The sequence below is a fragment of the Xiphophorus maculatus genome, chromosome 3, assembly GCF_002775205.1.
Source record: "Xiphophorus maculatus strain JP 163 A chromosome 3, X_maculatus-5.0-male, whole genome shotgun sequence".
Lineage (NCBI taxonomy): Eukaryota > Metazoa > Chordata > Actinopteri > Cyprinodontiformes > Poeciliidae > Xiphophorus > Xiphophorus maculatus.
In genome coordinates this window covers 30,996,017-31,255,864 of record NC_036445.1, presented here as the reverse complement: position 1 = coordinate 31,255,864, position 259,848 = coordinate 30,996,017, and the positions used below count along the sequence as shown (strand labels likewise).

The following is a 259,848-nucleotide window of genomic DNA, read 5'->3' as shown; positions in this document are numbered from 1 at the left end:
CAAGTTGAATTCCACCTGATGCAAGGTCCTCCACAGAATCACTAACATAATGTGGTAAAGAGCTTCAAATGACTATTATGTTTCGGGGTTTGTCCCAACTCTGGGTTTCCCACAGTAATTTGACCTTTGGAGAGGAACTCAACATCTGTGTTTCAAAGAGCTCCAGGGCAGCAACTTTTCACATGTTGTGCAACTAAAGGTTTGGTTTGGCTATGAATAACATCACAAATGTCAAAGGTAATTATTAGCAAAATTTGTCATTTAGATCAAAATGACCAATCACCACCTGATTATCTGGAAAGGTTTAGATAATAAATGTAATATATGAAAGATTTAAGTTCAGCAGTGGCATTCTCAAACAAAGAGAACACCTCTCCAATATAAGAGTTTAATAACACAAATAACTGAACCCTCCAGTTAAATACTTTAATCAGCAAACTTACTGAGATAGTAACACTCAGCTAAACTATACCAAGTAACAATGAAAGAATTATGAAAACTGATGAACTGCCAAAAAGTGAAAGTATTGCTTTGTATCCAAAGCTGTGTCTGTGCATTGGACCTGATGAATTTGCATGTCCAGTCGTTGCAACATGACTGACTACGTTTTTCACATACATGATCTATTTTGCACTAAGTTGACAGAGGCTGATGTTATTATAGTCACAAACATATATGGATGTTAATTTTATGGAGCGTGGCCCCCTGAATATTGACCAGTTTTGTCTCTTCGCTTAATTTAGTTAAGTACTGTGAAATTAGTTTTTCAGTAGGTTGTCAAACATACAGCACAACACAAAATGACATCAACGGACTTAAAAAGACAGAAGGCATACAGACACAAATTTAAAAATAGGTAAATGATAATGAAAATAATGAATAATGAAGTTATTGAGTATACATGTACAACACATATAGAGCAACAAAAAAACCTCTTGGACCCACATTTCAAACAGCACAGGAAGTGTCATTTTAGATCATTTAGTGACAAAAACATAAAATCATAAAAAAATAAATAAATCTCATATGTGTTCTACAGAGTTCTGATTTTGTGTGTAATTTCCTTCAGTACCTGCCTGAAAACTTGAGGTGGGGTGTAAAACTTTAGACTTGACTTGGACTAAAAAAATGACTTAACAGGTCTTGTTGCATTGATATGAAAAGAAGGAGCTTTTCTTTACCTCTGGTTTGTTTCTTGGCTGTTTTTTTTTTCTTGAGTTCTATTAAAATTACCTTGAAGCTCTCTCGGCTCTGGACACACACAATGTAGCTGCTATCAATGTTCATTAGTGACTAGCTGTTAAAACAAAGGAGAATGTTTCCTGCTACAATCAGACATTTAGCTGTTTATCAATTCTCTTTAGAATTTTCTTCTTGAGTTATATAGGTGAGCAGGTTATTGTGTGGCATCTGGGAGGCTGTACTCCCCCAGAGGCTGCTGTGCCCTGTCTTCTGCATGGCACACCATTATCAGACATGACTAATTCAGCACGTGGCCAAAGAGTCTAAATGTGTAATTAAATATTTAATCAGACCACACAGACCATTCACCCACCAAGCACAAGCAGTTTCTGTGCAGCTTTTATGCAGGACGGTGCTGAAGGCTGGCTCTGACCTTACCTGCAGACAGAATGGTTTGTCATCTTTCAGATGCACCTCTAGTGAAACTTGACAGGGGTCCTTAATAAATGGATGGTACTTTACAGGAAAATAAAACAAACCAAATAATCACTTTCATGTTTTTATGCTGTTTCACACTAATTGTTTGTTTTTGTGTGAACTGCTGCTATTGTCTTATCTCCCATGCGGCCCAATGCCATTTGGATTTGTTAAGCTTATTCTGGATAACACTGTCAGGAAAATTTAACCAGTTTCACTGTGACCTTTTTAGCTACTTTTATCTTAAGCAGTCAGGGAAAGGCAGCCGTGTTCACTGTGATTATTTCCTCTGCCTGCTTAGCAGCGATTCGCAAATGATCTTTCATCCTTGTCTAATGCAAGGAAAATTGTGCAAGCCCTTAATAAATCTAATAACCTTTAAATTTAGATCCAGCTCCATTCACAGTGTCTTTAATTACACATCACATGGGGCTATTTTTAAAAGGCCCACTCCTGTACCGAGCTCAGTTAAAGTGATGCATTGGTCCTCCAGGCCTGGATGTGTTCAGGCCTTGTCAAGCCCAGTGCACGGAGCTGGGACCTGGCCCCCGTCCAGGTCGGCTGTGTCTGGGATGCTAAATGTGCGGGGGAGGATGATGGGAGCATCCAAGCCAGAGAAGTCGTCACTGCTCACATCTCCAACCAGAGCTGTGCTGTGAGCGGGAAGAAAGGCGCAGCTGAGATGTGAGTATGTGTCAGCTTAGAGAGCGTAAAGTGCATAATGTGACTGTAACAATGGATGATTGTGTGGATGTGGAAAGTCTGAGAATTTGCATAGCTGCTCTCATGCACTGTTTGCGACCTGCACCCTGTACATGGGTACAGTACAGAGGTGACAGCTGTCTCCAGAATCTGCCATTCTTACAGTGTGAGGAATGTTGAGAGAACAGCAAAGGTTAAAAATTCATTAACATCAATGCCCACAGGAGGATATGCTATTTGCTGTTATTCTTTAAGAATATTTCTGTGCTCAATGATATCCACAAGCTAAAACTTGCTTTTTTTAAAGTTATCCTGGGTTTTTAAAAATATTTTATTAACCCCCCTGTTATGTTCTTTTCTGAGGTACAGCAATAATGTTCTTGGGTCAATTTGACCCGTGGAGTGGTTAATCATGCAATAGTGTCAGAAACCGAACAAATCCTACGAACCATTTTATACCATCCGTTTCAATCAATATTTGTGCAATGATGTTTTTTCTATTTCTCACAAATAAAGGATCAATGGCGACACTTACTCATTTAGTAGTTTGGATGTAAAAAATGTAAACTAAATTTTTTATGTCCACTGAAAAAACCTACACATGCAAAAACAATAATTATCCTTGAAATTGATCTTTTGTACACATTTTTAATTTTTCTTTCAAGGGGTGATCTTTATAATTTAACTTGAGAGGTCTTTAATTAGTGGGTCACATTGACCCACTGATTAAAATCAAGACAAATGAGTCATACAGAGAGTATTTATGTTTTCCTCCACTTCTGCTGAGTGTCCACTCAGTGATGGTGGAGTTTGCCCACGAGAACAGAAAAGATTCCCGTCAAAAGTTGTATGAACACCTGCTTTCTCATAGTTTCCCAGAGAAGTAAAGAGAATAGCGAGAAAGTGGGCTTGTGTGTGTGCACGTGTGCATGTATGTGTGTGGTGCGGTGTGTGTGTGGGGTGAAATATGTCTCACAGTTGCAAGGAAACAAATAGAATTGGACATTTTTTGACCTTTTTATACCCTTCAACTTGACTGCTATGTCAAATTGACCCAAACAGTATAGACATAGGGGGTGGTGCAAATGTGTAAAATGAACCATTTTCAATTTATATGTAGAGTGTACCTATTAAGATAAATAGAAAACATTTTGTGCAGAAAAAAATACTTCCACCCATTAAAAAAAAAAAATGTAACTTTAAAATGGGGTCAACTTGACCAGCAACATAACAGGAGGGTTAATAATTTGTACCCATTAAAACTAAAGCTTTTGTACATGATCATTTACAGGAGTTTTTTGTAATCAGTTAAAGGCTTGCTAGGGAGCCAGATTTAGCTAAGATCAATAAAACCAATGGTAAAAAGTATGGAGTAATTGTTCCTGGCAAAATGTAGCAAAAAGAAAACACCCACACAAATAACATATGACACATACTGTAACTAATTAATTCAAAAATAGCTGGATATTTTGACTTTGTAAAACACATAATCTCAAAACTTAAATGATAGTTTTAATAACGGGGCATCCATTTACTAACTCAAGTAGACAAAAACATTATGAAATCAGTCTGCAATTTGTGTTTCATCTATTTTATTCTGCTGTTAATAGAGAAAGCTTGTAGATGTTGCAACTGTCTGATTGGCAGGAATCATGGTCCCAATAAAAGAGCTATAAGATAATAACACTGAAAAGGTTTCTAAAACTACAGCAAAGTATGTAAGTTTTCCTGTGTGCAAAATTTGAAGTGTCTGAAAGCAAAATTGTTCAGGTTGTAAAATGGAAACATACAAGTTGACAATAAAAGGCTTCAATGTGGTAGAAGAGAGATATTAAAGCAATATGCAGTAGACAGGAAATGAGCGACAAAGAAAAGAAAAACAAGGGGATGACAGGAGAAACTCTCTTAGAACAAGATTTCATCTGAAGTAAATGGGACTAATGTCCACAAAAGCCAAAGTGCAGTCATCAATAACCTCATCGTCAGTGGGCAGAGGAGAAGTGTTCTTGGACTGTGGATGACCAGATTAAAGTGGGATTTGCTTGGTACCTTTAACCAATGAAACATAGAAGGATGAATGAAGAAACCCCAGTAAAGTAAATCATTAGTTGTACAGGAAGTCCACAGGTGCACCTTTTCACATTCCAGCAATTTCTCAATCCATCAATAATTCTCAAATCATTTTTTGTTTCTATTCAAGCAGTTTTTTCAGGTCCCATATGCCATTACTGGTGAAGTGTCTTTCTTCTGGTGGGGATGGTGTTTACAAATGAAAGTTTAAATATAGAAAACATTTTTCTCCTTGTTTAGCTGAAAGTTTGCAAACACATCTTTAGTATTTTGTCTCCTTCCAACTGGTTTGACAAACCAGGAAGAGAGAGACATTTTTTGACTAAGATATCACATTGACATGTCAGAGAAAAGCTTCACCCCCAGCTGAGCACAATGGACTGTCAAACTGAGGTCAGATTGATCATCTGAACCCCATGAGACCATTATGGGAAAATCTTCTTTTTTCTCTTTAACACCGCTGGTTGGTTTGAGCCAGCAAACACCTGACATGGGTTTTTTCCTGTGCAATCCTGTCAGAGACTGTTAGTTTATTATTCAGCGGGAAAAGTCCTACAGATAGTCCTGGCAAGTAACACCTTTTTTTCCCTTTATTTCCTGTTGCACTGATACTCACTAACAGTGCAACATTCATGCCTGTGCAGAACAGATTTCTGTTCCCTTACTCTCATTCCTCAGAATAAGTGACCTGTGTGAGGTGAGCTCCCTCCCTGGTTGCTGCAGAGCCTGAGATGCAAGAAGACAGAGACATATGTTTCAACTTGAACATGAGATGGGGATGCTTCTATGGCATTGGCTACCATAAAAAAGGACAAATTCAGGATTTTGTGATGTTGAACTAAAATCTACATTTTAAAAGCTATTCCTTTGCCTTTTGAGGTAAATCAGAATCTCATGAGCTAGAGATCTTTCAACAAGGTTTCTAACAGCGTGGGGCGATGTACAGGTACAGTGGAGACCTTGCCTATAAGTCCTCCTCCTAATAGGCGTCCATGATAAAGACTTTCTTGTGTAGTGCAACTTGTAAAAAAATTAGACTAAACAGGCATATACTGCAAGTGTGTGTATGTCTGTACACCCCCACAATCATGTGTGTGAGTGTGTCACATTGTGCGCGTTGGCCCTTGTGTGGATCAGATTTGCTGTTTTTGTGGCTCATGTGCATCATGTTCATGTAGCATACTTGTGAGGGTTAGGTTTGTACTGCACATGCTGCGTTTGTGCTGGCATTGATGATGGAAGTTACTGCAGGAGCATGCTCTCCTCTACAAACCCTTCCTCTGTGTGAGACATGAGGTTCTTTGCTAATTCAGTTACTGCAAAATTGGCTCTCATGATATTGAGTCAATTGAGGCCTTGTGAACACTGATGTGCATCCAAACTCCGATGAAGCACTGTAACCCTATCAGTCCACATCTGTCCATGAGTTCCTCCAGTTCAGCATGCTTGGGCCTGCTAAGGGGCCAGCCTACTGCTGCTCCACATAACACTTCTTTACTGCACTGCTATGGAGAGCCATACTATGGAGTATTTAATTTTGGCTGAAATGGCTCTCCATATTGTAGGTCGTAGCAGTATTAAATCTGCTGCTTGGATGAACAGCGCTGTGGTCATTTTTGTTGACTGTGGAGAAGGCAGACAAGAGCATTGTTGTGAGTGATGTATTTTTGTCTATTTCCCTGTTGAGTACTCTTGCTAAAAAAGTCACAATTGTAAATATACGTCCATTCATCAGTGATGAATTGTTGGTGAGAGAATTGCCACAGCCTGGAAAAATTGTTTCCCTAATCAGAGAAATGCTGTTGGGTTACATTTCGCAACAATTAAAGCACGTTGTTTCACACTCATCCTTATGATTCTGAATAAAATGAATGAGGACCTTAACTTAGTGTTCAATGTGTGAGTGGATGAGTTTGATTACGCTATTTATGTAACATCAGGTAATATGGTGTGTTTTGGTTGTGTGGAAATTGATCATTTGGTTCGAGCGTGTCCTGGAAATAATTCCACTCCTAATAATTCAGAGTAAACTTGAGAGGAAGGAGGTGAAAAGCTGACCATCCTCTTCACTATACTGTCTTGGGATGGCGGAGCATCTTTAGTCAGAGGCTTTTTCAGATTCAGTGCAGTACAGACTGCTGCAGAAGATCTTTCCCGCTAACAGCCATCACCATCTTCAATAACTCTTTGAATAATCTAAATTAATAAAGTATTTTTGAATTCAAATTTGAATTTGAAAAATGCAGACGCAAGAGGGAGCGCAGTGACAAAAGAAGCAGAAGAGCAAACTTCGGAGAAGACTACTTAAAATCAAGTGCATGAAAAGTGTGTCTAGACTCTAGAGGAACAGATTTTGAAAAGTCAAATGGTGATAGATTCGCAGGAAGATGACATTGTGGAAGGACAGAGTCAGAGTTTACCAATGTTTCAGAGAAAAACAAACAGACAAAATAGAGGATATGGGAAGCAGTCAAAAATGAAGAAAGATGGTTTTGAAGTTTCTGTAAAAAGAAAAAAGTCTGAGTATGTTAGTTCTTAAACAGAAAATGAAGAAAGAGGCACAGAAATTGAATGTTCAGGAAAGGTTCTAGAATCAGAAAGCAATATGGATGATGAGGAGGAAGAAGGTGGAGATGAAGATTGGACTGAAGACAGTTTGGCCAGTTTATCTTGTAAATTTCATGTTCACAGTTAGCAGAGGAAAGGTTATGGTGTGCAAAATGTCAAACACTTTCTGAAAGTTACAAAGAACATGAAAAAATGTAAAAGTAGAGAATTCTTTTCCTGACAAGAAACTTTTTCTTCCGTATGCAAGATCTCAGCTGGGGGGGTAGAGGGGAATTATTCTGAGTCATTTAAACCAGGCTAGTAATCGACTTGCAATTTTTATTTATTTTTTTAACCAGAGTCATATTAATTTGAGGAAGTAATAAAAGGTAGACTAATGGTAGTGAATGACACTATCCAAGCACTGATGGATGCAGGGACTGAGCAGTGAATACAGAACAGGTGTTTTTTGAGGGATCGGCTTTTTCACAGTCAGACAGGCCAGGGTCAGAGCCAGGGAATCCAAATCCAGGTCAGGAGGTTCCAGAGCTCAGGGTCAGACAAATGGAGGGTCAAAAACCAGGAGGTCCAAATTCAGTGGAGTAGGTCAGGATCGGGGACAGGTAGGGCAACTAGACAGAAGGGAAGAGACAGACAGGTTAGTAACCGGGCAAATCGCTCAAGTAGCTACAGCAGGCCTGAAGGTGTTACAGCTGAGGGTTTCACAACAATCTAACGCAGTGCAGCAGGAAGATCTGTCCTTTTATAGCAGCAGCTGGAGATCAGGGTGATGATGATCAGGCGTCAGTGGTCACAGTTCAGCAGCAGCTGTGACAGTGAAAGCAAAATGCAAGTGTTTTAATATTGTTTTAGTTCATGTACATGTTCCAATCACAGGATGAGAAAGGGTTTTCTTTATTTACATAAACTTGAAAATGTTTTATGTAAATGTGATAGAAAAGATTTTCATTTTTTGGCTGGAGATTTTATTTTTTACAGAAAATGATCAATTGGATATGAATCATTGTTAGAGATTTTTTGGTATTATCATTTTATTCTTACTCTAGTTCACATTAAGTCTATAGATCTTTGTGATTTTCTGTTTAAAGTGTTCTCTTCTTTAAATGACCTGGAGGTCACTACTGTCGGTTCAACTTTATGAGAAATAGATAACACTAAGTTTCTCAGACCTTAAATCCTTTTACAAGAACACCTCCTAATTTAGTAACTACCTGTGAGCAGTCGTATTTTGTTTTCTTGACAGTACTGACCGAGATTTGAACCGGGCTCAGACCTTTGATCAGTTATCACATCTGGAGCTGGGTTGTTAGATGTTTGGGTTAGAAGCTTTACGACCTCTGTTGTTTTCCTAACTGCCCCTTGCCTGTTCTTCTTTGACAATAAAAACAGGAGTTTTTGTGAGGGCAGATCAGAACGCTCTGTGGAACTGATCGGAGGAGAAGTTTGATAGAGCCTTCCCTTTTGCAAAAGCTCCACGTAAAATTCATATACGTTGTCTGTGGTTCTTTCTTTTATTTAGGTTCGAAAGGAAAATACCTATCAATCATTTTGAACCTCATCTAGCTTCAATAACTTTCTTAAAACATCTGATAGAAGTTTTTTTCTTTGGTTGATGTTTGGAGAGAAAGGCATATTCAAACAAGACAAATCATGGGCAGGGAATACAGATAATTCTTTTTCTGCAGCTAGGTTAGATATAAAATATCATTTTAGACACAATCTTGTAATTTTTCAAGAGTGTAATATCCATCCTATAAGTTTTTTGGAACAAGCTTTGGTTTCTTGTTGTGCTTTTATTGCCAATATCAAACCTAATCTGCTTATTGGCATTTTAACACTGCTTTGTTATCAGATACCAATTCTAAGAAGGTGTTTAGTTCATTCTGGAGAGGGCACAAATCTAGAAAGGAGGATTTTACATCTTTGGGGCAGTGGTGGGATTGTGGTAGAATTTAAATGAACACATTTTTTCAGCAGTACACTGTCAATGTTTCATCTGGTTTAACCAAATCTACCGGAGATCTGAAACAGTGGAGTTTCTGCACAATCCACAGGAGATCAGAATTGTTTTGAAAACCTGAAGTCTAAAAAAGCTGCATTGGCTGACTTGCTGGACTCAAGAACCCAGAGGGTGCTGGTTCAATGCAAATTTCAGACTGTTGCTTTAAAGGACACTCCTACAAAGTTTTGCTTCTCGTTGGTAAAAAAGCAAGGACAGAGCAAGTTCATGCATGGTTTGAAATCGACTGCGGACGTTCTTCTAATTGCAGATAGTGAATCAGGCGGAGAGCAGCATATTTATGCTGATCTATACAGCTCTGATTACATGAAGGATGAAGACAGTTTCAATGATTTTGAGAGTTTCTGTGGAATTCACCAAAGGGTTGGATGAGATTCATGCTAAAGGAGGGAAAGCACCTGGCACTGATAGACTTCCAAGTGAATTTTACAGAGCTTTCTTGTCTGACCTCTGCATAGACCTGATGGAGGTTTGTGAGGAGGATTTCACTTCAAGGCTGCAGCAGAGCAGTTCTCACATTGCTGCCAAAGAAAGGTGATCTTCAAAACATTAAAAACTGGTGACATGTCTCTCTGTTGTGTAGAGATTATAAACTGTTGTCATAGGTTCTGGCAAACAAGCTGAAAAGGGTGATGGATCAGGTTGACCTGGCAGGTCAAGGTTTGATAATATTTCCCTTAATAGAGATATTTCGGACATTTTCAGATTATTGGGTTGTAATGCTGGTTTGGCTTCTTTAGAACAGGAAAAGGCTTTTGACAGAGTTGAGCACCGTTACTTCTGGAAGGTTTTGGGTTCTGCTCTGAATTTATTGCCAAGATTATGGTTCTGTATGAAAACATTGAGAGAGCTGTCACAAAGCTGTGCTCACTCTTCTTCCTAAGAAGGGTGAGCCTTATAAAATAAAGAATTGGAGACCTGTCAGTCTATCATGCACTTGCTATAAGATCTTCTCAAAGGTTCTGGCATGCAGATTGAGAAAAGTGATTGATTAAGTTATACATGCTGATCAGTTTTATTGTATCTCTTATTGTAGTAAGAGATAACATAATTCGAGATTATTTGGACATCTCTAATTTATTGGATATAAACTTTGCTTTGATTTCCCTTGACCAAGCATTTGATCTGGTAGAGCACCAACATCTATGGAACAGTTTTGAGAGCTTTTGGTTTCTCCTCTGGTTTCATTGCCATGATTAAAACTCTCTGCTTTCATCATGGTAAGTGTATTGAAAGTCAATGGTGGCTTAAGTGCACCTTTTAAAGTAAAGAGAGGAATTCGGCAAGGTTGTGCAATGTCAAGAATGTTGTATTCGTAGAGTATTGAACCCTTGTTATGTCAAATTAAAAGGAGGTTACAGGGTGTAAAATTAAATGAAAATGTATTACCTTTTCAACTTTCTGCATATGCAGATGATATTAATGTAGCTATACCAGGAGAGTAAGATGTCTTTACTTTAACTAAAATTATTGAATGCTTTGGTATAATTTCTTCATCCAAAGTTAATTGGAGCAAGAGTAAAGCTTTGTTAGTTGGTAAGTTTTTTACCCTAAACTACCTGATGATTTAAAGTGGGTGAAAAATGGTTTTAAATATTTGGGTGTTTACTTGGGGGATCAAATGTAGCTCATATAAAATTGGGAAGGTTTTATTGAACTGATGGAAAGTACAGTAGGTTAAAGAAATGGTATTAGCTTTTACCACGATTGTCTTACAGAGGCCGTACACTTACTATTAACAATATTGTTGCTTCAACTTTGTGGTAGAATATAAAGATATAAAACATACTCTTTGGAGAGATATTTTTAAAGTTGGTTTTGAGGTAAAACCTGGATGGGGGCTACTTTATAAGCCCCCACCATTGATTAAAAATATTGGTGATTTATAGTGGGGAATCTTGTATGGTATTTATGCAGTTAATGTTTTTGTTTCTGCTATTAAGCCTGTTGTTTCAGATAAATGTCCCTTTTATTCATAAAGAAAAACTGTTTTTCATTGTTTTGTATAATGTTTCAGAATTATGGATTTATTTACATTACTAAGAGATATTTGAAAATCATTTGGAGAAAGTTTCACAGAACAGATTTTTATTTTTGGTTTTACATATGACAAAGGGAAGAAGAAAACTGGATGATTGTCGAATTTTTTTCTTGGTCAAGGAAAGTTGGCAATTTATTTGAGTAGAAAATATAAAATTAATAAGGAACACAATACTGATTGCGTAAAGCTTTTTAATAGTATGGTTAGAGCAGGAGTGATGTTATTTAAAAATGAACTAAATGTTTTTCAGAATATTTGTGATTATGAAGGTGTTTTAATTACTTCAAATAATTCTGAACTTTCATTTATGAATGTGTTAATTTAACTTAGTTAAGTTGTGTTGGATGTTTATATTGATCACCACTGAGTGAATAAATGAGTATTTAAACATCAAATCAACATTTCTTTCTTTCTTAATAATATCTTGACATAACACCTGGACTGTTGGTCTAGGCTATGATGCAGAGGCCAACCATTCTCTGATAAAAAATTTCTTTTTTTAAAGTTAAAAGTTAAACTTCCTTAAACGGTTGAGATTTGTTTAAACACAAACTTGTCATGTCTGCTTTTCCATTCAGTCCAAGGTTGGATGGGTCAAATTATTGTAAGTAGGCTGTTTATGTCCTTCAGAGCTCTGCCTCCTTTCATAACCCCCACAACCTCAACACACATTTTTTTCTATCAGCATCTGCTTCCAGTTTTGATACTGTCACATTACTGTTGAATAGATGATCATGTTCCAAGGTGCTCTGAAGGTCTCCTGGGATGAAATGGAAATCACGCTCATTTCAAGGTGTCTGCTTTCCATCTATAAACCACATTTCCTGCAATCTGGTTAGTCCTTAGACATTAGTTGGAGCCTTTTCCTTTAAATGTCCTTCTGCAGCAGGAAGGGAAAGACAGTTACACATGAACTGACATTTTTGTGCTTTTAAAAGGAGTGACTGTTGTTGTTTTTATGGCCTTTATATTTCTCAAATTAATTTGTATTCTTCAATTTTATTTCTGCTAAGAAGATTATAAATATATGATCCTGTATAATCACATATGTAATAGAATTGAATCAGAGTTCATTTCAGTTGAACCTGGGTTTTCTGGCGGACCAGAGTTCGTTGTATTGGTCCGCATAAGAGTCTGACTAAGCATTCACCATCATGAAGTGCGATTATGAAAGTGGTGAGGCAGACGCAGCGGACCCAGGTCATAGAGAATTAATGGTGACTTATTTTTTTCCTCCCCTCCAGGGGGTCTTTTGTGGGGTCTAGTGTCCCTTATATGAAAGTAGGCTGACAGGAAAGGGGGAAGAAGAGGAAGACATGCGGTAAATGTCGCTGGGTCCAGGAACCCGCGACGGCCGTGTCGAGGACTCAAGGCCTCCAAACGTGGGTCGCACTATCCCCTGAGCCACCACAGCATGCCTGAATTAATGGTAATTTAATGGTGAAAATACAATTCCAAAGTCCAAAATTCAGGCAGCACAGAATAAGCAGAAAACTATCAACTCAAACATTGGTAGCAAGTGGTAATAATCACATAGACTGCCGACTAGACGACAGACTTGACACTGGACAAGACGCGTCAAAACAACAAGACAGATTAGACAAGGACCCGACAAAGAACAAGAAACACAGGTGGGTTTAAATACACAGGTAGACAATCAGGAGAAACAAGGGACAGCTGGGGACCATCAAGGGGTGGACAGGGCAACACAGAGACTCAATTAACTGAAAACGACGCAAAAAACCTGAATTAACACAGAGAAAAAAGCAAAACCTTACATTCACACCTCCCCAAATGAATGACTTTCTAGGCAAACAAAAGTTAAAGTTAAAAAGTTAAAGTTCAGTTAAAGCGGACTAAACAGGGCTGGTGTGAATACACCCTAAATTATTATTTAGCATCTTTTATACAAATTATCAGCCCTGAACACCCTGCTAATGAAATGCTTGGTGCTGCTTTCGATCAGTTTGTGCCTGTGACTGTCTCACTTTTAGAGGACGCGGTTGGCCATATTAAGCCATCAGGTTCCCCTCGTGATCCTGTCCCTCCACGATTTTTTAAAGATATCTTATCTAGCATAGGGCAGCCTGTTCTTGCAATTATAAATAGCAGTCTGTCATCAGGTGTGGTCCCTGCTAGTTTTAAACATGCAGTAGTGCAACCACTGCTTAAAAAACCTGGCCTTGATCAAACTGTTCTGGCTAATTATCGGCCTATTTCGAAGCTGCCTTTTCTTTCTAAGGTTTTAGAAAAACTTGTGTACTGTCAGCTGAAACAGTTTTTAGATTACAATGGCATTCTGGAGGTTTTCCAGTCAGGTTTTAAAACTCTTCATAGCACAGAATCTGCTTTAATAAGAGTTTTTAATGACATCCTTCTTGCATGTGATTCTGGTAACCATGTTGTTCTGATTTTACTTGACCTAACTGCTGCCTTTGATACAGTAGACCACGACATTTTAATATCGCGATTACACCACGTTGTAGGTATTGGTGGCACTGTTCTTAAATGGTTCAGGTCTTACCTGGAGGAGAGAACAATCTCGGTCAAGATTGGTGACTCTGAATCATCTGCTGCTTCAATGCCTTATGGCGTCCCACAGGGCTCAATTCTGGGCCCACTGCTTTTCTCTCTTTATTTACTGCCTCTGGGTTCTGTCCTCAGGAAACATGGGATTTCGTTTCATTGTTATGCTGATGATTGTCAGATTTATTTGCCCTTGAAGCAAAAGGATGTACATTCTATCAAACATCTCCTGGCATGTCTAGGTGATATTAAAGCTTGGTTGGCCTTGAACTTTTTTAATTTTTATGAAAACAAAACAGAGGTGATGGCGTTTGGACCCAGTGGCTCCTGTGAGTCCTCCTCTGTTGACCTGGGACCCTTGCAGGTTTATTTTAAACCTGTTATTACAGATCTTGGTTTTAAGGTGGACAGTGATTTTAAATTGGACAGCCAAATCAGAGCCGTGGTTAAGTCCAGCTTTTATCATTTAAGGCGATTGGTGTCAGTGAAATCTTTTCTTTCCAGGCAGCATTTTGAAACAGTGATCCATGCTTTTATTTCAACTCAATTGGATTACTGTAACGCACTTTATCTGGGAGTTAGTCAGTCGCTGCTCTCACGTCTGCAGCTAGTACAGAATGCTGCTGCACGACTGCTGACAGGAACTCGAAAGAGGGAACATGTGACCCCTGTCCTGGCCTCACTTCACTGGCTGCCTGTATATTTTAGGATTCATTTTAAAATTCTTATGTTTGTTTTTAAATCACTACATAATCTTGCCCCGGCTTACCTCTCTGAGCTTCTTCACCCATACATACCTTATCGGTCTCTTAGGTCCGCAGATCAGCTGCTTTTGGAGGTACCGAGATCAAGAAGGAAGCTCAGAGGGGACAGGGCTTTCTCTGTCATGGGCCCCAAATTATGGAACAACTTGCCTTTGCAGGTCAGGGAGGCCCCTTCACTGTCCACTTTTAAAGCTCGTCTTAAAACCCATCTATTTTACTTGGCTTTCAACGCTAGCGGGATCTAGTTTTAAATTGTATGTTTTTGTTTATGAACTGTAAGTTTTTATTTTATGCTTTTTTATTGTTATGTTGTGTTTTGATGTACAGCACTTTGTATCAGCTGTGGTTGTTTTAAAGTGCTTTATAAATAAAGTTGGTATGGTATGGTAACATAAATCCCATTGTAATGTGGAGAATATTTTTAGTCCTGACACAAACTGTCAGAAAAGTTGGGTATATTGAATATGCTCTGAGCATAAAAAACAAACTAAAACTACAGACAGGTAGGATTTTTCATTTTTGAATCAGTTTGCAGTATCAGTGTTTGGTTTCAGCAGCTTAGACCCCCACCAATTTGCATACAGGCAGAACAGGAGCACAGAGGATGCAGTCTCTATAGCGCTGCACTCTGTCCTTTCTCACCTGGACAGTAAGAACACTTACGCCAGACTGCTGTTCTTAGATTTTAGTTCAGCATTCAACACTGTCATCCCATCACAACTCATTACCAAACTCACAGACCTCGGCATCAGTCCACTCATGTGTAACTGGTTGCTCGACTTCCTGACCAGTCGACCTCAACATGTCCGGCTGGACAACCACTTCTCATCCACCATCATCATAAATACCGAAGTCCCACAAGGCTGTGTGATGAGTCCCTTCCTCTACTCCCTCTTCACCTACTACTGTAGACCTGTCCATGGCTCTAACGCATCATCAAGTTCGCAGACGACACCACAGTGATCGGCCTCGTCAGAGATAATGACGAGGCCGCTTACAGGGAGGAGGTAGACCGTCTGGCTGAGTGGTGCGACAAAAACAACTTTCAGCTTAACACCGAGAAGACCAAGGAGCTTATCATGGACTTCAGGAGGAACGCTGACCCACATCCACCCATCCACATTAAGGGGACAGTGGTGGAGCGTGTGGACACCTTTAAGTTCCTGGGAGTCCACATCTCCGATGTGGACTCCCACATCTCCGATGTGGACTCCCAGGACGATTTGGACGACCAGCTGCTCCAAACTCATTAAGAAGGCGCATCAGTGCCTCTTCTTCATGAGGACTCTGAGGAAGAACCACCTGTCCTCAGAGATCCTCACGAACTTCTACCGCTAAACCATTGAGAGCATCCTCACCAACTGTATTACAGCTTGGTAAGGGAACTGCTCTGTCTTCGACCGGCAGGCGCTGCAGAGGGTGGTGAAAACTGCCCAGTATATCGCCGGGGCACTGCTCCCTGCCATCAAGGACATCTACAGGAAGCGTTGTTTGAAAAGGGCCGGGAAAATCACAAAGGACTCCACTCACCCAGCACACACACTCTTTTCCCTCCTGCCCTCTGGGAGGCATTACAGAAGCCTACGGACCAAAACCACCAGGCACCGGAACAGCTTCTTTCCCACAGCTGTCACGCTGTTGAACGCCTCCTGACATAAAACATAAACTATAAGGACTGTACTCCCCTATCCTCTCATACAACAGTAACACATGGACTATCCTCACACACACACACCCACACACGCACACACACACACATCACGGACTGTTTTCTTCACATACACATACAACCTGTAAATTTTATCTGCCATTATTTATCTAAAATCCATTCCCTAACATTCTTGTATATTCTGTATAATCTGTATAATCTGTGCATATAGCTCCCATATTTATATTTATACACAATATCTATATCTCTTGCTATAACCCCTCATAGTCCATACATACATAGTCTTGTACATCTGTAAATAAATATTTATATCTCGTAGAGCACTTCTGGATAGATGCAAACTACATCTAGTTGCTTGTACTTGTGACAGTGCAATGACAATAAAGTTGAATTCTATTCTATTCTATTCTTAGCTTTTATCTTTCAGTATCAATGAAAGCTAAAATTCTATCCCAGTCTATGTGATTATTACCAGTTGCTACCAGTATCACTGAAAGCTAAAATGTAAGATCAAAATCTGAAGTACTCCCATTTCTGTATCTGATGTGGACTAAATACATACCAAAGGTCAAAGTGGCCTAGGATTGCATTGCTTCTTCCCTAACATATGATGAGGTCATATGTCATCTTACTGGATATTTTACTCTCCATATCTGGAGAACAGGCTGTCCACTATTTGTGAGTTTTCTGCAGCGCTGGAAGCCAAACAAGTCAACATGCCTGGAGGAACTGCTCACTTTGGGTTAACATGCTAGAGAACTGACCCATATTCAGTGGACCACACTAATAAATATTAGGCACACACACACACACCCTCTGACATCACATATACACACACCCAAACAGCATATGTGCTGTTTCGCCCTGTTAGCTACAGCTCCCCTACAGCTACAACATGTCGAGAATATTTCACTGCAGCTGTCATGTCATTCAGTGCACACTTTGATATTTCACTAAATAAATGTTCACATCTTCACAGCTTTAATCTCATCCAGCTCCGCCAGCTATTCTAAACAACTTGCTGAGGCAACCCCGCAGTAGGGTGAGATTACATAAACTTCGTTTATCGTAAAGAAAGCAGTTTCAGCCTTTTCATAGAAATATATCAGTGCAAATTTCCCAGTACATTTCCTGTCTGCTTTAATTAGGGTTTAATGAGAAACAATCATTCAGACTGGGCCTTGTATGAATGAACCGTGTTGTTACTAACAATAATAATCCCTCAAACAAGTAAGGATGGAAATTGTGTTTTGGGACAGCAATTTCTTCATCCTTCTATGAAAGTTACCAGCCTTGAATCTATTTCCTTTTAAAGACAGCTGGACAGTTAAAGTACAACACATACATTGCAAACTGATGCTGTATAAATAAACTGAACTGAGGAGAACTGAATTTGAAGATTGAAGAGAAAAATCACAGGTTCCCAATGAGCCAAATACCCTGGAACAGGGTAAATCTGGACTCATCAGACCACATGACCCTCTTCCATTCCTCCAGAGTCCAATCTTTATGCTCCCTAGTAAACTGAAGCCTTTTTTTCCTGGTTAGCCTTACTGATTAGAGGTTTTCTTACGGCTACACAGCTGTTCAATCCCAACCCCTTGAGTTCCCTTCGCATTGTGCGTGTGGAAATGCTTTTGCGTTCACAATTAAACATACTCCTGAGTTCTGCTGTTGTTTTTCTTCGATTTGATTTGACCAAACGTTTAAGTAATCGCCGATCACGATCATTCAGGATTTTTTTCCAACCACATTTCTTCCTGGAAGACGATGGTTCCCCACCATCCTTCCAGTTTTTAATGATGCATTGGACAGTTCTTAACCCAATTCTAGTAGTTTCTGCAATCTCCTTAGATGTTTTCTCTGCTTGATGCATGCCAATGATTTGACCCTTCTTAAACAGACTAACGTCTTTTCCACGACCACAGGATGTGTCTTTTGCCATGGTTGTTTAAGAAATGAGGAGTTACTCATTGCATCAGCTGGGGTTAAATAACTTGTTGCCAGCTGAAAGATAATCGCCTATGCAGTACTTATCCAATAGGAGGCTCGTACCTATTTGCTTAGTTAAATCCAGGTGGCGACTTTTTTTTGGCCAGGCAGTGTATCATCCTTTTAAAAATGGATCAATATTCTATTTCCAACGTTGACACAACTCACACCTGGTCCTTCAGCCAGTTGTCTTCTCTGAGCTTTGGTGTTCTCTGTAATCACTGTAGAAGACATGCTCAGAAAAGGCATTAAAGCTTAATTATCAAATCTTTTGGCAATGTAATAGGCATTTAGTAAGTTGTCTGCTTAATTACCCCAGCATGCAAAACATAAAGTGGTGGGTCAAGATTCTGCACAAAATGGGCATCTGGCTGTTGGCTTATAAATAATGATCAGAGATTTAGTTAACAAATTAGGAAGATGATAAATAAATCCTTTTTTGTCAGAGACATTCCACCTTTCAGGTCAACTTCTTTATGCTCACAGATATAAACAGCATATGATTTCATCTTCAATTTGTTATAGATTCCATTAATGCAAAATATTCCTATTCATTCTTTATAAGATGTTATTTATATATACTAATCTATAAAAGAAACGGAGACCAAAGTGTGTTGCTCTTACAACCAATCAAATTAAGTCTAACTGATGTTAAATGTCTGTCAGTGGATGTGTTTCCAGGCGCAGTTCTTCAGTGGAGTATTTTACTGATTCTTTGGTCCATTAAAAAGCTGAAATGAAGCATCAGGTAATCTTAGTGATATTAAAGGAAGATGGAAACAACATTACTTTGTAGCTCCAGTCTGTTTCCAGAGTCCTATTAAAAAGAAGCTTATAGAACAAAAGCTAAACAATACAGATTCCTGTTTGATAATTCAAAAGGAAAATATATACATGCCTCAGTCCTGAGGAGGGAATTTGCAGTGTTTGTCTCCACGGCGACTGCTCCACAGTTATTAGAGTGTATTTCAGCTCTAAAGGTTTTAAAAAAAGTGTTCAGCAAAATATTTGTCACTCAATCAGTGATTCTTGAGCAGAGGGACAAAATGGGTTTAAACTCCTCCCACCCCCAAAATATGTTATTATTCCTCAAGCTTATGTATTCAAATATGACAAATAATGTTTTGGAAATGTAAAGATACTAAAGTGCAGGCTCCCAGTTGCAACATTTTTTTGAAAATTACATTTTTAATGGACCTGACCCAGAACTTTGTCAACACCATCTGACAAAAATACATATGAAATATTTTTTTAATGACCCTATTAGTGATATTTTTACTCAGTTTTACAGACAAATGTTTCTCAAGAAACAAAAGAAATATTATTTAAAACAAAACCAACATAAAGTCCATCTGATGTAGTTGACAGTGCCTGATGGAGTTGACATAGAACTGACGGTGGTGACAAACTAGTGAGTAAAAACTGCACACTTAAGTGAGATTTGTCAACACCATCACTAAAAGAGTCACACTGTCAGTTAAAAACTCTGATGAAGTTGACATCTGACGGAGTTGACAAAATGGCAAACTACCTCAATTTATATGATGATATTCTGAAGGAGGCCATATTGTAGCTCAAGTCCATGGAATCTTTACAGTTTACTAAAATTAAGCATTTTTTACACAAAAGTTCTTAAAAATTGTGTAAATTGTCAGTTATGGTGTTGACACATCATGATTGTGACAACTTAGCAATAAAACAGAAGAAAAAACTAAAGAATAACATATACTAACCAGAGTGTCCTAGCCCTCTTAGCAAAGGAAGAGAAGGGAAGAGGTCATAGGGTCCTCAGAAGTTCTGATGCCCCCCCAATAATGCCTGATTTTTTCTACATTCTTTTTATGTCTGACGGGGTTGACAAAAACTTGGGACAAATTTCAATGGAGTTGGAAAATATATATAAATGATTTTTAATTCACTTTATTGATACTTTTATAATTATTTATTTGAATACTTGTACTTAATTGTCATAATATATTATCTTAGTATTCCTATATTTGTGTATAACTCAGTACATTATAACTCGATTATAATGTATTGAGTTATGCTCCAGGACAAGGGATTTTACAGACACCATCCACCTACTATAAAGTTTAAAATAAAAAATATTCAGCAAACACCAGGAAAACATATATTGTTGTGCTCACAAGCTAGTTTAGTTAGATATTTGAAAAAATATATATTTTGTGTATATTTTATTCAAATTTTGTGCTTTATCCATAGGACCTGTTTTGTCCCTCTTCTCAAGAATCACTACATGAAACATTGTTGCCTCTGTGTCAGATATTTTGCACACCAGAGTAGACCATGAAGTCTCCTTAACTCAGACGTTAATGATCCTGAAGCAAACATCATTTAGTCAATGCTTTCTAATAGTTACTGATATCTAATAAAAAGTGTCTTGATCCATGGATTTATTTGGAATTGATCTGGACATCTGGAACTGAGGAGAAGCAGCTCCAACAGCATCAACGTTTTTCACCATCTCCTGAAGTTCAAAATCATTTCCAGAGCTTTTATCAATGTCAGAAATGTTTTTTCTTTCTCCTTCACTTTCTATCCTCTTTCTTCATTTTTATACACTCCCACTAATCTGTAGGATTAATTTACACTGCGTCTACCTGTGTTTCTTGATTATTGCTGAAAGCCTGAGAGCTGAGAATGGCCTGGGATTACCAGCCAGCAAATGCCTGATATTCCTTCTTAATGTGGCAGCAGAAAGCACTTCAAATCCTTCTTTTTATGAGGGTGTGATGTTGAATCCATTTAAAAGAACCTACTAAGAGACCTAAGGACCATAGAATAAGAATGTAAGAATGTAGAATAAGAATGTAAGAATGTTCAATATCAGTGCATACTCATATATACTTTGATGCTGATATATATTTTAATGCTTGCCTCTGAATCAGATGCATCAAGCCAATAAAAAGTCTTCATGAAAGGTTTAAGAAAAGGTTTATGGTATAATATTGAGTAATATATAAAAGATGTCCAGGTGGGTGTAGGTAGATGGGTTCAGCAAGATTAGCAGCAAGTTGGGGATAGTTTTCAGGGTCAGTGTTGCTGGTGTAGGGAGTTTCTGGCCCAAGGCAAATGCAAACTTAACAACTGCTTAGGCATCCTCCACAAGACTTTCTGTCATGATTCTTGTTGTTTGGACTTTTAGTTTCAGATATTTTCTCCTTTTGATTATTTCTTTTCTGTTTCCCTTTCAGTTTTTTCCTTGTCTCAGTTCAGGTTGTTGTTTTGTTTGTGCCAATTTATATGTATGTCTTTTTATGTTACACTTTCTTTAGGTTTTTCTTTTCCCTTCCCTGGTCTTCTTTAATTTTCTCATCTCACTTGGCCATTCTCCTACAGATCCCAGCTGCCAATCATTTCCTTCCCCATCTGCATCTATTCATTGCTAATTAGTTCTCCTGCTTCTTTGTCATTTCCAGTTTCTCTTCCTGTATAAGCTCCCTGGTTTCTTTATTCTCCTCCGGCTCCCTCAGTTGAACTCTTTTGCTCTCCATCCATGTCTCTAGGTCACCTGTTGGTTCCTGTGTTGTTTCAGTTTTGGATTGTGAGCTTATTGTTTTTTCCTTTTCTAAAGAGAGTCTTTGGGGTCAAAGTTCAGGAATTATTTGAACTTTTCAGGTGCTAAACATAGTCAAGATATGCTAATCAGCTGCTCCCAGTTGTAAGAAGCATCCAAGGCAGTACAGCTTCTACTGGTCTGAATTTATTGGACAGTAAGGTATGTCTTATCTGTGACATAAAACAATACTGCTTTTTCAGATTGTTTGTGACATCAGCATGTTATAAATATTCAGAGATTTTTCAGATGGGATTTTAGTGATCCAGAGCAGACTTCTGTAATAAGTCTCTTTAAATGCATTTCACATTATAATACAATGCCAAGTTGAACTCCCAGGAAATTATACAATATACTCCACCTTAATTTGTTTCAACAATAAATTACAGCAGCGCCAGTTTTAGGCTGTTTGTGACAACTGAATGTAATACAGCTGAGTATTAAAAACACAATAACATTTTATGAAGAATTGACTATTATATGTCATTGTTACGTCTGACTCAACAACGTATCCACAAATTTGTCAATTGAACATTTTTCAGGTTTCTAAAAAGTGAAAACATATCTTGTGGGGAAAAAATATTTTGCTGAGCCTCTTCATCAACATTATGAGTGACAGAAAATCAATTTCTATCATTTGCAATTACCAATATGCTGATACAGGGAAAGCTGCTTTATGTTTTATAAGCCTATTGAGGAGCAGAGGTGTTGCTTAACACGGGCCTCCAGAGAACAGTTCACTAAAAAAGTGCTGCACAATCACCTGTGGAAAAACTGAGTGCATTCAGAAGAGTGATGAGTAGAAGCTCTGGGGATGAAATAAAATTAAACTGTAATGCAAACATGAAAGTAGAAGAGGTGAAATATTCACAGAAGAGAAAAAAGAATGTATGATGTGTGTTTTAATGATGGACTCCAAGAAAGTGCGGCTGGTGGAAATCCCAGCTAATGGAGATCGTGAACAAAAAAAAGAAGTAATTCTCACAACTCACCTGGTTTGTTGATTTGAAAGTCTCTTCGTCATCATGATTTAGCAGATAACTAAGGATTTAGAGTTATAGTTGGCTTGTACTTGCAACTGTCCACATTTATATCAATCTCAAGAAAAATCCAGTCAAATTTGAAGAAACGTAATCAAAAGGCACATTGGAGCCACTACCATATTGTATTGTTGGCATTGTGTTTTTTCCACACATGCTGAATTTAATTTTTGTGCCCTTTGTTTTGAATTGAGTCTCAAAAGTTCAGCTGAGTTCAGTGTCAAAATATAACCCAAATATGATGGAAGGGGAACACATGACTGTGGACATTTTGGAGGCCAGAATAAGCATTAATTAAAGAAATGTCTTTCATAATGAGACAATTCCTTCCTTTTCCTCTGATAAAAACATATACAATTTTGGACTGAGATCTTATATGAAGAACTTCAGATCAAAGTGCAACATTAATCAGCCTAAGAGTCACAAATTTCCCTCAAGAGTCTAAAAAACAGCAAGAGTTCTTCAATCATCAGATGGTCTCAAGCAGCACTCCAAATGAAGATGCTCTGTCACCACTGCATGGGTACATGCACACTTTGTTGTTAATTAAATTAAATTTAAAAGCCCTGCAAACAGTTTGCATGCAGCCTTTCTGCACATATTTAACTGATATTTATTGCTCTACCAAGCATATCATTGAAAAATAGCTAAAAGAAGGAAAGATACTGGAAGTGATTCCCAATGAATAAATTTAAAGGAGGATGGAAGAGTGTGGTGAAAAAATGTTGCATAAGTGTGTGTTCTGTATTAACAAACCTCACATGCGTGTATTATTTCTTTTGTCTGTGGGCTTTCATGTAATGTAGAGATAGATTTTTTTTTCTTTTTACAGTTTTTTACTGTTTTTGTAGAATGGAAACTACTGAGTTGAGATACTTAATGATTATATACTTATTTTTAGCGTTAGTTAAATGTACAAAAATCAATATTTTATTAATGCTTTATGCTGAAGAAAATCAATAAAGGAGCTAAACGCCAAAACTCATAATTTTACCTGTTGGTGTACAGTATTCTTATCAATTGAGAAACTTACAGAGTGACATAAATACAATAGGGAGGTTAGTTTTTGCTTCATTTGTTCTGTTTTCAGCAGAGGATTCATTTTCTGGAGTATTGTTGGTTTGCGATCCAAATCAGACAAGTCCAGCCATTATAGAGCTCTAAACTTTTCTTTATATCCGTTCTTTGCATATTACATGACAAACTGACAAACATTCCAGACAAGAGGGAGCCACCCCTCTGATTCAAACCACCTGGCCTTTAAAGCATGGCCAGGACTAATTAAGGGGCGGAGACAACAATTACATTTCCAGGTAAACAAAAGAACAAACATTTGTGCTAAACAATATTCCTAAACAAATATTCACAGAATTACAACTAACAATTTAACACAAACAAAAATAAGCTGGGACCAAACAAAAAATAAAACAAACATCTCTCTTCCTTCTCAAACAATGGACCTTCCCAGTAAGGTAAATTGGAAACACCAGGTCCTAGGCATCACTGCTCATGGGCGCGCCTCCATGGCAGCAGATGACCTCAAAGGAAAGAGGATGATCAAAACAAAATATTAAATAAAGCAACAATACAGGAAGCACAAAAAAACAACAACACCTGTTGATGGGGGGTAAATCCCTCACACTTCTCTCCCCTTCAGGAGACTCGCTGTGGTTCACAGCAAGACAAAAAGTCTGCAACTGTGTTCTCTTTTCCTGGAATGTAGCCCATCTTAAATCGATAAGGTTGAAGAGACAGGAACCATCGTGTTATGCGACTGTTTGTGTCTTTCATGGCTTCCAACCATTTCAGTGCCCGATGGTCAGTCTCAAGAGTGAACTCTCGCCCCAAAAGATAATATCTGAGAGAGTCAATTGTCCATTTGATAGCCAGACACTCCAGTTCCACTGCCGAATATCTGGTCTCTCGCGGAAACAACTTCCTACTAATGTGGGCAACTGGTTTCTTCTCTGCTTCTCCCTGCAAAAGAACCTCACCAACTCCCCTGGCAGATGCATCGGTCTGAACTGTGAAGGGTAAAGTGAAGTTTGGGCTCTGTAGTACAGGTTCTTGACACAGTGCCTGCTTCAAATCCTGGAAGGCCCTCTCTTGTTCTTCTCCCCACACAATTTTTACCTTTGATGTCCCAGTGAGGTCAGAAAGAGGAGCTGCTCTAGCAGAAAAGTTTTTAATAAATCGACGGTACCAACCTACCAGGCCCAAAAAGGACCTGACTTGTCTTCTTGTTGTTGGTCTTTCTGCTGCTTTGATTGCCTCCACCTTGTCTTTCACTGGCTTTATGACTCCTCCACCCAGTATATGGCCTAAATATTGGAGCTCCTTCTTTGCCAATGAGCATTTCTTGGGATGAACAGTCAGGCCGGCTCGCTTAATGGACTGCAGCACCCGTCTCAGAGGAATCAGGTGTTCTTGCCATGAGTTGCTGTAAATGACAATATCGTCAAGGTAAGCTGCAGTAAATGACTCCATACCTGAAAATACCTTATTCATCAGTCTTTGAAATGTGGCAGGTGCACCATGAAGTCCAAAAGGCATCTTCGTAAACTGCCATAATCCCTGCGGGGTCCTGAAGGCAGTGAGAGGCTTGGCAGCATCTGTCAGAGGAACCTGCCAGTATCCCTTGCAGAGATCTAAAGTACTTATATATTTAGCCTGGCCCACACATTCAATAAGATCATCCAACCTTGGTAATGGGTAGGCATCAAAATCTGATTGAGCATTTACCTTTCTAAAGTCAATGCAAAAACGGATGCTTCCATCCTTCTTGATTACCAAAACCACCGGGTTGCTCCATTCACTGGTGGATGGTTCAATCACGCCAAGCTTCAACATGACCTCAATTTCCTCCTTTAACACAGGAGCCATCTTCTCCGGGATACGATACATTCGTTGCCGGATGGGGCCACTGGCCTTCAGACGAATATCATGTTCCACCATGTCTGTTGAACCTGGTTGTTCCTTGAAGAGATCTGAAGGAATAATGGTCTCCAACTCCTGTTGCTGGGTGAGGGTGAGATGAGAGAGGTCAAGTGAAATAGAGTCTTTTACAGTTGGAAACTCACCCTCATCATCATCTTCCTCTTCCACAGCACGCACAAAGCACTGCTGACTAGGGGGCGGAGCCCGGGATTTCCACTCCTTAAGCAGATTGATATGAAAGGTTTGCTTTGTGTTCCTTCTCTCAGGCATCTCAATCTCATAGGTGGTAGCACTTAGCTTCTTTACAACAGTGTATGGTCCCTGCCATTTTGCTAAGTGTTTATTGTCAGATGTTGGAAGTAGTAAGAGAACCTTCTGACCTGGTTTGAAGGATCTGCATCTGGCCGTTTTATCATACCAGATCTGTTGCTGCTGCTGAACCTTCTCCAGGTGCCTTCTGACGAGGTTGGTTGTCTCCTCCATCTTCTGTCTCATATTTAAAACGTAGCTAATGACATTCGTTGACTGATCCTTCTTGCCAACCCAGGACTCTTGAAGAACATCCAGAGGACCCCTCAGCTGCCTGCCATAAAGAAGTTCAAATGGCGAAAAGCCAGTGGACGCCTGTGGAACTTCACGATAAGCAAACAGAAGATAGGGTAACCACTTATCCCAGTCTTTGCCATTGACAGAGATAAACTTGTTCAGCATACTCTTTAATGTCCTGTTGTACCTCTCCACCAGCCCATCAGCCTGTGGGTGGTAGGGGGTGGTCCGAATACCCTTTATGCCCAACAATCTGTAGACCTGCATAAGATTGTTTGACAAAAAGTTAGTACCTTGGTCAGCAAGTACCTCTGATGGAATCCCCACCCTAGAGAACAACTGGAGTAAAGCATATGCTATCTGTTTAGCTGTTATATCTCTAAGGGGAAAAGCCTCTGGATAGCGAGTGCTATAATCGCATACCACCAGGATAAACCGATTCCCTGCCTGGGTCCATTCAAGTGGTCCCACGATATCCATACCTATTCTGCTGAAAGGAACATCAATAATAGGTAATGACTGCAGTGGATATTTTGGGACATTCTTTCCTCCTGACAGTTGACACACTGAACATGATTGGCAGTACTCTTTTATTTGATTATAGAGACCTGGCCAATAAAACCTGGCATAAATCCTGTCATAGGTCTTTTTAAAACCCAAATGTCCTGCCCAGGGAACACCATGACCCAACTTTAGCACTTGTTCCCTTAGACTTTGTGGAACCACCAGCTTCTCAGATCCTGTTTTCCCCCCATGAAGGTAAAGCAACCCATTTCTAAGGATATAATTCCCCCCATCAAGATGTTTACCAATTTCTCCATCAGTGATAAGAATTGCTTGATCAAAAAGACCCTTCAGTGATTCATCAGACTGTTGTAATCTCTTAAAGTCAATTTGTGAACCCACAATGTCCCCATCAAGATCTGGCAATCCCAATGATGTTTGCCTAACTGTGCCTGCCATTTTATGAAGCCTTCTTTGCCGTTTGCTTTTTCTCACCTTAACCACACTCTCGGACGGAATATTAAAATTAAAGAAGGGCAGTTCTTGCAGAGGATTCGGCTCATCAGTAGGCTCAGAGTTTATTTGTTGGCCTGTCTCCACAGCCTCAGGTATAGGCCCGGAATCCTCATCACCAGCTAACTGTTTAGCTTGTGTTTGTGATCTGGTTACAACATACACTGGCTTACAGGCCTGGATCAGTTCTGGTAAAACTGGAATATCCTGACCCAAAATGACTTTATAGGCAAGACCTTCCACTACACCAACACTTAATAGATAAGTTTGGTTTGCCACCTCTAAATAGACTGCAGCAGTGGGGTAAGTTTTATGATCACCATGCACACAGGAAATATCAAGGCCTGGGCCCCCTAGATAGCATTGATTTTTCAGAATAGCAGGGTGGACTAAGGTCTGTACGCTTCCTGTATCTAAAAGAGCAATGGCTGGCTTTCCATTTACTTTAACCTCCATGACTTGTTTCTTACCCTGAAATTGGTCTTCTGCAAACACTGGCCTTGGTACAGTGCAAAAATATGCTGATTTAGCTTTTCTCAATGGGCACTCTGCTATTTCTGTGGGCAAGAGGGTCATATAAAACCAGACAATAGGTTTTGTTTCTGACTTAGGCTTAGATGAGAATATTTTCCCCCTTTGCTTCTCTACACCTGCCATCTGACCTGGACCACCACCCAAACCAAACCCCACAGACTTACCCTGCATTAAGCCGGACTTCTGTTGCAGGTTGTATCGGAAGGTTTTTGGTCCCCGCCTTGCAGCCAGGAAGTTCTCAACAAGTTCTGCCGCTTCTTGTGCCGATGCTGGGTTCCTCTCTTTGACCCAAACTCTCAGCTCCGGTGACAAAGAACTGTAGAACTGTTCCAGGATGAGAATCTCCCCAATGTCCTCCTTTCTTCTCCTCCGAGGTTGCATCCACTTCAGGTAAAGGTCTTTCAGACGGTTGTAGAACTCTCGAGGGGTTTCATTCACACGAACCTCCAGTTCTCTAAATCGTTGTCGGTAAACTTCTTCATTAATCTCATACTTTGTCAAGATTGCTGCTTTTACTTCAACATATTCACAGGAATCCTCTGCAGCCATGGCCACATATGCTGCTCGGGCCCTGCCGGTAAGATGAGGTACCAGCCTTACTGCCCAGTCCCTCTCGGGCCACTGGTATGCCGTTGCTAACCTTTCAAACGTTGTCAGGTATTGTTCAATGTCATCTCCCTCCTCAAACTTTGGAATATCAGATTGAATCCATGCTCTTTGTACTGGCTCACCTCTAGATTGATGCCCAGAAGCTGGCTCGCCATCTGCTTCTGATGAGGGGCCTGATTGAGCATCAGCTTTCTGCTGCTTCTCCAGATCATCTCTTAGATTGTTAATTTCAACCTGCATCTGGTGCCATCTCCTTTCTTGCTTACACTCTTCTTTGTCCCATCTGTCAACAAAGTCACTCTGGAACTGAAGACATCTTTCCAACATGGCAGAAATACTGTTCATGTCCACAGACGTAGTTTCAACACTGCCCTGCAAAATCGGCTGGCCTGGAGCTCCATCCTGCTCTGCATCCTCCACTGGAGCTGCTTCTGCCACTTTGAGGCCTTTTGTCTGCTGCTTTGGACCCATAATTAGCTCTTATCTGGACATCAGCGTCGCATCCCACTTCTGACACCACAATGTTGGTTTGCGATCCAAATCAGACAAGTCCAGCCATTATAGAGCTCTAAACTTTTCTTTATATCCGTTCTTTGCACATTACATGACAAACTGACAAACATTCCAGACAAGAGGGAGCCACCCCTCTGATTCAAACCACCTGGCTTTTAAAGCATGGCGAGGACTAATTAAGGGGCGGAGACAACAATTACATTTCCAGGTAAACAAAAGAACAAACATTTGTGCTAAACAATATTCCTAAACAAATATTCACAGAATTACAACTAACAATTTAACACAAACAAAAATAAGCTGGGACCAAACAAAAAATAAAACAAACATCTCTCTTCCTTCTCAAACAATGGACCTTCCCAGTAAGGTAAATTGGAAACACCAGGTCCTAGGCATCACTGCTCATGGGCGCGCCTTCATGGCAGCAGATGACCTCAAAGGAAAGAGAGGATGATCAAAACAAAATATTAAATAAAGCAACAATACAGGAAGCACAAAAAAACAACAACACCTGTTGAGGGGGGGTAAATCCCTCACAAGTATAATCAATTTAAATAAGCCAAAAACAGCCCAAGACACAAACTTAGTTGGAGAAACAGGGTGAAAATGTTTAAGGTAAATTTATTTTGGTTCAGCCTTGAGACTGACTCTGCACTTCAGAAGAAATACAAATACGTTTTTTATCATTTACAGCGCAATGTAACACAAGTCTGTACACCAACATAACGTAGGTTGTTAGGGATATACTCAAGACTCACTGTGTAAGACTAGTGAAGTGAGTCTTAACAGAACTTTGTCTGTCACTAAATTCTGTTAAACAGGAGCAGTGGTTCTTTAGGCTGTAGACACTTTCACCTCAGAAGCACAACAATACTGAAAAACAATATAGATGTATTTAAAATACTTTCATGATTATATCAGTGTAATAAAATAAATTTGCATCAAACAATTAGGCCTAGAGAGAGGATCATGGGAGCTGGCCTCCCCTTCATCCAGGGACAGTACAGGTCTAAGGTTGGAACAGGGATCACTAATGTCTTTGAAGTGGACATTTTTCATCCTCTACACAAACTGTTTGAATTTGTTGTTGATGGCAAGGATGGTTCAGAATTTTATTTTATTTTTCCCCAAAGTGTCAGTTTGTTTGGAAAGCTTTTTTCTCTTAAATGAAAAAAATCAGATGGAAAATGTTTTCTGTACTTAATTATGTTCTTTCTGAGTAGTTTGTGCCTCCTTTCAGTGTTTTTATCTGTGTAGTCTGTAGTTTATGTCTAGCAAGCAATGATATTTCCTTTTTCTTGCTTTATGTTCAAAACATGAACTAACTAAACAGAACTTCTCTTCACCAACAGGAAACTAAACAAGCAATACATCCATCTGCCAAATTTGGAGTCAAACTGTAACAGCAGTTACAGTTTGAGCAGCAAAAAAGACAGCATAGGAATCTTCACTCACAAGCAGAGTTTCAATACACAACTGGCTTGATTTTGACCCCATGCACATGGGATCAGGGGAGTTGTTCCAGAATGTCCCAGACAACCTCTGGAACAGCGAGCCTAGACATGAAGCCCTCCTTCTCTTTTGTAGCCAAATCCTGCCTTGTCTCTATTCGGAAGCAGCAATGAGACAGGAAGAGAAACAGCATGAATCTGCCTCCCGACTGAATTATGTATGCCTCCATCTGCTGACAGAGAACAAGTCTGTCAGGCTGCTTCAATGTCATAACTCACACAAACAGATATATGTGCACTATCCCCCAGGTCAACTGTACATTTTGCTCTGCTCGCCTATTCTTCATCCTCCAAGTATGCATCAGTACGCCCAGCAGCACATATATTCTTAAATATCCACATAAAGCTTATTAGCTACCCATCCAGCCATCCATCAATGGATGGATGGATGGATGAATGGATCCATTGAGAGGATGGAGAGGCAGGGTTCACCCTGGACAGATCACCAGTTAATTGCAGGACAACACAGAGACAGAAAGGACAAACAAGCATACACACACATGCATACTCACACATAAGGTGAATTTAGCTACACCATTTACTCTAACAGTCATGTTTTTGGATTATGGGAGGAAGCCAGAGTACCTGGCGAAAACCCACACATGCACACATGGGAGAACATGTGCATGTTCAAACTCCATGCAGAAAGATTCCAGGCCGGGAATTGAACCCAGGACCTTCTGTTGACAGGGTGCTCACTGCATTGGGCTGGCCTGAATCCCTTCACATTGCAACAACCACCCTGCGTAGGTTCCTCTCTGGCCGTGTAGTAGTACAGATACACTATACTGCCAAAGTATTTGCTCACTCATCCAAATTATTAGAATCAGGTGTTCTAATCAATTCCATGGTGACAGGTGTATAAAATTAAGCACCATCTGATGGATGAGTCTGGGTTTGGCTGTTGCCGGGATAACAGTACTTGTCTGACTGCATTGTGCTAAGTGTAAAGTTTGCCCCCCCATCTGCGTCTGAGCTATCAAGAGATAGCTCAAGGCTCTTTATGGTTTCTCAAAAAGAAAATTTTGAGACAGGATCTCAACATCATGGACTAAATGTGTCATTACATCTTAATTTGTTTTAGGTATTAATGGGTTTAAAGTCATTGTAATGTATTATCTGTATAATTTCAGTGTGTTTCAATTTTATTTTCTTTACTGCATCTGTTTTCCTTGTTTTATCTATGATGTTGATTTTTTACTACTTTGTGTTTGTATTGGATGTTAGGTATCAGCAGGACAAGGAAAATAAGCTTGTGTTTTTCTCATTGACTTTTGAAATGAAGATTTCATGTAGCTCTCATTTTGTTCTCAATTATTTATGAAACCTTAGATAATAAAAGTTACAACAATATTTAATTTTCTTTTTTTTAAATGATATAAGTTTTCTGTTAAGGTCTGCCTGTTTGTTTTTCTGTTTAAAAAAAGTAGTGGACCTCTTCAACTCAGCTGTTTGCATTCGTGGCACAAGGGATTTTTTATTCAACATTGGCATGCAGGGTACTTAATGAATTAAAATGAGAAACACAACCCTAACAAGGCTCTCTGAGTGTTACGATCAAATTTTTTAATCGCCCTGGAAAATATCAGACTGAAACCTGTCCAAGGACAAACTGTTACAAACCATACTTGGATTAAGCTTGCCATACCCTAAAGACACATGGAGGAACTTTGTTAAATATCTTATAGAGCACAAATATAATGAGGTCATTTTTTGACTCAGATGCAGGAAAGCCATTCAGACAATTCTTAAAGAGTTTATAATGAAAAGGCAATGATGTTTTTTTTTCTTGTTCTCTAGAGGAAGGACAGTGACAGTCATGGGGAGATTTGACTGTAGGAGATGTTTGGTTGAGGGAATATCTCAGAATGTCTGCATAATGGAGATGGCTCTGAGTGGGACAGAGGAATTTGGTCTACCTTGGATGAGAGGTGCTGTGTGATTTCCGAGAATCAGGTATGTGGGTGAGCAGCCAGGCAGAGGACTCAGAAGTGAAGGAACTGTGGGAAAAAAACATTGAAGCTGATCAATTATCCAGAAGGTTCTAAGTAGGATCTAAATATCCCCTGGAAAGGTGTGTGTCTTGGTCCTGTACAATTGCTGAGGGAGGATGAGCAGCCATGATTTGGTGAGTATTTTGGTTGTATCTTTTAATTTGGAAAACACGTAGAATATGAAAATATTAGAACACGCAAGAGGATTTAGAAAAGTACTAGGTGGTTACTTCATATCTCTTCAGTTGACCATCAGCATGTTGATTGGATGGCCAAAATTTTGCTAGTGAAACACCATCAGCAATCTCCACTGTTCATATTAATCTGTGTGAATTTACTTTCATTTTAAACACAATGGTTGACATAGATGAAGACTCAGGAATAATTATAAATCCATTTGAAAGGTGGACTTTTCCAAGAACTGAACATGGTAAAGACAAGAGGTCTCAGCTGTGAGCAGCATCACTTACAGTGTCTGAGGATCATTGCAAATGGAATGGCTGGTTTTGCCAAGAATACAACAAAGAACAGGCCATAGTGAAGGACTCGTTTATGGAAATAAAGAGATCAGCTCAATGAAGGTAACTGAAGAGAGAGGTATGGATTGTATATTTAAAGAAATAATCAACTGAATGAGTTCTATGCATTTCATTATATCATATATGCGGTACAGTTGCAGCAGAATTGCAGAGCTTCAGGAATGCTGTTAACTGGCTTTCTTGTTTGAATAACAATAGTATTCAGTCTCAGAACATAAAAAAAACAAAAAAAAACTGCTCATGATTAATTATTAGTAGGTCAATTGATGAGTAAACACCTCAGCATTAATAATCTAGTCTTTCCCGTTTGGCTTCTTCTGATGCAAAATTGTAATGCATGTCTCACAACAATAACCTAAAAGCTGAGTAAAATGCAACATGACCGTTCAGACTGCAGACTCATGAAAGAGCCAGGTATAGGTTGCATATAGGCAAAAAAAGCGAATTTGGCTCTCATTTGCCTGCTGTGTGAACATAGTCTCAGTAATAAAGACACACTGAGCCATTTTGTTGTTTGCTTTGATAGGATGTCAACATTGTATTACATTTTCACATTCTGATTTTATTTACTCAACAAAACAAAGTACCTCAGGTAAAACCTGTTTACTTTTAAATGTACTATTTTCACAGGAATTTAGCTAACTTGTAGTGTTTATGCTGTTGTGCTTGCCGTTCAGGACAGGCCAGAAAATATCTAGGCATTAAACATAGAAAAATGTCTTATACATGGTGTGTGTTTATTTTGCCTTTTTACTTTTAATGAGAATAGTTATGTTTAATGTTTAAAAAACAACACAAGAAAGTCCAATAAGCAGATTTACTAAGCTGTTTGACACAAAAACAAGTTCATAATTAGGATTAAAAAGCTGTATAAATTAGGTTAAATTGATTTGCTGGGAACATCAAGCTTCATAAACTTTCCTGTCTGGGTGTTTGGGACAGCTGGGGAGACACAGGCGGCTGTGAATTCCAACTCCAATCTTTCTCATCTGACCATATGGACAGCTGGCCATCATATAAAAATGGTTTGAAAGCACCTGGAGTACCAGAGTGAGGAGAACAAATGTTGAGCAAGCACTGGGACAAGTGAAACACACAGTCCGTGTTGCTAGGGCCCAAATTATCTTGGGCATAAATGATGTGTAAACTATTCAAAGCCACTCAACAGAAAAAAAGCTGTAAAAATAGAAGAACAAATTAACATGCATCCAGTGGGATGCATTGCACAGTTTAACAGCAGCACTGTTCAGCCTGTATACAGAATGCTGTAAATAGAAAGACGTTCAGGGTTCAGTAAGCCAGGAGAAGCCTTAATAGTTTCTTTTCTACAGCAGTCAGAGCATGTTTTACTAAAAAGCTTGTGAGTGGCAGCACAGCCTCACCAGAGTGTCTAAATGTCTTCGCAGCACACAACCGTTCAGCTTTCTGACAGCTGCATTTGACAGGTGATTTCCAAGATCAAATCCAAGTCTTGCTTTTGAGTGTCATTTCTAACAGAAGAGCTTCCTCTCCCACAGTTGCCATCTTTTCATACAGTTCTTTTTTTCTTGTGCAAATTTCCATGAAAGGTAGTTTAGATTTTGTGTACACTACAACCTGTGTTGCACCTCATGAAAACATCATTGAGCCGTGACAAATCCGCCTCCACTTCTGGTAAACTATTGTGTTTTAGAGAAACAACTTTTTATGTTGCCTTTTTCATCTGGGGTTAGTTTGTTTAGCCTTCTGCGTTCTTTGCACTTTTTTCCTCTTTATTTCTGAGAGGTCTCAGTGAAATGTGTCAATTGGTGTGAAACAGAAGAAAGCTCTTTCTTAGTACTGTGTAGTCTGTTTTAGTGCTGTGTACAGTGTTATGTGTCAGATTTAGTTCTTGAGGTGTTGGGGGTCTGGCAGGGGTCCTGGGCATCCTGCTTGAATTCAAAGGATAATGAGAAGGAGATGACACCATTATCAGACATACCTGTCAAAGTCTCCTGTGGCTCAGGTTGGGACAGCAGGCAACAGCTAATCGATACTAAAAACGCAGGACATCTTGCAAGATGAATGGACTACAAACAAAGATGTAAAGAGGGAAATGGATCTTTGAGTCACTGTGTAAAGCCTTTTAAAAAAAAAGGGGATCGAGATTCAGGACAAAGGAAATCTATTGTAAAGTCCTAGGAACACTAAGACAAGTTAGTCTTGACTGGAGAAAGTACCTCAGCAAGAGCAGTTGATAGATATTTCCTTTTCAAAGATATCATCCATCTGAGACTTTTAAATGCCTGTTTCACAATTATTCAATTCATTCCAGAATGTATGGAATAACCTGTAATCTCTTTAAAGATTATTCTCTAAATAGTCTGTTTTATCAAAACCATGCAGAATGTAATTTATTAAAATTTGTTAGAGTAACATACATGAAAGATTAATTTTCTTCAGCATTGTTTATAAAAACAAAGTCGAAACTGTTGATTTTTAAAATATTCTCTGTCTCAGTGTCTGCCAGGCCTTAAAAGTGTATGCAAATAAACAACTCCAGCAGCCAATCGCAGGGTATTCCTTACACATTTGTTTGGATAAATAACAACCAATCACTACCAGTAAATCAAAATACTGGATATTTGTCCCCTAAGAATAGCTTAGGCATAGAAGTAATTATCATTGTCCATTTTAATTGTGTTGTTCTGAGATCAGTTTGTCATGATGTTGGTTGGTGAAAAGTTGGACCCAAAAGCAGAGAGGCAGTAACTGAGTTTATACTGATTGTTTGTAGATGAAAAAAATAATGAAAATAAGAAGAAAACAAATCCAAAAACATCCAGCCAAGAGTCACAAGGAGAACACATGAAAACACAAAGGACTGATGGGAGTAGACATAAGGATCTTCTTTCTTTTTTTGATGGCCGTTGGCAAACAACTTATAGGTGCATTACAGCCACCTTCCAGATTGGAGTATGGATTAGATGTGAGGATTTAAGAATGAGAGGTTTAAATACTGGGAGGTGAGAGCTAGACAAAGACCAGGGCTGATGAGCTAATTGATTGCAGGTGAGCGTGGTTGAAGCAGGAGCCAGGTTGAGGGTCAGGGAGAAGGTGGCACAGGGAAGCTACGTAGATACACAGGGGAACACATAGAGTGAGGGAGGAAACACAAGGGACTGAAAATAATTGTAACACTAGAGAAATACTAAGTTTAAAGAAAACATGATAAATCAGAAGGAGACAAAGAAAGGAGGTGAAACTATGAAAGAACCAAACAGAAACAAGGTTGATCTAAAAACTAAGAAACAGACCTAGAATAACTAGAAGGACTAAACAAAGAAATAACATAACTAGAATGACTAAAGAACGATAGATGTAGACTCAGAAATAAAATAATAACTAAACTAGATAACCGGAAACGCTGTGAGGGACTGAAATAAAGAAGCACAAAAATGAGAAAGATATGGCAACAAATAATTAAGAGGAATAAATCAAAAGAGTGACATAAAACATAATTGATAAGTAGAATGAACAGCAACAATAAAGTACACAAAACCAAACCCAAAACCTAGAATCATGACACAATTGGCTGATTTATCTTTTATTAGAAATATATTTCTAATATATATTTTAGAAATATATATTTCTAATATATATAAAAAAATATATATATAAATATTATTTCTTATTTAAAATGTTTATTATTATTGGGGCCTTGCAACAAAATTTATTTCAATTTGTACATTTTTAAATGTACAATTGAATGACAATAAACTCTGTCTATGTCTATGATTACTTGATTAGAATCTAACCTCTTAATATGCGGGACACCCAGGTTCTGGTTTTTCTTTGTATTTTCTTTGGATGAGGGTTAAAGGTTGAAGTGCAAAAAAAGAATAATTTTTATTTTAGTTGCAGGTTATGTTATTGCCTTTTTTAACTCTAAATATTGTCATCTAATAACACATAAATACATAGCTTGCCTTACTGTGCTATTCCACTGACTTTACAGTCTGGGCTTTCTTCTATTTCTTTCCTCTGGTAGAATTTCTACCGGGCCAATCAGTGAATAGAAGGAGAACTTCTGAACGATATCTTCTGCACTGTGGTAGAATTGTAGTATGCCTATGTCTGTTTAGAAATAGCAAGTGAACAACGACGTGAAGTCAGTGCTGACCTAATATTAAACTAACATTAACATCTACATACTTTGTTCTAATCTCTTCACATTGGAGCATGGATGTTTACACTGCAGCCAATTTCCAGTAAGCTTCTTAACATCAAACTGGTGCATTACTTATGTCACACAGACAAATGTTAGTGATTGGGTAAATTTCAAACTTCAACAGAGTCCACGCCTCCAGGAAGTAATCATTTTGCAATACCTGAGAGCCCAGACTCGATGGATGGAGCGAAGTGTCAGCATAACTACTGAAAAAGTCATGATATTTCAATAGCAATTAATAGTAATAGAAATTGGTGAAAATATGGATGCCCCTAGATTTAAATATTGGAGTAATTTAGGCAATTACCAAACAAGGTCTCCCAATGGTAATAAAAACAAAAACTTTCTTCCTCTGCAGAGTGTCTGCTGACTAGAAGCTAAAATTACTTCTTTTGCAATTCTCTCTGCTGGTTGGGGACCAGTGAAGTTACTGGTAATATTCCCCTCCTAAAGGCTTTTGATCTACGTCTGATGAAAGACTCAACTTTATTGAGATCCAGGAGAAACACTATTTAGTTTTACTTGTGTTCCATAACTTTAGGTTGAGATTAGGTTATTTGCTGTTGAAGTTTTTTTGCAATTCGTCTCTCATCCACTCCACTATCTTGTTCTGTGTAGATCTGCTGTGGCGTCTGAAGCATCTGTCCTGTAATATTTTTGCCTGTTACTGGCTGTGCTGTAAGTCTCCACCACTGCTCCCTTTCTGTTTACCTACTTTGTGTTTGGCATATGCTGCCTTGGTTCTCCAGACGGCATGCTTAGTCACGATAAATAATGGTACAGATTGTGTTTGTCATCTACCAGCTCTGTCATCTTTAAAGATGTCTTTAATTGGCAGGTCGTGTGAAGCTCCTCATCAGTTTGTGAGTTTTCTGGGAAGCCCAGACAACTCAGTTCCAAGGACTGCTGTATACATACTTTCAATGTGCAGCAAGGAAGGTTCTGTCTTTGGATCAAGAAAGATAAGAAATATAAACATATGTTCCTTTCAAGCGTGTACCATATAATTGAAGAAAGGAACTATGAGAATGTAATGACTCACTAGAGGGACCCAGAAAATAAGTCACGACACAGGAGTGAGCAATAAACTCAGATTTATTTTGAGTTTACTTATTCAGCTGTAGCACTAACGGGGCCTGAGAGAAGAGATCAGTGATCTGAGAAATACTCAAAAAGAATTGGTTAGTGTGTGGAATGTACACCAACCTTATCTGCTGATTAGGTTCTGTACCGAGGAACGAAGAAAGGAGGCCTCAGGGATGTGAACCTGGGCAGGAAGAGCGCTAATGTCATGTTTTGATTGTTGATTCTATGTTGCATTGTGTTTCTGTGTTTGATATGATGTAAAGCACTTGGAAATGCCTTGCTGCTGAAATGTGCTATACAAATAAAATGTGATTGATTGATTGATTGATTAATGTGGGGCGACGCTCATGCTATGCGCTTCAGTCCGTGAGGACGGACTAGATCCCCCTCCAAGTTCAGCAAAAGAACAAATCTCAATCAAAGTCCTGGGTCAGATGGGCTATGGTCTTATACGAAGAGGCAGAGAGCAGAATAGTTATCCTTATGAATAGGCGTGAGTGGGGAATCCGTAATTTGGGTGTTTGTCAAGATCCAGGTAGGGGCAAATCCGGGGAACAAGAGCGAGGTCACAGCAATGAGGGTGAGATAAAGAGTGCTGGAAAACTACTTGCATAATGCGTTCAATAATCAGTCTGTGAGAATGTGACTGAGTGAGGCTTAATAAGGGAAACAATCAGGGAGCAACACAGGTGCAAGGAATAATGGTAATGAGGAACATGACATGGATCAGTTCAAAACTAAAGACCTTATGAAAATCACAGAGAGGATAAAAAATACACAGTTTTCACATACAGTCTTTAGATTTTTAACATGTTCTGGTAACTAATATAAATTATGAAAAATGAATGACTTTGCTTACTGAAAACAACAAAATCTGATTAAAAAGGGATATGTAAGCATCGTCTCCAAGAAAAATTGGTGATAACATTTGCATGTCGTAATGTTCCCATGCTTGTAAGGGGACATATTATGCAAAATTCACATTTTGCATGTTTTTCTACTTCCAGTTTGGTCTCAACTGCTTCTCAAAATAGTTCAAGTGCTTCTTATAAAAACACCTAGCCAGTTTTAGCAATAACTTTATATTTTTTGGTGTCTGGAAAAAGACCAGTTTCCAAAACCAGAATGTAATATCACAAATCAGCAGGTACTGTCCCTCACCTCCCCACCCCACCATAGGCCAGTCCATTATGTAGCAACTCAAGCTGAGCAACCAGCATATTGGTCAGCTGGTTTTACAAATGTATATGCTGTAAAATGGCTCCTCTAAAAAAATATCTGTTTTGTTGCTCACTTACCCTCCGGAAACCACTTATGTCTGTTTGTTATACTTGAGTCACTTTATAAATATCAGAATAACGTATTAACTGTCACTGTAAATGTTTATTTAACTGTAATCTAAACAGTGGGGTTGCTTTGATTGATTTAACTGTTACAGCCCTTTAATAACCTCCAGGAGTATTGCACTTCTCTGTGGTCTCAGGGGATTCTGCTTAGACAAACAGGTCAATTCTTTAAATGATGACTTCATTGACTGAATGAATACTTTGTTTTTGTGTTTTTCAGTTTTCTGGGACATAAATATTGAATACAGTGTTTTAGAAATACAAAACAGCTTTAAAAAGCAATAAGATGTATTGATGTTTATTAACAGGGCATTGTATACTACACAGGCTCAGTAACTGTTCTGTTCTGCTCTTTCATTAATGTCCAGCAGACATCTCAGATGTTATTATAAATTTATAACATCCTCAACTATTGAGGTGTATTCCCTTTAATGTTCCCTCAATTCATTTGCCCTATTAAAGATTTTTATGGTGTTTTTATCACCATGATTATTCCTGTTGGACAGCTTGTTTCACACATTGATGGATGGCATTAAAGACTTTTTAAAGGCAGGAGAATTTTCCGTCATTGTGGATGTGGACAGCATGTGCTGTCCACATCCACTGAGGTCCAACTAAGTCATTAACAGCTTGATCACCACATAGATCATTGTCACTCTGAACAGGACAGCTGGCCACACTCTCTGCTGTTTTTTTTTTCTTGCCATATGCAGTTCACTGTTTGGACAGTGGGAGAGTGTGAAGGTCACTTTTAGTGTCAGTGAGGCAGATGTCTCTGGGGACCGAGAGCCACAGGAGAAAACCCAGTTTTTGGTAAAAAGAGCTGCAGTGGTTGGAGCAGAACAGCATTTTAACAACACAAAGCAGAGCTATTTGAAGGTGAGAGCAATGTTCATGGCCAGACTGACAGCTTTTAAAAGGACGAGTATATGTATTTTATTTTATTTTTTGTTTTTTAATCACAAAAAGAATATCAGAACAAATGTCCAGAAGTAACATTTTAGCATGCTTTGCAGGTTACAAACACGAGTGATCCAGCAGAATTATTTTAGAGTGGTGTGATTTGTATTTGCTTCATACATTTCTTGTTTCTGCTTTTTGCAATACTTAAATGTATTCCACATATCAAACAAAGATAACCATAGTGAAAACAAAATGCAGTTCTTCCTTTGTTTTTCTTTTACAAATCCATACAAACCTCTTTTAGCTAAGGCTGGTTTTAGTTCAGAACTGTTTTATTCAGTCACACTGGAGGGGTTTTGAGGATGGAGATCCTCTTTTAGGTAATGCTTAAGCTCTGGATTTTGAAAAGGCCATGCCTGAATAATAATGGAGTTCAAGTATTTGTGATGTTTCCAAAACATTAGCAGAGACAGCGCTCATGATTGATTTTCATGGCAGGTGTGAATCGTCAATGTCAGGCTGGTCTAGTTCAATCCTGGTCAGCCAGGATGATTTCACTTAGATGCTGCTCTTGGTTTGTTTTTGACCTTTTGGGTGATTTGTTGATGCACTCTTGGTATAATTTTGGTAAGTTGATCACTCCTGGAATGGTTACACTGTAATTCAATGTATACTAATTACAATTTCATCCAAGGCCAGGTTGGTTTGTAGAGCTCAATTTCTGTAATAAAATATTTTGAAAACTGCCTTTTGTCTACCTCTTTAATCAATAAATGTATTTGATTATCTTAAAATTGTAATTTTCACCACCCTGTATAGTTATGTAAGGAAAGTTATTTATTTTAATATGTCTTAGTTTATTTTCTGAAACTACACCATTTTGCTGCTTTCACTCTCTTACTATCTCTCGTCATCCAGCAGCCAACTAGACCAGACAACATCTCCAAATAACAGCATAGATGACGACAGACAAGTGCAAACACAGACAAAAAAGGAGCCACAGACCAAAAGAATCAAACCAGGGATACCCACCACTACTAGGAGGACTACAGCGTCCTGATGCGCCTGTTCTACCACGGAGCCATGTGGCATCCTGAAGAGCATGTTTAAACTTGTTTAAAAGTGACTCATTATAAGCTTCTCTGTTCACATTAGGATAGCTCTGTGGGCTACACAAAACATATTCATTACATTTAATACACAAACATCATTTTCTGATATTGGGATTTCACCCAATCAGTTCTGCCTGTTTTGAGCTCCTTTCAGCTGTTAACCGTCATTTGCACACATGAGGTTGAAGAATATTTTAATCAGCTTTATTTGCGCATAATGTTCGACTCAGGATACAACATTAACTTCTTGTTCCTACAATAATGGGCAACATAATCTTATTTTCCTTGATCAAATGATACAGCTTGGAGCATCATGGGCCATTTAGACAATATTTCGGAGCCTAATTCCGAGGAAAGGAATGGCTGCTCTGATTGTGGCAGAATCACTACAAATTTAAGTTGCCTTGTATTTGTTCAACCAACAAGGCATAGCTCTATATTGCTTCTAAAGCCTGAGGCAAAGCTCACATTTGGCTGAGAGATGCTGTCCAGCTGGTCTGGTTGTCAATACAGGGCTCCAAACTGGTTGGAGCCTGCAGGTGGGCAGCACGACTCCCACTGCCTGCACCTTCACACCATCACTCCTGCTTTCAAATAGTTCATGATGATTTTTTTAACATCACCATGGGTCTAAAAATTCTTTATATTTGTGTTTAGTATTCATTGAATCGTACGTATACCGTATTTTCTGGACTATCGAGCGCATCTCACTATAAGGCGCACCCACAAAGTAAAAAAAAAAAAACTGGAAACATACATATATAAGCTGCACCAAGCTATTCCATGATGAGGGGGTATGAGTTTGAAAAAAATCTCCATCTTGCCTGCTGCTAGCATGTGCTTGTTCTAAATGAAAATTAGCACTTTCTTCTTTGATTTCAAATTTTGACTTCCAATGATTCACTGCCTGCTAAAGAGCCCCGTGGCGGTTGAAGAAAAATCCACAGAAGAGCCGCACCGGGCTATAAGCCGCATGGTTCAAAGTGTAGGAAAAAAGTAGCGGCTTATAGTCCGAAAAATACAGTACAGATGTTTTTTAATTTCCCTTTGAGATCAACACGATTTTTTTGTTTTTGTCAGGATCTCAGGATATGTCAGGATTTTTTGTTTGTTTGTTTGTTTTGGGTTTTATTAATATTTGTGTTCCAGTTTCTTATTTCTATTAGTTCTGCCTTTTTTATTTTTACTTCAGTTCCTTCTCAATGGTTCTAGTTGATTATTTCTTGTGTCTAGTCCTTTTTATTTACCATAATCTTATTATGATTCTTATGTCTAGTTATTTTCTTAGATCATCTCCTAGACCTCAGTATGCTCTCCCTTGCCAATTGTGTCACTTTCTCTCTCTCTCTCTCTCCCCTCACATCTTCACCTGTTAGCTCATCAGCCCAGGTCTATCGTTCCAGCATTCAACCTCCCAGTATTTAATCACACGTCCTTTATTCACTCCTCCCTGGTTCTTCCTGTTGCTTCCCCAGTCCCTCTGCATTTTCCCCATCTCCCTGCTGGAGATAGCAGGTTTTAGTATTTTAAAGGTGTTGGTTTCCTCCTTTTTCTTAATCATTTTTATCAAATTGTGTCCATATGGTGACTGAGCTCTCCTTCTGTATATATACCTCCCACATTGTTTCAGTAGTTGTCAGATCTTCCTGGCAACTACTGAAACAAACTGGAGACTCCATGTGTTTTCTCCTAATATGCTGTCTTGAGTTTGTCTTGTTGTAATCTTGCATCTGACATTTTAGCATAGGCACCTATTTTATGTCACGTTTTTTGTTTTTGTTTTTGTGTCATTATTTTTGTAGAAATCAGTGTTAAGGGTTAAACAAGTCTTACCTAAGGTGAAGCACTGAGTTAATCAAGAACAAATCAAAATGCTATTTTTTTATTAAGAGATTAAGCAAAGAATATGTGCAATAACTCCCCTAGCTAGTCCGGATGAAAGATGAAAGTACATCGCTTTTAATATTTACCAGCCCTCTTACAAAGATGGGAGGAAAGTTTACTTCACAACTCTGGTATTTGCACCTACAGAATGTGACAATGGACGGTTCAAACCCAGTTCAGAAATATTAATACTACTACTACTACTACTACTACTAGTAATAATAATAATAATAATAATAATAATAATAATAATAATAATAATAATAATAATAATAATAATTCATAAAAGCATTTTGTGCAAGCTCTGTAATTCTTTTTTTAGTATGTTAGAATTTTGACTTATCAAATTTACAGAAGCAATGTATTTTGTCAAGGGGTTAAGACTGATGTTCAGAAACAAATGATTGCATTGTGCTAATACACAAGAGAGGACCACACCCTGATGATGAGTTAATTTATCTCATTACTAGACGTTTACTGCTTTTTATGTAGCTTCTTAATAAAAACTAAATCCGTAAGAGTTCTCCTGAGCTCTAAATAGCAATTATTAGTCAAAATGTTTTTATCTGGCCTTATCTACACAAACAAACTACAAATCCCAGAGTGCTGTTCCAGAGCTAAAGCTGGTCATATGACCGAGCAGAGGGAGCAGGTGGTTTGTGGTCATATGATGTTATTAGCCAACACTCAGAAGCAGCAACGTCTCAGCTGAATCCCTTACATCACTCCCGGCGTTGAAAGGTAAAGCTGGAGTGGACGCTCTTCCTCACCTTATCGTTTTCTGCCCTTACAGAGGGATGCAGTAGCCTAACAGCACAGAGAGGGGAGGAGAGGGGACGAGAGAGGCGGAGAGAGGAGGCAAGGATGAGGGGGATGGGAGGCCTTAAAAGGGCTTTTCTGTAGACAACAATAGAGCACAGATGTTCATACTGTAGAAATCTATCTGTAAAAACTGTGTGCCTGCAGGCTGTGTGTGACGCTGGAGTGTTTGCATGGACAAGTCTGGCTTGGAGATGTGTGAAGAGGAGATGAGTCTGTTTACCTCTGATTTAATGCAGGAGTTATATGTGGAGTAGGAAGCATGGCCGGGGGACTCCTGCATGTCTTTCTTTCCGTTCTGTTCTCCAAAGGTCCTGTGTGAGCTGTAAAAAGCTGGACTTTGCTTACAAGGAGTATACAAAGTGTATGCTGTGCAATTCAATGCAGAGGATGTCAGTAAAGTGTACTATAAGTACGTAGTGTCCAGAACACTACGAGACCTTCGAACTTGAATGCCACCTTTTGGAGTTGCAGCGTTTACTGTAAATGATGTCAACATGTAAAACTCCTTCTCTTTTAAGGCTTCAACAGTAAAACTCTTCTCATGTCTGAAGTGCATAATAAATCAAACAGAAATCAAAGCTGCCTCATTTACAGTGCATGGAAACAAGTTGTGTACCTTTGATGTTTTGATCATTTTGGGTCCAAATTTTTTCAGTTTTCAAATCAGATCATTTCTTTTTATAGTAACCAATCAGTTCATACCTGCCTTGAGGAGACATCAATGCTCCTCCTCTCCTCTTGCTGCCATATTTTTTTGTCTCTGACTTTTTAAAACAGGAACATAAAGTCACAAAAGTTCAGGGTTCACAGGGGAAGCAGGAGTAGATTCTTGAAGAGTGAAGTTTCAGCTCCCATACCCAGTGGGAGATGACCTGAAAAAAGAGGGCACAGAATGAAAGACAGGTGAAGCAAAGTGTTGACTCCACTCCAAAATTAATTACAACTGGTCATTTATAACAATTTACTTTACATGGTCTTTGAAGTAATTATTTTTAATTCTAAAAAGGAGAGAAATGAGTTTTAAATACTATTACTAAGGCAGGCTTTTACTATTCATATATTTTTTTCCCATCTTTATAATGTGACGTTAAGAATAAAATGTGAAATTTGACCAGATATTTACTTGAGAGGCCAATAAACCTTATTGGTCTTGGTCTTTAACTTGGGTGACTTTTTTTGCTGTCCTAAATATATGACCTTTCTAAGAGTTGATGAACTTCTGAGTGAAGTGCCATCCATATTAAGCATCACATCACCAGCACAAAATTGTCTTCCAGATGTAAACACCTTGCTGAAGCTCCTGGAGTTGCGTAATTCCACTTAGCAGTACTGCACTGTTGTGGGATGACTGTTAAACCTATTTCAGTTGGAGGTCTGTGGGGGAATGGTATAGGTGGAGATACTGGTGCCACACTATACCCAATACCATGATTGGGGGTCAGAAAATGTTACTGCTTGTGACAGGCACAAAACATACTGAACCAACACACTTGCTGTTGCACTAGTATGGCAACACATTAGGTGTTTGGTTTTAACCCTGCCTGGTGAGTGAGAGTCTGCCCAGCAGTGGAAACTCACCTTACGGTGCATCATAAAACAGAGCACCAACCACACCGACATGTGGAAATGAGACATAAGGAATTCCTTTCACCAGCATTTCCAGAAGCCGTCAGTGAGATAATGTGTCTGCCTCCACCTGCATTTATCATACTGGTTATCTTTGCCAAACACGTCAGGAGATAGATCTCTTTACTTTGAGGAAAAGCAGGCTAGTCATCTATATCAACTCAGAGTCTCTTGGCCATTTAGTTCCCCAACCAAAATCCTCAAGAAATTTCTTCAGAATTTTAGAATTAGCAGAGCTAAAGGCATTTGAGTAGTTCCTGTGGTTTTCCACCTGTGTGCTGCAGTAGCAGCAGAAGACAATCTTAATCAATGTGGGTCCAAAATTCAATGCCATTCCTAATAGCTTTCACAAAGTATTTGTAGTCCAGTAGGTCTCCTTTAGCTGTTGGAATCCTGACATCAGTGATGCTTTTTATTTTTTTTTATTTGATACTCACTAACAGTGGATTACTGGGAAACTTTCTTTCAGAGTCTATCAAGCACTGCTTTATCATTGAAGTTGGTGATCTGTGTATGTTTATAGCTTAATGGCTTAGAGGGCTGAACAAAGTGGTCAACCCTGGGTGCTGGCAAAACCCATGTGACGATTATAGGAAATTGGCACATGTTTTTCTTTATTTTTCTTCATCCAACCCTTCATCTGTTCCTATAATGCTTTTAATTATGCAGCTATGCCATTCCAGTTTTAATATGTCAGGTATAGATTCACCTTGAGTCTGTTATCTAATTATTTAAAAAAAGGAATACATCACTCCCAGAGGCAGACTCATTTCTGCATAAAAAAAGCAAATGATGAAAATGAAACCTGACAGTAAAACTAAGCAGAGACTCACATTCTGTTCACACTAATCAGTTTACATAAATTGCATGAATTAAATCTAATACAACTTTTGGCTGTTTGTGCACCAAGAACATGCAACTTGTAAATAAAAATGGGTCTCATATTAGCTTTTCACTTCATATTTATTTATTTATTTTTGATCTGCTATGATCTCTCCCTGTCCAAATGACAGAGAAAATATTTTCCAACAAACTTTTCTACACTGTGAAATCTAATGAGTTCTCCTTACTTAAAAAACATATGCAAACTTGTTGCCTCACAAAAACAAGTTTGCATTTTCTTGATGAAGAGAAATAAACCGATTTATTTACTTGATTTAAGTTCATATTTGAACTTCATAAAACACCCAAATGTTCCCTGAACTTACTTTAATTGAGTATTGGCAAAACATCGACGCAAGTCAAGTTAAATCTACGTCTCTTTTTCAGTTAAATACAATCTTATGCCTTACAGTATGCAGGTAAACTCTTATAAGACTGTTCTAGCATCAGGTCAAAGGTGAAACATCAGAATAATACCTTCCAATTCCACTGTATAATAAAAGGGGCAGTTCTTTAAAAAGCTACCAATCATATGCCAACTCGGTCCAACTGCACCTTTACGGAGGCACAAATATTCCAGGAGTACTGTGGATTGTGTAAACTAGTAATGCTGTTATTCTTTATTATGTTATTAATTTGTATTTATTTCCATGTTTAACAGAATGTTAGTGACCGTTATTATTCCTGACTGTTTGTAATGATGTCAATGTTGAAGCTCAGAGCCACATCCAGGCATTTAGCTGTGTCAGTATGGCATGAGACCCAAAAGCTCCATATTATTTGTGGTTGACTTTTACACATGGCTTCCATTCTGAACTGCCATCTGTTATGTTATGGACAGAATTTTTTCATCGTCCTTTGGCAAACAGTCCCCCTATGTAAATAATTAGATTTGCTTGACTTTGCGTGAATATTTTAGTATTAATGACTCCAAAGTAAATCCAATGCCCTTTGGGAAATGTCCTACAGATTACTTTAATCCAGGGCTGACCTCTACATGGACTGCAACTTTTATCGAAGGTTGGTGGTATGACTTTTTTAAGCATACTATTCATTCCCACTTAGCAATGGTGTAAAGGCAAAATATGTCTACAGTTATGATCTAAATTAAAGACCAGACCAGACAAGTAATTTGACCAAATATGTTAATGAATCACAAAGTAATGGCCTAAGAACAAGCAAGAGGACATGAACTTTACAAACATGAGAAATGTTGTACTGTTGTTGCTTGCTAGAGTAAATATTAACTTAAAATAATCTAGTTGCAAATTGAGAAAGATCCATAATAAAAGAGAGCGAAACAGATCTTACACAGTGTAGAAATGCATTTATCTACCTTATACATAGATGATATAACCAAAATGTATTCTTTGAGCAGAAGTACACCAAGGTGTTTATAGTCCTCCACCACCTCTTCTTCACAGAAGAATTGATTGTTTCTACACCATGACACAAAGCAGCCTGTACTGAGCCTCTTGTCCATCTCTGATACACCCAACAACTACAAAATCATTGGAGTATTTCTGTAGATGACAAGACACCATCTAGTTCTGGAAGGCTAAGGTCTACAGAGTGAATGGTGAGAGTACAGTCCAATGTGGAGCTCCTCTATTGATAACCACCTAGTTAGACACATGACCTTTCAGTGTCATAAACTGTGGTCTGCTTGTGATATAGTCATAGATCCAGGTAGTTGTTGATGCCTCCACCTGTGTCTGGAATTTCTGATCAGCAGATCAGGCTGAATTGTATTAAATGAACAGGATCCTCACAGCGCTGCCTGATTGTCCAGATGACAGTGGGTTTGTTGAAGCAGGTGTATGATGTCATATTCAACTCCAACTTCAAAGCCATGAGCAAAATGCAAGGGTCCTCCTGATTTGTTCTCATTTTCTTACACAAGTGGACCACTATGTTTCTAGGACGTTCATGATGTGGAATAAGGTAGGTCAACACCTTAAGGTTGAAAACAGGCTGCAGAGTCTCTCAAAGCTGGCTTGCAAAAGCCTTCAGGGCTCTGGGACTTACACCACAGAACCTGCAGCCTTATTACAGTTTATTATCTCCACCAACCTCTGAAGATGTTAAGTGCAAGGCCGGATTTTAGCGTGGGCTTGCTGGGGCTGCAGCCCCGGCGCTTTGGGGGCCCAGAAAGATGCTTTGTATTTTGGTGAATGAATAAGGTCAGAATGTCTTAATTTTATCACTGGCTAAGAGGATTTTGCGGTGTTGTTGATTGTTTTACGATGGTGGACAACAGAATGAATGACAGCGGAAGAACACAGGAGCGAAAGACAAAGAGGAGCGCGGCCGAGGGGTGATGAAGAAAATATCCAAGCTAACAGGGTTTTTTAAAACTCATATTGGATATGGAACAGAACCATCGTCCCTCTCTGCTTCTCAAGATGTTAGCCTTGCAAACAGCAGTTCTATGGTCCCCCAGAATCTTTATCTCTGACTGATCCGGTTTCTGCCCAGAGGCGGCAGAAGGGCGAACTTCTTTGCCAGGTGCAGTAATGACCACGGATAATCTGTACAGTACTGATCCTGCGTTTTGGGTAAAAATCTGATGAGTTTCTGTGAGCTAACTGGGCAAGAAGCAGGGAATATGGATGCTAATTTTAAAGCACCGGAACAGCTTTACAAACATCAGAAACAATTATTCTCTAGATCACGTTTTGAAAGACATCTCGCAAGTGGTGAGTACATCCAAACACAGGGTGAGTTATCCTCCACCCACCGCGGCTGTGTTCTGTATTTTAAACGATGCTAAAAATCAGTGATGCTTTGCAACGGGTTACCGTGAGTGGGAAAAAGCAACAGACTGCTCTGCTCGCTTGCACTCAATGTGAAGTTAAAAAAGCGGAACTAACTTTAGCTTCCAGCTAGCAGCAGCGGGAGGAACTGTCCTATTCCTATGGCGAAGGACCGACTCTACAAATTAGCTGGCGTGCGTCCTGCCCTGCCCTGACACGCAGCTAAAATCCAATCATCACCGAATAAAAGTTTTGACCAATTTTGGCTCTCAGAGGGGAAATAACCTGACTGTCTGAACTTGGTATGGAAATAAACCTGAGAAAGAGAGGTTCTCTAATAACAGAGAAATATACAGTTGATTAAAATTGAAAGAGGGAGGGAGACAGATAAAGATAGAACTGAAGAAGGATAAATAAATAATGTACATAGAGGATGGATAGAGAACATTGTCAAATTTTTCTTCCTTAGGAAAGCTCTGTTGTATAGACATATTCAAGATGTTCAAGTATTTCTTTAATAACTATTTTGTTTGAAGTAATGATCTTTAAATTCATTAAAGCTGCACTGGTAGCAATTTTCTCGTCCATCACGATCTTTAAAAATCTGACTTGCTGAACTTTTTTTGTGCGTGTGTGTGCAAAATATAGCAAAAACGTTGGCAATCATGGAGTGACTGTTGTAAACTTTGCATGGAGAGATGATCTGCTGGTTGGGACTTTCGGTCAGCTCTCTGTCATGGTGGACATTGGCAGATTTTTGTGACCTTGTAGGTAGATAAGATTTGTGGATAGGATCGATTCCACAAGTAAGTCATTGCCAAGCACCGAGCACCCAAAGGGAAGGAAATCAGGGATACTGTATATTATATATATATATATATATATATATATATATATATATATATATATATATATATATATATATATATATATATATATATATATATATATTGGCTCAAACCCAGGGGCCCACCTTGGCTCAAACCCAGGGGCCCACACTCTCCTAAGTCCAGCCCTGGTTAAGTGAAACTAACTTCTAAAAAAAAAAATACATAAATCTATTAAGACTTTGTGATGAAATTGACCCTTCTATAGTGCTTTGTTTCCAGTTTGTGTGGTTTTGCTAATTCTTTTCTGCTTCTGTGTTGCTCATTCAGTGGTAGAGAGTAACACACACCAGCTGTCATTGGGCACATGAGCAGTAATGTTCTCCTTGATTGCCAACTGTCTGAGTCAAATCATTCATCAACTTTATTTATAAAGCGCTTTAGCACCAGCCGCAGCTGAAACAAAGTGCTGAACATCAGTATTAGATAAATAAGATAAAGAAAGCATTTAGAAAATGTAGCTAGACTGATAAGATCAATATCCATAAAAAATTGAGTGAAATCAGGTTCGTTAAGCTGAAGGCTAATGAGAAAAATAAGTTTTTATGAGCTTTAAAAATGGACATCATAACTAGTATTGCAATATGATTGTTAGTGTCCGCATGCACCTCTGAGTTATGCTGGATTTGGTAATACTACTTCTTGTCTGAGGGCAAAGTAAGATTATTTTACTGACTTACAGAGCTCAGTTATATCAGAGAACATCTACATCCACGTCACACTGGCAGGTCCTTGAGTCCTACTATCAGGACCTGCTGATATTTTTAACCCAAATGTTAAGGATATCTAGAGATAGAAGCCTTTTATCTCTTTATACATAGAAGCCTACAAGGATTCTGTAGGCTTTGGTGATACAAGTTCTTTCAAAATCAATGGTGATTGGAATAAAGAAAGGAAAGAATATTTTTTACATTTGACATGAGACTAAGCCACCTCAGATAACAAGCCTAGACTCTGTTGTGTGAATAATAGCGGGACAGAGGTTTAGATATCAAAGCCTTACCAGTGGCACTTATTAAAATATCAATTGTGTACAGTGTTTTTTTGACAATACACATGGGACATGATTTATTCTGCTGAGGAATTTGGTTTTATCTGTTTCTTATCATGCTGTATCTGCTCAAATATCTTCCAATCCTGTGTTCATAAATGGTTTTTAGCTGCCGTCCAAGAGTTTTCAGACCTAAGAAACATTTAATATTTTCTCGCATTAATAGAATCACAAACTTCAATGTATTTAATTTGGATACTAAACACTAGCATAATATAATTACTAGAAAGGGGAATGAAAATGATCATTTTAAAAAACACCTTTATTAGAATAAAAATCTGAACAGTGTAGTTGACATATATTTATCCCCCTTTACTTTTATACTCGTAAATCAAATCTAGAGGTTGGTTAGACAACGTTAGTGAAGAAACAACATTGTGAAGACCAAGGACAGGTCAGACACTGGACATCACTGTCCCAGAAAAAACTCTTGTTGTCTTGGTTTTCCTGACACAGGACAATACATGGAACACACCACAGCATGGTGGTGGCACCCTTATGCTTTCTTCAGTTGGTAAAGGGAAGCTAGTCAGAGTTAATGGGAAGATGCTTGGTGCTAAATCAGGACAATCATGGAAGAAAAAATGTTACAGAAGACTTAAGACTAGGGGTTGGGGGGGGAGGTTCACCCTTCAGCAGGATAACCAGGATAAGCATTCAGGCAGAGTGAATGAAATCTGGACTGAAAGTCAATGAGAATCTCCAGCAAGACTTCAACATTCCAGTTAACAGATGTTCTTCATCTGATTTGAGTGTGCTTTCGGTTATCTTGCATAGAAGAGTGAACAAATATTTCATTATTTTGTATGTACCCAAAGACAGAAACCCTAAATGACTTTTAGTTGTTATTGTATTTAGAGGTGGTTTTGTAAAATATTGCTCTGGAAGGCTGGATACAAATCCCTTCACACCTTTCAGATTTTATTGGTTTAAAAGATTAAAAATCAAGTTTTCTTTCTTTTCAACTTCACCATTTTAGACCACTTTATATTGGTTTTTCACATGAAACTCCATAGAAAACACATTTAGGTTTGTGGCTGTAAAGTGACAAAATGCTGAAACAATTTGAGGGACATGGATTCTTTTTCAGACTATCACCATGATGTGCATTGTGATACAGTGCATTCTTCATAGATGAAACTTCTAGAATAAAACATGTATGTGCAGCTCAGTTGTTGCTCATTGCTTAGCATGTTTGAGGTTTTATTGTATTCTTCACCTCGTCTTCTTGTCTGTCTGATTGGAAACCCCATTGATCATATCAAATTGGGTGAGTAATTGATTGTTACTGGTTATTAACCTCTTAGAACCTTAGACCTCCTTGCCCGCCACTGAGAACACCCTGTAATCAGTCACAAATGGCAGCTGCTAATGAAATTAGTTCCTAGTTCTGCTTCACAACTTTGTTTGTTTCACAAAGTATTGGCAAGGGCATAGAGATGCCACGGTTTACTTTCCCCTGAGAATGGAGTGATAGAACAACAGAATGCTGATAATGAGCAGCTGTGTTTGTGTTGTTTCTTTGTAATTAGTCATGTGTCTGACCAAAATATAAAGATAAAAGATTAAGCAGTTTTACCAGCTACCAATTGTCTTTGATCCAGAAAGTCACTGCAGGTGCACGGTTTGAATAGTGATCATGTAATCAGTGACCTCTATACTTGTCTGTTGCAACCATTTTTCTTATGCAGTAAAGCGTTAGTGTGATGGTCAGGTTTAGAATGGCCGTAATGTTTTAACCTCTGTCCACTTCTTTGTTTTCCTTCAATGCGCAATGGCATTCCTGAATAATGGTTGTGCATCTCATTGCCATACCTTCAACACCAGTTGTTTCAGATTTGTGCAAAAAATTTGTAAGTATTCCGCTTGTCAACAAAACAAAATTTTTCAATTTCTGTTTTTATTAAATAAAAAACAATTAAAAGCACGCATGAATAAGTTTGTTCACACAATGTCATTGGAAAACATGCTACACGATCATTGTCCTACTACTCCCTAACAGTTGTATGACATTGTATTTCTTTATAAGTTGATCAAACTTTGTGTTTTTGCCTTGAATGTAAACGGATGGATTTGGCTTGAATGATGATTTTGTGATCCTGGTTAAATTCCTTCAAAGCACTTTATGCTCTCTATTCTGTCCACTTGCCTCAGTAGTTCATTGACCACACTCCGCAGAACCATTTTGATAACAGTAAAATCAATTGTGTTTGCCCTCAAAGTATTCCACAAATCAGAGAGGACTTATCATTTGAAAAGAAAACAGCCCAACTGCTGCATTAGGATTCTCCAGATGACTGCTAAGCATTGTTTGGAAATGCCCCTGATTATCCTGTCATAAATAGAAAGAGATTAAATTAATTAATCATCTGGATCCAAGAAATCAGAAAGTGAACAAATATTGAAAGGCAGTTATCACAGCTGTCCATTATCCATGTTTGTGTTAAGTCTCTTAAACAAATAACCAACAACCAACTTTAAACTCCTTCACATATGGTGATTTACGCTTTGAAGAGGTTGTTAATGCTACTGTGTGTATGTGCTGATCCATACTGAAGTCTGTTCAGCCATTAAGGGCTGTGTAGTCATGGTGACGGCTGTGAAAAATTGTGAGGAATTTCAATCTCTAGGAAGTCATAGCCGGAGGGTGAAGCATATGTAGCATGAGGATGGCACCAGAAGGCCCCATTGTGGCTGTCCAGTTGGCCATCTGTTACGGTCATGCAGACACAGGCAGGAAGCCCCTTCACCCCCTCCCCACCCTCTATATCCTCTCTTCCCCTCCCCTTACCAGAATGAAAGACTGGCCTTTTTAAATGGCATAGTGGAGGACATCACTTGCTTCCCCTAAGGAACTTCCCAGCACATCCCAGACACTGAGCTTTAGTCTCCCTCTGTGGGACTTCCAGCACACATCCTTGAGTGGGGCAATGACTCCATGCGGAGCATTTGTTGGAGTGCAGAATTAGACCACAAGAGTGGAAGCGGCCACAGCATGTCTCACTCACTGGCCAAAGATCATTACTTGTCCTTATCTCAGGCCAAGTCCTCAGGCTGTTCTCTTCCACTCCAGTCAGGAAAATCATTACCAATTCACTGGAGGCCTGCCCATAGTCCTGAGGAGACAGATATTCCACTGCTGATGGGATGTTACAATTACTTTTGTTAACTCTTTACTAATTGAATTAAAACACTATTGGATTTTTTGTGAAATAGAAGAAGTGACAAGGGACTGTGTGTTGTGTGGACCTGTTTTAGCTTGAAGAGGTTCATGGTTTAAAACAGATGCTGCTGTGGTCTGCTGTTCAGTGGGAAAATAAGAAAATATACTAGAAAGCTCTTCTATATACACTTATAATGCTGAGGACATTAAGAAGTAAATCTCTGGCATGTTCTGTTATTACTGTGGCATTTAGCAAATAGATAAAATATTGATAATTATAAACTGACTGTTACTGAATACTCTTCAGTTTTTGCATGAAGAAGTGGGAGAACACATGTGGAGAGAAGCAGTGGTCTTGGCATGCTAGTGTGCTCTAATTTGAGGAACTTTAAATGGTGAAAACGACTTCATTTCAAAACAACTCAAAATCACAAACTATGTTTTTTTAAAAATGGAAAGCTACATCTTAAGATACACCTTAAGAGACTCTCCAGGCTACCTTATTTTCCAGTATAGTAATTGTGGTAGCTTACTCTCTTCCACAAAATGTGTTTGTAGCATTCAGAGAAGAGAGTATTCTGTGTAATTGCTTTTGGAATGGTAAATTCTGAATGAACAAATTGTACCTTCAGCAAATGTATTCTGACATCAAACTCTGTGTCTGACAGTTGTGTAAGTTGTATTATTATGCTTAAGTCTTAACAATAAAACAATGTTCTCTAGTTATATCACATTCCCTTCTAGAGGACATGAGGTATTTATTTATTAAACTTACTTAGAACATTACTGTAGGTATAAGGATGTAAAAACCTAACCCTGTGGAAACATGAAGGCTGTTTTTTTTCTTCAGAAAAGGTCAACTGAAAGGTCATGCTAAGTTATTTGCATGATGGAATGCTCTGCAAAGAAAACCCCCAGCCAGGTTGAAAATGAGGGTGAGGGATTTTGGGGGAAAGGAGAAGAAACCCTTCCTAAACGCAGATTAAAGAGAGGAATTAGTAGAACATTGAATAGTATCTCCACAGGACCATCACCTGCTCACTGTGACATTTGTATGCATGTGAGGCAGCAATGTCACCTGCCAGTAGTGGTCCAATAAAATAAGTGCAGAGAGGACAACCTCTCTGGTCCTTTCAAACAAATGAAAGCAGCACAGTGTTCCAACTCACTGACTCAAGGTTACCTTGAGCATTCTTGTTGAATTCTGATTCATTGTTACTGATGGTCATCAAGCTGAAAGGTGTGTCTTGACACCTGCTTTATCCATAAAGACACAGATGGTGTTTTTTCTAAGGCTAACAGGAAACAATTTTTTTTCAGGCAAATTAAGCCCTGTGATAAGTCTACAAGTGTGGCTTTTCAGTTATAAAAGCACCAAAGTGTGACTAAATGTCAGCAGACTGTGGCATTAAGAAAATGAGTAGACATTTTTCCCATGGTCATGTTTGGTGAAAATGCTTTTACAGCCAGCAGGCATGGAGTGATCAAAGTGGGAGCTACGAACACTGATCATGCTGCCTCTCCCAGCATGGCTGCAAAGGTTAAAAAAGTTAACAGTCTCACTCATCATAACTGAGCAAAGGTATGACTTCCATGGCAAAATGCAAGAAGATGTATGCTGCTGCTTTCACTACACTGAACAAGAACAGGCAGGGAGTTGTTTAAAGGATCTTAGTAGGTAAGAGGTCAGCTCTCTACAGATGTTCCAGACTAAAATAATCTTAGCAACAGCTGCACCAGAAAGATATCAAATCATCATTTCATAAAACAGCATGGGATTTTACAAATCATGCTAAAGGATTCCAGTCTTAAATTTTCTAATAAAATCTAGCATACTGTAGTAGATGTTGTCAGTCATCGTGGATAAATCTTATATTCATTCTATGCTATTAATGATTCACATGAACAGTTCTTTCATCCAGAGCAGTGTGATCACATTAAAACATTTTTCAACAGTTATCATTGGGAACAAGAATCAGGTTCAAGTTTTAATTTTTTGTGTGAATTTCTCTAATTAATGGCAGATTATAATTCCATATACACACTCAGACACATGTATACAGTTAAAATATTTTAATAAAAGGTGCTGAAGGTTCCAGCAGTGTCTTGTAACATAGAAATACCACAGTCTAATATTTCATTTTGGAGATCATGACTGATTGAACACAAAGCACATTACCAGAAATAATAGACATTTCTGGTAAAGATTTAAATCTTTAGTACATACCTTACTAAAGATTTAAATAGGAACATTGTCTGATGCAACAATCTAATTGTATACGTCATCCTTTCATTTAGAAAATCACCATAACTAACAGAAATAAATGATTGGAAACATTAGTCTGTCTGTGATTAATCAATATAACATGTTTCTTAGTGATGGAGTGACTGAAATAAATGGCTGCATGTTCAAATTGAACCACATTCATGTTCTCAGATCCACTGAAGTTAAACTACTGATGTCTACTGACGTGCTCATGTTGGTGCAGGTCAGCAATAGGGCAGATCAAAACAGAAATTACAATGTCAGCCTCAAATCTGCAGGACTTTATTTTATTTATTTTTTCATTACACATTTCTTCCAGACTCCAGTAAATTCCAGAAATAAGCTCTAGGATTTTTGTCTAGAAATATCTTTGGTATCTGAAATTATACAAAAGGGAATGATTCTGTCCATGTTTATGTAAAAAAATAAAGAAAGGAATATGTCTTTCAATATGTAAAATGTAGATATCGGGTTTTGATTATCTGGTTACTCAGAAATCTAATTATCTGTCAATTCTGATTAATTCATCAGGCTCTCCTTATTTCATCAAGGTTCTCATTGTTATTACTGACTTAAAACAACCCCTTTTATTCTCTTTATGCAGGCGATGGTTCTTAAAACCTTTTCATTTCGAACATAGCCTCCACAGTTAAATAGCGATCACTTCTATGACTAAAACTGAAGTGAGTTGTGCATGTTTCCAGTAGCTAACCTTAAATCAGCTCTCAAACCAAGGTCTTAAGGAGATATTAACAAACTATTTATAATAAAATATTAACTGTTTTATTAAAAAAAAAATAATAATAATAATAAAACAGTTGTCTCCTAAAGTTTGAGCAGGATAATATCAGGAACGCTTTCTGACATTTTTCTGATCAGAGCTACATGTCTCCTGCAATCAATTTCATAATGAGTACCTCCCACTGATTGCCAACCATAATGTGATTGACTATTCAAAACATTTAGGTGAAGTTACATTATCATTTAGTGTAATAGTTCCAAAAAGCAAAAAATGGAGATACTAGAATTTCTGAACCTTTAACTCAAGATTTTTCTGATGTTACGCCTGTAACCTAACAAAAACCACAAGAATCATGTTCTGAATATGGATTAAATGCTCATCTACTAATTATTCCTTGAATAATTTCAACAAACAACTAAACAACTTATAAATGCATTCAATGTCCACTATGAAAAAGCATTTCATGTACATCAGCCCAACTCTTACATGACCAAACCAGTCCCCTCTAAGTCACCTCCTGCCAGCTGTAAGGTAAAACAACTTGTAAACTTGTAATATATTTTCTCATCAAAAGTTTTTTTTTTCTTTTTACATTTTCAATACAATAAAAAAATACAACTTTCATTTAGTCTGACCCTACTATGATTGCTTTTAGAGCTTGAGGGCACAGAAATGATTGCAACAGCCAAAGATGAAAGAAGTGCCATCTTAATAAATTCATATATATATATATATATATATATTTTATCAATTTTTGTCATCTATGTAAGAAAGTATCCTTTCCCTCACATATAGAAGAAGAATGCTGGGCATAGGATTCCAAAGAGGAAAGGAAAGGAATGGAAAGGAAAAACAAGGAAAGAAAATGAAAGAAAGGAAAGGAAAGACAATGGAAGGGAATTGAAGGAAGAAAGGAAAGGAAAGGAATGAAAGAAAAGGAAAATAAATAAAAGGAAAAGAAAAGAAGGGGAATGGAAGAAAGGAAAGGACACATATAGCTGCCATATAGGTGCCAGAAGCATATAGACATGCATTTAGCTTCAAAGGAACAGTTCAGCAGGTAACATTTCCTCAATAATATAAATAAGGATGGGAAGTCAGTTTTGAAATGTGACTGAATATTCACTTAAAAAGAAATGTAAAAGCACTCTTGAAGTATGAGTCAGAGCTGCAGCCCAACATTATTGGCAAAGGAACATTGAGTGATTCTGTCAGTCCTCAATATCTTTATTTTACCACACAGTTTTGTACAAGCTAGTTTAACACAATGTCTCTGATGTCGCTTTGATGCTGTTTCAGAGGAGTTTTGATTTCTTTTTATTTGAACATATACTGCGCTTTTATGTTTTCTCGCCTAAACAATGCATCTTCTTTTAGTTGAATTGTTATATAATTGAATGTTCAGAGTCCAGATGAATATAATACCCTGTTTTACTCATGAAGCATTAGAATGTGAAGAGCCCAACTCAATCCATTATAAAATATCCTTGAAGTGTAATGAAGTGTTATAGCCAAGACTACCCAGTTCAAAAAAGTAGTAAATCCTTTCCTACAAACTCTTCCAGGTTTGGAAAACTTCTCCCAATTAAGAATTTACTGACACCAATGATTCTGATTTCAAGATGAAGCTGAACTGTATTGTTATAGTAGTAAAGGTTTACATTAACAATTCAAGGACACAAATATAACATCAGTTTGGATTTTTGGGGGACATTTTAGAACTGTCCTCAGGTTGTAATTGTTATATATATATACATTAAAAGTATGTTATAAACTTGCAATATTATCACAAAATATAATGCACAGCATAGCAGGAGTTGATGAAAGCAGCAAAAATCAATTTTTCATACACAAAATCAAGTGATAGTTATCTGTGAGAACTTAATTTTAACCCCCCCCAAAAAACAGGACTTCAAAAAACTGGATTTGGAAGCCCGTTGCATTCCCAGGGCAATGCATTCCTGCTTTACAACGGTTTTACAAAACACTAGATGTGACTGATGTATCATCCTGATGGAGAATGCAATTTCTTTTCTTTAACAGAATCGTGATCTATGATCTCCATTTGATCTGACCTGAAAACATTATAACTTTTTTGTATCAACCAATATATGTTGATATAGGTTAGTTCATATATGACAGTAACTCTGCAGATATGCAACCTGTAACATTATTAAATAGCTCTCACCACAAAACTCTATATAATTCTGTTTCCATCCAAATTCTTCCACATTCTTGTCCTCATCACTCTTTTCATTAAAACAACTGACAAATTGTTACATACCTGTGGCTCTGCCAGTTGACATTGCCACAACCAACTTTCTAACAATCTAAGGCCTCTCCTTAAGGTGTCTCTTTCAGCTTATTAGTTCTGAGATAGAGTACCTGTCACCATGGTTTCCACACCAAATAAAGAAAGTTGATTCTATTAAAGACACACAAACATTGGAGTTATTTGTAGAGTCTTGCCTCACCCAGTGAGCCAGCAGCACCTTCCATCTATCGCTGTTAGAAAGCTGCAATTTGTGTTCAGTAAGTCATGTAAAGAACCCATGTCAGATACTGTTTGTTATTTATGGGTTTATTATTGTATTGGTCTTAAATCTGTGCAATAAGAGAATGAACATGGAATCAGTAAAATATCCTCAGAGGTTCCAATCCACACATCTTTCTCCTTACAAACTGTTTATGCAGTGAGCCAGAGTGCTGCTGGTGTTTGCCCTCCTAAGGCCAAGGCTGTGACAGAGAACAAACACAGATAACTGATCTTTAATGCTCCATTGAAATATCCCTTCTAACTGTTTACTTTATCCTTGCAAAGCCACACGTAGTATTGAAGAGGAAGAGAAAACAGCGCTGTAGACAAGCAGACCTTGTTTGTGCAATGACATGGGACTTTCTGCAGGGTGAGGGAAAAACTTCACCCTGCAGAAGGCTTTCTGACTGCTAACTGCTCTGCTTTATTACTCTTGCTCTGCTTTATTACTCTTGCTTACTGTTAGCCGGTTTGCTTTGGAGCAGCGGCGCTATCATTATTTGTGATCAGACAGAAACATGCTGATATGCTGTGGCACCGCAGGCACAAGACCTGTCAGACGATTGTGCACATATAATAAAAATAACAATCCATTTGTAAACAACTATGTTGTATGAAAATAGGGTTCACTGTCAATGAAAGGAATGACTTTACTGAAAATTTCAAAATAAGATTTGACTTTACTTGACATGACAACTGAGAACAGCCCACTACAGGGACATTAGAGTAGATAGTTTAAGCTGGGTCTGGTTCTAAAACCATATCCCAGCTTTAAAATCTCACAGGGCTCTGTTCAATCCATCTTCTGAACATGCAGAAAGGATGGACAAACTGGAACTACCAAGAGATGGACGTCTACCTAAACTAGCCAACCAGGCCAGGAGACTATTAGTCAGGGAGTACGGAATTCTAAAAATCTTGCAATTCTGGAAGAAAACGAAGGAAATTCTATGTCAAGTTTGAAAGAAGTTATCACGGCATCCAAACTGTGAAAACAAATCGTGATGGCATCATTCTGGAGATGCTTCTCTTTAACTATTCAAATTCAAAGATACTTTCTTGATCCCAAAGGGATATTAGAGTTGACGGGAAGATGGGTGGAGTCAAAAACAAAACAACACTCAAAGAAAACCCAATGGAGGCAGGAACACATGAGACAGGAGTAAAGGCCTTAGGGTTGCCACCTCTCACTCATCTGGCATAGCGCTCTCGCTTTCCTGTTTTCTCACTCTGCCCTGAAAGATCTTACACTGAATAAGTACAAGTGGCTTTGCAACACAAAGGCATTGTGGAAATCAGGAAGACACAAACAGGAGAAACACTTTGTGTCTCCTATTATGGGAAGGTCTCTTCACCAGATAGCTCTTGTTACCTGTCAGTGGACAACAGCATTATCTAATGTCTCTGGTAAAATGTGTGTGTGTATTTTGCACAGATGGTCGGTGATTTCTCTCCCAGTGTCTTAGCTGAGTAACTGAGTAGTTGATAACCACCCACCACCCTTTCACACCTGGATACGTTCCAGGTTGTTTTGAGCAACTTTTATGATTTGGAATGTGTCACAATTTATTGTGACACTTTTGGCATGGCAGCTGCAATGAACCTGCTGTCTTGTCTCTGACCATGCAGCTGAAACAAACTAGTCCTACTCCACGCAAAGAGCAAAACGTGCCCAGAAGTCTTGCATTGAGATTAGCGCGTGGTGTGGTACTGTGGGCCTCCCTCTGAAGAGAAGAGAGTATTTCTGTTCACATGTAGGAAAGTTCCTGGGACTAAAAGAGAAGTTGAGTTTTTCAGATTGCCGTTCAAATGCTAAATGTTTCCTGACATTGCACTGGGTTGAGCTCACAGGGATCCTAATATAATTTTAATAGCATGATTTCCATTGGATTATTATACACACAAAGCAATGTAATAGATAATAAGCAGTGGACAGCTGACTGTGCAGAAAATCATATCCTCTGTTTCCTCTTGGCTGATGAAATCACCGATGGTGTTTCTTTCTTTGACAGATGAAATATGAAAACTTGATAGGGATGTGTGACGATTGCGAGAAAACTTGGAGCAGATGTGGCACAGTGAAACCTCTGTGTTAGGGTGATCAAGAAAACAAGAGAAATCTACTGTATATATCAAGTACCAATAGCACAACAGGGTCATGCTTCATACTAAATCAACAACATGGACATTTCTAGAACTGCTCTGCTCAAAGTGACAGTGAGTTGGAGTAGCTATTATTTCAGATTTTTAACTTTTTTAAAACTTTAATTTCTCTGTTTTTGACAGAAAAATTATACTTTTGGACCATTATTCTGTTTTGTTGTGGATGGCAGGTAGCTGGAAGACTTTCTGCTGATGCTTTTTGTTACTTTTGATTATCTGTTATTATGCATAACCATAGCAACAAGGTGGTTTACAACTGGGAGTAGCTAATTAACATTGCAAAACCTGAAGTAATACCTCAACTGAAGCCATAAATCCCAGATGAATTGAAGTAATGCTGCAATCAAGTGTTGTTCAAAATGCAGCAGGGGCTTTCTACCACTGCTGCTCAGTGAAGCCAAATAAAGACATACACAGTGAATAAGTGGACAACTCAAACAAACCCGGTCAATTTATCCTGTGTGCGCAGTTCCTGCCTTTGTTTTGGTACAGCGTTGATGTTACCCTTCTTGCCTTATTAGAGCAAAAAACCATTTAGAAAGCCCTTATAATCTACAAGTGATGCTCTTCCTAACTGATAAAAGGGTGAGCAGACAAGCTCTTTATGGCAAAGACGTGTAAAAACATGTTTTATTAGATTTTGCTCTGAAAGGTTCAGCATTTCTCAGTCCTTGAGAGAAATTTCACAACATTTTCAGTGTTATTTGTGCCCCCTGAATACTGTTTTCCATCAATTTGTTCAAATGGATCATGAGGCACATAGAGACACAGTGAGCAGTTTCCTGGGAGACAATGGTAAAAATTATCAAACACCCCAATGCGGTAACTGAGTAATTTACTTTTTCTTCTTCTTTAAACCAGCATGACGTCTGCTGGAAAATAATTAGTAAAAAAAAAAAAAAATTCTAAAAAAAATAGTGACTGCACCATAGTGATTGCAAATGTGAGTGCACCATTGATTGATAGAGTGATTATCAGTTGACGTCACTGCAGAGTGTCAGTAGCCACTCGACTGGCCACGTCCAGCTCAGATCGTCTCCCAGCATAACTCCCACACGCAGGTTTGCAGCGTCTGCTGCTGTCAGAGGTTTAGTTATTTGCATTGTCTCTGTACCTCACAGTACAACTGGTTCAACCTGCTGCACTTCTGATTTCAGTTGATGGCTGCAGCTACATCTTCATTTTTCCTCTAAATGTGACCAAAATTGGAGGAAATGATAGTATTTCAGTTGTCCTTTGCACACTTAATTTTTTAAGTGTGCTACTTAGTTTTTTATATATATATATATATTTTTTTTAAGACGTTTACACTTTAGTAAAACCCTTTTCCGATGCCCTTACTCACACCATGGATATGTTTGTCTTATTTTAAGGGACTCAACATAGTGAGAACTGATGATCTAACCGTGAACAAAATTTACTCGCAACCTCGATGTAACTCGTCTGGTTACATCATTTTAAATATTAAACCAGGTATATGCTCAAAACCCTACTCAGAACTTGGGCACCATTTTTAGCAAATACGTCCCTACTCTTTCTTGAGGAATTTCTCGGATGGCTTCTTTTGATCGTCCCTTGAGTCAGTATGTGTTGAAGTAGTGCTAGTCATACCCTTAGCACAAATTTTGGATACTTTCCTTGTGTTTCCCTTGCTTGATTCTGCACAGTCAGCATTCTGTGTGAGCACTAACTGATGTGGCACCGAGCTACATCAGTGTAAATCAGAAACTTCTGTTCAGAGATTTAATATTAGATTTTTGTGCAAGTGTGTGTTTAAAAGCAAATCCCCAACATCAGAGGTCTAATGCGATACATGAGGTTCAATGATGTTACTGAGATAAAACCTGCTTCAAAGACCTATAGGCATCCAGATCATAGTCACCTCCTGAACAAATGTCCCTGTAAAAGAACAGTTCCTTCTTTAAATGTTTATATATAGTAAGTGAATATTCATACCTACTTTGATCTACTAAAAATGATTTAAAGCTGAAGTATGTAACTTTTATAAAAACCCCCCACATATATCTACGTTTTTTTTACATATTTGCTATAATTCTCTCTTTGTTGTGACAGCATAGCATGAGAAAGATAATCTGTGAAAAAAATCAAGCTCCTCTGCCTTCTCCCAGTCCATCAAGTACTAACCTTAGAAACCTGGTTGTGTCAGAAACAACCAGTCAGAGCCAGGAGGAATGTCAGTACTGTAAATTTGCTTGTGCATGCGCTGCTCAAAGCCTCTCTCTTTCTCTTTATGACACTATAACTCCTAGTCACCGGAGCCTGCCACAACTTATCAGGCTAGTTAGTACAGCCACCAATGACGGTGGAAAGTTGTTTCTCCACCATTAGCACATTATGCAGTGAGTACGCAAGCTTTATTGACAGCACTAAGACCCTCCTTGTTGGGTCTATTTTGGCTCCCAACCTGCAAGGAATCAACCAAGAACACCAGTTGCTTTTCTGCAGAAGAGGGGAGAGAAGCCAGACACGGAGAGCCGCCGTCAAACAACTGTTTGGGATCAACTCCGCCGGCTCTCAGTCCTCAACTACCTCTTATTGAAACAAAGTATGACCTAATCACATGAACATTGTAGCTCTAAACAGCTGCAACGTGGCCTAATTGATTACACAGTACAAGCTCTTTTCCTTAAGTCTGAGCGTGACTATTGACATGGCATTGTTTCCTGTGTCTCTGAGGATATTATCTCAGTGAGTCACAAGCTTCTGGTCGCCACTGTCCCCATTTCCTGGAAGAGTTAATAATGTATCACAGAAAGAAAAGGAACCTAGTAAAAAACACGAAATAATAATAATATGAAAACATAACCTTTCAGATAAACTCAGAATTTAAATGAACTTAGATAATAATTTTCCCAACACTTCTACTGGCTCTGATTGGTTGTTATTGACTGGGAGCGGTGTATTTCTTCAGACAGCAATAGTAGCACTTGGAGGAGGTGGAGGAGAGCCATCTTTTACACATGAAAAAACATTTTTTATTCGACTTACATATTTTAGAGACAATAGTGTTTATTGTAATACAAAGATCCTGGATCATAAGCTGGACGTTTAAAAGACTTCTGGACATAATCATTGTTGTTTTTTCATTTAGTAAGAATAAATAAAACAGGACACTAACAAGGTCTTGTTCTGTTTCTGTGTTTTAGACTCATTATTTTAGGAAGAAAGCAACTAGTGACTGATGTTTCTGTAGTCTTGATGTAGATCACATAGGTGTTTTGTCTGCTGTTATGAGAACACCTAGTTAAATTAGCATTTCCGAAGGGCTCACCACTGTCAAGTGGCAGCAATTTAGCATCTATAGTATAGAAAGGAAAACATAATAGAAAGACAAAGAAGAAATGACACTAAGAGGGACATTGCAATACTAAAGTCTATGCCCGATTTTTAATCCACTATCAACACTATATTAAAGGGCTATTTCACTTTTTAAGAACTCATTAATTTGGAGAACAATCCATTCTAGGTACAAATCTACAACATTTGAACTCATCAACTATGAACTGAATTAAACAGATTTAATAAAAATACTTTTTGTAGTTTAGGAATTTAAAACTATTAACTGAACTCTTTGAACTTCCTGATAGTAAAAACTTTCCGTAGCCCAGCCTTGAAGTTACAAATCCTTGGACTAGTTTTTCAGCATAACTTATGGACAAAATGTTTCTAATGTTTGGCAATTTTCCAAATGTAAAATTTGAGAGTTCATTAAACCTCAAGTGAAGTCATCCTGGTAGCTGCGTAAATCTGAATATCATAAGCATAACAAGGAAAAATTTCCCCATGCTCTGTCACAATTTGACCAAGAGATCCATTTGACCCTGACAACATACCTGGGCGGGTGTTCAGGGAATGCGCAGGTCAGCTGGCTGGTGTCCTAACAGACATTTTAAACACCTCACTGGACCAAGCCACAGTGCCAGCCTGTCTCAAAACTGCCTCCATCATTCCGGTGCCAAAGAAACCTCAAGTCACCTCTATCAACGATTACCACTGACTCCCATCATGATGAAGTGCTTTGAAAGGCTGGTAAAAGAACACATCGTCTCCAGACTCCCCTCCACATTCGACCCGTTCCAGTTTGCCTACCGCTGAAACCGCTCCACTGAGGATGCCATGTCCTCTGCCCTACACCTGAGCCTGGCTCACCTGGAGGAGAAGAACTCTCATGTGCGGATGTTGTTCCTGGACTTCAGCTCAGCGTTCAACACAATCATCCCACAGCATCTGGCAGGAAAACTGGGACACCTGGGCTTCAGCACCCCCCTGCGCAACTGGCTGCTAGACGTCCTCACCGACAGACCTCAGTCAGTCCGGATCGGACAACACACCTCCGATGTCATCACCCTCAGCACAGGCTCCTCTCAGGGCTGCGTCCTGAGCCCTCTGCTGTTCACTCTGATGACACACGACTGCGCCCCCAGGTTCGCCACCAACCACATCGTGAAGTTCGCGGACGACACAACGGTGGTGGGCCTCATCAGAGACGACAACGACCTGGACTACAGAGAGGAGGTGGAGCAGCTGGTGGACTGGTGCAGAGACAACAGCCTGATCCTGAACGTTGACAAGACGAAGGAGATGATCGTCGACTTCAGGAAGAACCGGCCCAGCCACGCTCCACTGCTCATCCACAGCTCGGCTGTGGAGGTGGTCAGCAGCACTAAATTCCTGGGGGTGCACATCACAAACGACCTCACCTGGACTGTGAACACCACGTCTCTGGTCAAGAGGGCACAGAAATGCTTGTATTTCCTGCGGAGGATGAGAAGAGCACACCTGCCCCCGCCCATCCTCAAGACGTTCTACAGAAGCCCCATAGAGAGCATTCTGACCAGCTGCCTCTCTGTGTGGTGTGGAGGCTGCAGCGCCTCCAACTGGAAGAATGTGAGGAGAGTGGTGCGGACAGCAGAGAGGATCATCGGGGCCCCCCTTCCCTCCATTCAGGACATTTCATCCCAGCGCTGCGTGTCCCGAAGCCGAAACATCGTCAGTGACCCCTTACATCCCCACCATGGACTGTTCTCCCTGCTGCCCTCTGGAAAGAGGTTCCGCAGCATCCAGTGCAGGTCCACCAAGTTCCGAAACAGCTTTTTCCCACTTGCCATCAGACTGCTGAACTCTTAACTGGACTGCACTCAAAAACTGGTCTCCGCTTCATACCTTGCACATATACATAGCTAAATAACTTCTATTTTACTGTCATTCCTGCACTTTATATGTTATACTTATATTTATATTTTATATTGTATTTTATTTTATTCTGGAGTAACCTCATAACACTGGAACCTCAAAACATTGTCCTGAGCCGTATGCAACAAAATGTTGTTCTGTATACACCCTGTGCATGCAAAATGATAATAAAGTCAGTCTAAGTCTAAGTCTAAGTCTAAGAGGAAGCATACATATAATAAAAACAATTAGATAGATAGCATTTAGATAGATAGATAGATAGCATTTATTGTCATTGAACAGAATTCAACGAAATTTCCATTGCAGCTCCCGTGCAAAAGGTCAAATATATACAGTATAAATAAGCAAACACACAATAATAATAATAACAATATATACAACTAAATTAACTAAAGGCACTCAACCACACCAAAGAAGTAGCAGCAGGTCCAATTATGGCAAAGTACAGATAATGTGACAGTGCAAAGTGCAGAACAATATGGCCGTGTGGGGGTGGGGGATATGTATGTGTGACTGCGAGGTTATGATATGTGTGGGAGGGGGGGGGGCGGCAGGGAGTAATGGCTCTGACGGCTGTGGGGAAGAAACTGTTTCTCAGTCTATTTGTTGTAGTCCGTATATTCCTGTACCGCTTGCCTGATGGCAGCGGCACAAACAGTCTGTGGCCCGGGTGGCTGGAATCCATGGCTATGGATCCAGCTCTCTTCTTGACCCGGTCTGTGTAAATGGAGTCCAGGTCTGGGAGGGGGCATCCCACAATGCCTTGTGCTGTTCTCACCACCCGTGTCAGTTGTTTCCTCTCCAGTGCTGTGCAGCTACCATACCACACAGTCATGTTGAGGCAGAGGATGCTCTCGATCATCGCCCTGTAAAAGTTCACGAGCAGCCGTGAGGAAAGTCCAGCCCGTCTCAGTTTCCTGAGGAAGAAGAGCCTTTGTTGTGCTTTCTTCACCAGGTGGGAGGTGTTTGTGTTCCAGGAGAGGTCAGAAGTGATGTGGAGGCCCAGGAACTTGATGTTGTCCACACGTTCCACCACTTCTCCATCTATGAGAAGGGGAGTGTGATCCGTCCTCCTGGACCTTCTGTAATCCACAATGACCTCCTTGGTCTTCCCTGTGTTCAGCACCAAGTTGTTGGCTGAACACCACTGAGTGAGCTGCAGAATCTCCTCTCTGTAGTGGGTCTCGTTGTTGTCTGAAATGAGACCCACTACTGTTGTGTCGTCCGCGTACTTCACGACTGTGTTGGTGGGGTGGATGGCCACGCAGTCGTGTGTAAACAGGGTGAAGAGAGCTGGGCTGAGCACACAGCCTTGCGGCGTGCCTGTGTTGAGGACCAGTGGGGACGATGTTGAGCCACTTATTCTCACCACCTGAGGCCTGTTGGTGAGGAAGTCTCTGATCCAGTGGCACAGTGAAGCGGGCAGCCCCACCTCGAGTAGCTTCAGCACCAGCTTGTCTGGGATGACGGTATTAAATGCTGAGCTGAAGTCTACAAATAGCATCCTGACGTAGGTGTTGGGATGCTGCAGATGGGTCAGGGCTGTGTGCAGAGTGATGGAGACAGCATCCTCTGTTGACCGGTTCGCTCTGTAGGCGAACTGAAGGCTGTCCAGGTTTGCGGGGATGAAGTCTCTGATGTACCTCAGAAGAATCCTCTCAAAGCACTTCATGATCACCGGGGTCAGAGCGACGGGCCGGTAATCGTTCAGGCTGGTGATGGACCTCTTCTTCGGTACAGGGATGATGGTGGAAGACTTGAGGCACTCAGGAACCATGGCGAGCTGCAGGGACAGATTGAAAATGTCCAGAAACACTCCTGCCAGCTGGTCGGCGCAGGTTTTCAGCGTCTGGCCTGACACCTTGTCCGGTCCTGGAGCTTTGTGGGTGTTGATCCTCCTCAGGGTGGACGTCACCTGATGCTTCTGCAGGACGAGAGGCTGGTGCTGCTCTTCCAGTTGGGGTAGATGTGCGGCTTCTCTGCTGCCCGCCGTGTCAAAGCGGGCAAAGAAACTGTTTAAGGTGTCAGGCAGGGTGGGGTCGCGGCTGGTCAGCTGAGTGCTGTGTTTGACCCAGTAAGTGTTCCTGTGAGGTGCCATAGTCTCTGTTATTCTGTAAAGTCCATCCATATCAGAGCTCAGGATGGTACGTGCCACTGGAAGATACACCATGGCAGACTTTAGTTATGGAAAAAAATGGGGTGATTTATCACAATAATGCCTTCTTTTTGTGTGACAAGGCAATTTCACTGTCCAAAGGTGTTTTTGTTTTCTTGCTTTCCTCTTGAGACTGAAGGTTGTTTTTAAAGTAAGGCAGAAGGCAGATCTCAGAAGGACCTGAGATCAGAACAGGAACATGAGGGAGATTTATTAACCCCACAAAGATCCTTGCTTCAGTTAGGCAGCGTTAGCTAGGTAGGTGATAGTAAACAGAGGCGACAAAGCAGAGCCCATTTTTACACATACAGACTGTGGTTTTAGTGTTCATCATTCTTCCCTTCTCTGAAGAGATGACTGTAGAAGGTTGAGCTTTAAAACACATTGCCTTTTGAGTTTCTTTCCCTCCTTCAATCCTTTCATACAAATTTGCCATGTGGCTGTCTGTCTATGTCAGTAAGATCAAAATCAGATGCCAGGTAACTTGAATTTCTTCACAGCTTTTGCAAAACCTCAGTTTACTTTAATCATCAACTATAAGCAAGCTTAAATTTCATGCTGTAGTAGTTTGGACACAGTAGTTGTACAGACAACATGGTTTCGTCTGACCTGCTTTACTGCAGCAGTAGGATAGTGGGGTAGTTCCTGTGTATATTTTATTATATTTTCCTATTTCATATTTTTTGGTACAAAGAGAAATATAAAAAAGAAGGAGGATTATCTGGTATGATATACAGTACATTGCTTTTGTTAATTGCCTCAACCTGACAGGGTGATGAAGGATTTTAAAGAGTTGTGGTAACTATTTGTTGCAGGGTAACACATTTAGAAAACCTCTGCTCAAGAATCACAAATTAAAGGTTCAAACATTTCAAAGTTATGGGAAAGTTGTTCTAAGTTTACTTTGTACTTTATTTCAAGAGAGGAAATCAGGTTCCTGTGATTCAGACTAAATTTATTTAATTTACAAAGAAGAGAAAATAATCAAAGGTAGCCTTTGATTTTTGTGAAATAATTTGGTTTCTGTGTGTAAAGCAAATTAATGTAATCACTCAAAATAAAGTGGGTTAATAATATTGACCTCAACTGTATATACTTGCGTGTATGAACCTGGACATGTTTGATGTCAGAGGAATGGAAATTAAACATAGAAGCATGGCTGTGAGGAGAAGCTCAGTTTACTTTTTTCAAAATTAAGTTCCTCTTTCATTCTGTCATTTATTATATTCAGAGCATACTTTAAAACCCATGAAATTCCAGTTTCACTGACTGATGGCTTTTGCCATAAGATCTCACATACGTTTCTTTACTTTAACCCATAAATATTCCAGACAATCAGACCTGTTTCCTCTTTTTGATTTTTATGGCGTTTGACTTTGAATATTGTGGTGCATGCAACACTAGCAAGAATTGGACTGTAAAAGAATATAACATAAAACATTAATCTAGGCTACCTTGTTTTAATTGCAATATTTTTTTTAAAATTAGGTTATGTTAATGTATCCTTACTAGAATAACTTTGTGTTAATATTGTGCTGCTGTAAAATGAGTGCATGACTTGATTCATGTTTCCTTGTCAGATTATCAGAGAGCTTATGGAGCTCATGTAAACAGTCTGAATTGTTTTGAATTTTTAGGCCACTGCATGGAGTGTCTCATCAGCCTGCAGTTAAAGCATGTTGTGATGCAGTGTTGGGGATGAGGTGTCTATGCCTCCACATTGGGATTGTGTGCTTCAGACAGTACAATGTCCTAGTGCCTTGCAGAATGTGTATGCTTGTTGAAATTAATCACACACTATAACTGCAAATTTCTATATTTCATTGGAATTCTGAGTAATTCTATCTAACGCAAAATTTGGCTTCTATCTGTAAAGTCTGAGAAAGAAGAAATGAATGGTTTTCATTTTTTTTTACAAACTAATATCTGAAAAGTCTTCAAATGTGAATATGTTAAACATGTGTGAATTTGTATTCTATCTTCCCCAATCCAATACTTTTAGAACAATCTTTAGCTGTAAGCTTTGTGTCTGTGTGTGTGTTATGTCTTTACTTTTTGGTTTTACTAATTGTTTTGGAAAACATCTCAAGCTCATTCAGATTTGACAAACGATATCTAGGAGTATCTTCTACAGGTTTGCCCTTTCTGCTACATGACTTGTGGCAAATTGCATGAAATACTTTTCTAGATGCACAGTAGGTTATATCAGCACCAACATCTGCATCAGCAAATAGTTTTTTTAGATCCATTACTATGTGTTTTCTACCCACACTGAATCATTTTATTGCATAATCAAGTAACTATGTAATCTTCGGTTGTTATGAAAATGTTATACATATCAAATTTGACTTGGTAAATTAGCAACTTCAAATTGGGCTTCTGTCTCTTTAAGAAAGTCCTGGGCCGTTTCTCAATATGCGTTCTTGTCAGTACTTGTGTTCTCACTCCCCGTGAAACGTCATCGAGAGCAGCCCAAGTACTGTTCCAATTCTAAGTACGCATCCAGGCAAGAAATAAAGTACCCGGATGTCTTCTTGCTCCGCCCATTTTATCGAGGATGCATCGATGCATCCTTCTGCGGACTTGAGCCGGCAAGATATCCCACAATGCAAGGCGCCACGAGCAGCGTTAAACAGAGAAGGTGAGTACAGAAATGTATTGCACTTTTACCACTATTAATTGCCATGAAAACTCATTTTAATTTGTTTTTAGATGAGAAAGTAGACCTTATAGCTTCATCTATCCACTCAGTTCATCCAGAATATTTATACTTTAAAATTTGGGGAGCTGCCGGTTTAACGTGCGGTTGGAACGTTCTTTCCCTGCTAACCGCAGGCTGATTTTGGCAAGTCACTCTGTCATTTTCCGCTGCTTGTTATCTGTTCGTAGCAGCTGAAAGTGAGATATAAAGTGTATACGGTAGTTAACTGCAAGCAGCAGAATAGAAAATATATTCTCTCTTAGGACATTTTTTATATTTATTTATTTAGTTAATATTGGTATTTTATAATTTGTGTCAACACAGTCTTTCCAAACCAATTACTTTTATTAGCTAATTAACCGTTTTTGGGCATTTAAATTCGTAGTAGGTAGAATATTTTAATACAATGTCCCTTAATCATCAGAGAACCATACTTTAATTTGTAAATAAATTAAAAAACACATTTCCCTACGATTGGCATTTCATGTAAGAGAATGAACTCTTATTTTTCATTGTTTTATGCAGGTAACTCTTCAGGTGAGCAGACTACAGTTCCAGGTTTACGTCCAGCTTCCCAAAAACTCCCGGAGACTCTCTTCATTCCCATGTCCTGCATTGTCCTCTTCACTGTCTACTCATCTTCTTAGAAAAAAAAAAAACAACTATTAAATTATGGTAATATTTGCTTTCTACAGTCTCAGTCTCAGTATAAATTTTCTGGAGTTATTGGCTGATTATCTGCTTGTTTTTTTTTTGTTATTCTAATAGACATTCCTACAAAATGTCTTTGTTTCTTTCTATGCAGGTACTTTACAAGAGTATGACAATAAAGGAAACATAAGTTTGTTAATCAATGTTTAGTAGTTATAAAATAATCATCCAGTTGTGTGACAGGTACTCTGGCCAGATGCAGGTGGGTAATTGCATGACTCAGACTGCATCATCTATTATGATTTGACATTTGAGATAAATATTTTATAAGCAAATATTCTGATTAAGGCAAACAAGACTCAAGCTTCACTGGTAACAGATATGAAAAAGTAATTTGAGGTGATGAATTATTTTCTATTAACTTAAGCTTTTTCCATCAAAAATAAAAACTTAATCCCATTAATTTTAAGGTGTTTCTAAATCACATTTCCTTATTTATGTATATTTGATATCTGTTAACATTTGTCCCAATTATAAATGGTAAAATAATTCCTGTTTTAAACTGGACAATTTATTGAAATTCATTTATCAGAACATTAATGAGCTTGTTGCTGGTTTCTCTTAGCTAGATATTAGATAACTTGATGAAGAAATGAATCTCCTCATCCATATCAGAGTTCTTGAACTTGCCTAAGGCTACACATACACATACAGCAAAGTGAACTGTTGCTGTGTGTCATGCAGTGTGGAATAATTCCACCAGACATTTCTGGGTTGGTAAATGAATCATATCTAACACATTTATATATCCATTGACCTGAGTCAGTTAGTTGTACTGTGTAAGAAAGATAATTAGTTGTGGAGCTTTAATGTGAGATGGGACTCAGGATGTTTCAGATGACAAAATGAGCAGATTGGCTAAAATGAGTCAGCCTCATTACAGTCAGTCTTTTCCTACAGAGACAGCACTGCTCTTTTAATGGTGATCATGTCCCATGGACTCGATTTCCAGACCCGTGACAGTAATGTACTTACACAGAATAAAGGCCTGGGGTCATTCTCATGTTTCACTGCTTTGAAGTTCTTTGAGGTCATGAACAAATTTGTTGTGTAAAGAAAAACACATTAGTAAACCACAGACATATATGTGTGTATGCGTGTGTATTTATATGCAATATTGCTACAAAGTTGCTTCGGGACAACAAAGTCAATGTTGCAGCATGACCATCACAAAGCCCTAATCTCAGGCCTTAACAGAATTTCGATGCAGATCCAAGGTGTTTGTGAGGGAAGTGGTCTACAGTCACAGGCTGGAGTTTTGTTTCTGGTTTCTGTTTCTATGGTTTTGGGTTACAGCACATTCTATAAGGAAACACAAATATATTTTAACTGGTTACTTTTTCTGCACAACAGAAAGTTTTACGAGGGTAGATGTGACTTTAATCTGCCACTTGACCGACTGACTGGAATTTTGTTCAAAAGATAAATATAAGGCTGTATGATGGAGGTATGGGGCATTAGCAAGCAAAGACAGAATGATTCATTGAAACAGATTGATGAAGAAAAAGATAGAAAATAATGATTGTTTAATTTTTATGGCAATCCCTGAGCCTTCACTGTCTGTTTTTTTGGTAATGATGTATTGTACTTTTTCTCAGCTACATTGATCAGAGGCAAACTAAAATCTGGGTTCAAGTTGAGGGACACCCTTTCTCTTATCAAATTTTGCTTATTAATAGTACATTTTAGATCTATATTGTCCAATTTGTCTTTATACAAATGATTAGCTTTCTCAAATCAGCTTAGAAGACATCAGGCTTTCAGAAATACATTTATTTAATAACAACACGTTATTTTGTTGTTTTTGAAAATTGGATGCTTGTTCTGTATGCATGCCTTCTCTGAATACTTTTGTGTAATTTCCAAATAAAACACTTTTATCCCACGCTGTCAAAGCAACTCCAAACTCTTCCAGTGAAAATCTAAAGTGATCATTTTATGCCTAAATGTTACAAGAGAAAAAGAAAATGCATCTTTAAAACTGAGTCACACTCCGTCACACACTCAAGCCCAACCTGTAACTATCCTTCAACAGAGCTGACAGTGAAGCCCTCACTGCAGCATCCATGCCAGTGCCTCTCATTTCCCCACCAAGTGAAGCTGCAGTGTAATTATATTCAAATTGCTAGTTAAAACTCACACATCATCTTTGAGATCGGTGGGGGTTCTGTCTGTGCATTCCATCAACTAAAACATTTCATCAAACAACTTCAAACATCCGACCAACTCTTGATCCAAGCTGTGTCCATTTCCGGTCCCTCTGGGATTGGTGTGTGTGTCTAAGATTTGTCTTTGCTCCAACACACTACATCCAAATCGTGTAATTACCTCCTCACAATGCCATCATGCCTTCAGGGGCCCATGAATGACCCATTGACTTATATAAGATGTCGTAAACAGGGTCATGTCTGAGATATACATCTGAGAGGGCCAGTATGAGATATACATAGAATTACACCTTTTTCATTTTATTATGATATTTACAAAAAGGTTCAAAGCATAACATGATCTACTTGTCAGTTATTTAAAACAAAGTACTAACAACTTCCTGAATTGCTGCTAACGTAACAAATTGCAACTGTTAAAATAGTATCTATAACTTTAAGTAATTTATTTATGTTTGTTAATATGTTGATTTTAACAAAAATAATAGATTTTTGTTGTTGAACGTTCTGCTGGTGTAGAAAAGCTGCAGTCTGCACCTTAGCAGAGGCTTAACTGACTTGCAGTTTGCCAACTACAGCTGTAAAATATCATTACCTTATGAAGAATGTGTGAGAGCGAGCCCTCAGTTCTTTTGGAAAGTGAGTCACTTCCAGACCCTGAACCTGAGTCTGGAGGAATGGACCAGAAGCTATTGTGAGAAGCTGGTGGAAGGAAACCCCAGAGGTTAAACCTGGGGTTAACCCTGGGGTTAACCAACATCGAGGTTTAACCTCTTGGTTAAACCTCGATGTTGGTCATACACCAGGTTATACACTTCATAGGCATTGCTACCAGATATTGAAGAAATGTATGTATGGAGACATTAATGGATAGATCTGTGACATTTTCTTTTTTTTCATTAATGTGGGATTTAGCAAATAGAAATAATTTTGTTCATTCTAACCAACCTAAAACAAGGGATGTTTGATCGTATTTATCTTCCCACAATGACAGAAAAAATGTGTATGTTTATTTGTTGTGTTTAAATTTCTGGTGACAACTGTATACAGACGATTAAGAATGTGAGTCCATCAAAAGCAACACATTTTTCAAATATAATGTTACAAATGTCTTCAAATCCCCATCATTTTCTCACGCTTAAGATCCACAGAACATGTGGATGTTCTGTATACCAGCACATACAACAAGAAACTATAAGTGGGTTATAAGTCTGTCTGAACTTGCTCACTATTTTGTCTTAAAAAAAGCATCGAACTGCTAACATGTTGGCTAAAGGAGGCTGACTTGAGAAAATACTTTAATTGTTTCTGGAGTGTGAGAAACAGCCAAACTCCACAGAGAAGAAGGTATCATCAAAGGAACAGTTCTATTCTCTGACTCAGTATATCAAACTCTTCTTTGCTTGTACTTAGTTCGGGGTGGACTTCATTTTTTTCTAATTTTTTCTGTTTTGAACAACATCATGGGGGAATCGGTCATGTGTAGTTTTATTCACCTTGGGTTAGATTGAAATCCTTTTAGAATGCGCTAAAGCCTTGAACCTTTATACATTAAAACCAATGAACTGAGGAAGTACTTTCCTATTTACCAAGACACTTTATTATACATAATGCATCTGACTATGCTAGAGAGATGAATACAATATAAAACATGCCATCCGTTATATTACTGCAGGAAGCCAACAGGACATTTTTAAAGCAGTTGACTTTTTGAATCAGTTTATTACAACTGGATGACTACTTTCAGAGGCATATAAAATCATTTTCACATAAAATTTTCCTCCTAGTTCATTTTAAAAGGCTTCAGAGTAACTGATAAACTTGCTGTTGTGGTGGCACGCAGTCTGCTGATAAGTTCTATTTCAGGGGCTTTTTACCTGAGAAAATGTGCATCATTTTCTTACCAAAACAAAAATCCCTAAAAAAATGTCAAAATTAATAAAAAAGCATGAATTAGTTTGTGTAAAATAATAATAATCTGTTTGACAACATCGTCTTGTTAACCTCTTATGCCCTCTTGCACAGGATGCGGTCTCATGTTGCTCCGTGCTTGTTTGTGATGAATGCAGCATTTGTGGCCAGGGTGTCGGCTTATTTCTGCTCAGTTGCCTGCACAGGCTGAGCTTAAGCCTTGTGGTACTGATAATGACAGCTGGGGAAGGAGTGGAGGACTGAATGAAAAGCAGTGGGGGTGGTGAGAAGCTGCGGATCTAGTCACTCTGTCCTGCCATGCCTGTATTTACCATCCTTCTGTGTCCTGCAGAGTCACACAAGGGGGCACGCTGCTCTGCAGCACCTACACTGTTTACAAGTGTAGGGCTTATTTTTCTCCACAAACCAAGGCTGTCCGCATACAAAAGTGGCATTTGGTGCGCTGGAGTAAGCTTTTACCACCTGGCTTTTTGTGAGTTCTAAAATTGCCTGAAAAGCCAGACATTTTCTTGGAGAAAAGGTATTCTTCCGAAACCAAATAAAAATAAGCACTGCAGAATTTTAGCATTTCAGGATTTAGAAAAATGTGAAGATGCAGTACTACTACAGTTACTCGCACAGTTACTAGAGATAAACTACTACAAAGGATATAATGTCCACATTGAGCTATAAAATATTTATTTTTGCATGAAACGAAAAGTCACACAGTCTGTGCCATGAAACTAAGCAAACTAAATGAACTCTAATTCTGAAGAAAATGGTCAAATAACCAGCTAGTAGGAACACAACAATATTGAACAAGGTGCAACTGCCCGATATTATGCATTTAGCCAAATATCAGGCAAGTTGCAAGAGTTCAAACATACATGTTTTTTAACCTGGTGAAGAAAAGAGATAAGAGAAGATAAGAAATAATTCTGTCTTGTGCATATGTTGAAAACTTCTAACATGTACACTCATACTTAGCTGGGCTTATCAACCTTTGAGCCTGGTTGTAAAACTAACACAGCCTTTTTGGACCTAAAGAGGACCAATCAAGAGTTAGCAGACAGCTTCAGTTATTAAACCTACAAACTAGTGACCAGGCCCCAAATCTGGATGTGACTTTGAAACTTTGTAAAGACAGTTACAAAGTCATCTTTCTATTACCTGAAGAACACTTACAGGATTAGAGGACTAATGTCTCAGAAAGATATAGAGAAACTCATTCAGGGATTTTTCTTTAGTCACATTGTTTACTGCAACAGTGCATTTTCATGTCTGCCTAAAAAAATCAATCCTCGCTGCGGTTGATCCAGAACGCTGCTGCTGGTGTTCTGACTAGAACCAGTAAGACAGAGCCCATCACCCATTTCTAAAGTAATTCCAGTGGCTCCCTATAGCTCAGAGAATAGACTTTAAAAAAATGTTGTTAGTTTATGAAACGGTTTAGCACCACAATACATTAAAGATCTACTGGTGTTGTATCAACCTTCTAGAGCTTTCAGGTCTTCTGGTTCTGGCCTCCATCAGAACCATAATCAAATGTGGAGAAGCAGCATTCAGCTTCTATGCATCACAAATCTAGAGAAAACTTCTGCAAAACAGTTGAAACACTGAGTTCTTTTAAATCAAGCCTTAAAACCTAGTTGTTTAGAGTTACTCTTGAACTATAATAAATGAAACACTGACCATTTAGAGGCCCAAGGACCTCTAAATGGTCAATTTAGAGGACATCAATATTATTTACAGAATATTGACTTTATTCTGTAAATAAAGTCAACATGTATTCTCAGATCTGCCAGAGCAACATCTAAGGACAGAAGTTGTTGCTTGATTATGTGAATTAGGGGGTGTTGCTTTCTAGGGGGCAGAAGGAAAACAGTGTGCCAGAAGATATAGATGATGTAATGGTGCAGATGTTCTAGAACGGGGATGAAACAAAGTGCTGATGGCCTTTTCAACCACTTTAACCACTCCCTGTAAAGCTTTTATGTCATGCTCTCTACACCTGCCATACCCAGTTAGGAGACTGTACAGAACATCTGTTGAGGCATGTGGGCTTTTTTCAGAACCCTGGACAGGTGGGGGCTTTGGTGAGCAAGTGGGACTTATGGCCCCACATAGAAAGAAGCTTTCTGTCACACCCCACTTATTTTAGAGAAACATGAACTGATTAGATGCAAAGTGCTCTCTGGCTGATCAGCTAAACTGTTTAAAAGCACCAATTCATTTCATCCAAAGTTGGAGCATACAATGGGAGTAACATTTGCACAACCTCTTTGGGTTGCCATGGTTCAGGCACTCCTGTCCCAGAGGAACAGCAGGATTACTCAGTAAAGTGGCCAAGAGGCTCAAGGGAACTCTGGAGGTGCTGCAGAAATCCAGTAGTTCAGGTGGGATAATCTGTCCTCAGGACAACCACAAGCCATGTTCTCTTCAATGTGGCCTTTAAGTCAGAGTGGCAAGAAGAAGGCCATTTTTAAAAAACAACGGTAGAGGAAGTCTCATGTAAAATCTTTCACAATCCTACTATCTACACATCACCATAGCTTCCCAATAACACATGTTCCCATTTGTATTTCTAAAACATTTTGAAAACTATCTATTATCTTTCTTTCACTTTATGTTTACTGTATGTTCTAATGTTTGTTGAACTTTTGCATAAAATCATGTCTTAGTTTGTGGTTGTGATGTAAAAACATATGATTAGTTCAAACATTATGATTATAGTAGGACCCTGTCTGTTGTTTGTACGCTGGCATTGGTCTGCTTTAAGTCACATGTCATTTCTGCAGTTAAATCTGCTTTGTGTTTTTTGAACGCAGTTCTCTGTCATAAAATATATGACAACATATATAGGGATATAAAATATAGGGACAACAGGATTCAGTCATGTCAATTGTATGCCTGTTTTGTTTATTTATTTCAATTCCAATCCTTTCATGCTGTTGTACCTATAAGAACTTAAAGAGAACATGTTCAAAGATTGAGGTGGGCTGTATACACTGGATTTTCTTTCCATCATGGAAAAGTAAATTTCTGAGTTAAATGTGGACTGGAAGTGGAAGGATTTCATGATCTCAGTAAGACTCATAGGAGTGCTTTCTGGAGAGTGGAGAGTGCTTTCATGGTCTCATATCCTGCAGAGTAATTTGTAATTTCTGGCTTCTCAGTACTCAGTGTTTTCTTCTGCATGAAAATAATTACTTACCATATTGTTTCCATTTCAAACAGCAAAGGTTTGAGCTTTCTGCCTGTGTGTTTAAATGTGAACAGAGTGTTCCTCATGCCCCCGGACGTAGATGATGCGTGTCCCCACTTCAGAGGGATGCTAGACACAGTCAGTGGACATGAAACAAGCAGAGTGGAGCTTGTTTGTGGACTGCCAAAAGTAATTAATCTCTTCTCTCAATGAAAATTAATCGGATTAAACCTTCTCCTGGCCCACTGAATCTGTCCCTGTGTAATGTGCGGACACTGAATCTCTTGCTGCTTCTCCATCCTGCGCCTGCTCCCGAAGTGCCTCGGTTATAAGCTGGATTCACTGGCTTCTCTGCAACAATGGGCAGCGCTGGGACGACGGAGTGTAATCACATTCTCCTGCTTGTCTGAATGCTTGTCTTTCATGGTTGGGGAAAGAGCTTTGGCCACTTGACCAGTGCTGTACTCCGACCTTTGCTAGGCATGCTGAAGAGCCTGGAGAGGAGGGTAGAGAGAGATTTGTTGATTAGAGCTTCATCTGTTTGTCTCTGGCCGCAGGTCAAACACATGTTCTCATGATGTTCTGACCTTTACAGCAGCGTTCAGATTAGCATTCTGTGCCCTGTGCCCCTCTTTTCCTGTAAGTGGGTTATGGGCTAACATCCTGAAGAAGCTGACTGTGAAACATCCACTTGTTCCTTAAGCCCCTGGATGTTTGATGGCTCCAAATGTTCCAGTCCTCGACTTATCTACACCCATGTTTAATTGTGACCTTGCAGAAATGCAAATGTTTTAAAGTTGCCTCTGACTAATATGTTCATTCAGGCATGTTCTGACCTACTTCCAACATTCCATGTTTCCTGCAGTTTTTAATTTTCATCACACTACAACACATTATGTTTTCTCAACTCTTTTATTAAGTAAAGCAAAGAACTTAAAAAACATACTCATGGCTTTCTGTTGACACACAGCTGGATGTGCAGTATTGGCACATACAGGATGGGTACATGACTCTGTGCATAAGCCTTATGCTGCATTCTGCCTATACAGCAATGCCAGTATCAGCAGTCATTGCTGCATAAGCAATCTGAAGTACTCTCATCTATTCATGTGTTTTCTGTGGAATGTAAGTTAAATTTATTTGTATAACATTTGATAATTTGCAGATATTTTTGTAAAACACATCTAAAATATTCAAAAGAAAATGCAGCTTGGGAAACTGAAACATTTTGGTGCTACTTGATATACTACTTGCTAGCATTTGCAATACCGCAAATCTGCGAGTGCCATACAATGCCATGAATCCTTGATGCTGATAGACTATAAGACCATGTATGATAGCTTCTGCAGCAGAGCCAAGGTAGTTTCCACTTTGTGTATCAATGCATGTTAAGGTATATTTTGTGTTGAAGCTATTAAAATAGGCAGTTATAAGAGTGTTACAAAGAGTTTCTAGTTTTCATAGATTTCTGTTGTTCCAGGTTGGTTGTGGGCTCAAACCCCTGCAAATACCATTGGTCCACAGTATAAGAAATATAAGATTCTGGAAGGAATTTTACTGAAGTAGAATAAATATTGCACCAAAATTATATGAAAAGGTGCAAAATGTTTTCTTAGTGACTCTTCTGTGTGTGCACCGTATCATTCTGAACATTAAAAAATATCACAACAGAACTAAACATTTTTAAATATATGTCCCTAATCACATCCATCCAGTCATTAACTCTTGACTATTCAGTCAAGGACAGTCAGGTTAACCCTCTGATGCATGACATATTGACTATACAGTCTTCCATGAGTGGGTCTTTTTGGACCCGTGTTTAAATCAATATGTTTTTATTCTACTTTTGTAATTTTGATTCAAAATAATGTTTAGTATGACACTTTCTGTGTTTTATTTCACACAAGTATTATTTCATGTTTGAAATATTTTCATTTTTCACTTTGGTTCAGGGTATACATGGTCGTTTTTGACAAATTTTCATTTTATCTTAATAGAAACCATTATATTATATATAATATTGCCTTATGTAGTATCATTGTTTTCAGGACAACCTGAACTTTATGAATTTACACTTAGTTTTTACCTTTGGACATACTGTGGCTGCATTTTGGACCTTGAGTCACAGAAAAATAAAATCCGATTTGGAAAGATGTAAATTTTTTCACTGTGAAAATGTCAAATATTCACAACAAATGGTTTTTGTTATTTAGAATTACAATATACAGTATACTGTAAATTTCTTAAACTGGTGTAAAAATATTGCAAACAACAAAGTTTTACAACATTATTAGCATGAAAATAAAGGCAATTCCTCATTTGTTTGTATGCAATTTTTGAAAAAAAAACATCATAGGTCAAAAATAGATGACAAAAACTGTGTAATTGTTTGGGGGAACAAGGTAAAAAAAAAAAAAGGTCTTTTGGACTATAGGAAAAACCTTGGCTCCCGGAGTTAGCCGTGGCTGTAAGCTGCTTACTACTAGCTGCTGGGGGAGTGGCTCTGCCTCACCCCGTAGTGATCGACTCCGCAGCGCCGTTATTCCCCTGCTTGGATCTCTGAGTAGCTGCCTCTCAGGCTGCCAGGATCTCATCGTACTCTCAGTCTGTGATACTCTTTGTCAGTTGATAATAAGAATGATCGATCAGTCAACGTCATCATAGAAATCCTCACTGCGCCCAGACTCCGGCTGCGTGTTCATGCTTCACATAATCCTTTATATACAGAACAGAAACCACTAAGCTAAAAACAAAGTGGATGCCACCGATCGCCCCGATATCCAAACCTTGCATCAATTTTGCGATCTCACTGCTTTTGCCGCTACTCCGTTTTCGCTTCTCTATCACCATAACTTGAGAAACCTTACTTCGTTTCTTAGCAACAAAATACAGTACATAATTATTTGTTCAATATGTGAGATTTCTAATAACAAAGGTTTATGTTGCGTTTATTTTTTTTATGTTTGGTAGCTCATTTCGTGTCACATTCCCAGAAAAGCCGGTTTTTAACATGTCTCTGACATTCTGAAAAATATGGTTTGCTTATTTTAGCATAACTCCGGTTTTACTTGGCCTATTAGCACAATTTAAAAACTGGTGAGTAGTTTAAAATGTGCACTTTAAGCACAAGTTGAAAATGAGACTGGGGGAGTCTTGCCACTACGTCGCCGCAAATCAGACCTGTAAAAAAGATGGGGTAGTGGTATAAAACATGCTATTTATGAAAATGTGTAAATTAAAAATTTGAATTGCATGATATCAATAGCATGTTTGTTGAGGAATGCCTGGAATATTATGGAATATCATGGAATATTTTCAGCTGTTAGCCAGAAACATCAAAATGAATGGAAACAAAAGCTTGGCTAACACGTCTGTGTGAAATGAATCTACGAGCTTCACTTTCTAAAGCAAAATTACTGAGGAGAAATCATGATGACATGTTACTAAGATGCATGTATAAAATATTTATCTTGATTTTCAAAGCTGAAAATAAACCATTTGTAACTGTCTGTAATAATTTTACTACAGTCAGGGAAGGTGGTGGATGATGATTCAGGACATCAAACAGGCTGAACATTCTGAAAGAATTTAGCTGCATGTCCAGCACCATAATAAGCTACATAATTATAAAAAAGACAGATGTTGTTGATGTAGGTCACACACTAGGGACCGATAAGAGCCCACTTACGTGGTATTAGTAAAAAAAAAATATAGAGGGAACAGAGCACTTCTAAAAGCTAAACTAACTAAAAACATCAAGTAAAAATCCACAGCTTACATGTTCTTTTTCATTCAGAAGCTTTCCCCAGGCAGGAAAACTAATCCCAATAAATCAAACCCTTAATACCAGGGTGATAGTCTTCTTCTGCATCAGTTCTAAGAGGAAGCCTCATCAAGATGTTTTATTCCAAAATGCATAATGTTTAAAAAGCTATAGAAATTCAAAGACGTGTTGCTGTTCTTGTGTATGAATGAAACCACTGTAATCATAGAAACAAACCTGACAGAACTCTTAACAGTAAAAGAATCACAGTTCTGCTGCCATCCATACAGAGGGGATCTGAGCTGATGAAGATGTTTTCAGCCTGACAACTGCTTTTATAAGCTGTGATATCTGTGGAAGCCCTGAACTGAGACCTCGGCACAGTCCAAGGTTTGTCCATATTATCTACATGTTTATTTATTCATGGACAAGCAGAATGAACATGAATGAAGCTGAGTTTGAAAGGAAATCCTAAGCTGTTTAACTCTGAGTTATTTCAGAATCAGTTTCAGAATTATAAACCTTTTGTTGCAGACACTAGGGATTCTTATCAGCCTCTGTGTCTCACTGCATTTACACCAACACAGCCACCATCAACGCGGAGCAGTCTGAGGGGGTTTTCTATGCCTGGGAATAAATATACAGATCCAGACAGTTCACACTGGATCACCATATAATAGAAGGTAGAACAGCTGCTTTTTAATTTCTGCACTCATTTCATATGAGTGCAGAACTTGATGAAGCTGCCTAAACCCTCCACTCAGGGGGCTCTACTTAGAGCTTGGGTGCTCTAGTGCCAGTGTGGGAACTAGAGGATCTTTAGGATTATCTTTGGGACAGTTTTGGAGTCTCAACCCCAAATACTCCAGTGACCAGTGGGACTGTTGAGGCCAGGACTTTTCTTTTTCCTCTCTGAACCCAGGGAATCTGATACGCTTTATGTCCCGTCTTTCTGATCATGCATGAAAGCAACACTTACAGTCAATACTCCAGTAGAGATTCCTGTGACAGATGGAAGAACACAAATAAACAAGAGTCTTGGTCATTATAAAAGTCTGCACAAGTTTTACTTTACTTTTTCCTTAAAAAATGAGGAAACGCCTATTTAACATCTTTTTTTTCATCTTGTAAAAGCAATGTTCTGTTGAACATCAGCAGTGTGTTATATTTGCAAAACAGAAAAACAGTAGACTTATGGCTATTTTTTGTTCTAGTGTCTTCATACACACCATAATTATGTGCTTTTTGGGTTAATAAATATGTTTAAAAACATTTAATTCAGAAAAATTAAACTGGAAAAAGTGGAATTTTTGAAGAAAATAAAACAATTGGGATAATAATAAAACTGATTTATTATGGTGCTACATAAGTCTATATTGTATAAACAATGCATAAATAAACTGACCATATTTGTAGAACAATAAAGACTGCTTTAGAAATGGGCAGAAGTTGGAGAGGAGCTCTTTTTAAGCTTCCGTCATTAACGTTGTTCAATAGTTCTACCTGCTAAGAGTTCAGATCCCATCCATATTTACTTTATTTGTTTGTTGTCAGTCCTGTAACAGACTGGCAACCTGTCCAGGGTGTACCCCGCCTCTTGCCCGAAATGTCTCGCTGGAGACAGGCACCAGCACCCCTCCCAACCCTATTAGCGAAAAGGTGTAAGGAAAATGGATGGATGGATGTTTGTTGTCAGTGTTGTGAGTGCATTCATTTCAAGGCTGGCAGACTGAAAGAGGAAATAAACTGGTGTCTCCTGTTTAATTCTTGCCAACTGTCTTTTCCTTCCAATTGCACGCAGCTGAAACACCGCCAAACATCAGAATGTCGTATGGGTCCATCGATGGAGGATCCTTTGGCAGCCGAAACCCGTTTGGGGGCCCCACCAGGCAGGGCTATCAGCCAGTAGGTAAGGGCAAGTTCTGCTTCATCAAATGACTGTGCCTCTTCATGCTGCACATGAAAAGTTTCTTCACATTGCATTTTAGAGCTTCAGGACTCAGCAAATCACAGTGAAAAAAGAAATTAATTGAACTTCACTGAATTGCTTCAATTGGTAAGAAGTTTATCCAACTTAATGCATTAAGCTGGTTTAACTTGATAAATTTAAGTCAGTCTTATTCAAATCATGTAAGACTGATTTGAGTAAGTCTCAAATCAGTCTTACATGAGACTGATTTGAGTTTTATTTGAATTTATTTGAACTTCAAATAAGTTCAAATAAAAACTTATTTGAAGTTTTTATTTACTTGAAATAAAACCTAAACTAATAAAGTATTTTTCTGGCTCAGGCTGCCTTTATTTGAGAGTAGTTAGACAGGAAAGTTGGTAATGAAAGAGAGGGAAGACATGTGGCAAAAATAAAATAATATGCGAAATAAAAGTATCAGACAAAAGCAATCTGAAAACTGTATTATTCCCCTTTATTCCCCTTAATAAAAACCTTCAGATGTCATCTAGTTAGCATACAGATTTTTAGCTCTGTGTCATTTAGTTCCAGTATAAATGCAGCTTTTCTGTTTCTGGTCAGTTGGTTAGCGACAAACCAGCATCATGAAGATCCAGCAGACAGGTCAGGGAGAACAATGTGAGGAAGTTTAAAGCAGGGTTAGGTTGATAAGCAAAATCATTGACCTCTCAATGAACACCATTCAATCCACCATCTGAAAACAGACAGAACATGACTCAACTGGAAGCCTATAGAGAAAATGCGTCCAACTAAACTAGTTGAAAGTAATCAGTTAAAGCACAGTATTATGTGATTTCCAGGCACCACAATACCAAAATCAAGTAATCTTACCTTCAGTTGTTTTGGAAAGCTATATGTGTCAAATATGACTTGAAAGAAGCTTGACTTTGTAATTTAACACATTGAAATTAGACTTTTGTCTAAACTCCTGCTCTTTCTTAAACTTTGCCTTCAAGAAATCATCAAAGCATCACTCCTCTATTAACTCTTTAGAAATTATTTTTACAGCGTTTCACTGAGAAGTAACTGACATATCAAACTCAGCAGATGCACAGGTCCACCAGGTGTTTACTAATTCCTGCTGGCTAGTTTGAAGGAGCTCAGTGGGAGAATTGAAGAGGAGGGCTGCTCTGTGAGGTGGAGGCTTGGAAACTGCATCTCTTATAAGTAGCTACATTTACAAGGAAGCACTAGGTCCAACTAAGTGTTTGGCACAGCTGAATGGTTTAAAGTATTTCCCAAACATGCATGACAGAATCAAGGCAACATTCCAGGTATGAGTTTGATGAGGGAATAAGAATATAACATGAATTTTACATAATACCACCCATTTAAAAAAATATATGATTACTGATATTAATCTACTGATCATCCCATTGTCGAAATTTTGTTGCATACGGCTCAGGACAATGTTTTGAGGTTCCAATGTTGTGAGGTTACTCCAGAATAAAATAAAATACTGTATAAAATATGAATATAAATATGAATATAAAATATAAAGTTCAGGACTGACAGTAAAATGGAAGTTATTTAGCTATGTATATGTGCAAGGTATGAAGTGGAGACCAGTTTTTGAGTGCAGTCCAGTTAAGAGTTCAGCAGTAAGATCACAATTTCACTTTCAGAAACTGTGAACTTTTCTAACAAATGTAAAATAGGAGAATCCATTCTAAACTTGCTTTTCACCAGATGTTTCTGTCATCACTGTGGTTTCATCAGAATCCACCTGAAGTCACCGTTGTTCCAGCCTTCAGAAGCAAACAGTCAAACTCACGGATTATTAGTAAACACATTTGTCATTCATGAAAAAATGAATAATTCAAGCAATCTGAACCACATGAGATGAAAAGCAAATAAATACATCATCACATAAACCGGAAGTAGAAATGAAAAGAAAATACATTTGATTTTCTTCTATCAATACATTCACTGAGTGTAAAATTATAGAGGATATGTTCAAAAATGTTTTACAAGTCTTAATGTGAAAAAAAGGTTTCCTGAACATATTCTGAAGTCATGTGGGCTAGGTAGTAAAAGAGACATGGACAGGAGAGCTGTGATGTTTTATTCACAGCATGACATACTAAAGGTTTGAGTCAGGAGAAACCATTTTTATGTTTAGTTGAATCATAGTTTCAGATTCCCCACACAGACACGTCTGAGAAAGGCAGTTCATTTTTCAGACAGTCAGCTTTGAGCTTCAATTAGATGCTGAATGGTTGAGAGGAATTCATCAGTTCTACAATAAAAGTCATATTTGAAGCAGTAGATGGGAGTGTGTGCTTGTGTGTGTGAGCTGATGCTCTCATGCAGAGGTCACAGGTTTTCTAAAGGGTTAAGCGGTGTGAAAAGCAGCTTCATTGGATTTGATCCTCTTGGTGCTTTCATTAGCCTTGTAATGGGGTAGGAGTGAGACAAAAGCCTGGAGGGAAAACATGTTCAGCCAAGCTACAGGTATATGTGTGTAAAACAGATTTTCTCTGACCAACTGAGAGAAACTCAATGCATGCAAGGCTGGAAGCAGAACTGTTCTAGCTGTGGGAAGAACGGCTGTGGATTTTAGCTTCTTGCTGGGCAGACTGCCTGACAGTTGGGTGGTTGGTCGACCTCTCTTTCAAAAAACATGTTTCTAACTTTTGGGAGAACAATAATTTTCATTTTTCTTTAAATAATTTACAAACAGAAGGGATTTTCTTTATTTTCCTCTGTCACCACAGAGAGGCAGCTGCATAGACACCTGCTCTAGAGCCTTCTCAAGACAGTTTGAAACTTGCTGAAGAACATCCACATTATGTTAATATTTGTAAAGACTGTACACTCCAGAGGAAATGAGAAAAATTATTTACATATAGAGGAAATCTTTAATTGTTCTTTGGTGGGTGAATTCCCAGTGCAGAAAAGCAAAATATATAAAAATAGAAGAACACGGAAAGACCATCATTAAAAATAAATCACAACAAATGAGAATACAAACAAGTTGCCACCTCAAGAGGAGGCATCACTGCCACACTACAGAGCACATGCAGCTGATCTGTGGTGTAAACAACAGGACATTAGCTGATCACTGGATCACCAGACACACAAACAGTAAATACAAAGACAAACCAAAGTGATTCCAAACCTTTCACCTAATTTTCAGAGAGCTGTTCCACAAAACCAGGACAGTCACTTAAGCTAGAATTTTCTGGATATCCTGGTTTACGTTAGCCTGGACTCTTGTTTCACAAAAAAACAATAGCAAGTAAGTTACCATGACAATGTACTGTATCTTGTGCAGCTAGCCTGCTCCAGACCAGGCTAATAGCCAGACTTAGTTAATGCTAGAGCCTTATCTGGTCAGTCAGATGAGGCCAGTCAGTCAGAAACCTATTATTTCTTTGCTTTGTCTGGCTGAATGGAATCAATTACAGGGTAATGAATCAGACCTTGCTTTACCTAAAATAAAAAAAAATATCCTGAAATGCAAAACATTTCAGGATAATTCTTGAAATGTGCTTTATTAGTTTATTATAAATGAATAAAACACCAACCTCTCACAAACATGTCTTATGTGGGGTTAAACACAACCCACATATGGAGGCCTTAGTCTTCAATGAGGGCGTTGCAGATTTGAATCCTGGCCTGGTGACCTTTGCTGCATATCTACCCTCTCTCTCATTACCTACTTTCCTATCCTAGCATTTTCAAACAAAGGCCACTAGAGCCAAACAAAACCTTTATGAAAAAACATGCCTTGCTTACCAATCTCTGCAGTTTTGTAAAAGGCTAAGTTTTATAAAGCTTTAAAGCTTTATTTCTTTCTCCATATATAGCTATATCTACTGTATATATATATATAGATATATACATACATATCTATCTATCTATCTATCTATCTATCTATCTATCTATCTATCTATCTATCTATCTATCTATCTATCTATCTATCTATCTATCTATCTATCTATCTATCTATCTATCTATCTATCTATCTATCTATCTATCTATCTATCTATCTATCTATCTATCTATCTATCTTTATATATATATATATATATATATATATATATATATATATATATATATATATATATACAGTACAGACCAAAAGTTTGGACACAATTTCTCATTGAATTCAATGAGAAAGTGTGTCCAAACCTTTGGTCTGTACTGTATAGATAAGATAGATAGATAGATGCAATTTTCTCATTGAGTCACAAAATTTTATTTTCTGTATCATGAACAATAAAACATGAAGTTAGTGTAGTTTCTTTTAAAACTTATTGCTTTATGATCTGTCAGACATTCAAAGTCGAGAGCGCTCCTGAAAGTTAACTGTAATGACAGTGAGGCAGCTCAGATGGGTTCATAATTTTGTTCCTAAGCTCTCGTTAGGAACTAAATAAAACCACATGGAGAAGGGATTGAAAGGCCCATAACTTGGATCAAGTAGGCTGGATGATGAATTTACCATTCTATGAGACACCGGACATTAAACATTGTGTTCACATTGTGTTCAAATATCCAGCAAGGTTGTTATGGAAACCAAAGAAGTCCCACACATTATTAAAACTAAAGCTAGCAATCTATGAGCAGCATAGCAAATAAGTAAGGGTAAAATATTTATTTGTTAGACTTTTGCTACTTTGAGGATAGAACAGCAAAAAGGGATAACACACACCCACACACACACACACACACACACACACGCACACACACACACACACACAAACACACACACACACACACACACACACATGCAAATTTTATTGAAATTACTTTTCCAAACAAGCGTACATCCAGACTTTGCTCTTTCTTTTAAATGTTCTATAGAGGCTATCCAAGAGAAGCTTCACACACATTCTATACATGTGTTGTTCAACTTTCCTATCTACTATATTTCACAGCCTATCAAACTACCAATGAAATGTATGTAGGTTTCAAAATTTGAAGAAGATGAAATTGCTTGCATATCATTATGGCATTTAGCAAATACAAACATTTTTGGGAAGTGGAACAGAATTTTTTTCTGACTTTTCCTGCTTTACTGACTCAAAGTGCTTTACACTACTGAGTCATTCACCCAATCACACTGACTGTGGACACATTTATACACTAATACACAGATTCGCAACATGGAGTTAAGTACTTTGCCCAGGAGAAGAACAACATGTGACAGGAGGAAGCTAGAATCCAATCAACAACCTTTCCATTTCTAGACTACAGTACTGTACTCTGTCCACTAAGCCACAGTCAGTAATCTGATATGTAAATATCTGGTTTCAGCTGTGTATTTTTGTTGAGTGCCAGACATGTGTGTCACAATTTACATCTGTATGTCCAATTCAATCACTTTCTTCACTCTGCCTCACTAACTCATTATGGTCTAGTTTAGCAGTTCATTAAGGAAGAAAGGGAGGTTCTGTCACAGGAAAAGAAGAAAAGACCCTCACAGTGGCTTTTTGTCTATAGACTGCAGAGACTGTAAGCATACAGTACATCTGCCTTTGATTTAGTACGGCCGTCAGCTTCTCTCTTAAAATCACTTCTGCTGTAGCCAGGCAGATGGAAAGCTAAGTCTCTAGAAAGGCTTCCTTTCATCGTAGTGGAGCCTGGGTACATTATGAGGGGTATGTGTGGAGGTGATGTGAAGAGAATGTAGGCGGGATGGGGAGTAGAGCAGGAGCCTGTCAGATTTACCGGCTGTTGCTCAGGCTGATCTGAGGGGGAGCTCAGAAAATGATCAAAGCACAGGTTAAGTCTCTAATAGAGCTGTCGATTAGGCTAATCTCTCCACCCTCTCTCGGCAAACGCTCCCAGCCCTCCACCGTCTCTCTCTGTCTGAGAGGCAGCATGTCAGCACCAACACAGCCCAGCATCTCATGCATGATGGCATGACAACACAGTTTTCAGTGTCAACACATATTGACGAGCCATATGCTGTTCTGATTAATGCGAGATTAAAAATAAAAGTAGACCAGATACATTACAGAATTTGTAATCGGTAGCTGAACAGCATCAAATAGCTGTTACAGTATGTAATAGTTTATGTTCATATTATTTGTTTTTAACTGAACAGGGATGTTTAATGAGGTCTGAGTCGTACCAGCTGGTCCTGAGTGCATATGGGCCACACTGGGGAGTATTATTTTTTTTAAACTGACTTTTTTGAGCTTTACATCATGTTATGTTGTTATTCCCTCATCAAAAACATACATTCTGTGTTACTTTTATTCCTTCATGCATGTCAAAGACATCCTTGAAATCCTTCCAAGGCACCTTCACCCCTCTGCTAGGTGCTGCTGGCACTAGTCTGGAGGAGCTAACACCTGGTGGAACTACATGTCTGCTGAGCTTAAAATAGAAACTACTTCTCAGTCCCGCAGTCCTAAAGACAGTTGTAAAGGGCATCATGTTGTGATGATGTGTTGAAGCCAAAGTTTTAGAAAGAGCAGAAGCTTCTTAAAGACACAGAGGCCATTTTCAAGGCAACTGAGAAGTCAGTTTCTGTGACATATACAGTAGATACTTGATTGTGGTGGAAAACAATACCCTTTAATATGCACACATACATTCATCTCATTCATGTAACACAAATAGAATGTTCCTACATGATGGAAATGTATTAATCAAACAATATCAAAACAAGTGGGTTCCCCACCATCACCCAACAACCACCGCTACATGTGTTTTCTTAGAAAAGGATGGGGCAAGCTCAGAAAATGGGTTAGAGGAGATAAAATACACTGGATAAAATTATAATTATTATAGTTATTAAACCAAATTGAACAATCTGGTTCTTTGGAGAGAAGTACCCTGAAGTAAAAATAGCGTTTTCTCAGAAAAATGAAATGAGTACATTTATTGTCCTTCCTTTCTTCAAATACACCATAGATGGCATTGCCTGAATTTTTTATGAATGATTATGAGTAATTCATGAGTCAATGCAATATTATGTATATATACAGGGTTAACAACTGTTTGCAATCAAATGATCATGTAACATGTGAAATGTATAAAAATAATATAAGGTTTTTCATTGTGGACTTTTAAAAATGATAAATCAAATTCTAGTTGATATGAAAATGTCATTTCTATGCTTGAGTAGTAGTCAGGAATATCTAGATTAGATTATATAATTATTTTCACTTCAAAAAATAGTTGAAATTCTACAACTAAAAACAAGTTTACCTCAGCTGGAAGAGAGAGAAAATCTGCTGACCTCAGAATCCCAACGTTCTTCCATCTTGGCGGGTAAACGGAATCCCACCTGACCGTCTGCGGCAGAAGAAGCAGCCCGCCGTTGGACCTGACCCGTCCATTGCTCCACATGGTTAGCTGCCTTTGATGAGCACCCAGGACATGTGGGTCTGCTTTATTAAGCTGTAATGAAGCACGAGGCTGGGCTGGATGTGACAAAGCTGTGATGAACGCTCGCTCCTTCAGCTCCATGCTCTGCTGATGGGCAGTAAGTGGCCAAAGTGGGCCACGTGTCAGACATCCACGCTCAGATTAATGGACCGACTGAGATACCATTGATCCAAGCTTCTGTGGCCCTGCATCATAATACACAGCTGTGTTAACCTCAGCTTGAGTTTGCCTTGTAGATCCCAACATTACATCCTGGGTGAATGACTGCTGCCTTTCTAACTGCCTGATGACTTCAGGCATTCAAAAACAGTTGCAGAATAAACTGTTGATACTTTCTATGAACTCAGCTTGGAGGCTCTGGGTTTTTAGAGAATGCTGTTAGTTTATTGTGCGATTATTAGGTAAAGATCAGGTTATTTCATTTCAAAGTTTACTTTACTAAATCATCTCTGCTGCCTGGATAGGGACCTTTTAGCATGTCATTAAAAATATGAGACTAGCATACAGCTAGTAGTGGCTTCAGTCAGAGGCTTTCTGAGAGTCATTGCAAGCCTGACTGCTACTGAAGATCCTTCCTGCCCACAGCATCACCATCCACAACGACTCTTTGAAGATACTTGGATGATATGAGTGACGACATTTCATTTCCCTTTGGGACAGATAAAGTCTTTTTGAATTGAGTTGAGCAGAATGAGGTTGATGTGAGTGTATCTGTATGAATATGATATAAAGACAATGTCTTGTGACACAAAGGGCAGCCAAGATGCCTCTTCAGTTCTTGACAAGCATAAAAAAGGGACCCAAGGTCTGTAGAAAGTACTTTAAGTGAGAGGAGCAGTGTGATCTATTTCATCTCATTCAGATTGTTCAGGAAAACTAAAAGATGATTTGTCTGGGGCAGAGATGTGAGAGCAACCATGAGCTGTGTAAAGTGTTTTCATTTAAACAATATGTAGGGCTTCTTCTCATAATGGACTTATTTAACCAGGAATCTGGTTAAATAAAGATCTATTTTTCCACACAGAACCAGCCCAAGCAGCACACCTGTATAATACACACATAATAATTGAACAATACAATCTGCTTATATGTAATAATTTACACATAAGCAATATGTAAATTAATAATATTTACAGTAATCACTCAAAATTACAGCATAAATACCACAGATGACCACTGTGTGAAAATGCTGAGCTAGAGAGCGACAATCCCAACTTCAGAATGTGGGAGGAAAGAAAAAGTGGAGCTCCAGTCAGGCTTAAAATTTACCATCCAAACTCATAATTGATGACATCAAGCTCTGACACAGAATTTAAATCAGTTTAGTTCAGTTTTTTTTTATTTTTAATAATCCACAGATCTTTAGTAATTAATGTGTCTCATATTGTGCAGCTGCATGCATGCATGCTGCTGCTGTGTGTCTGTTCCATGGAAAACTAAAATGCTACAATCAACAATACTCAGCAGTTTTGATGGCTTTATTCCGTATCCAAGAAAATAATTTTGAGAAAAAAATATTTCTACCATGTAACATGCTTAACAGTCTGCCACAACAAACCTCTACCTTACAAATCCTCTGTTTCTTTCAGGGTAGTTTTCTGGTAGATTTCAAATAGCATTTGTTTAAGTAGTTTCTGGTTCCGTCAGTGGAAATACACCCAGTCATGTTTTCTGGGGAAACTCCAGAGAAATGGAGATCTGCAAAGATGTTTCCTCAGATGTATGGGAGATGCATCTGAGCAACATCCTTGTGTGTTATATAGAATAGAATAGAATAGAATAGAATAGAATAGAATAGAGTAGAATAGAATAGAATAGAATAGAATAGAATAGAATAGAATAGAATAGAATAGAATAGAATAGAATAGAATAGAATAGAATAGAATAGAAGTACTTTATTCATCCCAGCAGGGAAATTACTTCGCAGTTACAGCATAGAGACAAGGCACAATAACAACTACCACTGAGTAGTAGTAGTAGATAAAATTAAAAAAAAAAAAAATTAAAAAAAAGTGTATGATGTGAAGACTAGACCATCACTATTACAGGACAAGCCTTTGGAGCCACTTTACCTCAGAGACTGGATTGAACTTTTTTGGACAATAAAAATGTCTGATCAGTGAGGAGACAACCAGTGACCCGGACTATAATGAGATGGGAGCTCCTGATTAGACTCCTCTCTGATTTGAGAGTATAATTGTACAGGTTGCAGATTGTCTGAACCATGGCATTGATGATAATTTATCCCCAGCATGGAGGGGCTGCCGCCCAGTTCAGAACAAGACATGAAGGCACTTTGTTTTGATTATTCTGTTCTTTTAAAAAGAGAGAGAGAAGCGAACTTTACTGATGATCATCAATCAGTTCACTGCAGTGCACTGCATTAGCAATTTTAGATATGCTAAGTAAAAATATACTTCACAGCTTTCTTTATTATTTATTCACTTTTTCTCTGCAGAAGCTCTGATTAATTTCATTTAAATTTTCTTTTCTTTTGATTTTATTTACTAAAACATAAACAATAGTTAATGCTTTGTTATCAAATGTGATTAGATAATCAGTTATTTTCAATTGAGTTATTTATGTAATATTTTTGTTAAAGGGGAGGGACTACGTTTGTCTTTTTTTCAGGCACATAGTGCATTTTATTCCACTGTCAAGTAACTACAATACTTTGTGTAGAAGCCTAAATTCAGTTTTTGTTCATTCAGACTTTAGGATAAGCTATGTTCATATTTGTTTATTTGGATAAAAATGATAACTAGTTAAATCTATTGCATAGTAATTTACTATATTTGACTACACTAAAGTCTCGAAAATTTGCATATCTAATTGGAATTAAGGATTTGAGGGTGTGGCTAGCCAGAGTCAGTTGGGCAGTTGGAGTGGAGCCATACAGTTTTTTGACCTCACTCTCTTTCCTTTTAAATTGTCGTTTCTCTTTATTTTTTGTGGAAAGGTAACCTTTGTACCATTTTTATTATTATTTCTGAAGTAAACCATTCAACTATATTAAGAGGATCCAGTCCCTTCTTTTGGTTTTGTCGTTTTCGTCATCAAGTGGATCGAATGGGAAAGATGGAGAGTGTCAAGCTTATGGCTTCATTATTTAGGAAATTACACTTTGAGTTTTAAAAATGCTGTATACATACCAAAAACAAATTATATGTTTCTCTCTTTAACCGTTAAGAGGTTGAGAATCCAAAAGTGACAGGAGACAGACCTTTGAGTTCTGAAGGAACAACTATTACAATTTAATGTCTTAATCATACATAACTTCTGGTTGCACATGTATTTTTCTCCATGCATCTATTTTTGACTAGAAGGAAGGCTTCTAGTTGTGATTATTACTCATTTAAAGAGTGTTGATCTTCAGACCAGAATAGCTTTTAAACTGTTGAAGATAATTTTTTTCTGGTTAAGAAATCCTCCTGAATTTCTCACACTTAACAAAATAAATAATTGAATTTCTTAATTTTACAGCACATGGAATGAACAGGCTTCACAGCAGATGTAATCACAGATACATTATTATCAATTTTTATTATCTGGCATCTGTTGTGTAGCGTGATTTATTTTATAGGAGAAACATAAATGGAAGATAAATTAGCTTTATGTTAAATGTGTGGTCGTTCTGATTTAATCAGTGTTTTTCAGTTGGAAAACCAACCTTTTGTATGTATGTTATTACACTGTAACAGTTATCAGCTGACTGCTCATTATTACCTAAAGAGTTTATCAGGGATGTGAAGTTAATGATGTTCAGTCAGAATGTCACGGTACTCGCACACGTACTTTTCAAATGTCTTTTTTATGTTTGACTTTTGCCTGCCTGCCTCAATGACACACTAACATTAATTACCTTATTTCTTTTCACACTGTTGAGTATTTTAACATGTCCATCATTTTGTAGATATGAGCTCATGATGATGTCAGAATGAAGATTATTTTGAGTAGTTAATAGTTTGCAGTATTTGGTTAAAGTGTGGGTTGGTGTGTTTTTGCATGGAGCTTATGAGGGTCATGATATGTATTGCAGCTTCAGACCATTAACACCGCACCTGTCATTTAGCCATGACGTCCTTCTGAACAGGAAGAATCCAGCCCACAGATTCCAACCTAATGATTCTGTCTGTTGCATGATCATTACTACAAAGGGAACCTTCATCAGAGGTGGTCTTCCATGTCTATTATTCATTTTGAAACAATAGATCTATGTAGGATAAATTCTCAAAAAAATTAATTATAGGGTGCTTTACACAAAGACAATTAAGAGAGAACATTAAGTTATTTGCTGCATAGTTCAGCCATCCAGCCATCCAGAAAGTGTCACAGCTCAACAGAATGCTAGGCCAGCGGTAGCTTCAACACTGCGAGATGATAACACCAAAAGCTGAAATAATAGCAAATAATACATGGTTTAAGAGGGGAAAGAGAATGCGGAAAAATGAGAAAAGGTGGCCATTTTGTTCTCTAGCAGCCTAAGTCTATATCAGCATAGCTATAAAATCAGCTCAGAATAACCAAGTGTATATCTCTAAATATAAGCTTTACCAAAATGGATAAAGTTTTCAACAGAAACTATTAGTTTTAAGTCCAGATTTAAAAGTAGGTAAAATATAACAACAATTTTTTTTTTACTTTAATACTTGAGGTCAATATAATCCATCCATCCATCCATCTTCTTCCGCTTATCCGAGGTCGGGTCGCGGGGGTAGCAGCTTCAGAAGGGAGGCCCAGACTTCCCTCTCCCCAGCCACTTCTTCTAGCTCCTCCGGGGGAATCCCGAGGCGTTCCCAGGCCAGCCGAGAGACATAGTCCCTCCAGCGTGTCCTGGGTCTTCCCCGGGGCCTCCTCCCGGTGGGACGTGCCCGGAACACCTCACCAGGGAGGCGTCCAGGAGGCATCCTGACCAGATGCCCGAGCCACCTCAACTGGCTCCTCTCGATGTGAAGGAGCAGCGGCTCTACTCTGAGTCCCTCCCGGATGACTGAGCTTCTCACCCTATCTCTAAGGGAGAGCCCAGCCACCCTACGGAGAAAACCCATTTCGGCCGCTTGTATCCGCGATCTCGTTCTTTCGGTCATGACCCAAAGCTCATGACCATAGATGAGGGTGGGAACGTAGATCGACCGGTAAATCGAGAGCTTCGCTTTTTGGCTCAGCTCTCTCTTCACCACGACGGACCGGTACAGCGCCCGCTTGACAGCAGACGCTGCGCCAATCCGCCTGTCGATCTCCCGCTCCCTTCTTCCCCCATTCGTGAACAAGATCCCGAGATACTTAAACTCCTCCACTTGGGGCAGGACACCCCCCCTGACCCGGAGAAGGCACTCTACCCTTTTCCGGCTCAAGACCATGGCCTCGGATTTGGAGGCACTGATCCCCATCCCGGCCGCTTCACACTCGGCTGCGAACCGCTCCAGCGAGAGCTGCAGATCACGATCTGATGAAGCCAAAAGGACCACATCGTCTGCGAAAAGCAGAGATGAGATCCTAAGGCCACCAAATCGGACCCCCTCAACACCTTGGCTGCGCCTAGAAATTCTGTCCATGAAAGTGATGAACAGAATCGGTGACAAAGGGCAGCCCTGGCGGAGTCCAACTCTCACCGGAAACGAGCCCGACTTACTGCCGGCAATGCGGACCAGACTCTGACACCGGTCATACAGGGACCTGACAGCCCGTATCAAAGGGCCCGGTACCCCATACTCCCGGAGAACCCCCCACAGGGCTCCCCGAGGGACACGGTCGAACGCCTTCTCCAAGTCCACAAAACACATGTAGACTGGTTGGGCGAACTCCCATGCACCCTCCAGGACCCTGCCGAGGGTGTAGAGCTGGTCCAGTGTTCCACGACCAGGACGAAAACCACACTGCTCTTCCTGGATCCGAGGTTCGACTATCCGACGGACCCTCCTCTCCAGGACCCCTGAATAGACCTTGCCAGGGAGGCTTAAGAGTGTGACCCCTCTATAATTGGAGCACACCCTCCGGTCCCCCTTTTTGAACAGGGGGACCACCACCCCAGTCTGCCAATCCAGGGGAACTGCCCCCGATGTCCATGCGACATTGCAGAGTCGCGTCAACCAACACCCCTTTTGACCCCTTATGATGGACAAGAACTTTGGACTTGGTGTTCCCTCGCCCGGACGCGGGTCACCGGGGCCCCACTCTGGAGCCAGGCCTGGAGGGGGGGCACGATGGCGAGCGTCTGGTGGCCGGGCTTTTACCCATGGAGCCCGGCCGGGCTCAGCCCGAAGAGGAAACATGGGCCCCCCCTCCCATGGGCCCACCACCCGTGGGAGGGGCCAAAGGGGTCGGGTGCAGTGTGGGATGGGTGGCAGCAGAGGGAGGGGACCCTGGCGGTCCGATCCTCGGTTGCAGAAACTGGCTCTTGGGACGTGGAATGTCACCTCTCTGGTGGGGAAGGAGCCGGAGCTAGTGCGTGAGGTCGAGAGGTTCCGGCTAGAAATAGTCTGTCTCACCTCGACGCACGGCTCTGGTTCTGGAACCAGTCTCCTTGAGAGGGGCTGGACATACTTCCACTCTGGAGTTGCCCAAGGTGAGAGGCGTCGGGCAGGAGTGGGCATACTTGTTGCTCCCCATCTCGGCGCCTGTACGTTGGGGTTTACCCCGGTGAACGAGAGGGTAGCATCCCTCCGCCTACGGGTGGGGGGACGGGTTCTGACTGTCGTTTGTGCTTACGGGCCGAACGACAGTTCAGATTACCCACCCTTTTTGGAGTCCTTAGAGGGGGTACTGGAGAGTGCTCCTCCTGGGGACTCCCTTGTTCTGCTGGGGGACTTCAACGCTCACGTGGGCAATGACAGTGAGACCTGGAGGGGCGTGGTTGGGAGGAACGGCCCGCCCGACCTGAACTCGAGCGGTGTTCTGTTGCTGGACTTCTGTGCTCGCCATGGATTGTCCATAACGAACACCATGTTCAAGCATAAGGGTGTCCATATGTGCACTTGGCACCAGGACACCCTAGGCCGCAGTTCGATGATCGACTTTGTCATCGTTTCATCGGATCTGCGGCCGTATGTCTTGGACACTCGGGTGAAGAGAGGTGCGGAGCTGTCCACTGACCACTACCTGGTGGTGAGTTGGCTCCGGTGGTGGGGGCGAAAGCCGGTCAGACCTGGCAGGCCCAAACGTGTTGTGAGGGTCTGCTGGGAACGTCTGGCGGAATCCCCTGTGAGACGGAGCTTTAACTCCCATCTCCGGCAAAACTTCGAACACGTCCCGGGGGAAGTGGGGGACATGGAGTCCGAGTGGACCGTGTTCCGTGCCTCCATCGTCGAGGCGGCCGATCGGAGCTGTGGCCGCAAGGTTGTCGGTGCCTGTCGCGGCGGCAACCCTCGAACCCGCTGGTGGACACCTTCGGTGAGGGATGCCGTCAGGCTGAAGAAGGAGTCCTATCGGGCCTTTTTGGCCTGTGGGACTCCGGAAGCAGCTGATGGGTACCGGCGGGCGAAGCGGCATGCGGCTCGGGCGGTTGCTGAGGCAAAAACTCGGGCGTGGGAGGAGTTTGGAGAGGCCATGGAGAAAGACTTCCATACAGCTTCGAGGCGATTCTGGTCCACCATCCGGCGTCTCAGGGGGGGGAAGCGGTGCAGCACCAACACTGTTTATAGTGGGGATGGTGTGCTGCTGACCTCTACTCGGGACGTTGTGGGCCGGTGGGCGGAGTACTTCGAAGACCTCCTCAATCCCACCAACATGCCTTCCACTGAGGAAGCGGAGCCTGGGGACTCTGGGTTGGGCTCTCCAATCTCTGGGGACGAGGTCACCGAGGTGGTTAAAAAGCTCCTCGGTGGCAAGGCCCCGGGGGTGGATGAGATCCGCCCGGAGTTCCTTAAGGCTCTGGATGTTGTGGGGTTGTGTTGGTTGGTCAATATAATGCCATTCAAATTTAGAGAACTGCTAAGTGGTTTGATTTTGGTTCAAACATGACAACTTCTCTATTGTCTTAATTTAAAACAGAAAATTTAAAGTCATTTAGGTTTTTATGTCTTCAAGATGTAACCTACCTAACTGATTAGATTCAACAGGATTTATGGAAGAATATACTTGAGTAATAGAATATAATATAAGTAGAGAGAAATGGCCCAAGCAACTTTCACTAGAGTTCATCAGCTCTGAAATGTGACTGAAGCTCTTCAAAGCTGTCATTACCATTTAGATTCTCACACAGTTGATTAGCAACTATTTTCTCAAGAATTTCATAAAATAAAGGAAGATTAGATATACATTAGATATGTAATTTATCAAATCATCTTGATCAAGAGAAGATTTCTTACATAAAGGTTTAATGACTGTGTGGCTTGTGGTATGATGTGTTTAGAGTGGCTAGCTTAATCATATCAGAAATTGGGAAAGTGATCAAAAAGAACACTTCTTTAAATACTTTTGGTTGGGATTGAGTCTAACATAGTTGAAGTTCAAGGTTTAAATGAAGCTAATATTTTTGATAACTCAAGGAGTTCAATTTAATACACTTTAAATACTTCAGTGTTGCTGACTTCCATCCCCATCATTAATTTTCACCAATTTTCACTTGATATTGAGATGCCTCTCTAAGTCATATCTTGATTCATATCTCTATTATTCCAATGTATAGATTCATTGCAGGCAAAGAGAAGTTCCTAAATTTCATATCAAGACAAACATTCCTAAGTTGGTAAAATATGGTCCAGAGATGACAACATTAGCAGAAATGTGAAGCCATATTTTGATCATTTCTATCAACTTTGTTAAGCAACATTTCATAGAAAATAATTTGCACAAAGTACAGAGGGAACCCACCCACACACACGGGGGAGAGTATGCGGAAAGGCCTTGGCCATGATTTGATCCCGGGAACTTCTTGCTGCCAGGCAACAACACTAACAACTGAGTCTGTTCCTTCCCCAGATAGAAGCGCTGCTCCTGAAAAAAGATACTTTCTAAAATGAATAAGAAACATCATTTTAAAATACTACAACCTCTGAATTGCATATTTAGAATACAAACTGTACCTGACCATTACTGTTGTATTCTAATATGCATTAGTATCAGTAATTAGGGCAGCAGCAGAACGGTTGGATTAGTCATGAACAGCTGAAGCTTGTACCTGCTTATAAAAAGGCTGGTTTCATTTTCTGGCTTAAATGCAGATAAGAAGAGCTTCATAACGTGGCTACAGAACTTTCTTACTTTCATGTATGTAAAAACAGGGCTTTTAATAACAGTCTACAGTCACATGTCTGCTACTATGAAGAGTCCTGTGGTGCTTATTATTATTTAGGCTCTGTTCGAATTTGTATCAATTGTGTTCATATTCTGTTTTAGGAAAAACATGTCTTATTGTTAAACAATGCAAATGCAACATTTTTTTCAATCCACCTCCATCATCAGTAGTGAAGAGAGATACCATAAGGTCTGTCATTCTGGTGTCTCTGAACAAACAACCAGATAGCTGTAAACCTTGATAATGTGCAGGGATTTTTGCAGTGCTGTACATGTTTGTGATGTTGCCTTTCTCAAACTGTTTTTTCTTCAAAGCCACACAGGTCAGCCCTTCAGAACTACAAGATGTGTTTCAAGAAGCCTCCTCCAATATCTTCCAGATCAACGGCAATGGTAGAGTCATGACTCACCACCTAAACTCGGTGTGGTTTGCATGTGTGTGGGCGACATGAAAACACATGCCTCTTTAAACTCTAGGTTTTATGTAATTTGTAAATGTCACCTCTTTGGGAGTTTTTATTGACCTTGACTCGTACCCCTCCACGACTAGGAACTTATTTAGCTGGAGGTATTTATTGATCCTCATTTACAAACTTTGAGAAATCACAAACTTTTCTTAAAAAAAAAAACCAACAAAAAAACAAAAAAAACAATAATCTGAAGTAAAGCATTAATGTTTAATTTAAGGAACACAGTGACCACAGCTGCAAGTGAATAGAAACAAATTTGCCAATACTTCAAACTACCTCTAAAAACACTAAGAACTGCCTAGTTTAAGCCAATCAGCACGAAGGGAAAGAAATGGTACTCCTGGATTGATTGCTCTGTAAACGTCAGCCAATAGCGTCGCAAGTCATACCTGCCAAGTCTCCTGTTTTGGCTGGGAAGTCACCGCATTTTATCCCTCTTACCCGCAGTGCTCCTGTATCAGTATTTTCCCGTAAATTTCCTGTATTATGACATAATGACATTTCCCCCAGGCCCCATTCTTACGGTAGTCTGGATTGACTGGCTTCCGTACACTCATTATTCTATTAGAAAAGAACAATGGATTTAAATTTCATTACTAAATGAAACTAAAACAATGTGGTCATTTTGACAGAATTCCAATTTATTTGTTAAAAATATTAAGCTTGCCCAACTGATTCTTAAAGTGTCTGGAAGTGTGTGTGAGATCCTTTGATGACCTCAAAAGATTTTTTCATGCATTTGTTTCTTCAGTTGTCATCTTGGAGAAAAGTCTTCAGTGTCTGGGTACTTCCAGAGACACAACAGAGCTACAACAGAACCTGTGAGTAACACATGCACACGCCCGCACACCCCTGCACACACCACACATGCATGCACTCGCCTGCGCACGCCCGCATGCATACACACCCTTGCTGTTACGGCTAAGCATTCTTATTTTCTCTTAGTTTTTAAAATCCTATTGATTGTTGTTTTCAGCCAATCTTCTGCAAATGGCCAGATTCTACATTGTTGACAAAGTGTCCAATCTAAGATGATTGCACCCTTTTAAAATGCATCACCTCCTGCTGTTTTAGCTGGCATGTCATCAATCCTATCCAACAATTTTATGACAGCCTTGGAAGCTTTCAATGTTTGGCTGCTTTTACTTTTACCTGTCTGTATTTTCTACTGCATTGATGCTGTTTGATAAAAAAGAGAAAGAAACAAGAAATCCAGTTGTTCCAAAAGATTTACACAGAATGATGCTTTTGTTCATTCAGATTTATGTATAAGTAAAGCCAACGGTTGTTCACAGTGTCTGTTAGCCCACTGTTTAGAGTACTTGTAATGTTTACAATCCTATGCACTTTTTTATATTTTATCACATTTCGTTTCATTGTTTGTTTTTGTCATGTGAGAGACCAACATAACTTAGTGCATAATTGTTGAATGATTTTTAAAATTTTCAGTAGTTTTTGTGGTTGTCTTTACTCAACAGTTAGTAAAGTCTCTGGGTTAGTTAATTAACAGAAGCAAAGGGGAAGACAGGCAGTAAATGGCCAACCCAGTAACTGAAACTCAGGACAGCTAAAATGACGACTGACAGTGTTGATACACGGCACAAAAACTTTAGTTCACTCTAGGAGAGCTGCCATCTTGCAATCTTCTCCCCCAGAACCAAATGAAAAGTACTCATCAGAGAAAGAGTCAAGAGTCCCATGTTAACAGTGGAAAAGCCTGTTGATAGGAACACTCATATAATCTGGTCTTTATGGACGAGAGGCAAGAAAAAAAAAAAACAATTCCAAATGAAAATCATAACAAGTTCCATTTTGTGTTAATAATCCTGAACATGAGACACAATACTGTCTAAATTAAAAACATGTGTACCATTTCTCTACTACACAGTGACTTTGAATTAATAGTTAATCTGCAACAACCTAATATCACCTCAAATTTACATAGACAATAAATGATAAAAAAAAAAAAACTTTTCTTACAGCAGGGAAAAGGTAGAATATGCCACAGATATTTATCCACACATTGTGTTGATGTGGTTCTCCACCTCATCCTCCTCCACTATTACACAACCAGCCAGCATCACTTTCCCTCTCAAACCCACATTAGTGTGGGGTCCTGTTGCTTTCCGGCTATGCATGAGTAACTGTAGGTGTATATTTCATCTGAGATGCATATTTATATGTCACGTGGAATCCAAACCTGCAGCTTTGTGTATGATAGCAGTGAGGTGGACTTTTTTTTATTAGTCTTTATGAGATAGACCGTTAGGTACATTCTTGGTGAACCAGGAATCACAAGTTAAAAGTGACAGATGTAAATCTTTAAAGTCTATGAATGAATGTTATTTTTTTTTTAGTTAAGAAACAATAACAGTGTGGAGATATTGTAGATGCACAGAAAAAATTTTACAGAACTTCAAAGATGTGTCCCTTTGATTCTTATTTGGTAAACAGTGGAAATAAATCTGGAATATAATCTGCTTTTTGCTACAAACTGACTTGATCAGATTGTTCACCCAGATTCTGCTTCAGATAGTTCTGCTGCCATCAGATAAACCAAGAAAAAGAATTCTGAACGCTGCTTGATGTTTTCAGCTAAGATATTGATTGGGCTGCTGTGATGAATTGACTTCACTTTTACGTTGGCAAGGTGTCATCATAGCACTCTTGCTTTTTGTGACTTTAGTCACTGCTTGCTTTTAAAAAACATTTTGATTTGTCAGGTGAATCGATGCGAGGGCAGCAGGCTGAGAGAAGCAACTCCAGCACGTCAGAGCTCAGAAAATTGGACACTATCAGTTAGAATCCTGAGATTGTGACCGCAGTCTAAGAACAGCCAGCACTCCTTCATCGTGCTCTGCAGAATGCAGATCCCACTCGATGCCTCCCCCGAGCCTCACACCTTCCCCTGTAGCCAGCTGCTCCCAGCTTCCCTCATCACAACTAGCCCAACCCCAAAGGAAAAGCAAATGGCAGACACACAGGAGAAACATACGACCAGAGTGGCTGATTGAAATTTGCAGAATAAGCATCTACACTTTCACCATGCTGTTTCTAATTGGAAGCAGGCAGAGGCAGGACTCTGACCAGCTGATTTCCTGCTGGGTAGTGATGCTGTTCAGGTCCACAGAGGTGGACATGATCTGATTGTTGTGAGTGGGACTCCTGCTGACGCATTGATGAATCATTGCAGATCATCAGCACCAATGCACAGGTCAGATGGTATTTTTAGATGATAGCTGACATTTTAAAGATATCTGTTCTGTTTCTCTCACTGACACCAGCAAACGGTTGGTTATTCATTAAGAAGGAGCTGATTTAATTAAAATAAAAAGGTTTTTTTTCTTTTTTTTACCCATCACAGATTATTGTTTAATCATAGAAAATATAGATTTTGTCCAACAACCAGTGGCGATAGGCACTAAACACCTGCAACCCTACAAGCATAAGTAGATATAGACAATGGATGGATGGATAAATACTGTAGTGTTAATGACTGTAGACTGTTCTGGCCATTGTGTACCAATACATCCAGCCTTTTCCAAGCTAATTTACAAACATGATACAGCTTTACATTGTTCTGATATTTACTGAAAGATTTCTTTGTCATTGTCTGTCATAAATACTGGGTTGAATGAAAAGTTGTTTAAACCGACTGACATTTTCAAGTATTTATTACGATTTATTATAATGATTTATGAGAGTCTGCTTACAACTAATGGAAACAAGACATGTAGTACAGTACTAGAATTTTACATAAGAATAAAATAATACTGAAATGAAAAATATCTTTAATATCGGCTTTCAAAAGGTAGTTTTAATTTGAGAAATGAGCCTCCTCAGAATGCATAACCTAACTTATTAAAAATATATATTTATTGTTTTTAATCAACAGATCCAAAGTTATGTTGACAAGCGTCTTCTGTGGTCTACTGGTCCTTCCCCTGCCATCAGTTTAATGGAGATCAATATCTGAGTAACCATAACTGAACCGTTTCTGTGTAGCATCCCTTCTCTGCACACCAGACTGACACAGTGTCAAGTCAGGAAAATTGCAAGGTGGAGTGATGTGTGTATTGTAACCCCAGGACGACCTGACAGCATGGATATTTAATAACAGTCTTAAGCTGACTTTCTAGGACACATGCTGTAGAGTTATGAAAATGGTTGTATGTTCTACCTCTTTCCTGAGCAGCACTTGTCACAGACAAAATACAAACATGAAAAAAGGGAGAGTATGGATGTTACAATGTTGAGTTAGGTTAATCATCACTATATTACTCAAAGGAAATAAAGCTATGTTTAAGAAAGCTGTCTCAAAGTGATAACTATAATTAAATTAAGCTTTTAAGGATATAAAGGATATAAATTAATAATTAGAATGGTTAAGTCAAGATAAGCTGTTTGCGTCTTACCATTCACAACAGCACATATTTCATAGATAGTAGTTACAGTTATAGTGGGAAACATGTCCAGAGAATCTCACCAGTCTCTTTCTATGAATCACGCTCACACACAGTGGGTTCCAGTCACTAAAACTGAACATGTTGTGATGTTTGCATGCACAAAATACAGCATAGTCAGCTGTTATCAACTTATCAAACAAAGCAATCAGTCAGTGGCTTTTAATGATGAACAGTTTATCATTAAAAACATCTGATTTCCAGGCCAATTTGAAAAATGTCAAATTAGGTCATTATTTTATTGGCAAAGGGTAAAGAAAGCACAATCTGTGAACTCACCTTTTTCAGAGAAATCCATGCTGATTATTTAATAATATTTCAAACTGAATTCTAGTTCAGCTCCAATTTGTGCTACACTGTAATTTTAATATATCAACCTAAAAACAAAGGATTGTTCAACACAACCAAAAAACATAATCAATAAATATTCTATACGCTACATGTTTTTATCTTTTCTCCTAGTAACATATTGGGTTTTTTTTTCAGCAATTCTGTTGAATGTGAATAGCTAAGGGGCAGTTGAACAAGGTTATTGTTTCACAGGTATTTCTGCTGTGGACTACATGCTAAACTTGTGGTTCACAGTTTAGCATGTGGACAAGTTTAGCATGTCCACAAGCTAAACTTGCTTATATTGAGAAAAACTAGCAAATCCTGGAAAGGTTTTCCAATATAGAGATTTTTCTGAAGTCTGTTAGTGGGATATCTATGTGAACTGAATAGTCAGAGAACAACACCAGACCCATGTAGCAAACGCTCACACTCACTTTAAAAAACTGTCTTTGCAAACATTTTATTTATATATTATTGTCACTTTTTCTCTTTGAAACCTGAAAAGGGAGCTGAGAAAGTTATTGACTATGAGGAAAGCGAACCCAGTGTCAGAGAATACACTGTTTTCACCGCCAATAATTTCTCCTACTGGCACAGCATGATACTGCAGCACTATTGAATGGAAGTCTAACATAAACTGTGAATATGTTTTCAAACACTGAGGGAAAAAAATGTGGAGCCTAAGCCTACATTCATCTGATTTAAATGAAACAATATTTAACATAGTACTGTTCCTGACATGAAACCAAGGAAAAGGGACCAAACTTAAAACAAGTTGGACCTTTTAGTAATATGCTGTGCAATCATGCACAGCTTATGCATGATATGCTGTGAAAATAAGACAAACAACAACCCACGTAAACAACCCACAAAAACTCACTTGATTTTTCTGTGTTGACAATGAAATGTTGTTGTGTGTCTTTTAGTCTGGAAGAAGTCTCTAAAACATCTGCTGCCATCAGAAGATCAATGTTTGTGTGTGTTCATCTGAAACCGGTGAATATTTTATGGGTCATCGTTGACCTCAGACAGAGAGATCAGATGAACTTCTCTCTCTGAGATGTAGCCTTTTCTACATGGGTGCCACATCCATTGTTAATGCCATGGGTAGTCCTGCATCAGCAAAACTATAGCTAGTCATAAACTTGAAATGTTTAAGCCAAAATCTCTTTGTAAAGCACCAACAAAACAGACAATACTTCTGATTTCTTCTTTTTTTAAAGTATTGTAGCAATACATTACTACTCTCAGATTCTTGATGATGCAGTACATCCAATCATGTTCTTACAATATTGTCATAGATAAGAGTATTACTAATATTAGCTCTACAGTATTAACAACAGTAACAATAATATTGATGCTAATGATGCCATAACAACATAATAACACAATATAATCAAGCTAGTGTCTTTTTTTAGCGTAGAGCATTTCCTTATACAGAAGTCTGAAATGTTTTTAATGTTTGGACACGGTCAAACTGCTCTATAGTTTCAGACCACAGACTGACCACAAACTTCTTGTGGTTCTGATCTTTGAATTTACATTCCCCCCTGAGATTATGAAGTCCTTCTTTTGAAAAAAAACTTTTGAATATTTTCTGGTAACTGTTTTTTTTTCACTTTAAATAAGATACAAACTGTTTGAAAATTCACACAGTCAATAAGTTTTCATAATGCTTTATGTATATATAATGGGGTTTGTGATCCAGGTAGCAAATCTTATTGATAATTGCTATTTTTGGTAATTGATTTGTGTTTGTGGTTAATAACGTGACCAGTGGATTATATGTATGGCTTCAATATCTATGCTGAGAACATGTCATCTCATGCCTTCCTATAAGCCAGTACTTTGTCTCTGTCTCTGCCCCAGACATTCCACTCAGCAGCAGACCAACAAAGTCATCACCAGCACAAGTCATGTCATCAAACAGCTCTCTGATATAATCAGCGGGTCTTCACGGGTATTCTATGCTGCCACTCCTCCCTCATGGGTTGTCAATTGAAGAATAGACAGCAGATTACACAATACTTGTGCTAATTAAAGCTAATCTTGTTTTGTTGCACAGCAAGATCGTTTACGTCTGACCAGACTGAAGACTGAACTCTCAGATTCTGTGCAGCGCTACGGGGATCTTCAGAAGGTAGCTGGAATTCAAAGCCATATTCCATTGACTGTTAGTGATAAATCAACTGGCATTTCTGGCAGAAAACCATACATATCTGTTCACATGCTGACAGTAATAAAAGAAAACTCTTAACATAGAGGAGAAATCGGTTCTTTTGACCCTGTCTGTTCATTTGGTTCTCTTACAGAAAATCGCAGAGCGATCAAGGGCCTTGCTCCCTCCAGCACAGAAAGACAAGAAGAAGGTGAGTTGATGCAGTGGGTGAAAATCCTCTTTTTTTAACCACCATTCATGTGAGAGTGGCATGATGAGCTGAGATGAGCTGAGATGAGATTAAATGAGATACCCTTTGTATCTTCAACACAATACAGTGTACTATACAGTGTATTCGGAGTGGAATACATTGTATAGTATACTAGTGTATTCCAATATACTAGTGGCACATAACTTGTTGGAACTTATACTCTTTTAAGGCTGCTAGGAATTAGTTTATTATCATTGCGTGAACAGATCAGAGCTGAGGGTTAATAACTGGAGTATTTGATGTTGAGCACAGTTGTGAAAATACCTTGGTGAGCTGCTGCAATTTTTGTCAGCTTTACTGTTTTTTGCTGAAATTCTGTTGTCATCACTTTTATTAATCTGTCTGTCTGAGCATTCGTGTTGGAATCTATGTGAAGGTCTAGGTGAATGTATGATTTATTTACACAAAGAAAATCACCTCCCTCCCTCCCTCCCTCCCAGAGGGATCAGTGCTGCCCCCAACGCAGCATTTACTATTTGCCTCACCTATTGCATTTGTACTACGCATTTATGGCCAATCAGAAGGACACAGATTCATTAAATATGCTAGACAGACTGTGGGACATTAATATGTGTAGCACATGTGTGATCAAATATATTCCTGATACAAAGAGAGACAGTAATGAATGTGCCAGCTGCCTGCTTCAATCAGAGTGTGTGACAGTAAACCACCAGAAGTGAGGTATAGCCCCTCACTGCTGCACCTCACTGTTTTGCATCTCACTGTTTTCCCATGTTGAACATGTAACGAGTAAATTCAGCATTTCGACTCTAAAAACATTTAAATTATACAGTTTTTAAAACCTGGCGGTTCTACAAATTTATAGAACAGTCAAGTGGACAAATTGGTTTTGTTTGACGTCAGATGAGGCAGCGCCTTCCCCCGACTGCATGTCACTGGCAGAGAGAACACACATTACTTGTTGAAGTTGAATTTTAGAATGGTTGTGGTTAAATTTATAGCAGTGGTTGAGTTAAACACAGATAGCCTAGTGGAGCAGCTGCTGGGCCAAAAGAATTACTGGAACTTATTTGGAGAACTGCAACAGCCTGATGTGGACTCGTTGGTCAGCAGTGCCCACCCAATGTGTTCATTCCTCACTGAATGAACACATTGCCACTATTCCCTTATTGTCGGTGGGACAATTATATATAGCCACCATGGTAAAAGGACCACCATATCTCCATGCAGAGGTTTTGTTCATGCTTTAAGTAATCTGAGAACATTTTTGTTGTTTTATGTCTATTTAAGTTCTGTGCTCCAGAAGGTCTCACCAAGAACCTGCAAAGTCCATTCACATTCTGGGCAGTTTTTTTATGTCTTAGTGAAGCAATAATCCAGAACAAAGGGTGCATAAGTGTTTGGTTCTGTCAGCAGCTCTGTGTTCTAACAACATACTGTAGTTACTCAATGACATGTACTTAAACACTAACTGTACTCTTAACTGGAAAAGAGAACTGCAGCTTGATCTGGCAGAAACCGTTTAAGGAGGAACATTTGTTTCCACATAGAACCCCTAAAACCCATCTTTTTTATGATATGAAAGTCACATAAATTATTATTTTATTCCTCTCTGAAAGGCACATTAGCAGGGTCTGCAAGAATGCGACAGAGAGACGTCCAGGGGTGGGAAGCTGAATGGTAAATTATATTTCTCTGACCACTTTCATTGTGTCCTGGCGAGTTCACTAATCAGAGTGTGTGCTATGGAACAACTAGTTGATCTAAAAACATCTTATGCACTGTGGAGCAAGTGAAAACATTTGCAGTGGGAGAATATCAAATCATGAAAGGTGACATTTTGAATCTCATACATATGCATCCGGAAGCATTTTCTCAACCAAAGGTATTGACTGTTTCCCACACACTTCTTTAAAATAACCATCATAATGGACTAGAAATCAATAGGAGGAAACTTGAAGTTGTTTGAGCATGTCAGCAGCTTGTGAACTTATGGAATAAAGTGTCAGCATGATTGTCTTGACAGTTTTTTCCCCTCGTCTGTTTGCTAAACTAATTCATTCCACAGTGGCGTGTATCTTTGTGGAGGAGTGAGCACACTGCTACAGAATTAGCTGACTGGTGAGTCACACTGGCCAATAGACACAGCGCTGTGAGTCAGCCCAGGTTGGTCCCTGTGCTCTGACACATACTGGCCCCTCAACCAAGAAGTAGCTGTGCAATCAACCTCACTAAAGTGAAATATATTAGCAATGCAAAAAAAGGAAGCCATGTCTTTTTCTAACTCTGGCTCATCTTCTTTCCTTTGCATGTTTCCGTGGGAGCATGTGGAAAAAATGTGGCTCTACATTCACTTAGTCATTACAGCAAAATGCACTAAACAGACATTTTGTCATTATTTCTTGCAATTTTTTTTTCAGTTATAAAAAAGACGCATAGAGTTGAATTCCCAGGACATTACTGCAGTGTCTTCGTTTAGTTTTGTTAATCCTCACCTGTTTAAAAACCATTTCAGAAAGTATGTGGTAGCAGCTACAATCATGTCTAAAGTTTTCAGCAGCACTGAACGTTTCTCATTTCAATGTTTCATACTTAAAAAAAAAAAATCCTGTAATGTTAAGTTGTTTCATTATCACAGTTGCAGCCCACTGTCAATCTTCAATGCTGTTTGTTATGGAGAGCACGAGTGTGATCAACACTGCTAAGACATTCCTCCTGGCTCTGATTGGTTGTTTCTGACAGGGAGCTGTGTATTTATGCAAATGACAGGAGGACCACTTTGACCTTTCAACAAAAAGGTCATTTAAGGTGTTTATAAGATGAAAACACAAAACAAATAAAAGCAACAAATGTCACGTTTTCTCAATTATTATAATCAAAATTATCACCATAAAATTTTGGAATAATGACTAAATTTAATAATATCCCAGTTACAATTTATGAAAGTAAACTCTAAACAGGTGTGTATTTAGCCTTGATTTAAAGTAGCTTAGGGTTTCGACTGCTTTCCAATTTTCTGGAAGTTTGTTCCAGATTTGTGGCGCATAGAAGCGGCATACTGCTTCTCCATGCTTGGTTCTGGTTCTGATGCAGAGCAGTCCAGAACCAGAAAGCCTGAGTGGTATGTAAGGTTGATCCAACAACACCAGATCTTTAATGTATTTTGGTGTTAAGTAATTTAGTGTTTTTAAGTATTTTAATTTTCTGAGCTCCAGGGAGCCAGTGGAATAACCTAAGAAGTGGAGTGATGTGCTCTATCTTCCTGATTTTAGTGAGAACCCTGACAGTGAAGACACTATTGCAGTATTTACTTCAACTGAAGATAAATGCCAGGGGCTTCATGTCATGTTTGCATGTTTTCTACAGGTAATAGTTCAATTATATGACAACTTTATAGATGACTCTAATCTACATGTGCCCTCAGAGTCCCCAGACTCCATCCAGTGACCCGAACCAAGAGGACCCACTGTTTGCAGAAGCAGCAGGTGCTGAGGAAGGAGTCCAAGCTTTCCTGTCTGAGATCAGTGAGGAGGATGTGGAGTTGCTTCGTCAAAGAGAGGAGGCTCTTCTTCAGATAGAAGTAAGGGATCACCATAATAAAACTGGAGGTTTGAAATAAAGTCCAATTGAGTGAGCTACTAACCCAGTGACTGCAGAGTTAAGAACCCCTGAAGGAGTGGTGATGTACTATGACTCTAAAATGGTAGAAACAAAACACTGTTATGTTGCTGAGTATGTATAATTATGGTACCTCGGAACAGAGAGCTACAATAAGTTTTAAAAATTAAAGTGATTAATATTTAACTCTGGTTAATGGTCTGAAGTATGTCTAATAAGTTCATCAGAGAGCTCACAGTGGTCCTTCATGGAGGACGCAACCACAGACTTCAAAATCAATGTTAGCCCCGCCCACTATCTTGCACCAGCTAGCGCTTAGTCTTGAACATAGATAACAATCAGACGTCAGGGTCTGCCCCGAGCCCCCCCACTCTGTTTGATGGGTGCAGTTGACAGTTTGAATTGTTTCACTATGTGCTTCAGCGTAAGAGCATGAAATAAATTAATTTGTGAAATATTTAGATGTCGGTTTTAAAATTAACTCCACGCATTTAATTCACATAGAATTCTATATTTGATTGATTATATTTGTATTTATTTAAAATTAAAATAAATTAATGACACATTAATATCCTTATTTCATATTTATTGATTGTAATATGGCACTCTTCACTTTCCATAGAATTGGGTGAGAAAAGAAGAGAAAGAAAAACAACATTGTTTTATGTTTCTTCAAATACTAGTAGCCTGGAGGTGAACACAGGTGTAGTTAGGAAGTTTACATTCAGTCAGGCAACATTTTCTTCTGCTACCTTCAAAAGCGTATTAACATTTTGTCACAGTTCTCCCAAGTTGCTTCTGGATATTGAAAGCTTCCCAATTATCAAGGCTTGTTGTGCCTATACCTGAAAAATGTGTTTGGAATTAAAATGTTTTTCAACTTACCTTTTGGAGCAGGCATGAAATACCACAGAAATACCAAAAGCTACAACACTACAGAGATGTTTCTATCCATGGATGGATCTTTAAACCATCAGTCTGATACCTAATACATTTTTATTGATGAACACTTTGTCAACCTAAAAATTAATAAAAACTTGAAACTTGATAACTTGGTCTTTAAAAATTGGTGACTCATTTGATAAAATGGATTTTTAGTTTAAATAAAGAGCCAGCAGACTGGCGACCTGTCCACTGTGAACCCTGCCTCTCACCCGGAACGTTAACTGGAGATAGACACCAGCAACCCTCCTGACCCCACTAGGGACAAGGGTGTTAGAAAATGGATAGATGGATGGATAAAGAGCCAGTTATATAGGTAAGACCATCCACTATCACCACCATAATTAACCTTCACGATATGCTTATGTTCAATGCTTTCCTGTATTTTGCCTACATTTCTGCTTTGCATCTTTCAGGGGGGAAAACGTCAGACTCCTCGGCTGCAAAATTCTACATTTTGCCCTTTCCTGTGTAAGCAGCACAGAAAAACCTATATGGTGACTAAGATTAACAGCACAGAAAGTCATGGCTGCCTTTATGCCAGAAGAGTTTTTACTAAAATCCTTTGAGTGTAGGACAATTTAAATCTGGTGTTGTCGCTAATTTCAGTTAAATTAGCGACAAATTCAATCTCATAAAAATGTAAAAACTTTCATGGCAAAAACTGACTTCGGCTTCATTTGTTATCCACAAGAACATCTGAAACATCTGACTGTATGAAAGCAGTTAGAAACCTGACACAGGCAGCCAGATTCCTCTTTTAAAATGACAGGCCTTTACATGGCAGCCCCATTCCAGACCGCAGCCTGCCATCCAGCTCTCTCAAGGCTAATGATAATGTTTTAGGAGCACTTTAGGCATAATGAAGACGTATCTTAGTGCCCAGTTGAGCTGTCTGAACTTCATCAGTGTTCCAAATCAGCTAATCCTACCACAAAGAGTTGGGTTCTGAATAAGAACGAAAAAAGGAAGAGCATCAATCTTTTTTTGCCATGCAGTGACATGTAGTGAAAGAACAGCGGTACAAAATGACAGTCTCATTTTAGCACTGTGGCAGAGATGGGGCAGGCAGATGATTGGTGTTCAGGCAGGGTCGCCTGGCTTGCTCTTTAGTCATAGCTGTATGGACAAATGTCACCAGCAGCGCTCAGGCACGGGCTAAGGGGCTTGACGTTTCTCCTTTGGGGAGTGCTACAATCTGACAATGCTCTTTTTCATCTCCACACCTCCTTTCTTTCCATCCAAACACCCTCCCACTCACATCTCTTCCCACCAGTAAATCAGGAGTGAGTCCCAACACACCTCACTTTTCTTTTAACTTTCCTCCCAAAGGACCAAGAGAACCTCGTATCTGTCATCATTATCAGTTTCTCTCCCTCGCTCATGAAAAGTTTGGATCTGAGGTTAATTTTCCCCCCTCAGAGACCAGAGGAGCCTTACAAAGTTGTAGCTCTAACTGAAGCTCATGTCGCTTTAACTGGATGTGAGAACGTCTGTGCCATCTGCAGTTTAGAAAACCTTTTCACTTTCAACTGTTTTTGATTATTGTAGATCTCTTATCAGCTTTTAGGGTTGACTCATCAAATATGTTCTGACATAGTAAGGCTAGTAAGGCTGATATATCTCTATCCAGCCAATGCTGCACTTCAGATTCCCATTTTTACTGTCACCTTCCATCCGCACTTTATGTGCTTTGGCACAGGATACAATTTTTATCAAAAATTAATTTGAAAAAAAGACATAAGACAGGACAGTGTTCAAGGGGAATCTCAACACTACACATGGCTAATAGGTAAAAAAAAAGGATCGAATAGTAAATCGTGCCTATCCTACCATTGCTTAAAGATTATGAGTCCACTGGAATTACCCTTCAGCTCCAGAGCTATAGCTGAAATCTACACAAGATTAATTCTAATAAGCATACAGTGTTTTATTCATATTCAGCAGAATTTTCAAATATTAAGTTAAGAATGAAACATGTTTATTATTACATTGTATTGTTTTACTTCTCATCACAACCTGAACAGCTAATTTCATGATATCATTTTGCATACAGCTGGCTGCCCCATCAGAATTAACAAGAATATCAGCCTGGCGTGACATCAAAACACTAATATTCTACTGAAACCTTATTATGTTCTAATTCAGGTTTCTTGTTCCACTAATAAGTGACAGGAAATGTTCTCCTTGCAATTATTACTGTAAAATTAAGACATGGATGAAAGAAATTATAGTCCCAACTGACGCATGAATATATCTGTCATAGAGTAGATATACTGTTTCATAAAAACAATACATACATTTTCTCCTGATAAGCCCAATAAGAACTAACATTTGATTGCTCAATAAATAATAATGCTAATAAGCATGTGTATGAGACCATTTTGGTGTAACATCCAAAATTCTCTCCTATAAGACAATTTATATGAGATTGAAGGGAGTATTTTAGGGATGCACAATATCGGATTTTTGGTTGATATCCGATATGCAGATATACTGAAACTCATTTGGATGATAACCAATATCAATACAGATATATTTTTGCCTACACCTACTTACTGAAACTACATGGCTTTCTCTACTGTGGAATTAAAATACTGCATTATCTTTGTCAATTTACTCTGTTACCAAATGCAAAATGCATTTTTATCTCTCTGAAATAATGACAACACAAACAGTGCAAATTTTTAAATCTTCACACAACTAAACTCAACTTGCTCACAAGCAACAAATGAAAAGCACATCAGTTTTGCATTAATACTTAACAGTGTCTTATGACGTGCTGTGCTGCAGACATTGTCGTCACTGGTTCATCAAATAAAAACAACTCCTTTTATATCGGTGAATTGTTTTGTCGGACTGGCCTATAAAATTTTACAGCTAATATCGACCGATACCAATACCGATACCGATACTATCCCAATAACATCAGGCTCGACTTACGCATGATGAAAACACATGCATAATCAGACCATTTCATTTTATTCTTAATGCAGCTCTCAAAAGGCCAAGCTGAAGATCCTATCTGTCTTGGAAACCAAACTCTGGAGTATGAGCTGGTTTTTATACTTTTTCTCACTTTCTTAACTAGTCAATTTAATCTTTTGCTACACGTGTGGTGACTGGAGGTGAAAACAATAAAAATATATTTAAGCTGCTATTTATTTGGCTCAGACACTGATAAAAAAAGAACTACTGCTGTAGCTATTTATAGTGAGTAAACTTGCAGTGCAAAGTATTTGGTTAGAGTGGATATTTTCAATAATACAATCCATCAATTGCAACAGATATTTGTAGTGAAAAGAGCACATAAGAAAACTAAAACCTCAGTAGAAGTCATTTGCTCATTTGAAAAAAAAAACACAAAAAACCTCTCATAAGAGATCAATTCACCATCCCAAATGTTAAAGGTGATTTTATTGAATCTTTCCCTTGGAAACAGATGAATACATTTTTGGCTTCTGAGCTGACAGCCATTGCAGTAAAGACTAGAGAAATGTTAGAGATAAATAGATACTTTCATCTTTGTTGTTTTGAAATTCAAATAAGGAAGCAGGTAGATCCTTTTTTAACTACTGTCTCTGTCTTTAACAGTAGTCTCTGTGTCCCTAAAGTCCTTCCAGTCCTGCTGTTGGCAACACTTTCGTCACTGATGTTTAGACTTTGGATGTCTGCCAGAAAAGGAAACATGAATATACATTTTTAAACCATTTATTCATAGAGGGCAAAAAGATGTCACTTATACAGTTGGTAAGAAGAAATGTCGTCATACTCTGTCTTTTTTTTTTCTGATTTTACCCTTCCCGCTTTTTTCAGTACTGAAACTATGAGTAAATCTTCTTACTTCGTTTTATGCTGCAGCATTGACACTGTTTCTTCTTTCCCAACGCCTTTGGGTTTGGGTGGGAGATGCAGGGAGAATTTCATATCTGCATTAAACACACTTTTCAAATAAAGTGAGAGACATGTGAGGGAGTGTTAGGGGTTAGGAGGAATCACAGTGAGCAGCAGATGAAAATGTATGTCCTTTGTCTTGGTTTGCTAACTTGATTACCCATATCATCCATCCAGACTCTGCATTGTTAGGTTGACAAGTTGATTGCAACATTGTATTTTTGTATATATATATATATTTGGAGTTTTTGGAGATGGGCTCATTTCCAGTTGTACTTTATATTTAATTTATCAAATGAACCCTGGGAGCGTGTTTAGAGTTAACTGTACGTATTATCAGAATCCAAAGCTCCACATTGATGGTTCATAATAGCTTTATTCTTCCATGTAGCATGTTGTACAGGTTACATAATATAGGAGATGGCATGAAAGTAAACACATTTAAAAATCTGGGCACTTCTCAAGCCCACATGGCTGTTCCATATGTGCTGTGGGTGGAGGTGATAGAGGAACACATCTCAGCACTATTATGTGCTGGTGTTAAGGAGATAGCAAGTGTTTGTTATGCATATTTTCTCATCTGTTTGTATTGCACAATGCCAGTCACCTGGAGGGGAAGGAGAAAACAATCTGATTTTGCTACATCAATTTGTAGAGCAGGGCGATTCTGATTTTATTAACAAATGTCTCAGTTGTCCTAAAATTCATCCATCCATCCTTTGTCGATACTCGCTTATCCTCACCGGGTAGCTGGGTGTGGTGCCTCACTGAAGCGACTGGTTTATCACAGGGCAATCCTCATGTTAATTAAGGAACTAATTTTAAAAAACACAAAATGTATAATGAAGAAAACTGGTATGTGATGAGTACATAACTCTGGCATCCTGACTGTTTGTGGTAAATATGACATGCTGAGATAAAATTTCTTGGATCGGATTCAAGCCGCATACAGGATATGTGAAATACAACGAAAATCACTGAAATCACAAAAAATAACATAAACTATGCTACACATTTCAACATCGAAGTGAAAGTAAAACAACACCGTAACCAAAAGTGACCAATGGTAACTCCTAAATATAAGGGGCAGTTTACTACCAAAACTATGTTTTGTCTCTCACACACTACTAAAGACTCATACACACACAAAAAATATTAAAATTGCACATATATACTATTAAAATGTCATACACACATAATTTTTTTCTCTCTCACACACACAGAAAATACTAAAATTGTGCATATACACTACCAAAATATCACACATGCATAAAATGTTTGTCTTACATGCATACACAAAATACACAAAAATCGGAAAAAGATAGTTTAGGTTATTTTTTCCACAGGTAAACATGGTAATGGGTCACTTTTGACCTGCAAGACAACACAAGGATTAATAGTATATATGTGCAATTTTAATATTTTGTGTGTGTATGAGTCTTTAGTAGTGTGTGAGGGACAAAACATAGTTTTTGTCCTAAACGGCCCCTCATATTTAAAAGGCAAAGTTCGTTCCAACTATTCGGTTATGACATTCCACCTTAAAGATACTTCGCTGAATCACACATCCATATGCACTATGGATAAGTGCTTATGGATGCAAGATTAAAAAAAATTACACAATCACAACCAGGTAAAAACAGCTCTGACATGTGATACGCAGAAAGCCATTTCCAGAATCTTATAACTTATAACACCATAACTGTGAATTTTCTAATGCACAACATCTATGTTTGGAACCTGTGTATCTAACATGAGCAGTGAGGGGTAATCATTGATTATGTCATCAGTTGATTTGTAATCACATTAGTCTTCTGAATCGTAATAAGATCAATTTGCCAAATACGTAATGATTCCCACCAAATTGATGTAAAACATCGTCATTTGGACAATGTTTAATCAGTTGCCTCCGCAAGTTTTGTTTATCTAAAGCTGCTGACTGTTTCCCTTTAGAAAAAAGAGTCACATCATAAAGAAATAGTTTTCCCTCTTGTAGGCCAGTACACATCAAGAACAGAATAAACTTGAGATGACAAGTGTTGACAGCAAATTGTGACTAACATATCTATGGTGAGTAAATGCATCACAGAATGTTGCTACAGCACAGCTGACATGACAGAATCTGCTGATGTGCTCCTTGACCCAGAGGGCAGTTGATATACAGTAACACACACTGTTAAAATCAGACCAACACCAACAGGAGGGCTTTCTTTGGTTTCCAAAGAAAACTCTTAATATTCCAGCACGGAATATTGACAGTTTATATGGCATTTCCTATTTCAACATGTTTGAACAAATATATTTAAAAACGGCCAGTATAACAGCTCCTATTGTTACAGAGCTAGCAAAACTAGTTAAAAAACAAAAAATGTTTTCAACACTTTTTCATGCTGACAAACTCACAGCAATTTTACACTGCAAGTCACACACACATTCAAATAGAATAGGCAAGTCGTGATTAAGGGTGTTTTCAGACCGACCCAGGATTAGATTCCTGAATCAGACTCTAATCCGTTTGTCTAGAAAGTCTGAGTTTTTGGGGAGGTCTGAATGCAAATTTGAATTCCAAAACGGACTTAAAAACTGAACTCTGATCCGCCTAAAAACCTAGGTCTCGGTCCGGTTGAAGTGGACTGTAAAAGAGAAAACCTGTCTGAATGCACACTCCCAAAGCATCACTAAGGTCAGATGAGCAGAGCAGCAGGAGACAGCATTTGATACTTTTAAAATACTAATTGATAAACTTAAAATTTTAATTACCGTAATAAGAACTAATGCTTTCTTTAATCTTTTTTTCTTATTTTATTTCATTTTATTTTATTTTTTAATGTTGCCCAGCTGTCTTGTCCCTTATGACGTTCATGTCATTGTACCAGACTGCGTAAATGTCTCCAGCCCTCCAGCAGAGGTTGTGCAGTCTCTGTGCTACTTGTCTTCCTGTTGCTGCCTCTTGTGTTCAACAGGCTCTAAGAGTGTTGGTTCCTTTAAGGAAGCTGACAGGAGTACTCCACTGTGCCACACTTCCCTCTGCAGGCACAAGTGGAAACATCCACATCTGATTGTTTTTGTTTTTTTGTTTTTGTTTCTTCATCATATAGTTCGAAAACGTCTTATTTTAACCCTCTGATAACCCCCCTTAACCCTTAAGTGGGTCCTTTTTGACCAGGTGAAGTAATCTTTTTGCAATATCTTTGTAATGAAAAGTTTTTATCACTTCATATTCCAGGTATTCCTCAAAAAATATGTTACTGATGTCATGTCATGCAATTAAAATTTTTAATTTAGCTTTTATACATTTTAAGAAATTACATGCTTTATATTACTACCCCTTTCTTCCATGAGTGGGTCAAAAATGACCCGCATTCATTTCCTATGAAATTTAATGGGAATCTTTGTTTCTTACCAACTGTGACTGTCAGGAACACATGTTTTCTGAACCATACACACTAAGTCCTAAGTGTCACCCGTGAGTAATAATATTTTACATAGCAATAACTTTTACATATAAGTATTATCTTTATTTTTTACCTCATAAATATGTGTGTGCGTGTCAATCATGAGTACTATGACAGAGTTATTGTCACAAATCAACATATTAGCCTACTTCAAAGTTAGCCAACACTAAATATCTAACCAACTGGCTACTATTACTGCCTATACCCCCCTTAACCCTTAAGGGGGGTATATACCCCCCTTAACCCTTAAGGGGGGTATAGGCATGTGTATTATTTGCGTGTGCATGTGTGTACGTGTCTCTGTGTGTGTCTGACACCCTGGATGAGAAAACCAAGAGAGAGAGTGTGTTGAATGACATGCAAAACATGTTGATCATTGTCTTCAAGGTTCTTTTTTTTATAATCTCAATAAATAAAATAAAAACTCATAGCTATATAAATAAATGTATAAATAAATGAGCTGGAAAAGAATACAGTGCTTTCTTCGGGTCGGGGAGAATGTCCTGCCCCAAGTGAGGAGTTCAAGTATCTTGGGATCTTGTTCGCGAATGAGGGAAAAATGGAGCAAGAGATCGACATGCGGATTGATGCAGCCTCTGCAGTGAAGTAGCTGCTGTACCGGTCTGTCGTGGTGAAGAGAGAGCTGAGACAAAAAGCAAAGCTCTCGATTTACCAGTCGATCTACGTTCCTACCCTCATCTATGGTCATGAGTTTTGGGTCATGTCCAAAAGAACGAGTTCACGGATAGGAGCGGCTGAAATTAGTTTTCTCCATAGGGTGTCTGGACTCTCCTCGAGAGATAGGATGAGAAGCTCAGATATTCAGGAGGGACTCAGAGTAGAGATGCTGCTCCTTTATGTCGAGAGGAGCCAGTTCAGGTGGCTTGGGCATCAGTATGCCTCCCTGGTGAGGTGTTCCGGGCAGAGACCCCCGGGGAAGACCCAGGACATGCTGGAGGGACTATGTTTCCCAGATGGCCTGGAAACTCCTTGAGATTCCCCTGGACGAGCTGGAACAGGTGGCTGGAAAGAACGAAGTCTGGGCCTCCTTACTTAGGCTGCTGGCCCCTCGACCCGACCCCAGATAAGCGGAAGAGGATGGATGGATGGATGGATGGATGGATGCACACACTTACATGCACTCACCTGCTTGATACACACAGCACAATAGAATACAGACAGTAATGTTAGCTAGCTTGGTTAGCTAGCTAGTTTCAAGAAACTTGCTTTTTCGCACCCCCTCCCCATGCCCACACTCTCACTCATGCCCACAATGGATGTTGACATTGTCCGTTATTGACATTTCATCATTGCTGTTGTAAAATTGCAGCTGTTGTCATTTTGTTTTAAAAATGTTCAACAAATTGTTCTAAAAATGTTAAAAAAAAATAAAAATAAAAATATTTCAAACATGAAATAATACTTGTCTGAAATAAAACACAGTAAAAGGTATTATACAAAACATTATTTTGAATCAAAATGACAAAGTAGCATAAAAACACATTGATTGTAACCCTGGTCAAAAAAGACCCAGTCACGGAAGACTGTAGAGTCAGTCACTCACACATCAGAGGGTTAATGTCACTGCTGTCGGCCTCTATTAACTTCAATCTTTGCAAAGACAGAAAAAGTGTCACCCTTTAATCTACTTTCTGGAATCCCTTTTCCCCTCCTGCTATAATGAATAGTAAACCTCTTGTGATCATGCATCAGAATATATGAACAAACTGTAAATCTTTGCGTTGCAGAGAAGTTTCTGATTTTTTAAAACTGAATGTCCTGACCAGATGTTATGTAGGAACTATCATTTACAAGGCTTTCCACTGTAAATGAAACCTGTTTTCTGCACAGGATGCAAAGCTTTATGATGAGCTGCAGCTTCTCCATCAGCTGCTCAAACCAAGCGGTATTAGATGAATCCTTACAGCTGGAGCTACATTATGACTTAAATGTCAATCAGATTCTCCAGCAGGTTTGTTGTTCTGATTATTTTCCCCTCTTGGACTCAAGTTTAATTATTTGCTTTCTCTGCTGTGGTCACTTTATCAGACAGAAAAAATGTCTGAATTTCAGATTGGCATGTTTGTCTCATGAAGAAATGAACCCACCCAAAGCCCTTCATTTGTTCCAGCATGGTCTCTTTCTAGTCACTCTCCTCACAGAAACAACAGCACTATTGACTAAGTGCCAGAAGACCAGAGGTGAGCGTTGACACTGAGGAAGTCTTAGGCTTAGATCGTAATGTTTTGGAGCATCCAACAAAAGCCTGGGGACATTTCTTTGATTCTTTGTGAGTTCAAATTTTGCGTGTTGCTTAGTGAGAGGTGAGCCCTGGCCATGGTAAGCAGTAGAGTGCTGCCCTCTGCATCTACTGCAGCTTTAGGCTAAACTTTACATAAATAAGAGGCTGGTTTTCTGCCAGCTGATTCTTCTGGAAAATAATAATAGTAATAATAATAATAATAATAATAATAATTAAAAAAAGCATTTCTTGCAGTACTACTTTACCTGCATCAGCCTATACTTATGGGGTTTATTATGATAATGTATGTGTCCAATCTGCAATGTTCAGACTGTCATGAAAAGATCAAATACAGTTTGGGTCATTTCATGTAGGAAAGAAAATGAAAATCAAGAACTAAGTGAACCAATTGCAGGAAGAAGTTTAAAACACGAGTCTTACATAGACTCTCAAAACACAAATTTCAAACTCCCCGTCAAATGAAAAAGACAAAACCATTTGAAAAGAAAAACATAATCTCTTCATGCGTTCAGAGGAAATGGGTTTCTCTGGCTGGCTGATCAGAAGACATTGTCAGTAGTGAGGCTTCATCTAATCCAAACTCTGTATCACTTCCAACACTGAATGTGTTTATGATTTGGAAAGCTTATCATAAGAAAAGTCTGCATTTAAAAGCTGTGAAAGGAAACTGAAGAAAAATCATCATTAAGTCCTTTACATTTGTGTACTCAGACCTTTATGTTGTTGTCCTTTGCCTGAGGCTTTTTATTTTGAAAGAAGTATAAGGTGGCCTTTAACTGCCAGTTAAAGGGGCACAAATCTCCTGTATCTCCCATTGATTTGATATACTCAGATTTACTTTCATTTCATTAAGCTCAAAATAAAGGTTGTACATACATAGAACAAATATAAAAATTAGATCCAGGGGCATGTTGTGGTGGCGTAGGGGATAGCGCGACCCACGTTTGGAGGCCTTGAGTCCTTGACGCAGCAGTCGCGGGTTCGATTCCCAGACTCGTCGACATTTACTGCATGTCTTCCCACCTCTCCGTCCCCCTTTCCTGTCAGCCTATTTTTATATAAGGGACACTAGAGCCCACAAAAAGACCCCCTGGAGGGGACGAAAAAATTAATTAAAAAATTAGATCCAGACTTTATTTTGCTATTTTTCCAAATCCATCCTCAGTTGGTTCCTATAAGTTATCAAGTTTCTTAATTTTCAGACATATTAAGAAGCAGCTCTCTAAATCCTCTGAAACTTTGTCATGTTGCTTTCATTGCCAGTAGATATCAGATTTAAACCCCCAGCTCGATGAACTGGTGCCTTCCTTAAGGTTAAGAGATCCAACAGTCTTTCACTGGGCCAATACAGACAGAGAGGCATGCTGATACCCTCTCATCTCAGAGCAATTTAATCTCACTCTTTAATCCACCATCCATGTTTCTGGATGGTGAAGTGAAACCAGAGTATCTAGAGAAAATAACAAAACAGGGTGAACATGCAAACAGTCCACAGATGGTGTGACATGAAGGTCCCAGTCAGACCTTCATGAAGCTGACACAGTCCTGAAGTACTGCTGAAGTATTATAATGTCATACTTAAAACAATGAATACATTCCAAAAAGTTAATAATTTTAGCAGGTAGTGAACAATCAAAATGTGGAAGTAGCCCTTTGTTTTGCCTAATTTCCCCTAAGGACCAGAATTTAAACCCCATCTCTGAGTAGTACTGATATACTTTGCTCTGGGTAATAACCCCCCCCCGCTGTAATAAACCTGTTGTCGGAAACATAATGGAAAAATCTTCAGGCCTGGTTCTAAGCCTATTGCCAGTATCCAGAGGCTGCTAGGCTCACTGCTATCAGAATTTAAAGCCTATGAAAAATGGAAAAGGGCACATTGTTGGCTCCAGGCCTGGCCACACACTCAGCCCTTGGGCAAAGGCCCTAACCCATAACATCTTTGCCATTTTCCTCTGCTGTGTGTGTGTGCTTGTTCCACACACAGCTCTCCACTGACACTAAATTGGCAACACACTGTTTTGTCATTGTGATGAAATGAGCCCTGATTGCCCAGTTCTTTGCCAGGTAAAATAAATTTGTTATTCTATTACAGCTTGATAGACCTGCCTGCCTAAAGGTAAATTCAAAACAGTCTTTAGCAGTGCAAGGTTTGCCAGAGGCCTTTTTGGCTCCTTCCAAGCATTTTTTGCCAAGTGACAGGATGGCTGCCAGTTTCCACAGCAATCTCCGCCACCTGTGATGGATGGCCCAGTGGGTTAGTCTACACAACGCAGCTGTGATTGCACAGAGCCATAATGGAGGAATAGAAAGGGGGAGGGAGGGCCTGTGAGCAGGAGATAGACAGAGGTTTTATAAGCTTTCATTTGCTTTGAGCAGAAATATTGAGAGTAGATTCAAAGCTTAGAGACTGTGGAGAATTAGTTGCGGTCATCCAGAACTGCTCCAGCTTGCTCTGTGCCCTGACAGAAGAATAAGTGAATAAAAACTGTGAAGTTTTTTTTTTTTTTTCCAGTCAGGCAAAGCAGAGAGTAGTTAGGATTAAACACCAACGAACAGAATTTGGTTATTAAAGGGGGAACCTACTTCATTTAAAAACTCTGTACAGCCACATGAAAAATGGAAATGTTTGGTTCCGTGATCAAACCGTGTTTTAGTTGAAGGTTTTTATTAAACATATACTATATTGCCAAAAGTATTTGCAAATAATCCAAATTATAAAAATTATAAGAATCAGCACACAACAGTTTATTCCACAACAATAGCTGAATAAAATGAAGCTCCTAAGCATGTAGACTGTTTTTAACTAATATTTGTGAAGGAATGGGTCATTCTCAGAAGCTCTCCTAATATCTTAATCTTAATAATAAGACCAGTCCAAGAGTATTACATAATGTGTTTGTGTATTTTGTTCATTATTTATATTGTCTGCTTTCTTAATTCGTGCAACTGTATCACTCCCTTGTCTTATGCATAAGTGTGCCGTGGAAAGTGCAGTGTCTTGTGTTTGGTCAGCAGCATCAGAGCCAGGGTCAGAACCAGAGGCTGGTTCTGCTCTGGAGCCTCTGAAAATGATGAGGCAAAAAAGAATTCTTCAAAAACATAAAAAAAATATTACAGACAAACCTGAATATCAGTGTTGCCATCCAGGGACTTCTTCAGCCCCGTTATGATACAGACTGCTACAGGAAATCCTTTCTGCCCACAATAATCAGCTTCTACGACAACTCTTTAAAGAAAACTGTAATATTTAATTTCCCAATATTTTAATTGAATTGAATGTCATACTTGCTGTATGTTTGTATTTGGTTTAATATATTTGGGTGATAATAATGGGAAAAGTCTAAGTGAAAATACTTGATTGTTTTCATAAAGACACATTCTTATGATGTGTCTTTCATCTGTACTATTGACAAAACACTGTATATGAAATAAAAAATAAAACAAATCAACCAAACTCCCAGAGGTTCAGAGGTCTGAACACAGCTGACAGAAAGGCTTTACCATGAACATATTTCATTGTGGTTGTTTGGGAAACTGCAGATTTTTGATGATTTTTAAAATCATCAAAATAGTTCTAGCATATAACATTTTGACAAGCAGTGCATCCAAAAACAGCCTGAAGGTTCTTAAATTTAGGAAAGCAAAATATGCTTGTTGGGCTGTGGCTGACACAATATCACACAACCATAAACAGATATTAGGAGCTCAGTTTATTCAGACATGATCAGAACCCCAATCCAGTCAGGTTCCTTAAATCCCTTTTTGGTTTTGGTTGTAGAAAGAGAAGCGCACAACACCTGCTGCAGGTCACGCTTCCAACATTTTTTAATTCCTTCAATATAATTAACCAATAGCTCTCATTTGTTTTGTTTTTCTGCAGAGAGACATGCTGGATGTCAGTCAAATAATGAAGGACCTAGCCAGTATGGTCCACGAACAAGGAGAAACAATAGGTAAGACGTTGTTTTATTGTTTTTTTTCTCTCTTTTTTTTAAAGGCTGGTTCATTTGTCTTGCCTGACTCAGTTAGAAAAGTTCATAAGAAAACTGCTAAAACTACTTTACTATCATAAACAATTCTTGTGGTCAAAACAAACTTTTCAACCTTTGCACCAGAAAAGCTTCTCTGATGTGAAGCAAAATGCAGTCGGGATTACACAGACATTGGTCTGTGAGAGAAAATCCAGTTAGACGCTCTGATTTCTGTAAATGCTCCTCAGTTCCCTGAAGTGTTTTACTCTGGGCAAGAAGAATGAAACTTAGCACTGAGATACACATGCTCTGCTGCTGGGATTGTTCCGTCTGGTTTAATCAAGAACACTCAAAAGAGAATTGATCTCTAATAAATGTCAAACAACCGTGAAGTTAAAGAGACATACGTGGAAAATGTTGAGCTGATTGGGTGGTACATCAGTTCTGGAGCGAGGTGAAAGGTCTCAGAGTATAGATAGATCCAAGCTGAGAGTACTGTCCGTAGCTTTGTTTGGGGTTTGCAAAGTTTAGTTGGTCAAGGAGAACAAACTGTTTAAACATGGATTTAAGGCTGCCACAGATACTCTTCGGTACAGTTTTTACTTACTCTACCCTCCTATATACAGATATAGATATACCCTCCTATATACAGATATAGGAGGGTAGAGTAAGTAAAAACTGTACCGAAGAATAACGTTATTTCATTATTTCTCTGCGAGTAGAAGTAGAAAATAGTATTCAGAAAAATCAGTCGAGTAGGAGAAAAACAGTATTTGATTAAAAGAACAATTCTGCAACTGACTGATTATAACATCAGATTTATTTATTGGGGAAAAAAGTATTAGACAGAAAAATGTATAAAGGTAACTGCAAATGTGGATATTTTAAATAATAAAATAAAAGTACAAACAAATAACACCACTTCTAAATAATAAATTTAAGCAGAACAAAGCACATATTTTCAAATGTTTATTTCTTTAAAAAAGAAAACTTTTGAAACCAATATTTAAAGTTAGTAATATGTTAAAATGTATGTTATTTAGATTCAATTTAGAACCTCAAATGAACCTTATAACCTTTCAATAAGAGAAGACTTATTTAAAAGAGTTTTCTCATCCTGATTAGCATCAGAGCAATACTCACTAGCTTTTTTAAAAGTGAGTAGACTTTTAAGTATTTTGGTAACAGCTGCAGTAGTTTTGGGTAAAACCTTAGATTATATTTAAAGATAACTACATGGTATTTTGCTAGTATCATAAACCACATACCCAAAAATGTTTGTGCTTGACAACTTCTGGAATCCTGGACGAGGCCCCAAGTAACTGCTGTGGTATAACAGCAAATAAGATGAGTTTAATATGAAGAACGAAACTGTCTGGAATGGGACAGTCATTCTTCACTCACAGCCTATTAACTGCTAAAAAAGGACCAAGAATAATGAGTTTGGAAAAAAAATAAAACTACAACATGTTATCAGCCAAATGCCAAGCTTGAACAGTGTTCCCTACACAGCTCTCTTTGTGACCCATTCAGCATGTTAAAGAGAAAAAAGTCAATGATGCTGACAGCTCTTCTTGTTTTTGTGCAAAAAGTAAAACAAAATGGATAAGCCAAAATAAACCACAAAGTTTTAAATCAACATAATTTCCAAAGTCAAGAATACTATCTTTAAAATTAGCATAAGACTCACTCTATAAAGGTGAGATTGATATGTGTTATTTTAGTTTTACTTTTTTGTTTTTTATTTTGGATATGTATCAAATGCTGCACCGTGTTGCATTTTCTAAATAGGAGTGAAGATGAGACTCTTTTCGCTGCTCTGGTACAAAAATAAAGTTAAAGCATTTTCTATTTTCTTACAAATACATTTTTGACATTAAATCAGCTTTAAGAGGTTAATCGGACAGAACATTTTTCACAAAAATGACACTTTTCAGTTAATCCATATGTACATTTTATTTTATTTATTTATTTTTAAACTGTCACAGTTTTGTTAATGCTGCTGCATGTTGCAAGACCATGAACAGATGATAAAGTTGAGGAAAAACTTTAAACACATTGCTTCTTTTTGTGACATCATGGAGAAAGAAATCTACCAAGACATCAGGAAGAGACCGGTGGATCTCCATAAGTTTGGCTTATTATTGGCTCCATTGAGATGCCACAGAAATGTTTGTCTGGCTAATTCTGTTTTTAATACATACAATTGTTGTGGGAAACAAGCAGCGTAGAACGCCAAAATGGCTGAAGCCTGCTCTATTTAGCCACTCCTAATCACTACATGAGCCTTAGTGAGAGCATTCAAGTAGATGGGACTAATATCAATATTTGAATTTGATGCATGCTGCAAAAGTGTACCCAGTGGTCAACAAAAAAAAGGAGGACATGAGTCCTTTTAGGCAGACTGAATACTAGACATGCCTTCATCCTCTGGACCATCTGCAGAGGTTTCACAGGAGGAGGTTGCTGTTTTAGTCGAAACAGTAGCTGACCATATAGACCACATCAGGAGCTGGGTGGCATGCTGGGTTAGGTACGGTCTGATCTTTCTTATGATTAATGATGGAAAGCAGCATGTTAAGGTAAAGGAGACAACAAGACCTTTATAAGTCAGCTTCAGCTTTCAGTTGGCCATGATTACAGTCAACTGAATAATGGCCATAACCATGGCACTAAATTAATTACAGAGAGCTTAAAAGATGTTGAAAAAAGTTCTTTTTTTATAAAGCTTCTGCTGCACTCATAAAATATGCAGCAGCATGCAGTTCAATGAGAAAATATATGTAAAATTGTGAATTTGAAGAAAGTTCAAATTACAAAATCTCATAACAGGCCAGCAAATATTGTAAACAACGTGGAAACAATGTAGATCATTTTAACTGAACCAATCCACAAAGCATTTAGCTTTATTTAATCTCAAACATAGAGGGAATTAAAGGTTGTGTCTTTTTTGCAGTGAATGTAAGTACCTGTTGACTTTCAGTGTTGATGTGGATTGGCATGGTGGAGGAACATGGTGTGCCTCCATCCAAATGGGCGAGCAGACAGATAGAGGAGGATTTAGAGGAAGACCACAGACTTCATTATTCCACAGCAGAGGTCCAATCTGATCATTACTGAGTCAGCCGATAATGGACCTTTTCCCATTAAAAAGGGATGCACTGAAATTGCTGTTGGCCTCTTTGTGAACATGGCTTTTTTAGTGTAGTAGCATATATGAATAACACATGACTGTGCTGTGGAGGTGTGTGCAGGAAAGGCAGCAAGTAATACAAAGAAATGAATAGATTGTAGAAGAATGGATTTGTGCTTTTATTGCCTATTCATGTTAGCACAAGAACATAGACACGCCAAATGGGCCTGTAAGTGAAGGTATGCTGTCAACAAGGTTATTTAGCAGACAGACACTGGTACAGGAAACAAAGGACATGTTAAAGCCTGTCATTTGTACAAAGCTGGAATAGGCATGGTTTTCAGTTAGCGGTGTTCAACTGAACATGTTGAGGTTTCAGTTGGAAAAACTGAACAGATTTAACAGGTTTTAGGAAGGGTCAAATCATTGCCACCAAGCAGAAAAACAATCCTAGGAGCTTACAGAAACTGCTAAAATTGTATTAAAGAAGCAATATTATTTATTTTCTTGGCACATTGTGTCAATTCATAGCACAATCAAGTAACTATGTTACTGACAATCATCATAAAAATGCTATATATATCCAATATTACTTTAAAGACGTTTGTCTTTGCAATTTAGCATCTTGAAATTGGGCCTCTGTCTCTTTAAGAAGCTCCTGCTCCTTCTGACAATGCAACACACCATCACAAAGTTTCTCCATACACCCTTTTACTACTGTTTTGCTAGTGTTACACTGAGAAGTAGTAGGTATGATGACCTCAGCATATGTGCACATATTGTCAAATATTGACATATGTCAATGCTATTGTCAATATGGCATTGACAACATGTCAATGCCATATTGTCAACGTCAATATGTCAACGTCATTGACATATTTCAAGTTGCCAATGCCAGGACTCACCATGATCAAATTATGAAAGAGGAGTTTAGGGAGCAGGAGAGGTCATTTTTATAAATTGGCCACCACAGAGTAAAAGTGTAGCTAACCCTCCTCTGAAAGCTCAACCCGCCTCTGACAAATTTAGAGACAAGAGACATGGCGAAGTGTAAGGATAAGTGGGGGGTGTGAGTGGCTCTGTGATCAGGAAGAAAGAAGCTCTTTTGTCAACTTATCCAATTTGTTGGTATATTTATCGATCTTTCAGACTGCTATAGTGACTTTTTTCAAAACATCTATTGATAAATCTAGCAACTCTTCTTTTGTGTTATTGGAGACTTCTTTAGCGACAATGCTATAACTTGTCTATCTGAGCAAGCAGCGAGAGCAACCATTAGCCTCCATTAGCTTTCCCCGCTTCCTCAGCACTGCAGCCCTTCAGCACCAAACCTTCACCAAATACTCAGAGCATAGCAGACCCATTCCACTCTGTGCCTACACTGCAAATAAATCACACAGTCAAGAAATGCTATTGATCAATGCAAACCTGTCACCATGGTAACTCTCACTACTCCAACTTCTTTCTTACCATTGGGTGGGGTTGGGGAGGAGAATAAAAGGGGTGGGCTTTTATATCCAAATGAAGGGCTGTGCAGAAGTTGTACCAAGCTATACCGCTGCAACCAATAGGAAAATTCAACTGCCTATGAATTGTTTGATTGAAGGAGACCAGCAGAGATGATTTTAGGCAAAATAATGCCAAAATGAATAAATTGCATAAAAATGTCAAAATTTGCAGAGAAACATAAAGATATAATTCTAAATAACATACTTAGACAGTTAATTAGTAAAAAAATGTTTTGTGGGTGAATTTCACTTTAATTCTGGAAATGGATTTGCTCAGTGGTCAAACTCTAGAAACACTAGAAAAACAAGGTCTCTGTGAAAAATTAATGTAACACTGGGTGGACAATTTTATAACGTTGCAGATGTTTATTGAAACAATGCCACGTGAATGTGTTCCATAATCAAAGCTAAAGACGGTCAAAAAATTTATTAATGTGAATTTTTTGGAGGATTTTTTTTTGGCCAGCCAGTATAAATGTGAAAGTAATGCTGCTCTTACTAGTGCAATTTTTACCTTCTCTTCTCACCTCTGCTTGGTTTCCAGCAGAGTAACTGGCTATTCAGACTTTAAGGTGTTCGTTTTGCTAGTTAGAGACAGCCTGGGAGAAGAAGCTGTCTACGTGGAAGCTGGTTTTTGCAATTACTGCTCTGCAGCGTCCACCAGAAGGCAAAGGTCTTAACACCTTGTCTCCAGGTCTGTCCAGGTATACAGCAATGTGAACTGGCCTTAGTCCTGTAGAGGTTCTGGGTGGAGGAAATTGTATACATACATAAATTTACTTTTTAAAAGTTCACAGTGGTCACCTTTCATCACAATTATGGTTAACTGCATCAATTCAGTCCTTTATCTGATCTGTTATTTGGAGAAACAAATACTCCAAGTATCTCAGATGAACTTATAGAAAGGAAGGAACAAAACTCTAACATCTATTTTTACTGCTGGGTTTAACTGCAAAATTCATTTTCAGCACGTCATTCCCCTTCTTCCTACATCCTAAAGCTAATTCTCAGCACCATCAGGCAGTCCAGTGTCTGTCTAGAGGAAGCCTGTACCCTCTTTTTTGTGACAGTAGCCTTTTCACTTACACCACCCCACAACAACCAGCCACTCTCCCAGCGTTATTGGAATCTGTAAATTAAGATGAGTAATTAGTTAATGATGCAAAACCCTCTGAAGCATCTACTTCATCAAGCATATTCTGTGTCATCACAATAACTTTCTATATACAGAAAAGAAGAGTAGGCTGTGCCACTTCAGCAGTTTGTGTTGGATCAGTAGTAATGGTTTCGGCTGTCAGGGCTGTTTGTGTGCTGTAACAGTATGAACAATGGCCCTGTCGGTAATGAAGCCGGTGCTTCAGTGTATTTACAAGAATTAAAAACAATTCTGAAATTATTACATTTTTAATCTAAACTTTTAACTGAAATACATCTGGGTTTATTCAAACTTTTGCTAAACTTGCACTTATTCAGCTCATAAAGAGGCAGTATTATGTATTTTTAGGCAAATAGTGACACTTTACAGCACAATCAAGAAACTATGTTACCCTTTTAAAATCTCTTTCTGAAACTCATCACAACAGTCATCACAACATGCCTCCTCTCTTGACCCTTTAACAATGTTTTACCAACATTGCACTGAGAAGTAGCTCATATAATGACCCCAGCAGCTGTGCAGTTCCACCAGGCATTTGCTAATTGCTGCTGGCTAGTCAGAAGGAGCAGAGTGGGAGAGGATCGCTCTGAGAGGCTGGAGCTTGGGAGCTGCAGCTTCAAGGAGGAGATGTGCCTCAAAGGAGGTAGTTAGTCCACCAATACATTTTGCACCTCTGAATGGTTGACATGGGAGACTAAACATTTTTTTAAACATGCAGGAAAGAATCAAGGCAACACTCCAGGTATGTTTTTGATGAGGGAATAACATAACACAATGTAAAGTTCAAAGAAGTCAATTTTGCATGATACTGCCCCTTTATTAGGGGCAGTGAAGCACTGAATCCCTTTGGACAGCCTGCATGAGAATAGTGACATACTGTAGTTCAGTCAGACCTATTGAATTGAGGTATTCCCAATACATATTTTATTGATGTGACCAAGTGCAGCTCTCAATCCCAGCTGCATGTTCTGAGGTACTCCTCAGAACATGGATGATGCTTGGCCCTGTGACCAAGGCTGGTTCTCGCCGTAAAACACATAGCCCAGGGCTCCGGCTGCTGAAGGCAGAACTGCTGCAACAACAGCAAAATAAAGGGGGAAAAATTTAAATAACAGGATCTAAGATCAGCCCGTATTGAGGCTCACTTAAGTGTTGTGTTTTAAACCAGAAACAGCTGTGAACTAATACTACAACAGTTAATCAGGCATTAAACATGACATGTAGAGATCATAGTAAGAAAAATGATAAATTGTAAAAAAAAAAAAAGAAAAAAAAAACTACCGGTAACTAAAATGAACCTATTTTAACCTAGTTATTATTATTATTTGCATCCACTTGTTGCCAAAAATCCAAATGTTTTATTGTTTTAACTTAGATTTTCTATGTTTTTCCTCCATTTCCATGGGTCTTTACATTGCCCACCACAGGCACATTTACTGCAGGGTGCTTAGTTTGAAAAAAAAAAAAAAAGAAGTTAGATCTTTGTATGTATATCAAGTCATTTTTCTGAAAAAAAAAAAAGAGAAATATGTCACTTCCTACTTTTACAAGCTAGCAATCAATTATTTGCAACTACTTAGCTATCATTGTTATCCATCTGCAGGTTTGTTTTTCAAATATTCCATTCTATTTTTTTTGGTCATTTCATACATATTTCTTCATATATTTTGTATTTTTTTATTATTTACATCTTTCTGCAGTGTGTCCCTGCTTGAATCTGTGTAAAAAATTAATTAGATGGTTGCACACAAATATAATTTTTAACGTGCTGATTAAAAGGTTCTCTGTTTTGTAATAAAGAGGTTAATTTACGTTTCTAGAACATTCTTCCAAACACCTTTCAACCTTAAAGATTTGTGGACAGAGTCGTTTCCAAGCAGCCAGTCCATTTAAATAGTCAAATTCTATCTGAAAGGAATCTGAGTAGTTCCAGCTAGAATGGTGCCTGAAGGTTACATTACATTTAAATAATAATTATGGTTTGATATTACAGCTTAAACAGCATGTATTATTATGACCCTGCATTATTTAGAAAAATCCATTAAAACTTCACAATTTTACACTAGCTCCAGTCATAATAAAATATTTAATTTATATGTCAAAGAACAGTATGTACGGTATCTTTTATTAGACATATTTTTACAACTTTGTTGAAACTATCACTGTGTTGTTACAGTATGATATGAGACAGATAATCTGTGCACTTCTCCAAGTGCACCCAATGCTGACTAGAAAGAAACAATCAGATCTAGTAGGAGGGCCTTAGAGCTGTGAGTCAACTTTCAGTGTGGCGCTGCTTGTTCCCTCTTTTCATTCCCGCTTGGTCTCTGCTACGCTGCAGCTAGCACAGCCTGTCATGAATGCTGAGTCTAATTAGCATGGCTACCGATGGGAAGCTGTTTTTCTGTAACAGTAAGTTGTTTCTCCACCATTATCAGATCACAAGCAGCGATTACATGGCGTTACATGTATTGTAGCGCTTGATGGCGCTAAGGCCCACCTCTGGACTCCGATTGGCTGTTTTTGTTCAGTACTTGGGAGTGGTCTAGTAGCTCAGGGTGGAAGAGATTGCTCTTTTCACAGACTTAATAAATATGTGAAAAACATATATTTTTTAATAAAAGTTAGATTTATTAAAAAAAACTTTAAATATTAATTCCTGCCTAGAAAAATAAATGAAATAAATCACTAAAATCCAAAAAGCAATGGCATTCAAGCTCATGATGAGTATTTTCTTTCATTACTATCAATGTTAAGTATCAGTTTCTAGCTTATAGATGCACCACCTTCTGCTCATTGCAATGCATTTTTTTCATTGACTTAAAAGGCATTAGTGAAATTCTTATCAGGCAGGTTTGCAAAGTGGAGACAGACTACAAACAGCCTTTCTAGGATGGCTGACTTTTGTGACTCCACATCTGTTTACACAAACCCTGAGCCTGATGGAAGAGTGAAGAGGACTATTGTTAGAATAATTTTGTTATCATTGTTACATTAGTAGTGTTACTAGGGTCAACTATTGGTTAAAGTGAACATGTGTGTGAGACAGAGCTAACCTTCCTTTAACCCTTAAAACATGTTCTTTGAAGATGGTCTTCTGAGAGTTTGTCGTAAACCTGTTTGTTTTTACTCTGTGCCCCCCCTACGTAGAGATTTCTTAGTCGTAAAACTGCTTTTGTTATGTGTTAGTTCCTGAATGACTGCTAATCTTATCAGCACCAGCCCCCTTTCTTTTGTTTTGTGTTAATAAAAGGCAAGTTCTACTGCACAGTTTCAGAACACATGGTGAGCTGTTCAGAGGAGCAGTTCGCTGTGTCTTCTCCTTTTGCAAAAGCTTGGTTGAAAACTCAAACGTTGTCTGTGGTTCTTTCTTTGTATTTTAGGTACACAAAAATACCTATCAACTATTGATGTATCAGAGGAAGAACAGTTCAGTTTGGGAGAAATGCAACATTGGCTTTACATTGTCCAATATGCTGCTAATATATGGAACTTAGACCATGTAACTCAGCCTTGGAGTAATAAATGTCATGTTGGGTGTGGTCACAATGAGCATACATTGTTGTCTTATCCCTGGGTCTTTATTGACTTTTCCTTACACCTGTCAAACCTCAGGTTGAAGATGAATTAGTGGACACATGAAAGAGTTGGGATATTTCAGTGTTTGCTGATTTGTCCATCTAACCCTGATTTTATTTTAGTAATATGACTCTTTTATGCTTGAAAGTTTTTAAACCCACTGAGATACTAATGCACACATTTATTAGGGGATAAAGTCAACCACTGTGAAGTTGTGCTACTGCTTGCAAACAGTGATGTAGTATAGAAAGAGACTGAAACTGTCTTTGTTTTGCTTCAGACAGTATTGAAGACTACATTCAGACCACATCATCTAACGTGGAATCGGCCAATCAGGAGCTTGCCAAGGCCAATCAGTATCAGGTAACCAATCAGCTGTGCTGCACTATAGTCTACTGCACATTGCTTTGCATAATCTTTGTTTGTTCTAACTGTACAGTACTGGGCATTTGCATTGTAATGCGACCTCAGGAAGCTTAGCCTGATCGCCCATGCAAACAGAGACTTAGCTCACTTGATTACACAGCTTTATCACCCCCCCTCTATTGCTCCCCCCACTACCACCCCCAGAATAACTGCACAGATGATGTAATTTCATGTCATCCTTTACTAGCTTCCACATTCACTTCAATGAATTATACGTAGAGAGAGGAAACATAAAGTGCTTGCGTCTCGCAGAATAACAGAACAACATATATAATTTGTAGTACATGAGTGCCTTTTACCGAGATAATAATTATACATTTGGGGTGTTGGCCCAGACGTACGTTACATTAGAGTAAAATGTGTTATTAGGCAACAACTGCTGTTAGAAATTAGGCAGGAATGTTCTTTGTTCTGTTCTGTGGATTGGGGTGGTTAAAATTTCCACTTCAGAGCACATTCTGGAGAGACGTTTTAAAAGATGCCCCAGGGTCTGCTTCTGCTCTTTCTGTTCAAGGAAATATGTGTATATTGTGCCATTCTTTCAGGAACTATAGCAGTTGGCTGTGCTCTATATGTCTATGCTATGTAAGCCTCTAGCTATGGTAAATAATGTATTGACTGAAGTGTCAAGGGGTTAATAAAGTATACAACTCTTTAAATGCAGTACACATCTACAGAACTGCATCACATCTATCAGATAAACACAGGAAAAACTACTGTGCTTTTCATACATAATAATATTTATATTTATATACAGTACAGACCAAATGTTTGGACACACCTACTAATTCAATGGGTTTTCTTTATTTTCATGACTATTTATAAGGCAAGAAATCCCACTTATTAACCTGACAGGGCAGGTTGACCTATGAAGTGAAAACCATTTCAGGTGACTACCTCTTGAAGCTCATCAAGAAAATGCAGAGTGTGTGCAAAGCAGTGATCACAGCAAAAGGTTGCTACTTTGAAGAAACTAGAATATAAGGGCTATTTTCAGTTGTTTTACACTTTTTTGTTTAGTGCATATTTCCACAAGTGTTATTCATAGTTTTGATGCCTTCAGTGTGAATCTACAATGTCAATAGTCATGAAAATAAAGGAAACTCATTGAATTAAAAGGTGTGTCCAAACGTTTGGTCTGTACTGTATGTTTCATCTGAATCTCTTAGTTATAGCAAATGACAATCATTAAGTCTTTATTTAAATTTAAAAACTTTAAAAGTGAATAAATCTACTTTTATTTCTCAAACAGATTTAATTACTAGAAGATCTTGAAAAAACATCAAGTCTTAAAGGGATAGGTCACTGTTTTTTGTCTTTAAGTGCAGATCTCTTGAAAGGTTAAGTAGTTGAAATAGAAACTCTGTTAGCATATTTGGTATCTTCACTGCAAAAGACAGATTATTTTTCCAGCTAGCGGTTGGCCAACACAGGCTGATATTTTAATGTTTACATTCTCACAGGTTTCTGTTTCTGGTTCTGTCATTTTATATAGTCATATAAAACAAGAAGCTTTTCTTTTTCCAGCAGAAATGTTTGTTAAAAAAAGAAAGGTAATTGTTAGGTTTTTTTTATTACAAATTCTTAAGTTTAGTTTATTTTGCTTCTGTTTTCAGTTGTGTAAACATTATTTAATAACTTGAATAAATACTATTAGATATTAACTTCTGAAATTTTTAAATTAGAGAATAAAAGTGGAAAAATTGGAATTCAGAGAAGAAAATAGAAATATATATAAAAAAATTGATTTCCTGGGACCCTTAGAGTTATTTACTGCAGGTAAGATTTTGTCATTTCATAACAGGATACAATAAAATCTTGTCTGATATAACAACAGGCAGGGCTGGGCGATAAATCAGTTTTATTAATTAATCACATTTACTGATTTTGACAATTTCATTTTTGGAAGAACTACATAGTTCTAACTGATGCTAGCCCACCTACAGCCATTCATTTTGTTTGACAAGCTTGTTTTGTAGGTTTTGTTTATCTAAACTTTGAACTCAGGTCGATTGAAAATCGGATTTGGTATGAGAAAGCTAAAGAATTAATTAAGCCTTATTGCCCAGCGTGAACAAGACATTAAATTAGTCAAACTAATTTAATGTCTTGTCAAAAAGGTTTGACTTTTTGATAAACCTTTTGTCAAAAAGGTTTGACAAAACCTTTTTGACAAGACATTTTTGACAATGTCTTGTCAAAAAGGTTTGACAAGATGGAGGACCCAAATCGCAAGACAAAGGAATATAATGACAAATTAAAAATAGGAACTTATAAGGCTGAAAATGCTACAGAAATCCAAAACCAAAGAAAAATCTTAAATATGTGTCAAAAGAACTGTGGCCTCTAAAAGTAAACACAATCATCATTCAACAGGAATAGTGAACACAACGTGCTGCTATACAGCAGTGGAGTAATCAGCAAGGTTAACTTTATATTTTGAAGATTTCTTAGTAAAAACAGGGTCTAACTTTGTGGGTTGAATGATGGTCTCCTCATCCAGGCCTCAGATTTCCCCAGTTACTCCCGTCTCCTCTCACAACCTGAAACATGTGGGAGAATGAACTCTCCCACATGTGGGTGTGGGGCGTGAACATGTGTATGTGTATGTGTTTACTCTGCCTCCTGCCTGTTGACTGTCAGATGGGCTGGATTTAGTATGAGGGGCCGTTTAGGACAAAATTTACGTTTTGTCTCTCACACACTACCAAAAACTCTCGCATACTCCAAAAAAATAGCCTCGCACACTCCAAAAAATTACGTTTTGTCCCTCACACACTACCAAAAACTCACGCATACTCCAAAAAAATAGCCTCGCATACTCAAAAAAATTACGTTTTGTCTCTCACACACTACCAAAAACTCTCGCATACTCAAAAAAATTACATTTTGTCTCTCACACACTACCAAAAACTCACGCATACTCAAAAAAATAGCCACGCACACTCAAAAATTACTCACGCACATTCAAAAAATACTCAAATTGCGTATACACACGCTACTAAAATGTCACACACACACACACAAACGTTAACTTTCTCGCTCACATACACTGCTAACAGCTCGCACATTCACAAACGTTAACTTTCTCGCACACATACACTGCTAACAGCTCGCACACACACAGACGTTTATCTCTCACATACACAAGACTAAAGTTGAACACACACACAGTACTAAGACTCGTTTTATGTATGTGTGAGAGCGAGACTTTTTATGAATGTGTGAGAGCGACACTCTTTATGAATGTGTGAGAGCCAGACTCTTTTTGAATGTGTGAGAGCGACACTCTTTTTGAATGTGTGAGAGTTGTCACGGAAGAGGCGGGGCATAATTTTTGGATCAAACTGCGCATGCGTAGATCCTAAACTATAAGTTTCGATTGTTGACTCACTGTATGTTCTATTACTTAGTATATTTGTGCTTTTAAGTATATATAGAACGTTTAACTTTCTTGTAGATTAAATGTGCTATAGAAATAAATGAATCTGATTGATTGATTAAAAATAGCAAAATTGCTGTAGTACAATCTGTCCACTGGGTGCCAGTATTACAGGAATTATTAACCGGCGCCAACTAGTGCCGAAGAAGAAAGAGTTTGCTATACCGAACATGGCTAACTCTAATTCGAAACGAGAGAGAATTGGTCAGGCAGCTGCCATTTTAAACACCATTCTATCTTCTCCGGAGGCAACCAGCACTTTGACAGGCGCATTAAACGATTCAACGACTGCCCGCAGTGCTACAATCTGGCACCCAGTGGACAGATTGTACTACAGCAATTTTGCTATTTTTAATCAATCAATCAGATTCATTTATTTCTATAGCACATTTAATCTACAAGAAAGTTAAACGTTCTATATATATTTAAAAGCACAAATATACTAAGTAATAGAACATACAGTGAGTCAACAATCGAAACTTATAGTTTAGGATCTACGCATGCGCAGTTTGATCCAAAAATTATGCCCCGCCTCTTCCGTGACAACTCTCACACATTCAAAAAGAGTGTCGCTCTCACACATTCAAAAAGAGTCTGGCTCTCACACATTCATAAAGAGTGTCGCTCTCACACATTCATAAAACGAGTCTTAGTACTGTGTGTGTGTTCAACTTTAGTCTTGTGTATGTGAGAGATAAACGTCTGTGTGTGTGCGAGCTGTTAGCAGTGTATGTGAGCGAGAAAGTTAACGTTTGTGAATGTGCGAGCTGTTAGTACAGTGTATGTGAGCGAGCTGATAGTAGTGTATGTGAGCGAGAAAGTTAACGTTTGTGTGTGTGTGTGTGACATTTTAGTAGTGTGTGTATACGCAATTTGAGTATTTTTTGAATGTGCGTGAGTAATTTTTGAGTGTGCGTGGCTATTTTTTTGAGTATGCGTGAGTTTTTGGTAGTGTGTGAGAGACAAAATGTAATTTTTTTGAGTATGCGAGAGTTTTTGGTAGTGTGTGAGAGACAAAACGTAATTTTTTTGAGTATGCGAGGCTATTTTTTTGGAGTATGCGTGAGTTTTTGGTAGTGTGTGAGGGACAAAACGTAATTTTTTGGAGTGTGCGAGGCTATTTTTTTGGAGTATGCGAGAGTTTTTGGTAGTGTGTGAGAGACAAAACGTAATTTTTTGGAGTGTGCGTGGCTACTTTTTTGGCGTATGCGAGAGTTTTTGGTAGTGTGTGAGAGACAAAACGTAATTTTTTGGAGTGTGCGTGGCTACTTTTTTGGAGTATGCAAGAGTTTTTGGTAGTGTGTGAGAGACAAAACGTAAATTTTGTCCTAAACGGCCCCTCATAATTTAGATCTACAGATATTCATTGTAGCCCTGCCTACAGACACATCCACTGGCTGTGGCCCATTACACAAAATGTTTTTTAACTGATCTGTTTAGTCAGTCATCTCCTAATTTTCATAAATTATTGACATCCAATAACCTGCTATATGTGCTATTAAAACAACTATTGAGCTCTCTCCAGCTTCCATCTTGACAGCAGTGCTCTCTGTCTTTCCTCCCAAGCTGCTGCTCCACTTCCAAGCGAACAAATGAGCGAACAGCAACAGCTTTCCCATTAATTGTCATTTCATTATCTCAAGGAGAGCTGAGCCGTGACGGAGCTCACACCAAGCAATTTAGCTCTCCACCAATCCAGACGTTCGCTGTCTTTACAGAGGCAGACCAGCTGAATGGGAAAAAAAAAAACAACAAAGGCAAAGACAGACACACAAAGTCAGGGAGACAAACTTCCAAACTGACCTGTGATTCTCCCAAACGGAACAGCTTTATTCATACTCTAGGACTTAAGAAATGTAATTTTTCCTTAGTCACATTAATGTCTCTGTTCTGCATCACTCAGTGCACTTACCATGTGTCTTTCATGTTTGTCACACTTTGTCATATTTCAGACTGAATTATCTCATTTCTATATATACTAATACTCGCTTCTTTTTCTGTTAGTGTTGATTCCTCCACTGTCTTCTAGAAAATCCAGGCTAAAATTAATGGACACCAAAATCCACAGGTTCTGTTGATGGCGATCAGTGTAATACAAGTTCATACAGCCCTGTTAAAATATTAGTCTTTGATGAATTATCTCAAAACTTTTCCTGAATATAATGTGATATATATTCATGAATAAAAACATCATTATGTTTGTTCTGAAATGATAAACAATGTTTAACATGTTGACCACATAAACATCAATATTTTTGAATAGGTATCATTGATCTGGAATAAACATCACTAAACCAAAACCATAATAATAAACAGTAAAAAGTTGAATTCTAAACTCTTCTGGAGGACACCACAGGGCATGGCTTTGTGTGGCAACTTAGCAAAAGTTGAACTTTTTTACCAAAGCCAATCTGCAAAACATCAAATATGCTGATGGTGTTTAAGGTTTATGCTGCATTGCTGATGATTATTATTGCAGGTTGTTCCCTCATGATGCCAAAATTGGCCATGAAGTCTATGTTTATTTGCTGCTCCTCTTAAATATCATAATCAGGGTGGCTGCAAGGGACTCTGAGGTTTATGTAAATTGCACATAAGCCGATTACAAGTGAGGCAGTTCCGCTGTAAATATTATTTATTTTATGGACTTCCAATTTTCCCAACCAAATGTGATAAAGAGAGAAGAATATTATGGTCATTATCATTGCATTACATTACTGGATTATGAGGACATTTCTCATGTCACACAATATTTTTTTCCCTCCTAGAGACTGAGGAAGCATTTCCAACATGTAGAGATAAGTGAGATACATAGTTGATTAGTTGAGCAGTACCATAAACTGCATTCACAGTGTTATTGCAGTATGATGTCATGCTAAGATGTTAAGTAGTCACAAATATTTTGGTAAAGTGTGGAAGTCTTTATATCTTCCAGAACCATTTTCCTCCTGTAGGAGTGTCATAGTTTCCTGTGGCCTCTTTGGTACTTCTTGAGCTTCTTATTTGCCTTCTGCGTATAAGAAGGCAGATAAGGATCTTACTGCCTATTGAGGTGCTGTGGCATGGACTTAAAAAGTTAGTTCATGCTTTTTTAACCCTCCAATGTAGAGGGTTACATTCTGCAAACATGAGTGGTCAAATGTAGATTTAGAATCTGCATTTTGTGTTTACTTGTCTTTAACATTTAATTTGGTTTAGTGTTCTGAAACACTGAAGTGCGACAAACATGGAAAAAAAAGGAAATCAGAAAGGGTCAAACTCTTTTACACACCACTATAGTTGACTGGTTGAGTTTAAGGCTCAGGAACACTGATCTTTAGTGTGAGGTTGTGCCTAACATAATGTTGATGTATTATCAGATTATCCTGCACTACATGTTTTCAATAGAGACAGATAGACAGCAGACAGCTTGGTTACTGTAAGATGCCTTTGGAAGCAGAAAAACCCAAATTCATCAGCCACTTCATCACCATTCTGGACATTTGGCATCAAGCCGGCGAATGCTTTTCACATTGGTGAAATATGGCTTGTAATAATAGAAATGAGCATTTGTTTGTGGATTGTAGTTTGGAAGTCAATTGGTTAAATGTGATATACAAGATAAGGATCCACTGTAGGACCAGACACTCAAACTGACAGCAACGTTCCAAATTATCATTCACCTTCCTTTGATATTTTATATAAAGATGAAAATTCAATAAAGATATACAAATTGGCTGCAAACATATCAGGTCACCTGGCAACTGGTTTTACAACTCTTAAAACTGTCTGAATTCATGATATACCAGAACATATAAGACATTCCCATTGGAGGATTTAAGTTTGATTTTCAAACTGTGTGAAGGTGTGTATTTCCTCTGACGTTTTGCGCCACCCATCTGCCCTGAAGTGCCAACACTAAGGAGACACACTCTAGAAGATTAAGTTGTTGGTGATAAGAGCGTCCCATCTTTTTGCTGCTTTGTCCTCCCGCTTAGTCTGCATAGCGCTCTGTAAAATTCCAGTTTAAAAATACAGCAACACTTCCTTTGTTATGTTAAGCCCTTTCTTGTTCCCAAATCTACCTTATTTATTTTTGTGTACTCCCCAAATAACAGCAGCATTGGGATGAAAAAGAGAGGGAAGGGTGTATGGGAGGAGCGGGTGGGGAGGAAGGAGGAAAGAGAAGAGGAAAAAAGGGAGAGAGGAAGAGAAAGTTTATAAGGAGTAGTTTAGGAGGAAATGTGAGAGAGAGGCAGGGGAATCTGTGGTGGCCAGCTGCATGAGGGGAGATAGTGGAGAAAGGCTTTTAATTCTCAATCCCCACAGAGCCTTTGAAAATTACCAATCTTCTTATCACAGACGCAGGGCTGCTTATGCAAATTGTTGTGGAGTGGAACGTTTAAACGGAAAATTACTCGACAGCATTTTTTTTTTCTTTCCATCTTCGCTCTTCTCCTCATTCCCTCTCTCTTCCACACAGAAAGCCTGTTTTGAGTCTCAGATAAGAAGATGAATTGCTCTCTCCGTGCTTTGAAGCGCGTCAGGATTTAAAGACTCCAGCCTCAGCTCTGGTCTAACGCCGCTGCTCTCGCTGCCTTTGTAGCAGAAAACAGGCTGGGAAAAAATGGAAGAAAAAGCGTTTCAAAACAACATAGATTCTGTGCTCCAACACATCGTCACCGCCTGAGGAGACAAGCAGCTAAGGAAAATATAGAAATATCCCCATAACCCTGCTCTTCGATGTTTCCTACAATTTTTCTGCACACCACAGCTAACATGGCTTCTACTTTTTACCACAAGCTAATTGACCTGGAAATTTTAATTTAATTTGTTTTGTGAGACAAATGGCTTGCCTTTTTAGAAGCTCAATTTTCCCACTGCTGATAAAGAAATTGAATGAAAAACAACTTTTATTTTCATGGTAAAATTGTTGAAAAGTTTTTGTTTATATGTTTCTGTTTTTATCCCTTTTTCTTCATAAAGTTAAAAAAGTCTTATACAATCACTTGGAAACTATTTACACTAATTCAACGTTTTCTCATTTTCACACCAATAAACTTCAATGTATTTTGTAGGCATTTTATATTATTTACTATCATAAAATGCATAATTGTAAAGTGAAATAGAACACTTTAGCAAACACGTTCCTAAAAAATGTGACATACATTTTTATTCACTCTCTTTTACTCCTCTACCCTTAAATAAAATTCATGGAACTAATTACCTTCTAAACTAGGAAGGATCAAAAGCAAACACATAAATAAACTGTTAAAATACTACTGAAATGTAACATTTTATAAATAAATGTACTTCAAAGTATATTTAATGTTACATAAATAAATTCAGGGAGCATGAGACATTGTTTTTCCACATGGAGAGTTCAGACTCCACTGAGAATCTTGGTATGTTCTGGAGAAGGATTGGCACAGTGGTAGGACTCTGCCATCATCATTTGCTTTCATTTTTCTTGCTGAAAAATGAAAGCAAAGCTGGATGGAAATAAATCTTGTGACATTGCAGAAGTTTATTCAAACAATGCTATGGTGTGCAAAGTTAAAGGTGGCCCAACCAAGTATTAGAGCATGTGATTTTTTTGTGGCAACTTGTATTTGACCAAGTTTTCCTCGTTTTTCATAGGACTATCAGGCGTGAATGGAATATGAATGAAATATGAATGGAATATGGCGGCCTTTTTCAGCTGCTGCTTGCTGGCTGCTTCTTGTCCGTTCACACTGGAACACATAGCTAGCTGCACTGCTTCTGCTGTTTACGAAGCACAGCTCTACAGAAAATCTGGGACAGAAACTTCCATCATACCGTCCCAGTTGCAGCAAATAGGTGAAACCATGCACATAAAATATATTGGACCTCCATGGCTTAGCTGACAACCAGATTCCCTATGCTATTGTGGGAATGTAATGTTAAAATGTTTACATATATTCTCTTAAAAGTAAGATGATTATTATGCCCTAATGATGAAATATGCTTCTTTTGGTCTACAGAGGCAGTTGAGGAAAAGAAAGTGTTACCTTCTGTTGGCCGGAGCCTTGATTCTCGCCATCCTCATCCTCATTATTGCTGTTTCAGCAAGAAAATGAAACCTACCTCTTTGGTAAGAGCTATAAGAACAAATCACTCCCATACCTTTATTAGGATATTAACCTTTTCACTTTTTGTTTTGCATTGAAATGTAAGTTTAGTCGAAGTATAGAGCTGGCGCTTACATTTTTTTTTACTGCTTTACTTACAAAGTCAGGTTGTGTAACGCTCATGTGGAATAACCACACAAAAGTTATGGCATTTTCTAAGGTGTGATATACCTAAGATTGCATTCTGAATTGATTATATTGCCCAGACCCTTTTGAGTTACATGCATGTCATTCAATGATAAGGTGACATGACATAAATGTTGAACAGGTACTTCAATGATAAGGTCATGAATTTTGTCTCTATCTGGCTAGTACAGAAAAATAATTATTTATGTTCTGCTGTAGTGTTGATGCTTTAATATCTTCAGTTTCCTGTTCAGCTGAAATCATTTATTTTACTGAGTGAATGGTATAAAATCTTGACTCATCTGGGGCTCTGGTTAAAGCAGTAAAGTTTTTTGCCTTGTAGAATACACAGACGAAGTATTCACACCCCTTGTACATTTTGTCCCATTACAACTGCAAACTCCAATACATGTGATAGAGTATCAAAAAGTAGTATGACGTAATAAAATGTTATAAATAAGTAAACATGCCATGCAAAATGTATAGTATTTTATTTCTCTCATGTTTTTCTAACTAAATAAAAAAAGAGATGCATACACTTAGACCACAGAGCAGAGAAAATATTATTAATGATGTACAAAATCTCTCCTCAAAATTGAAAGATCTTATGCCACTGGCCTCAGACTGCCATCAGATGCAAAGACAAAAGTCCTGCAACTTTTAGATGTGTAGGACCAGGGTATTGCTTGTCCTACATATTTAAATTAAATGTTAAAATTGCCTCACTAGTGTGCAGTCAAGCTCTACAGTGTTATGCTAATGAACTAATATTGGAACCCAGATTGCTGAAGCAGAGAGACATCTAAAAGTTGTAGGACTTCTCAAGGAGTGACGTTTGCAACCAATGCCTTACACTTTCATCAACAAATCAGATTTATGCTGGTGTTTCTAAATCAATAGCAAGTTATGATTTCACTAAATTCATAAAGACAGTAAGAGGTAGTGGCATCTATATGGTTTATTGATCCTCATTCATGGTGAGGAATCCTACTTCACTGGTAGGGGAGGAGACAGCAAAGATGTGTGAGATTAAGCTGTATCAGCTGGGAGTAGTTGGACTTACAGTATGTTTATGCACTCTAAGGTTTGGGTTTGAATCCCATTTCTGACTAATTCCTTTTGCTTTCAGGTACAGTTGATAGTGCTTTTCTGTACTTTCGATGTAATTAAGGCAGCTCAACAAGGTCACCTTTAGGAGGCGATGTTCCATTTACCATCAATGAATTACCTCTTCTCTTCATGTCATCCCTTTTCCTTCTAATTAAATTTACAAGAATGGTAGCCACATTTATGATTTTTTTGGTATACTTTTAAATTTGAAAACAAAACATTTTATGCTATAATTTATGGCTGCAAAACATGACTTTGTTTCTAATCTGGGACAGGCTACATGAAGTCTTAATACTTGGTAAATGTGCATAATTATAAAGATGAAACCTTGGCTACAGTCACCTAATTTTTAAAAGTAACTCTTAATTCATTGTATTTAAATTGATTTGAAATTCCTCATTATTAAACAGCCCTTATTTTGTTTCAGTACTTTAAGCTGAACCAAAGTAATTATACCCTCATGTTGCTCTGAGGTGGGAAGTTGTTTTTCCTCCTCATGTTCAATAGAAGATATTACTGCTTACATAAAATATTGATTGTCTTTTATCTTCTTCTGAGCTAGTAAAATGGTAACCCAGCGGAGCAAAGAACTCTATTCATAAAACAGCATGCTGGATCGATGTCCCTGTGGTGAGGACCTGGTGCTGAGGCTCAGCAATTGATGGTCAACCCTAAAGTGACTCGACACGACAGTTGCAGAAAATAAAAGAAACAAGCTTGTTGTGAGGTGGACTGTTGTCTGGTTTTATTGTCTGACTGTGTTCACCTGAGCACAGCAGGAGTCACTCAGAAGAACTGAACTCTTCAGTTCATCTGAACTGAACTGTTGGTTACAATTTTAGGTCCTTAATAGCAGCAATTTGAAGTATAATTCACTTGATAAAGAGTGAGGTATTTGCTATGAGTAACACATTTTCACCCTTTCAGTGCCACATCAAGTTTAATGTTTGGGTTGTACTGAAATCAAATCCTGTGTAGCAGAAAAATGCTTCCCATTCTAGAAATGATGATGAAAGGTATGGTAACTTTAATGTTATTTACTGCATTGTTTTACATGTCACCAAGACTCTGATAATGCTTTAGGTAATCAGTATATTAGTATCCAGCACATAAAAAAAGAAATTAATATGTTCTCAAGAGTGTTCAATAGTTTTATGTCCATGTTTTAAAACATGGACTATTGCAACTTTTTGTTTTGGCCCTGCAGTTTAAATTCCATTTAATGGGATGTTTTTTATGGTTGTCTGTCTCCTTCACTTCTGCTGTAATATGTCAGTCAGTTGGCCAAGGAAGAGAACTCCTCTAAATGAACAAGTCACAAAAAAATCCACACCATCATAGCAACCACATGAACGCAGCATATCATAACTCCTTAAAGATAACGTCAGAAAGCTTGCTACCATGTGTAATCAATAAACTGCCTTCTGCTGGCTTGATAGCTAGCCTTGTTTAACTCTCAGGCAATGTCGGTAGATATTAATTTCAGAACTACTATTAAACTTTGCTGATATTTTATTTATATTATTCATTTTAGAAGTTTCCATCCTTTACCATCTGCTTGATTGATAAAAAATTCACTTCATTTTGGTTTATTTACAAAGTACCACTGCACAACAAATGACATCTTAAGGCACTTTAAAAAAATCATTTAAATTCAATCACCTATATTTCAGTTGATCTTAGTTCTCAAACAGTAAATATTCTCAATTAGTTATTTAAAGTAGTTTAAAAAATGTTCTAAGGAAACCCAGCAGATTGCATCGAGTCACTGACTTGCAGCATTCACCCCTCCTGGATGTGCACATAGACCATCACCTGTATTGTGTCCTAAACCTATTGCATTTGGGAAAGGCATTTGCACTCAGTCACTTTTTTATTTCTTTGTATTTTTGCTGTCAGAGAAAATGTTTATTTCTTCCAATCTTCTGCTATTTGAATTGTGAATATGCATAATTTTTCCAGTCATATGTTCCACTCAAAACACTTTACACTAGAGTCATGCGCACCCAGCTGCACTCAAACCAATAACCAGATCACAAGGCAGCATGGGGTAAAGTGCCATGTCCACGGGCACATTGAAATGCAAAAGCTGAAATCAAATCTACAACCTTCTGCTTGCAAGATGACTCCACCTACTGATCCACTGTTTCCTAAACAAAAAATGAAATTGTATATCTCTTAATAATTTTGATAGAAAAAGCTAACTTTTTGCTGGTTAACCTAAGCACTTTATAAAGTATTGTGAAAAATTATGATAAACGTGTTTTAACAGCAAATTTGCCAGATGACATGTGTTATTCTAATTTATCCTTCAGTTATCATTGGTGATTTGGCACAATTGTAGTTCAATCACTATATATTCATAATAAACTTTGTGCAGCCAGAAAATAGCTACAACAACAAAAACAATAGTACTGCATAAATTCTTTAAATACAAGTTAATCTTATTGATTCGTTTACTCAGGAGAGTAATATCAAATATTGTAAAATCAAAACCTTCCAAGTAAATACAGTATATACACACAATGTAATGTTAATCACTCATGACAAACATGTTAGTTAGAGCCACACCTTCTCCAAATTTTACAGTAAATTTCAAACCAACTTTAGAGTAAGACAGTAATAGTACATAATCTACAGATACATCATTAATGGATGTCTGGCTGCATTTTAACTTCATTAATTTTAACACAATTTTGTAGGCTATACTATTTGCAGATTTCTCCATTATGCTTTTTTGCTACATGTATTTCAAGCAGGATTTGACTGCTTCTGTATTTACTCAGATCACAGATTAGCAGCACTTCATGTTTATGTAAATAGACCAAAATTTGTTTTAGCAGATGAGACAGGATTACAACAAATCTTTGTGTTTGTGTAGGAGGGGAGAAACACTAAGTATTATTATTCCTACTGGAGGAAAATGCTGTTACTCACTAGTTGAGTTCAGCCCAGTACAGTCTTGTCTCAGCACAGCCGTAATAAGTTTGTCACACTTAGCACGTTCCATCAAACATTTGGATTTTAGACACACTTTAATCTCAGTGAAACGACTGCCTCACTGTGTTTGATAAGCTGGTTTTATAAGCAGGAGTAAGCAACTTTTCTCATTGCTGTGGAACTTACTGTCGCCTTGCATATTATGCAATTTATAACATCAATTCCACAATACCTGTTAAAATTGAGAAGATGATTATTAGTCTCAGTCTCATTACAAAAATGATCATTAAATCAGGATATATCCATGCTGAATTTCATTTATAGGCAAGTCAAAACTCTGGTCTTTGAATGACTTGCATCCAACGTAATCCTCTTCATGAGACTCTTATACAACAAAAGAATGTCTTCAGTCAGAGGCTTCTTCAGATTTGCTTTAATACTCACCACTACAAGAGCTCCATCCTGCCCACAGACATCTGCTTCTACCCTGGGCTGTGGGCAGGTGTGGGGTCTGGACCCTGGTCCCTGGGTGGTCTGGGGCCTGCTCTGGCTTCCAGTGGATTCAGAGTCAGGTCTTTATTCATGTCTCAATGGGCAATTCATTTTACAGCAGGTCACAATAAAAATAACAAAAACAAGTACACACCAACAGTTAATATTTAGATAGAGAGTGTGGCACTAAACTCCCCTGCTTCACCCAACGGAGGTTAAAATACAAAACTTGTTAATCAAAAGTAGATGACTGTATGACAAAAAGGTGAATAAATATCAATAATTCTTAAAAAAATAAAAATCTGTCAATAAGAGAGCACACACCATTTAAACTGAGCGGTGAAATTTTTTTTTTTTTCTATCAACTAAAAGACTAACAACTCCTCTCCCTGCCTACATTAAGGAGAGAGACAACACTAGAAATGAACGAATGCTGATACCTATTGCTCCAAACAGAAGGGAATCAAAAGAATGATTCAATAGGGAAAAGGTGAGTGGAGACAGAGATCACTGACAAAATGGAATTGGCTTTTTTCAAAGTGTGAAAGTTGTACAGGCCAGTCAGAAGCACCTGTGATTTTACTGCTGACATTTCCATTTTTTGTTAAACCAGTTTTGTCTCTTACACCAAGATTTCCACACCAACATATCAAAAGAGTCAAAATTGATTAAACATAGGATTTGTAACATATACACCTCAGAGTTCTGTCTATGTTGAATTTTGCCATTTTAAGAAGACAGAAAAGATGCTGTTGACTGAAAAATGTTTTACAGTGGGATGATTGGCTATGTACAGGTTAGGGTGGTGGTGGGGGTCCTTCCTTGGTGTCCCAGACTAGGTGTCCCAGACTTTTGTTTTTTGTGTACCCTTTTTCTATGTGGTACTGGGTCAAACATGTGCTTGACTCATCTGTCTTGCATTCAAGTCCAATGTGTAGTTTTATTAATATTATATTAATATTAATGCCAAGCTTAGTGGTTGACTGACATTTCACCACAAAAACACCAAATTTGCACTTGCCAACCATCATCAGGAGATGGAGCCTCTAGAACTGCTGTTCTTGGTCAAGTCTTTGTTCCCTCTCACTGGAGGTTTTATCCTAATGTGAAAATAATATTCTGTATAATCAGTGATTAGAACAATCTAGAGCTCAAATTACTGGTCACAGAAGCATCTCGATGAGAATATTTTACTGCCACTGATGTTGCAGTTTACATCACACAGGTCTGATAGTCTGGCAGAAATCCAAACTGTAATTACTCTGAAAGCAGGAGTCAGAATTATTAAGCAATGTAAAATACATTTGTACCTGAATCTGCATTTTCTCCTTTACACACAGGGCTATCCCAACAGTGCCACGCTCATTGGTGTTATTTGAGGTATTTTATTCATAGAAGACATTTGTTCTTTAATGACGATGATGTACCAGCTGGTGTAAATTAGATTGTCAGAGCTCTCAACATATATCTGCAAAGTAATGGATAGTGGTAGAAATTAAGATATGCTGCAGGTGGTAGAACTTAAGAATGGGGAAATATTCAATATAAGTATTGTAAACTTTCAGGGCTCCTTTTTGTAACTTTATGTACAGTATGAGTGACCAGAGGCTGAAATCACTAAGACAGATTGCAAATTAGGTTGTGCTTCTTCCCTACTGTTTATCTGTAATCACTTTCTACATCTACTGGGTTTGTTGGCAAAAAGTGGTGCAAATAGCAGCTATTTTCTGGATTCCATGTATGTGGGTACATTTTCTCATTAGCACCATCTTCTTTGTGAATCTGGTGCAAAAATGAAATGGATGGAGCATGAAAAGCAGCCATAAAAATGGAACAGAATGCATTGCTTTGTAAAATTCTTCTCCAGAGTTTAAAACATGATTTGTAAACACTGTTAAGCATTTGTTTAACATGATGAACATGACTACCAACATGATTTACAATAATAAACTGCCTCCCTGTGACCTACCACTGTGATCATCAAAAGAACATTTAAAAGACAGGGCATATGACAGTTACTGGTAAAATGTTGTAATGTGATGGACTAATCTGGCTCTTTGGCTATTAAAAAATGTTTGTTCACAGTTTTTGGAAGAGAAAAGCCTGCCAATTTAACAGGAGTACACGCAGTTCAAGGTCTTTTATAAAAGACCTGATAATGCATAGAATCCCAACATTTAATAAGAAATGGCAGCTTGGATGTTTTACCTGCAGCACAGTCTACATCAGCGTGATTCCTATCAGCCTCAACAAAAATTTGGAACACTAAAGTAATGTGTTTTTTAAAGGATTTCAAATGGACAGGCAGACATTTCCATTGCGTATATACAGTATATATATGTATTTTTTTCTGTTGAATGAGAGCAAGAACAAGACACAGCTTTTACATCTTGGTTTGTCTGATGAAGACTTACACAGAGTACAAATGTATTAAGCAACAAAAGTTAAATAAAAGTTAAAGTTAAATCTCATTACAATTCTCTAATTTTGGCTACAGGAAACTTTCTAAAAATGATAAATGAAGGGATTTGTTGAATGTAGCATCTCTGTCCAATTACAAGACACACTACAAGTCACCCTTTCACACACAGACATACAATGTGGGGCCTGGTGTCTTGCCTAAGGACACTTCAATGTGTGGTGAGGGGAGAAATTAAAATTCCAGCCTTCCAGTTGGCAGATAAGCACTTTTTCCTGCTGATGCATAGCTGATTTGCTCTGCCACTCTAAATTCTTCCCCCAAATTCTGTTTTTTGAAAAGAAAACTCTCATTCATATGCAAAGATGATTGTGATTGTGATCTCTCAGAAGGCACAACAGCACTGCAGCTAAAAAAAAAAGACCAGTGCTCATATACTTATACCAGACTGGACTTTGTAACTGCCACAAAGCCATAGTAAATCTGCCTAGTAGAGTTCAACACACTATAAGGTAGACAGCAAATGAAAGAGAAGTGGAGAGCAGCAGTAGAGAAGGCAGAATGAAGGATGGTGTGTGCCATATATCAGTTTAATGAGGGTGACAATGACAGAAATAACAAGGGAGCCACTTCAGCTTGGAAATCAATAGGCCGGTTCTTTACGGCATTCTAAATAATGCAATAACTGACACTAGGTTCTAAAGGAATTATGCCCTCACATCTTGTTTACACAGTCATTTGGGTAGTGTGTGCATAGTCCTAAGATGTGCTAATTCTACATCTACCTGAAAATGAGGCCTTATACTTCCTACTACCCACACCAGATTACACATACAGAAGAGCAAATAAAAAACGAAGATAAAGACCTGGCCCAGATTAAAAGTAGCTCATTGTGACATGATTTTGAAAAAATTCCTAAAAGTTTTGGAATTCTAAGATTTTTTTCATAATTTTACTGGAGTAAGATAAAAAAAATATATCTTCTAACATGACAAAATGTTGGAAGTACTCAGGAGAATCTCCAGCTGTTTGGTTTTTGTCTTTTCTCCATTTTATGTTTTTTGTTATGCCAGATAAAAATAAGTTTATAAAAGAAGACGACCACAGCAAAATGCTGACAGTTGAGCATTATAAGAATTATTAATAACTATTGTGAAGTAGATGACGTGGTCAAATGATCAGAATGGCAAAATGCTGTGACAAATCACACTAATGATGAGGATGTAAATAAGCTTTGATCAAACACGTTGATTCTCTGTGACAAATAATTACATTTTTCCTAGTTTCATCATCATGAAACTTTCCTTAATCCACTCTACGTTCAGTGATCAATATTTTTCTATCAACTTATTATTTGGGGAATATTTGTTTTTTTTGTGTATGTGTTTTATAAACCATATTGATTTATTTCAGAAAGACTCAGGAAGTGAAAGCTGTCAGGCTGAGATTGCTCGTGTATTGGTTAGGATTCTGTCATGTGATGCATCATGGCTAAAGTTAGTTTGATGACTTTATGTCTGATAACCTGATCATAAGAAGAAATTGGAGGCAACTATAGACAATTAATAATTTATAGAAAATAATAATTTACTTAGTAATATGCAAATTATGCTTAAAATTGGGACTTCAGGGGTACTACGTGGTTCAATAGTGAACAGACACACAATATGCAGATTCCCAGCCCTGGACCAGTCTGCACATTCTCTCTCTGTCCTTCCATTGTTGAATAAAAGCCACTAGAGCAACAAAGACCTGGAAAAAGGGACTTCAGTTTTGTTAATGAATTTTACAGAAAAACAAAAAATACAGCTGTTCTTTTTGTTTTATAAAATACATTTTTAGAAAGTTTATTATAAAACTATGACTGAAAATGGAAGTTAATTTTATAAAGACTAATTAAAAGTAACATCAGTCAATGTATCATTAGGGTTTAAATTGGTTAGAGCCTGTGTGATCATACTGAATATCAAACTTGATGGAGATCTAGGTTAAATACATTTAATGGGCTAAAAACCTCTAAAGCAACAATGGATAGAGAAACTAACACTTAACACCTTAGCTTAGGAATAAAAGTGCTTTGAAAAAATCATGTCTTTGCATTATGCTTTTTTGTATGGGGGAATTTATCTGCCATAGTCCAAGATCATAATCAATTTTCAGTCTGAAAGCAGGATTTTATGTATTTTGTTGTCAAACTTTTAATACTTTTGCTTACATTTTCATTTTAAAAGCAGGACTTCTTGTCTTTCTTCCCAAAACTTGTAATGCTTCTACTCAAAACGTCTTACGTTTCTGCTCAGACTCTGCTCGCTTTTGAAAACGCCTTTTGGCACAGTCGCCTGGCAAGGTCTCAGCCAATAGAATGAAAGTGTTGTACTGGGTGCATTTGTTTCCTTCTAGCGGATGTGCCTGTGTGGCTACTATCGATTGTAGCAATCTTCACCACCCACTGGACGTAGGGAGAAAGAACGATGTCAGCTTTCTGCTCCGTAGTACACTAAGCATCCGCCAGCAGTGTGCTACTGATCACTAACAGCCTGGTGATATTAGGCAGGATTTTCTTCACCCAGTCAACTGCCTCCATTTAAAAAAAAACACTGTCAACCAAAAATGTAATACCTGCCTATAGCATATTAATAATGTCCATTTTAGTTGTAATAAAGCCAGTGATGTATTAACATTTGTCATTAATCTAAGGTGCTTATAAATAGTCATGTTATTGACTGTTTATAAGATCAATGGCAAAACACTAAATTCTTCCTTGAAGAATGTATAAGTGTGTGAAATGTGGTCACATTCTAACAAATTCTGCAAAGTGATATATTTGTCAAATGGAATTTAAAGTAATTATTAATATGCTGGTCTACACACACCATTATTAATGCACAAAAACTGAAATATACATATTTTCTTCCAAGGAATACAATCTTGTTTATGTATGGTATTATTAGCTGCAATTATTAACTTTTATAAATACACTTATATGATACCCCACAATAACATATTTTATTATGTCATTGGCTAGTTATTATCATTGGCTTCATTACCATTAAAATAGCCAAAACTAGAAGATCAATTGCAAATGTTACATCATTATCCAATACTGCATCATTGTTCCTACGTATGCTTCTAAATACTTTAATGCGTAACCTGATCGATAAAAATATGTTTTGATCAAACTATGTCAGAACTTCTGCATTTTTCTGCTGCTATTTTCCACCTGACTTTTAGTTATGGTTCTACTGTAAGCCACATTTACAGCACCTCTCTCCTTCCGGTAACTATGAAGAATTAATGCAGCTGATCTATGTTATATTTAGCCTGAAAAGCTGCTTTAGTCACTATGAAACACAGCAGATATGCTCACACTGAAAGTAGCTTATTCAAATCACGTAAAAAGCTCCACTGACAACACAAGAGCCAGAAATCAGGCAGGCTTTGATGATATGACAAAAAAATAAATACTGTGTATTCGGGAATGAGGAATTGTTTGAAACAAGAATGTGTGTGAATTGAAAAAGTTGACTCTGGAAGTTTCAAAACCAACACAAACATATATTTTGGTAACAAGAACTTTCATTATAATTCATTATATCAGGGGGCTTGACATGTTGTGGTATCTTGTAGATAAAAGCTGGCGATATTGCTGTGCATCATGCAGGCTGAATGTCTGTCTCTCTGTGATGGATATCTGAGCCAGTGAAGGAGAACTTATGAGTTGCTGCAACAGTTCCTGGAGTTCTTTGGGCCGGGTATCGTTAATCCGTGTCTATGAACAAGTGTGACAATAAGCTCTCTGTCTGAACAGCAATCCTCTTAGGCGAAGCTTTGTGGGTAAACTCGCCTCATGCAAATTCTAAACCCCATTAGCTTTGAGGGACTAGTCAGCTGCATTGAGATTAATGGCCAAGTGAGTACTTGATTTAATAGGGTTATTTCACATCCTCTGTGGGAAACATAAACAACAAAGTTAATGCAAGACATTTGTCACTGACGTCCTCAGTCTCTACTCAAAGTGTGCAAAGTTTCTTTGCTTACAGATTTGTTGCTAACTTAACTCTTCACTGAAGGAAGAGGCTGGAAGGTCTTTGTTTATTCTCACTAGGTTTGATTATTTCTGCTTTTTGTGCATGTTACCTGTCAGGAAATTCTATCTGAAGCTGCAAAGGGCTAAGCAACTTCTTATTTTTTTTTTTTTTATTTCAGGGCAAAAAAAAAAAAGGAAATCCTTATTTATCTTCTTCCATGCCGTCAGCTTACCACAAACTTTGCTGAAGGGGATTAGAGGCTGGGTGGGTAATGCTCTGTCACTGCAAAGTGGGAGACGACACGCTGTGACAACAGTGATCTGACGGGGCTGCTGACTCCTTTAGCTCACAGCTGTGGAAGGATGATTAGCCAAAAGTTGAGGAGAAGCATTTTCATACTTTCTCATGACCTTTAATCTTACATCCATATAAAATACCTCCTTTTGCTCCACTGCGAAACACAGCAAACCTTCAACTGCATGTTTGTCTGCTCAGCTGGATGCTTTCCTCTCAGCTGTCATTAACTCATGTCAGGTCAAGAAAAGAATTGACTTTTTTTTCTGTCTTTCTTTGGCTTCTAATACATGAAGCTCTACACTAAGTTGCATTGTGAAAAGTACACATGTAATCTAAACTAGTGTTAAAATAAGCAAATATTAGATGTCTGAGTGCAAGTAGCAGCACTGCTAACACAATTGCTCTTAATGTTGCTCTTAATGAAGATGATCAGACATGCCTGAGAGACCTCAGCATTAAAGGAAAACTGTTTGTATGCCGTCATCAGTCACCATGCTAGCTAGCCTTAGCATTCGTGGCATTCTCCAATGTGGGGAAGGAGCTGTAGCGCAGCAGAGAGCAAGGGGGAGGATATGAACGGCACCTACATGAAGTGATTGACAGCACTAAGACCATCTCCCTGACTCTGACTGGGGGAAGGCTGGAAGCACCACTGTTTCTGACTGAGTGGTGTATTTTTGTAGTTAGCATTGGAAGCACCGGGAGAAGTCAGAAGAGCTTGATTTTTTTCACAGATTATCTGTCCTTTATATTATTTTGTCACAACATAATAAAAATTTCAACAAATATGTATAAAACACATTTCTTTATAAAATTATATACCGCAGTTTTAATATGCATCAATACGTACAGTGTAAACCATCCCAGTACTAATGCAGAAGCTAACATCCACGGTCTTCCTTATCTCTGCTATTGGGACTACAGCTAATCAGCAGCAAGAAAAATAAAAGGCAATTATGGATGGATTTGTTTGCAAATGTCTGCCAATAGATTGTCAAGTAGCATCGGAAGCCTTTTCAGCTTCCCAAGCTCTTTCAAATCTTTTAGATGTGTTCTAGGACAGTGTTTCCCAATCCTGGTTCTTGTGGCACACTGCCCTGCATGTTTTAGTTCTTTCTTTGCTTCAGCCCAGGTGATTTCAATTAACAGGTGTTTGCTGAACTGCAATCAGCTGAATGATTAAAGCAGGGAAATACCTAAAACATGCAGGGCATTGTGCCTTGAGGACCAGGGTTGGGAAACGCGGGTCTAGGAAAAAATCCCCAATCAGGAGAATTTTCTGCAACTGATTTAGAGTTATAATAAAAAAAAATCAGCAAATTATTTAGGATCCACTGAAATAAACTACATGGTATGTTTTAAGTTTGTTTCATGGACAGCTCAGAAGATTCCTCTTCCTTATGTGGGCAATTTCAAGTTCATACCTGACCTTGAGGCACCTTGAGTCACACAAAGAAAATATTAATATTGCATATCTGAAGCCTGCTTCTTCTTTACACCGGAGCTGTCTGAGGGGTGAGGTGTGGGCCTGAGTCACAAAAGGAGCAGAGGGTTACTGTGTGGAAACCTGTGGAAGCTACAACATCAGCTCCACTAAAGAAAACGTTTGCTTCACCAGAGTTGATCTGAACAGATAAGACTCGTCTGAAAAAGCTTTGGGTCGATCCAGATCAGAGGCCCGTCCATCAGATTCGAGGTGGAAACATGCTTGCTCGCTTCTACTGCCGGTAAATATTGAGCAGAGTAAGAGAGTTTCTTTATCATCTGAAAATGGAAATGACCTTGTCTGCACTCAACTTTTTATCACCGAATGTTTTTAAGTTTCTGCTCAGTTAATCAGTTCATTATTTTTTTGTGATCAACCACTTCACCTCACTCTAATAGCAACGCTTGCAACCGAACATAAGCAGATTTGTCTGCTACCTGATTAAAAGGAGAAATGTTTCTGGTGGTTCAGAAAAAAAAGTCAGATTTATGAATGTTAACTTGCTGTTGCCTGGAAAGGGCCTGGCATAATAATGTGTGGGTTCTGGACTTTTTATTTAACAACTAAATAAAATTTACTTGTTAAATAGTTTTAATGGCTGTTGATTCTGGTTTGTAAAGCTGTGGAAAATAACTACAGCTATTAAAAAGCAGCTTGATGTGTTAAGGTGCTTGCAAACCAAAAGTCATGGATCATTTATTTATTTATTTATTTCGTCTTTAGACCGGAGCTAGCTGAGGGATGAGGTGTGGGCCTGAGTCACAAAGCAGGGGGCCACAAAGCAGGTGGTCTTTTCAAATAAAAAATGCACTATTTTTGAATTCAGTATAGAAATATTCTGAGTTTGTTTCTTTTTGTGCTTGGGGTTTTTTGTTAAAGTTTCCTTTGATTTCCTGAGAACTCCTTTGATTGCTAAATGAAAGGCACTTAAATAAATGCCAGACATAGAGTGATCATTCCAGAGAAGACTCCAGCAGTCCCTTTTACAAAATTGCATTTTAAGCTTTGCATTGCAGTGGACAGGAGCCTGTTATCTCATCGCACAATGGACGAAGGTGGAACCATGGCTCCAAACAAAAAAAACTTTTGTATAGTAATGCAAAGTTTATTTAACACTAAAAAACTACAGTGTGTTTGGGTTTAATGACAAGATTAAAAATAAAAATCAGATTAAACAAATAAAGGTAAATACTAAGGGAAAAATAAACAATCTCCAAAGTTATTGTTTATAACTTGGAATCAGTCTGTTTATAACAGACTGATTACCTGAAGGGAATCTGACTCTGGCTCTGGATGGTGAAAGGCTTAGATGTGTTCCTCTATTTTAGTTTGTTGTGCTGGAGATGATGTCTTCTTTGTTAAATCTGTTAGTAGAAATAACTCAGTTCTTTTTTATGGCTGACTTGAGCCTTGAACAGAACAGCTGTATCAGTTTCCATGTCTTGGTGCAATGGTGATACATCTGATTAGGCTGTTTTTATGTACAGACTAGTAACAGAGTCTGCTGGGTTCTAAAAGATTTGCTCAATTTGTGCAAATCCTCATCTTTTTCTTCTTAAATATTCATTGACCTTCTGGGATTTTCTCATTGATGGGAGAATTAGATCATTCAAGTGCTGTGAATAAATCCTTTCGAGCAGGAATGCTTAAACAGATGAGACTTTCATGAAACTTGCTCTTGTCAAGTTTAAACCCAATCTGGAGAATTCAACACAATTTATAAATGATTTAGTTGAAAATGTTGAATAGCAAAAATCCTCAATTAGTTCAAATGTATGCACCAAAATCTAGTTTTGCTTTTTATTAATTTTTTAATGCCATTACATTTTGTATAATCATTCCACTCTGAAAAAAAGATATTAAAATCCAGCTACCAGTCAACCCTAACCTGACGAAGTTGAAAATGTTCATCTATTCTCAATGCATGTCTCAGGCAGAGATGGCTTTTCTCCAGCAGCAAGCCGGCTCCATTATGTCCACGTCTTGGTATCATATATAAGATCTATCATGACATTCTGACATGTTTCCTCTCTATACCTACATCCAAACACACACGCATAGATCTTTTTATGGTTGGCGTGTTTAACGTAACTTCTGTTATCCTAAACTGGCATGCCTGCAGCTGGTCAGCATTGTAACATTGTGCAGATGGGCACAAAATCACCGATCTGACGGTCGCCTGGGGTCTTTGCATGGACAGGCTCTGCAGTGCGGTCATGTTCATTCTCCTGTCAAACTTCATAATCCTGTCATCACTCTTCCTCTCCCTCCGGTGCTCTGTGTTTTCTCCCTCTCGCCCTATTCTCACCTCTTCGTGCTTACTTTTCCTGCATCACAGGTTGTAATCCCATCTTAGTCAGATGGAAGTTTTTCATTTCTCCAAACCACAGAGGAAGAATTTCAGCCAAAACTTCAATATTATTTAGGTTATTTGATGTAATGCTGCTGTGAAACCATTGAGGCAACTGTGTGTGTGTTTAATTGGCTTTATCACTAAAATGTAATGATAGCTTTGGTTGTTTTTTGATGTCCCAATCATAAAAATGCAGTGTGAGCTTTGATTTCTCTTTTATTCCTCCTTATTTAATTCTGTCTAATTCCTGTGCACTGTAGTGTATACAGTTTAGAAGCTAGATCATCTAAGAAAAGAAATCACAGAATCAAGTGGTGTGTCTTTGGCTGTGTACACAGGACATTATAGGTGAAAAGCTGTTTAACTAACAGTCTATTATAGAGGTCTGTAAGAGGTCATCAATGGTATATTGTCATCAATGTAGGTCCATACGGAGAGAAAATAAGTGTAATGTCTCAAATATTTCATGTCTTGTTATAATTACAAAGTGTGTCACTTATGAGGCACCCAGTAACTTTGAGTAATGTATTGTTTGTATAAAGCAAGCATCAGTAGAGTGATTAAAATTAACTGACTTTCAATGTGTTTAAATGTGAAAACTGGGTCCAGATAAAGGTGCAACTCGCTGATGAGAGCATGTAATCACCCAATGATGTTAAGACGGTGGCCTTCAAAATAAAAACTGTTTCACTGGCATTCTTAAACAAAGTTTTCACTTTTACTACAAATGCCACTCAAAGGTTGTCAGTGGGCTGAAGAGACTCATGGGCCTTGAACTGCCCCGTCTGTTCTAAGGGTTAAACTGCTCTGAGGAATTGTAAGGTAAAACAGGATCTGATTTAGGACTCCATGTAGGATTAAAGATGATTCATGTTCAACTGAGACTTAAAAAGTCACAACATGGAAATCATGTCTGTTGGTTAATGAATCACACTGGTTGTTCATTAGACTGCCAGTCTCGTGTAGAAAAGCATCAACCGGTGCCAAATGCATCCTGTCCTAGACACTAGATGGAAGTCGGACCTTTGCTGCTCTCCATTCACTTTGACCATCAGAACTCGGACCTGGAAGTGATGTTTCCAACACCTGTTCCCAGTGGAACATCAGAAGGTCAGTGGGAGTGACCTCAGTTGACCTCAGAGACCTGAACTGTTAGCAGTATAAGCTACTAACAATGCAGTTCTCTGAAAGCATGCATTCAAAAAACAAACTAAAATATTTGGTCTTAGATGTTAGTGAGTTATGTGTGACCAATTACACAGAGGTAGAAATGATCATAACTAAAAATGGTTTATTAGCATGCAGCAGCATTGTGGGATTTTGATTTTGCAATATATGCAAAACCTCACATTTTCTTCTGTTTAATTTTAGAAGGTATTCAATTTCATTTTCTCAAACGTTGGAGGTGGAAAAAACATCCAACCACATTGAGAGCGTGCTAACTAGGTGCTAACTAGAATTAGCACCACAACACCAAGTACAGTAATGTATTTATGTCAATCTCATAACTCAAAAACATTTTGCGACATTATCTGCATTTCTCGCTTAATAAAATGGAAATAATGAAATGTGCTAAGAAATGGTTTAAAGCTGTAAGTTTTCCTGCAACCATATTGAGTAAAAAACTCAGAATTTTGACTTCAGAGGACATTCTTGTTGTTTCTCTAACATGGAACTTTGAATATCAACATCCAAATTCAGATAACTCTCCATTAGTTCCCCATTTACCTGTTTGTTCTCTCTAGTCAGCAGTTATCTACCTGGACACACGTCAGATCATTTACATTTTACATTTTTCACTGATCATTACCTGAGGATGTTTGGAAAATTGCTCAGACCTCCAGTTACTTTTGCAGAAGCATTTTGTCATTTAGTTTATCTATATTTTATTGTGAACATTTTAGTTTTCCATTTAAATGTTGTTTTTAAATATACTTACTGCTAAAAATAACATAAAAACTAGATGCCTTTTATAAACATGTTAGTTTTGCATCCATATATATTTTATAATCAGACAGCAACTTAATCCTTAAAATTGGGCTTTGAGGGCTTTACTGAGCCATGTTTTTAGCAGGACAGTTATTAAATGTAATTCAGATAAAAGTGATGCACAAAGGCCTTTCATGTCCTGGGCTGGTTTGCTGGTTGTGATTAATGAACCACTTCCATCTCAAGCACTCTGAACTCTGGCCCAGACTTAATTAAAACTCTGCCATTGACCACTAATCATAAATTACTTCCCATAACCTGTGACACTTTTAGAATTTGTACCAATTAATTTTTCACAAAAGAAATTACAGGTCTGTGGCTCTAGTGAGAGTCCTGAACCTTGTGTCTTTAGTAAGACTAAGGAGGGAGGAGCTGCTGCTGGTGGAGCTGCTGCCAGATGAAGCTGCTGGTGGAGCTGCTGCTGGTGGAGCCGTTGTGATGTTTCTGGATGATTGATGCCTTCTGTCTGCTCTGGTTGTGTTTTACAGGTAGCTGCTGTAATCACGGTGTCCCAGTCGGATGCCCGACCCGCTCTGTTGGTTTCCTGTAGAAAACAAACATCTTTACTCCATCATCTCCAGCTCTGCTTAAATGTGCATGTCTGCAAGCTTGAGAACGGAGGCCTTTTATAGCATAACTCAAAACTCATGTAGTCATGACTTGTGCTTTTTCAGTTTTTTCCTTTAGGGAATTTGACTCCTTTCTGTTTTCATTGAATTATAACCAGAAGTATCACAAGAGGGGTTTTAGTGATCACATCACAGTCATAGTAAAAATAAACTAGAATATAGGATACTTTTATGGTTTTACATATCAGGCATTAAACTTTCTTTACATCTGACCTCAACAGTTCCCACTGTGTCGATATTTATGAAACTCAAACGAAGCCAACAAAGAAAAGTTTGACATTAAAATATATATGAAGCCTTTATTAGAAATTGCCTCAGGCCTGGATCATCACCCCTCCACCGCCGTTAGACAGTTGATACCAGGTGTTTGTGCTGATATGCTGTGTTTGGTTTTCCTCAAACATGATGCTGTCCATTATTGTCAAATATTGACAGCACCATATTTGTCTATATTTGAAAGGATTTTTGCCTCATCCTTTCAAATAATTTAGTTGCAGAAGTCTTATGAATGTCATTCAAATGCAACTTTGAAAACATAAGTCATGTTTTTATTTTCTTTTATTCAGAAAAAATAATTTCTTTTGGCACTTCTTCCAAATGAGTCTTACCTGTTATGTGTTTTTTGACATGTTCAGTCATGAATTGTAACTTTTGACACACTGAGGCCTGAGGAAGTGAGTATTAGGAGCTTTTTATCTGACATTGGGGTGAATTTCTTGGTACTTCCACTCTGGGAAGCTTTTGGTTCTCTAATGTCATAGCTGCCGCCTTTCATCATTAGAGACACTTATTATTCATGACTCAAGTGTAAATTGTCAGAACCTGTTTGCTACTTGTCATAATTACAACTAATAATAGCAAACCTTTTTTTGTTGTTCTGTTTTGTTAATAAAGCTTTTATTTTGTTGTGTTTTATCCACTTGATCTTATTTTCCTTTTGGCTTTTTCCCTTTATGGGTGCCACAGCAAATTATCTGTCTCCATTCAAGCCTATCTTTCACATCTTTTCGCACACCGGCTACTTTCATGTCCTCTTTCACTCCATCCACTTGGTTGGATTTAAGTAATTTTAGACCCATTAGATGCGTTTCACTATGTCCTAATATGTAAAACCACAGTTTTTAAAGAGCATGTATATTGTCTGTTTGATCTGTCATTTCTGTCTTCACTGTGAAGAGGTTCTGATCAATGTGGCACTTCTCCAGTTCCTAAATGCAGTGTTTTACAGAGAATATCTGGAATGACCAAGCAGAATCGGACTGTCTCCACTGCTGTACACAGTGTGCTTTATTTTATTTTTGAACAGATAGCTACTCAGATCTGATGAAGTTTACTCAGTATTATAATGTAATGTCATGTAATCTCTTTGAATAAAAATATATTCCACATTAAAGTTGAGCTATGACCGGAGTGTCTGTCTAATATTGGTGTTTTTTGAGGAGTTTTCAAGTCTGGACAAAAAAACATCAAAGAGTGTGTGCGTGTGTGCATATGTGTTTTACTGACAGTGCATAAGTGAATAAAAGACTTAGAAAACAAAAAATATGACCCAACATAAATAAGGTGGTTCTTTGAAAACTGTCAAAAAATGATTGACTTATTTTACATTTATATTCTTGCTGAATCTATTGCTGTGTTGTTGTAATAGCTGATTTATTTATTTGTTCAAGTCATGGTAGAATTTCTGTTATTAAGGGTTTAACTTTTAGACAAAACCTTGTAAGCAATGAAATCAACAGTTGCTGTTGAACTGAATCCTATGATCCGTGTTTGATAACCATTGCAGATGTACACCTCTGAACATTAAACATGGGGATTTTGATGCAAAGGGTTGGACACCACTGTGTTAGGTGGGATCTAATGTCCAACAGGTCTGCTATGAGCAGGTTGGTGGAAAGGCAGCAGGTAATGGGGGTTTGTTTCCCACAGAGAATATTTAAGAAAGCTCAAATTTGGTCTCATTTGAGCAGGGCACCTTCATTCACATGTTTGCTGGGTTACCTATGGCAACTAAAAATTGGTCTTCTTAGGGCTTTCTACTTGTTACTCTGCCACAAGGACCAAATTGGTTAATTGCAAAATTAATAATTGTGTAAACATATTCTTCCACCTCAGCTGTGGACATCTTGGACATTCTGGTTGCTAATCCTGTCCTTATCCAGCTTGTCAGTCCAGAGATCACGTCCATGTCCTGGTAGGTCAGTTTGTCCATCCTCTCTCCATGATCAGATGTTGGACTGATCAGAGCTCTAAGGCATGTTCAAAGCTTGGGATGTGTTTTTAATTTTCCTTTCACTTCGTAACCATGTACCACTTCATATTAGCTTGTCAGATGAAACCCTCATAAAGAAATTAAAGCTTGTGAATGTTGTAAAATGTAGAAATATTCCAGGGATATTAATAATTTTTCATCCTATGGTAGTTAACCAATATTCTGAATGAAAGTGTGTTTTAACCTTCCCTGGCCTGAATCATCACTAAAAATACCAAACACTTTACAGTTTGCTTTCTGAAACATCCACCAGCTCTTAAATCAAATATAGAATGATCATTAAGACTCACAGTCCTACATTTAAAATGACTTTCATTTCTACACAGACAGTCACACAGCATCATTTTATTCGTTCAAGTACTATTCATCAAACCGCTCATGCCTGAAGACTTGAGCTAGGAGCAACAAAGACCTTGAAATTCCAAACATAATAACCTAAAGCCACTCCATGTTCCAGGTTAATCAACATCAGACAGAAACATTTCTTCATGTCTTCATTGTCTTCACTTTTTCAGCAGGGGGTCTAATTCAGAGATTGTAATAGGCTTAATTTGATCTCTAAGAGGAATGATTATGCTGTTAGTTCCTCCAGGCTCTATGTTTTCTCCTCAGCAGAGATAAGTGTAATGCCACGCTGTGCTGCAGGTTTAAATCGCACATGCATCATCTTCTGTTAGCTTCTGTCAGCAGTGCTAAAATATTTCAGCTTTATTTTAATCTCAGATTTGTCAATCATTAATTCCTTTCACATTTCCCAAAGCTCTGCATTTATTAAATCCCTAAGGTGTTGCATTTTTCAGTTTTTGTTTGCTGTGATGTTTTACAGCGGCAGAATTGCTTTTTTCTAATACATCAAGCAGACAAAGTTAAGAGAATTATTTTCTACCGCAGGGCAGCTTCTTCCCTCTTTATCACAACCCATACCAACAATGTACTGTATTTTAAATATTGGTTGGAAATAACTGTATTCATAATTATTTGATATCTTTCATCATTTCCAGACTAAAAATGATACATTTCCTGTTGTATCACATAGCATTACATTAGCCCACTGAGCAATACTGACAATTCATTCATTGTCAGTATTGCTCTGACTTGTTTTTGTGTTTCAGATAAAACGTTGCTATGCAATCAGAGACACACAAAAGATAGTAAAAAACAATAATACTAATAATTTTAGCATCAAATGCTATGTCATATTCCTTGCTTGGCAACAGGCACCGTTTCAGTGTGACTCATGCTCTAAACTGTCCAAGCTGAATCACCACACTGCAGTCAGGTGCTCAGGTTATGAAATAACCAGACAATAGGCATGTTTGATCCAAATCACACTATTCAGTCATTCATCATATGGCGCTCTCTCTGGGCAAGATTCAAAATATGTGGATTTCACTTCATATGTTTGTTATCCTGAGATGAGTATAACATTGAGACACAATTTAGTACACAGAGTAAAATTATAAAACAGTTTTAGTGACCAGGATGACTGATAAAAACAGTTCAATTACCGCTGAGCTCTGAATGCCTTTTAAAGTTCTCTCATTTCATGTATCATAAAGTTCTTACGAAGTTAAAGTGAGGCAGGGGAGAGAATCCAGTTCATTTAAAAGCAATGAACAACATCTATAAAACAGAACAGCAGTCAGTGTGATGTAAAGATTGAAGCTCCCAGGACCCGGAGACACGACACAAATGAAATGACCACAAGCTGAATATATTTTCTGTTATCCAACATGGTTTCATTCAGCGGTGGAACAGAAATTTCTCATTAATGCAGAAGGTCATTCACCCATTCACCACCACACACACAAACACATTAACATCTAGCCCCAGCTCCCCTGGTGCAGCTTGACCATAGTGAAGCTGGTGAGGCCACCAGGCCTCTGACCACCACTGGTGACATGAACAGTATGTTTACTGATATGATACACATGCTGTCATTTGTCATCTTCCTCAAGCTTTTACTTTTAAAGGACACATTCAGGCCAGGCCTAAAACTTTACCTTCTGATAAAGATTATAGTTAGACTGACTTATGTTATCCTGAGTGATCTCTGCAGTATGCTGGAGGACTCTACTCACACTGCTATTTTCACTTACTACTATCTGATTTGCATTGTCCAGTGTTTATGCAGCATTTAACTTTCTAGTCTTTTTTTCTGGTGTTAGAAGTTCACACATCTGATCAGAGGGACTCTGTATCTCCTCAGTGTGTGGTGTGCTTTTGGACCCACTGATTCAGCTGGACAGTGTAACTGGACTCAACAATGTCTGTTTTTTTTCTCCTATTCATTTAACCACAACAATTCAGTCTTGTGTAGGAAAGAGAAACAATATGGCTGGTTACATGCACTGGGGTCATGATAGATGCTGAACGCTGGGCTGCTTGAAGACTTCCAAATTTGCCTGACAGAATTCCAGATAATTTTATTCCAATTAAGAAATGGGAATAAAAGAGAAGAAAATCAATCTTTCAAGTACACCTAGAGTACACCATGGGCACACCAGTTAACTGGAATACCTTGTGATCTTGTGTCCCTGAGGAGAGGAATGTTTGTTTCACTGATGGAGCTCTGACATCCTCACTGCTGGTTCACGCAGGCAAAAGACAGAAGATTATAGGATAAATGAATGGATGTATGAATACATCAGAACCTTATTAAGAATCTGCTCATTTCTGGTTCATTACCTCACCAGGGACACTGGGGTGCAATGTGAAGAAAAAGTTGAACTTGCAACCTTCAGACTATAAGTCAAGACCTTAACTTTGAAAGAGAAATTTCTCACTCTAAATGACATTATATATATCCATCATTTCGAGCGAGAGGTGGGGTACACCCTGGACAGGTCTCCAGTCCATCGCAGGGCAACACAGAGACAGACAGGACAAACAACCATGTATGCACAAATTCACACCTAAGGAGAATTTAGAGGTACCAAGTAACCTGACAATCATGTTTTTTAGACTGTGGGATGAAGCCGGAGTACCCGGAGAGAACTCACGCATGCACAGGGAGAACATGCACATAGCATTACATTAGCCCACTGAACAGCTTCATCTATTCTGCCCTCCTTGAACAACCAGATGAACCTAATTTTTCACATAATGGCACTCAAGGCTGCTTACTAACAGGATTTTTGCCTCAGTGCTTATTACATTAAAGACTCAGTAGCCTTGTAGTAACAGACCCTTGAGAAAGTACTTTGGAACACAAAACCAATCTTAAAGCACAAATGAACTATTTGAAATATTGAGAAATATTGAGAAATAATTACTTATGGCATTGAAAACAATGCTTCAATCTATAAAAGGAAAAGATTAATTCTGGTCTTAATCAAAACTAGTAGACGGGTTCACTTGCTTCATAAGGACTGTGAAAACCTTACTTGCATAAGTTCTGTAGATAAAGTAGTTGTTTTTTAATTAGTTGAATGTTCTCATGAGTCAAGATTTCTCTTTTTGGTTATATTTCATTCTGTTCCCCTTTAAAAGGGCAAATGCACATCAGGGTGTCTGGGGTGAACAGGGCAAACTGGAATCACATTGGCAAGACCGCTGCTAATTTCTCACTTGGCTTTCCATATTTAAACCAGCATTCAAGTAGGGGTTTAAATAGCTGCAGTAGTACATCATTAGCTCTTCTCCAGGCTCCGGATGCAGAGCTGTGGGGGAAGGAGATAAATCAACATTTTATTGCTCCTATGGGCTCTGTGGATCAGACTGAACTCTGCAGTGAGACATTAAAGCCTCCTTAATAGGCCACACAGCTAAAACTGAGACTGGGTTTGACAATATAGTGGTTCTTCGTCTGTCTCCAGGGAACAATACCAGCACTAGCTCTGTCGTCAAAACAATAAAGTGAAGGTCCGCTCTAAGAAGGAACATGATTCAGAATAAAACCATTAAAACCTACGCGACAACAACTGAGTGACGTTGGTATGTTCAGAACTCTTAAGTTTTAGGGCAGAGAAACTGAACTCGCTGAATGAAGGACCAGCAGGTGTTTCTGGCAGATACTGGTTAAGATCTAAATTTGATAACAATTTGCTTTGTAATTTCAAAGCTACAAGAAAAATGATCTAGGATGGCTAAAATATTCTAAATCCTAGTGGGAAATGTGATTCATGAAACCAGCCATACGTTTTTGACCACAATCCCATGAGGTCAGTTTGACACAAAAACAAGTTATAACTTATGATTAAAACCAGTTTTGGTTCTGGTTTCTTTAGTTCAGCTTTAGCTAAATTGCCAGGTCTGTAGAATCTAGAAATAATTTAAACAGAACCTGTCTGACAGCAGGAAGTAGGCTGTCAGAGAGTGTGACAAATTGTATACCATAAATGCCTATTGTTGCAAATTCAACACAAACACACGGTTAGTATTGGAAGTACTCTGCTATTATCTATCTATGCATAATGGATTTTTTGTTATGACACGTGTATGTATTATTTGAGTTCCTGTTCTGTTTATTTCTTATTTATTTGATTTGCTTTATGCATTTAGTTCTTGGTTTCAACATCTCTTAGATGTTCCTGTCTTCGTTTTTGTTATTTTTTGGGTAATGATACTCTGCAGCCATCTAATTTTCCCTGTAAGATTTTTAAAGTGCTTTATTGACATTTGGTCTCATGACCTCCGTCAGTGTGTCCTCAGTTGGATGTAGACTTTGCCATAGTGGGAGATGAGAAGTTCAGGTCAGTGTATTTACACACTGCTTACTTTTTTGGCTTTAAATAAGGAGTTTTCTGTCTGGATTTTTGCCTCACAGTAGAATGACTTCATTCACTGATCTACTTAATATTTATCAGTAAAGCTTAATCACATGTAGCCTGTCAGATTTTATTATAGTTTCTCATCAATTTGATTTGAAGCATCCAGATCAGTGAAGTTGTAGAGAATTCCTATCTTCATATTTTGTAAAATCTTTGATATGTCACCTTTCAAAGGCAATAAAATTATATTCTTGCCTTTGACAAATCACCCTCTACATCAAGCTGTCATCACTTTCATGCAAATATCTTTGTGCCAAAGATAAGTTAAAATACTTCTTGCATTTTTTAAAGAACATTTTTGCATCCATTGTGTTATTTATGTTCTTTTTATCATGTTTTGTTAGCTTTAATTTCAGAGTTTAATAGACATAGAAATTAATTTTCACTGGACTAAATTTAAAAAATGACTTTTTGGACCAAATAGACAGTCAAAAATGATGTGTACAGATGTGAGCTCCAGAGGTAAACACTTGCTTCTATTTCTATTTAGTGTAATTCAAATGAATGTCCTGTTATGCGGGTCTCTTTTTTTTTTATATATATAATTGGTCTTTGACTCAACCAGAAAACTCAACTCCAGATGTTGCTTCTCCACTGTCAGATTATTTTCAGTTGTATCCCCAGGAAGTCATGCTGGTGCAGTTATTTTTTGGAATTGTCTTACAGTTTACTTTATGTACAATTTACATTAAAAAATGTAATTGCATTGTATTAATTTCAATGATGTATCAGAGTAAGGCTTAATACGCTTATCCCTTTACTAACTGATCTATTTAAAGCCATATGTCCATTTCTTTGCTATACTAAATCTGTGCTAAAGTCTATCTTCAGCAGTCAACAGACAAGGGAGCTGAGGAATGGCCAGGATTTGAACCCAGAAATTTGTGTTGCAAATCAATAATGCCTCACATTTATTAATGAGTGGGAGCCTATCTAAACCAACCTGTATTTTCTTCCAATACTAAATTACTGCTTGTATTACTACAATAAACATCATTTGTTGATATCAATATCAATTTCAATTTGTCAGACAGGTTCTAGAGAAGTGATATCTTGATTGTGGTCTTGGGTGGCCCATGCCAAGAAATGTGATCAAAGTTAATTAATATTCTATGAATGATATAAAAATGTGTTTGATAATTTGAGACATTAAGCTGTGGCAACAAAGGCAAAAACAGAAGAAATCTGTAGGGAGCAAATCGTTTTATACACCTTTGTATTTTGTTTGCAGGGTTTGTGGTAAAAGTTGTTGCTACACTTTGTCATTTTGTATTCTGCTTCATTTAACCTCTCTTGTAGACTGTAGTTGCAAACCTCAAATGACCACACAACCAGTGTGGTATATTGTATACCCCAAATGTCCACTGTAGCAAATTCAACAATTTGAAACACAAGTTTTATATTGGAAGTACTCTGCTTTCATGTAGTATAGTTATGACTAAAAGAGGTAATAAACATACTAAATATCCACCTTTAAATCAATTTATGTCTTATCATTGAATTAACTGTCTCCACTTCATGTACCCAGAATCTAGTCCAATGACCGCTGGAGAAAGGCACCAGCTCCCCTCCCGTAGTCCTGCATGTATAGACAGTGAATGGATGGACAGAACAGATAATGTAGGACTTACAACCCTAGAACTGACAACCACCTACAAAATGTGTAGCTTCTTTTTAGTGGCAAACAGAGAAGTGTAGCGGAAAGTAATATGACCAATTTATGCCCCAGGCATTTCATCAAGGCCTTTGAAAAATCACAATAAAATGGAAAAAAATGGCTTCAACATATATACTAGCAAAGAACACTTTAAGTCGAAAAGAGATGAAGCCTTTTGAGATGAATGTGAAAGTATTTTAGGTGCTACCTTCATAAATCTATCTGACACATCAAACCAACACTAGAAAGTGTCATGAAGGCAAAGCACAACTGAAGCAAAGAAAGTATTACAGCTCTATAAGAGCTGTCTACATTTCCAAACATATGATGGATTGCCACTTAATTCAGCCATATCATTGCATATCGATCTGCTTTACAAATCAGCGTGATGTCCTTCCAGAGGAACTGCTGGCAAGACAAAGCTGTTCAGATAGTTGGTGACAGCACATTAAAGGTCTCTGTGGTTCAGCGGTCAGCAGTAATGGGCTCTGCAGGTCTTTTCTACTATCAGGTTTCTCCTCACAAGCCCACATCATTACCATAGAACTCCTATAGCTACTAAGTGCTGGGGTCAGGCTTTTAAAGGAAATGAAATTGGTTCCAAACAAAGATATTACTGTTACTCACAACATCAAAGACAGGGTGCTCTGGTTTCTTGCCATACTCGCAGGCTTCTGCTTCCACTAAGGAGCAATTGCCCCAGTGTGTAAGTCCCTCATTTGGAATGATTTTCATGCAGCTGGTAGTTTGACAGGAGTTCTTTCAAACACACCTCCTATTCAGCTGCTACTAACAATGAAATCACCCATTTCTAACACTGTCTCCTGTTCTAAATGTGTCGTTTTACAAAATAAGTGGATTAACAATAGAAGAGATTGTGCGTGCTTCATTCAGATATCTCCACTGAATCTCTTTGCAAGAGTTTTTCTTAGTGCAAACCTATCTAATAACCACATAGCCACATAACACGGTTTTATTTCCTTGTTTATTTCAAAAGTGATCACATGTAGCTTTAGTTTTTTTAATTTTTAATTTTTATTTTTATGGTGTCTACAGAGGTCGTCTGCCTCTGAAATTACTTTTTGAGCTTTTTCAGCCATTCTCAGTTTGTCAGACAGAGTCCTGTTGGGTGGCATCCTCATTTTACTGCTGGGTGTGGCTTGTGAAATTGACGTAATTGCCTGAAAAAGATGTGATTATCATAGTTAAAATTATCTTTGTATGATATTAGCATTTTTTTGATGATTTGTTTCGTTCTAATAAAAGAGGAAGAAATCTGTTTTACACTGCTCAGTATGTTGTCTATAGGGTGTTTCTATTAAGTTTATTCCAAGCTTCCACTATTGAGTGGTTATGGCCAGTTAGTCCTAATTAAGCTAATTTGCTATTTTTCAAAGCAATTTAGAAACAAGATCACTACTTTTAGTTTACAATTCCTTGGTTAATGCATATCGAGACTCTCTTAGGTTTAAACGTCATTACAGTTTGAGCAGCATTCGTTCAGTAAAAAAAGCTAACACATGTCATTTACATATCACATGTTCACAGAACTGCTCATTTTGAAGGCTTTGATTTACAGCCACTGAGTACGGTTAAAGTTAAGATTTATTGTAAAAGAAATATTTCTAAATTCTCCTAAAAAAGCCGGTGGATAAAAAAAAAAGTGGTTAACAAACATCAGTCTTGCATAATGTATCTATGCAATGTCTCATCTGTGTTCATAAACTGACAACCAGCTAACAGCATACTGGGCAACCTCATGGCCACACTGCTCTCCAACTCTTCAGTATTCCAGGACTGGACTCACATGACCTTTAACCTTCAATCTGTTATTTAGAAACCAGTCAGCATAAAAGGGCACAAGATCTCTTCCAGTTTAACTCTTCGTTTAGAGGAGTAGACAATAATGTTTCCAAAGAAGGCACGTGAAAAGTGAATGTCATAGATGTGAAGAAGTGTTTACCCCCTTCCTGATTTCCTATTTTTTCCACAGTTGTCACACTTTAGTGTTTCAGAACATCAATCCAATTTAAAATATTTTGAAAGACAATAAAAGTAAACACAAAATGCAATTTTTAAATGAAGATGTTTATTATTAATGGAGAAAAAATTCAAACCTGCATGGCCCTGGGTGGAAAAAGTGATTACTGATTACTGCCATGGCAGCAGTAAGGCCTGGATGTAGATAGAGACAATGAACTCAGGTGGGAAACTGTGAAGGTCAACACAGCAGAGTGTTGGTTAAACTTAGTGTCTGCTCATGTGTGAAACCAAAGTCAAATTTCTTCTTTGTCCACGCAATCTTGGATAATAAATCTGATTCTAAGTCTAATTCTGACATATCAGACATCATGAGATGTTGGTGAATCAAATCAGTAAGGAAAATTGATTGTATTTATGTCTTGAAGATACAAAAGTCTGGATGGCAAACAAGTTTTTATCTTTGGACCAGAGAATCAGAAAAGGCTATATTATGAGTAATGGTAAATATATACTTGTATACTGTTTTTATACTACATTCAGTCATTCACCCATTCAGGCACACATTCACAAGGTGATGATGGCAAGCTACTGGATTGTAACCACTGGCAAAGGTGAAACTGCCTTGCAGTGGCTCCACCAGGCAAGGTGAAGTGCCCAAGGAAACAACAACAGAATGGGAATCAAATCAGCAACCCACCGATTACAGGACAAACTCCTACCACCGCTGCCACTGTCATAAAACATGATATCTGTCAGATGATGGGCAGTCGGGAATTTTTTTGTAATGGATATCAAACTCATTTCAGATGCATGACAATAACACAAGGCTATGAGTTATCAGATAAAATGTGAAAGTATGATTAAATTTATAAAACACAGCAGAAAATTGTGCTGAGAAAATTTAAATCCTAGGCTGTTTTTCCATTATGTAGTTCAAATCCTGGACTCCATCCTGACAGAAGGGAGGTATTACGCCATTCTTCAAAGATATGCAACAATACTCGATTTAAGCCACAGAACAAAGGGACAGAAACCCGAAAGAATCTAAAAGCTTCTTCAGAAGATCAAACAGAGCTGGCTGTCAGTGATTTGGCTCCAGACACTTGACTTAAAGCAAACAAGCCAACCGTTCCTGATATCAAAAAGAAGCTGGTTGGAACATGAACAAATCAAGCTGAGATAAAATGTTGTTACACAGGCTTTAGAGGAACAGAATCAAAACTGCTTAACTGAATGCTACTCAGAGTACAGTTAAGACACAGCTGACATTAAAATCAATACAATTACATCCCCTATATAGGCTAATACTAAAAGCTTCTTAACACACGGGATATATTACAGCCAGTATCTGGACAGGAAATGAGAAAAGAAAACAGATTTTTGTCAGAACATGATCACTTTGGAGCACATACAGAAGTGTTTGCAAAGTGGAGTGGGATCAGTGCCAGCTGGAAACAAAACTGTACCATCTGATCCAAATGAAACAGCAGCCCAGCAAGACGAGAGGTCTGCTGCTGCAAATTGTTGCTTTAAACCCTATGAAATATAATACATTCACATAGATATTTCCTCTAAGCTTCAGAATTTTAGGATCCATTTGCAGTGTTTCATTGTTTGGAAGTCTTCTTGTTCTGTTCATTTAAAAATGATTAAATATATCAGATTTTATTTCATCTGTTGATGCTCTTTAATGATCAAATTTGTGCAAAAAAACAACAGATTTGACATTGATTGCATTTGCTCTTAATAGAGACATTTTAAATATGAATATATAAAACAACAAAATAAACGTAAAGGTATTCTAAGTATACTGTATATCTAAAAACTATAAAAAATGAAGACAATAGGGTATCAATCTGAGCACTCTGATTGGTAATTATCAGAGCAACAGAGCAGTCTGGGGTAAGTAATGCTCAGCCTGAAAGTGCTTCAACCTTCAACCTAAAGGGGAAATTCTAAAGAGTTGGTGTCCAGGATATGTCAGGTCTGCAGAGAGGTAAGCTACCCTTTTCACAAATTCATAATTATTCCCCTAAAGAAAGCATCACAAAACGATGTCATGATAAGTTGCATTTATTGCAGGTTAATCATGTAAAAGTTTCATTTCAAACTTCTCAAATCTGTGAGCTCTCTACACGAGTGCATTCATTTGATCGGTTCATGAAAAACACTGACAGTGGGAATAATGGCTGAACAAACAATGGAGCAGCCATCAAACAGGAAGTCCCTCCACCAGTAAATGAAACCCCTGGCATGTCTGATCTCAGCTAAACACCAGGGTTCTCCTGTTATTGATTATCCCCTGAACGATGAAGCCATTGATCGCTGGTGTAGGAGCCTTCATAGAGTGTAAGAGCTGCATCTATAGGATCGCTCTGATCGCTGACATATTAATGAGTGGCTCTGTGAGCTCTTCCACTTCCAGTGCCATGCTTGTCTCATCTCTCCCACTGCCTCCTAAAGAGCAGAGAAATGTCAGAAAAAAAATATAAAAATTTGTGGACTGACCAGACCTATTTAATAAGAGACCGATAAGCAAAAATATAGAAATGTGCTGTACCTCTATATGTGCATTCATCCTTGGATATAAGAGACCATTTCTGCAGATCCATTTGGCATACAGCTGAGAATATACCTTCGTTAAAACCTATTTTAGGTAAATCCTATGTAAACCTCCACACATGGAGTCAGTGCAACCCCACAGAGTAAAAAACTCTAAGTCACCCCATCCCTTAAGACCGAAGAGAGGATTAAATTATTTGCATACCCTTAAAATCAAATTAACAGAAGTGCCAGTTAACACAAAAGTCATGTTCTGACTATAGATTGCTGAATTTCTTCATTCTTGGAACTTAATTTCCTAAAAAAAACTTATTTATCCATCAAGGCTGTTTAATGTTTGATCACTCCATCAATGAACACAACTGAAAATGTATGTTTATATTCTTTAAGTTTTGCCTATTTTTATAACAATTTTAGGTTTGTGGCAAATGCTTACCTACCAAATATTCATTCATTTATTTAAAGTTTTTTTTTTTAAATAATGTGGTTGAATGTTCATCTCCTTTTCACTTCTCATTAAAGTTGCTGTAGAAAAACCCTAAATGAGACTGTTTTCTTTATACATACAGATTGTGGCACTAATTCACATCACTGTCTCTGTTTCAGTTGGATCTTGGTCACTAGTTGAACTCTGTGCTGAAAAGTCAGTTTGCTCTCTCATCACATTCCTCATCTCAGCATCACTGCTTCCCTCCTGTTTGCTCCTCTGCAGAAGCCCCCATGACACGACTTAATGATGTGAAAGATTGATCTCTGTGCCAGAAATAGCCCATTATCTAACTAGGAAAAGACACATTTTGGAACCCTGATGTTTTTCAAGTTGTCACTCTGTCCACTGTTGCTCTGGGTTTTCCCAGGATGCCGACTGCTGCCAGGTAGGGTCTCCTTACTTGCAAACAAAGACGATTGATTGGGACGAAACAGCAGTATGAAGGTGTGAAGGATGAGAGAATGTCTACTTTGATGAGTTTTGAATTGCCATAATGTTGTACTCCATTAAGAAAGAGAGGCAGAGGTACATTCAATTGTTACAAGCTGCTGGTTAAAAAAGACTATTTAGCTTTTTTTTTTCCTGAATAAAATTTAAATTCATTCAGGCAGTCTTTAATCAAGGGAATGTGTAATCCCTCAGAAGTAATTTAGGTTTGACATCTGTGTTCCTGGACCTTTATGCTTTTCTATGTGTGAATATGAAAAGCTTAAGCACTAAAGACCTCTGGGCAAAGAACTGAGCAGTCAACAAAAACAGACATAATTCTTTTGTCAAAGGGTATGAAAAGGAGGGAATGGGAAGGAGAGGGGTGGAAACAAGTACTCCCCCTGGTGTGAACGATTTCAGAAATGGCAAACCACATCAGCAACAGGAAATGCTGATCATATTTTTCATCACATTCATGGGGATAATTTGTGGTGGAATACTTGAAATAGCCTAGCCCAGTCCAGAGGTGGAGCTAACTGAGTTGTCATGGAATAATAGACAAATGACCGTCAACAAACAAAGGCCATCCAACTAAAAGGAGCTGGAGCAGCAAAGCTTCCAGGATCTAGATGGATCAGACTTACAGGAACATTTCAGGGCTTTCTCTCATTGACTTGGATTCATCCAGTAGAATTTCAACAATGGCGACAATTTTCTACACTGTTTTAGAATTCTAGACTCTGTCCTTCACTTCCTGTGGTCCATAAAAAGCATAAAAAGTGCAACAATTTGCACACAATGGATGCATATGTTGATAATTTGACTTCAGCTTTGAAAGATCCTCCAGTTCTTCAAATACATGCTGTGGCTTTATCTTCATTTCTGCTTATTTTTTCAAAAGAACAGACACATGGACATTTTAATATGGTAGAATGACATCATTCTCACTGATGTCATCGTAACATCGCATTATTCTTATTTTTACATTATGCAAAATTAAAACAACTATGATAGGTAGATGCTATAAGGTTACACACGCATGGGCAATATGCATGTGCATGGCTTATTTCCATCTATTTGCATATGTAAGTGGATGTGTGTCAAGAGACAAGTTACTTAACACACATTGATTGGAATGTACAAAGGAAATGTGTTTGAATCCAGATTTATTGACTTCATCATAGGCCAGGTTTTAGTAAATAACACACCAAGTCTTTCTACCCAAGTGCCCTGACTTTTAAGGCATTGCACTGCATTGTAAAAGATGGACATACTTAACTGTTCTGCATTGGGTTCGAGACAGTGTATGAACACTTTGAGCAAGGTGGGAGATCTTTATGAACCTTGAAATAAAGAATAACCTGAACATTTTGAATCACTTTTATGACTAATTGGTTTTGCAGCAACCACATTTAAATCAATAATGTTGGGAAATTGTGGAGTGAAAAGGTAGAGATACACACTTTGAGGAAGGTAGTGTGAAACCTTATAATGAGTCTTTGAGTTTACTTACTGACAAATGAGACACAGTGGTGTTTCAGAACATGCAGTAATTGCAGTAAGTATGATAATATAGTTGAATCCTAAGAACTTTTGAACCCAAGCAGGGGGTTGTTTTCAATGCAGAGCTTGACATTCATTTATGGAGCAGCTAATACCAATTGGTGATTACATTGTGACATTTCCAATTGATGGTTTACATGATTTTATATGTTCCTCCTTGAGCCTTTAATGTCATAGCATTAGAAATGTTACTTGATTTGGATTATCTTTTTATATGGCAGAGGGTAGATGCAGCCTGAGGAAATATTTACCATACTTCTTGCTCAATTATTAATTAATCCATTAACAATCATTACCTTTTAAAAGTAACTGATAGAATGCCAGCCTGTATGTTTCAGTGAGCTGTCGATATGACCAACCCAAAGTAGAAATGTGACAGTGCCAAATTAACCAGAGAAATAACAATGTTAAAGTGCAAAGTTAAGCTGTGTGACTCGTGAAAAAAAGGGTCCCTATGAATAATGGATCAGTTCTTGAACCTCTTTAAAATGGAGCACTGTCACCCCCGGTTACATGTGGCCCTGAATCATGGGCTAGGTCCCACTCAGCCCATCTGCACATTAGTGTGTTTGTTTTCATGAAAATGTTGCTCTGTGAGGCTTCCACCTGGGGTGGTGCAGCAAGCGTTATTGTGTCCCACCGATCAGGCAGCAGCGCACGGAAGCATAACTGATGATGAAGCATCAACAGCATGCTGAGCTGGGCTCCGAGTGTGGTGGCTCTCATGTTTTAATCTCAAAATGACAAATACACTCCACTATTCACTAACCCACACAACAAAGTTACAAAACACCATTCTGAGGTTCCATGGGTTGTTTTTGCTTCAGAGACCGTTTCAATAGGTTCAGGTGTTAAGTAAAAAAAATAATAAAAGTGTAATTTAAGTGTACAATAAGAAGAAGTTAGATAATTTATAAGACTGCTGCAAGCAGGTCAAGTTCATACCTTTTTCATTCCTTTTGACTGGGGGTGGAACACCATGCATGGGGGAGAAATTTTCTGCAAAGGGAACAGGAGAGCTGCAGGGTATTCAGGAGAGAAAAGGTTGAGCCATAGACTCTGAATTTTCAGCAACAACCTCTTTCTCTCGGTAGAGCACTGACGATGGGGAGTGGCTGCATGAGAATGACCCAAATGACCAAAAACATTCAGTCAGGATAACTAAGCAGTGGCTCCAAGAAGCATTTCAAGATCCTGGAGTGGCCTAGCCAGTCTCCAGACCTGATTCAGATGTGTACAGTTCAGTAAAAAGTTGTTAATTGGCCATCAATTAAACTGAGGTGTGCTGAAGAAGGAAAGTACCTGAAACATGAAGAGCAGTGTGTCAAAGATTGTCTATTGCTCAGGGCAATAGACAATCAGAGGGAGCTGAAACTCCACATTGCCTGTAGAAACAACCACAAAACCTGAAAGATCAGGCGAAGACCTGAATGGAGGAAAGAGCTAAAATCCCTGCTGCAGTACTAACCTACCAATAAATACAGGAAACATCTGACTTCTACAAATGTAGAAGTTCTGCTTCGGAACCAAATGTTAAGTTCTAATTTTCTATTTTATCACACACCTATAATTATTGAAAAATCATACAATGTCATTTTCTGATTTTTTTTTTTATGATTCTGCAGTTGCGGTGTAGCTATGATGGAAACATCAGATCTCTCCATTGTTTGTAAGTGGAGATTCTTGAAAAAGGCAGATTCAAAATCAATTCTAATCCTAATGATTAAAAGCACAGTCAAATTCAGCTTATAATGCCAAAAAGTAAAACGTTTTCAAGCAGACTTTGCACCAAAGCTTAAAGAGAGCGCAGCACAAAAAAGAAGTCAAGGACAGAGGAACTCTGGTCCAGAGGTACTTTCTAAGGAAAGCAGCAGCAGCAGTTATTTTACTGGCTGTCTAAGATGTGCCTCTGCTTTGTACTCTGCATTAAGATGAAGTGTGTTATAAGGGTGAATATGTCTAAGCAGAGCTGCTGCTAAACTTAGCAAAAGACGTTTTTGCTGCGTTGTTCAACTTGTCACCAGACACACATGATATTTACTTAAAACCCCAAATTGCACTTCCTTCTCAAGCTATTGACATGACAGTTCCTGAGTAAAGTCAACTCCACGCACACATGCATGTTTCTTTTTTGAATATTTTGAACATCCTGCTGGGTGGAATGGATTTTAGTCGTTGCACATGAATTTTATCTGACTAGTCTTTGCTTTTCTGGAAGCCCATATGCACGTTAGTGAATAGGAGCTACAGCAGCACAGGAAGGATGAGGACTAGGCTGTCACTGTAAGCAGTCAAGCACTTATTCATGAAATGAAATTACTCTCTGACAATGGCACTGTCTTGCTTTTGAAGCTGCCTGTCTTTTCTGAACTATAAATCCCTTGGCTTGCTCCTCTTCCCCAGCTGTCACTCCAGCTCTTTGCCCCCTCCAACTGAGAAAGTGCAACTACAGAACAGTAGGTCTTTCTTACCTCTGCATAAAGAAACAGGATTTGTCATCAACATTTTCACACTCTTTTAGAAACCCAGAAGGGATAAAGCAAACACTGATGTGACGATAGCTCCTACTTACCCCCTGAATGAATTTACTGGGTGACTTGAAGTTCCATTGCAAACAAATTTCCATTGCAAAAGAGAAGTCAAAGTGATTTCCAGCCCAGTGTTATTGGCTGACAGGCCAGCTAACTTCCAGCAGACAGACAGCAGGCCTCATGAATATCAAGGAATTTACAGAACCTTTTTAAACAGATTTATTGAAACAAAAACAAAGCATTATCTTTTCTTAGGACCTTGGCTCTATTAATTAAAAGCAGGAATCTGTAATAAAGGAAGATAATCTGGACCGGCTGTATTTCCAAATCAGTTCTGTATCATTATTTTAACAGGAGGTATTCATTCTTTGTATTGGTTTACACTGACCTATAACAATAAATGCACTTTCTGAATTACAAGTTCTGTGTGTTGATGGTGCAGCAGCAGTGAAAACTGCTTTGACTTGATGTTAACTATCGCTACATAAAATCCTTTCAGTCAATCGGCGCAGTTTTTAATGATTGTACAGGTACATCTAAAAAAAAATTTACTATCATGAGAAATTTCAACATTGTCACTAATTTTAGTGACAAAATATTCACATACATGCTACTTAGTCTAAGCACAATGAGAGCGAGAAGAGGTCAAGTACACATTACAGGTTACTGTTGGGTGAGGATGAGGATGGGGGCATGATAAAGGGCGTTCTCCAGGTACAACACAATCCTGCTTTGGAACTCCAGTTTCCTCCAGCCATCTAAAACATGCATGTTGGTCATGTTTCTATGATGCTGTTTGTTATGTTTGTGTATAACAAACAACAAACATCTGTGGTTGTTGAGCCCATCTGGCCTCTTGCTGGTTAAATCTGGGCTGTGCCTCAGCTGCCATATTGCCCTATGTAGAACAGGGGATTTCTTCTGACTTCATTGTTCTGTTGGTTTAAACTAAGTACTGACCTTCTAGAGCCAGAAGAAAAGGTGTTAATCAGAAGCTCTATGGTTGCAAAGCAACACTACAGATATTCTGACTAATTTGAGATTAGCATGGCTTTACTTAGTATATTTTTCTAAAGTGAAAGTCTACAGTTCTAATAGCTACATAAAACAACAGTGTTCACAGTTAGATTCTAGCCTACTAGTGCAAAGCATGTCAGGCCCCCTGTGCCTTTGCGCTCTGATCAGTGTAACACTCCTGCAGTGAACAGGTAGACTCTTTGAGTGTTCCAACGCTTATCCAAATCCCAGAGGCTGTGTAAAAGCCTTGACTCATGTCTCTGCGTAGCCCTATTGCTTTGAAAAATGATCAAAGTGCAGAGTGTTGGTAGGGAACGTAAAACACACAGAAAGCCAAACATCAATTTGTAGGAATCAAGCAGCCAATTCTCCGAGGGTCAGGAAAGTTGTCCTCTGTCTGCTTCAAAGGGAGAACTAATGAAGCCAGAAGTCGCTGCTTTTTGAGAACGACTTGGTGTGGGGTCAATTATTGTGGCCTGAAACCGACAGTAAACCAATTAGCCATTAGTACCAGGCTGTCAGGCAACTGATGAGCGCTCCATTTAATCCCACAAGGGGAGAGAGTTCAAGTATTAAGGTCATGTTAAGTTACATACAGTAGTGGATGGTTCTAATTCAGATCAGTCCACACCATGAGTTATCTGTATACTGTGCTCCATTTAGTACTACTAAATATTTATGTGGTTTTATACAGGCTCTCATTGTCTTATTCAAAAACAAACAGCTAAGGTGTGCTTTGATTTTAAACACAGACATCAATTTGGGCTTTATCATTTTTAAAAGGGGTGGAGGTTTTGCAAAATACAATATTTTGAGCTTTACATCATGTTGTAATGTTATTCCCTCAAAAACATTCCTGTCTGTTTTGATCCTTTCATGCATGTTTGAGAAATCCTTGAATCTCCCATGCCCACTATTCATGGGTACCTAAATGCCTGTTTAAAAGCCTATTTCCAGGTTGCTCTTCTTCAATGCTGCAGTCTCCAGTCGATCTTTGGCCTCAGAGCACTCCTCCCCCGCACCTTCTACACAGCTCCTTCAGACTAGTGACAGCAGCAATTGGCGAAATCTGGGTGGAACTACACATCTGCTGTGCTCATGTGAACTACTTTTCATTGCACCACTGGTATAAACGTTGTTAAAGGCTGTATGGAGGGTTAGGGTTGTGACGACATGCTGAATTCGGAATGTTGTGGAATTCAGCGCTGTGAAATTCAGAATGTTGTGGATGAATGTGGCCCATTCATCCACATACACCGAGAACCCAAAGATTTCAGCTTTGGCCTCCTCTGATCAGAATATATTCTCCCAACATTTTACTAGTTTGTCCAAATATAATGCAGCACACTTAAACACACTTCTATGTGCTTATTCTTCACCAAGTCTCGTACAGTTAATGTACACAGAGCACATTGTAGTTGAATGCACTACTTATTGTTCTCTAGGGAAAAACAATACCCCATACAGCCAGGGCTTTCTCAATCTCTGACTGCTCTTTGGCTCTGTAAAACACTTCTGGTTATTCTTTTGATTCCTCTGTCAGAAATTTGTGAAATGCACGATGTCATGGTTAGTTTATAGTGAAGCATTTTTCACATGTAGATTACAGCACCAATGGTGCTGCCTGGAACAGTCAGAATGTTTAGAAGTGCAGCTGTAATCATTTCCATTAGTATGGTTTTCAACAGCGAAGTCATTTTGAGCAGGCTTCTCTGCTTTCATAAGTTTAAATAATACTTTAATGATGAGAAATTTTTTAATAGGCCATCAGTTGATATGGATTTGGACATATGTAGGAAGTACTTATGAGGAAGGAATGCTTTCTAAATACTGACAGATGTCAGGTAATTTATTTGCTTTTTCTAGGTCTTACTCCTATCCCACATGTCCAATACTTATTTCATATATGATTCCATCATGCTTAACATCATGTACAAACAAATTAGCTCTGATTTCTTTGCATTCACACAGTGTCTTGTGGGAATTTCATTTCAGTAGAAATACATTGACATGTTTAAAACTTATTTTTTCAGCCGCATGTATTTGAAAACCTTTTCACTTTTTATTAATCTGATATGTATTGTTTGAGAAAAACCTTGTACTTTCTTTGGTGGAACATAATACACTAAGCAATGCAAATTGAAATTCACTGACTGCTGCTGAAAACAATCAGGTTTTTTGTCCAATCATGAAGTGTTTTTTTTTTTAATTGTATGCCTTTCTCGATTGAGACAAAAACTTCACAATTATGAAGTAGTAGCAAATAACTGTTGCCACGAGAATGTCCTGAAATCTATGAAAGCACAAAACAGGCAGACTTGGCAGACTTGCCAGGTTGTTAATGAGTTTTAGTGCTCAACAGAAAATGGTTAATTAAAATTTAATTCACATGAATTCTCCAAGCAGAATCATAGTGCTTGTGTCTATATTTTGAATCATTTTGTTCATCCTCTGACTCGCAGCTAATTAAGTCACCCTAATTAATTACGTCAAACTCACTCCATCCCTGAGCTCCTAGTTTTTAATACAGACTAAATCATGTTTACTATACATATCAGAGCTAATTTCTCTACTTGTAAACAATTATTAAAACAATATGTGTGGCGGATCTTAGAAGAGAGCCATCAGATGACAACGTACACTACTCACTCACCTTTACATTAAATTCACACTTCCACCTCCTCCTTAAAGCAGGGCCTGTCACACCTTGACTCCCTGTTCTCACAGACCCTGACTGGAGGACCTGCATTTGGCACCTCTGTATGATGTGATACATCACAGTACCTGGCTGTGATTGCACCCCAGTCGCTCACAGCAGGCTATTACCCAGCCTAATTACCAGGCAACCTGCAATAAGTCAACAGCGATTGGGAAAAGGGGCCACAAGGCAGAAAGTCCCACCCTCACCTGAGCAAACACTGGCATCCATTTTAATAAAGAGCTTCCCTCTGGCAGCCAGAGTACAGGAGGGGAAAAGGTGCGATGCATAGAAAACATCATGAAATGAAGCAGAAAACATCACACCTAGCACTTTGGCACATTCTCTGTTTGCTTCAAGAAATTGAGAATGTGTCATTTTTTTCTCAGCTCTAGCATATTGTGTAGGTATATTGCTGGCTTCTTTGTCTTTTGGTCAGTTGGGTTTGATTATTCAGGAGTTTTTCTTATAGCAAGCTCAAACTTATGAGGACACTTTTTTATTTCATGTGTTTAACTCCGCTTCTTTAGTTATATTATTTTCTGAATGTAACATAACAAAATATTATGATGGGGGTGGGGCAAGGCCAAATGTAATTACGGTCAAGAATTTTTTGTTCTAAAATAGGCCTATTGGTAATGATAAATGTGGACCTGTACCTGCAGTAGTAAGGAATAACCCCCTTCTCCAACACACACACATGCGAGCACGCCCACATACGCACACTCATCCCAAATGCAAAAATTGTTTGGCTTCTGACACAACTTTTGACTCTGAGTCTATTAATCGCTCGTGTAAAATATGAAATGCTCGGAGCTCTACAGACAGAGAGAGCTTCAATCTATCTCGTCTCTTGGTCAGTCTCAGCGTCACATTAGTGAAAAGACCCAAAACCACTTCTGTCACCTCAAGAACACACTGTGGTTCGCTCTCCAATCACTGTCACTCGCAGACTGCATCTGGACCTCCAGTGTCTGCGTTCTCTGCTCTAATGGGTCCAACACACTCAGCAGTTTCTGTCAGATACATTAAAGTCAGAACTAGAACAAGTCTGACAGGAATTTGTCTGAAATCTGGTAAACATTAATTGCTGCTCTACATTGAGCAGTACTCTTATATCTTCATCAGCAACACATTTACAGACTACAATAATTATTCACCCCAAAAGCTGAGATAGTAGAGACAGGCAACATTTGGTATCACAATGTATGTTAAAAAAAGTTTTAATAATCCCTGTGTCACTTTTAATGAGATTTATTTTCTGCCTCCAGCAGATACGCGATCATCATCAGGCCTTACAGGGATGCTGACAACCAGTCTTTACTTGAGTACAATTGTCTAACCAAAACATGACAGAGGCTGCCACACACATGGCCAATCAGGAGTGAATGTAATCACTCCCAACATGCAGTCAGCACACTCTCTGCAGGGGTCTCCCACTGCCGGTAGCTTCGTTTTGAAATGTACAATGGACCGCACTGCACTGAGCAGTAAAGCCGGCGCTGGAGGAATCAGGCCTTAATTAAAGTTGTACTAATTAAGACAGTCCTGAAAAAGAGCAGGGCTTTGATAGCATTAAAGTAATCACAGTGGAGCTTGCAGAGTGATTTTGTACAGCAGCTGAATGCTGATAGTATCTCTTAGCAATACACTGAGGAGTTCTCTCTGTCTAATCCAATTCTGGTGAACTGGTTACACACTGACAACTGCTTCTGTAAGGCTGTTTGTTGTGCAATTTTAATGTTACCATGATCAACAGATCTGTGAGATTGTTTAGAAAAGAAAAGAACATTGAATTAAAAGATTTTTTGTAAACTAGTATCAGCATATTAAGTATGTATGACCCTCTTTTGTAAAACGTTTATGCAACAGTTATTCTGGTATATTATCTTTTACTTGACTGTTCTATGTAAGTCTCCCACATTGACCATCCATAATGATTTTTCTATATTAAACGCACACAACAATTTGCAAAAAACAAAAAAAGAAACTATTCTATTATGCTGTTGAGTGGATTATGGAGTAGTTTTGATGCAGAGCACCTTATAACTTCTGAACAAATTACTTCAGACGCATTTTTACTCCAATGAAGGAAAGTCAGAATACATGTCCAAAACGTTTCACCATTACTGGATTCTGTTTTGTTATTGTCTTATGAAGATTTAAGCTGTCTTAAGCCCTCAATCATTCTTTTCAGTGTATCTATGTGAAAACACTGAAGATTTGATCAAAACTAAGGAACACCACTTCATTCATTTTCAGTGTAACCTGAACATCTTGAACATCAGATGAATTATAATCAAACCTGTGCAGTAATTAAAAGCAAGTAATGAACAGATTGCTGTTGCACTTTGACAATATAAGAACACCCACAAAATTCTTTATAAGAAAATGTGCCACCCCTGTTCACTGCTCCAGAAAGGTGAATGTCTCTAGATATTCTGACGTTGTGAACCCACTGGGTGAAAGCACCGTGAGAGTGAATACAGGGACGCTACACCACAAAGAGGCCTGCAGAAAGGTCTGCGGTGACCAATTCCCAACATCCGAAAACGCACACACTATAAATATTTACTAAAAAATGTGTGGTGCCAACATGAGACAATTTTGACACTAATAAGTTATTCACAACAACATAAAATTGTTATTAAAAATGACTAAAAATGGTCCCACTTTGGTACTCTACTGCAACTTTCAGTTGGAATACAAACATTAGCATTAGCTTACCATGTAACTTCTGGGCCACCTGCTTTTCTCAGGCTGCAAAGCAAGGAATCTCCTGCAGATATTGCTGTCCTTCTCATTATATTTGCTGCTTTCTCCCATTGTGCCTCTCTTCTTACTATGTCAGAGGAATCCCAAACAAGATAAAAACAGCAACAGCCCAGTTCTCTTCTTCTGTTCTGTCAGAAAAAAATGATAAGTTTTGGTTGCATAGTTATGAAGAACAACACAAAGAAGGTGATAGTAGTGGACCTCAAGTTGTTTGCCAACTGCACTAAAAGTACAAGAAGTTCCTCACGGCCACAGACCTTGCAGGGTCCATAGAAACACAATCACTTCAGAGAAGAGAGGAGCTGCAGTAGAGCCTGTGGAAAAGTGGCATTGGTTTACAAGACTCTAGAGTGATTGAGTTTCAGGTGTTGATTCTTTCAAATAATTTTGATCATTTATGGACAAAGATTTAGAAGTTATCTCTTAAAGTGGAGGTCGAGACATGTTGGAAAAGGAAAATGGCAGCTATCAGCTCCATACCACACCTGGCTGAAAGGCCAGCCGGTGTGGTATGGAGCTGAAAGGTCCGCTGTCATTTATATCAGAAGTTATTCTGAGAGGAATGGAGAACTACTTACCAACTTGCACAAATGATATTGCACTCTTAGAAAGATATAGAATAGTTTGTGGATGCAGTTGCTGCTTTGATACGTTGTGAGAATCCTTCTTCCTATTAGCAGGAGCCTTCAACATATATCACATATATTTACAGTCTGCAAATATTCTGCCGCTAGCTTATGAAAACAACTAATTATGGTGACTTGTTTGTCACCATACAGACCTGGATTCATAGAGACCTGGAAACCATAGGATGCTTTCCAAGACTACACCATGGAAGCAAAAATAACAATATCTCTGCATGTAGAGACCTCAGGATGCCGCTGTGTGGGATAGAAGGTGTGTGGTTTAGTGTCTTGTACCCAGCATAACTCGGAATCTTCTACTGAAACCTGGAAAAAACGTTCTCCATCCTGGAGAAGGACCAGCTCTACATCTCAACAATTACTGCAATGATCCTCAATTGTCTAGACCTCAGAATTTACTTTTGACTAATGAAGATATTAGTTGGTGATGAAGTGGCCATTTTTAGATATCATCATGTACCTAATCATTTGAAGTATTTCTTCAGTTCAAATATACAGTAGATTTACTCGTGTATGTGTGACTAGAGTTGCTAAATAGAAGAAACAGACTCCAGTAGGTTTCAGTTTGTGCAACAGTTAATTTTCCCTAATGTCCTAATGTTACTACCTAGGTTGCTACCTGTTCTTATTGATTTTTATTCATTCACTACTTTATTCATTTTGCACCTCATTCATCCAGCATCCCATTATGTGTAAAGCATTTGTATTGGACAGCATAGAGATAAATTATAGCACTGGGTGATTTTTGCAACACTTAAACTGCAGCTGCATGGTTTCTGTTGCATAGATGTAAGACAGGAGATCACATCTCCTGTGATGTCTTCCATAGACATCACAGGATGTCTACTGAAGCTCATGAAGTTGTTGGTACCAGTAGCTGATCTGCCCCATCAGACCAGAAGTAGCTTAATGAAGAGAAAAACCTGAAAGAGAGCATAAAGATAAAAGCTGGAAAAAACAGCAACAATTGTAAAACTGGAGAGTAGTAGAAAATGCAGCAAAGTGAGGAAAAAGTGGTCATTAGCTTCCCTCAGCAGTCATTTGCTGTATTCCATTTGTAGTCAGAACTCTAAAATTTCCTCTTCCTGAAGTCATACTTCCCACTCGGAAAGTCTGGGAAGTTTTAAAACTACAACTTCAAGATCCAATATGACCACTCCTCGCATCAACAGTAGACACTTGTGGAGAAAACATGCATATATTTCATGATACACTTAAAGTGTGTGTCTAAAATCAACATTACAGATGGCGCCTGCAACTCTTACTGCACTTATTAAAAGTGGTCTTTGCTTATGGAAAGTACAAAAAAGAGATACTATGAACAATGACATTGCCATATTAGAATTCTGACTTCGACTATGTTAACTGGAACACTGTTAACTCAGGTGTGATGTCATGTTGAGGTCTAAGACCGGACTTTCGAAATAAATGGAACACAGCATAAGCCTACAGCGTTAGCTCAGACTTAAGTCAGTTTAACTTTGTCAAGAAGGAAAGTTTTAAAAATGGACAGGACTAAAACTGCCTCTTGGACTAAAACTGGGAGCTGGCTCCAGAACTAAAAGAGAACTAAAATATTTGGCTCTGATTATTCTTTTAGGACCTCCAGCGATCTGGAGAGAAGTGATCAGATTTGTGATGTAATATTTATAGAGCTTGAATGTTACAGGCTTCATATATGACAAATTCTATTCTATATCAACACCTTCATACTTTTAGCCCAATAATAATTGGGCTAAAAGTATACATGGGATGTTGGCGTAAGAGTTTATAAATTAACCGTTGAATTAATATTGCAACTGAAGTAAAATTAAAAACCATTTCTTATGGCTTGAGTTTCTCTGTGATGATTTATAAGTCTACTAGTCATTTTTTTCTCAAAAATGAATACCTGGAGATGAGATACTACATCTGCTCTCTTGAGAAAACTCCAATTTAAAAACTCTGATAAGAGGAAAATTCTGGAGTACTTACATTGGCAAAGCTTAGTGCAGAAAAACCAATAAAACTCAGACTGAAGGTTTTTCTTTCCAATTTTTCAAATACTTGTCAGCATAGTCACCAGTTAGAAATTTTGTTGTTGCTGAAAATAAGTAGTTCACAGACATCTAAGATAAATATTGTAGGTTTTTGATTTTAATGTTTTGACTGTCAAATTACAGAGTATATTCTGCACAAGTTATTTATGTTAAGCTACTGCAATAACTTACAATACTAATTTAAATTTTCCATTAATTCTTTTAGTGGTTTTAATGAATTACAGAGTTGGAGTTTTGCTGGAGTCTTTACTTTTTTGGGAGAAAAAAGCAGTCAAAATTATAAACTGAGAAATAAAGTCAAGAAGTGGCAAAATCTCAACAACAAAGTTGAAAGTTTTTCTGGCGGAGTTAAAACTTTAAAGGTCTCGCTGCAATTTTCTTACATTATCACTGAGTTTTAATCAAATGTGCTGGCGTAATGTATGGCATAATTCATTTTCAGTAGAAAACAAAACATTAGAGAACAAAGACAAACAGTCCCAGCAAACAAACAGGATACTCATTATTTTGTGTGATTCAATTACAAAGGGGGAGTGTCTTTGCATTTTCACTATAACAAATTACCTCTTGTAGCAGAACAAATGCCTGACATAAATCATTTGTCATATTTCATTATGGCACCAACCAGTGAATACACTCTGATTTCCATGCTTCCTCCTGATTACCATTCTCACATTTAGTCTTGCTGCTGTTTCTGGTGCTGATGAAGAGTTGTGTGTTTTCCACAATTATTTTTGTACTTGGCTGATTTATAGACAACACTTTATTTTGCTTGCAGCAAATGTAAAGCCCTCTGAAATTTGACACTGCTTTAAATTTTTACCATTTGAAAAAGATGCACTCTTCTGGCCATCTCTGTACTGTAAGAAAACCTCTGTTAAATCTGTAGCAATGAATTTATTCCATCCACTATTAGTATCAGCAACAAATGTCAATCTAATTCTGAAATCAGACATCAAACTGACCCATTCACCAATCCAGTTTCCATGAACCTGCTTAGCTAATCTTCCACTGTTAATTTAATCCTATAGCTAAAAATGTGTTGGATAATTAGAAATGAAATGTATATCCAGCTGTTGTCCAGTCTTCTTTTAGTTTAAACAGGTGTGACTTTAAACAGTTTGTCACCAGCAATGTGAGCTGTCTGCTTACTCAGTATGTGCTTTGTTAAAAAGAAGTGTTGTCAAAGTGAAATGACAGTAAATTTAACATTCAGAGAGGTAATGTGACTACACCGGAATACCAAATAAACAGAAGTACTTTAACAAAGAAGTGTATTTAATTTTTTTCTTTTTACACCATTTGTAATATACTGTATTTGGAAAGAACTTTTCATAAAGTAGCGACACAGAGACACAGACACAATTGTGGATGTTACCACCTTGGTTGTGTATCATGACAACTAAATGTAACATGACCACCTTACATGCCCAGGTAGTTACATCAGTAACTCCACTAACTCCAGAATTAGCCTGACTAAAAACTGCATCAATACTTAGTGTATATCAATTAATTACACCAGTGCCTCCAAATCCAAGACCAAAAAGGTTAGAGTGCTTTCTCTGGCTCGGAGAAAAGGTCATGCTTTCAAGTGGAGAAGTTTAATATCTCAGCGTCTTGTTCACGAATGAGGGAAAAATGGAGCAGCAGATCCATGGGCAGATTGGTGCAGGGTCTGCAGTGACCGATCTGTACCGGTCTGTCATGGTGAAGAGAGAGCTCAGTAAAAAGGTGAAGCTCTCAATTTAACTGTCAATCTACATTCCTACCTCATCTATGGTCACGACAGAACAAGATCATGGATAGAAGTAGCTGAAGTGATTTTTCTCATCAGTGTCTGCCTCTCCCTTATAGATAGGGTGAGAAGCTCAGTCATCAGAGAGCAACTCAGAGTAGAGCTGCTGCTCCTCCACATCAAGAGGAGTTGTGGTGACCTAGCCTCATTTAAAATGCCTCCTGGATGTATCCCTGGTCAGGTGTTCAGGTCCCACCCAGAAGAGACTCGGGACATCCTGGAGGGACTGTGTCTCTCTGCTGGTCTGGGAATGCCTTCGGATTCACCTGGAGAATTCTACAGCATGGTGTTGGCGCTGCCAGGCAACAAGCCCTTGATGACCAGAGGGATCAAGTCATGCCACAAGCTTTTGAGAGAACATTCAAGTAGGTGGAAGCCATGTTATTAAGCACTTTGCTGGCTAATTTTAGTCAGTAGTCAGTGGAGCTCAGCGAGGTGAAGTGTGCTCTTCTTAGGCTGACTGAAGACCAGATTTGCTGCTGGAAAAGTTCTACAGTGCATACTGGGTTAGGTACAGACAGAATCTTTTTTAATGATAGCTCCTTTATTTATGTCTTCAGTCAGAGAAAGTAAATGAAGGATATTTGATTGCATCTCCTAAGGATCAAATCTTCACATAATACCTTTCAAGCAAACTAAAAAAGCAAAGACACTGTGCTGAACAAAGCGCCTTGCAGTCAGAATAACTCGAGGAAAATATAAACATAAAAATGCTGTTCATCACTCTGATTAGCTGCAAAATTTTTAAACAGTTTTCACAACAATAGTATATGTAATCAGGTCAACATGTGGTTTTATTACAGTATAATAGTACCATATTATTATTACATACCAGTTTTCTCCCAACTATTAATGCTCTTTAAAAGTTGGCAGAAAACTGGTATTACATCATCTGATGTTGTAATACCAGTTACAACATCTGGTTGTAACTGGTCTACATATGGTTTTATTACAGTGTATTAGAACCACATGTAGACCATCCATTTAATCTCTTCCATCCTAACTCCATCCTCAACCCCTATGCGAAAGTCTTTAATTTCAGACCAGAATTTCAGCAAGCGTTTCATCTCAAGGTCCACACCTCATCTCATAATCCTGAAATCCAGCCACTTGAATTTGCATCTCCAGCCATCTCAGTCAAGCCCTGTTAAGACCTAGCATCTCTCTCGAACTTTATTCCACCAATTCTCTTTTGCATAGGAGCCGCCTCTTCAGCATCCCTTCATCGTCTCATACCTTCATCTCTCCATTCCTCCATCCCTTCGTCTCCGATGAGACAATTCAAGTTTTAAGTTGCTGGTTATCCCCAGCGTACTGTTCATGCATCCACAATAATCTCAGTGATTCATGACAAGCTTGTTCTCTCATCTGTTCTATTTAAATCAGACACTTTTGGGGGTCCCGTGCAGGCTCGGGAAAATAAGAAGACCCGTTTCCAAAAGACCAAACCCCCACGCAGAGTCTTCACCTCCCAAGCCCTCCATCATTCTCCCCAGATAATCAAATCAAGATCATTCATCCCTTTAACACTTATCCTTCCACCCCTTCATCCCCTCATCCCTTCATCTCTGTATCCCTTCTTCCCTCATCCCTCCATCCCTCCATCACTCATCTCTATATCCCTCATCCCTTCATCCTTCCTCTCTTCATCCAAGATCAAATTTTGTGTTAGAGGTTTGATCCAAAACTTTTATAAAACTTGGGCCCCTCTATTATTTTATTTTGAGAGACTGGATGCCCTCCCTAAAGCCTGAAAGTTGTACAGTAGCTGGCTCTGCTGTGTGTGTGTGCCTGTGCCCCCGGCCCGGCAGCTTCGGCGGTTACTTGTGGTTCTGGCTATTGACAGTAATTGTCAACCTGTGTAGTTTTAAATATCCACGCCCTGTCTTGGTTTGTGCGCCCATGCTTGTGTGGACACTTGTTTACAGGCTGTCCACTCTACGTTTTTGAGTTCTGTCTTGGTCTTTTGGTTTTTCATACTTGTGTTTTGTGTTTTGTTTTTTTCAGCTGTATAATTATTGTTGTTTTTATCGTGTTTTTTTTTGTTTTTTTTTACCATTTTATATTTGTCTTTATTTTGTTGTTTCTATTGTTTGGAGTATGGATGGATGGATGGGGAGAAGTAAGGGATGGAACAAAAAAAAATGCCATGTTTACTTTGCTCCTTTGGTCAATGACCTGTTGTTGATGGATGATTAAATAAAATTATATATATATATATAAAAAAAATCTAACTAATCTGGGCACAATTTTTATTCGCCTGCTATGTTTGAATATCTAATGGTTAGTCTTCTGTTTAAAGATATTAACTTAAGTTTACAGAGGTCATCAATGGTCACAGCAAACATATTACCACAATGCACAAATGTAATGCTAAGAGTTTTGTTTGGATAAAGGTTTGGTATGTTTTAAAGGACAGCAGATTTATATTTTGCTTTTGTGTGCTTGGATCTTAAGTAGCAGCTTTATTATTTTATGCCAAATTGTCCAGCTAATTAGTAGTTAAGGTGACTGTTTATTGTTGAAAAGGTTAGATACCAATAGATAGAACATTCTTGAACTTTAATCGGTGATTTTATTGGACCTTCCTCCACTATGTTCATCCAATAATTTAATCTCTTCCAGAGCTCTAACACATCAATTCAGACGTTTGAGGCTATGACAGGTAGAATAAGAGTTGGCTGGTCTGGTACTTGTACTAAATTCTCCTGCTTTGATTGTGTTGTACTTCCACTGTTTACCAAGTTTGCATGAAGTAAACAAAGTAAGAAATTGGATTCTTTCTGTCAATTCTCTGGTTTGCTAACAAAATTTGATCAACAGACCTGGTTAGCTATTTTTTCCCATTATTTTGTCATAATATTGCACTGTTTTCAATCCATTATAACCTTTTTTAAAATCAACTTTAATTTTAAAACCTAAACTGGAGATTTGATATTTGATGGGCTGAAAATAAACTTCTAGATATTTCTCAATGTATTGTATATGCTTGTAACTGAAATGAATGAAGAAAACTTTGATGACAATTCTGATACTGTTACACACAAAACGTGTTCAACCTAAGTGAAGTATAGAGACTTAAAGACGATTAGGAAATGATCTGTTTACTGTTCTAGTTTCTGAGGAAATGTAAAAATTCCAAAGGCAGGATATAAACAGCCACTGTGGCACACGCAAAAAGAAAGGGGTTTCTTTTTTTTTTCTTTTTTTTTAGTTTATCTGCCCTTTGCTACACTTGAAAATGCCAGACAAGTCATTAAACCTGGTTGCTTTTCTCCAAACACATGCAGCAGGTCTGGACAGCTGGTGTCTTTTAATGTACTTATTGGGTGTCTATTCAGCCCCTTTGGCGCATAACCTTTTAGAGATGTTCTCTTAAATATGTTGTTTATTTAATATACCAAATGTCTTTATATGTCTTGTATTTCTGGAGGGTTTGGATGAAGAAAAAGCATCCTTTAATAATCTGGTTGTGATGGTGCCTAAAAGCCAAAGAACAAGCTTTGAATACAGCTTGTTCCCAGCAAGGCAGAAAAAAAGATCTTCAGTTGTTTACTGGAATAAGAAAGAACGAAACTCTGAAAAATGTTCTCTAATGGAAATTATTTTACCAGAATAATATAAATGAATAACTACAATACATACAGTCCTATTTCTTACGTAGTTGCGAGCAAGCTTGACACAAATGTATGTCAAATCCCATTGGTTCAGTAAGATGTGATCATGACCAGTGATGAAGCACAAATAAAATGATATTAATGAATCAGAACAGATGTACTTTAAGCTGTCCATTTACAAAATAACACACACACTAATTTTAACTTCTGTTTTCCTGACATCATCCCTCACCAAGCAACCCTGAAGCAGAACCAGGCTGAAAATAAGTGAAGAAACAATAAAAGATTGATTGAAATATTAGGAAAAGGTCAAATGTTTCCAACTTTCACTGTTGATCACTAAAGAAAGGTTACAGAACAAAGCAGGTTTAGGAAACCATTAAATCTGAAAACTAGGGATCCATTTAATATATTATATTGCAAACAGATAAGCTAATGATTTGAAAACACGTTGTCACATTTTAAAGCTTTATAATCATAGATTATATCTTTATAATTATATTATGCAACATAAGAAAGGGTTAATAAGCTAAGGAATATCTGTGTGCAAGATTATTTTGGCAGATATTTTTTAAATGTAAAAGGAACACTGGTTTGCCATTTGTTGTATAAACCAATGTAGATTAGGCTAGTAAGTCTAAATCTAATTCAAAATACTTAAAAAATATATCTTTACTGAATCTTTCCTTCTAATCTGTCTGAATTTGAATAGTTTTCCAAAGCAGAAGGGGTAAAAGTCTCAAGTTATGTGGAAAGCTGGCTGAGACAAACCAAAAACAATTTAAGCTTTAATTGCACTGAGAGGTGTTTCTAAATAGTATTGGCTCAGTGGGCTGGAAACAAACACACAACACATTCTGACTTTTATTTGTAAAACAATGTTAATATTATGTCTCAATTTCCTTCCCTTTCACAACTATGCACTATTTTGTTTTGGTCTGTCACATGAAATCCTAATAGGACACATTTAAGGTTTTGGTTGGCACATAACATGAGAAATTCTTTTGTACTATAAATGCCCATCTGTGGTTGTTATGTTTACTAAATAAAAGTTCAAATAAAAAAAAAAGACATTCCTTTTGGCACTTTTGAAGTAACAAAAGGATGTTGCACATTTACAAGCTTGTGCTAAAATGCTTCCCATGTGATTAAATGTGTTTATTAGGAACATCTCATAATTACGGCTCAATTTAAAATGCCGTATTTGGTATGACACATAATAATTAACGTCCCAATCAATTCTTCTGACACAAATTACATTACTTCATTTTGAATTGCAGCCACATTAACATGCTGATTATAGTAAAAGAAATACTTGCCTGGAAAATTAGTAATGAAGGTAATTACAACAAAAAGCATGTGTTATCACTCAGGAGCATTTATTTATGACAGGTTATTCACACATCTATTAATGCTGCACTAAGAGGATTTTAGCACTGTTTATCTTTCATAAAAGTTATTCAATAAGTGTTTAGTGAATTTGATCATATGTCTGGACAAACTGCAGTGCTTTCACATACTAATCCAAACAGCTCCTTCTTTGTGTGTGTATCTTTTGACCTTCTGTTTTTTGCTCTCATTTCCATGCTGTGCTGAAGAAGAGTGAGGAAACTTTTTCATAGGCCACAAGTTGAATGATCTCATCTGGTTGGCAGAGCAGTTTCAAGAGCACATTAACTTCTTTTTGTGGCTGCATAGTAATGTGATATTTTCTCTTACCTCTTCCTACTGCTGCTGGATGATGATGATCATGATGATGATGATGATGATGATGATGGCAGTGACATAAGCAGCACTGCAGCTACAGGCATGATGAGGCTGTCTGGCATGACTGTGGCCATTATTAATCTTTTTGCCTGCCAGCTGTTTCTGGCTGTATTGGTTCTGGAATTCTGCAGCTTCATTGTTGGAAAATGAACATGTTTTTGTGTTGTTGTTGTTTCACAATAAAAACCTTAGGTCATAAGAGTTGGTGAAATTGTCCTATTGTCCCTCCTAATTGTTTCAATCAGTTATAATCATGACTGGGCACAGCACTCTCTGAGATGGTTTACCTTGTTAGCGGAGTTAACCAAGTTTTTAGGAAATAATTATAAAATACATTTTTCAAGTTAAATTATTCCTATAAAGAATTAAGTCTGACTCTAATGTAGGTGATATGGGAAATAAATTCAATTCAAAAACTGTAAAAATTGACCAGTTTTACTGCTCTGTAAAACACCAGTAGATAGTTAGGGATCAGTATTAGTTTTTGAAGTCTGTTGCATTCACTTGTTTAAACAGCTGGTTTACATCTTGTGAATCATATGATGATATGTATATTAAAACTGATCTCTAGGAAAGTGCTAATATTATTGACTCTAAGTTGAACTGTTTGTACTGCAACGACTGAGGTATCTCAGTGTCAAATGTTTGGTAGCAATAACTGATGAAGATGAATTTATGAGAGTAGTATACCTATACTGCCAGAATAGAATGCTAATATACCACATTAACTCTAAAACAGCTTGGAATAAAATAGTATAACTTGTTTCTTTTTTCTGTTGTGTAAATTATTTTCTCTCCCTCTCCTGTTGTCTTTGCTGTATTCAATTGAATTCACAAGATATGCAATTTGCAAATGGTTAAACTTAATTGTTTTTTGCAAATATTCCCTCATTTGAAAAAACTTACACTCTAATAATACTATAATTTATTGAGGCGATCTTCTGAATCAGACATATATAAATAATTGTATTTTTAGACCCAGCTTGATTCTACAGAAAGGCTTACTGCCTGAGTTACTGGTGTTGCTAATGCTAAAACAATTCCTGGTCTGTTGACGATGAGGCTGATATTGTTGTGACTGCAGATGGTACAGAAGAACCCAGTGGTACCTGTGCTGCTGATGTTGGGGATGCTTTTTCTGTCACTGCTTCTAGGATGTTAAGGTTTTTTATTCAAATATGTTCACTATTTCCAAACTATTTCAAACACAAACACATAGATAAGTTTGACAATCTGACAAAATACATAATTTTGTTTCATGTAGTAATATAATCTATTGATTTCCATAACATTCCACAAAAAGTAGTCCAGTAATTAGCTCATATATTGTAAAAATATAATTTCTGTCCCTTTGCACGAGTCAATTGCTTATTGTCAGCAGCATGGAGGCAAATTATTCCCTCCAGCTTCTTGAAACCCATAAGTACATCTCAGAGCTATTGTGTGACTCAGGCACCAGTATAATGTCGTACCGCCCACTCATGGTTCCGCCATTAAATTATTGTTCAAAGAAACAAAGGTATACTGAAGCATCCTCCATTTTGCCTATTGTATAAAAAATACAGTAGGCAAATAGACAGGTGGACCAAAGAAACTCAATAAGACTCTTTAGAGCGACTCAGCAAAAAAGAAAGTCAATCTCTGACAGCTTCTGTAAAAAGCCTCACTTCTAACCTAAATGACCAAACTCAAGGATATTAGTCTGCTGAGATTGTTGTAAACTAATTGTTAGAATTGTGTGAGGAGCAGAAGGCCAAACAAAGAGTGAAGCAGGAAAATGAGCAGCTTGTTTCAATCAATGCAGAAGAGGTTAATTTAAATAATCCCACCTGTAAAGGCAGCGCTACGTGCTCATTCTTCATTTTAACTCAATTTTTTGAATTGCCTTTTTTTTTAATCTTCATAGAAAAATCTATCGATAAAATTGGGTCAGCCCTCTGAATTGAATCAAGAAGGTAATGAAGAAAACAACAAAGGCCCATCAACTCACTGCAGGAACTCCAGCCACAGATCTGCTATTACTGTCTGCAGCATGAAATATGTCTGCAAACATCTAGCCATAAACTGAAAATAACTCTGGATGTAAATTGTTGAAAGCAGTGACACTCATGAAATTTTTGGAATTAACAACCCCAAACCGCCTTTATGTCTCTCACAACAGCACCACCCAGCTCCATTTGTTCTCCTCTGTCATTAGAAAGCCTGAAGTGCTAGAGAAAGAGACGAAAACAGATAAAAAAAATAAGAAAAACACTTCTTGGACCTAAACTGTAAAAAAAATAAGATTAGCATGCAGTTTGGAAACTCAGTCAACTACTCTACTATGTTTTATTGTAATTAAATGTGTTGATCAGGTTGGTGTTCAGGGCCAGTCCAAAGCAAAGCAAACTATGCAGCTGCTTATGGTCCCCTTCCAAGCTTGAATTTAACACAGTCCATAGTTCTAGAATTTTAATGTGTTTATTGAGAATGACTATTCATTTTATTTTGATTTGAGAGCTTCAGTACAAATTTTAAATTGTTTTGCATTTAAATGTAAGATTTAAATCAATTGGTAAGTACCCTTACCACTCAGACATGGAGAACCTAAAAGTTGTGGTTTTGATGTACTCAACTATGACCACATATTTAATTTTATCTTAAAGGGAAAGAGCCAAAAGTCCTAGGTAGGTAAGATTAAAGCCTAAAAGAATGCTACATTCCATATTCCATATGAGAGTTATCATGGCCGACTCTATGAGAAATTGAAATTAATTCAATTGTTTTAGAATGAAAACAATTGAGATTATCGGACTATCTTACCAGAAAACACTCAAACGAAGAATAATATGCACATCATGCCAAACAAATGTTATGTAGTTCTGGCATTTCAAACCAGCCAGTGCAAAACTGTGACTGTCCGACAGAATGCTGACCAGACCTAAAGGAGCATTTTTCCAGCCTACAGAAGAATTTGTTGAGGTTGTTAATAATTTGGAGGCTTATCTCAGTGTGGGAGCCTGTGGCTACAATGTCATCACCCTCAATGCAGGTGTGTGTGTGTGTGTGGGGGGGGGGGGGGGGGGGGTGCGTGCGTGTGTGTGTGTGTGAATGAATATTTAAGCAATTACATTCATAAATGTTGCTCAATATTTTTGTTGCCATAGAAAAAAAATCAACTTTTTTACATTTTAGGCAGTGGATGGACTTAATTTGTATTTCATTTAAAATATTTTTCTGGTATCAGGGTTTATCCTAAATGACTTTCCTTCAATGCAACACCCTTTTCATAGTTAACATGCTTTAATTATTCTATGAAACTTAAAGTATGCCCAAATAAATATGTTTCAGGTTCAAAATAAGCTAATGTATCACATTTGAAGAAATATTGTGATATAACTTTAATCACAATAAACACAAGATGAAACCAGATCTACTTATAGTAATGTGAAGAGTAAGATGGCCTGCATCCTTTAGAAAGTTTTGCTCTTCTTCTTAAAATTATTGTCACAGCACAGAGTATACTAAGGTTTGTCACTTCATTTTTGTCTATGTACTAAAAACTGTTTGTTGTGGAAATAACAATTTTTAGGTGGACCATTGCAGAGACTGACAATTTCTACCACCTCTTGTGTTTTGGAACCACTTTTTATTTTGATCAAATAAGTAAATAAATAAGTACCTATGTAGTACTGTTGGTGCAAAACCAGTTACAGTAAACATATTTTTCTAAAGTCAACAAATAAAAGACACAATCTGTCAGTAATCAGTTTGCATGATTTTTATTTTTATTTTTTTACACATTCTGTTCAGAAACATTCAACACTGCTTCATCTGATGTTGTGAATCAAATCAACATTTAACTGATAAAAACAACAAAGTATTCTTAAACAAAGCTCTACTTACTCAAAGATCAGAGCTCTGTTTTGGAAAAGGTTTGCCATGCTGACCACAGTGAAGCCATCAAACTGAGCTTAATGTCTTGACATAAATTTCTTCTTGTAACTTTTGCTTTTTTGTGTGTTTTTTGCATCCCTCTGTCTTGCATTTTGTTACTATTAAACCCCCAGGTAAGCCAGTGGTCTTTTTCTGTTGTCCTCTGATGCGCCTCTATTAACACAGAGGTGGGGAAATAGGAGCAAATAAAACAAGATCTAAAAAGAATCGATAAATGCTTCATCAGATTTAAAAGACAGCGTTAGCCTCAGTTTTATGGGTGCTGCGTTACAGTTTCAGGGTGACCAAGTCCTTGGGTTTAAAAGAAAGCTTTATGGTGCTGTAAACATGGTCCAATTCTCTTTTCCATTTCAACCACATAAAGTCATGACAGAAAGGTAAATCTTCATGGGAAAGTGGAAGCTCTTTACCCCCTTTTCATCTTGTGTGCAGGTCTCTCACTGCTTTCCTTTTTTGTCCAGTCAGGATCACAGGAAGGGTCAATGCCACAATCAACCTTCATGAAAACTGTTAGCTAAAGGGAAGCAGAGCTTTCTGGACACACAAAAATAGTGACACTGAATTACAGCCTTGTAATTGCTTTTTGAGTGCAATGCAAAACTGCAGGACGGATTTTACAACAGATATGAACTGTATCAAATGGAGACACAAATCATCAGTGTCAGTTTTTCTGGAGTCTTTTTTTTTATTGTTTCTTGTGAAAATCAGCTCTGGAAGGCAAGTGTTCCTGTAGTTAAAATACTGTATGTTCATCTTCTAAAGTGGCCAGCTGATTCTTGCAAGTATCATTGAGAAACTGGTTTACCATCTGCATTTTAAAAGCCTTTAGAACAGCCAGAAACTGGAAAAACATTTCATCTCTGTATGTGAAAACCAGCTGCACACCCCACTGGAGGGAAAGTTAATAAAGAAGAATTATTTCCATTTGTTGTCACATTACTTTGTGTAACCCACATTGCGTTCAAGGATTAACAAGATTTTAAATAATCCGAATTAAAATTTATCCAAACAGTTCTTAAAGTCTAGCTAGGTTCGGCTACTGGAGGAGATGGCAATTTGTAAAGCACAGAGACAGTAAGATGGTGCAAATTGGTGAGTTGTATTTAGTATTTACAATATATATACACATTAGTCCATAGTGTAAAGGAAAAACAAGTTAAAGTTCCTTATACCAAGGACGTCCACCAGTCTTTGTTGATGATGAAAAAAAACCAAAATAATCCACTTCCTTCAATGGGGACTTGAGCTGATCCTCCAATTGGGTCGGAAGAATGTTCCCAGATGATAAGTCTTGTGTTTCGGTATCCTGCTTATTTTAGCTCGCCAGTCTGGTCGGTGAAACCAGACAATCCTTGCTATTGTCAAGATCCCTCCAGCCACTCCTTGCGCGAGGGATCTGCAACGCACCTGGCCTGTATAAACAGACCTAATTAATCAGTTACATGTGCAGACGTTTCATAAGTAAATATAACTTATGCAACCAATATTGTTACGCAACAAATCAATATACAATCACAACAGGCTGGAAGACTAGTGCTAGCATACTAGCTCCCTACCAAACACTCACCAGTTCCCTCTTGACTAACCGTGATTCTTGCAACGTTTGGTTGAGTAATCACCCGGCTGCAAGTTAACAGACACACACGATTGAAAAACAGACAATAGAGATCTGAAAACCTCGTCGGGAACAGACCAGAAGCCTACCTGCACATCAGAGTCCCGCAGCGTTTCCTGCCTAAGCTGCGATTTGCAGCCATATAAACTGTGCTGCCAATTTAGGACGCTGATGTGCAGCTGTCACATGACGTCAGAGCCACGCGAGAACACTATTGTTCTCGCCTGGTTGGTGTTAAATAAATTAAGGGGAAGAGGAAAAAATGTTTAAGTAACCCTTTAAAAAATAAATCTAACAAAATGGAAAATAAAATAAATAAACTAAATCTAATATAGAAAATGATCCTGGTTACATCCTCCCCTCTTTAATTCCTGCACGTCCCGTTGCAGGGTTATTTAAATTAATTTTTTTTTCTGGATATTCACATTAGAAACTTGACTAAGAGCCTCAGCGTACACATTTGCCAAACCATGCAATAGAGCCTGAACTACTGAAATGAGTGGCTTACCCAACACAGGATATGTTAGACGACTAGGAGGTTGACGCTGTCGATCTGATCGCCTGGGCAATGTTTCAGACTCAATTGAGTTATAGGGTGAGCTGACACTTGCAGGACCTATAGATGACTCAGATTGAACGACCAGATGACCCTCAGCGTCAGGTTCTTGAACTTCAGGTAAGTGTTCGTCAGGTACTTCTCCCTCCATGTGTACTTTCACAGGCTCAGCTACATGTGGTTCAGAAAGTTCCTCTGCCTCAATCTGTTCCACAGGTAGCTTGTCTTCATAGTGAGACAGTGATGAATCAGTTGTTAAACAGGATTTTTCATTTTCAGATGGACTAGCAGTCTCAAGGTCTGTACTCTGAATTAGAGGTACAGGATGCTCTGGTGCTTCAGCATCACTTTGAGCCAAAGGTGAAATAGGCTGCAAAGTAATGGATTCGGGTGATGACTCGAATTTTCTCACCTTCACACTGAATCTGGTTGGGGATGGGATGGAAACTTCTGGCACATATGGCTCAGCATCCTCATCCTCCTGCATCGCATCAGGAACATCTGGATGGCAACCATCCTGGCTGCGAGTCTTTCGTTGTGAGGCAGGCATGGAGATGGAAGGGTCTTCTGTGGAGCAAACTGGCAGGAAACCACAAGGAAGCAACAGGTCTCTATGTAAAGTACGAGTTGGTCCCTCTTTGTGTTCAGGTTGTACAGTGTAAACTGGTACATTTTCAGCTCTGTTAACAACTTTGTACACCCCTGGTTCCCATCTATCTGCCAGCTTGTGCTTACCCCTCAGACGGATGTTGCGAACCAGTACTCGATCTCCTATCTCCAAACTGCATGGTGTAATTTTCTGATCAAAACGGGTCTTGTTCTTTGCAGCTGATTTGAGGGCATTCTCAGAAGCTAGTTTGTAGCTTTCTTTCAGGCTGGATTGCAGATTCTTAACATACTCTGAATGAGAGATGGATGATTGTTCTCTGACGGGTAAACCAAAAGCCAAATCCACAGGAAGACGAGGACAACGACCAAACATGAGTTCATAAGGTGTGAACCCTGTTACCACATTTCTTGTACAGTTATATGCATGTACTAAAGGTTTGACATACTCTCGCCATTTTGACTTTTGTTTCATTTCCAGGGTTCCAAGCATATTGAGCAGAGTGCGGTTGAAGCGCTCGACTGGATTCCCTCGTGGGTGGTACGGGGTAGTACGGCTTTTCTTCATGCCTACAACTTCACAGAGCTCTTTAATGAGCTTGGACTCGAAATCTGTACCCTGGTCTGAATGTATACGCTCTGGAATTCCATAATAAACCATAAATTCATTCCAGAGGTACTTTGCAACCGTCTTTGCCTTCTGGTTGGGGGTAGGAATGGCAACTGCAAATTTGGTGAAGTGATCAGTAAGAACAAGAATGTCTTTAGTATTACTACTGTCAGGTTCAATGGTTAAAAAGTCCATACATAGCAGTTCAAGTGGTCGGCTTGTTTGAATATTTATTAATGGAGCTGCTCTTTCTATTTGAGCTTTACGCCTTATGCAACGACCACAGGTTCTGACAAAAGTCTCCACCTCTAATGTCATTTTGGGCCAAAAGAAGCGTTGGCGCACCAGATCAATTGTTCTTTCGATGCCCATATGCCCCATATCATGGTGCAAGCTCTTTAAAACAGTTGGTCGTAACTTGGGCGGTAGGATTAACTGGTAGATAAGTTTATCTCCATCATGTCTTCTCCGATATAGGATTCCATCCACCAACTCTAACCTGTTCCACTCTCTCAGGAGCAAAGGAAGGTCAGATAGCTCCTCTCGAACCGATGGAAGGACCTTCTCCCCAGTCTCCAGCTGATGAATGACCTCACGAATAGCAGGGTCAGCTTGTTGTTGTTCTTGGAGATCGACCTGAGATAGAGAGGGGATTAGAGGCAAGCCATGCAACTCTTCATTGCTGAACCCATCAGGGATGGAGTTAACAGAGACAGATAGAGACTCAACCAGTGCGACAGATCGACTTAGTTCAGTTTGGTTCTGTGTTCGGATTATACAACTCTGACAGATGGCGTCCACAATTTCAGGGGAAATGTCATGGGTGTTTTTACCATTACCCAACTGACTGGTCAGATGTTGAATGAGCTCCCTCTCTCGGCAGTGCTGGTCACTAGAAATATCTTCATGTGAGCGTCGGGACAGAGCATCAGCATCCAAATTCTGTTTTCCAGCACGGTACTGCAATTGGAATGAGTAGGTAGACAGTGCTGCTAACCACCGGTGACCTGTAGCATCCAGCTTGGCTGAAGAAAGAACATAAGTGAGAGGGTTGCTATCTGTGACAACTGTAAAGTTAGTCCCATAGAGGTAATCATGAAACTTCTCAGTAACACTCCACTTCAGGGCCAAAAACTCCAGTTTATGCGCAGGATATTTTGACTCACTGACAGACAGGCCTCGACTAGCATAAGCAATAACACGCAGCTTGCCCTCCTGCTCTTGGTACAATACTGCTCCCAACCCATTTGTACTGGCATCAGTATGTAAAATGTATGGCAGCTGTGGATTTGCAAACCCAAGAACAGGTGCTGTAGTCAATTTGGAAATGACTGTTTCAAAAGCAATCTGCTGATGGCTAGTCCATTTATCTCCAAAGGATTGCTTTGGATCCGAGTACTTTCCTTCTGGTTTCTTCAGTTTTGCAGGGCTGCGGGCAGGAGGATAACCACGGGTTAACTCATTAAGTGGTTTGACAATAGCAGCATAGTCTTTAATAAATCTTCGGTAATATCCAGCAAAACCCAGAAAAGATCGCAACTCTTTAAGGTTGCGGGGGACTGGCCAGGATTTTAAAGAATCAATCTTTTCTGGATCAGTTTCAACTCCTTTGTCAGAGACAATGTGTCCCAAATAACGTACAGATGACTGAAAAAACTTACATTTCTCTGGAGAGAGCTTTAGTCCAAACTGCTTCAACCGGGAGAGCACACGCAGCAACCGTTCCTCATGTTCTTCCAAAGTGGCAGAGAAGATGATGATGTCATCGAGGAAGACAAGGACCTCTTTAAGATGCAGATCTCCCATGCATCTCTCCATTAGCCGCTGAAACGTGCTAGGTGCATTTGTAATTCCTTGCGGCATCCTGTTCCACTCCCAAAATCCAAGGGGAGTTACAAAAGCTGTTTTAGCCTTATCTTCTTCTGCCATCTCTATTTGATAATAGCCAGATTTTAAATCCAACACAGTGAACCATTTGGACCCTGTCAAAGCACAAAAAGATTCTTCCAAATTAGGAAGGGCATATGCGTCTTTGATAGTTTGAAGATTCAGTTTCCTGTAATCTATGCATAGCCGGACGGAACCATTACGTTTCCGAACCACAACTATTGGAGAGGAAAATGGTGATTTAGACTCTCTTATAATGCCAGCTCCAAACAGGTCTCTAAGATGTTCACGGACTGCCTCCAGATCTTGGGGATGGATTGGCCTTGCTCTGTGTTTAAAAGGCGTTTCATCATTAAGTTTAATGGTATGTTTAACTGCATCTGTACAGCCAAAATCCATATCATGATGAGAAAATACTTCAGGCATGCTGTTCATTTTGTTGATAATATGTTCCTTCCACTCAGGTGGAATAGGAGAGTCTCCAAAATTAAACTCCAAAATGGTTCGTTGTGAGGTTTGAGATGTGATTTGTTGTGACAAAACAGTAGGTGCTGACCCAATGTCTGCAATAATGGTTAATGGTGATATGAACACCTCTTGCTCTGATTCATTCTTCATGATCACTGGGACTTTATATGGTGGATGCTGTGGCAGTGTAATTAGACAACTCTGAACACATAAACCCCCTGGTAAAGGCGAGCTAGGGTGTTCAACAATGGCCCACTTATTGGCAGATGGAGAGGCGTTTTTAACAGAACCCTCCAAGACAATGGTTTGTCCAGGTGAAATAAGGACTGGAGTGGTGCTTAACAGCCTGACAGTCCCTGCATTTCCTAATTGATTTTGCTGGTGCCTTAACTGTAGCAGTTTCAGGACCGCTCGATATCCTCGGGCCATGGATTGAAATTGTACATGGTTACTGCTAAGATGTTGTTCATACAGTGGCTCCAGTGTGTTCATGCCAATAAGTACATTAGATGGCCTGTCAGGACTAGTATCTGGGACCACAAGAGCGAGAGTTGGTACCTCTGTGTTTACTCCTATGAAGTCTTCAGGGAATGTGATGACCAGCTCCACGTACCCCAGATACGGAACAGACTGTCCAGCAGCACCTTCAACCTGTAACAAATTATCCAGAGGCAGTACAGGTTGGTTGCTTAACTTATCATTATAGAAAGAAACTGGGATCGTTGTCACCTGTGAACCAGTGTCTAAAAGGCAGTTACACACATGACCAGAAATGTCAACAACAGCAGCACACTTTGATCCAATCAAACCTTTGGGTAGCTGAGTGGGTAGTTTATTAGCTTGGGCTTGCAGTTTTGTACATTTAACAGTCTTTTCTTTAATAAGGGGACCGGTTTGGCTGGGACTGGTTCCGGTTTGTCCCGCAACAGGAACCATGCCTAGTTTAACTTCTTCTGAAAGATGTTCTGCTGTCGCTGAGCAAACTGTTTCCTTTTTCTGGCAACAAGAGCAGGGTTTGGTTCATTATTACATTGTGGCTTAATATGACCATTTTCACCACACCTGAAACAATAACCAGGTTTAACATGGACTGGTGGGAACTGTTTGGATGTCACTGTATTGCCCCCTTTTTCACCCGGCTTACTGTGTGTTACTTTAGGTTGTGATGTAGTCCTGGGCTGGGTGGTTGTGGATGTTAGCTTAGCCAGCTGCCGCTGTATATCTGCCAGTTGTTCTGCCAACTGCTGAGTCAATTTGGTTAAAGCAGCAACTGCTCCACCATCACCTGCATCAACAGAAACCAATTGTGCATGATTGACTACTTTTTGTTTGTTGGACCCCAAATATTGTCTCATCCGGGAAGTTTTAGCTGCCTCCCTGTCCTCTTCAGTACGTAGAAGTAGTAGCAATTCAGAGAAACTAGGTGGGACCAATTTCTTTTGTTTTAATTGGAGTTCAGCAATCAAAGTATTGTCCCAACAACCCCTACAAAACTGGCTTATGAGATGCCGGTTTACATCCTTGGCTAACACACCACCTCGTTTCAGGGCTAAGTTTAATGCTACCTGCAGCCGCTGGAGGTATGAAGATGGCTTCTCCCCTGCATCTTGGAAAGTGTCCATGAATTTTGCAAAGAGTTCTTCTCCATCTTGCACTGTGCCATATGCCGAATCCAATATGTTCAGATATACAGTAGGTGGAGTATCTGAACTTAGATGCTTCAGCATATCAGCGGCTGGGGGAAGTAAACTCTCCACGATCCTCCTTGATCGCTGCAGCTCAGAAACTGATGGGTCTTTTAGTAGCAGATCCACTCCTGAATGCCAGGTCTCGTAGTCTGCTTCATGTGCTGGTCTAGGCAGCCGTCCAGAAAACACTCGGAGCCTTTGTAGATGGTAAGCACTTTCCTCAGTTTTCATAATGTGTTCCACCACGTAGCGCTGGACTTCGGGTGGTTGGATGTCATCATCATGAAGAGAAGGTCTCTGTCGTGAGGTAGGTTGCTGCTCAAGTCTCTGTCTGGAAACTGTAGGATCAGTGGCGGTTGACAACGTTGGCTCTTCCTTCATTGTTGGATCTGCAGCTGCTGCCATAACCTCAGACTTCTCATCAGGATCCTCCATCTTAGCAGCTGAGTGAAGTTCAGCAACTGATTGTCCAATCTGAGTCATCGTGGATTTTAACACCTCTGCAAAATCCATGCCAGAAAGCTTTGCAAGTTTCTGTAACTCAAATAAATAAGAATGAGTTTTACTCTGTGAAACATGTTCTGCATATACAACAGCTAATTCAGAGATGAAAAATGTGTCTGACTTTTCAGATGATTTGAATGAATATGGTAAAATGGAACGCAATTCAGCTACTGCTGTACCACTGCTAAATTCAACCACAAACTGGCCCTCAAACTCAGAGTCAGCTTCAGAAATGATTTCAGTCTTTGTTATCTTCCCATATTGTTTCAAAAAGTCAAATACTTCCTCTTTACCATCTTCATCTGAAATGCCTTCAACCAAAACAGAGTTGGGAATTTTTACGTCGAGTTTTTGAAATTCATCCATATTGTTGATGACAAAAAAAACAATGATTTGTGTTTACAAAATGCCAACAACCTCCTGGCTAGCTCGCCAAGTTATGTAACCCACATTGCGTTCAAGGATTAACAAGATTTTAAATAATCCGAATTAAAATTTATCCAAACAGTTCTTAAAGTCTAGCTAGGTTCGGCTACTGGAGGAGATGGCAATTTGTAAAGCACAGAGACAGTAAGATGGTGCAAATTGGTGAGTTGTATTTAGTATTTACAATATATATACACATTAGTCCATAGTGTAAAGGAAAAACAAGTTAAAGTTCCTTATACCAAGGACGTCCACCAGTCTTTGTTGATGATGAAAAAAAACCAAAATAATCCACTTCCTTCAATGGGGACTTGAGCTGATCCTCCAATTGGGTCGGAAGAATGTTCCCAGATGATAAGTCTTGTGTTTCGGTATCCTGCTTATTTTAGCTCGCCAGTCTGGTCGGTGAAACCAGACAATCCTTGCTATTGTCAAGATCCCTCCAGCCACTCCTTGCGCGAGGGATCTGCAACGCACCTGGCCTGTATAAACAGACCTAATTAATCAGTTACATGTGCAGACGTTTCATAAGTAAATATAACTTATGCAACCAATATTGTTACGCAACAAATCAATATACAATCACAACAGGCTGGAAGACTAGTGCTAGCATACTAGCTCCCTACCAAACACTCACCAGTTCCCTCTTGACTAACCGTGATTCTTGCAACGTTTGGTTGAGTAATCACCCGGCTGCAAGTTAACAGACACACACGATTGAAAAACAGACAATAGAGATCTGAAAACCTCGTCGGGAACAGACCAGAAGCCTACCTGCACATCAGAGTCCCGCAGCGTTTCCTGCCTAAGCTGCGATTTGCAGCCATATAAACTGTGCTGCCAATTTAGGACGCTGATGTGCAGCTGTCACATGACGTCAGAGCCACGCGAGAACACTATTGTTCTCGCCTGGTTGGTGTTAAATAAATTAAGGGGAAGAGGAAAAAATGTTTAAGTAACCCTTTAAAAAATAAATCTAACAAAATGGAAAATAAAATAAATAAACTAAATCTAATATAGAAAATGATCCTGGTTACATTTGCATAATCTAAGTTTTTCTGTGCTGCCATTTACAATGTAAAGTAACATGTTGAAACACTTAGAGACATAGAGATGTTCCTGAGGTATAACACTCAATACGTGTGTGTATGCTCACAGTTGATTTGGAGAAAGAACTGAAAAATGTTGGCCATAAATGTGTTTGGATGAATACAATCATGAGTGGTGTTAACTTTTTAAGTTAGCCTTTTCTTAAATGCTACCATTGTTCAAAGGTAAGATTTCTGTCATCTGTATTTAGTAGCTGTTAATAAACCAAAGGGTGTGTTGTTAGTCAATCTCTTAAATCTGAGCAGACATTTCTTCAGAAAAAGCCAGGAATATTACAGCTTCAGCCAACGTCAATGATTTATTACGAGTCTTTTGGGATTAATGTCAAACTGAACATGGATTTGCTTTTAAGTTAGAATCTGTATGGAATTGCTAAATAAATCACACTGCATTTTGTTTCTCATATAATTTTAAATAAAAGGCATATGTGAATAAAATAAAAAAGACAAAATGGGCAAAAATTTAGGACAGCTAGTCATTAGTTGCACCAGAGTCCTTTGTCAGTCGTCTCCAGGGTCAGTCTACTCCATTTGTAGCATAACCTGACAGAATGGTGGACATTTATGATAAGAGAGGGGCAGGGAAGAATCCATTTAACCTCAAGATGCTGCTGCGGGAAGTTAGCCAGGTCAGTTTTTATCCTCCACAAACAGATGGTGAAGTAGGCGGGGAGAACTAAGCTAACAGGTGGCGAAAGCTACTTTTCTCAGGCCACAGATTGCTCCATTCTCCCAACTTATCACCTCAATTTCTGCATCATTAACCTCACACAACAACACCCATATACCCCAGACCCAGGGAGGAGGAGTCCTCTCCTCTGGAATGGTGAACGCTTACTAGTGTGATTCACAGTATCCTTCATGAAGTGACTGTATCTCTGTTGATGCCTGAAACCTGTGTGAATTTGAGCAAAGTTAGAGGTTAATGAAATATTAGCATAACCTACTAGCCTAGCATTTTGAATTACAAATTGCTGCCTCTTCTTTAAGCACTTTATGTATTTTGCTACCCTATAAATTGGTACACTAGTGCCATAATAATAATGAAACAATAACAGTAATTCCAAACAATGGTGTAAAGTTGGCAGCTGTTTGGAAGTTAATGAAAGTTAATGAAAACTACTGTTTGTGACTTTTAGCTTAACCATCTTCAGTGAGCTTGGCTCCAAATCAGCTCTGTTACTTCATTACTTCCCTCCCATTTTCTAAATCTTGACTAGTGACTGATGTGTTCATCTGTTTTACTCCCCACTTTTTAATATTTTTAAACATTAATGTTAAATAGCCTGTACTTGTATAGCACTTTATCATTTCCAGAGGACCACTGTTGTTACACTACAGTCTGTCACTGATCTATTTGTTGGGGTTAACCATTGTGGGAAAAAAAATCTGTGTGGTAACAGATCAGGCTGAGACTCTGGCAACAGCAAAGAGCAAAATCTTTATTTCATCCGTGAATGGAGAACAGCACACAGCATGCTGTAGTGAGTTCTGGCTATCAGTTACAGATACATTTTTTATAGCATACAAGTTGAGCGATAACAGGGTGGGGGGAAGGTGCAACCTATCCGTCAGTTAATCCCTTAGATGGTAACATCCTCTGTTCAAACATATAAGTTTCTGAGAATCAAGTTTGCTGATGGAACATCTTTGCTTCACAGGAACATCTGTCTGACACCTAGCATGTGCATCAATTTCTCAGAACTCTGAGCCTATGTGACATTTAATGCAGCAGGGAGAGGTCAACAGGAAACTTGTCTAACAGAGTCTGCACACTCTAACAGATTGAGCAATACATGTGAGATTTAATGTGATTAGATGAGTAAAATAATTAAATGAAAACATAAGAAAAATAATAAAACAATTTTTCCTTCACACCATCTGTCTTTCCCTGGTGGAAAACAGCTATTGTCAAGCTACTTTTGTAATTAGAATAAGTTGAAGAGCATTTGCACACACAACAGGGCAAAACGCTTTGGGCAATGACTGTTTGCTAGCAAGAATAGCAAACTGCAGTTCAGCTTTTGAGGCTTCCAGGACCTGGTGTCCAGCTAACCCCCCGAGTATTACTAATCTAACTGTGTCATATTATAAGTAAGGCTTTTGATGCAGCACATGTATGGGATTGCTTCCCAATCAAGGTGGTCAGCTTACTTTAAGATCTGGCCAGGAAAACTGCTGCATGCTGGGGCAGCAGGTGGTTCAGTGGTGGTGCCGGAGCACCACATGGTGAGACTAAAGTCCTGAACACAGCTGTCCTGGGTTTGATTCCCGGCCCAAAGCCATTTACTGCATGTCAAACATCAACACTATAAATGTAAAACATTTTATGTTAAAAGACATATTTTCTAAAAGAGTTCTACTTTTTTCACTTTACCATGAAAACATAGAAAATAATATATATCTGTTATTTGTGTGAAAGCTAGAATTTTTCACCATAATTGTGCCAGGTTACAGTGTGCACATTTTCACACAAATGGTCTGCAGCTGTGATCATGTCATGTAAACACTTCAGCAGCTTACTCATGTGTCACTGGCTTGCATTTTGTAACCCTGGTTGGTGACAGGACAACTGTTTCAAAGAATAAAAGACAATATTTGATGTTCACCCAACTGATTGAAACATTCCTCTTAAAACATAGCATTAATTCAGTAAGACCAGGTTTATTACCTTATAAGGCCTTTTAGAAACCTGTCAACGAAAACATCTATTCAGTAACATTTAATAATCCATAAAAAAATAAATGCACTTCCTCTGTTGCTCCATTAAGAGCTTCAAGCACCACTTGAGTTGTATAAACTTTCTGATTCTTGTCTGTCTGAAAAGTCCTTGCTATTTTTCCACATCTAATATTCATGTTGACAGAAAAGCTCCAACTAAAGAATGAAAGCATGTGACCTTCCAGGTGCCACTCTGCAGAGTCCTCAAAAAGCTAAGTATTTCTCATAAATTAGATTTTACATTTACTTTTGAATCATTGATACAAGTAAATCTGAATCAAGTTCACATGGTTTAGGAAAATTACTACTATTACTACAGTATTACTATTTGTATTATTTAAAATGGAAAACATTTAAAAAATCATATTGAAATAAATCATATTAAAAAAGAAGAAGAAGCATTGATGACTTAAAGGAATATTACAGACCTAGAGTAACAGGTGTTTGCACTGAGGGAGTTGGACATAAAGTCTGGCTGTAGGGGTGAATGACAGCATCTGCATATCATCAGTGCTTTGAAAAATGGAGCACTGTTTTACTTTTTTTTTTTTTTTTTACAAATCACTGACATTTTGCCGTTTCATACATATGTTGCTTTTGCATTTCCACCATGAACTGAAAAGTAATTTAGCACGTTCTGCTTTGCTGACTTGCATTAGAAAACAATCATGGCTTTGGTCTTGAGTAAATCAATGCACTCTCCTTGAGGAAGAAAATTGTGTTGGGTTATCAGAAGACCAGAAAATGAAATCTTTTTTTAATATCTATGCAGTGCCACTACAGATATGATCGAGGGAGCAGCAGCTGTTGGTCAGCTGGACTGTTCTGCTTGAAACATGGTGGCAATACAAATTTATGTTGCTGTTGTGGATAAATATCTGCTAAAGGAATAAAAACTTTCAATGGCATTCACATATTCATAATTTTTAAAATGTTGTTTATTCATTATCCTTCTTCATAACAATATTCTTTGGTGTCCTGCATATAAACTATAGACTATAATTGATTTATTGGTGTTTTGAGTTTTCAAAATGGCTATGATAATTTGTTTAATCATTCTGATTGTTGATATTATTTTTGCCTTGCCAGCCATACAATAAAATCTACAAATCATCAGCAAACTGTAATTGGACTGTTGGACTCTTCTTGGACATCTGCCATTTTCCTCATGACAATATTTTCCAAAAGTATTCACCATACTGTGAATGTGTCTGCATTCTATGAAGGCCATTGTGAATAAAAGACAGTAAATAATAATTATTGGCCACAGAACATGATTAAAGGCATAAACTATGTCTTTAATCAATGCGTTCAAGGATTTCATTACATTTTAGACTTAGACTTAGACTGACTTTATTATCATTTTGCATGCACAGGGTGTATACAGAACGAAATTTCGTTGCATACGGCTCAGGACAGTGTTTTGAGCTTCCAATGTTGTGAGGTTACTCCAGAATAAAATAAAATACAGTATAAAATATGAATATAAATCTAAATATAAAATATAAAGTGCAGGAATGACAGTAAAATAGAAGTTATTTAGCTATGTATACGTGCAAGGTATAAAGTGGAGACCAGTTTTTGAGTGCAGTCCAGTTAAGAGTTCAGCAGTCTGATGGCAAGTGGGAAAAAGCTGTTTCGGAACCTGGTGGACCTGCACTGGATGCTGCGGAACCTCTTTCCAGAGGGCAGCAGGGAGAACAGTCCATGGTGGGGGTGTGAGGGGTCACTGATGATGTTTCGGCGCTGGGATGAAATGTCCTGAATGGAGGGAAGGGGGGCCCCGATGATCCTTTCTGCTGTCCGCACCACTCTCCTCACGTTCTTCCAGTCGGAGGCGCTGCAGCCTCCACACCACACAGAGAGGCAGCTGGTCAGAATGCTCTCTATGGGGCTTCTGTAGAACGTCTTGAGGATGGGCGGGGGCAGGTGTGCTCTTCTCATCCTCCGCAGGAAATACAAACGTTTCTGTGCCCTCTTGACCAGAGACGTGGTGTTCACAGTCCAGGTGAGGTCGTTAGTGATGTGCACCCCCAGGAATTTGGTGCTGCTGACCACCTCCACAGCCGAGCTGTGGATGAGCAGTGGAGCGTGGCTGGGCCGGTTCTTCCTGAAGTCGACGATCATCTCCTTCGTCTTGTCAACGTTCAGGATCAGGCTGTTGTCTCTGCACCAGTCCACCAGCTGCTCCACCTCCTCTCTGTAGTCCAGGTCGTTGTTGTCTCTGATGAGGCCCACCACCTTCAAGTGTCGTCCGCGAACTTCACGATGTGGTTGGTGGCGAACCCGGGGGCGCAGTTGTGTGTCATCAGAATGAACAGCAGAGGGCCCAGGACGCAGCCCTGAGGGGAGCCTGTGCTGAGGGTGATGACATCGGAGGTGTGTTGTCCGATCCGGACTGACTGAGGTCTGTCGATGAGGACGTCTAGCAGCCAGTTGCGCAGGGGGGTGCTGAAGCCCAGGTGTCCCAGTTTTCCTGCCAGATGCTGTGGGATGATTGTGTTGAACGCTGACCTGAAGTCCAGGAACAACATCCGCACATGAGTGTCCTTCTCCTCCAGGTGAGCCAGGCTCAGGTGTAGGGCAGAGGAGATGGCATCCTCAGTGGAGCGGTTTCAGCGGTAGGCAAACTTGAACGGGTCGAATGTGGAGGGGAGTCTGGAGACGATGTGTTCTTTTACCAGCCTTTCAAAGCACTTCATCATGATGGGAGTCAGTGGTAATCGTTGATAGAGGTGACTTGAGGTTTCTTTGGCACCGGAATGATGGAGGCAGTTTTGAGACAGGCTGGCACTGTGGCTTGGTCCAGTGAGGTGTTAAAAATGTCTGTTAGGACACCAGCCAGCTGACCTGTGCATTCCCTGAACACCCGCCCAGGTATGTTGTCGGGGCCTGGGGCCTTCCATGGGTTGACTCTTTTCAGAGTCTTCAACACATCGGCTGTGTCCAGGCAGAGTGCCTCCTCTTCCTGGTGGGGAACAGTTTTCTTTGCCGGAGTACTGTTCAGTGCCTCGAACCTCCCAAAGACGTTATTGAGTCCATTTAGAAAGTCAGCATCAACTTCGCCTACTGGAGAGGAGGATGGATTGTAATCTGTGATCGCCTTTATGCCTTGCCACATACTTCTGGTGTTGCTGGTGTCGTGGAAGAACTCCTGTATTTTTCGACTGTGGGTTCGCTTTGCTAACCTGATAGCACGGTTCAAGTTGGCTCTCGCTGCCCTCAGTGCCTCCTTGTCGCCAGACTTGAAGGCTGAGTTCCGTGCTTTTAGCATTTCCCGTACCTCCTTAGTCATCCAGGGTTTTTGGTTGGCCCGGGTGATAATGTTATTAGTGATGCTGACGTCCTCTGTGCACTTGTTGATGTAGGCTGACACAGTCATGGCGTACTCATCAATGTTGATCTGGTTGTTGTAAGTGGCTGCTGCCTTGAACATCTCCCAGTCAGAGCACTCAAAACAGTCCTGAAGTGCCTCCATGGCCCCCTCAGTCCACACTTTCACCTGCCTCACTGTAGGTTTTGTTCTGATCAGCAGGGGCTTGTATGCAGGAATTAGCATAACAGATAGGTGATCTGAAGAGCCAAGGTAGGGACGGGGGGGCTGCTCTGAATGCTTCTTTGATGTTGGTGTAGGCCAAGTCTAGAGTATTTCCTCCCCTGGTTGGAAAATCCACATACTTGTTGAAGTGAGGGAGAACAGTCTTCATGTTGGCCTGGTTAAAATCCCCAGCAATGATGAAAACGCCTTCTGTGTGAGAGGATTGCAAATCACTGATGGTCCAGTAGAGAACACTCATAGCCTCTTTAGTGTTAGCACTGGGGGGCACATACACAGCAGTGATGCTAACAACAGTAAACTCCCTGGGCAGGTAGAATGGTCTGCAGTTAACAGTCAGAAGCTCGATGTCCGGGGAGCAGTAACTGGCAACAGTCATGTCATTTTTACACCAGTTGTTGTTGATGTAAATACACAGCCCCCCTCCTCGGGTTTTACTGCTGAGAGGACTGCTCCTGTCTGCGCGGAATGTAGCGAGCCCCTCCAGGCTAACAACGTTGTCCGGTATGGACGAGTTGAGCCATGTCTCCGTCAGAATGAGAGCGCAGCAGTTCCTCAACTCTCTCTTTGAAGACAGTTCTAGTTGCAGATGGTCTATTTTATTGTCCAGAGAGCGGACGTTGGAGAGGAAGATGGACGGAAGCGGTGATCTGTGGGGGTTAGCGTTTAGCTTAGCTGTTAGTCCACTTCGACAGCCGCGCTTCCGCTGCCGGTCACACCGCCTTCGCTTTCTCCTCCTCCGGCTAGTGCTGCTAGGCGAGTCCGCTGCGCTGCGGGCCGCTGGATCTTGCTTCCGTAGCACTCCGAGATCACGTAAACACTCCAGAGTAGTCGTATTTAAGAGTCCGAAATCACTTGATGATCGTAATTCCAGCAGACGCTGGCGATCATATGCTAACGTACTGAGTGGATGCAAAGTTTGTAGCGCTGTAGGCGGCGTATTTTGCTCAAATACTCGCAAGTTGTCGAGAGCCCATGCAGCCGCAGCCATTTTGGGCGCCGCCATCTTGGAAAAAATAAAAAAAAATAAAAAGTTAAGCTACTCGACATTTTGTGTCGAGTATTACATAATGTGATTCCAATTATGTTTTATTACCATGCGAAGCCTGATTTTATTATATTATTACATAAAGTGGCGTTATTGCATAATGTGATGTTTCTTGATTTCAAAAATTCAAAAATTATTTTTAAAATTGTATTTTTTTTTATTTTGCAATGACTGGTACCTAAAAATTACATATATTATCATTATTATTAAACACATTTTATACAACATTAATATTTAACTTTAGTTTTACATCTATCTATCTATCTATCTATCTATCTATCTATCTATCTATCTATCTATCTATCTATCTATCTATCTATCTATCTATCTATCTATCTATCTATCTATCTATCTATCTATCTATCTATCTATCTATCTATCTATCTATCTATCTATCTATCTATCTATCTATCTATCTATCAAGAATATTTTTCTAGACTGCGCCATCACTTCCTCTGACAGGACTGTTCTCATTCATCTTTGCCTGCCCCCAGGATGTACCGCTGATGGGTATTCTTGCGACTGTCTAGAGCTGCCAGATGTGTCAATGTAGTCGTCTTTTGAGCAATTGACTCCTGTTTGGATTTATAAGCCAGGCAGTTGACGGCGGGGCAGATTCATAAACTGTACCATTGACTTTGCTTGGCACAATAGCTGCCAGCAGTGCAAGTGGCATCTGACAAACGATGGCGTTGAGTTAACTGTGAGGGGAAATTACCTGGACCCTCTGCAAAGCCACCCGGCAATCATCCCACATGCCTTGTGTCTTTCTCACTGCCTTTTTACGGCCACACTCAATCACTGCCAAACAGATAATACAGACAAAACTACAGGAGAGGGGGTTGTGTGGAAATGTGCATATGAGCATGGAGTTATTACATCCATCAGTTTTGCTGCTACACACTCTGAGACATTTTACTTCTGCTCTACAGGCAGAGGAGCCTCCCTGGAGTATATAGACAAAACAATCAAGACACCTAAATGATTATAACCATCCATAACAAGCAGCATGCCGCTGAATATTACAAAATTAATGTGACAGCAGGAAATGAAGAAAAATGTCTGACAGAGCAGTAGTCGCCGCTTCCTTTCCATTTTAATTGTCTTAAGAAAAGGCAAAGACTGAATGTTGACTGCTAACGTCAGTTTATATTGTGTTTTAATTGAGTGTACGGCAGTCAGGTGGAAAGCATTGTAAAGATGGGGGAGAACCACATTATACTCAATTAAAGTTAATTAATTGGAAGAGTCTTTTTGGAGGACTTGGACTTCTTCAACACTTTTGTTTCTGTAATAAATGTTAAAGGCTATTTAGCTGTGTTTCCTGGTCCAGGACCATGACTGAGACTTTCTGCTCTCGCTGAAATTTAATGTTCCTCAACAAAATTCTGTTAATGACTTTTATTTCTCGTAGCACAAAACACTGATTCTTTGTACAGGATTTCTTGGTTATATTTAAACCATCAAGCACACATAAGAGTATGAATATGGCGTCCAACAGCTGGTGACTGTAACCAGCAACAGGAGAAAAGCATCATAAAATAATTCATAGAGAATGTTCATCCAACCTGCTCGGTGGTGTTTCAGAAGGTGCGGCTGCAGACTGTCAGTTTTTGCCCAGAGGGAGCTGCATCAGATGGCTATTACTGACACACATCCATCTCCAACCTGCATGCATAGATGCAACTCAGTAAGTCACACAAGGACAATTTAAAGAGTCAACTATCATGGCATGTTTTGGACTTTGAAATGAATCTAAACTACTTGGTAAAGGCCATGAATTCAGAAAATAAAACGGGAAAACCTAAACTGGAAAGCTTTTTTTTTTTTTTTCCAAAATTCAGGAGTGTTTGTTTGATTCATGAGGTTGGGGCCACAAGCTGTCTTCTTATAGTCATTGCACCCATGTACTACCAACAATTGTCACAACTGCTTTTAAAAAATGTAGCTCTACTGATTAATCTGAGTAACTGGATTTTCAGCTGTAGTCGTGTGGCAGATTTGCTGTTGTTGTATCAACCTTCCAGTTCTGGTTCTGGTCTGCTCTGCATCTCCAGGACCAAAACTGGAGAAGCAACATTCAGCTTCTATGCACAACAAATCTGGAACAAACTTTCTGAAAATTGTTAAACAGCTGAAACACTGAGTTCCTCTTAATCAAGACTAAAATCCATATGTTTAGAGCTGATTTTTAAACATATGAATGAAACATTGATGAACATATTATGTGTAACTTTGGTACTTGACAAATGTTGACTGTGTGTACTATAACTTTGAACTGCCTTGTTGCTGAAATGTGCTATACAAATTAACTTGATTGACTGACTGACAGCCAGCACAGAGTTTGACCTAATCAATCAGTCAAGTTTGTTTGTATTGTACATTTCAGCATCAAGGCTGTTCAAAGTGCTTCACGTCATGACAACATAAAAACATCATAAACATCATTTAGTTAATAATTTTGAAACAAGTAACAGGCATTACATTTTGCCAAGTGCCATTAAAACCATCAGTACAAGGCAAATATGCTGATTAATTTTCCAGGTGAGATTTTAGACTTGATTTAAAGGAACTCTGTGTTTCAACAGTTTGGCAGTTTTCTGGAAGTTTGTTCCAGATTTGTTGCAGTAGCACTTTAGAGCTGCTATGCTCCACAGTGCTACTGTACCAATTCTGCCACTGTGCAGCCCGCCTTCAAAGTCATTCAAGAAGAGTGTTGGCACATGCATTTTGGCGTGACTCTAGTGAGGATCTGAAGGGATGGCTGAGTATCCATGGCAGCAGCAGGTGTATGCAGATCACACCAGTTGCAAACTGGAGATTTCCTTCAGGGTTCCTATCCTGCCAATGTCTAAAAAGGTTAAAAAGAAGGCATTACAATGAAGTTCCTGAAAATTAATGTTCCAAGTATAAACACACCATTCAAAACACGAATGCATGAAAGCATATACTCATATTCCAAAGAGGTAAAATACACAAACTACCATTCATCTCCTCAGGTTTCAACCCATGGAAAATGTAGTTTCCAACATGACAGCGTAAGAAAAAAGATAGCAAACAGTGCTACAGCAGCTATGGCTTACTATAAAAAAAACTTTAAAATACTTTTACTAAAAACATTTTTAAAAAAACTACATATCTATTCCAGAATTTGAGATTTATCACACAAACATAGCACCTTCAGGTATCTGGTAAATCTTTAAAACAATGTCCCATGATTGAAAGTAGCAACATCATCCTCTAAACCACAGATATAGGTCAGACCTGCCTTCTCTTCCCACTAACTCCTGAATGGAAAAGGCACACATGACTTGGTAAAAGCAGGTGGTGAGTAATTTTAAGCACATGCACAAAGTGAGTAACCAACATCCTTATAAACACATCTTTAGAGGATGAGTCAGTGAGTGATGTCTGGAAGTCAAGCCACTTCCAAAAGAATTAATGTGTAATTTAAAGCCGTCTATCCTTCATACAGATGCTCTGAGCATCACTGCATCACCATCTACTGGTAAATTATTACATCTATGTTAGATTGACCTATGGAAGTTAATAAACATGGCAACTTCTTCTCCCATTTAATACAATATTAAAAATACATTTAATATGTATTTCAACATCATGTACATGAAAGTACTAATGTACATAAAATATTTTAATGTATTTTATGTACATTAGTGAGAACTTTTACAATGAAACCAAGAACTATGACAATGAATCTAACTCTATAACAAGATATATAGTGACATACAGTACATAATAAAAGGACTGAACTAAGGTAAAACAGAAACAAAGCTGATCTAGTCAAAGATCACTAACTAAGATGTCTATCAGTGGATCTGGCTTCCTTTAATAGGTTCTGGTCAGAGAAGAGAGAGGAAAGACATGCAACAAATGTCGCCAGGCCTGGCTTTACTACCTCTGACAAAATAGCAAACTCATTGTCTGTTAATATTTTTACAAATGTTAACCGAGCAGTTAAATGAATGTTTTAAGTCCATGAACCGTGAAGCAAACTTCCTCCATCACATTCACTATTTTTCCTTTGGTTTTAAGATTTAAAAAGACAAACAGTTGCAGAGCTGCAGCTATTAAAGGAGTTGCAGACAAATTGATGTTAGATTATTTATAAACCACTTAGAGTAAAGACATAATTTGTCAGATTTAAAATCAGCATTTATGTTGTACCTCCACTTACCAACTGCCCAGTGCATCACTGCATTGATGCAACATCATTAATATTGCAGCAACATTATTTCCACAACAGCCTGCACTTTAAGTCTCATCAGATAACCAGGGAAAGTTTGTCTTGTTCCTTTTAAAAGAATTCTCACAACATTGCATCCTTGTTGCCTCTCATTGTGTTTGCTTCACCCTTTATCGCCTCCAAACAGCCAAAAATGTAGAAACATATTCTCAGTAATGGCAGACTTTAAAGGTCATATACTGGATGGGACAGAAGATGCAAAGTGCAACCTTAGCTAAAGAACAGTATGCGCTAAATGCACGAGTCACAGTTTGACTCATAACAGCTTTTCAGATGTCAAAAATGGTGCAGTTTTATATATATTGCTCAAAAAAATAAAGGGAACACTTAAACAACACAATATAACTCCAAGTACATCAAACGTCTGTGAAATCAAACTGTCCACTTAGGAAGCAACATTGATTGACAATCAATTTCACCTGCTGTTGTGCAAATGGAACTTTGTACAAAACAAAGTATTCAATGAGAATATTTCTTTCATTCAGATCTAGGATGTGTTATTTGAGTGTTCCCTTTATTTTTTTGAGCAGTGTATATATATATTTATATATATATATATTTATATATATATATATATATATATATATATATATATATATATATATATATATATATATATATATATATATATATATATATATATATATGTATATATATATACAGACCAAAAGTTTGGACACACCTTTCTAATTCAATAGGTTTTCTTTATTTTCATGACTATTTATAAGGCAAGAAATCCCACTTATTAACCTGACAGGGCAGGTTGACCTATGAAGTGAAAACCATTTCAGGTGACGACCTCTTGAAGCTCATCAAGAAAATGCAGAGTGTGTGCAAAGCAGTAATCACAGCAAAAGGTTGCTACTTTGAAGAAACTAGAATATAAGGGGTATTTTCAGTTGTTTTACACTTTTTAGTTTAGTGCATATTTCCACATGTGTTATTTATAGTTTTGATGCCTTCAGTGTGAATCTACAATGTCAATAGTCATGAAAATAAAGGAAACTCATTGAATTAAAAGGTGTGTCCAAACTTTTGATCTGTACTGTAGGCCTATATATAGTATATATATATTGCATAGGGTAGACTTGGGCAAGACAAGCCATTTTTCACATTTGGGATCTCTACAAGTTAACCTCAGCTAGGTACCAAACTTACTGGTTGTATATACTGGTTTGAATCCAAAGTTTATGTGGAAAGTTATCTTCAATTTATGACCTCATGTTGTAGCTCATGAATAGCACAATTGATATAAAAAAACTATTATAAAAAATATATATAATATTATCTAGACATAATTCTTATGAAACTTATGATACACTAACTTCACTTGTGAGAGTGAAACATTTAAGAAATAAAAGTCTTACCTTCACATACTTCATTAAACGATGCTTTCTATCTATTTGGTCACATGATCAATGTGTTTTACCGTTTCCTAGAAACAAGCCGTGGCTCAACTTGCCCCAGTCTTACCTACTAGCTTCAGGTTATGTGTTTACAATATATCACAGTATAATAAATAAAAGAATCAAACACATTTAAAGAAAAATTGTAATCCAGGTTGCATACGTTGCTAGACACCTTACAAAACGCATTGCTTGTAAAGACAAGTTTTAGTCTACAAGGAGCAAACCTCTCTTTGAGCCTGTTGAATGAAATGAGCAGCACCTTGGCGAATGTCAGTGTGATGCTCCACTGTCTCCAGCAAGTCGCCTGATGAGCCACTCTGTAAGGCGAGGGCTGTTCGTACTCAACAAGATGCATTTTTAATGAGCAACACTGTGTTTGAATGCTGCGCAGAAGAATGTTACTGTCACTTCTGATTCTACATTATCCCGTCCCACACCCCCAGCACACCTATCAGGCGAAGGAACCAAGCAGACTCTTGAATAATGAAGGCAGGTTAGTGTTTTAATGGAGAGTGCATGTCTGATTCAGAAGGTGTCTGTGGCTATTTTTAGGAGGCTAGAAACACAAGGCATGAATGCATGCAAGGGGAGGTCAGTGAATTAGTTAAATGAATGCTGACATTTCATCAGGAATGCTTTGCCTCACAAACCAATGGAGACTTTTATTACTATTGCTTAACCCAGCTTGTTACTTTGCACTGAAAACTTTCTGAATTTAATCATTAAATGCGAAAATATTGGATTCATAAAGCTAAGTCTGCAGGAACATTAATGAAGATTAGCTAGTATTCTTCATTAATTACTGCTAACTAGAATGTATGTTCAGCATTCAGGCAAAAACACATTTCTAAGAATTAATTATGGTGATGACGGTGGTTTAAGTTCATCCCACAATCTGCAGGTTTCTGGTTTGATCCCCACGCCTCGGTCGTTTTGCCCTTTAGCAAGACCTTGTATACCATATATGTTATATGTTTTTTATATATTGTTGCTCTTGTTGTTTCTAATTAGCACTGGGAGAAGACAGGGGAGTTAGATCTTTTCAGATCTATATATATTGTCACAACATGGTGACAGTTTCAACAAATATGTAAAAAAAAATCTTTATAAATGTTTCCTAAAGGAAATATACAGGTTTTAGAAATATCCAACTTTCTTCAAATGGCAATGGCTGTGGGCAGGAAGGATCTTCTGTATACAGCAGATTTTAAGAAGCCTCTGATAAACACAATTAAAGATTAGATGTAAACTGTAAAATGGTAGAAAATCACAAAACCTGATGTCGAAAGGAACCCACGGTTAAAACTCCAGAACTATTCTACTGTGCTTGTTAACAAAAGACTGTACAGGAGGGCAACTTTTTAACTGGCTCAACGGAAATCACTACCAGGTTAATGCTGTATGTCAGATGGTGAAGCACAAGCACTTAACAGGTTATCTTTTAATCACAAGTAATTAACCAAGCTCTTTGTCAGTGTAATTTGTCCTGGTTTGGACATTACCTACACCGGTAGATAAACTCAAGCATCTCATTAGGAGGCAACAGATAGGGCTCAGTCTCACTACCTCTAGCCTTGATGGTTCTACACTAATGTTAGGCCCCATTAAATCAATAACAGTGGATCCTAATGGCTGCAGATTAGAATTCAGAAAGAGCAAAAATCTTTATTTCTTGAACTTTTCTGAGCTCAGTTCAGAATGACTGTGTATATTCCTTACCTAAAACACAACAAAGGAGACTCTGAGCTTGACTGACCATCTATTAAATGGGAATTATTTAAACTAATGTTCCAATACTGGCATCTTTGACAGACTGTTTACTCTGCTTTCTTTCTCTCTCTGCTCCTTTATTGTGATGGGCTCAGCCCCAATACAGCACAAGAAAACTATTGGAATTATGAACAAGATGGACAAAAACATACATAGTTGGATCTTTTCTCATAAATTATTCTGAATTTTATGTTAAAATGGCTCATATTTACAAAGAACACCAGATGTGTAACTTACCATTTTTTAATAAAACAATTATAAGGACTTAATAGTTGATGAAGATGAATCTTATACAAATCCTATCCTGCAGTAAAGTAGTGGACTAAAAAATGATGTAGAATCTACACAACTGAATCAGAAGTTAATAAAGACTAACTGAATTATCACAGCAAACACCTCAGTGGTAGATTTAATTAGGTAAGCACAGGTTTTGCATTATTTATCATTTCCTCCGTGTTATTTATTATACAGATTTAACCAAATACATTTATCTATTTGTATTAAAAACACAAGTTGAGTACTTGAAATAAAGAAAATTCAAGTTCTGAAGTTATCTGTAAAGAAGGTTTGTTGGTAATTTTGAAGGAAGTTGCTTGCAGTATAAACAAAGCCTAATTAACAGAGGGTATTTGTAAACCAATAGGTGCAATAACTGCAAATCGTTTGTGGAAAAAAAGAGAAATGCAATCAATTAATACAGGTAATTTGTTCAATGGGTAATACAAACATAAGAAATATCTGAACAACTGCAAATAAAATGTTTAGAAGGTCTTCTTCAGGCTTGTTTTTCCACCACAAATCAAATACAAATAAACATGAGGAAATCAAATGAACTCATATATAAAATTATAATGAGATTTGCAAAGAAAAATATATAAAAACACATTTTCACTGTATTTTTAGACCAGATGGTGGAAATGACTCTTCTTACCATATATGGGATAACCTAAGTTGCCTCCACAATAAGATAAGTTGGGGTTGTGATTTTTTTTGTCATTATATGTAAAAACAATCATCATCATCATCATCATCATCATCATCATCTCATGAGATCTCATGATCCCATCATCATCTGTAAAACTTTTTTCATCATCATCATCTGTAAAAAACTAAAAAACAATTTTTTAATTTGCTTTCCTTTTGTTGGAAATATGCCAGTATCAGTGTTTGTCATGTCTGTTGATGCTAACAGCATCTGTCGGCGTCCAGCATGTAGTTGGCTTTCAGCTCAGAGAAGCTTCACAGATCTATATTAAGCAGATTGACATGCTACAACTCCCCTAATAGATGTAAATAATCCTTAATCTAAACATTTCATACAAAGGAAAATACTGCAGCAGCGAGCGAAAAGCAGCTCCATGAGCACAAAGAAAAGCAATGTTTGGTCTCATTTGGCTAGCTAGGTGCTAGGCTATCAAGTCAGTTTGTTTGCATTTACTTCATTCAGTTAAAACAAAGGACATTTATGAGCCCAATGAGCAAAAACACAGTTGGACCGATAGAAAGTTTCATTCTGCTATTCCACCATGTAGTTTGAAGAGGATGCAGTAGTTATGATTCAGTCCTTTTGTCTGCACTGTGGATAAAAAACATCAAGCTTGAGAAACTGAGTAACAGCAATGAAAAGAGACCAACACTTCCTCTCTGCTGTGAAGTTCCTGGGAAAACTTTCTTGCCTACTGGTGCTCCTGCTATTCTTGTAACTCACCACTGTATCTTCAGTCTAGAGCCCAGGCACAATTAGAGCTCTTTTTATAGCACCACTAATGCCTACTACATCATTGTGCTTCTCTGTCTGGTATTATTAATTCCAAGTAACTGTCAAATCAAATCACACCCTGTGTGGTTTCTCTTTTTGTGCATTCTGGACAACAAAGTGATGCTGGAATTTTTTTTTCATTACTTAAAGGTCTGCCTGTGCCTGTTTTGCAGAGATAGTGGTGTCATCCAGAAACCCATCTTGTTGCTATTGGAACCCAAGCAATGATTACCCACCTCTCTCCGTTTTTTTCACTCACACACCCCTACACACTGAGGGTGTTGGAAGCAGCATTACACACAGAAGGCAGACTGCTCTGGACACACACTGAAACTGGGTGGGGCACAAAAGAGGAGAGGCAAAGGAAAATTGAAATGGTGAGGAGAAAGCACTGTATTATGTGTTCTGTATGTGTGTGCGCAGGTGGGGGTGTGTGTTTGTGTGTAAGATTGGATAAGAAAGCTATGTTGTGAGACTTGTGGTTTGACCCTTGCAAAGTCAGAAGAAGGTCTAGAGGAAAGGCTTTAGACTTGAGCCAAGGAGTGATTGAAGGAGAGCAGATTCAGCAGAAATAAGATCAAAGGTCAAAGCGTGACATATGGATTGGAAATCCTGGAGAACATGGAAAGAAAGAGATCTATTCATATGTTTGTTATTTTGATCTAAGGCATTGTGCATGATCTGACTAATAGAACCCCATTATGCGTAAATGACTTGCGTTTAATTTCTGTTGGGCTGGTAACCAGAGCTCTCTCCATTGTTGTCCTAATCCGCACTTCATTCAGGAGCAAGTTTTCATATCACATTTTTAAATTTCTTATTGTTTAATGAAATGACACTAGTGTTTTCAGTGGTTGTAGATACAGCATTAGCTCACATGCAGAACACTCTCAGGTGGCGATTGAAAAAATGAATAAAGTTTATTGAACAATTAATGAATATGGAATGTGCATCTTTGTCCGGGGAACTGGAGGCAAAAGGGGAATAAGTGGAACTCTGTAAGGAGGTTAGGTAGCAGATGAGCAGTGCAAACTTAAACGTTAAAGGTAGATTGAACTTGGTTCTTACAGCAGATGATGAATCCTGGTTCTGCTTCAGAATCCTGGTTCTGAAGCAGAACCAGGTTACACCTGCACACAAAAAAATACTGTTGTTTGTTCTTTAATCTTGAAATATTATTTCTCATTTTAAGAATATGAATAAATTGCTGTGTTTAAATTTTGAATGGCTGTAAAAAAGTGAAGTGTTCAGAGGAAAGACAGATATTGTTATACTGGTTTTCAGCCTCAGTCATTTTAAAAAGTTCCAGAGGCCACAGGAAGTTATGCCTTCTCTCTTGACAACATTTAAACATGGTCTGGCTTTTGGAGCCAACACTGCTTCATGAGAAAATTCATTTTCTACTCTTGAGAAAACCTTTTAACTGAGCATCGCCAAACTATGCTTCATCAACGCAAGGCCAATCTGATTCAATCTGATTCACTCCAAATTTAGGAGTGAATGAAAGGACAGTGTTTTAAGAAGGTTTCACACAGTCCACAAACGCCCATTGGCACTCAAAGTTAGTGACAAAACAGAGCAGAATGCACAAAATAATCATTACTTGCTGAGGTTGTTTGAAGAGCAACAGAACACATAAATATGTTTGAAGTGTTAAAAAAATGGAATGTTTTTTTGTTTTTTGGTGTACTCCTGAAAATGAAATACTGACTTCATTGGAAATGAAACATTTGACTGCTTAAGCTATTGTGTTGGTCGATTTGCTGTTTTATCTTTTTACTACATACCTTGCTAATGTTTACATGATGCATACTGTAATTCGTAATAATGTATTTTTGCAATGTTTATATGTTAAAAAGCAATCATATGAGGTACGTAATCTCTGAGTCAATTGAAACAGAAATTAATAAAAGGTCACATGTTATACTGTACGTCAAAATATGTTGACAAATATATGGCCAATTATTGCAATATCTGAAATAACATATAAGACATTGCCACTTTTCATATATTAGAAATTTATGACAAGATATTTTACTCCAAAATTACTGAAATATGTTGGGTAATACAATATAAAATCTTTTCCACAATATAATGTTGCATTGGCAGACACACATTAAAGTATTTATATAGTGCAATATTTAATAAACGTTGCCTGTAAAAGTTTATATTGTAATTTTGAATATAAGAGAAGCGGCAACTCCTTATGCATTTTTTTGCAATATATTACAGTTCTACTTGTAATATATTTTACTGTCAAGTTTTACAGTATGTAACGGATAGTAAATTATTTAAAATAAATGTTTTAAACTATTTAAAACTGCATATTATTTAAAGTAAATTTAGTCAATTATTTGAAATTAATTTTAAATGTTTCAGATTGTTTATATATGTTTGTCTGTTTTTATTAACACAGTTGTTTTTTTATATTTATTATTATTTTTTATTTTTTTGTTTAGTGGTATTTGTAGTTTTCAATGTTTATTTGTTTATTTTGTACATAACTTGTGCCACAGTATGAACCATCTTGCATGGTTCACACACAAGCTAAACTGTCCTGGGGGAGTTAAATGTAACAGCTGTATATAATAGGGTTATTTTTAAAGAAGCACTTGCACCGGTGCATTTATAGTAAACTGCTTTGTAGAAGCTCAGCTGGTGGAGAACTGCATCCTTAAAATAATATGTGCATTGCGACTGCTGTTCTTGGCTCATTTTCAATGTGTGCCATGGTCCCTTAGTAAAGAGAATGCATTCAATAGTGATTTTTGTAAAGTTCACTAAGGAATACGATGAATCCTTTTTCTTTTTTTATTATAGATGCACATCCAACCACGCTAACTGTACAAGACATTGTATTTCATTTGAAAATATGAACCTTAACCCACTGTTATACATCAACAGTTTATTATTTCCATCCATCCATCCATCCATTTTCTGTTCACCCTTGTCCCTAATGGGGTCGGTAGGGTTGCTGGTCCCTATCTCCAGCTACGTTCCGGGCGAGAGGCGGGGTTCACCCTGGACAGGTCGCCAGTCTGTCGCAGGGCAACACAGAGACATACAGGACAAACAACCATGCACACACACACTCACACCTAGGGAGAATTTAGAGAGACCAATTAACCTAACAGTCATGTTTTTGGACTGTGGGAGGAAGCTGGACTACCCGGAGAGAACCCACACATGCACAGGGAGAACATGCAAACTCCATGCAGAAAGACCCCGGGCCGGGAATCGAACCCAGGACCTTCTTGCTGCAAGGCAACAGTGCTACCAACTGCGCCACTGTGCAGCCCTGTTTATTATTTCTATGCATGTTTATCTTTCTCCCTCTCTGTCTCACTTATGTACTTATATGCTCTTCACAAAAAACTGTTTGAGTAGGTGGACATCCAGCATACCAAACATTAAGTCATGTTTTTGCTGATTTGATTGTTCCAAAGCAATTAATGGCAGAATCAGTGCAGGTCCAATCATTGCTTAAACAACTTAGCACATCAATAAAACCGAGACAACTTAACAATAGAGCCTCCCTGTAAACCATTTATCAATTTATTCATAGGAAAAACAATGTTTAAATCCAGGAATCCAGAAAAATGTCCAACATAAAATGAAAAAAAAGCATCTTTCCATCACTATGGCATGATTCACATAACTGTTTCAGTTGTCACGTCTTGCTTCTGTTTCTATTTGAATGCAGTGATGTATAATTGTAAAAGACATGTAGTCCAATATTCAGTCCCACAGACCTACAGGAGGTAACGCGTGACTGAATGGATGAATCAGTCACGTCCATTGGACTAACATCCCCATACCAGTATGTAGGTCAGATCACATCTTGGTGTGCTGTGTTCACATTGTTCATTTACATTACTATATGCAGAGCCAAAGGACATGTTAAGCAGCATAAATGGATTGCATGATTGCATCACTAAAATAGATGAATTGGTAACAATATTGTACCTGCAAGAACTAAGAACTCTATATGTGTAAAATGATTAAAAAAAATTAAACTATCAAAAAGTAATTAGACATGTTTTTTTCTTCTTATGTTTGATGGTGAAAAGCTGAAAATACTTGCCATGGTTTGTATAACGGGTAGGACAGCAGTGTAGAAAGTTTTCAGATAGCAAAGCCTTCAACAATTTACAAAGAAACTTCCACTGGAATGACTGAGGGAAGACATGGACATGAAGTGAGAACTGGGAAACAGAAAAACTGAAAAAGACAGAAGAGCCAGTGGACAACCATGTGTCTTGGAAATTGCAGCTCAAAGGGGTTGCTGCTTGAAAGATGCAGTGCTTGGTGAGAGCAAGTATTTAGGCACCCAAATGTTTACCATGGAAAATAGGATTTCACAAACATGCATGAAAAAAACTCGGTAACACTCCACATATGTTTTTAGTGAGGGAATAATATAATAAGGAAGAGGTTGAGAGGTGAACAGGAGGCATAACAGGAAATAATATTATAGGAAGAAATTTGTTTCATGAGGTTCTGTCTCTAGTGCAAGCACAATTACAGCAGGAATAAATCAGTAGAAGGTTTATTGAATACAGAAGGATTATGGACGGCGGTGGGACTGATCATAGACTTGACTTCATCTAAAGACCTGAAGACCAACCTGGAGCAGTCCAGTGTAATTGTTTCAGCAAGTACCATATGCCACACACTAAACAAAATGGGGCTTTATGGGCAGAAGTCAAGGAAGACCCCCTTGATAAAGAGAAGACATTAAATAGAATGGTTGATCTTCGCAAAAGAGAACCTGGACATACCTCAAGCCTTCTGGGACAATGTTTAATGGACAGATGAAACAAAAGTGGAGCTTTCTGTTAATTCACACCAACAGTATTTTTACAGACTGCGCAATGAAGCCTTTAAAGGAAAGAACACCGTATCAACAGTCAAGCATGATGGAGGATCCTTAATGCTGTGGGGTTGCTTTGCTGCATCTGATACTGGAGGCCTTCGCCATATCACAGGCATCATGAAATCAGAATATTATCAACCAATTCTAGAGCGAAATATCTTGTCCAGTGTAAGGAAGCTTGGTTTGAGGCAAAGACCATGAGTACTCCAGCAAGGTAAGACCCAAAGCACACCTCCAAAAGCACGCAGGAATGGTTGACAGGACTGTTTTAAAATGGCCAGCAATGAGTCCTGATCTCAATCTAATTGAAAATCTTTGGGTGGAGCTGAATAAATACCTTTGGGTTCCTTTGGTGAAAGAAACCCAGCAATGTTCAAGAGCTTGAGTGTATTGCAAAGGAAGTGTGGGAGAAAATACCACCTGAGAAGTGCAAGAAGCACTTCACAAACTTACAAATGCAGATAAGAAACCTTTGGAGGCTGACATTGCTGCCAAAGGGCATGCAACCAAATATTAAGGAGGGGTGTCAAGTATTACTGCACATGCTGATTTTCTGTTTTATCCTTAGGAATTAAAATATCTACACCGTGTTCCAAATTATTATGCAAGTGATATTTTGTCTCTTAAATGGTCAATGCAAATGATGGTCAGTATAATTTTCAAGTCATGAACTATTACAGTATAAATCAATTTTTACTAAACAAAGCTCCCCATGAGAACAGTATTTTTTTCAAAAATAAAGAACTCAAAATGCACTGTTCCAAATTATTATGCACAGCAGATTTTCTAAACATTTTATGGATTATTAAGATCTGCAAACGGTCATTCTTTGAATGTGCAGCATTAAGTGGTCACATGCACTAAAATCAAAAGCTGTTTCAATCAAAAACATCTTAACAGACTGAGTAACATGTTAACATTGGACCCCTTTGATATCACCTGCACAATTCTTGCATCCATTGAACTTGTGAGTTTGTGGAAAATTTCTGCTTCAATTTCTTTGTAGGATGTCAAAATATCTTCACAGAGTTGCTTGATAATGTGGAACATCCTTCTTAAGCAGATTTCCTTTAATTTAGCTCACCAGACAAACTGATCAACCCAACTCTCTGAAATTAATTATAGTGATTCAAAAAGCCCTGACACACAATACCATCTATAAATTTAATAGCACAACAAAAAATGTCATCTTTATGACACTTAAGTCCAATTTGCATAATAATTTGGAACATGGTGTATGTTGAAATAACAGTTGCCTCTGTTAAATTACTTTGGACCTCCAACTGAAAGATCTTGCTGATATACATTTTGAACATTTCCATTTATTTCTGAAGATATTCACTCAGTTATGCAAAACATGAAGATGTGCCAATAATTGTGAGCAGGACTGTATTCCCCTATGTCAGTTCTTTGTCAGGTCAGCTATGTATATTTGTGCAGTCTGGTCATATTTGTTTGCCTGAGTTCAGTTTTGTTTATTTGACCTCCTTTATAATCTCTGCAATCATCTTTTTTTTAATGGTTAAGAGATAAAAAAAAAAGCTTCTAATATTTCTGACTCCTCTTGCTTTTCAACTCTGTCCTCACAACAGGCATACATGTGTAGTAGCATGCCAAAAAATGACAGCATCATTCTAACTTAAATAGATTCTGTGTTGATGTTTGGTCTATTAAATCTTTAGATCATCATTTTTTGTTCCTTTAGCCTATTTGATGTTAAGCGACTGGACATTACAGAAATATCCCTCTGGAGAAGTCCCATCTGTTCTTTTATTGACTAGAGTAATAGAAAAAAATGCTCTAGGTCCCAAAAAGACCCAAAAGCAAAAGGTGGTGTTGCACACATGGACACAAACACCCACACCGCACAGTTACTTGAGTCTACCCTGGGAAAAATTAATCAGATAAGGGGAGAAGAAATGCTATTGCTCCATAAGCTGCAAAGTGTTGATGTGAATTTTAAATGGCAGTTGGCAATGAGGTCATGTTGGGGGCTTTGTCCTTCAGGGCACAGCTCTGGCTCCTTCCAAATCTATCATGTTGTGTCTGATGAAGGAAATGAAATGGCTCTACTTTTACTTCCTGTCTGGGTGTGTTATGTGTTGTTGTGTTTCTGCTTCCCAGGCAGCATGTCTGGGAATGTCTCCTGAATGGTCAGTAGGACTAAAAGCCTCTTCACTTGAGAAGATAATGCTCTCACTAATTGGTCATTGCTTTGGGATAAAGACTTGACAACCCCTCCAACACCACATGTGTCCTGTTGACTGCTCCTTGGCCACTTTCTCATATTTATTACAGATGCTGCCATTTTATAGGAGAAAGCGAGATTATTTTGTTGTAGCCGGGAGGAGGCAGAAAGGCAAATGGAAAACAGCAGAACAAGCACACAAAGAGGTCTATACCAGTCAGGCAGGCACATACAAGCTTTACAATTACGCACCCTGAAAAATGATTAAGTAGTCAATTTGACTTACAAAGTCATAAAAGCCCCAGCAGGGTTAAATCTCTAGGTTCTAAACAGACTTAAATGCTGTTTGTGCAAAAGAACATTAGACATCTAGAATATTGTTTCAGATTATTCAGAGTTTTAGAAGCACATTTTAAAAATATGAAATGTTAGCTTACTGTAGGGACCATACTGAGTCCAGTCACAATAACTCACTCTGATTAGTTAAGCTTGAATTAGTCACTCAAATATCTTTACCTGAAACCAGTAAATATCATTTTAATATTAAACCAATCAGTCTTATTTTTACTTGGTAATGCTAGAATATCTCCACCCATTTCCTTTGTGTTTGGCAGATTTGCCTTTAAATGGTATGACTTGAAATATCTTGTGTTTACGTTGGTCCCTTCCTCCTGGGTCTGGGTTTTTAGTCTCTTTGCCCCTTCACACCTTTTCACCAGTGGGACTGAGCTCAGGACATTGTGATGGCTACTCCAAAACATTGTCTTTGTTGTCAATAAGCTATTTTTCCACCAACCAAATAATTTAGTGGTCATTGTCCATTTGGAAGACACAGTCAAGCTTGAATCTACTGATCGGTGTATTGAGATGTTGCTTTATGTTGGCTTTGAATTTAACTTCATCAGACCACATGTCTAAATTGAGATCAGGACTCATTGCTGGCCATTTTAAAACAGTCCATTGTTTCCTGTCTGATTTCAGAAAGTTTAGCTCTTTGCCCTTGAATGCATTTGCAAATTGTAATCTGTCTTCTTACATTGCTTCTGGCGTAATGGCTTCTTCCTCTCTGAGCGGCCTTCAGCCCACGTCTTTAAATAAACCTTTTTCACTGGATAATTACGCTCTTCTGCCAGGACCTTCACAAGATTGCTTGCTTTTGTTATTGGGTTGATTCACACATTTCACTCCAAAACACATTCATCTCTGGGACACAGATCAGAAGCTTAAAAAACTTTCATTATCTGATCTTTCGTAAATAGCTTTAAAGTAAAATAATTTAACTTTTTTAAATTAACTGTATTTAAATAATTGTTCTTAAAAATTTGTCTCATTATTCAAATAATAATTCTGGCTATTCTAACTGACCTAAAACAGTAAACATTAATGAAATAGTGAAATAATCTGTCTTTTAATTCAAAAAAGTGAGTGAGCAAATACTTAATATATAGACATATGAACTGTGTTTGACCTGCTTTGTAAGGTTGTGTATGAATGTACCACACGTTTGAAAAGTTACAACTTCACAAAGAAAATGTGCCCACATGCTCCCCCATCTGTAGCCATAGAGCACATTTATTGCTTTGGACCCAGGTTGATGGATTAATCTTTGATTTGACCATTAGGCATATGACATAAAAATGACAAAAACCTTAATGCAAAAATATTGTAGTAAACTGTCGATCAGTGTAGTATTCAGCTGTTGAGATTGGGCTCAGGCATTTATTCATCTTTTACACAACGATGGTCTAGTTGTATTTTGTTGAACCCACCACTGCGTTTTTCAATGCTTATTAATGCTCACTCAATAGAAAAGAACCAATAAAAATTAATGATGCCTTCTGTGTAAACACAGAGAAGCCTGCTGAGATTAAGGTGTTGCCAAAGAACGCCCTCAAATTTGACAAATGTTTCAGCAGCATTTGCAGGAGACTTGGATTCAGAGGGAAAGTTTGACCCAGGCATAATAAGAAACGAACTCATGTTCTTTATTCATATTGCAACTTTTATAGAAAAATATTTCACACCCTCAGGCAGTAACCCTCATTTTCATATTCAATTGGTATAAATTTAAACCCCTGCTTTAAACAATAAAACAGACTAATTTATGTTTACTTGTTTCTCTCCCATCCCATCTTCCTCACATCAACAGTGTCTTACATTTCAATTTCAAAAAATCAAACAATCTTCTAACTTTGTATGTACATTTAAGCTCATTGAAAAGAAGTCATAGCAGATGTATCATCATACATCTCATTTGTTAAAAATCTGTGAGACTGGTAGAACAATTTTTTTCTAAACATGCAGACTTCTTCTGACAGCAAGGCAAGACAAATTCAATCATTATCAGTTACTTTAGAGATTATTGGAACAATTAATCTCATCAGGCTTTTTTGTTTCAGTAATACCATGCAACATTTAAATGATTAGAATAATCATGATTCACCAGCTCAAAACAGCTTTGTCTTTTTTTACTACCGTAAATGAATATTATAGGACAACACAGTTTAAATGATTAACCTATATTCATTATTATTATAAAATCCCTTTACACAATATGACTTGGGTACTAGTTACTATCAACACTTGAGCGTACTGTGTCACCACAACCAAACTCTACAGGTTCAGACGTTCAAGCCAGCTGTGCACAATTTCTTTTGAGCTTTTATTTATGTCTCCTAACTGCTGATGTATCTCTGAGTTACAAACCTCTGGAGTGTTCACTCTCAGTAAGTATTGCATAAACTGACACATCTGTAGATTCTCAGGAGCAAAAGATAACGTCTCACCTCCTTTTAAATTTCCTGAAGAGTGTCGGGTTTGGATAGCATGTATTTATATGAAAGGCAGTCTGTTGTGGGTCTTTTTCCCTTGACTTATCAGAAGGTGAAAGGCTGTTGCCTCTCACCTGAAATGTTCGCTAAAGATAGGCACCAGCACCCTTCCTGACCCCACTAGGGACAAGGGTGTAAGAAAATGAATGGATGGATGGATGGATGGATGGATGGATGGATGGATGGATGGATGGATGGATGGATGGATGGATAGATGGATGGATGGATGGATGGATGGATGGATGGATGGATGGATGGATGGATGGATGGATGGATGGATGGATGGATGGATGGATGGATGGATGGATGGATGGATGGATGGATGGATGGTCAGACTTAAAAGATAAATCTTAAAAAAATGTCCTGCCTTTCTGGACATCCATATGAACAAGATCTTAGAAGAACCCAGAGGAAGCAGTTAACATTCTTTAGAGGCTGATGAGGCGACTGCTCTGAGGTGTGAGTGGTGCCATCTGCTTGGCCACGCCCACCAGTAGAAACCTTCAGCTCAGGACGAGTCAGGCAGCCCAGCAGTCAAGCCTCCACACCATGACAATGGTAATCAGTCAAAGAGTTATGAATAAGATTGAATTAACTTCAGTTATTCTGACTGCTGCACTTCTGAAACTTTTGCTTGATAAAAAAAATTAATAATAAAAACTTAAATGAACCTTAAAGATGAGGATGACACAACAGGAAAATCAATAAATGAAAAGCAAGTCTTACGTGTACAATTTAAGAAGTTAATTAAAAACTCAATTACACAGCATGTGACATCAATCTCCCTAACAACACCTCATCTACTCCAATTATAAGCTGCATGCATCTAATATCCTGGCTCTTCCCATCCATCAGCTCCCACAAACACACATTCACGTCAGCCTCTGCTTTACTGATCCATTTGAGTCCTCACTCAGTGCTGTTAGTTCTCACAAAAGGTTACAGAGTGACCTTTACCTCCACTTTGAGGTCCCACAACTCTCTACTGAGGCAACTGTGTGCATGTGTGTGCTTCTGTCTGGGCCTATGACTTTATGTGTGTGTTCCAGCACTTCAGCAGAACGAAGCTGGCAGGCTCATTATCATAGGTCTCCACTAAAACAGATAAGGTAGGGATCCATCGGGCTGAAATGATGGGACCTGAGCTGGCTTCTAATGGCGCTGCCGGTTGCCAGGCTGGTCCCTGTAAGTGGATTTCTACTGCGATCTGCTGTTTGTTTATTGGAATGTCTGTTGTTCTGGATGCACTCCATAGAGGATACAAATTGCATTATTCACGGCAGGCAGGCTGGTAATGGCAAGGATGAATGATGGCCCCTATTTCTCTCCTGACAGAGAAGGTCGAGAGAGGAGCTCTATACAATTACACACAAGTTTGTGTTCGATCAGTGGACAGCTACGGGTGAAGTGCTTGCTGCACGCCGGAGGCCCGAAGGAACAGAGTTTAGGGAGAGGAGCGCTTGGCTTCCTCTCAGGGTTTCAGAGTATGAAGTGCAGCATTACTAAATGAATTTGCCTTTGCTAAATTACATTCTGAACTCGCATCTCAAGGGATATCTGCAATTTTTTTAAGTCTTGCTATTGATTTTTCTCACTAAGTCCCTTTAGAGTCAGTAAACAACCAGCTAACATAGCAGAAATCTATCAAAAACTTGATGCATGACTGTTTTTTTTCTGTCTGGGTGTTTTTATTCTTGTTTATTTTTACATTCCAAAGCACAAAGAAGACAGAGACATGGATGATGTTCCAGGAGTTGTGTTTGGATGTGAGCCATGCCTCAGTTTACCACAACATGCCAATAACAATCACTAAAGAACAGATTTCATCCTGTCTGCTTTTGGCATGATGGATGTTCTGCCCTGAAATACAGTCAATGGCAACCTGCTCACACTTCATGACGCTGACACTTTGTTAGGACCTTTAATCCCTTCAACCACTGTGAGTCATTCACAAGTGTCTGTCTTTGCCCTCCAGTCAGCTGTCAATAAGTCAAAAGGTCTGTTTTGTGACCAATCACTTCAGCTCTCAGTTTCCAGCAGCAGTCTGAGACCTGCCTGTGTTGGATGTCTTTATGGGTTAACTTGCTGCAGAGTAGAAATCGTTTAACTAGATCCAAGCTTCCCTTTGAACAAATGGTACTAAAAGCCTTTCAGGTTTTTTAACAGAGCTGGCCACATTTGCTGGGACTCCTGAAAACAAAGAGGGTTTCACTGTTGCTGATATCAGCATTAGGTATTTGTCTGACACAGTGTGTGTGTGTACTTTAATTATTTAATTTATTTAATTTTAGTTTGGGATCAATTAAGTATTTTTGAATTTACCTGAATAATTATTATTTAGGATATTACTGGACCCGACACATGATGGGAGTTTGTTTCCTCTAACAGACAGCATTTACTTTCTAACCCAGAGATGCTATAAGCCACATAAAAAAGAGAAGACGACTACGTACGGTGATCCAGTTGAACAAACCACTCACCGGCAGCGTGACTTTTAGCCAGCCGGTTTTTGGAGGAGGAGCTGTGTCAGCAGTGTGGAGGTATTTCCAGGTGAACAAAGGTGACAAAAGGAAATGCTGACTCCAATTTATGCTCAGCAAAGTTCTCAAGAGGAGGAACATAACCTAGCACTTTCAACACAAGTCATTTGATAAAACATCTGAAAAACCAACACAAATAAAAGTTCAAGCTATTTGTTTATGGGAACAGGAAGTGGCAGCAGCCAGCCTTCCAGCAAACTGACAAAGCGGAAGAAGATTACCAGAGATGACCTCCACGCAATAAAACAGAGGCTCCTAATCCTGCATTGAGCTGGACGGCCATTATATGTTGCTGATAATGTTGGATTCTGAAATCTTCTCAGTGTGTTGGTGCAGAGGTGTGAGTTTTATATTCCCTACCACATCACAAACACAACCAGCTTCAGTTTCAGTTTTCTAATCAGAAGTTGAAGTTGGCTTCTGATTGAAAAAATGGTTCAAAAGTGATTCCACCTAATTTATCACTATCTTGAGTTTTTTTAATCTGATTTAGTTTAGAAATGGAAATACTTCAAGCATAGTATTCTACACTTAGCAGAATATAAAACCAAGTTTGTTACTTGAGGTTGTGAAACCTTTAATAATAGATAAATTGTGAATGAGAAAATGCAATTTATAAGTTAATTGTAAGATTTGTATTGACATTTATTAGGCAGTCCTAGCCCTGGGCAAACCACCATTCCTTCCCCACCGCCCCCTTAAATATTAATCAAATTTTGAATATAAACTACTATGCTGACACAGTGTAAATGACAGTATACTCAGACTATAGTCAGTATTAACAATATACTAAATTGTAATGTTTAAGGACTTCAGCACTTAAATCTTGGTTTTACTTTCACTCTGGGCATAAACAAAATAATCCACAAACCTTAATTTAAATAATTAACCTTAGACATGAACATGCTTTGCAAAATACTTTTCCTTAACACTTATTTATTTTAAATTAGTTATCACCCTGAATAAAATACATAACATAACGTCTACAAGTGTGGGGGAAACCAATCTGTTCCACAGTTTAACCTGGCATTAAGACAATACACAGGACAAAACTGACCCACCTCTACCGGCCACCCGCCTGTCCGACACTGGGAAGGGCAAATTAACCCACGATTATACACTTTCTCTGCTAAGAGCAGCAGATTGAGACTGTATTTAACGTAAAGAAAAAAGTCTACAAATCACTTTATGACTGACTCTTTCTTTAACATCCGTACAGTTTGAATGCATTTTGAGTGTTTGGTTGACCACTGTAAAAATACAGAAAAAACGCAGCAGCAATTAACACAAGGTGTAGCGTTTGTCATCCAGTTGAGGTGAGGGGCGGCAGTCTGGAGTTACACTCCCACAAACAAAGGTTCCCCTGGCATGTAATTAGTTACTGTTGAAATTCAGATCCTCCACTTGTAAGAGCAGGGGGTGTGGTGGGGAGTTTTGGAGTGGGGCGTGCTCATGACGTCAGCCACAAGATGCTGCCCTGGGCGGTGGCCCATGTCGCCAATATCGGAAACCGCCACTGTAAATACTCCTTGGTTCAATTACTCCATGACTCACCCTGTCTTGTCCTCAACCTGCTTTCATTTCAATAATCTTTATTCACTATCCTCCTGCCTAGGATGCAAGTTATTGGTTAGTTATGAGTTATGAGTTAAAAGAGACTGATATTATCGATCAGCTAATTATTAATTGATAAGCAGCCATTTTCTGAGTTTTCTCTTGTATCAAGAGTGTTGACTGTCTTTCCATAAGGTGGTGGGCTGAATATTTTATATGCTGATTTTTTAAAAAGTCAGTGTTGGGGTTAGCCGGCATATTAGCATATTTATGCACTAACTCTCCTCTCTCACTCATTTGTGTCTATTAAAACAGGATTAAAACTTTCTTGGCTGAGGGAAATTATAGTGATGTAAAATGAGCAGTTAGGGACTTTGTGCGACTCATGTCAATAAAACATTTATGTGCTCCTAAAACATGCACTAAAATTCTACTGCACACCGGAACCCATGTCATGAAGAAGAAATGACAAAACTGTAAAAATGCTGGCAGATTAAAGTGTTTGTCCAGCAGTGATTCTGTGGCTGTTGCTCTAATTCATGGTGCTCCACCTTAGTTTAAAAACTGGAGTTTTTAGTTTTTAAACGAAAAAACAGAGTTACCCATTCTATTTGGGTAACTCACCTATTAACCAAACAGAATGTGATCAGCTCTTCATATTGTTCCGGATGGGTTCTTCTATAGTCATTCCAAGTACTTGGAAATAATGTTAATATGGTGTCTTGTCGATCTAAGCTAGAGCTGCTGTAAACCATTATTTTAGTATTTGAGTATTCTACCGATTATTCTGACGATTCATCGGGTACTTTAATAAAAAATTTCATAAAATAAAATGCTGGTAAATACTGCCATAACAGCAGTATTACTATTGGACATCAACATTGGCCCAATATTTGAGCATCTCTAATAATTACTTTTGTGTAGTTTAGACCTGTAACAATAATAGGTCACTTTTTAAGTTAACCTGGACAAAAATTACACAAAAATCTGAAATTTTCCATCCGTCCATTTTCTTACACCCTTATCAAATTGGGGTCAGCAGGGGTGCTGGTGCCTATCTCCTACGGGCGAGAGGCGGGGTCACCCTGGACAGGTCACCAGTCCATAGCAGGGCAATGCAGAGACAGACTGGACAAACAACCATGCACTCACACTCTCACACCTAGGGAAAATTTATGCAGACCAATCAACCTAGAAGTCATGTCACTGTGGGAGGAAGCCCGTACCCGGAGAGAACCCACCATGTACTGGGAGAACATGCAAACTCCATGCAGAAAGACCTCGGCCCAGGAATCAAACCCAGGACCTTTTTGCTGCAAGGCAACAGTGCTAATAATCTGAAATGATATTTGATAGGTATTTTTGTGTACCTAAAATACAAAGAAAGAACCACAGACAACGTTTGAGTTTTCAACCAAGCTTTTGCAAAAGGAGAAGACACAGTGAACTGCTCCTCTGAACAGCTCACCATGTGTTCTGAAGTAGAACTTGCCTTTTATTAACACAAAACAAGAGAAAGAGGGCTGGTGCTGATAAGATCAGCAGTCACTCAGGAACTAACACATAACAAAAAGGTAGATTTACGACTAAGGAATTGCTACGTAGGGGGGCACAGAGTATAAACAAACACAGGTTTACGACAAACTCTCAGAAGACCATCTTCAAAGAACATGTTTTAAGGGTTAAAGAAAGGTTAGCTCTGTCTCACACACATGTTCACTTTAACCAATAGATGACCCTAGTAACACTGCTAATGTAACAATGATAATAAAATTATTCTAACAATATTCAATTTAAAGATAAACAGCCAGGTTCACACCGACATTTGTAAAAATAAATGTCCAGTTTTAAGTTTATGATTTTAGTTTATGCATTCATCTTCAGTAAATTTAATAGCTGAATTCTCACTTTGCCCATCCATTTATAGCTTTATGTCCATGTGAACGACTGGATTTGGCTCCTCCGTCACACACAGTAACACATCTGCCAGATATGCAGTGCCACTGTGCGCTTTTGTATAATGCACCCAAAGAGCTCTTCCCTGCTGTTCGCTGTAAAGGCTGCTGTACTCCAAGCATTGCGCCAGTCATTTTAAGAATGCTTCTTGGTCCTCCGAAACGATAAAAACCAGGACATTATCATAACTCAATGAAATAACCCTGTATTGCCCAGACCGAACTTAGCACTAACACTTAGCATTTGTCAACAGCTCAAGTGAGAGCGCTGCTTAACACAAATAATCACCCAGCCAGAATACGGTGCGCTAAATGATGAAACGTAATTTAATGAAGATTCAAGGCAGATCATTTGAATTTAGGAATTTTAATAATTGAAGTACTCAGATCGTTTGAGGAATCGCTACAGCCCTAACCTAAACATTTTCAACCAAAATAGTAGCACAGTCGGCAATCTCTCTGTCTCGACCCTCTGCTAGTTTGTGTACCATCCAGGTCTCTTTGACTTTATATGCCTCGCAGTGACTTCTGAAAGTAAATATAAGGAAAGTTTCTTGACCACAAAACTAAATATATTTTTTAATTTTCCAGAGTTATTAAACAACATCACAAAGAATCTGGTAACACAACCTTCGACATGGGTTTAATGTTGTTTACTTTATCCTAGGACAGCCAGGTCCAGGAGGGGTCACTGAAGAAAACCATCTCTTCCAATCTTCCAAATCCATTTCATTTTCTAAATAAAAAAAAAAAATGGAACAGTAATTCTCATAAAAAGTCCCTTGGTCTAGTTTCCGTGGGTCAAGTGTGGTGGAGCTCACACCCTGTTCCATTCTCCATCATCAAGATCTGCAAATGTTCCATGATCTTGGTAGAAGCCTGGTGTGACTGGGAAACCCAGAATTAGATATTAACTTTGGGATCTCTGAGGTTCGTTCCTCTGCACTGCCCCAAGATACATTCCACTAGCTCTCTGGACTTTATGATAAATGATACAGAGACCAAATGTATGTGATAAAACAGTGGATATTCTGACTGATTGAATTTCCTCAGAAGCTAATTCACTATTCTAGTCACACCACCATCATTTTGTAGATAATTTATCTCTAATGTTTTCGTTTAAGACATCAAGCTATTATCATATGATGTCTCATTTAGCTTTATGTATCCTGCAGTTGATAATTTCTGTGAGAATCATCATTTTAATTGTGAAAACTTTGCATCCAATTCCATCCTTCATCTGCATCTGGGAAAATCTGCTTGATCTGTGAAATTACCCATAATTGTCTGTTGATGCTGTTTAGTCGGTAATAAGCAAACTTGATCACTTTCTATTCCTCTTGTTATGAGTCTCCCATATTAACCCCAAAAATTCAATACTGAGATATTTAAAAGTGAAGGACTTTTCGGGATAGAGGTTGGTCTTAAAGGGTGCAGCATTGTAATTGCACATTTTCTCCACCATCATGAGAAAAAGGAAACTTGACACTATCACCATATTCCCCCTGCCACTGCAGTGTCCTCTCAAAGCAGAAATAATGACAGTATATGAAAGCCCTTAGCTGTGTCAGCCCCAGAGTTGGAGGCTGAATGTAGCTGGAGAACGAGAGCTATCCTTTTACAGAAATGTATTGATTTATGGAGTTCATAATCTGTGATGGCACAGAGGGAGGAGACGTGGCTCACTCCAGCTTCTGAGACTTACACTTTAATGAAGTCATTTATCTCTGATCTAGCACTCTCCTATCAGGCGTTTTATCCAAGTACCCACACACACATAAGCTTGAATTTCTACCCATATTAGGATTTTATACTGACTTCCATTTATTTTAAAAACTGCATTTCTAACACATGCCCTAACCCTATCTTGCAAAAAACACCAAATCTTTGGGGGGAAACTTTGAAAATCATTTTGATTATTTGTTTTTTCCAAAGATCACAGAGAGTTGTTCGCTGTTGGACTTTTTAAAAATATCCTTGGCATATTCATTTAGCATTATGCTAAATGATGCCTGGTGATTAAAATGCACCTAACACATCCTCACCAGCTGAATGGTCTCAAATGTACTCAAAATGATGATAGTCCTGCTACACCTTTAAACCACTAAAATTATTTGAACGCCACAGTCTATATAGCCTGGTCACTGCATTGATGTGCAATGCCCTCGATTCAAATTGATTCAAAGCACAGTCTGGACATTCTCCCAGTCACTTTAATTCCTCCAGTAGATTTTCTACCAGGCCACTCAGTGAACAGAAAGAGGAGTTGTGATGTCGATTTTTTGTTCTGTTTTAAAATTGTAGTCTGCCTGTAGTTTTGGGAATGGCAACGGAAGAAGTGAAGGAAGCCGTTCATCCATCTTGGTCACGCTCCTAAATTGTTCGACTCAGCACTTCTCTCTTCTCAGTGGAGGATGGCTGTTTACAGAGCAGGCAATTTTGAGTAAGCTTGATAGTGTCATTACATATGACATTACAATTGGGTAAAGTTTCAAACTTTACAAAGTCCACGCCTTCAGGAAGCAATCGTTTCACAATAGCCAAGGGTCCACACCATCTGGACAAAGCAAAGCATAGAACAAGGGCCTGGTTTTTACTAGACTGAAGTCTGGAGCAAAAATATGGAAATTTTTACATTTTGACCTAGACTTCAGCATTCTCAGGACTTAGGCCCAGTTTAATAGAATTTTAAATGTTGGCCTGTGAAGCTGTGCTTCACATGCACTGTTGCCTAGAGTGGGCCTCAGCCTGAAATGAAGGGGGTCTTTGGCCCAGCAGTACGTTGATGGAAGGGCAGCCTATTTTCTTTCAAATACTTCACCAAGTCCCTAGGAGTTATGGGCCTTATCCAGCTGGAATTTCACCAATTTTTCCATTCTCTAGTTTTGCTAAGGAGAATTGTGATGATTCCATTCTTATGTTTCCATGATCATTCCTGGACAGGATATTTCTAATTCTGGTAGCATTATAGAGATGAAAAAAAAAAAAAAAAAATTAGGAATCTGTTTAAAATTTGATGAAAAAAAACCCAGAGGTTCTTTACTAAAGATTTAATGCTACCCAGATCAAGTGATTGACTAAGGACTTTCCTTCTTAGAGTTCATAGTCCAAGGATGAAAACATCTGTCTTGTCAGAATTTAAAAAGAGAAAGCTTACTGTCATTCAGGTTTTAATGTCTTCATGACACACTTGTAATTTACCATACTTTTTGATATGATTCATCAGGATTTATGGATAAGTGTAACTGAATATCATCAGCATAACAATGGAAATGCACGATGCTGAGTCAATTTAGTTTGCAGCTTTTTGACAACAAGTTTCCATGAACTCAGTGTCACACTCCACATGAGTTTTAATTATTTCTGGGTTTGTTATTGCCAGAAAGGTCTTGCCATACTTCATTCACATTTTGCCATTCTAGTTCATTCCTTTGTTTAGTTTCCTAGTTTATTTTTGTGTTTTTCCTGCATTCCATTGTCTTTATTTCAAATTTGTTAGTTTTCTCTGTTGGTTTGTAGATTTTTTGAGTCTTAGTTAAGCCCCCTCCTCATTTAGTCTCCCTCTCTGTCCCCCTGCTGTTCTTCTGCCACAACTGGCCCATATATTCCCTCTTGAAAATGAAATCTAGATCTCAACGGGGTTTACCTGGTTAAATAAAGGAATAATAAATAATAAAATTAACTCATCTGCTTTGTTTGTCATTTCCACCCCTGCCTCCACATTTAAGTTTCCAGTTGTGATTGTGGATTCCTCTGTTTCATTGCATGCTCTCCCGGCACCCCCTACCCCCAATGGTCTAATTTTATAATTAAATATACTGATTAACTAGTTTATGTCTGCCTTCTCTTAGGCCTCAGGGAGGGCTTAGAGCACAATTTCAAAAGCCTAGTAAAAAAAATTCAAAGTAAGAATGCCTGACCAGCTTAAAGACACTCAATTCCACATCCAAATATAGAAAGTGTGTGTCTGTAAAAAACACTGAGCCTAAAGTTAGAGCCATGTGTTGGTGCTATATGTGTGCTGCCTGGGAGGCTATAAAATAGGCTGTTTAAATATTAATGGACTCTTCAACATTCAGCATAAGATCAGAGATCTTATGCTGAATGTTGAATGTCCTCCAGATCAGAGATCAGAAAATTAACTGGAGGAAGAAACAAAAACAGCTTCATTGCATTTCCTTAAATGTGTGATTAAACCGTTTTACCACCTTAATGCCAGAGGTTTTCCTTTGCTTGATTCTCCAGCAAACAATGTCAGCCAGATCCTTCAGACACAAGCAGAAGGAAGTGAGAGTAAAGCAGAGGTTTTTTTTTAATCAACTAACAGCATATCAGTGAATACTTTCCCCCTACATTGTCTAAAACAGTTGATATGCAAATTGAGCAAACCTAGAAGTTATTGTACTGTGATATATTCATCCATTTGATGACATTTTGGATGCTAAAGTGCTTAATGTTGCTGCTTCACCCTTCGGGTAGCAGTAACAGTATCTGTATGTGGGAATGCTTTTTGCTTACTTTCAACACATTTTATCAGAGCTGTAATGATATTGATAACCGGAATAGATTTGCTCACAATGATTGTGATATTACATTTTCATATTGTCACATCTGTTTAGTAGGTGGGTTTTTAGATATAGTAACAAATATTGCAAATAAAGAAGCAGCCTAACAGCAGACTAAGGAGAAGAGTAAAAGTAAAAGTATTAGAATATAAGACATTTATAAAAGCTGTCCTTGTGAGTGAGATAAAGACAGAAGAAGCGCTCCATCCTGTTTGACAAGTCTCATTTGCAGATAGACAATGCAAAAGATGACTTTCAGCTGTATCTCCAGTCATCTCCATAGTTTATGATAATTAGACACTATGTCAACACTGATGCTGCAACGGCTTATTGATTTTAACATGATAGACGGATAGTGAAATTTCCTCTTGGGAGCATAAACACTCTCACGGAGCTCTACTGCACTCTGCCAGTAAGGTTCTAATAAGGTCAATCTCTTTGAATACTGATGAGATTTTTGATATTTTGTAATAATGAAATCAGCTGTAATTGTTGTTGTTGTCAAAGGAGCGTCATAGTTAATTATTGTAGTGTGTACACTGTAAAAAAAAAAACAGCTCTAATTTACGGTAAAATTACCAGGAAGATAGAGCACATAACACCAGTTTTAAAGTCCCTACACTGGCTCCCTGTAGCTCAAAGAATAGACTTTAAAATACTACTATTAGTAATTTTTTATTTTTTATATTAGTTTACAAATCACTGAACGGCTTAGCACCACAACACATTAAAGATCTGCTGTTATTGTATCAACCTTCCAGACCTCTCAGGTCTTCCGGTTCTGGTTCTGCTCTGCATCCCCAGAACCAGAACCAAACGAGGAGAAGCAGCTTTCAGCATCTATGCACCACAAATTTGGAACAAACTTCCAGAAAACTGTAAAACAGCTGAAACACTGACTTCTTTTAAATCTCAACTATAAACCCACCTGTTTAGAATTGTATTTGAAATGTAATCAATTACAAATTTATTGATGGAACTTGACTTAATGCTGTGTTTTGATTATTGATTCTATGTTTCATTGTGTTTCTGTGTTTGTAACGATGTAAAGCACTTTGAAATGTCTTGCTGCTGAAATGTGCTATACAAATAAAATTTGATTGATTGATTGATTGATAAAATGCTAGCAGCTACCGTAAAATGCTACCATATTTCTAAAATATGCTAAAATTCTGGCAACCAAAACTGCCAGTATTTTACCATACTGGTAAAAAACTGGTAAGAGTTTTGGTTGCCAGTATTTATGGTAAATATCTGGCAACCACAGCTGCCGCTATTTTGGTGTATTTCCCAATATAAAATATATCCCAGGCCACTGGTGAAACTAAGCCCAACACACAGAGCAAAGAATTATGAAAAGAATGTTTTTAACAGTGTTTACCTGGATGCTTATGTGGCCTAAACCAAACCTCTCTGTTCAACAGTGTTGTTACCTGGCCAAGCCAACCAGCAGCCAGATATCTGGTTAACAGGATTTCTGTTAGTTTGGTCTGTTTAGAACCACATTGGTTTGTGTCAGTCAGTTGGAACAATTTATTTGGACATTGTGATGCTTATTCCCTCAGCTGAGCACAGAGCCATTTGGACTACACTGAGAATAGATTCTATTTTGAACAATGTTATTCTTTATGAGAAAGAAAAACAGTTCATGCTAATAATCATTCTGAAGTGTCCACAGAGGCAGTAAAAACACTTTAAGGTCAGTAGAGTTTTAGGGTGCAAAGCATTTGCCTGAATCTGATTTATTTGATTTAAGTTTAAATTCAAATTTCAAAATGTTTAGGCACTTAATGTGAACATTAAGTGCCTGGAGATTTAGCCTTTACTCTGATCACTGTTAATGGTAAAATTTAACATCAAAAATAAAAAAAAGTGCTCAAATGATCCCAAATCTGAAAAGCAGCTAACTACCAGTTTTGATGCAGAATTTATATCAAATTAAATAAGGACTAAGTTAACCACACACAGGAAAGTGCATTGTATGGATGTACTCCTTAATTTGATTCAAATAATTTTATGAGGTGACTAACTGAGTTGCTTTGTGTCCATTGACCGTATAAATGTGCACTTTGACATTTCGAAAGTAAATTTGCTTAATGGAAACATGTCAGTTTTGAAAAACAAACAAACGTATTTTTCCATGAAAAGTTTTAGCCCTAGGATAATGAGATGCATTTTTTTGGGGGGGGCGTATCAAAATTATCTCGCAAAACTGCATTGCAAACACATTTTTTGCAACCCATGAGTCATATAATCAACAACCGGCTGTTGCCACTGGCGCAAACCACAAAGAAGAAGATGACAGGAAGTAGTTGGAGGATTCATGGCGCTGAAGGTTTTTTAATAGCTTTTCAAGAGCATGAGCCATTCAACATCAAGGGACATAAATGAAGATCAGGGAAGTAAAGATCACCAGCTGAAAGGTGCCTGTGAATACAGTGAGTAGAGATGAAAATATCTACAATAATATAACATTTGCCAATCCAATTCTTGTTTTTATTTCACTGAAGTTGAAAGTATGTCTGGAAAAAGTTGTCCCAATGCAAATTGTATATATTTGTCACCATATTTAGTGAATGTTAACTCCTGACTGGAGCTATAAATATCAAAGTGGCATTTAAGAAACCACTGTAAGTTTACAGTGGCAGAATAGTCCGGCTGCATCTGATGTTTTACTTTAGCAGGCAACATAATCCATGAGCTGAAGGCTTTGTTTCCATCACCCATTTGCAAAGCTGAAAATAATTACATTTTAAAGGTCTATGCAAACAGCAGCTACCACATTAGTCTGTTAATTCAGGCCAATCGCTTTTGCTAAACAATGAAAAAAAAAAACTAACAGGAGGATCTACTGCCTTCATTGTGTTCCCCACTGACTGATAAATGCACACTAATCTCCTGTGCCTCAGGTCACCATTTATAACATCTGATTATTTATATATTTCTCTAAATCTGCATAATCATTTTGGCTATAGGTCATATGCGAACAAGATGGGAAGCTGAGAAACACTTTGCATTATTCATGATCTGCAGCACACTGTGGGAGCCAGAGGTATACAAGATTTGTGGGGGAGATTTACCAAAGTCATCCCTTTCTTTATCATACAAAAGCTTTGCGGACTGGGAGTGCCTGGGGCCCCAAGATAGAGCACAAAGTGTGTAATAAAGAAAATGGTAAAAAGATGGCTTACCCAGATAAATAAATGCATTTTATCCATTCCAAACCCTTCTGTAGTTCTTTCTTTATGCATACGAACTTTTAACTTTGAAGGAAAATCTCCCTTTGTGGTGGCTGTCTTTGTTGCCCATCCTAAAAGATTTTAATGAGTTGAATACAGATGAATAGACGTAAATATTATCAATTTAAAGTGTGTTATGAACATCATTTTTAGAATTGAATGTTATATAATCCTAATCAAAAGTGGCTTATATGAATTAAAATATCCATTTATTATTTTGTACTTATACAAGTTCAGGTGCTGAGGTTAGGTGAAAAATTAAGTTACCCTTCTGCTTAGCAACATGTTTCAGCACATTTCTGAGGACTATGAGGAATATAAAACTTTATTCCATTTAATGAGTTTCAGTTGTATGTGTCCGGAAACTTTGATCACTCTTTTCTTCTCCATTCTCTGGATGAAAATTGGAATTTAGCTGTGACACTGATTGATGTGCTTGTTTTTTTGGTTCCGCCCTTACGTCATTACAAACCTGCCCAAATCCTTCCAACCTTCTCCAGCTTCATTGTGACATTACTTGTGATCAAAACACAAAGATAGTTGAAGCAAAGACTGCTAAGACAAAGGTCATGGTTTTCCACCAGAAAATCACACTCATCTGTGAACTACTGCAGTACATGTTGTCAAACCAATATCACACATAGATTGAATAAGACAAGACCCTAAGATCTGAAAAACCAAATCAGATGTCAAGACTACATCTTAAGATCTGCACTATGAACATCATAAACAGGAAATACTCAGTTACAGCTCAGACTGCTGTGGAAACTTGCTCATCTTTGTGTTGAGGGTGTGAAGACAGATCCTGCTTTGTTTCAGAAGGATCAGGTCCTCCTTAAAAATCATTCTTGCCTTCCCGTCATCCCACACCATGCCGATCACGACTTACCAGACCACAAACATGCGAATTAAAATTCCATGACACAGCACTGTTGTAAAGCTACAGCTCTAGTCCACTCAGAAGTTGCACTAGACTTTTTGGTTGTCCCGTCATTTTCACTGATGGCAACCAAAAATATCCATCACATAGTATTTTTAAAAGTCAATTTGTAAATTATATCAATCTGCTCTAGATTTTAGATTGGGCCTAAAAAGATCTAATTATGTCTGAGCCCGATCCAACAGACTAATCAAATATAATTGGAGGATAGTAAACCAAACACTTTAAGTAAGATTTCACTGCTTTTGTTTTTATACCACCATTTAAGTAACCAGTGTTACTTCTTCCGTGTCATGTTTGGATCTAGTTTTTTAACCCACATGCAGAACACCACAGGAGTAAAGGAATCAGTAGTATAATGTTTATTGAATACAATTGAGCAAAATAAGATGGATGAGGGTCTTTCCAGGAGGGGGGCAGGATCACGGAGTCGCTGGCGCACTGAAGGACAACAGATTAAATGTTGAGTTCAAGGTTGTAGGAAATGAGAGCTACACAGGTATACTGGAACGGTCTTACTTGTGATGTCGAATAATGACTGCGGGAGAGGGTAGGCTGCGGGCTCAGGGTTCGTCTCCTATTTTGCAGGTCCTGGGAGGTGATCTGGATTCCAGAGTACGGCTTGATGGGGGGTGGTTCTGGGTTGCTACATGGAGGCTGCGGTGGAGGACGGACAGGTAGGTTCAGGCGTGGAGGGAGGCAGAGGAGCGGTCCTACTGTTAACTGGCAGGTCCGGGTACGGCTTGAGATCCAACTGAGGAAATGGAAGTGGGACTCGGGCAACCAGTGGGTATTCACCACGGCGTCACGAGGATGGGTTATCCAAAGGGCCAGAACGAGATCTTTACAAGGAGCTCACACAGCGTCGCTAGGAACACCATCACTGGCAAACACTCAGGCGAAGAAGTGCAGTCAGTCCGCTCCTCTTAAACCTCAGGATGATTAGATGATGACCAACAGGTGTGCTGAACCACAGGTAACGCCCTGCCCGGGAGGAAGCCTCTGGCACTATGAGGTGGACAACCAACGGAACCACAGACGAACAAAAGGGAAAAGAAAACCCCAAAAGGACAAAAAAAAAAAAAAAACGATACCTAACATTCCGTTTAACATCTCAGGTGCAAATTTTCTGGGATGTGCGATTGAAAAGATCACAAGCCAATTTTGTTGTATAGCACTGAGCTTGTTATAGTTATGCACCTTCCTTGCTGTCCTTAACAAGGTAAACTGCCTCCTCCTCTACTTAGATTATAAATAGGTTAACACAACATAGCATCATCTTAAGTTTTCTCTGGCTGAACTGGTGATTTTTACAAGTGTAACACTCACGATGTGTTTACAGTTTATAGAACAGACAATCAGACCAGTGCTAGGTTCGGCTACGGGAGTAAAGAAATGTGCAAGTGTATTAATGACCACAGACCAGAAAATAAGTTTAAACCGCCAGCTTATTATTTGTTGAAAAGAAAAGAAACAACAATATTACAAACAAGTGACGTACAATGACACAAAATTAAATCCAAAATAGTTTCCCTGTTTCTTTCAGAATATTATATTTATCCCTGCTTGAAATTTAAACCTAATGTTAGGTATTAAAGGATACTATTTATTTTAACCTAGGTTATAGTTCCATATAAGTTCAAGTTGATACTGTTAATCTATTTAATTTACAGTTTGGTTGTTTTAATCTTTTAAATCTAATTTTAATTATTTAGAGTTCTTTTAAGAAGTTAAGGTTTTTTAATTTCCTGTTTTAACCATTTCTTGTTTCTATTATAACCAACAGACAATTTCACATTAAACACTAACAATGGATATTGAATGTGGTTCAAGAAAAGAAAAAACAATAAAACACAACAAAAACAATCCAGCAAAAGACCGAATAACTTGTGCTTAATATCAGTGTCTTTTCTTTCTGATGATCCTGAAGGTTTAATCCCGTTTCTCTGAATCCCGTGCTATTTCAGCAGGAAAACATGGTCATACCAGTTTGGATGAATTGCAATGTCCAGCAGAGGGCGTAGCTCCTGGGTTACGGCTCGCCATCTTGTTTCTCACTAGCGGAATCCAACTCAGCAATCGACTCCGAATTTCCCGGTCCAATTTCCAGCAGAACCTTAAAAGGCCTGGATTAATAACCAACAAAGCATAACAAAAGTTCGTTTAGCTTTACTTTGCACTGAATAAAATAACATACTCGCCGATTTGGCGGTTGAACATCGTGTGTGTGTGGAGGAAACATGCTTCACCCACACCAGCTCATCCGTTACTTCCACGGTTTTTGAACATAAAACAACATAAATGTGCTACTTTAGCTTTCCGTTTCAATGAAATAAAATTGTCTTACAAATACATCCTTCACAGAAAATAAAATACACTTTTTAACTCATCAAGTCCAGTTCTGTAACATATAACACTCCGAACGCAGTCAGTAAAAAAATGCGGAAAGCTCCTCCTCCGAAGAATAAAAAAGGTTTCCAGTCAGCAGGTAGACTTTTTAATCGTCTATTTTCTCTTATCTCTCTCTCTTTCACAGCACAACTCTTTGCTTCTTCTTTCTCTCTCCTTCTTCTTCGCTCTTTCTGCTTCTTCTTAAAGCGCCAGAGAATGTAGCAACCCGGTTGGCTGGAGCAAGTCACATGGGCTACACATCAATGTGACCCTTCAGAATAAGAGATTTTACTCAACTTGACGGTTTTAGCTGCTGACAAAATAATACTCTGTTTTATACAAATTTTTAACCAAATAAAATATCATAACATGAAATACAGCATTCTTAATGTTTGTAATTATTACTTTTTATATTTTTAACTATTTTAGGACCTATTTATTCTCTTTTTATTTATTTCCTATTTATGCATTTTATAGCTAGTTTCTATGGAAAGGCTTATTTTTAATGAGGCTATATTAACCTGGGTTACACAAGCATACAACACATGTAGAACAAAGTTTGAAATACACTTCTGAACCGAAACCAGATATAATAATCATAAAGGATTTTTATTTTTATTGATTGATTTAGTTACCTCTGTGTGTAAAGTTGAAAATATCTGCACATCTCCACCAAGTATAGTCAAGTACAGTCAAAAGTGTAAATTATAATCTGTCAAAATGACAAACAGGCCTTAGATTTTTCCAGCACTAAAAAAAAAACAACAAAAAAAAACGGTCAAATGTGGAAAAGATTCCTTTAACGTGACGGCTGAGTCCACTGTTCCCCAGACAGGCCAAAACCCCACACACCCAGATAAAATAAAAATAAATTAAAGGAGAGTATTAAAACACATTGGGCCATGTACTTCTAGTACAGCAGCTGTTAGTAGTGGACTGTATTAGGCTGCTGCCTGCAGACTCATCTGAACACAGAGATTCCGATGAGGAAATTAATCTCTGTGTTCAGGCATGTCCTCCTGTTTTGTTACCTCTTGTTCTATCTGTTAGGACCTTGAGTTTAAGAATTATTGTTAACCATTAGGGGCCAATAGGCAGTGCCAATGAGACAGATTGGAACTTTAGGGGCCCTGATTGGGGTTTGAGGTGAGTCATTAACTGAGGATCTACAGAGATACAGATTAAACGGTAGGTTAAAGCTGCTTCTATAATCTGAGCATACAGTCTGGTCAATTTAATTCATGATAATTACTTGTTCACTAATTCAAACACATACCTGTCTAAGGTTCCTGGCAACCAGCTCCTACCACCACAAATTAGCAGAGTGGTCAACACCTGGAAGTGGACAGATCTCTAAACCATAAGTCACTTCCTGTTTACCAAGATTCATCTTCATACCAGCTAAACGCTCATCTCTTCACAAAATTACACAAAGGTTTGAGACCCAAGCCTCTCTTTGTGCACATTTATGATTATTATTGTAAATAAGCTACTTTTCATTCTGTATCCTGCTCATAATTCTGAGGATGAGCCAGTAAAATACCTTAAAACATGACTGGCTTTCTTTACATATACATACAGAAGTAAAATAACATTAGCTTTTTACTTTATGGTCACAAGTTCTAGCAAAGGATTCATAAGCAAATCCTCATAGCGCCAGGCCAGCCTGAAAACACTGGACTACACTCTGTTGCTGTTTAACCCTTCTGTCAAAAGGGATCAAACTGCATTAAAACAAATCCCTGACTGCATACAGAACCTCCCATGAAGTCCAGTAGAACAAGACGGCAGTTGTAGCGGCCAGCTCCCAGCGGCCAACAACAGTAGCTGTAATCTCTGAGTCTCTGAGCAGCCCCCCCGCACCTCCTTCACACCCCCCTGCAGTAGCTGTGAAGCCAAGCAACAGAGGTTAATGGTATTTTCCCTGCAGTCCACAAGGAACGCTTCAGAGGTGTTTGTAATTACATATTGTGCAAATCCACACTGAGCCAGATATACACACATTTGTACACACAACATAACACTGGATCACAATGAAGTACAAGCCAAAACATTTAAAGCTTTCTCCTGCTACAAACCCACACACAGGCTTTTTTTTACTCTCCCACACACACATATGAAACCACAAAAGCCCAGGACACAGAACTATACACACAGAACTGCAGGATTCTCCACTAATGGATCCTCCAACTTACCCCCCCCCCCCTCCCACACACACACACACACACACCCCCACACCCTCGCACACAGTGATCACTGTGAGTATATTGATTTGCTGTCACTCAAAGTGATGTGATGTGCAACTTGGCTGCTTGTCTCTTTGATGAGACATTAGTCTGGTTGTCCAGAGGTTCCCTTCCTGACAGAACACACAATTGGAGTGGTCAGCTGTCACCTGCAGACATTGTTTGTTTTTTTTTTCTAAAAGAGCATAGTAAACTTTTCAGAACACCAACCAGTGTGAGAGGTAAGACAGGTAGACAATCAGGTAGGTGGCTGCAGATGTTGGGGTTTATCCTGGAACCAAACATGGCAGACTATGAATGTCCACTGAACACAT

General features: G+C 38.4%; 1 protein-coding gene across 1 annotated transcript; it reads left to right on the top strand.

Moving 5' to 3' along the window:
• Positions 1 to 44,003: 44,003 nt before the first annotated feature.
• tsnare1 (t-SNARE domain containing 1) lies at positions 44,004 to 166,809 on the top strand. The gene is made up of 12 exons (XM_023330947.1): positions 44,004 to 44,089; positions 85,869 to 85,976; positions 102,936 to 103,013; positions 103,842 to 103,911; positions 109,756 to 109,846; positions 109,952 to 110,026; positions 110,199 to 110,255; positions 113,701 to 113,856; positions 128,332 to 128,404; positions 138,079 to 138,161; positions 147,651 to 147,760; positions 165,526 to 166,809. Exons 2-11 carry the CDS (start codon positions 85,892 to 85,894, stop codon positions 147,744 to 147,746), a joined length of 864 nt encoding a protein of 287 aa, XP_023186715.1. The 5' UTR covers positions 44,004 to 44,089; positions 85,869 to 85,891; the 3' UTR covers positions 147,747 to 147,760; positions 165,526 to 166,809.
• The last annotated feature ends 93,039 nt before the right edge of the window (positions 166,810 to 259,848 follow it).

Bases quoted from the DNA above. Each gene is read 5' to 3' on its own strand.
- tsnare1 (XM_023330947.1), top strand. From the start codon at position 85,892: ATGTCGTATGGGTCCATCGATGGAGGATCCTTTGGCAGCCGAAACCCG. The intron at 110,256-113,700 runs GTGAGTTGATGC...ATGTGCCCTCAG, and splicing joins CACAGAAAGACAAGAAGAAG to AGTCCCCAGACTCCATCCAG. The intron at 113,857-128,331 runs GTAAGGGATCAC...GTTTTTCTGCAG, and splicing joins AGGCTCTTCTTCAGATAGAA to AGAGACATGCTGGATGTCAG.